Raw genomic sequence first — 288358 nt, 5'->3', positions numbered from 1 at the left:
TTTCCCCAGCTTTCTTTCTGATGCTCAGAGAATGAGGGAAAGACTGAGAGATGAGAAGTCCTAAATATTTATCTTGCATCTTGGCTTACATGGGTTTGCAGTTCAGCTGGGTTTCTCAGATCCAACAGCCTCTCTGCACTAGGGCAGTTCTCTGATTATTTAAAAGAAAAGGAAAAGACTGCTCAGTGTCTGAGACAGCATAGAGAACCCCCACAAAAAGTGATGCAAATGCAATCCCATGCTCCAGTTCTCTACTGCAAACTTAGGCTCTCTTACCCATACTTGCTACTGGACTTCACCTCTCTGCTTCCCTATTGCCCCTGTTTCTCTTGAAACCTGGAGTACTGCAAGTATGCATGCCATTGAACAGGAAAACAGGGCCATGGCTGTGGTTGAGATACTAACTAGCCCAAGTGGTTCCTAGCAATAATGCCTTTAGGTCCGCATCTGCAACACCTGAGGAGCGTAACTCGGCAAAAGACATATTCCTCCAGGCAAAATTGAGTCCCCTTTCCATCACTGAACAAGGGACCTACTTTCCCTCACACAAAAGAACAAGGATTTGCTGCTCTGCTTCCTTTTTTGGTTCCTATAAGCCCACTGCAGGAAAGTTCTGTTGTATTTGAGTACACCATTGTTTATTTATAATTTTGTTCTAGATGTGTGACAGATTCAGCATGTGTCACCCAGCAGGGAAACAGTAGTAGGCTGGAGAGTTAACAAATGCACTGCAGTGAAGCCAGATGGCCTGTTTTCATAAGGAGCCTCTGAAAGATGCTCTGTTGCATAGATTTTTTATTCTTTCTTTGGTGCCCAAGGTTCTCAAGAGTATTGTTACTGCATGTTAACTCATCTGCCAAAGCATCGTGGGGCTGTGCTCCACTCTGTATTTCATTTCACACCCTTTGTGATCAGAAAAACATACAAAATGATGCACTGAATCAACCCATCATCCTTTGTCCAGCAGTGGAGTCAACAAACAAAGGGCTCCCAAGTACCCTCTCAGTTTCAGTGTGCCTGGGGTACTGAGGTGAAGGTTCAGGGTGCTTGTGTTCACCATGGAAACCAACAGCCTGTTTGGGGGTCCCTTGCACAACCAGGTCCCTGCCTCTGTAGTCAGCAGTAGTGGAGTGCAGCCCTGGTTGTCTGGAGGGTCCTGCTTGATTCCCTGGGAGCACCTGTTAAAACATCCCCACACATCAAGGGGCCTTTACACAATGCTTAGCTCCTGGGAAGCAGTTGACTTGAAAGCAGTCTCAGAGAGTGTACTAATAAAGAAGATTTTTGTGAAAGAATATGTAGCTGTGCTTACATTTTCCCCAAAGGACCATATCCTGAAGAAGCAGAATTGTTCCTTCCCCCCCCCCCAGCATATCATTAAAGAATGTTCATCTTCTTCCTTATTATCCCATTTTTTTCCTCCCTCCAGTTCCCTGTTGCGATGTTTCCCAGTTTCAGATTGCTGCATGAAGTTTGCTTTGGAAGCTGCTGGTGCCAATTTCAAGTCCTAGCCTTGACCTGAAAAAGATGGGGAAGAGTCTGTCTTTCACAGACAGTTTTCAGGCTTGTGAAAAATGGGTCAGGATCTGAGTTGATCGGTTGCTTGCAGTATCAGTATACTGGAAAGCTAGGGTGTCAAAAAAGAGATGGTCAAACAGATTGCTATTATACATTATATAGCAGCATTTGTTATGATCAGCAACAAAAATTTAGATGTTATTCAACAGGAATGGTATTAGAGATGGGTTTTTTTCTCTGCCCAGTTTTGAATTGCCTGTCTGAACACAAAGGATTAAATAAAAGGAGATTATAAGTGGCTTTTTACAGAATAAAACAGCTAAGGACAAGTGATTTATTACATTGATATTAATCACATAGGTTTGAGGGAGATTTTGTCATCTTTTTCCCATCTCTGCTTCAGGGGAGAAGCTATCCACCCACCTCAGTCACCCTAGAAAGCATTATTCCTTGCAAGGCTAGGCATAGCCAGCTAAAACTGAAATTACCATGAAAAGGGAGAGTTTTGAGGCAACCAAAAGGGGTTACCCACTGCAGGTGTTGAAGAGCCTGAGACACAGGACAGCAGGGGGCTGCAGGGATGGCTTCAGTGAGATGGGAAGATACCAGAGTTAACTTTAAAGGGCTTACTGACACTTTAAACAGGCAGCCTAGAAATGGAAATACCTATCGGCATCAAAGATTACTAGTGTGGTGTCAGCTCAGGGCCTTGTAGGGCATCTCAATCTGTGGAGCACAGACACTACAGACACTATAAGCCACTTCCACTTGTCAGAGGTGAGGTTAGAGAGGCCCAGAACAGCACATGTGTAAACAGTGTGTGATATGGATTTAAACTTCATTTTAAATGTTTTGAGGAAAAAATAAGTAAGGTGCTGTTTTGAAGATGTGGGCTCTACGTTTACTCAAACAGACTGTCACAGGTTCTTGATGAAAGGTCTTTGAAGGAAAGGACTGTGTAAATTGGTAATTATTTCTTCTTTTTTAATTTTTGGAGTTTTACAACTAAACAAAAAAGCGTGTGTAAATATATATATGTATGCATATAAATATATGGAGATATATATGAAATATGGAGATACGCATGAAACTTGAGTCTGAAATACTGGGCCAAACCAGTTTGAGGAGATACATTTGAAAACTGGAACCACTTATTAGAAACAGGCTTTTGCTCATTTTCAACTTAAAAAAAGAAAAGGACTAAATTCAAAAGGAATTTAGCTGTCATGAACAGAACAAGTAAGGAGGATGCAGTGGCTCTTGACAATGATAAAGAGAAAAAGGCCAGAACTGATCCTTATCACTAAAGTTTAGTGCCACCAATTGTCTTCAGTCCACACTGTTTAGGGTTAGCCCTTTAGGTAGATTTACCTTAGACCATTGGAGACAAAATAAACCCAGGGAGAAAGATAACTACTTAGCATTGTGGATGATCATAGCTTTCCTTGGTCTTACTGTATTTGGCAGTATAGATGTAGCTGCCATTTTTACCTTGCTTCCACTTGAAGCCTTACAATAAATATATTTAAATTATTTAAGTTAATTTAAATAATTAAATGATATTTAAATATTTAAATACTTTTAAATGTATTAATTTAATCTTGTATCAAATAGTATATATCTGAGTATATTCTAGGTATTCAGAAAATGCCCCAGAACCCTACTGTGGGGTGAACCATTCTTTCTTTCCTGTTGAGGCTGCTCCGGTTTGTATTGCAGACTTAGATATTTGATCTCAAAATAAATCCCCAACAAAACAAGCAAATAAAAAAAAAAATCAACAGAACCCAAACAAATCAAAAAGAACGATACATTGTGACCAAAAGGGGAAAGCAAAATGTTGAGTAACACTAGTTTTTGGTAGCAAGACCTCCTTAGACTCAGGCACATAAAACAATTGCACTTCAGGTAAAGATCTTGAACATGGGACTATCAAAACCAGACATGGGAATGGCTGAAACAGGTCTTCAAACACTTTCAAAATGTTAAGGGGGAGAAGGTGGTTTTTTTTTTGCTTATTTGGGGTTTTTTTAGTTTTCTTTTTGTGATAATTCAATCTGGATTCCTTTGTGATTTCATCTCAGTTTAAAAGGCATTTAAAAACCAAAATGGCATTATTTGAACAGTTCAGTTACTCACTCTGTTCCTTCTTTTACTACATATTGCCCAGACTTGTTGCAGGCTCCCTGGTAGCCTGCAGTTTTCCACTCTAAAATATAGGGACAGGACTTTAGCCAAGATTTTGCTCCAGGCAGAGGAGAATGTGTGATTGCACTGTAAGCAATGGAAGATCCTAAGGGAAATAAAAGATCCTTACGTACACATGTGTGGGAGCATCTATGGTATATCCAGATCTGCAGATACATATCTGTCAATATGGATACAAAATCATCAGGGTGGAAGTTATCTGATCCTTTTTTCCCCTGAGGGTGACGTAATCCATATGCTTCCTGATAGTTTATCTATATGGTATTTAAGTACTCTTTACTTCCATTAGCAATACTGATTCTGCAAGCTATTCCTGTTCCTCTGTCTTCTCTTGTCTGGATTTAATTTGATTCAGCCCAGCAGTCTGTGCTTGTAGGTCTACTTTTCCTTCACCCTTGGTCATTCCCGGTGTTTTTCCCTCAACAGTCTTCTCTTGGATCCCCACTTTTACAGTATGTGGCACCCAACACTGGGTATTGTACACCTTGCCAGGGGTAATGAGAGTGGAAGAAATTCTGGAAGTATCCTGATTCTCCATCCCTGTGTGCTATTTTCCTTTTCTGCATGACACTGTGGCCTGTGTTCAAAGCCTTCTATAAACTTAAAGATACTACCCATATAGCCCAACTTCAAGCTTTGAAAAAATAAATGTTTAGGTGAGCTTTGAAACAGATGTTTCCCTTAAAGTGCACATGCTTATGTTGATCTGGTCCATGTAATTGTCAAAGTGGTTTGGAAATGTCTTGAGGTCATTTGCATATACAGGTGGAAATAATAGGAGATGATAGTCCCTAAATTTTTCAGCAAGCTCACCTCTGTTTCTATCTCTGGCTGGGAGGCAGAGGTGCAAGAAAATGTGTATTAAGGAGAAAAGTAAAACCAAACCTTTAGGTGTTTATCATAGGTATGTGAGCTTGTGTACGTATTCAGAGACATACAAATTTCCCACGCTGTCAGAGCCAGATGATTAATTTCTAGTTTGTCTTAAACATAGGCAGCTGCTAAATTACAATGAGAGAAAACCTAAAGTGATTATTTCTTTTTTTGTTCCTTTACATATAGATATATGCTTACATATATATAAATGCACACATACATGTTAATGGAAAGGACTTGGGCTATTCTGTAATGTGCATTAGTTCATTCAATACCAATAACAGGTATTTGGTTTAGCACACAGATGTGCAGAAAACTTTCTGCATCTTCGCGGTAGGCAATCAGACAAAAAGTAAATGTATCACAGGTGTACTGATATAGTAGATCATAAGAATATTGTAAAAGCTGCTGTTGTGTTTCAGGATAGTCTTTCAGGCATGAAATAATTTAATTTAGATGTATGCTTCCAAGTGTAGCTGAGTAGATGAGCTCTGAAAAACTGCGCTTCTAAGAATCAAGGATCTTCCTGGGAAACATGAAAAAAATACTGTTTAGACTGTTGATCAGGTTTACATTTACATGACTCCTGTGAGTCATTCTGCAACACCACGGTCATAAAATTATCCAGAGAAAGGTAAGAAGACAGAAGTCTTTGGACAGTATGTATTGATACATACCCCCAAGAAAAAAACCCAAGTGTTTATGATCACTTTCATTCTGTACTAACTATGCTATTGTATAGGCTCCTTGTAACATTAGTGCACAGGACTGAAACAGTGGCAGGCAGTCTTACCTGCTTCCTAGATTCCCCTAGTTTCTTATGGTTTTTGTAAGAACAGAGGCTCACCGTTTTACTCAACATGATGCAGAACACACGGTAGAGCAACTTTCAAGGACCCACTGTATTGCATAGCCAGCTGCATGTCTCTGAAAGGCATGTAGGGTGCATCCAAAGGCTGAGACAGGCCACTTGAAAGCACAGAGGTGATCCTATATGTACCAGTATTCCTACAAATGAATTGTGAAAGTAGTCAAGACGTCTTCCTTTTCTCTCATGGTTAATTGCTCAAAGGAGAGATTCTGCACAGAGTTTGGCTGTGTCTAGTACATTTGCAGTGCAAGTAAAGCCATAGAGAGAAACACAAGTTTCACTGATAAGTTAAGAAACACTTTTGTTATCTAAGTTGCCATGTAAGCATCTATAGTAGGTGCTTAAACATAGCTTCAGCTGATACTAAAATGCACAACAGAGAAGATATACCTTTTCCTCTTCTTGAAAAATCTCCTGTGAAATTAAAGGCTGAGACATGCAAGGACAACCCATCTTCTTGGTGTGACTGAAGCCACCAGTTTCTTCGCCTCCAAAGGGAGCCTGATGTCTGTAACCAAGCCTGGTTCCCCTCTTTTTTTCATGAGTTTATTAGGCTGTGATCTTTTTTCTGCCCTTTTTTTTTTTTTCTTGCTTTTAAGATTGCTTTCTTAAAATTATTAGGAAAGAGCCAATTGGAAGGCAGTGAACTGCTTCCCTCTTTCAGCTTGTATAGTCAAGTGCAAAGAAAATGTCTAATTGCTCTGGGACCTTACTGGGCTCTGGATAAGTTTGTCATGACTATAGACAGCAAAACTCCCCCTTACGCCCCTGCAGGACACCAGAAGGTATGTACATACTGTAACAACAAATAGTCTGGTTTATAACTGGTCAAAGGTGGACACCAAATTGCCGCTCACTGCAGGGAGGACAATCACCAGCGTGGGAATTTCCAGCCTGGAAATTCTTTAGTTTTGATGTACCTATCTTTGCTTCATTACTCCCCCCTATCCCCTGAGTCTGGAAAGTATATGTAGTAAAACTAGGATTCCAAGCCAAAATGGCATTGATACCATAAGGATATTTTGTGCTAGCATATAACAGTTTGTTTATTTCATTTACTCCCTGTAGGTAGCACAAAATTGCCATGTAGAGCCAGTCTGCATTTCAAACAGGACTCAGGATGGTGTACGATGTCTGTATATGATGTTTCAGCAGATGGTGCAAGAAATCTTCATAGTAGGTAACTGGAGAATAATGGTATGGTCTCCAAGTTCTTTAGTCAGCTTGTATACTTACTCAGAGATTCCAACTAAAAGCAAATTCTGGAGGTGAAGGTGTGTAGTTCAATCCGAAGGTGGTGGTGTCATTTAAAGAGGGAACTCAGTCATTAAGGAACAGCTTCCTGCTGTCTTATCTTTTCCCTGTTCTTATATTAAATCAATACATTTCCACCTAATATAAAATCCAGAATAAATATTATATCAAGCTAGTACATATACTCTGCCTATTAGAATTTGATGGCAATCCTTGTTTTCACAAACTCACCTTTTTATGTTAAATTTCTTTTTTGGATGATATTTTTTCTAAACACAGAACTGTGAGTGCATTGTTTGAAAGAGTAGGGATAGGCAGAAATTATTCAGTTAAATAGTTTGTCTTTAGAAACAGCCATTCATCTCTGATGTTCATTTCATTCTCTCCAACTAGAGCAGTTCCACTTTCTGTAAATAAATCAGTAATATTTACTTGGTAAGAAAGCAGCTTTCTCTAGAACCTGGAGGTTAAGGCACACATATGGTTTGAGGGAAATGTCCCTATGTCAGTGAATATTTAATTGGTTATGCAAAGAGAAATAAGTTTGAAACAGATTAAAGTTGCTCTGCAGGATGGGAAAAAAAAAAAAAAAAACAAAGCAGGAAAATATAAATGAGGTACAAAATCTGCCTTCTACATTCCTTGCAATACAGCTGTTTCCTAATGGCTTTTGAAGCTCACAGGTGCTTATAATAATAGCCACTTTCTGAACCTGAAACCTGAAAAGGTCTTATTTTAGATATAACGGTTGCTTTAGAAGTGCTAAGTTATGCACAGGCACAGGCAAAAAGGATGTACTTCACAGCGTGTTTTCTATTTCCATCCCCTGACACTGTGAGCAGAAATAAAAGGTAAACATGACAACTTGAACAGTTTAAAACACTGCAGCTTGCTTCAGGCCTCTCCGGTCTACCACAGTCTTAATATTTATTGTTACCTCCATTTGAATGCAATTATTAGTCTGTAGTCTAAAGCCATCTTCTGTTCACCTAAGATGTGTGAATTGCAACATGTAGTGTTGAGGGAACAATGAGCAAGCAATCTGAGATTGCAAGTCTGGAGCTCCTACCAGAACATCGCAGGACTTCACTGCCCAACACTGTCTTGAGAGAGGGAGGACAAAGTTATTGGTGAATGTTTCTTTATCTTGCAAAAAATGTAAGTCTTACCTTAATGGTATTCAGTGATGGAGGTTTCACTCTCAACATAAAGAAATGACACACTATGCTTCCCAGGAAAACTGCTGCCACTCAGACTATTGTACCTGCAAAATGGCCTTCTGCTCAAAATGACATGTTTAGGGGGTTTTATTGAGTACTAGGGCAGTCTGGAGCCATAATAACTCTGTCTGCCAGGTTCAGTTTAGGCACATGGTGCAACTACAAGATTTTTCAAACTGTTAGCCCTTTAACGCAGCATGAAGGCTACTGTCAGGCTGGATTCCTTCCTCTTGTACCTAGTTATCCATAGCAGAGGCTCTATAGTGAGCTCCATTGCATGTGTGAGAAACCAGTCCTGTCTTGTAGGAGACTAAAGCCAAAGAACAAAACTCTGGGCATCATTTGTGTCTTCAGTTGCACCCAAACATGTTTTCATCCATATAGTCTGGCAAATGGTGCATTGTCCTGTTTGCCATATAACCAAGACACTTAAGACACAAGAGATATAATGTTAAGTGACTAGATAAGTAAATTCCTTTATTATCAAGAGGAAAAGAAGGGTTTCTCCAGAGGGCAATTCAGAAGAGCCTGGTATTCCACACTCCCATCCAGAGAATTGCAGTCTAGCCTTCTAGGCTTTATCATTAGGTACATACAGATAGGCAGTATGGAAATATTTTCCTCACTGGGAATTTGGCACCACCTGCTATAAGTAATTGAGGTTCTTCCATAACATACAAATGTATAAACAATGCATAGGCAGGCTTATCCCATGCTTCAAAGTGTCTTCAAGTTAGGGGGATGTCCAGCCCTCTGAAAATACCTATTTCTCTAAATCACATAGAGAAAACACCCAAGTTACTACCAGAGATCAGATGTAGAACTTTTCCATGGCTAAACTGAAATGAGATGAATCTCCCTAAAAGACAACTTTGTTATGCAATTCAAACTAGGTCGTCAGCCAGCTAAATATTCAGGCTAAGATGATTCAGATTGCGGAAGGCCTATTTTCCGTATGGAATTCCTACCTCCTCACAAGTCACTACTGAAGTTTGAGTATTGTATGTTTATCAAGGAGATCTGTTATGCATTGAACTTAAAGTGATGTAAACATTAGTGGGAGAGGAGTGCTTTGTCTTCCAAAGAGAATCTAAACAATTCTAGGGCAGGTGCTCTCTAATGTTTTTATAAGTGGTCTGGGAATCGAATGTATATAAAGTGAGTTTTCTGACGATACTAAACTAGGAGGTCTACTCCTGCAAGGGTAGACAGTTCTTAAGACAACTGAATAGATTAGAGAGCTGGGCAATCACCAACGATATGAAGTTTAACAAGAGCAAGTGTTGGATTCTTCACCTGGGGTGGGATATTCCTGGTTATACATACAAATTGGGGGATAAGAGACTGGAGAGCAGCCCCATGGAAACAGATCTAGGGATCTGAGTTGATGGCAAGTTGAATGTGAGTCAACAGTGTGCCCTGACAGCCAAAAGGATTTGCTGAGTCCTGGGGTGCATCAACAGGAATAGGTAGCTGGTCGAGGAAAGTAGTGTTCCACTCTGCACTACACCGGTGCCTCAAGAATTATATGCAGTTTTGGGCCCCTCAGAATAAGAAGGATACCAAACTATTAGAGTGTGTCTGGAGGAGGGCAACTGAGATGGTGAAAGCTCTCAAGGGCAATAATCGTGAGGAGGAGCTGAGGTCACTGGATTTGTTCACCTTGGAGAATAGAAGGCTGAGGCGTGACCACATTGCAGTCTACAATTTCCTCAAGGGCAGCAGCTGATCTCCTGTCTCTGGTGACAAGCAATAGGACATGAGGAAATGGAATGAAGCTGCATCAGGGAAAGTTCAAATTAGGCATTAGGAAAAGGATCTTCACTGAGAGGGTGGCCGGCCACTGGAGCCGGCTCACCAGTCATGGTCATGGTACCAAGCCTGTCAGAGTCCAAGGATGATGCTCTTAGTCATGTGACAGTCCTGTGAGCAGCAGGAGGTTGGACCTGATGATCCTTATGGGTTCTTTCCAACTGAAGATATTCTATGATTTATATAGTACTATGAATAGGTGTTCTTTTATACTTAGGAAGCTGACAACAAGCTGTGCCTATGTGACATGCTGGGGTCCAGTATGGAGGGAATAAAAGGGTGTTCAGTTCCTTGGGGAGGAATGGGAAACAAGGAAGGGGATTGGGCAAAGGCGTGGGTGGCTTGGGTTTTCTTGCAAAGGTGGCGTTCATCGTACTTCCACAAACAAGAGGTACAAGTCATGTCTCTGAAGAACTGTCTCCTGGACAGCAGAGACTCCAAAGAAGTGGTGTCACAAAGGGCAAACAACATTAGTCTCCAAAACTAAGGGAAAACAAAATGAATGCAATATTTCAATGAATAACTTCAGGAGAGGAAGACAATTTTATCTCTGTATAAGAGCTTTTAAGCTATGGCTTCATATTTATCTCTATGTTCCTTCTAATGCCAAAGATTTCCACATCACTGTGTTTAAACAGGACTTACACTCAACATTCAGGAACTGTGATATAAGGCATGTGAGTTCCCCTCATCCATGTTATGAAGAAATGCTTGGCAGCTAATCTCTAAGTATCACTAAATTCCTGATAAGCTGCCATACTTAGCCCAAGGATGAGAAACTGTACAGACATATGCATATCAATTTTCTTACTGATGGCTTTTACAATAGGAGCTAGAGTAGGGCAGCCGCAGCATACATTTGTAAAGCTTACAGCTGTGCTTGGTGATAAGAGATTCTTTTGTAGAGACCACAGCAAAAGCTTTGTCTGACAGAAATGACACTTTTATCCCATGATGAAAGATGCCCCTTCCAGTGGAAGTCTAGATAGCATGACATTATCATTTGAACTGGGGTTTTTCTTCACGGAAATGAGAAGGGAGGATCTTGCTGATTTATGAAGTAGTCTGGCCTTTTTTATAATTATTTGTAACATTAAAAGAAAATTAACTGCAGCAAAAAGATTTTACATCCATCTATAAACTTAGTTATGAGCATCCCACAATTATCCAATAAATAAATAAAACAAATAACTCCAAAACTGGAAATGGAATACTTAGCATCATGGTGCTACAGTGGAGATTCTTTGGTTATGGCTGAGCAGAAAATTGCATTTTAAAGCTATTTTTTAGTATTATTTTGATGTTTGTAATTTTCTGAATCAGAGTTTTTCCAGGCTTTATCTAAATCCACCGGCACCTTTGGGTGTTAATTTGTTAAAAGTATGTAATCTATTCCTCAGTTGCTTAATACCAAAGTGAAGGACTGAGAAGTCACCCTATAAATGCAAAGTCATCTATTAAGGAATGGTTAATGATTTTGTGGTTTTGATAAACTATACAAATTTGTTCTCACCTAGCTTTAATCAGGCACCTAGTTAAAGCCCATCATGTAACTCTACCACCAGTGAAATCCTAAGAATCTTTTCACCCATGCTGTACCTATTTTCCATTCACTTTTGAAATCTCAGTGTCAAATTTAGATGAGCTAGTGACTTAATACATAGTTTGAGTTAAATGAGATGAATTCCAAGCAGAATGTAAAGAATGGCTTTAGTCTTAACTTGTAGGCAGAGGGTGCAGGATTTCTGTCTATGTAGTCTATTGAAGACAAGGCAAACAGTGATAAAACCAAAGTTTATATGGGCTCTTAGGGGATGTAACCTTTGGTATGTTTGCTTCAGCCTGTCAAACTAACATCTGATGGCTGGAGGGTGAAGCTGAGGTACAGTTTTTAATTGTAAGTAAGGAATGGAATGACTTATCAAGGGTGGTGATCAGTTCTTTACTACTGACATTTTACTTTGAGTTCTAATTGGGGTGGGATTTTGTCTGTTTTGTGTTGTAGGTTTTTTCTTTCTTTTAACTGAAACAAGAATTAAATCCAGGAAGCCCTTTGGTCTTTTTTTATACTCTATTCCAGGTTATATCAACCTATAGCATACACATTAACAGTCAAGTTTATCTCACTCAGCTTTAGCAGCTTAAGGGTTGGACAATCTGTGTTAGCTATAGGCAACAGAGCGAAATAGGTACTTCCACATAGGCATTCTGAATATAATTCTTGATATAGGCAACTGCTAATGCAGGTGACTGGGCTTATCTTCATGGATATCTGTGGAAATAATAATTCATATGGGTAAACTTTATAATGGCAGGGATCCTAAATAAAATGTTAAAGCTTATGGTCATGCAAAGTGCTGAGAGTCATCCCCAGAGCACTTTCACCTACTGGCAGACCAGCTGGACCTCTCCTCTGTGCTGCTTTCCAAGACTGCATTCCCTTCATGTTATTATGAAATTCGACATATGATCAAAGAAACAAAACTTACCTGTGACACCACAAAGCAAATCATGACAAACTCGATCAAATCCTACCAGTTCAATTCAGACAAAATTTCTGTTGAAATCCACATGAGAAATGACTAAGGAAATGTTATGTGCAAAAAGCAGTATTCTGATACACAAGTCAAAGATTTTGATTTTTTTTTAATCCATGTTAATTCGTATTCCTTGCAGTAAACACAACACCTGCAGCTGTTAGTCAAGTGTAAAAACAGAGGTGATAAGAACTGTGCAAATCTTCTTTTCTTTTAAATGAGTTAAAGATATTATTCACTTCCAGATTATTAAAAGTACTTTGCCTAAGTAAAAATTTAATATTGCAGGGTATGCAGCTAGCAATTGTGTAATACAAATGACAAGTAGCAGCGTGCCTCATGATTATGTTCTTACATTTGGTAACAAGATAATTTACCAGCTGTGCTCTTCTGCTGTGGTCCTCAGACTGTAATTGACCTATGCATCAGAGATCAGACCAGACCTCCTGCCCTCTAATTTTGAAATCTTGGAGTTCTGTTCAGGTAACTAATATCTCATTGGGCCAGGTACTGACATTTCAGCTGTAGGTTTATAGGAAGAAAAAAATCCATCTTTGCAACTTAACCAACAGCATAGCTCTGTGTGGCACAGATTTGACCTCCTTTACACTGAAAGTAGGGAGAATCATTCTTCTCAAAACAATGAGATTAATATTGTTGAGCCCTACAACTCACACTGCAGCTAAACACTGTTTTTCAGAAAGTCATCTATGGGCAATTTCAAGATTTCTTCCATTCCCCCCATGAGTGCTCTGCCTTATGTATGAAACAACTGCAGTCCAACATAGCATATCATTGGGATTTTATGTTATGCTCACATGGTCAACATCCTACAGCATTTTCTTCACCAAAACTCCCAAAATACTGTGCAGATTTTGTTAGGATAAGGACAGTGAGGTTGGCAAGCAATGGCACCGTACAACAGACACTGAACTGGAGCTTGAACAAAATTCAGAATTCCTTTTCCACCAGTTCTGACACATTTTTCCCTTTTAAATCATGTAAAAAAGATGAAAGAGAATAATCAGCTCTGAAAATTATAAAATTTTGGATTTGGTTGGGGGTTTTTTGTTTGTTTGTTTTATGCTTATAAGGGAAAGGTTCTGCTGTGCCAAATTACAAGTTTTTATTTAAAATTAAGGTGACATTGAAGTACACCTAACCAAGGAACCATGACACACATTGCAATTGCATTTGCGATGCTTGAGATCCTCATTCTTCCCTTGTATGAAGCTACTTGGCAGATTATGAGAGCCCTATCTACTAAGATCAGACACAGAGCTCAATTAAAAAGAAGATTTACATTGTAATTTTACCTCAAACTGCTCACACCAAAACATTTAGGTGTTTGACAGTGTGTTATTTTTCAGTATAATCAATTTTTACTAAACCCGGTATATCCGGGATGTATTTTTTGGGTAAGAAAATTAGGAAGGCAGAAGGGTGTAGCAAGGAAAGCGAGACTCCTGCAGGAAATTTATTATTTTGCTAAAACAGCATTATCACTAGAAAAACCATTTCAGTGGAAAGTTCACGATATTCAGAATGACACAGATTTTTTTTTGATGCTCCCTTTCCACAAAGAAATGAGATACTAATTCATTCTCAAGAGAACTGGAGAGATTGGTTGTTCGCTTTGTTTTTAAAGGTGCATGTATATTCAGTCCCATTGGAATTGAAAGAACATCTCAGACCTGAATAAAAATGCATTCCAAAAGATGTCAAGAGGAAAGCTTTTGCAGAGCCAGCCTGTTCAAGAGCTTGTTACAGCCAGTGCTTTCAACCAATAGCTGTAATAAGAGCTGAATTTATACACAAACATTTATAAAGCAAATACATAAATAATGGGGGGGGGTAGGGGGGAAGAAGAGAACTTCACAGCATTTGGTGTAATATTATGAGCACAGCATTAGAGAGAACCATGCTTCTGTTTTATAGTCAGTTTATATTCTTCTCTTGTGTGTGCATTTTATGCACATAAAAATTAACAACCTTTGACTATCCATTTGTATTTATAACATCTGCAGTACTAATGGGTGCACTTCTAGTTTCTCTGTCCCAGGCTTGCTAAGCATCCTAATTTGGAAAGAAAATGCCAGATAGCTCTTCAGGGAAACGTTCACAATGTCAATGTCTCTTAATTCTTAGACATCCTAATGTCACCAATGGGAAGTCTATAATAAAGGAAATCCCACTGGCAACGAAGCAGGGTATAGATAGAATTGCTGGTCTTTGCTTTTTCTGTTTGAATCCATCAAGGTGTAACTAACTACAGTCTCAGACTGGAGTGGTCTTTCTGCCTTGGGGTAAAGAACATATTTCCACTATGTAAATGGAAAAGATCATTGAAAAAGATGAGCACAGAAAACTATATTCATACTATGACTGATCCCTCAGTAGTCCTAATCAGAGTTGTCTGGATTACCCTAGGGGCCTGTTCATGAGTACATGGCCAGTAAGTGCTTTCTACCCAAGTTTCTTCTCTGAGGCCTCTGGAGTTCACCACTGCCTTACAGAAAAAAAACACAAAACCCCAACAAAATAAATACGCAAGCAAAACCAAACAACACAGCAAAACCACAAGGCATCCAGAGGGCCAATGGTACAAATCTCTGAATTCAGCTCAGAGACTATTTTTGTGATACTTTTAAGAGAACGAAATAAAAGATCATTTTCTCCTCTGCTACGGACTGCTGCAGTGAAAATGCTCCAGGTGATGTGCAGCTGGTTCAGTTCAACTATTTCCATTTGCAGATAGATTCTCTAGCTGAGAGGAAGCTGCTAGCTTTTTCTGCTGATAAATTCAAGATTTCTTTTGAGTCAGCTGTGCTGTGGGGGAGCAGGGGAGTATCTCCAGAGGGAAAAAGAAAAAAGTTTCTGGTGAGCTGCATCCAGTAACACAGTGAAACTGCATCTGCCTGGGATTGCCTGTGTATACTTTTGATGTTAGCCCTTCCTCACCAAGAACAGGCAGAAGTGAGATAGTGGATTATGATGGAAAGCTTTTTTCAGAGAATTACTGGTGAGGAAAAGGCCATGTCACAACCTTCAGGTAAACACTGAGTCAGTTGAGCTGGGGGATCCTCTTCCCAGTCTGTGGGGAAGTCCTGTTTACCCAAAAACTGCATTGCACATAACAGAACATTTGAGAAGGATGTCTTTGAGACTGCTGTCAAGACTGGCTGTGCCCAAGCCCTGTGCCTGTACCCAGGCATCAGAGAGCACATTGGGGCTCTTCACGGAGCACAGAACACTGTGAACATGGAACACTCCAGAGGAAAAGCCAATCTGGAGGCAGGTCTTCATGAGCAATGAGGGTATAGCCAATGCATCCAAGTGGCAGAGAAATACGAATTTCTGCAGAATTTCCTTCACTTTAGTCCTTGTCAGCCATGAAAACCCTGTAGGTCTAGTTAGTTGTTATAGAAACTCTCCTCCACAACACCGATGGCTCCTTTGCAGATTTTATGTTACAGAAAGAAGAACTGTATTTCAGCTTGAAAATGTGTTTTGCCAAGTGAGGGGTTCTGATTGTTTGTTTGTTCCAGCAAGATGAATAGCACCCGACTTAAAAAAAACATAAGCTTCATATATTTGTTTTGTTCATGTTTGCTGTGCTGTGGGGTGAGTTTGCCTTGGCTAGCACATGCTCACAGGAAATGAAATAAAAACTGCATGGAGAGGAATATCTCTAAAATGAACAAAGCTATAGAGATTGTTCTTAACGATCAATACTTGTGTGCAAGAGTGAAAAGGACATAGGGTTTGGTGCTAATGTGTTGTTTTTTGTCTTGGTCTGACCTAACAATAAGTTACAGGAAAAAAATACTAAAGGAAAATAGCAAAGGAAAGACATTTTTCTCAGGAAAAATGGAAATAGCTTTTTCTGTAGAAGTTAAATCTCCCCAAATATGACATCCAAGCATGACCAGCAGGTCAAAGGAGGTGATCCTGCCCCTCTCCTCTGCTCTCATGGGACCTCACTTGGAGTATTGTGTGCAGTTCTGGTGTCCTCAACATAAAAAGGACATGGAACTGTTGGAACAAGTTCAGAGGAGGGCCACGAGGATGATCAGGTGACTGGAGCACCTCTCATATGAAGACAGGCTGAGAAAGTTGGGGCTGTTCAGCCTGGAGAAGAGAAGGCTGCATGGAGACCTCATAGCAGCCTTCCAGTATCTGAAGGGGGCCTATAAGGATGCTGGGGATGGACTCTTCATTAGGGACTGTAGTGATAGGACAAGGTGTAACGGGTTAAAATTTAAACAGGGGAAGTTTAGATTGGATATAAGGAGGAAATTCTTTCCTGTAAGGGTGGTGAGACACTGGAATGGGCTGTCCAGGGAGGTTGTGAATGCTCCATCCCTGGCAGTGTTCAAGGCCAGGTTGGACGAGGCCGTGGGTGAGATGGTTTAGTGCAAGGTGTCCCTGCCCATGGCAGGGGGGTTGGAACTTGATGATCTTAAGGTCCTTTCCAACACTAACTATTCTATGATTCTATGATTCTATAAATATTAAGAAGCAAAGAGAAATGGCTGCCAAAGAGAGAGAGCTGACAGGCAATATAAATTGTCAGGAGCTGAAGTTAGAGCCCACAAATGCTTTCCAAGGGCTCTGTTAGTAAAAGCTGCACTCTCATCTCAACTGCCAAGCCCCTTGTTCTCCTCCCCACACTTCCTCATAGCAAATTAATCCATTTTTTTTCCTTTCCTTTTTGCCGCGTTAATTTTAATTTGGAGCAGTAGCTCCTGCTGCTGCAGGGGTGGAGGAGCTGCAGGGCTGGGAAAGAGCAGCAAGGGGCTAGTGAAACCCAAAGGCTGCTTTTTGAGCTGGACCCACGTATGCTCAAAGTGTTAGTCAAAACCAGGTTTACTTCCAAATTCTCTCAGGCTTGCAGTGACTCTTAATTAGCCTGAGCTCCTTTCAGACTTCTGCAGCAGCACAGGTCTCCTTTACAGAGTTAGAAAGTTATAAAGAGCAGTTTATCCTATCACAGAGACAGAAATGTATTTTTTTTCCCATCAATATTGGATAATTCATGTTTTTCATTATCATAGTGTTCTCCAGATAACTGCATAGGAACAGTAGTTTCTGACTAGACCTTGGAGAATACTAAATATGTTACTTTACAATAATCTTCAGGAAGCAGGAAACTGTTGACAATACTTCATATTTTACAGTGATTTTAGCAGTTAGCAAAATGGATATATTAACAAAATTATGAATAAGTTATCAAAATCAGTAATTATCAGAAAGAATCTTCTTTGCGTTACTCAATACATCTTTGGAGGGTGCCATTCAAATAACCTGAGAGAAATTCCATGCTGATTTTTCTATTGAAGTAAATGAACTCAGACTGTACATGGTCTGCTTTGTGTTGCAGAATTCTGGGAGTCCCATTGAGAAAACTTTTGCAACCCTGCAGAAGTATTACACACAGTTACATGGCATAACTGCTCTGCTTTTGCACTTACTGCATTTCTGCAACTGGCTGTTAAAGAAGTGCAAAGTAGCATTAAGTAACAAGAAAGTCTGGTCATATGCATGCAGCTATTTCACTGTAATTATAATTTCTTGTCTTCAAGATGTTTACTTTGAACTGTAAGATGCTGTATTCTGGTCACCAATCCATCCAGACACCCAAAGTCTGCTTTTGATCCCAGATTTGAAACTACTGAATTCTTTTTTCTATCCCTTTTATATCAACTTTAGCTTCCTGACAACAGATTTGAAAAGACTAAAAAAAGTTGCAAAACACAAACGTACCTGCAGGGCCATCTGGTGCCACTAAAATTTGTCTCCACTTCAGAGTATTTTGCCTCTCATATACAATAGCATATACAATAGCCTGCATCAGTAGCCTGAGATTAACACTTAAAGGCAAAAGCTCCTGAAAGCAGAATCCAGTATGTTATAGAAAAGAATTACCACTAAACAAGCTTCAGAAATTTATTTTTTGAAAACAAGAATTTCTCCTAGGCTTTCCTATATATATACACTCATGCTTCTGAAAATTCATGCTGTCAGATTTTCTCACTCCAATGCAAACTTGATTAACTTTGCCAGACTAGAGTTGGCAACTTCAGCAATTTTCTCCATCCAGTGAAACCAGAAAGTGTGAAAGCACGGGAATTGTTTCCCTTTAAAGTCTGTTTTTGACAATTCACATATGTGGTGTCAAGATATGGGCAGAAGTCTGCTTTGCTTAGTTGAATATCAGTGCTGGGCCTCCTGCCACCATCACATCCCCATAAACAGGTTTGGCTCAAGTTGCAGCACTGTTGAAATGGAGGAAAACAAACCTACTTTTAGGTCTTGTGAATTAACACTTGACCCTCTGTCTTGCTTATACTACCCAAGGCTGCAACCTGTTTATATAATGAAGAAAATTCATTAAGTAAATTATAATTCCTCAATAGTAATTCTAATGTGGCATATTCTTCTTCATTTGGCTGCAGGCAGAAAGTCCAGTGACTGTCTTGAAAAGCAAGGTTTTGCCAGTTCTATCACATGCTTCTCACATTTTTGATGACTGTACGTACATGTGTCAGAAATAAGCACAAGGAATGTGAGTACCTCAGGCAATAAAAGACAAGTTTTCAGGGGGATCTACAGTAGCTTTTGGAACAGAACTATAATTAGTTGTGTGCCAGCTAGCAAAAGTTAGTTTACCCTTCTCCCAAACAAGGGTTTTAATTACACCACTCTGTAGCAGATTCAGCTGAAGTTTTTGAGAAGACAAAACTCTCATGCTTTAAATAAGAGAGGCTCAGCTTGGAGGCTGAGGTTTTGCTGGAACTTATGCCTGGTGTAGACCGAGATCCTAATTCCATACAATTTGGAAGAAACTTTTGACATGATGTTTCAAAGGTCTCCTCTGTCCTGGCGCATGTCAGAGAAAAGAGTCTGTTAAAACGACCATGCAGTTCTTTGCATGTTCTGCAATGAGGTGTTTACTGTAGAGTTGGTTCTAGGTATAAAAAAAAAAAATCTGGTTTAAAACAGCAATTAAGATTGAATCTAATTCCTTTCAGTACTGAATTCCAGGAAAGGTCCTTCCAGGGAAGTCATGTTTTGCTAGAGGAATGAAAAATAAATAAACAGAATTTTTTAAGTATTAAAAAAACAATTAAAACCAGGGGCTAGCATTACAAGGTGGCATGTGGCACAGATGGGTATTTCGGCCCCAAAGGATGCTCTTACATTTGCCAGCAGATCCATGGCTCTCCCATGCTTCACCCACAGAAGGCCCAAGTAAACTCATCCTTCCTTAGCATGATACTTAATGGCTGTGTCATCAGCCCTACCGCCTGAGAAATGTAGGTAGTTTCTCTACCCTAAAAACAATAATAATTTTGAATTAAATTCAAGCGTGGACACAAACTAGGTTGCAGTTGTACTTCCTTTCCATCTACCTTCCAGGCCCCTCTCCACTTCGGAGCACCTGGGATTGTAGTTGGTTTTTTTTGTAGTAGTCATCCTGCTGTTGATTCAGCTTCAGCTTCATTTGTTTAGAACCCTCAGAACATTCTGCAAGAAAAATTGCCTTCTGTTCCTATTCCAGGATTTGCCCCTTTTATTGCTTGAGTGACACTTGTCCTTACTGCAATCCATCCGTTCCATTTATTTGATCTCTTCAAGCACAATTGTCAGGATTTTTTGAATGTTAATATCTTCCAAAAATTTTGCATCCCTTCTCAGCTCATCTACAAAATGTCACAGTCCTATTTTATAGTCCATTATACAGGTCACCAATGAAACCTTTGAGCAACTCCTGAGATGGTTCACTGCAGAGCCCTGATCATCCTTCCTGACAGTGAACCATTAAAAATACTGTCCATGGATCATTGTATGGTTCTGCTCCCAGCCTGTAGAAGGGCCTTCTAGGTCATATTCATTAGGTTTTATTTTATGGTTGAGAACAGGAAGCTCTGATACCCCAGACCTTTTCTTATATTTGCTGATCTTGAGGCCATGATAAAGCTTTTACTTCTATCTGTCTCACCCAATGTCAGAGAAATGTGGGTAATGCTATTTTATCTGGTGCCTCACAGATGTGCTGTAGGGCTTCATGTGCAGCAGTGCAGAATATGAGGTGCTCTGAAAAGAACTTCAGCTCTAAGTGCCCCAAATTGATATGAATCCTAGTGGAGAGCATCCATCAATACAGAAGGAAAGAACATAATTCTACTTTCATTTCCTATGAAAGCTGAACTATTTACTTTCATTACTTCAGGGAATACCATCAAGAAAACAAACATGAAAGAAATTCCTAAATCAAGACAATATTCATCCGCTCTCTACCAGCCACAACTCAGGTCAGTTGCTGAGTTTGCAGGAACTCTAAATGCTTTCCTTTGCCTCAAAACATCACTTCAGTTTTATCTCTCACAATTTTAAGATACTCCCCCTCAGTGCATTTGCAAACACCTTGCAATGGACTCCCCTGCCACCCTCTGTCTCTGATTTAGAGCATAATTTCATGAATCACAAGAGATGACCTCTTGCTTCCTTTGTGGGCTGCTCTCAGCTGGCTTGCTCAACACAGTTCTGGTCTTTATTGCATAGTGCTTCATCTTTATAGCTGTTATTAGACATTTATATCACTTTTTTCTTATGCCAGGTATTATTGGCAGAAGGTCCATTCTACAATGCATCAAACATACACTGGAAAATGCTTTTGGCAGTGATTATGGGTTTTCTTGTGCTGTTTTGTTCAGCAAACAGGCTGCATCACACATGATTTGAACTTGTTGCTTTGCATGGCCTTGGGACTTGAAATGCAGAAAGGCAACTATGCTTTTCGAAACACAAGTCTCCAGTCTTAGACTGGTATGACTCAGAATGGGATAAGATGTGCCATAGAAATATCTGATAACCCCCCCAATATCTGCTATATATAGTTTTCATGCACACAGGGAAACATTCTTTAAATATATATAAGTCCTCACCATCTTGTAAATCAAAAATAAAACCACTGAAATTGTACCTGCCCCTTCAGCACAGCCATCACCCTCACAAAAATATTTGCTGTCCTGTTCTTTCCTGCTCCCTTTGTGCCACTGAAGATGAAGAGAACACATTGTACATAACATAACCCTGAATATCATGGGCACTTGAAAACACTTTCAGTATAGATTGGGCTGCTTCCTCTCAAACCCAACTGTTGTTTTCCCTGTGGCAGAAAACCTTGCCAGAGCCTTAGACTGTGAGGTTGGAGGGAGCTAAGCTTTCTGATTAAGGTATGATTGTCCCCTACTTCCCCTCCCATGTGAAGTCTACCACACAGTGTAACTGAGGCTTGCTTTAGACCAAAATAGCCTTTTATGAAGTCTAAGGCAGACATTCCCATGTTAGTTTGTCCTAGCAGTTAATAATTTTACTGCTGAAAATACATGTTTTACTTCCTAACTTGAATTTGATTGGCATTAACTGACTCACATTGGTTTTTATCATGTTTTTCTCTGACAGGTTAAGAAAAATAATAATAACTTCAACATTTTCTTGTCATATTAGTATGTAGGTTGCCTCTTGGTGTTGCATGCAATGAGCAAAGGGATACCCTTTCTTCTTTCATTATAAGGCATTTCTCTATTCCTCTATTCTCAAAGTTATCACTATTCTCTGCATTGTTTCCAAGTTTTCACAGCTTCTTTAATGTATAAGCTGCCTATATGGATGGTTTTGAGAAGCATTGTTTGCAAGTCAAGCAACGTTTTACATTCACTGTCATCACGTCCATCCTCATTGTGTTGACTGAAGGCTACTAACTATTAAGGAGATGGTCACAAATTAAAGTAGTTTGGAGACTTTGTGCATCTAGGTTTTATGAACTGCACAGAAGCATTAGGAGGAACAAGGATGTCCTTCCACAGGTCTTTATCATCTTCCTGTTCCTGTTCCAACAAGTCAGGCACATCATCCTTGGTGCCATCTTAAGGCATATCAAGGATAAGAGGGTTATGAGGGGCAATCAACATGGCTTCACCAAGGGGAAGTCATGCTTGACCAATCTCGTAGCCTTTTATGAGGAAATAACACGGTGGATGGATGATGGCAGAGGGGTGGATGTGGTCTACCTTGACTTCAGCAAAGCGTTTGACACGGTCTCCCACAGCATCCTCGCAGCTAAATTGAGGAAGTGTGGTCTGGATGATCAGGTACTGAGGTGGACTGTGAACTGGCTGAAGGAGAGAAGCCAGAGAGTTGTCGTCTATGGGGCGGAGTCTAGTTGGAGGCCTGTATCTAGTGGAGTGCCTCAAGGGTCGGTACTGGGACCAGTATTATTTAATATATTCATCAATGATTTAGATGAGGGAATTGAGTGTACTATCAGCAAGTTTGCTGATGACACTAAGCTGGAAGGGGTGGCCGACACGCCAGAAGGCTGTGCTGCCATCCAGAGAGACCTGGACAGGCTGGAGAGTTGGGCAGGGAATAACTTGATGAAATATAACAAGGGAAAGTGTAGAGTCCTGCATCTGGGCAGGAACAACCCCAGGTTCCAGTATAGGTTGGGGAACGACCTGTTAGAGAGCAGTGTAGGGGAGAGGGACCTGGGGGTCCTGGTGGACGACAGGGTGACCATGAGCCGACACTGTGCCCTTGTGGCCAACAGGGCCAATGGCATCCTGGGGTGTATTAGAAGGGGGGTGGTTAGTAGGTCGAGAGAGGTCCTCCTTCCCCTCTACTCTGCCCTGGTGAGACCTCATCTGGAATATTGTGTCCAGTTCTGGGCCCCTCAGTTCAAGGAGGACAGGGACCTGCTGGAGAGAGTCCAGTGCAGGGCAACTAAGATGATTAAGGGAGTGGAGCATCTCCCTTATGAGGAAAGACTGAGGGAGCTGGGTCTCTATAGTTTGGAGAAGAGGAGACTGAGGGGTGACCTTATTAGTGTATATAAATATATAAAGGGGGAGTGTCACGAGGATGGAGCCAGGCTCTTCTCAGTGGCAAACAATGATAGGACAAGGGGAAATGGGTACAAACTGGAACACAAGAGGTTCCACTTAAACTTGAGAAGAAACTTCTTCTCAGTGAGGGTGACAGAACACTGGAACAGGCTGCCCAGGGAGGTTGTGGACTCTTTCTCTGGAGACATTCAAAACCCGCCTGGACACGTTCCTGTGTAACCTTATCTAGGTGTTCCTGCTCCGGCAGGGGGATTGGACTAGATGATCTTTTGAGGTCCCTTCCAATCTCTAACATACTGTGATACTGTGATCATAGGAAGAAATGAGACACTGATACATTTTCCCTTACCTGCTGCCTTTTCCCCATGAGGGAAAGAGCCTTGGATCCCTGCCTCACCTGGGGACGAGATTAGCTGCTATAATTAAAGGGTAGGCAGTCACAAACCATCATCAGGAAAGACCAGTACCTACCTAGATCAAGAAATCTCAGATAATAATACTTGTTTTGCAGCTACTACACTCCACAAAAGGCGCATTATATCAGCACAATTTGGTTTCACACATTACATCACAAAAAGTGAATAAAGGCAATACATTTAAAATATTCTACTAAGTGGTGTCTCAAGCTGCTCCCTATTGCTGTTTCTCTGTTTCCCCTGCTACTTTCGTTACTTTGCCTACTCTAAATTTTGGTTGCAAAGTCTTTTGGAGAGGTGTTTTTTATGTCTTTGTAGAGTAGCTAATCTTTGTAGAGATGTCTCTGATCTAAACAAGGGCTTTGAGTGATACTGCAAGGCTCATGAATAGTGATTATTGCTTTCAATCACTAGAGAACTCGGCAGCTTTTTGAGAGAAGTTGACCTACTTAAATTCTATTTCCAGGTAGTGCTTGCAGCATTTTATTAAATTGCTCTAACAGTCAGAGAAAGAAATGTGGAGGATACCCAGCTATCCCACAGGTCAAGATGCGTACCAAGAAAGGAGACCCTGCAATTACAGCACAGGTTTTGTACTGAGACACATTAGTGAGAGCTTGAGACAATCCTTATGGGAGTTGAGGCATCAAATGTGGAGTACTAACGCTCGATTTTTTGCTCAAGACAGTGACTGGTTTGATGGACTAAAATAGCGGGGAAACTTACTATTCAGAGCATGTATAACTTATCAAGCATTGTTAATGTGGCCCAGATTTAGCACAGACCTACATGGTTTGAAAAGTATTTGGCTTCAGCTCAGTATTTCTCTGACCCTCTGTCATTCATTTCGAGGATTTCAGATTTTTAGTTCATCTTCAAGTTCCTGGAAAAAGATTCTGAGATTTTTGGAAAAATTATACAGTGGTCCAGATCTAGGGTTTAAGATGCTGATAGACAGAAAATCTATTTACTTTCAATCTGCTTTTCTGATCCTGAATTTTTTTGGAAGACATGGAAAAAAAAACTTATAAATAGTAACCAGTAAAAAGCAAGATGCTAAAGACCTCCAGTCTATGAATGAGTAAATTTTCAGACAGGGAGAGGTAAAAAACAAGTAAGAAAATGAATAGTCAAACACCTGCTTTCCCTCAAAACAGTGAATATAGATTAACCATTCTTGTGCATATGTTATATAAACTCAATGGAAGAAAGAAAAGATTCAGATGACATACTGAAAAATAAACCACTACGGTGCTTATCAAAAGTGACAATAATCCTACAGAAAAATGTTGCTGCTTTTCCGCAACAGACATTAGACAATGTTCCATAAGCAAAAATAATTGTCTTGATATTTAACATCATCAATTTACCACCTCCTACAGAGATGTCAGCAAATTTATACCTAATCCAAAATATTTTACATACAAAAACAAAAACCCAAGTTCAGAAAAGAAGTATTTAACCAGATGAAATGTAATGAATAAAACACTGTACTAGAAAATAACTGTTAATGAACCAAACAACTACAGTTATATTTACAGGATGGGACACCTGGGCTACATCTATGCTAGCAAATAAAACAAAACAGGAAGATACGGCCATGGGATGAAAAGGATGACACCCTTGATATTCATATCATTACAATCTCTTCCTCTTCCAAAACAGAAAGTTCTATCCACTCCACCTGTTGGGAACAATCCCTGGTATGTACTGTTTCCTGAGATGTGACTCAACACTACTTGGGAGGGTGAGTTGTTAGGGCTGAAGGTGGGTGAAGGAGTGTGGTATCCATTAACAGCACAGATGTTCTTGTGCAGACATTCCTGACCTTTAAAACCTAATGTTGAATCCATAATCAAGGCCAGAGCTGGACACTGATGTCTGCATTGTTATTCAGTAAAGTGTCTGTTCAAAAGACCTACAAGGGTCAAAGTGAAGAGGTCATATGAGAACTATCTCACTAGACTGCAGAGGTATAATGTAGATGTCCATGTTTGTGCTAGTCCTTCAGCGTTCCCTTCATAGTCAATGGAGTATCTGCAGATGGCTGCAATGCAAGGTCAAGTCAGGGTCTGGTGGTAACTGGAGCTACTGGTAAAAATTAAATAGTATACTACATGCTCAGCTACAGATCTGAGTGTATCACAGAATTGTAGAAAGGTCTGGGTTAGAAGGTACCTTAGAGATCATCTAGTTCCACACCACTGCCACAGATAGGAACTCCTTCCACTAGACCAGTTTGCTCCAAGCCAGGTCCAACCTGGCCTTGAACACTGCCAGGGATGGACCAGCCACAGCTTCTCTGGGCAAACCTGTGGCAGTGCCTCCCCACCTTCATAGTGAAGTTCTTCCTAATGTCTGATCTCAGTCTGTCAGTTTAAAGCCATATCTCTTTGTCTTGTCACTACATGTGTAAAAAGTCCCTCTCCCCTTTTAGGTACAGGAAGGTGGCAATAAGGTCTCCCTGGAATCTTCTCTTCTCCAGGCTGAACAAGCCCAACTCTCAGGCCAGTATCTATAATAACAATTTTGTCACTCTCTCTTCTTTAGTGTCCAATGTTTGCTTTTACAGGAGTGGGAATTTTAAAGAGTTTTTGCTCATTATAAAAAACCTGAGAGATAAAACATGAAAAAATTGTTGCTTGTTTCTGCAAATCTTACTTCAAAACTGTAAGTGAAATGCCTCTTTTGGGTATAACAGGGCTCCTCTGTTTCCATAATGTGATAAAATGTCAGCCCTATCTTTCTATTTACAATAATTTAACTCTATTAAATATGTGGTGATATGTCTGAGCATTTTTGTTACAGAAAAAAATGTAAAACCATAATCAGGAGCAAGACATGGGAAAAAGTTAGAAATACATGATCAGCAGAAGGGGAAATTTCTACCTTCTAAATATGCAGCTAACATATTAATCACAAGGCTACGTAGCCTCTGGCCAGGATCCAAGGATGGAAGATGCATTGCCTTAGCCAACAGGGGACTCTCAATCTCACCTGGCCATGAATGCTACAAAAAGATGCCAAGGATGGTTCAAAAAATATTAAAAGCAACATGGCTGTAATAGATTTAATGTATAAACATGAACATCCATAGCACACATCACATCTTAACAGTAAATATTATGGTTTACTTTCAAAAAGTGATTGAAGTGTTTAACTATGTGCAGATCATTCTTACTAAACAAAGATTATTAACTGTTGGGAGTGCAGTGATCTATTTTGCACATAAACAATAAAAGATATGGAAAAGTTCCAGTAACATTGTAATTTTCAGTGGAGTTTGAATTTGCTTTAACGGCACAGAGTTTAAACGCTGGTGCTGGAAGGTCAGGTGCTGCTCTTCTTAGAAATTTATCAGAATAAATGGAATTGCTCTGGATTTGCCCCAGTTAAAGCAGGATCTGGTCGATGAAGTTCATTATGGTCAGTTATAAAAGTTAAAAGGAAGCTCCAGGAAAATCTCTGCATTTTCTTCTATTTTATCATAAAATTATATAACATTGAAAAAAGATACAGCTAGATTTACATTAAGGACTACAGATTCCAAGAGAAAGGCTGTTCATTTGTACATTTTAGAATCCCACATTCAACTCCAACCAATTTTAATTTAATTGTAATCTTCTAGATTTCATCAACCAACAAAGCAAAACCAACACTGGTCTAAAATCTCTCCAGGCTTATTCTTCCACTCAGGTCAATACCCATTTTCCTCCAAAGACAAGGACAGTGGGAGAAAGCCAAACCAGTGTCTAGAATTTTCCAGCCTTTAGATTCTGATTAAAATCCCCTTGGTCCACTTTTAACCCTTGTTTGAAGAAGACGAAGGATGCAAAGCTGCTTACTGATAGCCAGCAACTTCCTTAAGTTCTTTCTGCTTCTGCCCAAGGAGATGCTCAGCCAGGCCCTAGCTTGTTTAGAAGACTTTCTCCTGTTCAGAAAACCAGACACTTACAGGATATACTCTTGAATAGTGCAATGTGATGAAATGAAAAGGGGAAGACCTTCCTTCTGAGATGCGAATGCTAGTCTCTCCAATTCTGTTTATTTGTGATGACTGTCACTCAAATATAGAGGGAGGGATCCTAGTGAACCCTTGGCCAGTTCCTTCAGCTGAGAATAATTGTTATTTATATCCTGTTAACTGTGGCATCTATCCTAGGAACTACCTACTGGAGCATGACAGAAAATTTATTCAAACATTTTAAATATATTGATCAGATTTGGCTCTAAAACTGTCTTGAAATGGATCTGGATGTCAGTGTGATGTGACACCATCTGGACTTTTCTGCTGTTTGGACATAGAGTGGGTGGATGTTTTGGCACTGACAAAGGAAGAATGTTATTGGAGCAGTCCATATTGATGCTTCCCCAGGGAAGCTGATGCCAAATTTCTTTGGGTGAAATCTCGGCCCTTTTGACATCAAGAGGAGCTTTGACATCAACTTCAAAAGGCACACATTTTCAGGCTATCTTGAGTTAGCATAAACTCAAGCCTCATATCTGGAATAATCTCAGAGGACAGAATCAATAAGGAATGGATCATGATACAGCTTTTTATGTGGTCTTCTGGCACAGATAAGACAGCAAGAAGCACTATTCTCTGAAAACATACAAGTGTAAAACACTTATTTGAAATAGGCTTATTGTACAGACTTTCCGCCAAGCAGTTCATTGTGTGCACTAGCTTGAAAACAATTGGAAATTGTTATAACTGGCTGAAATGTAAACATTTGGGTTAAAGTCCTTTAGAACATGGGAACTAGATGATCTTAAGGTCCTTTCCAACCATAACTATTCTATGATTCTATGACTAGGAAGACAACAAAAGAAAAAAATGCTCTTACTTGTCATGACTGATGACAGAGTAATCTCCAAAAGAGATGAAACTGACAAATACTACAGTGTGTTCTACTTCTCCAGTTACATTTTCTATTTACTTTGGCTATCATCACCTAGCACCAAGGAACTTGTGACAGACAAACAGTAATGATTAATGGATGCTACAGCAGGTGGTATCCATTTGAACTTTCCAGGCATCAGATCTTTAACAGAGCTGTAGAAAATATGATAAATATAAAAAAAAAAATCTGGAAGGTCCAAACATCTTTTATTAGAAGAAAAATAACAATTAGGTGAAGTAAGAAGTCCATGTAGAATTCATAAGTCTAGTAGCTAGAAAGGAGCAACTAAACAAAAGGAGATTGATGAAAGTGAGAATGGTTATCTGCCTCAGTTTTAATCACCAGAACAGCAAGCAGTTCCCCCCATCTGCTCCCTGATAGCCACAGTGAGGTACTCCTGAATAAGGAGACAACAGAACAGGGAATGGAATAAACTCAATACTTGCATGCCCTCTAAAAGGAGAAGCCATTTTTACAGAGGACAGGAAAGTAGTAGACATTGCATACATGTTAAGGCTGGGTTTAGAAGTGACTCAAGGAACTACAGTTAATGACTTAGATGGGAGAATTTGGTCAAGCTGATCACAAAGCACCTGGCAGCATCTGCACTCCACATCACTCAGGTTATGGGAAGTTCAAGAAAGGATGGTAGAAGACCATTTTTTCTTGGACAAGGATGTGCATGGTCTGAAATACCCCCTCACAGGGATGTAGTGTTCAGCATATCAAACCAAATCAGATGGAGAGCTGCTACAATTTTAGATGTGTTTTCAAGAAATCCAAGTACATAAAAAGCCTCTTCTAGGCCCATAAATGAAACCAGCCAGAAGTATATACAGGATCTTAGTCCAAGTGGCCTGGTATGCCCACGTCCATGCAGATAAACCCTCATTGCTTCACTACGCTTCTCTTATCACCTTTTGAATCCTCCAAGTGACATCCCCATGACCATGTCAGTCCCAGAACCATGCCTGGGCAAAGTCTACTGCAAAGTCAGCCTGCTGACAAAGGGTACGGGCAACCACATATCAGTGACTGGAGACATGGCCTGGCCTACGTTTCTTCATGTGTGCAGGTGGAGGGGCTGTGACAAGGTACAGTTAATCTGATAAACACAGACAAACACACGTCTTTTCAGAAGCATGCACTCCCAAGGAACTTCAAGAATCAGGCTTCAAGAATCAGGCATAATTTAATCTCATCCTAGAGTAAGGACCTAAATTAAGATCGAGCCCTTGAAAAGCCTATTTCTCTTCACCCACATCTAAGAAAATTGGCTAAGGAGTAAACATCTGTAACTCAGACACTTACTGTTAAGTAACATGAATCTTACAATGAGGCATCTGAATCTGACTGCATGAATCAAAAGCATGAATTTCCAGAACTGGCTCCCATGCTGAGGAGTATGCATTGCCTCCTCAGTTTACTTACCCATAGTTGTAGTTAGGAGCTATTACATCCTTTTCAACACTGAACCATAACAAAGATTAGCTAGTGCATATGGCTAATAATAGTTTTGGAGAGAAAAGAGGTTATTAATCAAGTCTGATACTTAAACCACATCTTTCTATTGTGTTTTAGCTATAGGAAAGTACTTAAAGCAACAAAAGGTAGAGAAGCTGCAGACATGCCATCAGCAACTACCAGTACACGTTTGCTCTGTGTGCCATGGCAACCTTGTTATTGTGAGGATTTCTACCTCTCATATGTGCCTGTTGTTTCAAGGCTTACATTGTCACCAGTATTGGATTGCCAAGCTTCAGGCTCCTGCCTCTAAGTGAAGGCATCCACTCTTTTTAACCTGACCTCTCCCATCCAAGTACTTGTTGGTTCTTCCTAATGAACCCATCCATCTCTGCTTGGTGACAATTCAAACATGTCTGTTCTTTGAATGGGAGGAAGGATCTTTAAAACACTAGGATTGATTACAAAGCACTATGGTATTTTATATGAGCTAATAATTATCCAACTAATTTTACAAAAGAATCAGAAGAAAAGGAAATGTATACACACAGTCAGTGATGTCTCTAATTTTTTTTTTCATCTGTGGGTAAAAATGGTATTTTATAATCTTATTTTAGTTCCAACCAAGAAGTATTCTGAAATATTTTTGGAAAGTGGAAAAAGTGATTAATCTTTGAGAGAAATTTATGGAATATATCTGTTTGGTAGGAAATGGAAAACCATCCTTGTGTGCCTCTTGCCACACGTGGCCATAAACATGAGAAAGGTGGTAACAGTTGGGAGGAGTGTCAGAGGCATTGCATTTTTCAAGTCCTCTGAAAGTTCCAGCTGCTTGGATGTGGGAGGGTGTTTGTTCATGACTATTTGCAGAATGCCGCTACTTGTCTCATGAGGATTTGCCTGCCTTTTTATGAAAAGAAAGACCTTCAGTTGAGGAGCAGAAGAGAAATGAGCCTGAGTCCAAGTGGCCTGGCTCATTTATGTTGATAAAATAATAAAATTTTTGGAAAAGCTTCACTGAGGAAAGGCAGGAGAACGACAGCTCTGGTTTAGAGGTGACACAGGAAGAAGGAATGTTTTCACATAAAATCATTTGTAGAAGTTTTTTTAGCAGCACCGGGTAAAGAATTTGAACAAACAAGGTTTGGTGTTTTGTTTTGAGCATGGATCAGTTAGGCACAACCCTCAAGGAGATTCAACTTTTCCAGGAAAAAGAAAGTCTTAACTATAGTCACCACAATATAGATACGTTCTTCCATAGGTTGCTTACATTACCAGTGAAACTTCTGTGCCAGGAGTTTCCTCTTAAGAGACCTCTAATAGACCTCTGATACACTGTATTATTAAAAAGAGATGTTTTCCTCTGCAAGATGCTGTGTTAATGTACAGAATCTTCAACAAAATGAAAAACACAAATCTAACTACCTCTTTTCATATAAAAGCATTCTTCTGATTACTCAGAAGAAAATGTGATTTTTCTGTGTCTTAAAATACTGCAGGAGTCTGTAAACCTCACTGATATTTCTGAAGCCATAAAGAATAAAGACGGTATTATATTAAATAATTTGCAAGCTAAAAATATCTTTTCTTTATCAAGCACTTGCAGAGAGAAGGAACCTTAGTGAATATATTCTTTGTGAATTCATTATTATTATTATTGCCGTTGTTTTTATTGTTGTTGCTGTCATATTGTTATTCCTGTGTCTATTTTAAACCACAGTCAGGTCTGAGGTTTCACTGTAATCTGTATAAGTCATCCATAAAATCTACATAATAGATTACTGTTACTGCAAAACATTAGGGCTTGCATGAAGGGGGAGGCTTTTTGCAGTGGATATTTTCTCAAAGGAAAGAAATTAAAGGATTATGGAAATGATCACAGGAATAAAGTGTGAGCAAGCCTCCTTCTCACTTGGCACAGCTGTGTGGCTGCACAGAGGCCATGTGGGACAGCTCGTGAGGCAGCACTTTCTCCCAAAGTTTTTCAGTCATTAAAAAGTCTGTGTTTGTTGTACACTTGTACGGAGGTGGAAAACCAGAAATCTTCTCTGCCTGCCTGAACACACACCAAGACATTAGAGCCTGGGATTTCAGTAGGAGCAGGGTCTTCTAAAGGGCTCAACTCAAAGAAGAGTACTGACTGAATTCCCTTTTCATCAAGATGTGTCTTCCAACTTGGACTGCTGCCATGTGCACCCCAGTCCTGCTGTCTCAGTCTAGGCTGGCATGTGGTCAGTGTGTGCTGTCACTCCATTTGAAGGTGGGGTGTGAATTCATTTGGTGAGGTAGTTATAATACATAGAAAAGGGAGGAATTCACCTGTCCTTTCTGGGCCCAGTATGAGTTCAAGACATAGTTTGAACAGCTACGTGGAAGGGAAGGAGCTCCCAGACGTGCAGGCTGAGTGTAGGCAGCTATTTCAACGCTAATTATTCACTCAAAGCATTAAGATAGAGAACTTTTCCCAGAAATCCATTTCTTTCTATGAGAGGCAGACCAGACCAAAACTAAAGCTAACCAAACCAAACCACCTGGCTCTGACCTTGCTGCCAAACTTTTGATGCCATTGCACAGAGCATGTTGCATTCTCCAGTGGGAAGCTCTAGATCAACCAAATTGCTTTACTCAGGGATAGGCCAGGGCCCTGGCAGTGTTACAGCCCTTCAGCCTTCATTGCAAGAAAAACATGAAGAGAAAAAACAATCTGGTGTTAATATAGCTCTGATGCCAATATTTCAAATGGGAGCATACAGTAAGGCCAGTTTTATTTCATGTATTGCTCAGCCTTAGGTCATATAAAACCCCTCACACCTAGGTCATATAAAAGCCCTAGATTCTCATGAACACTTTTCTGAGACAGGTAAATAGCATTCCTAGTTCCTAGGTGGAAAAAGCTATTGTATGGAGATTAATCCCTAACCATGCAGACAGAGTGAGGAAGGATTAAAATTGCAGGGACTTTGCCAGCCTACCCATTTCTTTGAAGTCCAGAATCTCTGGGCAACTTACTGCTATGAATCCAAATGTCTTCAGTGTTGATTTAGCTCCTAAGGGGGGCAAAAGAATCTCTACTCCCTCTATGATGCTTCTGAATGAGAATCTCTGTGTTTTATATGCAAGCTAGTACAGAGGCCTTCATGGCGCTTTCTACAGTTACCCACTTCACCCAGATCTTGCTCCCCTCTGTGTGCATCAAAAGGGCAGAAAACCCTGAGACAAATTGAAAGACCCTCGCTAACTTGACAAGGCTAGAGATGGAGATGAATTCTACCTGCAGCTGCAGAGCTGCGCAGAGGCAGGATGTGCCCTGCCATGGTGTCACATAAACTTATAAATTGAGACAAATACTATGCTCAAATGGGATTTATTTTATAAAGCAGTTAAAGCTCTGTCAACAGTGATTGATTACAAATTCAAGATGTCAAGTGGAATTGTTTATAAACAGCTGGCCTAGAAACTCCTAAGTTTTCAAAGGGTAACCAAGAACGTGTAATCATTCACCCAGTAAGGCGAAGGCTCTCTGCCTCCCGACCCAATGGGAGAGTCCCCTACTGCAGACCAGCTGCTCCAAGGAGGGACAATTCATCTGGCCCTCAGGTGGGGCTCTATTTATACCCTAGTTTAATCTCATCTGTGGTCACAGTCACAGCAGTCCTCATAGGCTGAGGGTCTTATCTTCCACATGGCAACAGTGGAAAAATGGCCTGCACAGGATGAGTACATCTGCAGTCAGCATTTGTTATGGTTCAGTGGTTGGAGGATTTCAATCATTGCCACGTGACCACACAAATCTGTTTTACCTTATTTCAAAGCACAATGGAAAGTGTGTGGTGCTCTCTGAGTACAAACCCATGCATGATCACAAAAAGAACTGTTGCTGCTTTCTCGGGTGACCAGTGACAGAAAGGAAATAAAAAATGAAGAAATAGCAAGAATCGTCCATAAGGGTTTTCTTAACAATATGCACCTCACAGAGCTTCAGCAAATTCATGCTGAAGCTGGGGACAGAGATACGTTTCCAAAAAAAGGCAGAGAAAATATTTAGAGCACAGACCAGTGTCCAGCTGGTATATCAGAAATGTTTGACAAACATCACTGTCACATCCTTCCGGTTTCATTATGAGGTCTTGGCAATGTTGTTATTGTCTAAAATACTGCCTGTGTCCTAAAGGAAAAGCCCTTCAGGGGCTTTTAGGAATTCCTTTTAGGAATTACAGTCCCCACTTCAGCCATTTTTAAAGATGTTTCTTTTTTCAGTCCCCTGGACACTATTCCCAGATCAGACACCGAAAGCTTTTTTCCTTCATAGCTACATCCCCATGCTGTTTTCAGATCCTCATCTCATTTCTACATTCCTTTTTCTTCACCAGGCATCTTCCAGTAGCTTTTCCTCCTGGAAGTTCAAACAGTTTCTGACAGAGAAAAATACTGTGAGTCCCAATCTGACCATGAAACTCTGTTGACTTGGGAGCACTCACCTCAACCAATGACACAGAAAATATTCAGGAAATAACCTATGGATCCATTTTTGGTAATCTGGATCACATTTACAGGCTTAGCATTTCCTCTTCACAAAGATGGTATGTTGGCTCTGATCCTTACCAGACCCAGAGGCAAAGAAACATGATCAGCAATGTTCAAACAGATTAATTAAACGTATCAGCTGAGGGTTGATCGGAAAGACTTGTCTTCACTTGGGAGCCAGCCACCAGAAGCAAGAACTCCATGGACCTGTCTCTTACTCTGCCTTTTTCTCCCATTTTAAGGTAAACAAGTCTGTAACATCCAGAGATGAAGTTTTGGTCTGTTTGAAACCTGGCTAGAGCAGACATGGGAAATAGTTGCCAGTGACACCTAAATTGCAGTGAATTCTGAGCAAAAGCATGATCTGAGAAAGAGCTGCCAGTGGATGGATGGAAGGGCAAAGAGTCCAATCCTTGTATTTGCTGGCAGCTGAAAAGGCAGCAGACGTCTTCATAAAACCGCTTTCCCCCTCTTGCGTTGACACAGTGCTGTCAGCTCCAAAGGGCACAAACACCAACTGCACTGCCTGACATGCTTCAGCAGGGAGAAATGTTGCAGCCTGCATTTGGCAGGGTGATTTGCTGTCAGAGAATTTGATAGCCTTGGGGTGCAATTACCAAAAGCTCTGGCGCCTGCTGCGTTCAATCTGTGTTTAGGTTCAGTCGATAGATGAGTACCAAAGGGGTATTCAGAGAGAGGCAGGAGGACAGGAAGGCAAGAAAAGCATGTGCCCACCATCCTGCCCCACACAGAGGGAGCAAAGTCAACAGTGGGGTGTGGACCTGATGCAGTGGTCATGGAGAAGGCAGGGGAATTGGTAGGGTCAGGTTTGGCCCAGGTGGCTGCTAAGCCTCACTAGCTGCATGCAGGCCTGAGAGAGAGGGGCTGAACAAAGACCACATGCAAAAAGGCTAGCCTGAAGCTGAAAGAGAAATAGGAGAGCAGAACGGGGGCTGGCAACCTTCCAAGGGAAGGGGTTTTAATCTGGGGCTTTTTCTTTATTCAAAGGACTTTGATCCTCTGGTGGGAAACAGATAAGGGGACTGCAAGGTTTCCCATGGGTGCTATGCATGTGCAGCAAATTGTCATCCATACCAGCTGCTGGGCTTGACAGGTTTGGCACCCACTGCTCACCAAGACAGCAAAGAGGCTTTGAAGCAAGAGCTGGAGCTGTGCTTGCCCTAAACTGGGATATCACTGGGTTGTAACCACAACATGAGGCTTGTCAAAGCATCTCTATTCTAGGCTAGTCTGATGCAGCTGATCCACTAAGCTTCTATCAATTATCTTGGCCTTTTACAGTTGTAGAGAACTGCCAGGAAGACATGAAGATAATGCTGGTTTACTTCACTGTAAAGCTACAGTGAGACTTGGCTTTCTTTTGCGTCTTGTAAAGGGGCCTCAGGATAGAGCTAATTCCACTCTGTCCTCTGTTCAAGTTCTCAGTTCTAGTATGCAAAATCCAGAGCTCATTTAAAAGCACACAGCAAATAGCTTACCAGAGTATGTGTCAGATATTTTTTAATCTGAGAGTTTGGGAAAGGCATGCAAAATCAAAATTAAAAAAAAATAAATCACATAATTCAGTTTACTTGCTTATGAAATCTCAGTAGAATATTTTTCTCTGAAGTTTGGGCAGAGAAAACACACAGGAACAGGTGATGAGCTTTTTTTTACACTTCCTTTACTGAAAAAAATCCTGCACTGATGAGTGATGTTACTAAATATAAAAGCAGATCTCTACAGTGGCCACATTAACAGATTGCTAAGTATTATGAGGCAAAAGTGTCTGTGCAGAGCTGCAAAGAGCAGAAGATCCTGAAACTCTGGAATCAAATAGAGGTGACCAGAGGGACCGTGAGTCAGTAGTCACAGTACATGGATTCAGAGCCAGCACAATCTGGAAGAAACAAAACAAACACTGCAGTATTTTGGAAGGGGAAGGCTGGCAAGCGTAGCTTTACCTGGGCAAGATGAAACGCACCAGATGGGAAGATCCTGAGAGTGACAGAACTCCAGGGTGGGAAATTAAGCCTCATGGTCTTTGGCAGTCAATCAGGAAGTTGAGAAAACTCAGTTAAAACTGTACGACAGCAGCAGTCACTTTCCCCCACACATGCACACTCTGAAGTTGTGCCCCAAGCTGATGTAGCAGTGTGAAGAGACGCAAGGGACCACATTGAATGGACCAGAAGCTGCGTGTTGCTCACAGAACTTGCTGGGAGATATGGCGGGCAGCCATCCCTCTCCTCCTTGGCACTGGAAAGATTCTTCCTAAAAGGAGCTTTGCTCACTGTGATACAGTGAGGAAGTCAGACTCCAAAAGAGAGAGTCATGGGAGAGATTTTTGTTTTTCTTTCAAAGACTTAGGCCATCCACCCAAGTTGCCAGCAGTTAGGCAGAATGATCCTTGAGCAGCTGACTCTGGTTGCTGTCAGGGCAAAGCTGTTGGTTTAGAGGGGCCAGATCTGTCTTGCAACTTCTGAAAGAGATAGAAGTGGGTGAATGGCTGCTCCTACTGTTGGCCATTATCTCAGCTGACTTTCTCAGTAAAGACAGGATGGTATCTATCCTGAAAGCTAACCTGTCTTGAGAATGAAAAGGGGAGAGTTGCAGAACTGGGATGGCCATGAAAGTTCACAAGTGAGCAAAAAAATAATGAGCAAGGAAGGTACCTGGGTCATATATCCAAAACAAGGGATCTGGAAAAGGAAGATGAGTGGAGCAGTGTCCATTGCACCCTGGTGGACAACCAAGGAGATAGTCAGCTTTGCTCAGCATGGCTTTGCCCAATCGTAGTGAAAGCAAAGTCACCAGAGTCACTGAGATGGACTCGCTACTCCCCTGAATCCACCTTGCATCGGTTTCCTCCCTTTTCTGAGTTGAGGGCAAGGAACTCAGTCAGAATTACTATGGAGAGCAAATCAAGAAAGTGGCAGAACAAACTGACTTAGAGAAGTTATTAACATGCAGATCAATGCAGATAAGTCAGGGGGCAAGGGGAATTTGCGTTTAATTCATTTAACAGAGTGGAGATGCTAGGACTAGATCTGACAAGAATTTTAACAGAGATAATGCCTATGTGAGTGTTATGTGTGTTTGTGTGCTTCAAAATGGCAACAGGGGACAGTGAAAGACTATATATCCCTGTGGGCAATAACATTTGCTAAAATAAGTTTTCTCAACACCTTTAAGTGCCCACTCCTGCACACACATGCACTTTTCCAGCCCATCCAGCACCCCAGTTCACATCATTGGAAAATTACCCAGCAGATTTTTTAGGAGGAAGGTTTATTTTGACTACTTTCAGTTAAGAGCACTTAAGCTGCATTTATTTGCCAAGTAATGTTAACTTCCTGGTTTTTATGTGAAAGAGCTTTTATTTCAAAAGCAAGCTACAAAAGTAGATTTCCCAGTCTCCCTTCTCAGCAGCCCAAGCAATACAGCACTTCAAATCTGTCATAGACTGAGGTGGGGTTATTTTTATTGAAAACCTGTTGTTAAAATATTGGCAGCACAAGGCTGCTTTAACATCACTGATTCCAAACAAAAGGAGACACAGAAATGAGAAGATTAAAGGACTAAAACCAGAAACATGATTTCCCAGAGCATACAGGATATGCAAGAGTTGTGTTTGTGGAGGATTGGCAGAATGAGGATTTGCAGAACTAGGAGCAGCTGTCATAGCAACCACATCCTGGCAGAGAACCAATGTCAAGTCAGACATCACCTGGAAGGAAATTTCCCTGCTCAGAGGAACATTGCTATAGAAGGAAAACTTTGGAAACTGTTGGTTACATCACTTTCATAAATCCTGGATGATGCAGTAGAAGAAGTCCCTACCAGAAGGCAATGGTGCTTCATGGGATGTGAATAGTTTGAGACAGAGACCTGGGTCACAGGCCTGGTTCTGTCTTTGGCTTGCACAGACAGCTCTCAGCAAGACTACATAGCTCCCAAAGGAGGAGACCCATTAACCACTTTTGCAAAGTCCACTGAGAACTTCCAACGGGAAGATGCCATATATGCTGGCATAACCACCTGGAAAGATGCTCAAGCTTCTGTAACTTCCGGTTTTCTAGAAGATGCGTACACAGACGTATATTCAGCAGGCTCCTTTGCGTCCCTTGATGGGTGGCTTTTGCACAGTCCCACAGTGTAGCAATGCTAACAGCTGCTCAGCAATGACTGCAAAGTGGGTTGCCTTGCTACACATCCTCTTTTATCTGTTTAAAGGCATAGGGCATCTCTAGAGCTCCAGCAGACCTGCTTTCAGTATGAACTGCCTGGGCTAAGTGAGACAGAAGGAAAACAATAAGCTGGATGCCACTCCCCTGCACTCATCTGCATCAAACCCACTACAGTCCCATGCCCTGGAAGAGAATAGGGCAGGAGCTGGGTGGCTCTGGTGACACATGCTGTTGTGAAGCTTTCCTCATGGCAAGAGATGCTGGCATTGTGCTCACCAGGTGGGAGACAGCACCTGCTGGATACACCTGGCTACCCTGGGAACAAAACCATCCTCAAATCAGCCTGTATCTGTAGCTCCAGCCATCCATGGTCTCATATTTGTGCACACTGCCCTGGCTGTGCCTGGCTAGTGGTGTGTAGATACTGCTGTGGGTTGTATCAGCCTGGCTCACTTTGAATTTGCATGCTCTGGCCCTCTTGCAATGCCAAACAAGAAATAAGTAAGGTGCTTTCTCCATGCTACTTTATCTCACTTCCCAGAGTGCACATGCCCAAGGCCATGATTCACTATTCAGGGATGTCTTAGTACTGTTCATTTAGTGCCTTTAATTTAGTATAACTGAGTGTGTAAGATATATTCCTATGAGAAATCTGGTTGCTTCCCTTTAAGTTCAGCCCTTTCACACTGAAAACAAAAACGTTGTCATTGTACTGAATAAGTGGGCACTTTGTCACCAGCAGTAACACTGCAGAAGGCAGTTCAATTTTCTTCTTGTCTCCCTCAGGTTCCTCCTCCATTGCTAAAGATCCCCAGTGTGTCCCTTCATCATGTTCAGCTATTTTAAGATGGATGCCCCTTCTCCACAGGCAGTTGATCAACAAAACAAACAAAGCTACAGAGTCTCCCAGTGTTACAGAGATTTTTGGATGCTTAGTCCTGAACTGATTTCAGATGACATTTGAGAATTCCTTGACTTTTTTCCATTAGGCATGACTCACAAGACAAAGCCTGTGCTGTACATGTAATCCAAAGCCTCCTTAAACCTCAAGTTCTGTCAGGTCCCAGGAAAGAAATATCTGCAGACCTAAGGGATAATAATTCAGTGGGACCCATCATCCTGAAGCCAGCTCTCATATACTGTGCACAAAGTGCAGGTTTCTACTAGATTCTGGTTTTAATATTGGTTAAGTTAACCACGACATCCTTGAAATGCAGTAGCATGTTTAACATGTTTGCAGCAATTTTCTCTTTCCCTTGTATTAATATTCAAAACAGCAGGTACTAAGAAGCCAAGAGATACAATGGAACGCTGACAGTGTGGGAAAGTCATATGATATCCTTCAGCTGCTTGAGGTGACATTGTTTTCATACAAAACAAATTGCTTATCACAGACCCCATTACTCAGGAGACAGTAAACAGTTTCTACAATGTATTCCTCTTGGGCACAAAAAGAATCTTTAGGACATCTGTCAGCCTCATTTGATTTTCTGGGGAAACCTTTTTTATGCAAATAAGATTAACTTCATGGAATATAATGAGCAATACAAACGGGTTTCTTCTTCCTTTTTTAACTTATGAAGAAAACATAGGTGGCTGTAGATGCTGGTGTGGATTCAGATGATTGAATTACTAACAAGGTTGGTGAGGGGTAAACAGATGCAAAGCTAGAGGTAAGCAGACTGGAAAAAAATAGTGCTGATATGGGAAACATTACTTCCGTATTTGGAGGAAGATCTCCTTTTGCATTATCCTGAAGATCGGGTGGTACTCAGGGAAGTTAGAATGGCATTCAGGGTCCAAGCCCATTGCCTTAATGGCTTAGCTATTGGCATTGTCAGAAATGCTGTCCAAGTTGTGCAGAAAAGTTCTCAATCACCTCTTTCTAAATGCTCATCTCATGTGTGTCATGGTTCAACACTCTTCAGTCATCAGGTGCCAGGTACTTGGCCTCTCTTCAAGCCCATGATGTAAAGGAGAAAAAAAATCTCTATTTACCACTGTTCCGGACATCTGTCCCCATCTGCAGTGTTACAGCTAGTTAAAGCATCATCACAAGGTGATCACAAGGAAGCAATACCTGTGCTACATAAACCACTGGACACCTTAAAACCACCTGGCCCAAGCTAGGTTGTGAATTGTCATATATCCTGACCAATGCATTTAAGGACTGTCAGTGCCTTCACTCTGCATTGCTATGAAAGGAAATAAATGTTCAGATTGACTGAAATGGCTCCAAGCAGCTCAGAACATTTAAGAATTGTGCTCAGGCAGTTCTGAATAGTTCTCCTGTCTTAGAGGCAATGAAAAAGGAACAGCATGCTTTGCTGCTAAGTACATTCACTTCTTGGCTGTTGAAATCATCTGTCTGAACAAGGCTCAGGCAGCAATGTTTCCTAATTATGAAGGCCAGTGAAGTACCCTGCACTGAATGCAGCATTCACAGAAGTTTTACTGTGGCTCCCAAAGGGAACTGCATAAAAACTAGACTGCTGAGTCTTTTGTGAAAAGAATTTGCCTATTTCAAAAATACAGTCCTGAAATGTCTCTATATAGAGTGAGAGCATTTACAACAGTGAATGTGATGGCTTCCACCAAGAAGATCAATATCTTATAAAAGTAGAGGATGGAGGGAAAAAGAGAGAATTGTGAGGCTCAGTGAGACTTAATTAGACCTCAAATTTGCTAACATTGGATAAGCTGGAGACAACACCAGCTCCACTGCCTGGAACAGAAGTTGCTGAAAAAACAAGAAGCAGCAATCTTTTACTTATGTACATGAGCCTTCTGATGCAGTGTGGGGAATTTCAATACTAATTATTTTCATTCAAATATGTTATCAATATTACTTAAAAACAAGTTTTCAGCTTACGTTATTTGCAGATCCCTATAATTTTTCAGCAGTTTCTATGTACTCGTCTGTTAGGTCTCTCTTTTGATACCTGCAAGTTAAGCATAGCTACATTGCAGATTGAAAGTCACACAAAATCAGGTGTGCTTCAGTGATCTGACACAACTAGCTAAAATTTCTTTCAGATTCCACTTGAGAGACAGACTGGCCCTAAAAGCTGCCCTAGAATTCACATTCCTTGATGTTGACAGTATCTGCAGGTGGAACAACCTAAAGACTGAGAGGCCTTGAAACAGCTCACCAGTTTATGATGAATCCAGAGTCACTCTTCAGAGATGAATTCCACTTCTACACACACTGACAACAAATGCAGGTTTCTTAATATTTCATTGCAGTTCTAAACATGTAATGTGCTTCCTCTTTGAAATGTCACTGTATATCTGGGCATGGCTGTCTTTATTTTCTACATGCTATGTGTAAAAAGTCAACTTCTCCCCTTTTACCACAGACAGGTCTGTCGCCTGTGGTGTAACTGCTGATACAGTTGCCTCCAGGACATGGAAAAGAAAATTAGTGATGGCTACTACCACATTAACATTGTTGAATGGTCTGCAAGTGAGTAGGATGTAACAACAAATTTGGAAATGAAACAATTTGCTGTGGTGTACTGTGGTATCTTTTCGTAACAGATTCTCCTGAAATGTGTACTCTAATCAGTGAGTGAGAAACAGCTTGAAACCTTCCAGAAGTGACAGCTGTACTCTGCAGCAGCAAGTTGTAGCAAAGAGCTGGAAAGTGTGATACGGAGAACAGCAGCAGATATCTCTCGCACAACAGGCTTTTGAGAAGAGACAAGGTCAGGGACTTCCTGCGGTGGCTGTAAGGTGCACGAAGTTGCTGAAGTCCACATGGAAGAGCACAGTGAAACAGATTCTGTGAAAAGAAGTTCTGATTTTAGCCAGAGAGATATGTGTAGTAATGCACTCAATCTTTTTAATTCCTCTGTGCACCATAATTAGGTATTAATCCCAGAAATGAAGAAAACAAATTACATGTTGACAGCTACTGAAAACAAATATCTCACACTTCAATTCTTAATATGGCTTCTGCTCCAGGCAAGAAGTACTTCATCATTTAAAATATATTGTCCTAATTGTAGCTTGCGTTTTAACTGAGATTTCCTTTCTCTATTTCCCTACCAAATGATACTACAATTCAATAAAAGAAAATCCGTTACTAACCCTTTTTCTTCCTATATAAAGTGGAGTTATTTCACTTTAGGAGAGGACTCAGGGGCCCTGATGATATACTGGGAAATATGTCCCCTATGTGCTGCACAAACAGAAAGCTTACTGATATTTTTAGAGAAATAAGATGGAGGAGAAAACCCATGAAGAGTTACCAAACCACACTGAATCACAGGTGTGGAGCATCTGCTACCACCCTTTAGCGGAGTCCATTGCAAACCCCCAGTATAAGGCTACATTTCTACTTTCTGTTCTTTTTCCATTCCATTTGGCAGTAGAAAGAGCCTCTTTGGACCCACCTGGCCTAGTAATATCAGCTAAGAAATGCAGCTTTACATCATAAAACAGATTTTACTTTATATCCTTTGAAACATTCATTATGTTAGTTAATCCACTTTCCATTTTCTTCCTCTGGAACAGGCAAGATAAGGACACAGAGCTGGCTTGCTTCAAAAAAATAGGTGTTTTACTATCCAGATCCAGCAGCTTGTTTGCCTGTAAAATAAATGCAAAACATTTTTTTTTTAAGTTTCTGATCTTTGAAGACAACTCCTAAATAAACACTAATTGACGGTATTAAGTGCCATATAGATTTTGTATTTGTAGTATCTTGTTTTAGTTAATTCTCAGATGACAAGGAACATTTAGATGAGTAAAAAGCCAAGAAAGATATAGGGATTTTTGTGCTTGCAAAATGTGGTGTGTGTGTGTGTGTATTTTGTACACAGGAAGAAATAAGATTCACAGTTTACCAGAACATAATACAAAGCCAGATATAAAATAGTTATGGCGTTTTGCCCATTGTTTCTGTGCCTAAGTTAAGACAGTGGACTATTTGCCATTGGCTCCTATAGTTTTTGGATCAGGGTCATGGGGTTTGGTCCAAGCCCATTGAAATGGCCGGAATCCTTAGCAGAAAACAAAGTATTCACATGAAATATTTGCTTTCTCTTTAGCAACTACCATGCTTTCAAAAGCCCAAGGTTTTGAAAAGTGGTCACATCTGGCAGAGGTTTAGGGAACAGAATAAAATCGTTGGGCTGAGGGGCAGAGGGGTTTGCACAAAACCGCCCACACGGAAGTCCTCTGTAGGAAGCTGCTGTCCATTACTTGATGAAGCATTCAGTTCTTTGGTGACAGGCTGGAGCAAAAGTGCTTTGCAAAGTGACTCCCTACGCAGCCCAACAACCTTTCTTTATTAAGTGTACTTAAATATTGATTTTGTTGGCTGGTGTGAAGAAAGTCAAAATTACCTTTAGCTCCTGAGAATGAAAAAAGGATGAAGACATTTACGTATGCAGGAGGGCTGCATGCAGTTTTCAAAAGCACATGGAGCATCTTTGTTGTTGCTATTGTCTTTACATCTGATGGCGGAGCTGAAACTTGCTTGGTGCGGGGGTCTCACAGGACCTGTGCTGCAGGAGCTGTACATGAGCATTTCCCTCTGACCCAGGTGGAACTGCATCTGAGATGGACAAGAAAGATGGGGTCACTACTTAATATGTTCTCTTGGAAACTCAGGCAGTGGCTTCCATGTGTGTCCTGTAAGAAAAATATCTGGAATGTTACCTGAGTGGTTGTAGACTCACAGACTCACTTCTTGGGCTTCTAAGTCTTGCTGCAGACAGGAACTGCTTTCCACAGTGACAGCAAATTTTCCTCCCATCTCCATGAATGCTGTGAGGCAAAAGCTTTCTGTCTGCTGGTGTAGAGCTGTATTTGCTTTTGTCTTCAGGTAAGAGGCAGCTTTTCTATCCTCTATCATTGCTTTACCATTCCCACTCTGACAAGCCAAACTGTTTCATAACCACTGGGGTGACAGTCATGCATGAGGCATGTTTAGATATGATCATACTTCTAGTGGTGCTCAGTATGGTCCATAGTGCCTGTTGAGGACCACAAGATATCCCTATGTGATGAAGGATGCTTAAAGCAGTGTAACATATAGATTGCATAGTTCATTCACTCTTAGGTAGTCAGGAAAGCAGGCAACAATAAGCTGGGCCCTGGTGATGTAGATATGCATAATGAAGCAGTGTAATATGTTCCATTCAGATTATAGTTTTCCTTGTGATGGCTTAATTTAATATACATGGCATAATATAGAATATCCCTAACATGTTGATGTTGTTAGGAAATACTGCTAGCAGACTAAAAGGTCGTAAAATTGTACATGAAAAGAGCCAGTCTGTCTTTACTCAGCTAAAATATCTATATAAATTTCAATGAACATTCTGTTTCTTGGTGAGGAACATGAAACATGGTCACCTATTTATATGTCATCTAATAACCATCTTTCTTGCCATTAAGAGAACTGAACTTAAAACTCTTTCCAAAATGTCCTCATTTTCTCTGATCCCTCATTATTTAAATAATAATAATAATTAAAACACTTAATACTCGAAAGCATATATTTAAAATCCTGTCTGCTTAAGGGATTACACTAAAATGCCACTCCTAAAAAAAAGACATATCTAATTTCACCATTGTCTCTCTGAAAGGTTAAGTATGTAGAGTAGAATTAATGCTTATGTTCATGTACAGATTGTCATGCCATTCAGTTTGATGTTTTTCATAGACTATTTGAAACTCTAGAATGACAGATAAATTGCAGTTGCAACTGATTTCTGAATTTTCTATCAAGTATAAAAGAAATAGAGGGGTTAAATCACCTCAGGAGCTATCTAAATCTCATTTCAAAACATTTTTAAAGGTTTTTTTTTTTTCTTATGCACATATTTGCATTTCGGGGAGGGAGCAAACTCTACAGCAGGCAATGAAAATTTGACTCATTTGTTAACATGTAGGCCTTGAAAAAAAGTGGTTTTTGTTTGTTTGTTTACAGAAAGAGCATAATGCCCTCTCAAACTCCAGACAGGGCCTTCACAATCCGCATATTTATGCAGAAAAGCTTCTCCCTGACTTAATGCTTCAATGATAGTATTTGCATTTTCCCTCTCAGTAAATACTGTGTTAATGCTCAGGCCAAGAGTCTTGGCACTGCACAGTGTGCTGCACAGGGAAAGAAAGTATCCAGCTCTCTGGGGTTTGGGTGAGAGAATTTCAACATGTGTTCTCTTGAAGTCATTCCCAAGACCAAATTTATGTAAATAACGTACTGCACCAAGTTCTTTGACCTTGACTTGCCTCAGTCAAATTCATATCTGAAGTAAATATCCAACTTCCAGAGCTCATTTTTTTTCCCTACCCTTTCTATTTCTAGATTTGTTGATGACTGCTTTTTTTTTTTTCTGTATTTAGCCATGCTAAGCAAACATTAGGCACACAAAGGCATCAGTATCCCAACACCTTATTTCCACTGGCAGTTGCATATAACTAGATCTCATTTCAGTGACTGCTAGCAGTTAGCACGCATTTATTAAGAACAAACTATGCCTGACTCACCCATTGGTTTTCCATGGTAAAATGACTGGATTTGTGACTGTGGGAAGAGCAGTGGTTGTCCTTGCAATTGTAGCAAGGCTTTTTGCACAGGCTCCTATAAGTCTTTTGTACTCAGATCGGGACTTTATGGCCTGGATGGCTAGGCAAAGAGATGGGTAAAAGCCTGGTAGAGGCTCAGAGGGTCATGGCTCCTGGCCAGCCTCTACCTGGGTGCCTGTAGTGAGTAGGCTATCACAGATCTATCCTGGAACCTGTCCTGTTCAATGGCTTTATCAATGACCCAGAAGGGTTGGAGGAGTGTGCTCTCATCAAGTTTGCAGATGACACCAAGCTGGGGGGGGACCAGTCAATGTACTGAGGGGCAGGAATGCCATTTAGATGGTTTGAGACAGGCTTGAAGAACGGACAGCAGGAACTTCATGACAAATGCCAAGTTCCACACCTGAATTAGCCTGTGGTCCTAAGATATCTTCTCATAATGAACAGTAGTCTGTCACCATACAATTTATTTCTATGCAACTCCTCTGTTAGCTAAGTGTGACAGATGAAACTTACTGCTTCCAGAGTATTTGCTGGAAGTGAACTGTGACCTCTGACATCTGTGAGCTCCAGAATACAAGGTGGTCTGTAACTTAGAAGTGTCTAACCACCCAAAGACTGAGATTTTGGAATAAATTTCCCATTGTAGTTGTCGGGGGAAAACTGCTTAAATAGTTTCAAAATACAGCTTGACAAATATATTAACAAGATTATGTGGTATGGTTGCCAGCAATGGGAAGGACAGAATTCAGTGACCTAGGAGCCTGTGCAAGTTCATGTCTTTTGTTTTGACAAACTCAAGGCCAAGCTCCTCATCTTCAAGAATAAATAAATGGAAAATTAAACATAGTAAATATTGTAAATATTTCATTGACACTTCATTGTGTGCAATTGAAAGCAATCTTTTACTCATTTCGAAGTTATTAGAGTTTCCAACTGTGAAGCTTGATAACCATGATAATAAATGGTATTTATATTCTAGTGCAAAATGGGTATCAGAACCAAAATGCACAAAATACGGACAAATCTAATTAAGCTGCGATTGGTTTATTCATATGAGAGCAGCTGAAGGCTATATGATAAACAGCTACAAAGCAGGTGCAGCATATATCATTGGCTCGTTTATTAAAAATTGACACTTTATTAAAGCCCAAATTAAAAAAAGATTGTTTACAAAATCAGAGAGTCAGTCATGCTGTAATTGTACCGCATTGTAAGAAAAACCTAATTTACTTCATGAAGTAATTGCATAGTTCCAGTTTATCATGATAAATCAAGCCCAAACCTGAGCACAGGAAGATTTAAAAAGGTGAAAATGTTGTTCACGGTGCATAGCCCAGGATGTAATCTAGGGAGGGTCAAATTTAGAATAGTAACACTCATACTTCTATAGCTAAGTTACTGAAATTTTGTATAGTAAAACTGCAGTTTCAGTGGAGGGAAAGGCATATTCCCACAGCAGCATACTGTACAAAGGCAGCATTTTTCTATTGAGATATCTGTCAAACTTCTTATTGGAACCATGGGGAACCATGGGGAACCACAGTCAAAGCTGTGTTTTCACCTTCTTCAGTTTTAATAAAGCAGCAATCCACAAAATTAACAGGCATATTAATATTTACTGTGAGGGTATATGCAATGTCACTGACCTCCTGCAGCAGGTTTGGGCACGGTCCTCAGTGCTCACAAGAAGGGATGAGACCTGAAACCTGAGGGCAGAAGAGCTCCATGTTCCACTGCTGCTGGTGCCACTGGAAAAGTGTGCGGGGAGGAAAGTCCCCAGGGCATCACTGGTGTGCTTCTCAGAAGTGCAGTTGGATGTGATAGGGCTATTATGGGCTAATATGGGAGGGGTAAGGTAAAATTTTGTTTTCACTGCACAGCAGCATAAAGCAAATAAATAGTGCTTAGCCTATAATGAAACTTGATAAAATTCAGTTCAGCAGTATCAGGATTGATCACTGCAAGCTGACATTGCTATTTCCCACATACCTCCAAAAAGCCGCCCAGCATAAGGTACAAAGCAACTGCACGATTTCAGAGTTGCAACAGCTACAAATGTTAATAACCAGCAGAAATGCAATGAGAACATAGGCTGTAACTTAGAGATACACAACAGAAATATATTGGGAAAACAAGAGCAGAAAAACAGGTCTGAAAGGGAATAATGTTAGCTAATGTAATGATTGAAAACCCTGTATAAGTTCCCATGCTCTAACCTGCCACTGTTTTTGTTAAAATAGAAGATTGTTTTGAAGTTTTGTATATACTTTTTGTATATGCAAGTCCCAGTATCTTGTGCAGGGAAAACTGCCTGGTAGGTATGTAATCAATGTCCATGCTATTAAGAAAGTAAGGGCTTGTTTTAGTTGCTTAAACCATGGCATGCAGTGATGTGTGAAATTCCTAGTCCACAGCAGTCAGGAGAGAATGGGAAAATCTCATTGAAGTCCTGCAAGACATCTGACAGCACCAGGCAAAAATGCGGCATGTCAGAATGCCTCCAGTGGCAATAGATGTCTGTCCTCAGGCAGTGTAACTAACCCTAAATGTATGTGGTTTACAGGGAAAAAGGATGCAGCATGGTTGTAAAAGTCATGGTTATTTCCAAGGGTTTTTCCAATGGGGATCTAGGAAGGAAGTTCTTAATCTATTGACATGACCACGTGTTGCAAGTATTGATCAAGGAAATATTTATTTACAGGGATTTTTCAAATACAAACATAAAATAGCACATATAATATATATATATTTTACAAAAATGAATATTGAAATAATAAACATGGTACAGCACAATACAACATCAATGAGATAAACATAACTGCAACAGAAATCTATGTCTGGAAGAATTTTCCTGTTAGTCCTATATAACCAACAGAGCTCTACAGTACTGTGAGTGGAATTTCCAATGGACGGAAAAACGTCCATTTACTTCACTTCATAAAAGTACTATAGGGAAACGCTACATATGCCAAGTAATTATGTTGCATTTTTGTAATAACGCTGAAAACACAGAGGCTTAATAAAAGTTATATAGGGCTGAATAAGCAGTGGCTAAATGTCTGGGGAGGAAAAATGTGTAGAGAATATACAAAATACTGATAAAGTGGCTTATTGGTCCTTTTATTAAGTTTTATGTATAGATTAAAAAGTGTTGCAACACTGAATTTTAAACCACCAGAGAGAAGTGTAAAAAAAAAAAGAAAAAAAAGAAAAGAAAGGAGAATCGCACCAAAAGATCCTCTCTGCTCATTTTGTGCCATGGTCAATGTCTGTGCGTGCATGTGTGCTTTTGGGAGTGCCGCACCAAGAGGCTGCTACCCCAGCCTCTGGGCACTGCCATCCCACCTCTCAATTAACTGGTGCACGCAGGATTTCACCATTTACCAAAGCGGAGTTTTCCTTGCGGAGCAGACCACAAGCACGGGTGAGAAAGCCCATACCTGTCCAGCCCAGCTGGGTAGCTCTGCAGTGCCAGTCACCTCCCTGCCCTCCCTGGGGCCACCCGCCACCCTGCCCATACCCACTCCAGAGAGAAAGCACTTGAAAACATCTTGTCCACCGTGGTTATCCAGAGGAGTCAGCAAGCCCCAGTGGCGCCTGGTAGCGCCTGCAGCTGGGGCTGCTCAGTAGGGGTACTGCTTCTGCTTCTTACCCGAGAAGCAGGCCAGCCAGGTGCACACCAGCATGGCCGCCGCTGCGCCACCACCCGTGCAGTAGTAGGCCCAGCCGATGTGGCAGGTCCCTGCAAGGGAAACACAGTAACACATAAACAGTGTTAGCCAGGGGAGGGAAGCACCGCCACCACCCTCCTTGCTGCCCACTCAGTTGAAAACACTTGTCTAGGTTTCTGCTTGCTTGTACGTCCACCTCAGACAGGGAACGCAGGGTATAATTCAAGCAATTAGAGAAGCCAAGCTCGTTAAATGGCTCCCCTTAATTTGTTATATACTGGTTAAGCAGATAGGCCTCTGGGATCACTTGCTTGGCCAGTTACCATTTTCCATAAGGGGGGAATGACACGTGAGAGCCAAAGCTGAGGCTGCTGGCTCAGCCATGGGACAGGCAGGGCTCAGCCATGGGCAGGCATCCCTCTGCCTGCCTGCCCCAGGGAGTGCCCATGGCACTGCTCTCCACAGTGGCTGCAGTCTAAAGAGGATTTTCCCCACACTTCTCTTTCTTCCCCTCCTCCAGGCAGCATTTGAGCATATTTTGATTATTTTTGACTGAGATTTTGAGGCTTTGCAGGTAACTTGGACCAGGACCTGCTCCCTTCATGAAGAGCTAAGTCGGTCCAGCTCTACCACTGCAGTGACAGGGCTCAAAACCAGATCTGGCTGCAAGCTGCTGGAAGACAATAATCCAGGACATAGCTGTGAGGAACATGTCTCCCTCACACAGGCATCAACCCTGAACATCCACAAAGCAGTGTGGTGACAAGGGACCACCTGCATGGCGGCTGCTGTGGGAACAGAGTCCAGAAATATGAAAATACAGAAATTTCCCTAACCCCACCAAGGTCACAACTCGTTGCTGAAAACTTCACTGATCTTTTGCCTAATGTGTTTAACAGTGTCACAATATGCCTTGAATACATTTAATGGCCTCAGTATCTTTTATCGGTATGAGCCAAATTCATCACTAGTGAATGGTGCTGGGGATTCCCATGGTATACCATGAAGTGATTGTTCCCCTTCCAGGCACCACTGTGCCTTAAGAATAGGAGGAGATCAGGAAAACAGCAGCTGCAGTAGGGAGGAAGCTTCCTCCCAGAGGTCTCCAAAAGCAGGGAGATGGCTGCTGTTAATCCTCAGGGTTTCAGCCCATCCCCAAAATAATTTTCACTTGGGCTGCATGATCTTGGTCATTGTGATCTTGAGTGTTTGGGACTCCTTTACCACTGAGGTTCTTCTTGTGTTATAATCTTGGGTGATATCACCCTGCTTTGAGCAGTGAGTATTCTCAGTAATGCACAAGCAGCAATACACTTCCTTCCCTTCTCTGGAAAAAGCAGCAGAAATCATTCTTCCCTCTGGAGAACAGAAGGTAACAACAGAGTTTCCATCCTGGAAGACAGAGCTGAAACAGGTGGCATGTCCATACTTTGTTCCAGTGGAATCCTTGAGGGCAAGTCTTTGGGTTCAGCTAATCCTGCCTTAGGCACAAGACACACAAGATGTCTGTATATCTCAACATGTCCAAAGCATTCTTCAAGGCAGACAGCATGTCCCTTGACTGTCTTGAGGGTATTATCAGGCCAGCTTTGTAAGGAGACATTAGGGAGAGGCAAGACTTAGGTTCTTGGCTGCTCTGAAGATACCAGTTTGACACCACAGCAGGAAGCATAGTACTTGTTGATTTTTTTTCTTCACAACCCTTAGAGCTTTTTATTTAAAAAAATGTTCAGTAAAACAAAAATCCTGACGCGATCAGAGGACTTGAAGAGCTGTGGTGTTGGCTTGAGCTCATTAGCCCCTCTCTCCAATGTGCTGGAGCAGGAAGGGAGATTTACTTGGGTTTGTAATCTAGTTATGCTCTGTAGATCAACACCTTTCTTGGCTTCATTACAGAAGACCACACAGAGAGTCTGATTTCCTAAAGAGAAGACCATTGGAAACCATAGAGAACTGCCAAGAGCCTGTCAATGTCTCTGATGTTCAGAGACCTATGTCCAGGCCATCTATTGCTTTGCCTGTGTACACACACTGTCTATAGCTTCTGCTGGGAATTTCAAAACCAGAGATAAGCATACACAAGATATTTAAATCCACTAGATTGCTTTGAATATGATCACATTTATATCACGGTGGGGTGTGCTAAAGCAAGTCTTATGATATGATTGACTCTATTTGATTGGTCTTTTTAAGTTGCTAAGTATTTCTAAAACTATTAGAGTATTGTAGGTGCAGCTTGAAAAAGTAAACCTTTCTCTACATAATGCTTCTAGGTAGAGAAAATAAATGTCAAAATGACACCTTTAAGAAGAGTTTAAAGAGTCACCTGCTAGCACTGCCCAAGGCTGTGACCTAAGTGGGATAGAATGAAGTAAATTTGAACTTTTGCATGGCATGATTTCAACTTTTATGCCTTGGCAGTGAGAGAGGGGGAGAAGGTATGTGATATACTTCTTAAGAAGAAAGAACTGTTAAATCAGTGTCAGAGATATGCTCAACAGATATACAACATGCATGTTCAGTCTTGGCTGAAGAGAATAATGTTTATTTCTCCATACCATGCTCCATTTACCCTAAGGACCAGTGCCCTACTTAATGCTCTGAGGCATGGCAGGCAGTCTCTTGATCTAACAAATGCAATGTAGTTCAGAAGCGTGAGTTGGCTCAAGACGAACAAATGAAAAAATCAGAGAGTGAAGGAGAATGGATGAAAGAGCCAGGAGCCTGACCTTACAGCTATAATAACACAGCAATAAACCTGCCCATTATTTCCTGTCTGTGTCAGAAACAATGGGGGGCCTTGGATAGAATAGCCTGATCTGTACTCAGATGATGCTGAGCAGAACAGCATTTCAAGCTACTGTGCTGAAGAGCCTCCAGCAGAGAAGGTGTCTCATGGTAGAGGAATTAGCTATACTTTTCATTGTCAGTATAGGTAAGTTCTAGGTCCATACCCAAGTATAGCTATAAGGCCAGAGATAATCAATCTCAAGGTACCTGTTGCAATGAATGATTGCCTGAGGCGCATAGCCCCGTGTCAAAATGAAACAACACCACTCCTTTTATAATTCTGTATTGCACAAGGAGAAAAAACATTTTCAGAGTTAACATTTCTGCTCTGGTTTTCTCATTTTACTACATATATGACCTATTTTATTCCACTATACCCTAAAGAAAGATTTTTCGTTGTCAATAATTGGGTAACTTAGTTGCAGTTTAAACTGTAAAATGACTTCTGCTTCACTTTGATATTAAACACAGATTTTAAGAGGAACAGGAGCTTTATAAAAAGCAGGGTTGATGAGTAATTAAATGTAACATCAAATGAAAAGAAAAACATCTTTAGAAATGTTATAAGAGAAGACAGATTTTGCTTTCTAGCTTTAGATATTTTATAATAATGGGTCACAGAAGGACCCTTTTTCATGTTCTAATTTTATTGCAATAACATCAGTGGGAGTAGCTGTATTCAGAGCTTAGCACACAGTTAAGAACTCTGCAGAGCTGGGGCTTAAATTTAACCATCAGGTAGAGCAGGTCTTCTTCATGGAGCCCATCATACTAAAGATTAGAAATGCTCCATTGCAGTTTCTGATATTTTTAACATCAAAACTCTAAAATGAAGAGCAGAGCCAACCAATTACTTGACTAAATTAAAACAATTACTAAAAACACGTCAATTTTCATGCACACATAAAGGCACAAAAAAAAAATGTTGTTTTCTTAAGGATGCACAGGAATACATATATGCCAGGAGAAGTGTGCTAGTCCACTGAAAGTGTGGAAATGCGTTCGAGAATATGTACATGTTCTTGCTCATAAGAAGGGCTGGATCTGGTTTCATGCCAAAGTTAATTCCCCAGCAGCTGAAGTACTCTTTTAGCTGATAGAGATGACATGCATCACAGCAACTTCTTCCTCTGCACACAGTTGGTGTTGCTTTTAACAATTTAGTCTTTACTTGAAAGGTCAGTATGGTGGGAGAAGCTATGGCTTCAGCATTTTGTTATTTATGAATCTTTGGGGGGATTTTTTTGGTAAAAGCATAAATAATTTGAGCTCTTGGTTGCTCAGTGAAGCAAGACTGTCCAAGTCAGCTCAGGTGTATCTGTAGTCAGCCATCAAGAACTTTGTTTTCACATTTGTTTTACTGGGATTAGCAGCAAGAGAGTGTCAGGATGAACACTGAAATCACAGAATAACAGACCTTGCAGCTGTACGGATGGATGGCCACTTTCCAAGCAAATAAAAGAAGGAAAGCATGGAAACATTATACTCTTCTCTTTTGTAAAAGGATTGAGAGAAATTGCAGTCCCTGAAGATAAAGGACAAAAATAAGGTGATTGAGGACACAGTAGAAAGAAAATTCAGGAGAAAAGAGTCTTATAGAATATAAAACAATATTTCCTAAATTGAAAGATCAAAGATTGTATAATGGTAGTTTTGCAGTGATGAATGGGCTTGTCAAAAAAACACTTCCATGCCTTTTCCTGATTTCTAATGTGATCTTCAAGGCATGATGTATGTCTCTTAGCTTCCCTCTCCTCTTCAATATGTAAGTCATATAAAGATTAAGACAAATTTGGGAGCGAGTGAAATTTGGCAACATAAAATCTGTGGGTACTTGATCTACTGTGGAGCTGTGCCAGGATCCAGGTGCCGAAACAGAATTCTGCTAGGACTTCTACTCATGATGTCTTACAAATAGTTATCAGAGAGTTATCAAGGTCCTCAAAATAACATATGATTTTAATCGACAATAACCAATAATTGACACTTAAGAAAAAATATCCAGAATATGAAAGTATCTTGGATGCAAACTTGTTAACTGTAAGACTTAGGATCCTAAATATTTGTGCCTTCTTTGCTGTTCATGTTAAGACTATCCTGGGCTTGAAGCCTGGAGTATTTGGCAAACTGATCATTTAACCTTATGTACAGCCTATTTTAAAAGATGAAGGAAAAATGGTTTCAGAATTAGCTGGGCTGAAGAATACAAATTATATACCTTCAGAAATAAAAACTACAATTCCTACTTGCAAAAATATTGTGCAGAAAATCTAATTAACAGCTTCACATGAGAGTCCAGGGAATGTGAATTCAAATAATCAATCAGGGTGTTGGAAAAGTAATCAGAGAAAAAAGTAAGGAGTGTGTGATGTTAAGGGATATACAGGGATTTGGAAGTATGAAAGCCACAGATGAATGTTAAAGATAATCAGCCTATTAATAAGAAGGCACAATTATTTTGAAACAAAGCCAACATAAATGAAATAGCTGAAGATTTTTTTTCCTTGACAGAGTTACAATGAAAAAACATCATGTGAAATCACCTACAAAAGCACGAAAAGAAGTTAAAACTTGGAATGCATTCAGAAAGGATTAAAGTAGTTAAGTGAAACACAGAAAGAACACTGTATAAGGTAAAACTGCAGCCAAACAAACAGTTGGATATCAAATAAGGACTTTAGTGAAGCTGGTTTCTTTGTCTGCTGCATGGCTATGACTTTCTTAATAGAGTCATTGGTTTTTAAAACACATGATTTTTTTATGCATTCACAGATCAAGCTATTTTGGTTACTTATAATTGGTCAAAGAAAGTGTATGAGTGTTTTGGTTTGCAATTAAATGCATAAAATACAATAAAATTCATAAGTGTAAAAAAGCAGAAAAAGAAGTGCCAACTTGAAATTCTTCACTTCTACTGCATGCAGACACTTACTTATATGACCAAATCCTCCTTTCTTTGGAGGATCACATAATTTTGTTTAATTGAACCTCGTATTTGCTTAGGTGTTCATTTACTATGGAACAATGAAGAAGAAACCAATACCTTATGTCAATTAAAATGCTGAAATTCCTAAGAGCTTATGTCCTGCTAATAAGGAGCTTTCCCAGACTCCTGGAAGAAGTCAGCAGAAATCCCACCTATTACAGGAAGTGAAATGAATTTCACCTCTTTTTGGACATCCACAGTACAGAGACTTACACTGGACTAGTCTCTCAGGTTCCCTCTGGAGACAAGGAGAAAAAGTCAGTTACAGGAGTGTGTTGCATTTCATCTTAAAATAGACAAAGTATAACAGGTGAACCCTGCTCTAGCAGCATCTAATTCTCTCCCCCTAACTATGAAGGGATTCCACACAACCAGTTTAGCTCCCCTTTGCAGGTAATAAAAAGCATCATGTACTTGCTTCCAGGTGTTCTGAGTCCCTTTCTGGATGTTCCTGGTTATCTCTATTGACTGCAGAGGGTCCTTGCATATCCATGTTCTAACTCTGGCAACAAAGGCAAGTGCCTTGTGTTAGAGGGAATATATGTTGACCTTGATATAGTCACCAAACACAAAGATTTAATAATGGAAGTTATCCAGGTGGCACTAAAGAGGAAATGCTCCTCGATGAAACACTTTTTTTACTAGCACGTAGACTGACTCATTCATTTATCTAAGAACTCAGAAGCTGAAGCTCAGGTGTGCTCGTAAAGATTGTGCTTAGCCTCACTCAAAAAACTGAAGTGGTAAAATCTCTGAGCTGTTCGCAGAAGATCTGCAAACAAGAAAACTGGCTTTGTTAGATAGATTGCTCATGGAAAAATATAGCTTTGAAGCCTTTGCCTTTAATAGGATTCTAATAAATTGTCCTACCCTCTAAATCCTTTTCTTGATTGTTTTGGCACTGTATATCAACACTCAGCCAGATGCTGAAATGATGCCACCTAAGGCAAATCAACTAGCTGACAAAGCTTATTTTTTTTTTTTTTGTATCCACTGCTTTCTGTGGGGCTTTTATGTTGTTTTAGTAACTGCACTGTTTGCTTTTAAAGTGCTTTAAAGATAATTGACTCTAACATTTCTACAACAGAAGTAACTATCAAGTCAACAGTTCTCTTTAAGATATTTCAAGCCCTCTAAAAGTGGCAAAGGGGAACCTTAATAACAGTGATATTTGGAAACAAATACCCCTCAACAGAGAAGTTTCTGAGAGCTTTTGAGGGCAATTCAGCTGCTTGTTTAGCTCAGGATGGGAGCCAGCCTTTTAAATTGCTCCACATTGGCTAGGAGAGCCCTTCCACAGCAGTTCACAGATAGATGGACCACCACAGAGGGCAAGCAAAGGTGTGCATTTGGAGCCACCAGCTTTGACTGCTGCTGCAGCTGGGCCCCCAGACCTAGAATGTCTCTGTGTATGACAGAGGTAGCAATAGAGCATGAGAGCCAGAAAACATAAAACAACTGCAGAGGGTCTAGGAGGTTGTGCAGAAGAAACAGGGCAGGAGACTGCTCCCAGCCTTGTAAGGATGGCATGAACTCAAACAAGCATAGAATGTATTTTTGGGAAGGCTGTGGCAGCAGCTGCCAGGTAGGTAGGCAGGGCATGGTGTGCCAGTGGCCGTACCTGAGCCACATGAGTCCTCACTGCCAGACCTGTGATTTTCACTGCCTTTAATAGCAGTGAAGAGCATAATGAAACTCAAAGATGAGCTCTTAACATAGTTACAGCAAACACCAAGTCACATTTGTAGGATGCTTCTTAGCATAAATGATCATCCTGGAGAATAAAAAAGTAATCCCTAGGCAGGAAATGCATGACATAAAAAGTAAACTCTTACAAAAAGTGGCAGGATGCAAAAAGTTCTTGAGCACTGATAATCCAGACTGAGTCCTGACTGCCCAAACACTGACAACACAAACTGCCCAAAAGAATGACAACTTTATTTTCCAAGCAGTTCAATTAAAAAAAAAAATAAAACAATTTATTCTTTCAGGTCAATAAGGTACATAATATAATTTATATGTAATAAGTAATAATATCAGGTAATAAGTACATATTATCTTTTCACACATCTTGTGGTAGGAAATGGCAGCTGGAGTTTCCTAGGGCACCTACAATGGCATGAATCATCTACATTTAGGCAAATGAGTCTTACTCTAGATAAGAATTTTGTGTTTTGACTCTTAGGTATTGGTCTGGTAGCGTTTCTGGAGCTTATTCACCAGATGCCAACTGAGGCTTGATTTTAGGAGTTAAACTGAGCATGCACTCTACTCTCTGGTGCCTTTTGTGGGATTTAACTGCCCTTGCACCGACTGTAACAGAAATGAGCATACAGCAACTAAGCAGTCTTCACATGCACATCAATGCCTAAAAATGAAATTGATGACCTAAAACGAAGTCTCATTTGATATTAGACATTCATTGTTCAAGGCCAGGTTGGACAGAGCCTTGGGTAGCATGGTTTAGTGGGAGGTGTCCCTGCCAATGGCATGGGGGTTGGAACTAGATGATCTTAAGGTCCTTTTCAACCCTAACTATTCTATGATTCTATGATTCAAACCCAATACTAATGTATTCATCTGTATATACTCACATTGCCCTTAAAATAAAAGGCATGCAAGTTCAGAAGATTTCTTCATACAATTTAAGTTTTGCAAAATGTGGGGTTTTTTTCATATGTCTGATGGTTGCAACCTTTAGTGCATGTTCTCACCTTAATGCAGGGCCCCTCAGTTTAATGAATTTCCTGCTAAACCCCTTATTTTTCAGCTGTTATTCTTGCGTGGCAGATTTAGAAATGAAAACAAAATGGTATTAGTGCCTCTAGCTCAGCAAAACTGAATGTGTGGTATATGCTTATATGTGTGATATGCTATAAAGATGCTTGCTTTGGGGAAATTGCCTGTTAATTCCTTTTGCAGACCACAGGATTGTGTAGCTCTGACTCATTTTGAAACTCGCAGCAGCTCAGTTCTCCTGTGCCACATCAGTGCTGTCCTGAAGAGGCTGACAGGCAACTCCAGGGTGTAAATAATGCATCATAACGGCAACAGCTTGTGTGATGACAAGAGATTAACATGATTTTGATCCATCCTCAGACATCTGGTAAAAGCGAAAGGCAGTCCCTTTGAGCACTGCTGGTTTACAACTCCAGTCTCCACCTCAAGCATTAGCCTGTGGCCAAATTAGACTAAGCACTTTGACTGGGTCACTGGGCTTGGTCACTGAGCAAACTATGCTGGCTTAAATCATAAAAATCGCTTTTCTCTTGCCCCATTTATTTATATCGCTGTACTTCTAGGAGTTACCTCCCTAAAATGGCAGCAGACGTCTGCTCCAGTTCACAGTCTGGTGTTTCAGTAGGAACTCTGTTCCATCTATGATCTGAGATGGGATGCTGCAATGTGAATTTATACATGTGAATACATTAGTATTCACTGGGTATTCTTTTCTAGAAAATCTAAGCCAACATTGTGAAATGCCCAGCACTTTGCTGCTCTCTTTAAAATTGGGCATCTATTTGTTGTTTATTAAGTGAACTATGCCCAAAAGGTTTACCTAAATATTTATGTATTGAATTGGGCTAATTTTTTTCAACCAAATGAAAGCGGTTGAGCAACTCCATCTCTACAAAGAGGTGTCATTCTACAACTGATGATGCCCTGCTAAGGGTAATACATGATGACCTTAGAAGTCTTTTCCAACTTAGTTGATTCTATGATTCCATGAACAGAGAGCAGGACCCCAAGACCTCCATACAGGTCCTGATGACTGCCAGAGAGCTGGGAAACACAAGCAGAGGAACACGACAGAGATCTATCATGGCCTTAATCCCTCAACAACATTTGCCAAAGGTCATTTGTCAAAGCCCCAGTATATCACTCTGTTTTTTTTCATGATGACAAAACCAGATTGCTAAAGAAAAGCAGAGAGCAGCCCCCTTTACAGTTATATCAGCCTCTCTGTCTGTCTATTTACAGAGGTTACTCCCCATCCTCATTAGCAAAACAGCTCATCCATTGAATGTAATTTAATCGACAAATGGAGTCGTGCTTGGCAGGGTATCTTCAGTTGAAGACTGATGACTCTTTGTAGAGATGGAGTTGCACAACCACTTTCATTTGATTGAAAAAGAATTATCCCGATTCAATACATAAATGTTTAAGTAAAAGCCCTTTGGACATAGTTCACTTACTTAATAAAAACCAAATAAATATCCAATTTTAAAGAGAGCAGCAAGGTGCTGGGCATTTCACAATGATGGCTTAGGTTTTTGTCCTGGGTTCAGCAGTAGCAGTCATGTTTCTCCTTAGTAGCTGGTGCAGTGTTGTGGTTTTGACTTTCAGCCTGGGAACAGTGCTGATAACACCGATGTTTTTAGTTGCTGCTCAGTAATGTTTACTCTGACCAAGGACTTTCTCAGTCTCATGATCTGCCAGGGAGGAGGGGAAGCCAGGAGGAAGCAGAGACAGGACACCTGACCCAAACTGACCAAAGAGGTACTCCATACCACAGCACGTTATGCCCACTATATAAACTGGGGGCAGTTACCCAGAAGGGCTTGATCACTGCTTGGGTCGGGCTGGGTATTGGTTGGCGGCTGGTGAGTGGTTGTGTTCTCTTCCCTTGTTATTTCCCTTATCATTATTATTACTGGTGGTAGCAGCAGTGGTTTGTGTTATACCTTAGTTACTGGACTGTTCTTATCTCAACCGTGGGAATTACATTCTTTTGATTCTCCCCACCATCCCTCTGGGAGTGGGGAGTGAGCGAGAGGCTGCGTGGTTCTGGTTTGCCGGTTGGGCTTAAACCACGACAGTTTTCTAGAAAAGAATACCCAAATCCACTTACACATAAATTCAAGGCATGGCTATTTTTCCTGCAGCCTTTTTAAATATTGCTTTGGAATGTATACAGAAATGTGTGTTTGGTGGGGGTGGAAGGAGGAGGTTCCCTCTTCACAGTATGGGCTACCTCAGCACTATTTGGAGTACCTGTTAGTTTAATGCCTTTTCAGAGACCCTGAAGACACGGAGAAGCACTTCTTGTCTAGCACACCCAATAAGCATTAAGCTTTTTTTAATGGGTTCTTAGCATTGCTATTTATTTATTCTATCTAGTTAGAAGCATGTTACAGGGAGGGGTTTTTTCTTGTTTTGGTAAAGCAAAAATTTTCATTCAAATGCTAATCCTGGAATACCCCTGGTTAACATTACATTTCACAGTGCACAATTCAGCTGTTTCTCAACTGAGTTCTTGCAGCCCCTCCTCTGCATCTGCCTCTTGTCCTCCGCGTCCTCCTATAATGCATATTGCAGCAGCTGGCTTATCTTCTCAACCTTCAACTTCAACCATTTTTCCCTCCTCACCTTTTGTAAGTCCAGAGCAAATCTCAGTGTTGAACCTCCATCTTTGCTGGCTCTCTGGTCCAGTCTTTCCTAACTGCATGCACATGCTGCCTGTGATCCATGCTGCAGCAGTTACTCTGCCATCCTCATAAGGGAGGCTGTATGCTGTGTGCTGATCAGCACCCCTTTGAACCCCAAACATACTCCTTTGAGAGTAACCATATGTGCTAAGTTAGACTCTCAGTGTCATCCTCACTAGCACCCACCACAGCAGAATGTGAAGGACCAGCACTCCCACTGCCAGCATTTCTCCCATCAGCAAACCCGTGCAGGGCTCATGGCAGCTCAGCTTTTCTGAGGGCAGAATGCAGTCTGTATGTATGTACTTCTTGAGACAACTCATTTCACAGATTCACGAACAGAAAGCATATCATTGTGGCTTAATCAAATTAAATATTTAAATGAAAGCAATAAGTACTTAAATTTGTCTTGAGACTTAGCAAGATTAAGTCTTTGAAACATCATTTCTGGTCTGTAGGCTATAATAAGTAAGCCAGTCTCTAATGATTCAGAAAAGACTAGAGGGTTTGGGTTATCACCAACCAAGAGGTATTTATGAAAGATGATGAGCAGTGTGGTTATTAAATGGCCCTTAGACAGTACCTCTTCTTTACAGATAACTTTGCTAACACAGCATCAACCAGGCATTGACATTAAGTAAAAAAAAATCCTAGCCAACCATTCCCTGCCAGTGTGTCTGGAAAAGAGATGTTTAGTGACAGAGCTGCCTGGTGGAAATCACTATAGCAAATTTCAGCTCTCATTATAATCTGTTAATTAATGTGTTAACATATGATTGCAGCAGATCAGTGAGACCAGCACTCCTGTCAAGTCTAGGCCTGCATAACACAAGGCCGGCATACTCCAGGTCCAGAAAACACAGTAAGAGCACACGCCTTCACAGTTAATGTAATAAATCTCAGGGTCCTTATGTGTACCTGGAAGGAATGCTGTCAGCTGAAATTTTTCACATGGCTTTCCTCACTGATGTCAATGACAGGGTGATTGAATTTATGCAGGTATCTGACTCATGAGTCATGAGATGGTGAAGGTGGTCTCAGAGACTCTGCTTGATTGTGGACACAACTATGTTTAAGGTCATAGCTTGTAACTGCCTAAGTGCTGTCTTCAAGGAGCTCAGGCTGGCATGACACCCAGCTGAGAAATAACCTGGAAAGGTCACGCTTTTCTGCACTCTGGGGAGAGGAACAACTGAAACCTGGGAACAAGCAGGCTGTCAGGAGACAAACAGGAACCACAGGAGCAGAACTGCATGCTTGGTGTGGAAGAGCAGCATCAGTATGCACCCACAAGGCGCTAGCCACCCCTTCAAATGAGGGAGCTGCCAAATGGGACACCTAGGAACTACTTCAGGTACAAGATTGATCATGGGCAGTGATGAACCTGACTGTTCCCTGCAACAGTTACTGCTGTGTTTTGTCTAGTCTTTCTATTACATCCTTTGAGACACCCTTCCCTGGAGTTGGGAATCTTAGTTCAGGGACACTATTTTTCCGCTAGTTAACTTTCTGTTAAATTTCTGTTCTCATTGCTCTGTCTCCTTCATGTTCAATCTTTCAATTATTAGGTGAATAAAAAAGTTGCAAGAACTTTTTATACTTTGCTGAAAAGAAAATTTAATATCAATAGCACAGAAGGATATTAGAGTTCAAAATAATAAGGTAAAGCTTCTAGAGCACGTTGCACACCCCTTGGGCAGCACTGCTGATAATAAAATCACTGGTGGTGGTAGAGATGGGTGCTGATATTGGTAAAGAGAATTTCTGGTCATATGCCAGATGAAAAGCACTCCAAAATGCCACAGGAATTGGCATAAGGGAGGGTGACCTGGAGCATCTCTCCTAAAACAACATTTTTAACTTTCAACCTCAATTTATTTGCATATATTTGAAAGAAATATCTCTGAAACAGAAACATAATTTCTTATTCCTGAAGCTTGATAGACATATCAGTGCAAAAATAAAAGATAATGCAGCAAGCTTGTGGTTAACCCTGGGACACCATTTACATCCACTGTTCTTTGCACTGGGATTGACGCCAGGCTACCAGAAGCCCTGCACACAGAGCTAGGGAAAGGATTTCTAACACTAACCATAAGGCTTAGCACACAGGGGCTGGAAATGGGAAGCTCTGTGTGTCCATGCTTGGGAGTGGGAATTCTCACACCGGTGGAGAGTCAGTCTTGCCTGCTGAGCACTGAGGGTGCTTAGTCTTGCCTGCCCCTTCAGGAGATTGCCCTCTTCCTCAAATGACACATGGTCAGAAAGCACTTACAGAATAGGGTATCAACAGCTGCATCAATACTTCTAGCTAAAAAAGAACCAGGATGTGCATTCACACATCAGATCCTGATCATCCACATTGCTTAATCCTTAGGTCACTGCTGGGCCTTTGTTTTCTAGAGACCACTTTTCAGGCAGCTTGCCCCCACAGCATGGCTATGAGCCATGCTTGGTCACATCGCTGACTCTCATTCAGTGCTTAGTGCAACCACCAACAGTAAAACCAGTGGCTTCCTTGTGAGAAAGCTGACATAAGGAACTAGTGTTATTTACCAGCTTCCCAAGGATGTAAGTAACCAAAGCCATACTCTCTCGGCTTGGGTTAGAAAGCCATAAACATGCCAGACTTCAAAGACAGCTAATTGCACTCATTGTGATTTGCCTTGATCTGTGTTGTGACATGATGCCTCTGCCTACCCTGCCAAGATCTCCAGGCATGTTAGCTCCCATATTGCAAGACTATTAAATCCCATGTCTTAAATTTATACATACATTCCTTCATTTTCTTTTATAATGTTCTTTTGGAAAACATTTCCAGCAAGTCTATCTGAATTCCCTTGCCTTAGCACCATACCAGAATGATGCAGTATGAATACCCCACCACACACAAATGGGTTGTTTCTCCAAGCCTGCACTTATGTCCTTCTTTACTTTTATTGACAAAACATAGAAGAGTACAATGTGGCTGAGGTGATCTGATGATGACTCACCCAGTTCAAACTGGTTGGAAAGGTTACCACAGGTTTGTCTGACTTCTTCACTGTCCCAGCCAAGAGGATAGAGGGCACAACCAGAGCCGATCAACAAACCTACAGAGAGAAAAGAAAATAGAAGTTTATACAATTGGCTTAAACACAGGCTGCCACTTGCAAAGTGTCAAACTGACATTTGGGAATCTCAAAGAAAAAAAGTACATCTCTTTTTCTCCTAAAACCAGTAGAATGTCATTTGGACTCCTACTGCTGCATTCTGCTATACTGTTTTTACATATGGTCTGTGGCCTGGAGGCAGCTTTGTTGGTTAAGCACCAGAAGCCATTCTCAGCTTCTAGAGCTTCTACCTCAGAGCTTTTAGACTTCCCTTCTACTCTGCATAACTACTATATACACTGTTTGGAAAACTCAGCCAGGGTTAAATAGAAGATGTGTTAATCACAGCAATTACAAGCTGATTGCTTCTGATTAATTAAAACAACAGTCAACCAGGGTCTATCAGGGTTCTAGCAGGAAAAATAAACTGACAGTTGTGCTAATCTGTTGTCATCTTCCTTCAGTTTTGAAAGCCAAGGAAGAAAGGTTTCATGTCACCTGATCAATTCACACCACAGGCACACATTCCACAAAGTTTACTTAAATCATTTCAGACAAAACAACCAAGTGCTTGAGCCATTTTCCTATTATCATGTCTGACTTAACATTCACATTTTTTGCTTTCTCTGGCCCTTATGCTGCCCCAAGCAGATGTGTTTTGGCTAAGTCCTTCCCTTCACAAGATCTTGCTGCGAATCACCCGATGGGCCATGATTATTTTGCAGAAGTGGGATTTTTTATCAAACTGCATTCTCAGCTGTCACTGCAGCAGCTGCCAAAAAGCGGGGTGTTGCTGGCAAAGCTTCTTACACAGACAGCCTAGAGTGAACATTTCAATATATGCTACAGCATTTAAATGTACCTCCTTTGTGCCAGATCTTATTTATAAGATTGGAAACAAATCACTATGTAGATAATCGGCTTGGTGCACCTGAGTTATTTGCAGGGTGTAAAGGCAAACAAGTCCTCAGAAAGTTTGGAGTGTGGTTTTGCAGTGTTGTCTGTTACCTGTTAGGTAGAGCACAGGACTGGGACAAGGTTTCAAGCCCTACAGCTGTCACTGCCTGACTCTGGGCAAGTCCCTTGACTTGACACCACCTCACTTTTCCACTCTTGATAATAAGGACAATGTGCTCCCTGGCAAAGCACTTCTGCTGCCATGTTCCCAGTGCAGAAAAGCCCTGGGTGTAATGACAAGCACTGTGGACATCACACCAGTTGAAGAGGAGTACTGGGAGTCGTAAGAATGATCCTGATTCAGGGCCTGGAGCTAGCTATGCCAGCTATTTCACTACTGTGTATGTCCTCAAGATGCCTAAGCTTCTCATATTTCTGATGCTACTGTAAGATACAGAAATCACCTTATTATGTCTTGACTTGCTCAAAGACACACCTGAACAAGGCACTGAAGTCCAGAAATGTATCTCATCTTCCAAAAGATGTTTAATGATCTTAGCATCTTAGCTCTTAGCAAAGTACCACAGCAATTCCTTTGCTGGTCCTCTGAGCACATCTGCACCTGTTTTGGCCAAATATTAATTCTTTAGATTTTCACCCACTAAGTTCAAATCTCTTCTTGCTGCTCAAGTCTACCTCTTCCTTTCTTTGTTGAGCAGTAATTGCCACCTCCTCTCTCTGTACCTACAACACATAATGGAAAACAAATCCCTAAGGCGGCCCCCTCTCAGATGGGGTATTCACCCAACAGCTGTAAAGGGGGAAAAGCAATTAAGGACACATGAATGCTAGGTATTTTCAGAATTTTGTCTGACCTGGATATAGTTGCTTCTAATATCCTCGCTAACAGCTTTCATAGTATCATCTGACTTTTTTCCCCCAGGGCCATGGAGACAACGCCACCTGGTAGAATCCATGCAAATGAGAGTCCCTTCTAATTAAATTCTCAGAAAGGATGTATCTCAGACAAGAGAATTTAGGACAAAACTCGGTCTACATTTGTTAAAGACAGCTTCAGACTCTGAAAAAACCTGACTGATTCTCACTTAAATTGTTAAATCAAGAAGGGCATTGTGAAGTGCTGACAGCACAGGTGATGTGCTTGGGATTGGCAGGACCCAATGGAGCATGAAGGAACATCACCACTGATGAAGAGAATGGCTGGGAAAGGGAGGAAGATTGCCTAGATGCCAGAGAGGACTGTGGCAGCCCCAGCCAGTCCTGATGTGGATCTGACTATTTCCCACTCTGGCCATGGTGCCCATGACCTGCCTGGTGCCAGCCCAGGCAGACAAGAGCTCAGAAGCTGCTCTGACTAAAAATGAACTGGTCTGCCTGTGCTGGTTTCAATCAACTTGTGTCCTTGAACAGACGCTCTGGAAACCTTGCAAATGCTCAAAGGGCTCCACTGCAAGGGTTAGGGAGATGTAGGGGGTAGGAGGGAAGGCAGACTTACAGCTGCCTGCATTGGACCAGATGAAACAGCAGCCAGCCCTTCCTCACAAGTAGGTCCTGGGAAAGCCTCCTGCCCAGTTCTTCCAGGAGAGCACAACAGCAGCACTGCCGGCAAGTGAAAGGACTATTAGCATAACAATGCTGCCCCTCCAAACCCAGAACAAGCTCTTACTCAGCACTTGCCAATTGCTCTCCTCAGGTGACAATAGTGTCTGTTGCCCATTGCATTCACAGAGAACTGTTTGTTTTCAGTTTTCTGTAGGTTTTGTTGCAGTAACCAGGTGGTTGGTTGGGTTTTTTCCCATGAATATCGCTCACAGCACTTTCCACTGCCACCCTCCAAGCAAAGCCCATCCTCTTCCAGACATGGGTACCTGTTCACTCTGTCAGCCTCTGATGCTACACTGAATACAGTGACCGCAAGCCTCAATAACTTATTTCCTTCCTTAGCCAGACCTCTTCATCCCCCTGTCACACCTTCTTTCACATTTCTGCAAACCCATCTCTGTAAGTCCAAAGCCCAGTTTCAGTAAAAATAATTTATGGGGCTCAGTCAAAAATTCATTAGCAATGCAATATTCTGTAAAGTTAAATAGCTCCAAAGGAGCAACTGCTTCACTTAAACATAATACTTGTACTTAAAGCCATTATTCACTGTTCAGCTGACAGCACCCTCCACTGTGCCTCACCATTACCTGTGCCTCCTAGAAATAAGTAAACCAAATAAGGGAAATCTAGCATACTATGTTAGAAAACCGCCCAACCCCAGCAACGTCTGGCTCTCCAGTTAGCTATGGGCTTTAGCAGTGCTGTTTCACTTATGGAGTACCAGACATTGAGCACTGCAGCTTTTTTTCTGCTCACAGGCTGCATTGACTGTGATGATGAAATCACATGGGAAACTGCTACCTAATGCCAGTTCTGCTGCCCCATTGCCCCAAAGCACCAACGGCAGCGTGTTTATGTGTAAAGGACAAGGTATAAAACCACTGGCAAGCTCACATACTTAGTTTAGTGAACACAAAACCTGCCAGAGACAAAGATGCAGCCAGGAGAACGAGGTACGTTCCCATCTGGGAAAAAGGTTTATACCTATAAATACCAGTTTTGCCACAGGTACCAACTGGCCACAAGTCTTAAAGCTGTTGTTTTGACATCTCCTTTGATGGTCACTGTTTTTCAGCTGGTTTTGGATCACCTTCAAGTGTTTTCCCTGTAGCAGCACATAAGCGTCTGTTGTTGATTTAGGTCTATGGGCAAAACAGTTGTGTTCCCCAGTACTTCTTGAAGGCAACAAGCAGGCCAAACTCAAAGACTTACCTAGTGTAATGCTTTCATAAGGACTTAAGAGTCTGCTAGCCAGTAAGAAAAATTTAACAAGTTTTGCTTTATGCCCTGAGGTAAGTATGAGTGTGTGTGTCTACGTCCCATTGCTTTCAGCAGGATTCTTCATGATTTCAACACGGATGATTCTGCCTTGGTCTGCACGGACAGTGAAGTCAGGAACTGGCATTTCAGCTCCCTTATTTTATGCAGTAGGAGTGTTGAGTATGCCTCAAAGCCCGTGGTGCAAATGGAACCTGGACAAAAGCCTCTCAGCCCCTTCTTTCTCTTCTGATCAGTACACCCTTGTTTGTAAGCAACTGAAGGTGTGGATCAGACCCTGCAAAGCAAAAAGACTTCACACTATTACAGCTAATAATTCATACACACAGCCAATGCGTTTTATCACAGAGAATGTAGATTCTGCTGAATAGCTGCAACCTCCATTTAAAAATCTAAGCTAAATTCAAGGGCTGCAAACCCAATGTAGATCTTTAAGCTAATTTTGCAGCTTCAGTAAAGAGCAGTTACTGGTTTAGCTCTAGAATCACATCCTGGCTTGCCTTATAGTTATTGTATTTAGCCAGCTACACTACTCAGTACACCACACCCATATTTACAGCTGCTTGAAATGCTTAGGATGCCTGTAACATTTCTTAAGGAAAGTAAGAAAAAACAAAAAACCAACAAACCCAACCACCCTGCTGTAATTGCGATCATCTGTCATGTTTCATTATCTGGTATAGACATTAGAAGAAATAGAAAAGGAAAGGAAACACGCAGGTCCATAAACAGCACCCTCACAAAAGGGGCTGTGGCTTCCAGGTGCAAGGGTCCCAGGCAGTGGGACAGGGCCAGCCAGCAGTACAGGTGCTGGTGGCATTTGGCTGCTGTTTTGGGCAATGTGCCGTGCACCAGTGGAGGTGTTGGCACTTCCAGAGACCAGCTCTTCTGAAGCAGTTCCGCATTTGCGATTGAAACATTCTCCTTGCCCTGATCCATGAAAAATGGCTATTGCAAATGCTGAGGCTGACTCGATGTGCTGGTGAGGCATGTGGGAGAGAGCCACAGGGCTGACTTAATGTAGCCAGCTTCAGCAGTACAAAACTGGAATGAAGTGCTTGGCTTCAATACTCAATAGGGTCTCATTTAGCCACTACACTCTTTGTATGGTCCATGCCGAGAGCTGGATACCTTTAAAAAGTGAGTTAAAACCAGCCTGTTTGCTACGTGAGGAGCTGCCCAGACCTACAAGTTGCAAAACTATAAACTAGAGGATGGATGCCTCAATAGTAAACTACCCAGAGTAATCCTTGTCCATCCCACACTGGCCTCTCTTTCACCCTTGCTGCAGGTAACGTGCGACCATATTTCAGTAACACCTAGTGCTTGCAAGATGATCTTGTCTGTCTGGAGTGGAGCTTGTGATTGATTGAAAATAATTGCATATAACAGCTTCTGCATATGGTGGATGCAGCAGAGAAGGGACAATAATTACATTAGTGGCTTGGCACAGATCTAGATTTCCTCCTTGAAGTGATAAATGATTTGTGGCATGCAGCAATCAGCTTATTCCAAGATGTAAAATATTAACCACTATTACTATCTCCAAGAATAGCTTGGATATAAGCAAGTCTCAAACAACAAACACGGAAGGATTAATAAGCCAAGAGCAAAATTGTTGCACTCAGAAAGACCAAGACTCATTGGCAAAAGTCAATGCACAAAAAGATAAGCTTGAAAATCCCTGTGGAGGGCAGTCCTCAGGCTGCTGAGTTAGTGGCCACTGAATATGGGACATTTGACCGGTTCCTTATTGCTGTGGCTTTAATGGGAGCCTCCCCAAAGATCTGATGTGCCTTAAATAACCAACATAGACATCACACCATAAATTAATAAATTAATTGTCTGTAGCTGTCCTGACAGCTCACAGCTAGCAAGTCCTGTTTTACAGACTTAGCTTTTTCTCTTGAGGTCACAGCATGCACCTGACTGCTATATGTGGCTCACTCTTGTTTTGTTGTCAGCTCATTTGATCATTGCAGCCTCAAAAGCCTGTTAAATAAAGCCAAACCTTCCCCAGTGTCCTTCCTTTTCCTTTGAATAGGGTAAACCTAAGCAGATTATTCAGACAAATACAATGGGGAAAACCATCAGTTTGTTCAATAAAGAGAGGTAGTGATGGCAGTGAATTAGGCTCTTAGCTTTGGATTCAGTCTCAGGGTCTTGCTGCTAGAAAATGCATTTTCATTTGAACAAAACCCATGGTGGCTTTCCTTGATTATGGCCTTTTTAGGGGCCTTCTCTATGGGCACTGGAAATTGTATTCCTTTTTTGTATGTCGTCAGCTCCAGTCAGAGTTATACCTTTTGAACGCAGTGAAACTGACTGTCTGGGCACCATAAAGGGCCTCCTTAGCCAGCAGTTAGAGGCGGACTGCACTGCTGTAGCATGAGGGGGCCTGGGAAGCCTCTCAAGAAGGAAGGAGCCCAGTATCATTGGGAAAACTCAGTTTGTATTTCCATCTAGAAAAGTAATAGGAACAGGTCAGGCTTCATATATGTACTGCAGAATGAAAATAAAACCAGAAGCAAATGCAGCTTTTTGTAGTCACGTTTAGTAAGAAAAATTTTCAAATTATCTCCCTCCTCACTTTCCCCCATCTTCCACTGTTTCCCCTTTAATTTTCTGACCTGACCAAAAAGAAACCTTGCCCTTTTTATTTTTTTTTATTTTTTATTTTTTTTCTAGGCATATCTAATGAACACTGCTCATCTGACAGATACTCAGACCATCTGGAGAAGCTGACAGACAATAATTTGGAAGTCATCCCTTTCAAGACCATTTTAATGATGATTTTTCTTTCCACATTTTTTCTCTATCAGCCCGTTTGAATCTTCAAGGATGATAGAAAGTTTTCACATTCCCATCTGTCACTTGAAGGTACAATAATCTCTACATGCAAAACAAAACCAATTTTTAGATGCAGCACAGACTTTGACTTCCACTTCTTGTGATTTAAAAACTCTCCTTGATGTAATGGTCTTAAAGCATTTACCTGATATGAAAACGAGCCTACGGTATGAAAGTAAAACTGAGCTGGCACAAGAAGGTGTCTGCTGCTTTCAGACATACCTTGGCCAACAAACAATGGGGTTAAAGAATTGGTTAAAAACCATGTTGTGAAATACATCAGAAGACACAGCTTCTGATGTCTGTGTTCAAGAAACTCCAGGAGCTTCAACCAAGCAACTGCTGAGTGATAGAAATGGGTTAGAGCAGGTTCAGACAAACTTCAGAGGCTGGGCAAAGCAGCAGGACCCAATGGAGCAAAGATGGGGATGGGGCTACCAGGGCCACGCTGGCTGCAGCCAGCCTGGCTCCCATACCTGTGGAGTCCAGCCTTAGTTCAGTGAGCGAGGGACAATGTCTTTATACTAGCAGTTCCTAGATCTCCATCCAGAAGCATTCCTTCTTTAAGGTCACATACCTACTGTTTCTTTTAACACCATCACTCTGTTCTTCGGTTCCTCTGTTGTTCTTCTGTTCGAGAAACATTACCATACCTGTCCCTTCACACTGCTGTTAGTACTTGTCCCTCAGGAAACCCAGACAAGCACATGAGCTGGTATTTTATCAGGCTTAAACATGAGATCAACACTTTGGCAAAAGTTCTCTGTTGATTTAGTAGTCACTGAACAATTGCCTAGAATGTGAATGAATGCAGTAAGGCACTCCCCCTTGTCTGGGTGTCCAAGCAGAAGTCCTCAGAGGCACGCAGATAGAAACGACATTTATGTTGTACCAAATTTCCTCCCACTCCTCCTCACAAGGGTCATGGTATGGGAGACAGCTAGTCAGTTCAGGTCTTTACTCAGGTCAAGTATTTCTGTCATAGACTTTGCTATAGCAGGACATTAGAGGGAATGTAGACACAAAGCAAAACGAAACATCAGAATAAAAAAAAAAAAAACAAAACACCCAGAGAATAAAATGCTACAGCCTTCAGTTTCTCAGATCCTGCCTCCAGTAAAATTTTCAACTTGAGCGTGATGGAAATAGTACTCATGGAGTTTCAGCCAGCAGCAAAACCCCACCATGCTTTCCCTTCTGACTCTGATCTTCAGGTTTAATTCAGCACATTTGGCTTTGCTTAGCTCCCCTCCATCTGACTGTCAAGCGCCATCCCTCAAATGATACTTCTTCTGTTATTTTGGGTTACTCCACACCATGAGCACTCACTGTCTGGCAGCTGCTCTGCTCTGAACCTCATCAAACAGCCACAGCAAAGAGCTGCCACCTGCCTGCTACCACTTCCCAGAGAAAGTAGGAAGGGAGGGCCAGTGGCAGAGGAAGCCTAAAAAAGGCATTACAAATGCCTGCCAGCATCCAGCACAGCAAAATGCTATGTCACGGGAGAGTCACAGCTCTTTCTCCCTGACTGCAGGAATAGGGCAATGGAGGGTGTAGATAGGAGTCTTCTGACTGATGAAACATCACTCTGCTTTGATCTTCATTTGATCAAAGGTAGTGTGCTCATTAATAGAGAGGTGCTTCAGGCTCAGAGGGGGAAATCTCCCCACCCAGAGATGCTACACTGCTACCCCAAAAGCTAATGGCTTTGCTCTGTTTGGCCCTGGGCATTTTTAAAGCAATTCTGAAAGCTTCAGGAAATAGGGCTAAGGGCTAAAAGAAACCCAAAAGAAACACTGAAGTAGTAAGAATGGAGAAATCAAACACAGAGCTGCCACTAAATGGAAAGTGGTTTAATAAGAGCCATTTGGTAAAAGGACAAGTGACATGACCATGGCAGCTGCTGTGAGGAAAGGAAAGGTTCAGCACCAATTTCAATGCCCTGGAAAAACAGGTGCTGGTGCAAGTGACCGCAGCTCCCCAAAATTCAAACCCCTCAGAGTCACTGAAAATATTTCTTTTAACAAGATTTTATAAAGCAGCAGTAAACAGGCTTGACAGTCTTTGAAGGCTGGCACTAGATATTAAGAAATCCAAGAGTTTAATCCTATTCTATGTACACAGTAGGAGGAGTAATATGATCTTTGAGAACTAGTTGAATTACAGTGTGCAGCTGGGTATTTCACTGAAAACTCCTTTATTACCATTTATTATACAGCACCATTCACACACAGGGGTATCAAGAGAAAGAGGTACCTGCTTGTGCAATTTATATCTTATTGGTTATGGTTAAGTGAGGCTAAGGTTGGCCAGAGTCAAGGTGGTGCTTATCTGGAGGATATACCAACTAATTAAAGAATGAATATTCACTGAAGCAGAGGCTCCAGGATAATTCTCTTACCACTAGATTACTTAGTCCCTCTAACGTTTTAGTTCTTTCAGCCAGTGATGACGCAAGTATTCAGCACAAAGTACAGCACCCTTCAAACAGAAGCTCCACAGATCCCAGGGGATGAGAGACCAAGGTTGAAATTAGGCCAAAAAGAGAAAGAAAAAAAAAAAGGCTTTCACCACGGCTATTTCTCCCGACCATGAGTGCTGGGTGCAGACAGTTGGATACGAGAGATTCTAGCATCACTGGGTTTTCTCCTTTGGGCTCCTGCAATGCATACTTGTTACGTGCCCATGGACAAAGCAAGTTCGGAAGTATGGAGATCGTGAATACTCCAGTGTTCAGACACAAAGCACAGCACTAAGCAGTCTGGATAAGCCCACACTTGGCTGCTTTTTTTTGTCTAAGGGGATATCTGGAGGCATGAAGGTAATTATTGTAGTCATGATTCAGGGTTGGTCCTGCTTGAAGCACAAGGTTGGACTATATGACCTCTCAACATCCCTTCCAACATGAAAGACTTCAGGAATCTCTTTTCCATCATTCAGGAACCAAGGCAGCTACGGCTCAAGTCACATGCATGCACGTAGGACTACTTGCATTTCAGCTAGGTAGCCCACCTAAAGACCAGGTCCTGCTCCAGGAACAGCACGGGTCTTCTTTTCTAGGTGTTCAGATGGCACAGGACATATCACACCTACGGAGATGCCTCTGTAGCAGCAATTGAATTGAGACCCTTGTCAGTAAAATCAATGGAGTCCAGAAGATATTTTTCTCACCCTGAAGAATACACACAGGTCTATCACTAGGACACATCTAAGTTTACCTAATTCTAAGATATCAAAGACATTCATATGAGACTGGCAGACATGGCACATTGCCAGTAGGGAAAGACAGATTCTTCTGGGCTAGCAGCTGGATGTGGGATAGCTGAGAGCATCTCAAATAGCACTGGACACTTGTAGGTCAGTGTCTGAACTGTGCTCCACTGGCAATATTGATTTAGAGTGGGATTTAGCCCCCCAAATATGTCGCCTTCTGTCAGATTAAGTGCTGTTCATTATCCTGCTTGGCCTCTTCAGAGCAATGCAAGATTCCCATAAATCCTCTGTCATACCTGCCAGCCCATACAGAGGTCTTGATGACCTCTGACAGTGTAAAGCATCTAGATTCAGGCTAATGAGTTTTACCCTAGATATGTATTGATCTTAATGTGAGCTTAGAAACCTACCTCAAGGGGCAATTTCTGTATTGTAAACACCTTTAAAAAGTGTATGAATCTGTAGTTGAATCAGCCAAAGTTACCTACACTTTATTTTATCCCTTATCTTCTATCCTGCCCTCATTCTGCCCTTAAGATGCAAGTGTCTCAACTCCTGTAATGAATTCTACCTTCCTTTATGGGAAATGACCTGAATGTTAGGGAAGAAAAGAAGATGAAAGAAAAAATCGTCTTGCTCCTGAGTGCAACCCTGTATGCTCTACCTTAAAAAGAAATCATCTGTATGCTGCTTTTAAATGGCCTAGGTCTGCCTCAGTTGCTACCACAGACCTAGATGCCTCAGGAGTAGCTTTGCTGAGTCTCTGTGTCATTCCTCCCAGAGTTTGTTGCCCAACAAAATGATTGACAACACTTGTTCTGAAAGGGATGTGACATGGTCCAGTTAAAGGCAGACTGAATCTGCAGAGTGGAACTGAAATGCTTTGAAGAATTCCACAAAACACAGCGGAGTTTGACTGTCAGCTCATTTTTGTTTGGCAAGCCATGATCACTGCTAGTACAGTGTACGCTTTATGAGAAAAAAAAAAAACAAGCCTAAGCATTATCACATGCCATCAGACTTCTTTATGTGACAACCCATCTGTGTGCTCACCCCATCGTTTTGTGGCTCAGAATCAAATGCTTGACAGTTCAAAGAGTCTAGAGCAGCATATGGCATATGACATGGTGTATTTAAATAGAAATCGTTCTATTAGAAACACAGGGGTGCCTACTGTAATTAATAAAAGATAGTTTAATAACTAGCTTCCCAAAATACCTAATTCTCATAGTAGACATAGTAGATAAGGCATATTCCTTTCTGTTAATACGAATTTCAATAGCAACTGAAGACCGGACAAAACTAGCCAGAGTTTTTGCAGAAGCTCCATATTCAAAGCATTTCCCAGTATGTGAACTTATCTCATGAAGGCCTATGAGGGGGGAATATATCCTATGTTGGTAAAGATGCCTAAGCAGACAAATGGATAAATGACAGGCATTGCGTATCTTTTCAACACAATCTGGGCAGAGCAAGGTTGTTATAAGCATTAATGGTAACTCTGCAGAAGTTCAACTCCTGAGACTCCTGAGCACCACTCCAGTCATTTTGCCTCAAGATTGTCGCTGACTTTGGAAATATTCAGACATGGATTAAATACCAAGGAATTGCTTTTCTATGTCTATTAGTTCACTGAACTGTGAAAAACAGTAGTTTATAAATGCTGGATAAAAGAACAAAGATATCCATCCAACTCCTTCACTTTGATAGCATATCCCCAAAGTGACAGGGGAACGGGAACTGATGCAAAGCATATGTCCTGTGGGAAATACTGCACATCAGGCTTTTGCCATTTATTTATTTCTTTTAGTTTGTTTTATCTCAGTTGAGCTGTCCAAGGACTGATGCAAGACCAGCCACTGCACATCTCAGTACAACTTCAGCCATACTCAAGGTTTCAAAGTAGCATTTTCAGTGCATGGTCTGCAGACCCTCTGGCAAATCAAGGAGTACTTCCAAGCGAATTCATACATGCTATTAGTCAATCTATAACTTGAAAAAAAGATTGAAAAGGTGTGCATTTCTACTGAAGAGTCTGCAATACTCCTCAAATCAAACAAGTTTGGAAATCACTTTCTAGATAGGAAATATGGCAAGATAAACTGCTATAATGCTGTAAATGTCAGTGGCAGTCACCAAAGCTGAGAATCACTTTTCCCTTTAACCTATTCCTACTGGTGCTTCCCAGGTTCAAGCCTCCCTTTACTCTGCTGAAATATACACACCAGCTTTATTGATACACAGGCATACAGCCATCAAACACATCTCCCTCTGTACAGTTTAGAGCTCTCTGATAGGTAAGTCATAGATAGCTAAGTGTTACGAAATAAATGGGAACTAGTGAAGGAGAAGTCAGTTTAATGTATAGTTTGCTGCTGTAGCAGCTTTTAAAATGCCCTCCACCTTCACAAGGCTCTTTGCAGATCATACAGCTAAGCACATGAATTAATCTATGCATGAATAAAGTATATTCAGTGGAGTTTGCCTTTGTGCTGAATTACAGTATAAAATCAAAAGAAATGGAGAATAGACTCCATGTGGAATTGATTCTTTGTATGGCTTCCTCAAGCTGAAAAACAACTATTACCCTATTCTCAGTTACTTTACTTTCAGTAAGAACAATGGTAAGGTTCAACACAGCTCCAATGTGAACAATGTGACACACGGAATATTGTTTCCATGCTGTCAGACTGTCTGTGTTTTGTTTTGCCTGATTTTTACATGCTCTAAAGTTTGTTTCCTGTGACATACCCAAGAAAAGGATACCTTTTATTTAAAAAAAACCCAACCAATTTTAAAAAATGGAACTTTCCGTGCTTTCTATCCAAAGACATTCCAACTCACTGACCCAATTTGCAGAGGAAAAAGCACTCTATCAAGTCAATTTCCCTCAAATAGGTCCCATTTTTCAGTTTGCCACAAAATGTGATAAATCATAATTTTGGATAGGAGCTGCAGTTTGTTACAAATATATTGCACATCTGCAGCTCAGAAAATTTTGGCACTGCTGCTTATCCTCTCCAGAGAAAATCCATATGGACAACCTTACCAACACATCAAACAGACTTAACCCTTCCTGGTAACGAAGACCAGTGTGTAGAGGGTATGCTTCTCCCACGGTGAGCTCATGAGCCCACCTATGAACTCATTTTGAAATCTCCTTCTCCCCACCCACCTGTGAGTTAACCCAAGGCAATGAAGGGATGCCTCAGCAATATCCAGCTCTTTATACTGCGAGTCTTTTGCTTCCCATAATTAATTAAATTCTTTTATGCAGACAGCATACTTAAAACACAAAAAAACCATTTTGGAAACAGGTTGGAAGGGACATCAATAATGTATCTTATCCATCCTTCAGCCTCAGTGAGGATAAGCTGTACCTGTACCTTCCAAGAAAATTATTTGTTTGAGCTGATCATAAAAATCCTCTCACAATAGAGATCACACCAACTTTTAAGACAATGCATTCTGCTGACTCTGTGTCTCAAACAGGAGCATTTCATATTGTCTAACATATATCTTCCTTGTAATTTAAGTTCACTCCTTAAATCCTGGGCTTTGCTAAACCACTACCAGGGCTTCAAGAGAGCATTTTATTTTCTCCCCCCTTTGAAAATTTTTCTCTCCAATGGATCAACCACTCCCAATTTATTCAGTTTTTCCTGATAGAATTGGCCATTTCATGCAGGCTTCTCTTTCCAGAGGATTTCTGTGGCTGCTGGTTTTGACAATGTGTTGGAATTTTTCCTTTAAAATAGAAAAAAAAAAACACAACAAAACATGGCAATGAATGAATCAAACTCATTTTCAATGGAGAGAAACTGAAAGGGGGGTTAAATCAAGTTAAATGAAGACCTTGGTGGTGATGGCAATACTAACAGAGGTTTCTAGTGTGCAGGCTGACCAGAGCTACCTACAGAGGCTGCTCTTAATTCATGCAGTTTGCTCCTGCGTTTTGTAGTTTTCACACAACTCTGTACATACAAAATGCTGTTTTACTCATGCATTTCAAAGCATTTTCACTTTATGGCTTTGGGCAGGGGCTGGTGGACAGGGGCTGGTGGAAATATTCAAGGCTGAGCAGAATGTGACTCTGAGCAATGTGAAGATGTCCCTGCTCATTGCAGGGGGATTGGACCAGAAGACCTTTTAAGGTCCCTTCCAGCTTGAACTATTCTATGATTCTGTGGCGCAACTAGGGCACCATAAAGGCTATGGGATACATTTTTAGACTTGTGAAAGTATTACATTTAACATACAAAAGGATGCTTGACCTTGCAGGCCCAGTCTTGCAAGCTTACATTCAAAGAGATCTAATGGGGGAAAACTGGCCCATTAGTTTTGCCACTAATTTCAGTGAAGCCAGAGCTCTAGCCACAGCTTTCAGGTTGCTATTTTCACAAGTAGTTTCCACTGCTGTAAATTGTTCAGAACCAAGCACATTGTGCCATGAGAGAAACTGTCCTTCCCTGGCCTTCTATCTAAAACTAGAAGAATACCTAGTAACTGCTTGAAGGGAAGAGTTATTCCCTTCTTCCTGCATCTGAAAGACTTTCCCTTGTCTAACTCCAGGGGCACCTCCACTGTAGCACAAATTATATCCAGAAGCATCAGAAAAGCCCTACAACTAAGTCAGAAACATGGAGATCCCTTTTGTCCTGACTTCTCTGAAACTTAAATGTTCATTTTAAAATGATATCATCATAGCTTCCAGGCCCAGCTGTTCATCCTCTTTTTCTTTATATTTTACTCTCACCAAGTCCTTGTTCTGAATTATGGGAATAATAATTAGATTCAGGAAGGAAACGGGGATGGGGGGCGGGGGGGAAGATGGGAGCCATTCATATCCCCTGAGAAGAAGAGATAAAAGTTTCATTTCTGTAAGCTGATGTGCCAGTGGTGGATAGTGGGGAACTGGGATTCCTTCTTAACTGCATGGGAGAGTTCAGCAAAGTTTATGAATAAAACAATTTAGATAAACTCCATTTATGCATTATTTGTACAAGTATCTTGGCAACTGCTTACTTAGCATCTTGAACACATCAGGAATTTTAAAGAGGACAAGAAATCTTGCCTCAAACCGTAAAAACTTCAATAGAAGTGGGTCTGGGAAGCACCGAGGGGTTTTTCTTTTTCTGCCTTTCCTTTTTCTTCCTCTAACTAAAAAAAAATTCTGATATCCTTGGCATAACTACTATAATGAAGCATAATTTATTTGATCCTCACACAGACCCCTCAGGATTACTTCTTGTAGACAGCCAATTATAAACTCTTACATACTTTATAGCCCTCATTATGTGTGACAGCGGCACACTAATAAATAATTCAAAACCCCTTTTATACCCAGCTACCTTGTGAGAATTCAGGGGTCTCGTGTGGAGGGAAAAAGCACATTGTGATGCATTCTTATTTCCAAATGGACTGAAAAACTTTCTAGCTTCAGCTTGCTTCTTTGGGACATTCTTCTTTTTCCCAGACTGGACTCCCATGGCTTGATTCATTACTAGATAAAAATCAAGTTCAAACAGAAGTGGACCATGACACACAAACTGTCACTGCCCTGTCACTTCCTTGTGATATCCTGTCAGCTGCAGACAAGAAAGGAGGTATGGAAGCAGAACAGCCAGGTTGAATACAAATGAATTGATATTCAGTTGTAGGCTTTTCATGGTAATGAAGCAGAAAGGGCCAAGGCCCAAAAAGCACATTCCACCCTGCCTGCCCTGCCTTTCTGCTGCAACTTCAAGATACCACCAGTGCTCAGGTCAAGGCTCTGGAGGAAAGCAAAACAGCTCTGACTGTCCCTCAGCTGACAGGATTCAAAGAGTAGAGTGAGGAGCTCAGGAAAGACGTGGGGTCAAATATACACATTTATGGCCCTGGTGAACTGCTGAAGTTTTGTCTTTAACTGACATGAGGCTGCTTTTTGAAGCAAAAAAGCTGCAACTATGATGACAGAAATGTTACCAAGATCACTACAGAGATCTGGGGAGTCACAAAGGCTATATCTGTCCTCATCAGGGAATTCTGTGTAACTAGTACATTACTCATACTGTCCCTTGAAGCCTTCTTTTCCCTATATGAAGAAGACGGGATAATAGTTCCAAAAGGCTCAGGCATTTCTTGCCTCAGTGTGGTGTTTGGAGACCTTGAGGGGCAGAGTGGGGAGGAGGGAAGGTGTTCAAACAAGGTTTGCAACCTGCATCAAAAATAAAACAAACAATGGTCTGAATCATATAATTTTATTGTGGGACTTGGGCTTGACTCAAACTCATTCAAATTTCCTTTCTTCTATCCTTCTGTTTAACAGGGAAGAGGAACACTTTCAAAAATCAAACCAACAAGCAAACAAATCAGCCCAACTTTTTCAAGGCCAGAGCCCACCACAACCCTTGTTCCAGGAGGATGGGAACAGCTATTTTCACAGCCTATGATATGGTCTGCGGAAGCCTGAATGTAAAACTCTTGGCACCAAAACTAAGCACTATCCACTAAATGACACATCTCTTCAACTAGTGTCTAGATGTCCACAGCTAATTACACAGTCTGAGATTCCAGCAGACATCTGGGTCTACAGAATGTTCCAATATCCCCATGTGGCTTAACACAGATACGGAATGAGTGCATATAGAGAAGGCAGAAGAAAGAGTGGCTGTGTAACACAGATACCTTAGACACAGTTATGTTAAAGCCCTGCCGCTGAGTCCCTCAAGATTATGCAATTAAATCAGCAGCTCTTCATAGCTGGCTGTGGGGATGGCAGCAGACAAAAGAAACAGAGGCATCTGCCTTTGTGTGCAGCTACAAAGAAATTATCATACATTTTAACTACAGGGTTTGACTAATGTACACTAGAGCACTCACCTACAATTACCCATTTAACCTAGCAGATCACGCTGTGATCTGAAGAGGCTGAGATACGCTTAAGTGTTCTTCTTGCAGAAGCCATAGAACTGGCCAGAGCATGTGATAAGCAGGTACAATCCAATAGGCTGACAAATCCAGCCTTTCCAGGAATGAGCAAAAGCAACAGTATCTATCTTTTCCATTTTGTACACTCCTCCACTTATGATAACCTCAGTGGCTACATACCTCAGTTAGGAATAACACATCCCTGGGAAAACATGCAAAACTGTCTGTTAAAGATACGATACTCTACCTCACAGTTTATGAATACATTTTTTGTTTGCTTTAAATAAGTGAAATAAGCATAAATTAAATATGAGATCATTTTTGCACTTTGCAGGCAGCAACAACAAACCTGATAGTGTGAACATCTGCTGTTCTTGGTTAAAATATCACTGAAAATCAGCTTTTACCTAAAAAGTAATCAAGACAAGGTTTTGGTGTCTGCAGTCTGGGTCTGACTCTGCTCCCCGAAAAGCATGTTAGTGGTGTCAGGGTAACTTCAGCAGGGTCAGCAACACAAACCAGAATAAGGCTATCAAAAAAACCAAAAGAATTGTGCCACTGTACCCTGCAGCAGGTCACTGTGTTCCAGGCCCCTGAGTCCAACAGACTCAGCAGAGCTGCACAGATTCAAGATGGAAAAGGACAATTTGCATATATACATATAGGGGTAGTCAGACACTGTATACGTTCCCAGGTATGCCTTCTTGCCCACTTCTTGCCCCTTCCCACATGCAATTTCAGGCTAACATGACCCAGTTCAGAGAGTAGCATAGGCAAACAAACAAACAAACAAATAAATAAATAAATAAATAAATAAATAAATCACTGCTGTCTATAGGTTTATTATTCTGTTGGCATTAACATTAACATAAGTGCCATGCCAAGGGCAAAGGGCCATCTCCTCCCAAGTAGCCAGCAAATCAGGTTGGGAAAACAATCAAACCTTAGTTCAGGTCAGTTTGTTTTGAGCCCTCCATGCAATGACCCGAATACATGAGGAGTCCAGCCTAGATACATTAAAGGAATAAGCGGTGTCCAAAGAGTGGTCTGGCACCTGACCAAGTCCTGGAAAGGTGGGCAGAGCTAAAGGGACCTGCAGTGCTACCCGTGGCTGAGGGCGGCTGTGGCACAATGAGATTAAGTGGGGCTGAAGAAAAAGGCTTGGACTGAATAGAAATGAGAGAAAGAGCACTGCAAATGTGACATTGAGGGATATTCCAAGACATATGAAATAGGAGCAGGTTGAAAGCTGAAGGAGCAAAAACTGTCAAGATGAGAATAGCTTCTATATTAAAGGCAGTTAAAAGGCCAAGGAGGAAAAGATTGTGATAGGAGCCATAAACCTGGATTACTTGCAACAATAAGGGAGAATAAACTGTTGTGTAATATGAAGGGGCCCTCCAGTCAAAAGGCAGTTGGAGCTGGAAAGAGGTTTCTTAAGAGATAATCCCTTCTCAATTCCCCGATATACAGCCTTGCTACTGTACTTCTTGTGTTCATTCTTTACAATGATCTGCCTACCTGCCTAATAAGCATCATTCTGTCTGCCATCGGAAAGGAGTACATGACTGGCAATAAAAAGCTTGGATGTAATTCAGCAATCCAAAACGCCATGGCTCCAATTTATTCATTCATTTAGTTTTCAGTGGTGCAATGACACTGGCCACAATAGTATCGCATGAGGCTGGTTTAAGTATCCAGGAGAGCTCAGGGAGCGGAAAATTCAATTCTTATTGCCATGGTGAGCAATGTATAGCACTGAAGAGAACTCCCAGCGTAAGAAGGGTGGTCTCCCTGCAATACTCCTTTTTGAGCTCACAAAGAGCATTATCAAAACTCTGAAATCATTACTCCAACTGGGGGTGATGATCCCTCCGAAACTCATCTGTGTGGAAGCTCCTCCCAGCAAGTGGCAGTACTGAAAATGTGCTGCTGACAATCATCAAACAGATTTACTGCATTACACATCAAAAAAGTCCTCTGCAAAGCTGCGCAACGGCAGTATTTTCTACTTATGAACTGTCACAAGACGAGCCTTCTGAGGTCACTACCTTGCCACTCAGCTGGCACTAATTCATCTGATTTTGAATATTTCCCAAAGGCAGAACACAAACAACTTACTTTATTGACTCTTAAAAACATAAAAAGGAGTTAGGTGGACAGTTTCCAACTTGAAGTCCCTGGTGTAGGTACACCTTGTTCCTCTGCAGAGCCATGGTAAAGGCATCTTTGACACCCGCCGTCTAGTGCTGGCCATGGACACGGTCTCTCAAAGCAGGGGTGCACAAAGCACCACATAGCACTGGTACTATGCCCAGAGAATGTGGTGTGGTGAATTAGGGGGGAGATGCTTTGTACCCAGCTTTACAGAGCTCCTGACAGGCCTATGAGCAAGACTCAGGACAGTGTTATTCATATAATTGTAAAACTAATACTGGCTTGCAAATGTTTACATGTTCAATTATATATAAGCCCTCTCCAGTGAGTACATCTGTCTCTTTTGCCTTTTCTTTGTCACTCAGAATGCCTCCTGAATGCAGAAGATGAATGCTGCAAATGAATGATGAAGATGAATGTCAGTAAAAATCTGCTGCGTGTAGGATCCACAGAAGTGAGGAAAGAGAAATCGGGATTTGTATTCTCTTCTGAAGGGTTCTCCAGGCTGGAATTGGCTCAGTTTGAAGCCTGCCCTTTTTAAGAAGTCCTTTTGCTTTCATAAATGCTGTGCAATGATTTTTTTTCCTCCAGCATTTGAACTAAGGGACACTCCTTCGTCTGTTACCAAAACCAGAGCAAATCTGGCAGCCAGACCTCTTTCCTCAGACAGATGATGCTTTTACAGGCAGAGCCATAATACTGATACTTTTTGAAGGGAGTGAAAAGAGAGAAAGGTGGCACGATAATTTACTAAATACCAGTCTGAATCAGAAGGTAGGAATGAGCTGCCTGCAGGAAAAATCTGCCTCTTACCAGTGGCAGAGACAAGAAGAGAAGGTCAAGAAGGTAAGTCACAGTGTTTTGCATTTGTAGTGCAGTGCTCGCCATGGGGCTACCACAGCTCAGTTGATATTGGGCAACTAAAGCCTTGCATATCTGATGGTCAGTCTTATTCCTGCATCTCATGGGTATTTCCAGAGAGTCCACTCTGCAGCCTCTGGGGTCGTCACAGAGGGGCTGACTACATGCACAGCCCTTGCTAGACGAGCAACTTCTATGTTCCCTCTTTGTACCTACCCAGTCTTCACTCATCCTCCCCCGCTATTAAAGGGGAGACGTGAAACTGGATGATGTATGTAACAGTTTTTTTCAGATGAAATGTCAAGGTGGATGTGTCCAGAAACAGGCTGACTCAGTCCTTGCATGGGGGGGTGGTATTAGGCACTAGTGGCTGCTACTTGTCAGCAAGAAATAAAATGCTTAAGACATTTGCTTAGCAGAGAGTCACGAAAAACTCCAATTTTACCCATAGAAGAAGAAAAAGAAAATCATCACAAGGTTTCCTGCCTTAACCTGTCATTTTAAGTTTAATAAGACTAGTTTTTTCCTGAGTTTCAGTACAGGAAGATCTTAGCTGACACATTTCAGGTCAGCCAGTGTGACTGATTTAATACAGATGAAAGAGGCTAGGGAGGAAGAGTAGAAAAAAATAAGACATTAATATACAGTAAATCCTATTTCAGTTCCTCAGAAGAATATTGCTTTCTCCAGGGATGTTGTGGTTTAACCCCAGCCACCAACTAAGTGGGATGGGAAGGAGAATTGGGAAACAGTAAAACCTATGGGTTGAGATAAGAACAGGTTAAGAACTGAAATAAAGTAAAACATCATAAGAAGAAAAAGAAAGAGAGAAAAATAAAAGCCAATGAACACAGGTGATGCACAACCCAATTGCTCATCACCTGCTGACTGATACTCAGCCTGACCAGAGCAGCAACTGGTCCCTTCTGGATGACTCCCCACAGTTTATATACCGGGCATGATGTGCTGTGGTATGGAATACCCCTTTGATTACTTTGCATCAGGTGTCCTGTCTCTGCTTCCTCCCAGCTTTTTGTGCCCCTGCTCATCAGCAGAGCATGAGACCTTGATCAGAATAAGTGCTACTGAGCAACAACAAAACCATCAGTGTGTTATCAGCATTGTTCTCAGACGAAAGCCAAAACACAGCAGTGTACCAACTAGTAAGAAGAAAATTAACTCTATCCCAGCAGAAACCAGGACAAAGCAAATTAAATGATTATATAAGGGAAAAAAAGGTCCACAGAGTTTATTTGTGGGTCTCCTTCCTCACCTCACCAGCCCAGAAAGAGTTAATGCTGCTGGTTGGCATCAATTTTATAGTCAAGCAGATTATCATGATCCTCTTATGGATGTGGAACACAGTAGCACCTCTCCTAAAAGGCACCAGCCTGCAGGCAGTGCCGAGGATGGGACAGGCTTGGTGAGCAGCCCTGCTCTCTGTCTTGTGAAACTGTGGGTAGCCATTTGATGGACAGGGCTAAATTAGGTCAAATCACTGCATCAGTGCCAGTGCAGCTGAGGAGCAATTGTTATGTGACCAGTTTTAGGGGATGTTGCGGTGTGTGCGGGGGTTGGGTTAGATTTTTGCCTAAGCTCTTGAGAGAAATGCATTATTTATTGGCATTATTTTGCTAACTATTATAATGCAATATTTATTATTACATTAAACAATAAGCCTAAGATCTTTGTAACAGGAGAGGATGACATTTGCTTGCTCTCATGCTGAACACCCAAGCACAGCCAGCTCCCACTTGTCCTTCCCTGGAAGTTCGTTACTGAACGAACTGCTCCCAAGAGCTCACTCTCTCTTTCTTCCCTGCCCTCCCCCTTTCCTGTCTTGAACTTCCAGCAGAGAATTGAGTCTTTGTTATCACTCACGCATTGGTGAACTATAACCCCCTCCAGCAGCCTCATGTGCCCCCACGGATGCTCGAGTCCAGCAGTGGGTGGAAATGGCCCTCTCCATCCCACAAGCAGGATCAGGCCCATGTCTGTGTGGATATGTTTCAAGGCTCTTCAGCACAGAAACATGATGTGGATTTGCAGCCATTGAGATGGTATTATCAGAGGACTTAAAGCATTACTAGGAGGAAGAACAGGTTTAATGGATGTTCCTTTACTTCTAGGTTCTCTCCAACATATGTAGCCCAGTACACGGACAACAAAAATGTGGGAAAAAGCAGAAGAAGCCTAGGTGACACTGAAGTGTCTCATTAATAGAGTTTATTTTCTCTCTCTGATCTTCTCTAAGGACATTAAGAAATTGCATTGGATCATAATTTCCTTTTCTAGACATGAAAAATGCTGTGAGGGGTACCTGCTATGCAACCCAATTACACTACTAATGCATGTGTGAAGTCTAATTTACAGGCACATTTTCAGACACAAGTCAGAAGGATCAAAATGCAGTTTATTAAACCTGTAAGGGGAACATACTGTGCAGCCAGGTTTTACACTGTGGTAGCTTCAAGGGTTTAGTAGCAATAAGGTGGACTACAAGGACGGAGAAGCTTTTGTCAAATGTTATTGTGCTTTGGATCATGCCTGTGTTAAGAAAGAGATCACAATGGTTCTTATCAATGGTTGCGGAAACCAGATGCCACTGTTTGGTTATTGCAGCTTTATTTCCAGGAAGCATGTAAATCCTCTATTTTATCAATGCATCTCCTTTTTATAATATGAGTGACAGATGGAGTAAGTGGAAATTGCATAATAAAATGAGCAGAAGCTGATATCAGTTTGAATTTGTTCAGACACTGATTATCTCGTGCTTTGAATAACAGACATCTGCACGTCTCTCATCAAAGCAGGAGGCTTTGAGCTACCATGTCACAGCTGCGGGTTTTCCTAAGTTTTCCAAATGGAGTAACTGCTTTAACCACTGAAAGCTCAGTTGTGTGGTATCTCAATAAAATTAAACAGCCTTGACTTTTTAGGACTCAGGCTACTTTGCATTAACATCAAACTCCCACAAAGGCAAAACCCACTGTGGGATTTATAGTATGCAAACAGACAAATTAACCCAGAGCTTGGTAAAAGATTAGCAGAAAATAGCAGAAAGGTGCAAAGCACAGTTTAATTAGATCATTATATTCCACAATGACCAGCATACAGATTATGAAGATTAGGCTCTATTAAAGCCCTGGACTATGGTTACTTTGGTAGAGAGCTGATATTCCCATGTAATACCAAGTTGACTAAATAATAATTATAACTGCATGGCACAGATCCAGCGTGATCACTTTATGGGGGGATACACCCATGTTTTACTTTTCCAGCACTCAAAAGCACCAAGTAGAAAGAATTCAGATAAAGTAAGAGGTAGTGTTTTGAGACTGTAGAGAGAGAGAGAAACACACCTGAACATCATCACACTCATTCAGTCCTAAACCAGATCTGCTTACACTGGATCTTGGACTAAGTTATCATCACCCATGAAGTCTAGCTGTGATCAGTGGCTGATAAGCAATGAGCGTCATTTCAATTTCTCCATCTCTTGAGGTCTACAGGCTGATGGGGCTGGTCAGTCAGGCCAGCCCACAAGCTAGGTGGGCTTGCTGGGCAATTCTAAGAAAGCTGTTCTTCAAAACAGCCTTAACCAAATGTATCAAAAGTCACAAAGAACAGATAACAGTTGAGAATGAGTAATGGGGACAAAAGCCAAAGTGATGGCTGAAATAGGAACACTTGTAAACCAGAAAATGCAGCTTTTGTGAGCTAATAGCAATGAGATGTGAGATTACTGGCGTGCGCTAGCAAGGACAGGGAGTGATGGAGAGGAGAGCTCATATGGGAATGGCAGTGCATATGCAGGAACAAGGGATCAGCACAAAGTGTCTGTTCAGTAGATGAATGAAGAATCAAGAAAGTAAAAAGAAAATGATGTCTTTTTGCTCAGAGGGATAAGTAAAATGTTGTTGTCCCATGAATACCTGAAGTATTCACAGGCTTAATTGTGCTGTCTAATAAACCCCACGTCAGGATGCAGGGTCACTGCATGGTGGCTGTCCACATCATCCACCGTTCCAAAGCTTTAAGCCTGCCCACCTGGGCAATGTTGCTGTGCTTAGCACGAACTAAGCACAGTTTGGGGGGGAGCCATCTATCCAGAAGCCTGCACAACTCTGTTGGTTCAGAAGCAATTTTAACTGATCATAGAGGCCCTTTCTGCCTAAGTTGCTGCTCCTCAAATGGGAGGAAAATATTCCTAATGCATGTAAAATTCAGACCTGAGCTTCTTCAAAGACCCCGACAGCTTAGCTGCTATGAATCACCCTGTTATGAGTCATTATGAAACATGTAAGGCTGCTTTTGTGTATCTAAGAACAATCAAAACCTTCATCATAGGACTCCCTTTGCGCAAGTCAGTTGGTGTATTGAGCGGCTGCATATTGTCACACAAAAAGATTTTCTGAGAATGCTTTTGTCTTGTAATAGAGTATCAGCTGCATTTATACAACAGAGAAGCGCATTATTTTCTGCATGGTTTTGTTTCCAGCCACATTACCAGGCAGAAAAAAATGGTTATCATTCACAAATGTCAGTTCTGGAAAATAATTCGAAGGCATGATAAATCACACAACAAGAATGCTCCAAGAAGGCCTCTTACTGCTCCATTCATGCCCTAGAGCTGCTGATCATTACATATAAAACACATGGTTATTCTAATAAAATGCATTAAGATTTTATGGCACAGTGTCTTGAAATCACTCAGAAACAACCTAGAAATGTCATTAGTGGGTGACTGTGCCATGTGAATTATATAGCTTTTGCCCACTGTATTATTTCATACTCTGAGAAATTTGATCTACTCAGATCATAATTATTTTGTTTTGATCTGAACATTAAGCCTGCTCCATCTATGGGTGAGTGACTAACCTGGCTCCAAGTTCATTCCCCTTGGAGAGCAGAGCACACGCCAGCACATTACGAAAACAAAGAGCCAGTCTCTGTTTCAAGCTGAAAACATCTGGTAAAATAGTTCTTGTTATATTTGGTGCACCCTGAGAGGCTAGTTTGAGATAGCAGGGCAAGCACCAGTATTTCAGAAGAAAAAGGTTAACAATGTGTTATTTCCTCACTTGGCAAAGAAAATGCTAAATAAATCATGTGAATTATTCAGTGCTGAGGGACAAGTTATATTTTCTATTTCTGCTCTTTGCTCAGTCTGACATGACTTTAGTACATGCAGAGGTGAGAAGAAAAGGTCTTTCTTAATCTCTGAAGTATGGCTTCCTCGATTGTAAATTGTGTTTTTCTAGGTGAATGGTCAGAATCTGGGGCAGCTGGAGCGACTGCGAGGAATAACAACACAAGGTTAGTTCAACATCTCTGTCATGCTAAAGCTTCCTCTACAGCCACCAGGTCTTCCCCATTTTCTTCCTTTTCCTTTCTGCACCTTTCCAGTGGTGTGCTGAGACAAATGCTTGTGTTGGTAAATCATTCTGCATCTTTATGTCACCCCAGAAGTCCCAGGGGGAGGATGCTCACCAATGCTATGTATACATATACAGGCAAATCCTGCTGCAGAGAGCGTGTGCTGTGTAAGCAGTCTTCCCCTGGATAGTTATGCCTCCCTGCTTGCAGCTCAGGGCTGACAAAAGTTATGATGCTTGAAAGTACTCTATCAGAACAGCGATAGACATTCACTAATGCAACAGAGTGCCCGACTTTCATGAAACCTTTCTTCACAGGCACTTTAAACAGAGGATTACAGTCCCCTTGATATAGCATAAATCCTAGGTGACATGTTGGATTGCCATGAACCAAATCTACAGTCTAAGGGCTACAGCCAGAGAGTGGCTGGCTTCTGAAGGCAAGGGGAGAGCAGCACAAGAGGAATACCCTTCTCTGCCTTGCCATGCTCATTTTGTGTAAGAGCTATGAGGCCATCAAACTAATCAGCACTGGAAAAACCTGATTTCAATGTCTCTAATGTGTGGCAGCAATCTTTGTGATGCTGCCCTGCTGATTTGTCTCAGCTGTCTTCAGCTTTCCATACTGTGATACTAGATTGGTGCTAAGCATCTCAGGTAAATCAAACCTGCCAAGATACCTGCCTTTTGTCCTGGGACATGTGTCCCTCACCAGATGAACCAACCCAGCAACTCCATTCATTATCTATTTGCAGAGCCACACTTTGACTGTGGGACTGCAAGGACCTTCCAGCCTTCCCCACCTCTCTATGTGATTTTTGCTGTGTCCTGACTATTTGCTAGGATGAAGATGGGACTCAGCACCCCTTGGTTTAACCCAGGAACACATGCAGGGAGGGTTAGCTGTGGGACAAGGACCCTACACTGCATTGGAAATACTGCTGGTCTGCCCATCAGAGAGGATAATCCCAGGGAATTGGGAGGGCAGGAAGTGGGTATTTTTATTGTTTCACTGGACTTTATTGTTTTCTCATAGTTTTCCAACCATATTCACAAACACACACAGGCTTGCATTTGGGGAAGGGGAAGGCCTCAGTCCCTCTCTCAAAGGTAAGCATTTTGTCTTACATGCAGCATGCACTAAAATGGATGTTTTGAATTGCAAAGTTAGACCAGATGTAAACTTGGACCAGAGACTGCAACTTCAGCTGAGAAACATTCTCTTCAGGTGTTCTGAGCATACCTGATTTGGCTAGCTGGATACTGCTTCTTTGGCAGTAATTGCAAGGCAGAGTTTTTGTGAGAGATGGAAGGTAATAATTCCATATGACACAAACACAAACCAAACACATATAAATAGATCAAATATAAACACATGTAATAATTACAACAGATTGCATTTGGGGGAAGACTGCCTGTCCTTCTAAGAAGCCGGTTACAGCATCAGCCAGGTTAATATTTCTTCCTTGAAATCTGATTACCAGATACTTGAATAATGGCTTAAAATACAGCTAACTGCTATAGAATCATAGAATAGTTTGGGTTGGAAGGGACCTTCAAAAGTCATCTAGTCCCTTCCCCCTGCAAAGAGCAGGGACATCTTCAACTAGATTGGGGTGCTCAGAGCCCTGTACAAGCTGACCTTGAATGTTTCCAGGGATGGGGCATCTACCCTAAGAACAAACTGAGTAACTTTAAAAACCTCACTTTTTTTTTCAGATATTTCTTCTTGGGCTTTCTAAACAAGACATTGCTGAATGTGCCAGGTTTTTCCTTCCAGGCTGACACAGGGGCTAATGTGCTAAAATTCTTGTGGATTCCTTGCTATTTAGGTAGAAAAGGGTCATTTTTCTCTTTACTGAATTAGGTACATAAAAGGCAGAAGATCTTTTACACTTAAAAATCTACAGCCAAATGCAGTGAGATAGCTGTAGTTCTATAAAGCATCCTTCTCTAAATGAAATCCTAACAAACAAAAGTTCAGCACTTAGAAATATGCATCTGTTCAAACTGTCATGTAAAATCTTTTGCCTTTAACTTCTGTTATATCAAAGTTTTCACTTATAGCTAGTGCTACAAAGTGAGATTGAGTGACAGTGTTAGAAATGGATGAGTCCTTTAAAAGCTTCTGCTTTAAAATCATTTTATGTAGTCTTCAAAGCAATAACATCAGAGATATTAACAGCCCTGGAGGTTTTATTTTAAAGACCACATATAAAAAAGGAAATATTTTAATATTAAAAAGTCTTTTATATCCCCCTCCCCCCCTCCCCCCCCCCCATCAGGAAGAGAGGGAGAACTCTGCTAAACCTCTTCAAAATACATGAGTCAGCTTTTACTGCAGATCCTGGACTGTCTCAGGCTGAGTGTCAAATTGTATTAGCTACCTTTCCGTTGCTCCATCCACGAGACAGGAAGCTGAGGGTGCTACTGCTGATGGTATATGGACTGTGACAGCACCAGTATGGAAAGGTATATCTTGGAATGTGCAGCAGTCAATATGAAAAATATAAATTGATTACATTTCTTTGTAGCTTTAATAGCAGTTGCCTGCCAGACTGAAGCTGTTCAGACTTGGTTACACATTCCTGATAGTGCTTGGATGATGTATGAGGACTTGCTTTCAATAGACATTACGTATCTTCTGTCAAATCAGCATCCACATGAGAAGGCCTCCTCACATGCCCAGTGATTATGTGGAAACTAGCTCACTGCTGGTTTGTAGCCCCCTAATCTCATACTAGGTATCTCCAAGACATAGAAATTGAACAGGACGGCACTGGTCTGCTTTACTGCAATGCTCCAGTAATTTCTGTTCTGGTTTTCCTGACTGAAGCCACCTGTGCACAGATTTATTTTTCCTGTCCTTATTTATTGTTGGTTCACCCTGCTTGAAAAATGGATGCTTCCCTTCTTTGAAAGGTGCTTAATGTTTTCTAATATAATCTAATGGAAGTTCTTATCAACTGCTGTAATACATTTGGCATCTCCATAAAGAAGCATATTTTGCTGCAAAAGAGGAAACTACAGACTTGTAAATATGCCTGTCTTCTTGTGACTCTGCATTCGAAGGATGCATCTCAGAGGCACAGTGAAGGCAAGAAGCTTGCCTAGGTCTGGACCTACGCTGGGAGGTGGGGAAAGAAGCAGGGAAAGAAAAAACTGTGAAAGAAAAAACTGTGCTACCTCTGGGCTCTTCTTGTCAGAACTGTCGTACTTTCAATCCCCAATTTCAAGTGCATACTCACAAGACAAATGTGAGTGCTTAGTTGTGTTCCTTAAGCAAGCCATGTGTTACATGGGTTTGTTTTGAATTGGAAGAGAAAAATAGGGTGCTAAGTATCTGGGGCTTTCCCACTAATGTAGCAATGCATCACCTGGGTCCTTCCCTGATTCGTTTTGTTTTAATTCTGCTGCAAAATCTGAAAGAAAAGTTCTAGTACATTTCTGACAGATGCATCAAAAGAACTCCCAGTTCCACCACCTGACCATCAAATACTGAAAGATTAATCTTCTTCCCTTTTCCTCCCATTTCCAAGGCTTTATTTGTGCCAGAGAATGTCACAAAACACCCACAAATCAGTCATGGCAGAAACTTGTACAAATGCTCAAAGCTCTTCCCTAGCAGGTTAACAGGTTACTACTGAAGGAAAGTATCTCCTCCCTCCCACCCCACTTGGGGTTTAATGGAGGTATAGCTCATGTGCTGGGAGCAGATGCCACAGAAATAGTAGGAGCTGTAGCCAAGGTGAGTAAAATGCTTTGTCATGGATTTTCCCAAAAGAGAGGGAAAATATGGTTCCCAACTGCCTGAAAGGAACTTTCAGACCTTCACAGACTCCTGAACTTTGTTCCAGATGCAAAGAGTACTCTCAAATGTCATACTCTAAGAAGAAGGACTTGAAATATAATAAGCTTCTATGAACAGCTTTAAACTTAGGAGCTACATTTACGACACTTTAAATACAACAGATGGATCCACATAATTAGCATCTTATCTGCATATATTTGTACATAAGAAAAGAATACTCTTAATTAGCAGGTGGGGAGCCTGTATTTCCTAATATTTTGAAGTCTTTGGGCTCTCTCTTTGCATCAGATACGCAATTTCTATTGGAATCACAAGGAACAGTGCAGGTGGAGGATGCCTTTGAAAGTGAAGGTGTCATTTAGACACCCTGCCTCCCCACCCCACAGTTTCTATAATTCAAGATATGAAAGGAAGAAAAAATTCACGGAAAGAACTAACACTGTTAGACCATCTAGACTTAACTTTTTAAGACCTCCACTAATTACATGGAGACTTTTTAAGACCTCAACTAATTACATGGAGCTCCTGCTATGAAAAGCCATACTCAGGTTTCTACTGTAGCCAGTAGTTTTCAGAAAAGGTAAACCATTTTTGGTTGTGTCTGCTGGAAGCTCCAGGCACAAGAAATACCAATGACAGATCATCTTATTTATCTTACAGAGATCAAAATTAATCTTACAAAAAAGGAAGAGAAGTCAAGAGATTATACAGGCTTATAAAAAATGTATAAAGGAGAACTTATCCTTGATTTTTGAACATTCAACTTCTGTGCTTTAAACTGCTCAGAGTTTGGGCTCCAGTATTAACAGCATTCATCCACTGACTAAAATGAGCCTACAGTTAATGGACTTTCATTTATCCTTCCCTGAAGTATTTAAGCAACTGAACCAAATGTCATACATCAATAAACAGTAAGTCAGTGGACAAATAAGAACATAGTTATAATGTTGTCTTACCCTTCTCAGATAGAAAGAATCCATCTGAATGGTAGTTTAGGTCACTGTTGCTGAAATACCTCCCCATGAGCACAGTAAAAGAAGCAAGTATTGAGGAGATACCAGAGGAGTCAGGAGCTGTGGACTGGTGAGCACCTTCCACAAGTGAAAGGTGTGAAGGAAACACTTCTGATAGTTGGAAAAAGATGTGGGAAGATACAAGTGGAACCACTTAAAAAATTAGGCCTTTCACTCTTGTAAATCCCTTAAAGTTGTTTTTGTTGTTGGTTTTGTGGTTTTTTTCTGTACTGGCCCTGTATACAGCAGAAAAAAGTCTGAATTATTTTTGTATTTTAACCTGGAAACTGTGCCAATCTCTTTAACTGACGTTTTAGAAAAATACAAAAAAAAAAAAAAAATACACCCCCCCCCAAAAAAAAACCAACCAAAAAACCCCACAAAATTGTGAATTTGACTGTTTGTGACAAATTTTAGAAGTAAATTTGGATATGAAGTTCAGATTTAAATAATGCAAGTACTGAGCAGCAGTTACAGACATAATGTGTTGAAGATGATTAATGTCAGAAAGACGTGTCTGCAGCTTCAGCATGGCAATTCTTCTGCCAGCAAGAGGAACCACAATAGACTATGGCCAAAACACATACTTTCATTTCCTTCTTCCCTTCCTCCATTTTTCTCCTGCCTATCTCCCTCCTCTTCTTATTCCCTCTCCCTCTTCTGCTGCTCCTGTCTTTCTCAAAAATCCCTTTTGTTAAGAAATTGTACAAAAGAAACAACTGAACAAAAGAAACCGCCATGCCCAAATTTATCAATAACAAGATAGATGGGTGGCATGGTGTAGTGTGAGGTGTCCCTGCCCATGGCAGGGGGGGCTGGAACTAGATGATCTTAAGGTCCTTTCTAACCCTAACTATTCTATGATTCTATGATAGACAGTTTTTGTTACTGATTCAGCAAAATTTGAACCTGTTAAAAATATGATGTATTCAGATTTTATAGGATTAATAAATCAATGTCTTTTATATTGTTTCATCTCAATATTTTTCATCCCTGATACTGTTCTAAGATACAAGTGATCATGACTATCTTTTGCATACTGAATGATTTAATGACTGTACTGACATATCGTCAACATATTGACAAGGATATACCTTTCCAAAAGAACATTAAAACCTACAGCTAATCCACCACAGGAAACTACTACTGAGCTTAAGAGGTGCATTAGCTAATACATTACAGTACAGAGACTGCTGCTTCTCCTGAAATAAAATTAAAGCACCTGTTTTGAATGGGAGCTTTTTGACAAAACCACACTTATTTCAGGCCTGTGCTGTGCTCTGCCCTTGGTGCAGGACAGACTCAGCTACAGGCAGCCCCCACTTGGTACCAATTACACATCTGTGTGGTCTTGATTTTATCTAACAGTGCAGAAACAAGTTCTCATGTGGACATCCTCTCTGTTTGGCAGTAGAAGTGATTAATGAAGTTGTTTTCTTGTAACAAAACCCTTTAAGAGCTCAACTGACCAAAATGGGGTAACCACTGCAGAGATGGGGTGTGTGTGGAGTACTGCACCCAGACCAGAGCTCCACACCACACCGCACAACTCCGCATCCCCAGCTTCTCACAGCCGGCAAGATTATTCATGCTATTGCCCTTCTATTTCTAGTGCTGGATCCAACAAATGGCACCTGCCTATTATGCAGAGCCTGAGTGCCTTCCTTACCAGGGTCATAATGAACCAGTGCTCCCAGTTCAGCACAGGTGCCTATTTCTATGCCACCAAACCAAGGACATTCTCCGCAAAAAACATATCTTTAAAAAAGTGGGTTTGAATGAAGCTATAGTGGGTCAGTGGCAAAGAGCAGAAAGGACAAAACTGTTCAGTGGTCTTATACACACAGACTCTGTTAATGTTACAAACCTTATTTGAAAGTGAAAACATCACATTTACCGTTTTACCCTCTGCTCTAAATTCCTATCAATTTTTCTTATCTATCTCTTCACAAACAAAAGAAAAAAAGCCATGTGATGAAAACTAGTGTGAAGAAAATAAAGAGAAAATAGCAGAGATCAAGCTGCTGGAAAAAAAACATCTGCTGCTGGATTTCATGTTGATGTTTCTCCCCACAGGGAAAGTCAAACTCTTTCCGCCAAGACTCGGTGAGACACAAATAATGGTTAGAGGAAAACGGAGAGTCCATGTGTTATTTCATTTGGCAGTAACAGTCGTGTTACCCTCCCCAGGGACAGTAAGACACCTGGAGGAAAGTTTTCAGCACAAGAACAACCTGAGCTGAGCCAGCCTGCAGCCGCATGCATGGCTTGTTAGGGTTCCGGAAGGGGTGGATTTACTGGTAATTCCTTAGGACTGGGTTACAGCCTCCCCAGTTTCACTCACCTCGGGGGATCTCAAACCAACAAATGTCCATGGCTTAAGTGGAGAGCTGACCCTCCTGCCTGATTTCGCTTGGTAGGTTTGTCAGGGTAAGTAAATAAACATGACCAAACTTTACAAGGTGGCTCATTCTGCTGGTGGATGTTCAAATAGGAATCCAGAGCACACACCTCAAGCCCACAGCACATGTTGCTGCCCCTCAGCTGCCTTGGACTCCACCTCTAAGCCTTGGACCTCATTTTTAGCCCCGGATATTCCCATTCTCTTAGGCATGGACAGGATACCACACAGAAAGTAACATCTGATGAACTTCCCAGCTGATGGCTGTGTGCTTAAACTAGGTCTTTTTGTGACTCTGTAGCTCTCAGCTTCCCAGTCTACTACCATGCAAATGAGAGCTGATTATTTGGGGGCAGTTCCAGGAGAGTCCAGTCCAAGCAATGCCAAATGCCACTGAGGATATTCTGGTCTTCATGAGGCCTACTGACATCTTCAGACACTGCCAAGTCCATTAAAGAAGTGACATAATTAACCAGGCTCAAATTCACCTATAGCTAGAGTTATCTAAAACCTTCCCTTAACTTCACAGATAACTCTCTGCCACAACAGTGACTGAGTGACAGTACAGTAAATGTACATGCTGTACTGATGGAGCACTTCCACAAAATCTCCATCATTCATGGCAAATCTAATTGCGAAAATTTTGCCATTGAAACTGGAAAGAAGTTAGTATCACCTGGTATTTCATCTATGACACAGATGAGCTACATCTACAAAGGAGAGCTCAAATGAGACAGAGTAAGCAGTTTCCAGAGTTTCCATGTTTCATTCCGTTTTCCAGCTGGTCCTAGTCAAGTTCAAATCAAATGATTTGTCAAATGGGATCAGACATGAAGGAAATCAGTAACTCAGGTGAGGCTGAGAACCAGCTCCTGGAGAATCAGAGTATTTCTCTCTGTTGAGTAAAGAACTGGCTACTGAAATAGTGATGTAGGACTCATGAAGAAAGAGGAGCTGCTACATGAAATACACCTAATAGAGATTTTTCCAGGCTACAGAGTATTGTCCAGGATATTTAGCACGTATAAGCCCCCAAAAGCCAGAGATGCTGACAATGATGTTTGAACGAGTACAGAGAGTTTTAGCATTCCCTTGCTGACTGATGTATTTTCCTTTCAGCATTCAGTTTCAACACAGGCTGGAGAGTCATTAAATGTCAGGAGAGATCCTGTTTTGGAAATGAAGACATCTGTGTGGGTGTAAGATTAAACATTCCCCCATCTTTCAAATGACTCAATGTATGAAAGACCCAAATGCAGTATTTTGGTTGAAATGGTGCTTAATCCAAGCCTAGCCATAGCCATTCATAAAGATCTGCAAAAGGGCAAAGTATGCTATCTATCATTATGCCAAATTAGCTTTTACGTCCCTTCTGTTCACTGCCTGGTTCTCTTGGTTGTGTTGTGAAGTTTAAGCAAAATGATACAGACAGCAGGATTTTATAACATCCTTGACATGGCTGCTATCGCCTCTCATTATTATTGGAAAGGTCTTTGTCTGAAGTTACAATCTATTTAGCAAATGACAAAAACATAAAGTTGGGAGAGAGAGAATTTTCAACTAAGAGAGTGAACTGTGTTTTTAGGATGCAACTTGCATATTTAGAATCTGAAGTATTCTGTGGGATTAAATGTGGGCACAGGTCCACATGATTCTGTAGACAGTTTTAGGTTGTCTTCTATCACAGCAAAAATTGCAATAGGCACAGAATATAACGTACTGAACAGGCAAAAAAATCACTACAAATTTGATAAAAATGTTGAAAGCACTGACCTTGTTTCAAAGGACTTAAAAGTACTCTAACTTCAGGCCGGACCATGCCATCTTTACCCAACAGCCAGCACAAAACTCAGTGCGCACCTTGGCAAATTCAACAGGAATATGTCTGTCTATGGCTTAGTGCCTGTCCTGGATCCTTCTGGTACAGCCAGGTGATTTTGCAGTGCAAAGATCCATAATTAATGAACACAGAATGACGGCCTGATTTCTGTTCCAATAACTGATTGGCGACAAGCAGAGCTGTTCCCCCAGAGCTCCTCCGGAAGCACGCTCTCCAGCAGACATTGCTAATGAAAAGAGGGGAGCTTAACACGCTTCAGCTGAGTCTATCCCTGGCATTAAGGGCTCAGCCTCTGGAATTCAGCCTTCTGTAAGATCCCCACCAGCAGTGAGGCAACATAATCACTGGTTACTTTTGAAATCATTGACCATTGGTTATGTTCCCTGGATTTCAGAAGAGAACACCTGTGACTGTGATTTGTGGTGAGCTTCCTTCACCGAAACCACTGCAAACCATGAAGATTAAAACAGCATGCCTCAGAGACTTAGCAATTCAGCCTCAAGGTATTTGATGGATAGAGTCTATTCTTGTGACTACAGCCTGGTGTTGAGTCCCATCCACCAAACTCCAGCAGCTACTAACACAAAGTTGCAGAGAAGGGACTATGGAGGTGGGAAGAGACTTTTCCCATACTGGAGGAAAGCCGTGAAGATGACATCCCAAACCCCTGACATTGACAGCTCTGCAGAACATGCATGGATTTCAGGCAATGTTTCTGCACAAAGAGAGAAGCAGGAAGTTACAATCTTCATCACAGCATGTTCTGGTGGGTGTAGCAGCTCTGGGGCTGAGCTGTGCTCCCCTTTCCCCACCAGAGACACAGGGTTGTGCTCCAGACCTTTCTACCTGCTGTGGGAAGGCAGTGGAGAGAAGGAGCTCAGCCCCACAGACTGTGAAGCAAAAAAGTCATCAAGCAGATGCATTATGGAAACAATTACCATTTCCTTTCACTGGGGAACAAGGCTCTCAAATATTGTATTACCTTTTTCATAGCAAACCCCATGGTATTTATTTTCTGTTACACACTGTGTACATTATCTGCATGAATCATTAGTCCTAAACAGTGTTACAAATTGAGAAAGCAGATGATAGTGCTGTTTAAGAGCATTAAGCTATAATATCAAGGATGCCTGTCAAGTGAGCAAAACATCAGAGTTGTTCAACAGTTCAACAATGCAAATGCAGAGAGAAACAATTATTGAGTAATCCCCTATATTATTTTGAGCAGGGTTATGTCATAACTGGCCTCTGAATTGAAAATGAAAACAGCACTGGCTTGTTAAAAAAAAAAATAAATCTGAAAAAGCCAAAAATGCGTTTCATTTTTTTTAGTATTTGTCAATGAAACAAAAATCTCAAACAGATTCATTTCTGTGTCAGCACTTTGAGCAACAGCAAATGCCATGAGAAGCTCATTTTTTTGTACACTCACACCAGGGCAGTGCCAATAGCCCTGAGCTCAGGCATCCACCCAGGGAACTTCAGCAGCAGATTTTGTCTCCTCCTGGCCACCCATGCCCCACATCAGGGTCAGCCCAGCTGAGTTCCAGGGCTTGCACTTGCCCCCCTTTGCATGGAAGAAATAATTATTCGATGAGACAAGGAGTGAAAGAACCTGTTGGGAAGGGGAACTCCTATTTTTGAATCCTAGGACAACGACTATTTAAATACTTTATACTTATTAAAACAGCTTCCACAAGCAGGACTGAAACCAGCCCCTTGGCAGTATTTTAGCTTCCCTGAGGACAGGGGCTTGCACCCCCTCCTGCAGAGAGGGCAGCTGCCAGCTCAAGCTCTCAAGTCCTCTTAGAGACCTTCTGCTCCTCACCATCCCCCTTAGTGGCCCTCATCCTGAAAACATCTTCAACAATCTCAGGGCAAGCTCCCAAATACTTTCAGGATGACTAAAAGCCATGCTTCTCAACACAGCAACTACTCAGCACAGGGGAAGAGGTAAGAGGAACACTGCTTGGTGCAGAGGCTTGCATGAACCCGTGAGTGCTTTACATGCCTGGTTTTGTCATCCTCTGGTTCACCAGCTGCGGGCTTCCACTAATGAACAGGAAACACCGTCCTTGGATAATTTGGAAAAGTCAACCTGTTATGAGCTTTGACTTGCTAGAAATGATCCTGGATGAAGAGATCAGCATGGTGAGAGAGAGGTTTTTAAATAGGCTTTCAGCAGTAACCTGTGTTGTCAGGTGTCAGACAGCGGAGCAGTCCCTTTTACAAGTAAATCCTTTTCTCACACAGCCCTTGCTGTAGTATCTATCACGGTATTATTATTTTCCTGACAAATCCTCTAGCTATCCAAAAGGAGAACTGAAATGTCCTTCTGTTCCTCTGAGTTTGTCCTTTGAAGCCCATTAAATCTTACTCAGCTATGTATACCTTAGAGAAAATAAACTGCTATGCCATGATTAATCATCTCAGATCCAGATATATTTGAGAGGTGGAGATGCACTGAGAATGACCGAAGACACTGAAGGCTATTAGAGCAAATTGAAGAAGAAAGAGAAAAATGAAAGCTCCTGTGCACTAACTAGAGGGGGGAGGAGAACAATAGAAAAACAGGATTAAGGAAAAACCAGAATGACAACCCAAACAGATCCTCTTCCTACTACTTGCAAAATGATGTCACTGAATATCCCACTGCTATTAGAGAGAGGGTGAAAGCACATGACATAGATTAGTCACACGGAGGAAGACACTTGGATACTACAGTGACAAATACTGTGTTGGGAAAGGAAGATGATCTGTAAGGGAAAGCAGAGCTTCTGGGTAAGAAAGGAAAGGAGAAAATTATATAAAATTCTGGTACTTAGAATGAAGAAGGAATAATATCGATAAAGACTCAATTCTTTTACTTAAAAAAAAAAAGTAATAAAAAAATCTTAGCTTAATTGTGCCTTTCTTTTAAATACCCTGGGTGCAGACCACTGTCATCCTAATTGACTTTGAAATTGTATTTTCCAAGCAAAAACCACTCTTGTAACAGCTGCTTCTGGAAAATTCATATGCCTGGAATGGCATATACCTGCTATGCAGTTCCAGTGGCAGTGATCTAGCAGGGAAGCCACTGTGGAGTGAAACCAGATGGTAAGACAGAAATAGGAAGTTTCTGCAGGGTTTTTTTTATTTATTTTTTATAAGGAACAACTGGGGAAAAAGCAGAGAAAGTCAGTAAAAGGCAAACTACAGAGTAAAAAGGAAAAGAAAAAGAGAGTAAAGCTCGGAATAAAGGTGGAGAATGAAAGGGGATGCAATTTCAAATCAGCGTGAGACAACCGCTCCTGATCTGCACACAATTAAAACATTCCCTACAGATAACACAGACAACAAAGGCAATCTCTGCTTTTTGCAGTTTACATGTGCTGGTTAACACAGGTTTCGTCATTCAGTGACTTTTCCTCAGTTTGATTCTTAGATGATACTATCCTATGGCTTTAGTATCAGATATCTGAAATGAGAAAATATTAAATCCCATAAGGTTCCTCTCACCCTGCTTTCCTTGTTAGGCAGTTTTGACACACACATTTTACCCCACAAGGGGTGTTGCCGCCAAATGATTTAAAAGGGGTTTCTATGTGACCAAGGCCTGAATATATGATCACACACACACTGGCGGTGCTATGGTGTTGCCCCAGAAGGAGATGCAGTTCGTGTCAGGCTGAAAAGCCAAGAAGGAGTTCAGGAGTCCAACACAAACCTCCTCTGAGGTGGCACGACCTTGTCTTTTTAAATCTTGTTGGTTTGCCTCTTCTTTAGGGAGAGACGGCCACAGCCTCTTGTTTTTATAGTCACTTTTTCAACAGTGTGCAGTGGCGCCGAGGCATCCCAACTCCAATCAAAACCATGTTGCCACTGCTCTCAGAGCGGATGGCAGCAGTGAGGATCACTGGCAGATGCTGACCACACAGTGTCTGGCACAGAACCAGCTCCATTTGTCTCATTTTGTTATCTTCACAAAGGGCTTGGGTGCCTCTCAGCAAGAGTCACATCACAAAGTAAGATCAGATTAAAAGGCTCAGGACTGGTGCCAAAGTGATATTTGAACTATACTGAAAACCTGCAATCAGCTTCAATATTATAAAACGGCAAGCTGCATCCCAATCTCCATCCCCTCTCCCATGTCATTTATTTTACATAAAGCAGTAAATTCCTTAAGTTACTACTGAAATCCTTTCTCTGAGCACCATAACTAATTAATCCCTCTGGAAATGGATAGTGTTGTTCCAGAGGAACTGCAACTACGGTGCTTGTCAGTTCATTTGATAGTGCTCAATACATGTGGCAAAGGCTCAACTTTATGATCAAAGTTGCATCAACACTTACCCAAATTAAACCCCTCTTAGATCTACAGGGGAAATATGTCAAGGCTATAAGCAAGCATATGAAAATTACTCTGATTTTATTGATTCTCTGCGCTGGCACTCAGTCCCATGTCTTTCACAGATACACTGCCATTTTACATTACAAAGAGGACTCTTCTTTGGTTTCACCTTCCCCTCAACAACAGCTTTCTTGGCAGTAAACAGAGGATGTAAAACATGAATCCTATCACACAGTGAATGCACATCAGCAAAAAGGCATTGTCCCCACTGGACATCATGTCACAACTTTCAAGAAGTTCTAGGAACAACAATAGCATTTTGAGGCCAAGAATTGCTAAATGATTAAAACTCAAACAGATGCAGTGTGTAGCAGCAGCAGCCTCTATGGAAAATTCACGAAGGTTATCCTTTGAAAATGCTAATCAAAAGAAAAATGATTTGCTTTGGTACCAGCCACTCTCTAAAATAACAAAGAGTGTGCTCATTTGGATTGCAAGACTATCTGTGTAAAGACAGGAAGCACATCGGTTTAGCATAATGAGGAGGTCATGTTGTCAGAAGCCAGCCCAAGCGAATGCATCCCCAGGGGCCACCAGTTTAAGGCAACAGAGAGAATCACCATGCTGGACTGCAGGGATTGTTTTTCACTCTGCAAACAGCATGCTTCACTCTGCCTTAGCAAAAATGAAGGTACAGAGCACTTTTTCACCATTCAGCAGCACGTGGGCTTTAGCATTGCAGTGTCCACATCCTTTAAAGCCCAATGAATAACAGGTATTGATGAGCATTACAAGAAGTACACACACACAGTTTCAACCAAATGTGGTTGGTTTTGAGATCCAGGACTCTAGCAGAGAATAAGTCCCAGAACAGAGAAGAAATTTTCTTTGTTTTCTAGCAGTTCATTAAGAAATTCCCAGCTTCCTCCACGCTTGTCATTCTTAGAGCTGCTACCAGCAATTGGAAAAGAAAGAAGATGCTTCTCACACAGATCAGAGCTTGACAAATATTTGGAAGTTACTTTTAACACAGTGCTGCTGTAGAGAGCACACATTGGTAATAGCTTAGGATGTGCACAGGCATGATACAGCCAGAGCCTGACTTCACCGATTGTCCAAGGAGACAAAGCAAGTTTAAGTGCAAAACTCTCACAGTATGTTGCTGTATGAAGAAGTATTGCTGGGAGAGTGCAGTCCTCAGAATACATCTCTGCAGAGATGAAGCAGTGCCAGCTCAAGCTGCAAGCTTGCTCCATTCCTGGAGGTTTTCAAAACTGACCTGGACACAGCCTGCACAACTTGCAGGATCTGCTTTGAGCAGAAGCTTGGACTAGAAACCTCCAGAGGTCACTTCCAATTCACATGAGCCTGTGACCCTCTTAAGCCAGCTTGGAGCACAAGCAGAACTGCCTGCAATTACACGTACTTGTGCAGACACATCTGTTTAACAGGGGAAAAGAAAAAGAGGAGAAGGTGCCATTTCAAACAGGAAAACACTCACCCCTTAACCTTTCTGATTCCATGCGAGCAAGGTAGGCATTAACTGCACTTTACAAATCAGGGAACTGAGCCACAGAGGGATGCACTATAGTATCCAAACCCACACAGTAAATCAGTGCACAGTCCTGGGTCTTGGGGCATTTCAGTCACTTATCTTGCCCTTAATCCTTTATTCCATACTATATATTGGAAAAATGAGGGACTATCAGCATATGTCAGTTAAACAGAAAATGGTTCATATTTTAACCTCATTCAAAAGAGTTCTTTGAAGTGATTAATTTGTTTGTTCATTGTAATTTCATTTACACACAGTTCAAAGGTGGAGCATTGTCCTTTTTTATGGAAGCAATTAGAGCTTGTCCTTTTTTCCAATTAAGTGACCCCCTGTCTTCTTCTAAGTGGTTGTAAACCAGAATTAAGATGATTCTTGGAGGGGGGGGGGGAATCTATAATAGTAATTCATACTAGTTGGCCCCAGATGAAGTACTGAATTCAGATGATGAAGTGAATTCCTCCATCAAAGGGTCTTATTCAGCTGAGGTGTGGGAATACCCTCCTGTGATAAAAGCACATATTAGTGAAGAAATAGCTTTCAAGGATGGCTGCTGCCAACCAGCATAAATCAAGGACTGCAATTGATTAACTAATTTAAACACTAAAGACAGCTTTGGTTGCTATGGCGATAAAAGAAAGGTCGAAACCCTGATGACCTTGGAGGCTCATGATCCCCTGGAGATTTCAGAAACTAAAGTCTGGAAATATATTAAAAGATATAATGCTAGCCAGATTGCCTTCAAATGGCTTGGCTGTTTTGTCAGCTGGAAGACAGACTTCTCAGCATGTTTCACACTAGTCTCCAGTGTGCAGCTAGCTCTGACTATATGATATCTTTTCAGCATCAAAAATCAGCTGGGACATCTGAAAGCCTCAAACATTTCCTTTGAGCTTCATTGTTGGCCTGTTACTTTCAAATATCAGTTCTCTTTGTCATCGGCACTTTATTAGCAAGTTCTTATCTCTAGGTTAGCTTCCCGGGTAGCTGCTCTTAAATTCATTGTACTTTTCATCCTACATACTCCTTAGAGGTTTGATTCAGAGCCTTTAGATGCATAAAGAGCCACTTCACAAAGTGGCAGAAAAGCAGTGCCTGAATGTCCCAGGAGAAACCCACATGGCCCATGGAGCTCACTGAAGCCCCACCAGTTTGCAGCACTTGAGGATGTGGTTGGTGATACTTATGAAGTACCTGGCCAGGTGTTACACCCAATTGCTGTTTGATCTCAACTGCTTCAGTAGAGCTTCATTGGGATCCTCCTTTTACCCACCCGACCCTGAGAGAAGCAGGGAACTTGGAAACTCTGCATCAGGTCTGAATTCAGCTGTCGTGTTTTATTAACAGACATCTGTGAGAGGCGATCAAAGATAAGATGACTTTGTGACCATAACAGCCTTGCTGTGTAAAGCTTTTGCCAAAAATGCCTTGAATTTCAATAATTACAGAGGGCAGCTTATTAGCCTTTTTTTGAAAAACATGCTTTTTGTTTTCGAGACATACAAAATAGTCATGTCTTGTGTTTGAGTACAAACACTGATTTCTTTTGTCAACATGGCAGGCAGTTTTTCTGAAAACAGGATTACTTCTGTGCAGAAGGGCTTTGCTGTTTGAAAATAAAAGCTGTTTCCAAGAGAAAAGCCTCAGAACATCAAGATTATCTGTTATTCCCCACTGCATTCATGAAGATTCAGATTACATTCCAATCTTACTTTCTAGAAAATATCTAAGCACGCTTTCCTCAGTTTTTAATTAAGATGTTTATCTATAATTGGCGTTACATTAGTATTGTATTGTACATTAACCAGGGTAGCATCCACACTTGCTCTGCCTAAAACCGCAGCCACCACTGCAGTTGCAAACTGGCAAACCCCCTGAAATAAATGCATTCTTGAGCACTTAATTTGTCTCTAGATTAGCCACTTCAGATTATGTGTCTGTTTACTGGGTTTAACATATTTTAAAAGCTGACTAATATATGGGAGGTCTTTGCTTCTTACCCACCAGGGGATTTTAAAGACTTCAGGAAGAGCATAGTAAAAGTCATTTTTGCCTGGGCATCACAGAGGAAAGCAGGACAAGAAGGAATCACTCCGTTCACTGGTTTAGGGAAGATGATAAGATTCATGGTGGAAGGACAATGCTTGGGTTTTTGTGTTATTATGATATTCCAGACAGTGACTGATTTACCTTCAGTATAGCAGACATAGGGTGCTAGAGAGCAACAGTTCAGCTGCGGCAGTCTCTTACTTTGTGGAAGGGAAAGCATCCAGTTGGCTGGCTTTACTTTTCCTAACAAGAAATCACTCTGGGTCAGCTCCATAGGACATCAGGCTCATTTGAATATTAGATATTTTAATTGCCACATATCTTTATCCTCTCTTTTTTATGCCCTGAATCCATGAAAGCTTTTGTGACAGCTGCATGCTGCTTATTTATGTGAGACCAGATTATGACCCACTTGGGATTGTCAGTCTTGATGCACAGAGGTCCTGCAGCGTTGCTCCAGCAAAAGCAGTGGGACTCATCCTTCCACTATAGAACTGAAGGGTGCTTGGGAGGGGTTCACCTGTAAACTTTATGGCTATCAGCGTATCTACAGACTTTGACCTTACTTCAGGGTACTCATATGTTATAAACCTCCACCTCCATCCACAGGAGAGCTACTGTGACAAAATGAATTAAGTTTTAACTGATGTCCACCCAAATATCCACCTCTTTTTCCTCCTGGATAAGAAGGTTTCTTAGGAGGAACAGTAGACACTGCGTCTGGTCCATCTCTGCACGCACATCCACCCAAACTAAGCCTCACTTCACTGCCAAGCCGTTCTTTTACAACGTCAAAAATCTTGCCTTGTATTTCCCATTGAAAGGAATATAGAACAAAGGCAGGGGAATCAGTTTCAGGGTAGAGAACCACTGCTGACCCATGCCTACGCCTCCCCAAGTGCCTGGTGATGCCTGCCCCACATGGGGCTGTTTAAGATGCCTTTGGCCCTTTGAGATGAAGACTTCCTTAGGCTGCAGCACCAGGATGTGGTGCAGTGTATCACCCCCACGAGTGACTGTATCCACAATGGGGAAGGAATACAGTGATAGAAAACATAAACACACCAACAGTTACCTATGTTTCTCTAGCATTCCCCCTTTCCTGCTTTTTCTCTCCATCCAATTTCCTACTCTTGCCGTTGCTCTCTTTTTCTACCAGCAGCAGATGATGTCCCTGCTACCATGCACTGCTGTCCCATCATCGAAATAATCCCTGGGTTTCCCCCTCCCTTTTCCCACCTGCTCCGAGCTGTGTGGCACTAGCCCAAAGTTTACAATGGAGGAATTTTAATAGGAAAACCCAACTGAACCAGGCAGACATGCAGCAGATTTTCCACCCTGTGCGGCTGGCCGAACTGAACATGGAGCTGGTGGAGCATGGGCTGTCAATGGGGGTTCACTGATGCCTGAACAGCCTAAATGCAGTGTATTTTATCTTCTTGCCAAGGCACATCTTGTCAGGAAGCAATTGCTGCTGCCTGGCTGTTGCTCACAGGTGCTGTCCCTGTGACCCAGGACTTTCCTACCTGCCGACTATTGTGCACTCTGCATCTTGTGGCTGTGGAAGTGCTATAACAAGTTTAAAGAGTGAGGTTTTACAAAAGGAAGGGGGAGTTTCCATACTGTTTATAGCCTTAGTCATGTTCTTCAAACTTTTTCTTCAAATACATGTGGTCACTGTAACTCTGAAGCTGCAGATCACCCAGTTTCACAGAGCCTTTGGTTGTCATTTAGTTGATCTTACTGAATTTCAGATTCCAGAAGCCTTCCCTCAACCAAAGTTTGCACCCAGTTCTGTGACTGCATCACCAGAGGGCTGAAGCCCCCCTGCAATCCCAGCCAGCCCAGTGTCTCTTCTGTGGTGGCCTCAGTGAGGATAGACATTCAAAGCCACCTCTTGCCAAGTGTTTAAAGAAATGGAGAAAAAAGTCCACCCCACACCTCATGCACCCTTCTCTGACTCATTCCTATGAAGCCAGGATGGGTTGAGAGCCATCCTACTGTCACCTGACCCTTTCCCTAAACTTGGCACAGACAAGATGCTTTCCACAGGCCCCAAGAGAAACAACTGGAAGCCGCTTCTTACAGTGAACTGGGAATGAACTGGTTTTCCTAAACATTTTTTTATTTTTCTTTCATTTTTATTCCCCTCTCATTCTTTTGTATCCTGTATGTAAATGTTAAAGACACTACTTATTACCATGGACCACCTGATCACTTTCATTTGACATACATTGCTTTCTCAAGAAGTCAGTCCCAGGAGGGAGTAATACTCAGTTGTTCCCAAGTGTTGAAAAACAGTCTCTGGTTTGATGACAGAAATACCAGTGCCACAAGCCTGCTTTTGTCTAGAACATGCCTCAATCCCACCAGCAAAAGTGGCTCATGCATATTATCCTCCACTCCATAATTCCTTGACATGATTCAGTAACCCTAAGCAAGGGCAAAATGTTATAATCCATTACTTATCCCTTTTACCATCAATGCCGAACTGTTATAAATTATCACTCACCCCAGGCATTCCAAGTTTACCCCATTTGATATGCAGACTGACATTCACAGTCCTGGGATATTTGATGGGTTTTGCCTGACTTCCATTTTCAGAATATGTTTGGGCTATATATTCAGCTGAAAAATATAGAAGTAGTATTAAGACAAAAGTCATATGCAGTTTGGGCACAGTGCAGTTTATACGGCAGAATCTGATGTGTCTAAGCCTTGATTGATCCCACCACATAAATTCCCCTAGTAATTAACCTAGACTAATAACTCCCAGCCATGCTTAGGAGACCACCCTTTTGCCCTTGCCAGCTATAGACTCATCATTTAAAGTCCCATGCCTTAGTGGATGCTCCTGGTCACTTTCTGACAGAAAGAGAGAAAGCGGTGAGGAGAGAAATCACACATCAATGAGTTCCCAGCTGATATTTTATTTTTGGGAGGATGCTTTGTCTTGCTCACTTTGCTGATGTCAATTAGGGAAACAGATGTGGGATGCAGAGGGTGAGATGATGATGATATGAAGATAAGCTGAGAAAGTTAGGACTGTTCAGCCTGGAGAAGAGAAGGCTGCGTGGAGACCTCATAGCAGCCTTCCACCATCTGAAGGGGGCCTATAGGGATGCTGGGGATGGACTCTTCATTAGGGACTGTAGTGACAGGACAAGGGGTAATGGGTTAAAATTTAAACAGGGGAAATTTAGATTGGATATAAGGAGGAAATTCTTTCCTGTTAGGGTGGTGAGGCACTGGAATGGGTTGCCCAAGGAGGTTGTGAATGCTCCATCCCTGGCAGTGTTCAAGTCCAGGTTGGACGAGGCCTTGGGTGATATGGCTTAGAGCGAGGTGTCCCTGCCCATGGCAGGGGGGGTTGGAACTTGATGATCTTAAGGTCCTTTCTAACCCTAACTATTCTATGATTCTATGATGATGAGGATGGAGGAATTCCAAGTGACAGAGACAAAGCAGCTCTGAAAATGTCTGGTCCAATGTTTGATTTGCCTGCAGCAGTACAGCAGGCTTGATTCCCCATTATACTAGAAATGTCCTAGCTCCAAAGGGAGCTTAGCTCACCAGCATGAGTTGTATTTTCCGAAATCCAAGAAAATAGAAAATCACAAAGGTATTTATACACAGGAGAAACAATGCTCCTGCCACCTCCACAGGACTCCCCTCCCTTCCTCCCTCTCTGCCTTTTGCTGTGCCTCCCCAAGGAGCAGGCTGAATAAAGTCTGTCACATTTATGGTCCTCAGGATAAGGAGTGTATCAAGGGCATAACTGGAGCGTGCTGCTCTCCTGTTGTTTCCCAAAGCCTGTAGGAAGATAAGCATAAATTAGAGCAGCTATGAAGTAGCTATCTTCATATCAGGAGCTGGCAGGCCTTGCAATACACCCTGGAAAACACTGGACCCAAGAATTCCCTGCAGTAGCTTATGCTATCTTTACCTTTCCACGCCTTTCCCTAACACAGAAACAGACAGTTAAACCCAGTGCACTTAGCTCATCAGCGTACAGCTGTGTTTTTATGACTGGGGGGGAGGAGGGGGGGGGAAGAGAATAAAGCAAAAACATGCTTTAAAAAGCACTGCAAACACACTTTAAAAGAATAAGCATAGGATTTTGCTCCTTTCTGCACACCAGTCTGTCAGCTACTCTGACTTTTAGCAAATGTTGCAATTTTTATTAACCTCTTTTTTTAGGGAAGGACTGGAAAAAGAACCAATGTTAACAGTAGTGTGCACCCATATAGTTAAACCTGCAAGCAGCAATATGTGCATGTGGAAGAGTAAGAAAATCTTTCAAAAGGTTCCAAGCTGATCCTCCTTCAGATGGGTCTTTGAAAGAGATGCAGAGGGACAGGAACTCTTCCTGAACTTTAACAGCACAATTGTGGATTTACCAAGTCAGATTAAGGATTCATCTAGTTCCCTATCTGGCCATCTGAAGAACAGACTAAGCATGTACAGACACTTCTCCAGATCATTCCTCCAGGCTTGCAGACTTTGAGGCTCAAGGACTTCCCAGCCAGAGGCAATGTCCTTATGCTCAACGGGCCTTGGGGAATTTTTCTGCCATGAATTGCTCTTACAAAAGAAACAGTTCAGCATTTTCAGCAATTGCTATGGATGTTGCTTACTAACTGTGTGAAGGAACACCTCCTTTTGTTTGTTTTGTTTGAACTCACTGCCTGCTAATATCCTTCGATGCCCTTCAGTTTCATGATGAAGAGTCTGCTATTCACTTTTCTTTATAACTCAATATTTTATCAGTTTTTCCCACAACCTTTTCAGTAACCTCTCTTCCAGGCTGAGTAGTCCTAGCTACTTAGCCCTTTCACAGAAGCAATTCTGTAACTTTTAGCAAATGTTACAATTTTTATTAAACTCTCCTTTTAGGAAAAAGAACCAGCCTTAAACATAATATCCAGAACCTTTGGAAACCACAGCGTGAGGGTTTGTTGTGCCCTGGAGTCTTGTTACCAACAAATCAGGACAGGGCTGCCCAGCCCCTTCATTGTAAATATGCTCCCAGCACCTCACCAAGTAATAGCTCTTAATGAAAAGGAATACACCCAGCTCTTGCAGAGGTTTAATCCATTTCCTTCTTGGCTTCAGACAGCTTTCCTGACAGGTACCCTTTCCCCACAGGCCTTGGGCTCTTCCACCAGTTGTGGTCTCCTCAGCACAGCTCTGAATGTACCTCCAGGAAGCCTCAATACTTCTCCAGGTTTGTATCACAGCCAATGACCTAGTGGGTAAGCTCTGTGGTGCAGTGAAGCCGTCTCTCCTCCAGACACCACCCACACAGCTTGTGTCCCCTCCATACATGTCTTCCATCCAGGCACATTTGCAGTGCTTATGGGGTGAGGAAAATGAAACAGAAAGAAGGATCCATGTCTTTGGACTTCCAGGTCAATTTATCAGTAAGCCTGAAGAGGAAACCAGAGTCCGTGCTAAACACTGAACTCAAAGTAAAAAGGGAAGATCACCCTCAAAGAGTGTTTCATGTCTCTGCACCAGAATGTAATGCCAGAGCTGTCAAGAGCATGCCGCTTCTCATAAATGTCACCCCTGGAAGCTGCTGAAGCATGCCTGATGCAGAAGCAGCACAGACCCTCTGAGCAGAGGCAGACAAACACACCTGGCACTGTGAAGTGTCTGTGAGCCCATCCACAGGACCTGCCTCCTCTTGTTTTGTAGGCATTTGAAAAACAATGATTTTTCTGCCCGAAAAATCTGCTCAGCCGCAAAGAGATTCCCATTGCTGCCCACACATTGTCCCCCTCTCACCTTCAATCAGTACAGGTGGAATTGCTAAGGCAACCTTCCTCATGAATGTGTGAGCTGCTGGAGCTGTTCCACAGCAGTATGGAGAATGGGGATTAATGAAAACAAGAAAGTGTAATAAAACAGTGTAGACGGCATATCAAAAGGGAGTATTGATTGTGCAGCTGAGGTTAAAATATTTTAAAACTATGGGTATTTTCTATGCTTGGAATTGCCTGTCACCTAATTTTGAACACAGCTTTTGTTAAAGATCTTAGCTGAACATTCTTTTTGCTGTTTGTGATCAGCTATTTATGCTTGTGTTTGCCTTAGTGCTGGCTTTCAACAACAGGGATAAAAGCCAGTCAGAGCGTTATTAGTTATTGCTGTGGCTGTGTAAAGAGACTTGGGGGCTGGGGTTTGTTAGGGTTTTTACATTTAATTGTGTTCACCTTGAGAAGGAGAGTTATACAACCTCTCCACTTCCAGGCAGATGGGATTCCTTACTTGTGAGCAGGAAGTGGCGCTTTTGGGGGCTGCATTTGCATCAAGGCTAATTAATAAAAGCAAAATCATTTGATCAGAAAACTGACATTCTAATGAAAGTAAATTCAGGTGTTGTAAGCAATGTGGATTCCACCTTGATAAATCACCCACCTCCTTTCTCATTGATTTAGCACTGTAATAAAAGACAATGGGCTACTTTCTCTTTTTTTTTTTTTTTCTCCCACTGGGTTGTAATGATTTACAACTGCTTTTTTATTTCCTTTCACACAGTACCCTGGAGCTGTCTCCAACCTTTTCCCAATAAGCACTAAGAATCTCGATCCTTTGTTCCAGGAGAATAAATGTGATATTAATTGTTCGGTGGTGTGCTAACTGATGGGAGGCCATTTGGACTTGAGGCATCTGTTGCCTTTCCTGACCATGTCACCAGCAGTTTGCACTGTCCTTCATGAGACTGGGAATAAAATCATCCCTGCCTCATAGGGACTGCTTTTTCCCCTTTCACAGAGAAATCAGGAGGTGCTGGAACGTTCCCTGGGAGCTGCCCTGTTGTTGTTAACTAATAATAATTTAGCTGCCCTGTTTTTAACTAATTTGCAGGAGTGGGGAACCCATAGTGGATGGGCACAGGCATCTAGAAGCCCTCTTCTTTGGTTTGACAATGACACCAAGCTGTGTGGTTTGGCTGACATGCTGGAGGGAAGTAATGACATCCAGAGGGACCTTGACACACTTGTGAGGTGGGCTGATGCCAACCTCATGAAGTTTAACCATGCCAAGTGCAAGGTCCTACACCTGGGTCGGAGCAATCCCAGACACAGCTACAGGCTGGGCAGAGAAGAGATTCAGAGCAGCCCTGCAGAGAAGGACTTGGGGGTGTTGGCCGATGAGAAAATGAACATGAGCCAGCAGTGTGCACTTGCAGCCCAGAAAGCCAACTGTATCCTGGGCTGCATCAAAAGCAGTGTGACCAGCAGGTCCAGGGAGGTGATCCTGCCCCTCTACTCTGCTCTCTTGAGACCTCACCTGGGGTATCGTGTGCAGTTCTGGTGTCCTCAACATAAAAAGGACATGGAACTGTTGAAACAAGTCCAGAGGAGGGCCATGAGGATGATCAGGGGACTGGAGCACCTCCCATATGAAGATAGGCTAAGAAAGTTGGGACTGTTCAGCCTGGAGAAGAGAAGGCTGCATGGAGACCTCATAGCAGCCTTCCACCATCTGAAGGGGGCCTATAGGGATGCTGGGGAGGGACTCTTCATTAGGGACTGTAGTGATAGGACAAGGGGTAATGGGTTCAAACTTAAACAGGGAAATTTAGATTGGATATAAGGAAGAAGTTCTTTACTGTAAGGGTGGTGAGGCACTGGAATGGGTTGCCCAGAGAAGTTGTTAATGCTCCATCCCTGGCAGTGTTCAAGGCCAGGTCAGACAGAGCCTTGGGTGGCATGGTTTAGTGTGAGGTGTCCCTGCCGATGGCAGGGGGGTTGGAACTTGATGATCTTAAGGTCCCTTCCAGCCCTAACTATTCCATGATTCTTTGAAGCAGCTGAGGGAAAGGCAACATGTTCCCCAGGGGCCTCTTCAGAGATCTAAGCCCCCAAATGACCTCCTGCTGGTATGACATCCTGCTTCCAGGGATCCACAGTGACATAGCTGGTAAGGGAACACGGATCAAACCCATTGATGTCTTTGGAGCTATGACTTCTGGAGGAGGTCCACCTGGAAGTTAGATGGCATATTCCAACCCAAATGCCTAAAGACAACAGTGAAGCCCTTCTCCCTCTTTTTCATATGCACCTGTCCATATCTCACTTTTAGAGAGGTCTTCATGGAATCTCTTTAAGCACCAAACAAAACGAGACTTCCATCACAGCATTGTACCAGACAGGGCAGAATCAGTTATCACTTTCATTTGCATCAGTCATTTGTCCCATATTTCCATCCTGTCATTGAAGTCAACCAACCTACCACTGTTAGAAGCCAAAGGGTTAACAAGAACATCCATTTAAATCCATATTTGACACCAAATGAAGAGACTTGACTTTGCAATAGGAGCAAGAATCAAAAGGAGTTAATCAGATTCCATAGCTCTAAATATCAAGTGGCTTTGATTTAGAGTTTGAGGCAGTATCAGATTTTGGATTAAAGCTGCCTAAGTCCATAAACTCTGCAGGTGAAATATTCTCACTGGCACACAGAATAGAGCCAATGGAAGAGAGCAAAGAGCATGCGCTGCTTGCATAGTGAAAAGAGCTTGCGTTCCCCTATGTTTAAAGCTTGATACACCATTCCAGTTGTAAATAACTATAAAATCTCAAAAGCCTACTGCTCAAGACAGGGAAACCTTGCACTTCTACAGAAGGGAAAATCATATTCAGCTCTCAAATGACTGAGTATGGAATTGTTCCATAACATTGAATTTGCAAAGTTGAAAACAAGTTAATCTCACAAACAAAAGACAAGGCTATGGGAAAGCAACTCATCCCTGTGCTGTTACTAATGATAAATGTGTGTGCTCTCAGCCCTGGTAAATACAATGCACTCTCCCCAGATGAGTAATATGCTGAAACAACCAGCCTTAGAGACAGGAAATGGGACAATTTATTTCATCTTTACTTATTGGTCGGCTAACAACACATTATAATTAAAGAAAGTCCCGTCTTCCATGGCATGCCCAAGGTTTTTAATCAAAGGGGCCTTCCATGGATACACTGCAAAGCAAAAGAGAAATGTCTAGGAAAGTTCATTAGTAAATATGTCCTTTTGCAAATGAATTAAAATGTATGTTTACAGACTACGACTATTGCTTGGACCACACACTCCTCCACTCCCTATTTCCCTCTTGTGGCTTATGCAGTCACAGAATAAAAGATATCCCCTTCCTTTACAGGACTGGCAGACAGCCAGGAATGGAACAGGTGAAGCCTTCAAATATACTGGTCAGTAACATTAGATGCTTTACTGCTAGTTCAGAGCAGCAGCAAATTGCTTCCCAGGTGCACAAGCAGAGTAATTGCTCTTTCTGGGGATGCCTATAGAAGCCACAAATGCATGCTCACAACATCACAGATTATGTTCAAACTAAGTGTAGCAACGAGAAGAGAGGTGCAAAGCCATGAGTCTTCCCTCAGCACTTTTGGAGTCTATGTCTCCCTTGGAAGTTGTTCCTTTTTTATTGCATAGCCACTAAAAAAGTAACTTAATTCAAGGATAATTTAAGCTATTTTTCCTTTTTTCCAGCCACTGGAACAAAAAACAGGGGTGGGTTATCAGCTGCCCCTAGGTGCACTGGTTTTGAGTTTTGGATTCTGCTCCCCATCACTCCCTAGTAAATAGTCACTGAACCCTCCTGTGCCCAGCTCCAGACCATGTGATGAAGGCTAAGAGACAAAGTCCACATGTGTGGTCTTTGCATGTACACACTGACAAGGGATCTTCACATACTGAGTTAAATGAAATTAGGTGTAAGTGTCTAAAGTTGAACTTTTAGAGCAATTCAGGTGCCCAAACACACACATCTAGTGCCATTTTAAACATTTTCCAGACTCAGGATACCTGTACAGGCCTGGCAGGAATGACACATTGCTTACCCTCCGGAGTGTCAGTCAAAGGCCAAGAATACCCTAAAGCACATGATGGGCATTAGGCACCTATGTTTTGGCACCTGAATGGCTTCCTTCACCTCAGTTAGCTGATAAGCCTGTATGTATGGCCAACAAGAGAGAGACAGGCACCTCTCGAATGTGAATCATCCCATGTTATGAGGTTCGCACCTGAAACATCGGTTTACAGTTTTGGCAGTGACAGCACACAGTATATCCATCCCTGGGATAATGGTTGGACTTGATGATCTTAAAGGTCTTTTCCAACCTAGTTGATTCTGTGATTCTATGGTTCTATGATATTGCTATTTATCAATGAAAACATAAGCTTCTCTACAGTGATTCCTCAGAAATCCCAATTCCTTCAGCTCCAGAGGCGGATCGAGTCCGACCATGTCACCTTGGGGTCTACATACTTTGCTTCCTAACAGTATAGACTTCTCACTCCATATGACTGAAAATGTGCATAAACAGGATGTACACACCTAATGTTTTATCATAAATTAAAATTACATCAGCAGTTATCGACAGGCTTGGAACTTTTTAGAGAACACTTCATTAGTCTTTGATAAAAGGTAGATGATTTTGTTAACCTGCTGTACCACAGTGCTTATGGATTGTTTTTCTACAGAGGTAAATGATGGGAGAAGAAAATTAGATTTCTTACAATTACGTTTTTCGTAGGAAGTTTACATACAGCAAAACTATAGGCACAAGGTCCAAGGGACTCTGCCCAGGAGTATGACTGTGTGGTTTTTTGGTCACCAGCTCCTCTGCCATAGGAAAAAGTCAGGAGATAAGGACCCTCTGGGCTTTCCGCATCAACAGTAAAAATACATGGAGAGTAGCTAAACATATTTGTTTGCTATGGGAGGCTGAAAGCAGAAAGCCTTGCCTGAAAATCTCCAAGGTTTGTGAAAGCACAAAAGACCAGATAAAAAACCAGTTACTTGATATTTTTTTTTCCTGCTGATTTTCTTGGATGTTGCTAGGTATTCAGACAAACTGCAACATTCCTAGAGCTGGTGCATAACAACTGGTCCTTCAGAATCCCACAGAAACTAAAAAAAGTGCCTTGAGTTCATCATCTCTGGTTTTCTGTTTATTACAAGTTCACTTTTACTCAGATACCAATGTAGCATAACAATGAAGACTGTCTGAGCAAAACAGGTAGAGTGATATTCACAGCAGAAAAGACCCCAGTAGCAAAGTTCAAATCTCCTTTAAGGAGCGAGCATAGGACTTCAGCACTGGGCCATGCCAAATGACAGAGAAAGTAGACATCACACTAATGGTGATTTTCATTTAGTTCTTTTGAACAACACTCAACAGGATAAAAACAAATAAACTGTGTGATATCTCTAACAGATTTCTCAGTCCAGTTCAGTAGATGCCTTCATTTCTGATGTCTCCATCTCTCCAAGCCAGTCAGATATAATCTGGAGGCTGTGTAGTCCCATCAGTCTGGCACAGTGCTTGAACTATTTATGTACAGAGACATGGCAGTTTTGCAACTTCCAAATACAGATGGAGAATCTTCAGCTGGCTCAAGGCTGCACCTACTGACCTTTCTGCACGCTGGTAAGATACTTTAAAACAAGTGGAAAATGTTGCAACATATACAAATAGCAGAGAGGAGTATTAGTTTGATTGGCTCCACATTATGCAGAAACTTAAAAGCAAGTATCTTACCTGGCAAGGGGTTTGCATTTTTTAGTGAAATGCTCATAGGAACAACAGACTGGACCTATTTTCCAGGAGTCTGAAGAACAGGCCAGCAGTTTTATATTTGTCTTGGTGCTTTTAAAACAGTGAAGTTTCCTCCTCTATATTCTTCCTTTCCTCCTCTATATTCTTCCTCCAGCCACACACTGATTTTCTCATTTCCTGAAAACCAGTTGAATTCAAGTTTTTACTAAATTTGCTGGCTTGCAACACTGATTTCTATGGAAAAGAATGACTTTTCCCTCACACACAGAAAGGTAGACTACTCACACGTATGTGTGCTGTGGCTGGTGTACACTAGGAGAGGACGCATTTTACCTCCATGTGCGTGCCCTCATCTGATCTGCTCACCCAGTCTTCTCTTATACTCAGCTGAGAGAAGAAGTTTCTGTACCAAAGCAAGATGATTAAAGTTGGCCAGAGGATTTATAGCCCAGAAGTGACCTCTTCTTCCCCTTGAGTATAAAGGGTGTCTAGATAACTGTTTCAGACACAATCATTACACTATAAGCATTCAAAGCCAGGAGGATGAATCCCAACCGTAATAATTTGCCCTATATTTTTGTAACTTGCTTACACTGTTTCTAGGACCACCGATTATCAGTTTGACTCTACCCCATAAATACATGATACATTCCACCTCCTTCTGATGTTAGGTATTCTGAGTGTAAGAAAGGAAATTTGTGAGTAGGTTTATGTCAGACAGCAACAGGTTGGTCAAATTCTAATACATACTGTGACTATTTTGGAAATACCCTGAAGATCAGCAAATTGTGGAGGTGCTATGGTGCTTTAGATCCTGTTCTGTCTTAGACACTACGTCATGTTGTCTCCTAGACACTGATCTAGGGATACGGTTCATCCCTAAAGACATAATGAAAGGTAGGTTATGTAGAAGGTAGGTTAGCTACCTTCTGGCCTTCCTCATTCAAGATGTACAACATCTGGGCATCTAAGGATATAGGGGAATTTGCATGGCTTTTTGGTGCTATCTGAAAACAGCTTTTCATGCACCTTAGAGCTTTCAAAACAATTCTTTCAAAGCTGTCAAAGCTCGAAAACTTTTCCTTTTGAAAGACGTTTTGAAACAATCTTTGGAACATGTCATCCACAAACTTTAATTGCGCAATCACATGATATGTTCATTTACAACAGCATCTACCACAGTGCTTTCTTAAGTGCTATCAATAAATAATGGATAACTCAGCCATTGCCTTTATTCTTTTTAAATAAGTGAAGAGGCTCTGAGCATATCAAATTACCACATCATTTGTGATGTCCTAATGGAGTCCCCACTTAAACCGGCTAGAGAAAGGAAACCAGAAAAGTGCAGTGATCAGCTGAGGTTTCCTAGCATAACATTAACATTAAAAAACAGGCCCAGGAGTGAAATGACTTTATCATATCATAAAAGGCTTTCCCTGAACCTTTTGAGGCTACACTAGCCAGCCCTTTACAATTGCTGCATTCTGAGCTTTGAGCAGCACTGATAGGTAGCAGCTTACAGTAACACTCACGTCAAATTTTAGTCATCTGAAAGTTAGCCATTTAATCTAAGCTACTCATCAAGTCTCCCCCTACAATCAGTGAAGTGAAATAGGTGCCTGGAGTGAACAAAATTCCTCCAAACTATATAAAGGTTGCTCAGCAAGATGCTGACTGCAGCAACAAAAACGGTTTATAAAATTTTCATTCCCTACCACTCTCAATCAAGTTTTCATACTTTCATGGTTCAGTTTGCCACTCCTCAATTGTGCCATTTCAACTGTTTATGGGACCAGGATTTAAAGCCTACTGCTGATAGAAACAGCCTTTACGAAGGGAACGGTCCCTAATCATGATCACAGTACTGCTGAGGTTGTAAGGTACCACTTGAGATCATTAAGTGCAAATGCTCTATTCAATCTGAGTCAGCTACATCAAGTTGCCCAAGTCTCTGTCCTGTAAGGTTTTGAATATCTGGACACAGTTTTGAGCAACCTGCTTTAAAGCATGACATAACCTTACCTCTCACCCAGTGACTTACATACTGTCTGGTTTCTAAGCCATTTTGCATCCATGGAAATACACCCTACTACCAAGTGGTCTGGCTCAACCTCCTCCACACTCTCTTCCCTTCCCACCAGTGCTACCGTTCTGGTAGGTGCAACAACAGCAAGATCAAGGACATAATGTAGCTAAAAAAATGCTATGCTTGTTAGTGCTTACTTTCTGTTTCATGATTTCTCTAGCAAGTTCATTTTGCAAGTACAGGAGCTTGTAGCAACACAGAGAAAGACTGGAAACATGCTGCTGGGAATGTAAGGGAGGACCAGACCATCCTGTCAGAAAGAAGAAGACAACTCAAACCTTCACTTTTTAGTGTTAATTAGCCATTAAATCAGCTCAGCTGAAATCATATCCTTAATTTGCATTAAAGTCTCTTGTGAGGTTAAAAATAAGCCAAATTTACTCAGTTTCCCTGTTTTAGCATGGTCCCAGCAACAGCTGTACCACCACATCGAAAGGGAGGGAACTGCAAATTCAGAAGCGGAAGCTACTTAAGCCAGACTTGCCATTGAAGTCAGCATCTCAGGAAATGAAACCTTTAAATGCATCTTTTGGGGATTAAATGTATTGCCCTTTGGAAGTAGTTCTCTCTCTCTATAGTGACTGAAGACATAGCCTTGATAACTAACTTGGATTACACAGCTGGTATGTAGACAGCTAAAGGCAGCTTGAGATGAATCCCCCTCCTGTTGTTGTATCTTGCTGGTAAGAAAGCCTGGCCTTCAAATATTCTTGCATTTCACACATTTCACATGGAGAGCTAAAATACCCTGTCCCTTAGCAACCACCAGAGGCCATTTAAACTTGGAAAAGCTTTTGACCAAGTCCCTTGCTATATGCTCTTATGAAAAATGAGTAGTCATGGGATGAGAGGTAACATTTTGTCACTCATTGGAAAGTGGCTAAGAGACTGAGATCAAAGATAGTCGGCTTGCTTTTACTGTGGCAAAAGACTAACAGCAGGATGCCCACAAATTCCATGCTAGAGCTGTTGCTTATTGAATTTATTAATGATATAGAGGCAAGAGCAACAGTTAGCATGGACTAAATTACTCATGCTTAACCTTTCAGCAGCAAACAAGGCAAGGGGAGGAAACACATAAGGGGTTTCATATCGCATACACGTGCCCAGCTGATGCAGTTTTTAAAGTGATCTTCTCATAAGCACCAATATGGAGCATCCAGAACTGTTTTCAGATGCACTGACCATTACTGGTGAGATGATACTAGATTAAATTCACTTACAGCATCAGAACTAACAGTTCTTTGCTCCTGCATAATGTTGAAATGGGCCCCTAGACAGAAACATAAGACTTTGGCATGGGAAAGATACCAAGAAACACCCCGTAAGCTCTCATTCTACTATTCATTATTTAATGGAGTACCACTAAATTAAGTAACATTGTGAAGTCTGCTGCGAAAGCCAAACTGCTTTGCCTTCTGCTGGTTTGCTATCTAATCTAGGTGATCGTCATTTGAGTCTTCCACTACAGCCAGCATCTTTTTCTTTTAGTGTTCCCTAAGGTTTATCTGCTCTGGGGGAAATAACTAAGTGTTGCATGTAGTGGCGTTCATAGGCTGGCCTAGTCTCTAAAGCTCATAATATGCCTGGGAATCCAGGAATGCAATTTTTACAGACGAAATAGCCCACTACAAGGAAAAATTCACATGCAGTCCCTGAAGCTAAAGAGCACTCACAACATAGCAATGGCCAGTCTATTGCTGAAAAATGGCTAAGTAATAATATAGAGAATGTCTTCCCCCCTTAACATGGTTGTACACCTCTAACGTATTCCTTTCAGAGGCAAAGTTGCAGAGTTGCCTATAGAGTATAATTAATACTACACCATATTAAACCACAGGGGTAACAAAGTTATCCCAGAACAAAAAATTGCCAGGCTTTTTAAAGTACAGTCTGTAGGTGGCTACATGAAACCTTTGCACTAAAATGATAGGGCTTTGCACCCTGAAATGCATAAGCCTATACAAAATCTAACTACCTGCTGTAAATTGAAGCACTATAAAAATAAAATTGAACAATTAACTTTTGTGGGCAGTGTAGACTGAGCTATATATCAGCTTTAACATGACTCAAAGCAGTAAGGTCCCACCAATTGCAGCTGAAAGGGTCCCAGTCAATGCCCTATTTAAACTTTGGGATGGGGGTACAGGTGGGGTTCAGGAGACAATTATCAGAGGGATCATGGCAGTAGCAGGAGGCAGGGAAATCCATTCTGTCACCACATCTATTCAAAGGTTTAAAATGACTGGAGGAGTTGAAAATGAAGAAAAAAAAATAAGGAAAAAAGAAGAAAAAGACAGGGAAGCCACAAATAAGGAGACCCAATTCTCCTGCAAGAAACACGCACAAGACTCTACAGATTTCAGTGTTCTGGATGAAGGGAAATGAAGCTGTTCATGCTTTACAATAGCCCTTTTTTCTTTCACTTCTTCCTTTGATATCTCTCCTTAAGCTAAACTGGGACTGGACAAAATAATTCTTGGAACAATGGCAGGACTTTAGAGATAGTTCTCTATTGTTAGGCAGTTCTCCACTAATTCAGAAGGTGCTTCAGTTAGTTCTTTTTCCTGGTTTGTAAATTATACTGACAATCCTGCTTAGGTAGAGACAGTAGCGGCAGAAAGTGGTAGAGTTTAGATGGGATAGTTCTGGGTAATTCCCTGTGGGATCTAGCCTGGCTAGAAAGAGTATTTTGTCACTGCAGGGGCAAACACCTCCCAAGACAATGATGTTAGGTGCAATCTTGTCTAATCTTGCAACAGAGTGAGATATTTAGTGCGCATCTAACAGACAAGTAGGCATACCCCTGAGCTCCACCCACTACTTCTGTTATGAGCTGAGCAAACTACTATTGCTCTGGTCTGAAAGCCCTGACAGCCACATTACTGAAGTAATGTGCTTAAACTCAATCTTCTTGCAGGCCTTTGAGTTAATATGCAATCAAAGAAGGCATGTTAAACTCAGACTCAACCTGGCACTAGAGCAGCTTTACAGATCCTGAAGCCATGATGCGATTATGCATCTGGCCAAACCAGAGTGAAGGCACAAGACCTTGCGTCAGCCTGCTCCCACTTCCATGAAAAATGTTCTTCCTGTCCATTGAAATCCAATGAGACAATTAGCCCAAGGAAGGCTTACTCACAGGAGTAAAGCTTGGCAGAAACATCCTTTGTGAAGCTGAGATGACAGCATCCCTCTCACATGCCAATGTGGAATAATTCCCATGTTGGCCCTTGATAGTCTACTTCCAGCTGGGAAAGCCCCTGATCCCCAAAGGGCTTTGTCTAAGACAGCATCACAAAATAAACACAAGCTACCACCCATAGTCAGCTGCAGGCAACTCCAGTTTCTGCCCACGTTTACAAAAATATTTTCAAGCCAAAGTATGCAGTAGACTTTTTGCGTTGTATCTCTTGGCCAAAGATAATCAAAGAGGGGGAAATGAAATCAGTGTGTGCATGTTACCACTTATTATCACTTACATTCCTTACGGCACCTAAAATTCCTATCCCTCCCCAGCCTTTTGGCTGTTCAGGAGTAAGATGATCTGGAAACATGCTTTCTCATTCTCAAAAATTTCTGGGATTTCAAAAATGTTTCCTGTTCTTTAGAACTACCTCAATATTGTTTCCTGAAAAAAACATGAAATGCCAACACCAAACCCCTAAACACTCTTTCCTTACAGTAGACAGCAGACAGATTGGTTAGAGCTTCTGTCTTGGTTAGAAGTTTGCAACTGATGGTCCAAAATCAAAATATCATGTCTGATTCTGATGAAACAAGTGTGTGTTTCTTCAGAAAGCCCCCAGCCACTTCTGCTTTCTATGTATGTCTCTCATGTCATGACAGAGGCAGGCAAGTGTTTTTACATCTATTTCATGAACAAATCTGCCATGATGCAAGATTCAAGGTTTAACTTCTCTAGAGTCATCTTGGAAGATAATGGTAAGGAGTCTTCTCAGCTAGAAAGATGCTAAACACGACTTAGTGACCCTTTTAGAGACAACTGCTGCTGGTGAGCAATCGTATGACAGTGACCTCCAACTGACTTGTCATCAAGCAGTTTGACTAGGTCTCCATGACTGCAGAAGCTCTGTTCGAGGCCATTTTAGCAAGCCAATGAAGACTGTGACATCATTGAAGGGCTTCACACTGAGGCTGGGGCTAGTCAAATTGTAGCAATGTCATTTAAGCCAGTGTCCACCTTCTTTGACTTGTGTCTGCCCCACAGAGAGCAAATGCAGGGAGTCCAATTACCTTCATTTCTTCCCTCCTGCCGCTATTTGTTTCAGCCAGACCAGTTCCCTGGCTCAATTTGCTATGTAGTTTTACAGACATCAGCAGCAACACAAGGCTGGGACCACCAAGAGCTGCAGATGGGGACTGCTCAGTATCAGTGAAAAAGATTTATGTGAAACAGTTTGGTCTGAAGAGCATTTAGTGCAAGAAGGGGATGTTTAAGACTGATAAAGAAAAAATTCCTATGGCCTTCAAATGTTTGAGGCACTTGGATATACAAGACATAATTTGTGAGCAGCAGGGTAGGCTCTACCAGTGGACTCTGGCATCATGTTTGACTTTGGGAGTTAGCTTGGAGTTCTTTGTTAGTACAATCCGCCAGAAGCCATTAAATCTATTAAATAGTGGTAGACTCTATGACCTGCCCCTTAAAGAATAGGGTACTTAATAAAGGTTGTCTGAGGTGCTATCCTGCTTGTTATGGGTTTAGGCAGCAACCCAGAGACCTATAATAAATACATTCCAGTGACTGCACCCTATCACAGTTCCCTTTGAAGATACTTTTACAGGAATTAGTAGGTTTCAATATTATCACGACCATTTAAGATTGTGTTCAAATGCCTCAAGGTCAGGTCTGAACTTTTTCTCCCATGTAGGAATGTAAGACCTCAATCACACCCTAGTGAGGGAATGCACTTTTGTTCTTACTTAAAAATCCATAATGCCATTAAAAATGGATACGTTGTTGTTAAATAAATGTATGAAGCTCAGATTAAAACTGTTTGTATTTCCTGCCCTCTGTCAATTATTAATATTGCCCATAATAGAGAGATTAATGCCTACAGTGGCAGAAAAACATCTAGAAAACAATGTAAGCTTTCAGTTTGGAAAAAGAATTATTTGCTCAGGTTTCACACTCAACAGGAAGCAATTCTGAAGCAAGAAGCCTGCTTTTGCACCAGTCAGCACATGACTGAGCAGAACAAGTTGCTGCTCAAAGTCTGGTCGCAGAGAATTGGGAAGGGCACAGCCCATCAGTGGATAAAACCTTGTGTGTTTGCATCCACAAAATCAGTATGGGAGGAGAAATGTATTTCTGACGACAAGAACTAGAGTCAGAAGCTAAGCAATTAACATTGTTTTCATGCCCCTCTGTAATTAACATAGATCAAAGAGGACCTGAAACCATCGATTCCACCAGAAACAGGAGACAGCAGAGTAAGCACCCACAGAAGCAACCCCACAAATGTGGGAACAAAAGCACCTATTGCACCCACAGGAACAGAGCTGTAACACTAACACAAAGCACAGAGACAAAAACCTTCACATGAATGAACAGAATTCTAACACTGAGGTCTGTCAACATATGGACAGGGTATTAGAAAAGCTGTTGGTTTACAAACAAAGCTAGCAAGTAGTGTTTATGCTAATTCAACTTGTATTCATTATCAAGGATGTGATGAGGGAGAAAACAATGCGAGATGCTAATTCTATAGGCAAAGATTATAAATACAAAATGCATATATTCATGGGCAGGACGAGGGAAAGAAAGGAAAATGCATCACAGTTCTTTTGACTGCATGTTTGCAAACTAATTTTCTTTATTTGCATGCCTCTGCTGCATTGGTAGCTCTTTCTGCAAAGAGCGTTACATTTACATTCAGGAGTGATGAGTTTTGTGCTTGGCACCAGTAGACGAATACGTTTTGACTTCCCATTTGTTTGCCTATGAGAAATCAACAAGTACAGTTGTTTCGCAATTAAGAAGCGTAAAACCCAAGAGATTACCTTGAAAACAAAACAGAAGACATTGCATAGAACACAACTAATAAGTGAGAAGTACTAACTCAAATCAAAGCAACATGCAGTGGCCATACCTGTACAGATCATCAAAGCAATACAGTATATGCAAAGCATAGAACAGGTAAAATTCCCATCAGGAGATAAAGGACACCAAAACAGAAACTGCTTTTGCCTATATCATGTGTTCTTCTGTTGATACCACTTCCTGGTGTCACTTTATCTTTCTGCCCTTCTTGATCTGCAAGGTGAAATTCTCATCTGCTTCATGATATTCTTCCACTGACTCCACAGAATCATAAAACATTGGTTTGGAAGGGATCAAAGATACAACCCAGCTCTTGTTCCAAAGCAGGGTCATATGTATTTTGTAATTTGTGCCCATTCCAGGAAACTTGGGGTTGGCAGGTAACTTGTGGGCAGAACTTTAATTCCGCCCTTTTACGTATGGCAGGTCCAACATGTACTTTTTTGTTTAAACACAAATAATCATAACGGATATCAATCCTCATCGGGATCATTCCATTTCAAGAATTATTTTTAGAGTCTACTATTATGAACCTGCGTCAGCTGCTGTATACTTCACATTGGATCAAGCAGTGGGCTTTGTTGGCTTATACTGTTTTCTGAAGATCAGCCCATTGACTGTGCACACCAGGAGACTAATAATGGGGTTTATACTTAGTAAATGGTATGTTGTTTGGCACATCCATGGACTTCCGTTTACAATAAATAAATATCATAGCAGTAAATGATAAATCAGTCAGATTACTCCTGTGCTTCGCTTGAGAATCTTGCCACAGATAATACTAATAACCAAGATAAGAAATAAAAAGATTTTTAAAGCCTTTAAATTAATTCCCACTCACTGGGCCTTACAAAGAACTGTGATCAGTTACAAACTGAATCTTTTATGTTTAGATGCCAATAGTACTTTCCTTTTGATCAGTCTGCCTACAAATGAATTCAGACCCACTGAGAGGCTTTAGAGCTAAAGCTTCTGAAACTTCCACTGAATGCTGCTACTGAATGTTTGCATGTATCTGATCAAAAATTACCATGAAATATTTTTGATAAGTGTTTATTAAAAGCTGGAGCACGATAAATTGATAAGTGTACTAGTTTAAACCAGTTTAAGCAGAATATGGCTTCCTGTCAATGTTACTTTCATTCAGCTATTCCAGATGAAGAGACATGAATAATCAGAGAGCTTCAAAATCAGAGAACAACCAGTTGTGACACATAACCTCTTCTCTCCTGTCTGGGCTGCCTGGGCTGAAGACAAATGCCAGTGGCTGGCACTTTAACTATCAAGAGCTCAGCCACTATTTTCCCCATTAAACTGTGTTTCTCTTCTCCTCAGAACAATGTCACCTACTTTCATGAAAAGCTTGGAAGAGGCTTCATCAGATAAAGCACAGTGAAAGTGCAGCTGGCTCATTCTTGTCTCTTGTGAAGACTAGCAAAAGAGTCAGTTTTAAAGCTGCAGTAAAGAGTCACTTTAACTTGGTTTAAATCCAGATTGCCTGGAAGAGGTCTTCTGACATTCCCCTGCGTTAAGGTTCTAGCACTAGTGTTCATAGAGCTGCATGGTGGGTCTCATCAAATCACATAATATTATTCTTATTATTCTTTGCTTTTTTTCCTGTCCAAGTTGGCATCCAGCTGCATCACTTACCTAGTATGCCTAGCAATGAAAGTCTATGAAAGCTTACATGGCTCAAGGAAGGTGGCAAGAATGAGCCACGTGAGGCAGAGAAGGTAGGCTTACCACTCTGGGAGGCAGCAGAAATGTCTATAGCATGAAAAAGCCTGTATAACTACAGCTTAATCTGTATAACTGCAGCTTAATGCTCAAAAGGCAAAGTCCCATGATGAATGTATCGTAACATTCTCAGCAATGTACTTTCCTAATTTAAAGAGGCAATCAGCTATTTCAAAAGAAAATATCTACCTTTTATATAAGGTTTTGTATGATGCGATCATCTGTGGTAAGGGAAGACTAAACTCAGTGACCCAGGAGTTTCATTTCAGTTTTAAAATATTATTATGTATTAATAATATACCATTACTGGCTTCAGGATTGGTGGTTAATTCTAGTAATGACTGTACAGACTCTCAAGACCAAATATAATTGCAATCTGCTAAATAAGAGGGGTAGGAACTGTGTAGAAGTTCAGGGCTACTGGTTGTCCCCACTGCTAAAGTTAATCCACCTCCCAGCTCTGTTTTTCCCAGCTCCAACCAGCTTTCTCCAAAATAAACCTATTCTAGAAGCCTTAAGTATCACAGATGCAACCACCTGACATCATTTACACTGGGGGGCAGGGATTTAGCAGAGACAGATGCAGAAAATCCCTGCCTGAAGGAACTATGGTCTCGGGTCCCTGTTAACTAAGAACCATGCCAGTGGGTGCATAGAGCCTCTCTAAAGCCCTGGGAGCCCTATGGGGGTACCATGAAGTGTGGAGTTTGGATCAAAACTGGAAACTAGGACCTCAGGGCAGGCCAGGAAATGAATGACCTATGAATCTTTGAGGATACACAGGCTTGAAGGAAAAGGGAATTAAGAAGCATGGAAAAGAACAGAAGGGGAAAGTCCCAAGAAGTAAAAAAATGAAGAAGCAGGAAGAAAGGGGGTGGTGTACAGGAATGAAAAAAGAAAAGGCTTAAGGGGAATAAAAAGAAGGATTTGGGCCAAAAAGTTCGTCAAGCACTCCATAAGGAGAAGCAAAATTTGACAGTAGTTTGTAAGACCATAATGCAGCAATCTGACAGGGTGGGTCTGAGAGCAGCAATAAGATTTCAAAGAGGGTGAGCATCCGTCCGAGTCAGTCTCTGTCCAATTTCACACTCCAGAGAGAGTGGAGAAGCTCAGGCCACCACATTTCCTACCCAACCAAGTCAGGCTGACACCCCGCAGCACGAAACTCTCCATGTTGTAGGCATTTATTCCTTGAGCTTGTCACCCCATAATGAACAAGGACCACAGCTAGTCATTTGCTTATTGGAGGGAGTGCTGGGATCCTGACAGCCTGTTAAGCAAGCAGCAAAGATGGGGAGGAGTGGAAAAGGTGTGGAAAGAAATGTGAGAGATCTCACAGATAATGTGGAGCGGAGGCAGCGATGTAATTATAACCCTAGTTTTATTTTCACTTGACGGCACAAAAAAGAAAGGTGAGGAAAAGCTTTTAAATGAAACATGACATTCCCTTATTAAAGTCTGATTTAGACTTCAGCAGTATTGCTGCTTTGTATACGTCCCAGTGCTCCCACACCGTGGGTAGCCAAACAGTAGAGGTTTAATAAAATGAAATAAATTTAAATGGTAATTTCCTGAACAATGAGGACTTGTTTTCTGAGCAAACAGCCCTTTTGGTGTTGTTATCAAAAATGACAGAGCTAGCCATGTTGTAAATATAAGGAGGAAAGATATGGTCTCTATAAAGGAGACTTTAAAGTCCTGTATATGCACCTTTGTTTCCTGAGCAAACAAATCTCTTGTGATGGCTGCATGGAAAATCCTCATTACAGAGTTACAAGTGCATTGCCCTCACTGGAAACAACTGTGTTTCTACCTGTTTGTTAAAAGCACTCTTGTCCTGCGTGGTCCACTGGAGGCCCTGCTGAAGTCTCAGTATCCATCATTGCGGTCTGATCTAAACAGCTTCCATTCACGTCGAAGTGGAGCCCAGACAACAGTCCCTGCCACATCTTAGGGTGACCTTGGGTGGCAAATCTGCTGCTCTTCTGGCCTATGCACCTGGGAGTCACAGGGTTTGTTTGGGTCCAGAGACAGAAGTAAGTAATCCCTTTCAATCATTCACAGTAATCTGTTTTACACACCATGAAGGGCATCCCAAGCAGTGCATTTATATTAAACAGGACACATGGCAGGTGGCCTTACATTTTAGAAAAACTAGAAAATAACTGAATGACCCTAAGGAACTTTACTAATAACTCCTTCAGATGAGGAAGTGCAGGTTTCTCTATCTCATCAACCTGCCACTGCAGCCACAGTTTGCCATAATAGGATTCAAAGCTCCTCCCAAGATTGTATCTGCCCTCAAGGGTAAATAAAGTCAGAGCTGGAACTTTCTGACACAACTTTGTCACTGGCTTATTCATACTGGCAGGCAGTGACCAGAGAACGGGCAACACCGGCAGCATAGCAATTTTAAGGGAACAATTTCTATAATGAAAGTAGCAGCAGCAGCAGCCAACAATTGCACAAATGCTGTTGTAAGGCTTTTCCTCACTTACTTTTCTATGGACCCCACTTTTCTCAATGATGTGGAGAGGGAGACTGCTTTGTTGCTACTGAGTTCAATGCAAAATGCACAGTTGCCACATAATTTGGTATTATATGCATTTAGAGACTGTAGTGGTAGGACAAGGGGTAATGGGTTAAAACTTCAACAGGGGAAGTTTACATTGGATATAAGGAGGAAATTCTTTCCTGTTAGGGTGGTGAGGCACTGGAATAGGTTGCCCAGGGAGGTTGTGAATGCTCCATCCCTGGCAGTGTTCAAGGCCAGGTTAGATGAGGCCTTGGGTAACATGGTTTAGAGCGAGGTGTCCCTGCCCATGGCAGGGGGGGTGGAACTTGATGATCTTAAGGTCCTTTCCAACCCTAACTATTCTATGATTCTATGATTCTAGGGCCCAATCCAAAGCCAACTGACATCAATGGCACGACTCCTGTTATAACTACTAAGGACTGTGGTTTGAGGTCTCCCAGAGAGGTCATACAGAAAGCCATACAGGAGATTAACTAACTAACAATAGCACTGGAGGGATGCTGTTTGGAAGGCAATGTTAAGCTTTCAAAACTACTCACTTTAAAAACTGGGGTTTGGTTGAGATTTGCAAGTTGGCCTCTACCTGAGGAGTGCTATGGGCATTCTTTTATCCTTATAATCCCTTCCAACTCACTAACATTTCTAAGGATGCTATTCTGGTCTCTCCTCAGGGAGGTTTTTGGGCCATCTCCCAAAACTGCAAGGTAGCAAGTGCACTGCTTTGAAAAAAAACTGTCAGAGGTCATGAGTTTATGCTTAGGTATTTGAAAATGCTTTGTTATTCAGTGCTATAGTAAAAAAAGGCCTGATGGTTGCCAAACTGAGAACATACCGCAGGGTTTATAATGGTTACCTGGGGTGTGGATTAAAGAACAAGCTACTGTAGGTCCCAAGCCACGTCTTCCACTGTAGCTAGTTCTGCATATGCTCTTCTCTCCATAGTAATGCCCTGAGGTGCATCAGAATATCTGTCCTCAAGGAACAAAACAAGGTACCTCAATGTCACAGTCAAGTACAGAAGTAAATACAAGTCTGCCAGCACTGTCTGGGAAAGGAACCAGCTTTTCTTTCTGGCTGACTAGCCATGAAGATGAGAAAGCAGGACAGTACTGTTGCAAAAAGCGATTCTGCCAGTGCCCCTGGCTCTTGCTCAGAAAAGCTCTGTCTTTCAAAGCTAGTATTCCTTTGAGATATGCAGTGCTCTTTGCAACTGCGTAACAAGGTGTATGCTGCAAGATGCTAAAGCTATTTCAACTCAGCATCATTCAAAAGCTCATCATAGCTCTTTCAGTTGTAGGTCCTCTTTGCTTCTTAGTTAAGGAAGAAGCAAATCTCTTCATCCAGTGGGATTAGACCACAGTGTCTTCCAACAACTCCAATGGAATAAAGAAGCCTTCTTAAGAGCAAATGTTTTGAAAATCAAGAAAGTAAAGAGTTCAGGATGCTGAGATACGACACTTTTGTAGTAGCAATCTGATAAGAAAATGATTTAATATAGATATGCAGTTGCATCGACAACTAGCGTCACACAGAAGCCCAGCTTGGAGCCTAAATGTAATAAAGACTTTAAATGGTACTTACTTGGTGTCTATCTGGTCTTGGCCATGTGTTTCGAATAAAATTATAGGTGAATGTGGGGGACTTTGATGCTAAGTAGGTTTTGTGCTGGCTTGAATGCTGAATTTCCCCCAGTGAGGAACATTTAGCGTGATTGCTTTTGAAAGAAACAGAAGACGCCCTGGAAGATTTCTTTCCTAAAGCAAACATCATCAATTATAACAGGGTCATGAAAAGGGTTTAATTCTGTGATCTTTGTCACAAAACTCACTCCTGCAAAGCAATTCACAAAGGGCTGTGCAGGACTTTGAAGGAGATTGAACCAGTCATGTAGCACTGGTCTTCCTTGAAAACTGCAGTTCGGCCTCCATTAAGCTTCCCTACAAGCTCCAGCATTTCATTCTGCCACCAGACCCACAAGATTTGGGGCCCACAAACACAGAGGCCTTCCCCAGAAAACCCTGCAGGGCAGTCTGAAAAGATACCGATGGCAGAGCTGCAGAGACATGAGATCTTCTGCAGCCTCTCCTGCAGGTTCAGGTGCTCAACAGCCCCATAAGATGCATTCTCCTGAGTTGCTGTATCCTTTTTTGAAGAGACTGGGAGGTTTCTGCTTTCCCAGAGATACAGAGGATGGAGCTATATGCTCTGCACTGAATGACCTAATGCAATCTGGGGACAAAGCAGCTATTGATCACTTTGACTGATAAACATTAGCTTTATTAATAGAAAAACTGCAAGCAGTGTCAGTTATATGCATATCCTATACAAAGGATGGAAAACAGTTCCACCTTCTACCAGAACTGTAAGTGGTAGAATAACTTCTGAAATTTGCACTTAGGTTTTAATAGTTTTAAAATATTGTTTTGTATCACTCTCCCAAATTTATCCCTGCCAGACAACAAGGCAGGCTCAGAGCCACCTGAATGCTGTGATTAACTAGCTTGCTGACTATCTGTGTATTAACATCAGATCTGTGATAGTTTCCCACTGCCATGTTACATACAGAAGCGGAGAAAAAATGTGTTGATCATAGATAATTATGGAGCAGTTCGATAATAGATGGACTGCATATCTTTCCCCACATCTCCCTGGCACACAAATTGCAGCAGTTGGTGTGATACAGCAGTTTAAACCTTTGTCCTCCTCCAGCTGTGAGAAGCTGCCATGCTCCAGGCTGAGCCCCAGACTCTTTCACTACCTGGCAGGGTGAGTGGGCTGGAGGGGGCATCAGGGACACATCCAGGTCCTGGTGAGCAGCTCTCCTGCCCCAGCAAGCTCTCTGCACTCCACGTCCTTTCGCCTCCTGTGCCATTGCTGAGGAATTGATACTGCCAGAGAATGCTACAGGTTCCATTGGTGCCAGTCTCATCATACCATACATTCGGTGACCCAGGTCCCCTTTTGACCTCGTATAAGAGATGAATGGCATTTAGGTATGGAAGATGTTCAAGAACAAACCTGTCTTCTCTATGAATGTTGAATGCTGTCACTGACTGAGAAGCCCATCTTGCCTGGTTAAACCCTTGATTTCAGAACACATAAATAAATTTAAGAAGCTCGACAATGCAGGGTGTCCTGAAGGAACTAAATGCAAGCTGTTCTTTGTTCACCGCAGGTATTTTTCCACTAAAGTCACACCAAGTTTTCCCTGTGTTAACTTACACACCCCAGAAGCCCAGATTCTGTGGAGGCTTAATTACAGTTTCACGCTGCCAATTCCCTTTGGTGCTTCTTCTTGTAAGTTGCACGTAACATATGTTATCAGCAAATTTAAGGCCCTGCAGCAACAAGGACCCTGAACAGCTACTCTGCACATCTAGGAGCCTCCAGGAAGGAATACAGAACATTTCCAGCCAGCTTTCATACCATCCAAATGATGTAATTTATTTACAAACCACCTTGCATTCTTTTGCTCCTGCCGCAGATACCAGGCTGCAGACAAGGAGGTATCAGCCCAGCAACATGCTTCATGCAAGGACTTCACTTCACCAGCACAAGGTTGCACATCCCTTGGCTATACTTCTGCCTTGTTACAAGCCTTGCGACTCGTAAATGGTTCTCACCTTTGGACAAAACAGAGCAGAACGAAGGTTTTTTTATAAAAAAAATGGGCATGATTTCTAAATGAACCCACACAAGCTTTTTTGCACAATTTATTTCCACACAAGGCACAGAATAACACAGCTGGGTGGAAAAACACCTAGACTGAACAGAAAATACCTTTCTGAGCTGTCCACCACTTGAGAAGAGAACTGAAAGGTCAGTGTGGTGCCACAGTACTGTTCATTTTTGTTTTCAAGTTGAAGAGTTGAAGAATTTGATGGTTACAAAGATAATCAATTGGTTAATTGATTTGTAGCTGCTGAAGGTGGATCCTGATCAGCAGGAGCAATAGACTTTACCCCATATCATAGAATCATAGAATAGTTAGGGTTGGAAAGGACCTTAAGATCATCAAGTTCCAACCCCCTTGCCATGGGCAAGGACACCTCACACTAAACCATCTCACCCAAGGCTTCGTCCAACTTGGCCTTGAACACCGACAGGGATGGAGAATTCACAACCTCACTTGACAACGTATTCCAGTGCCTCACCACTCTAACAGGAAAGAATTTCCTCCTTATAGCAAATCTAAACTTTCCCTGTTTAAGTTTTATCCCATTGCCCCTTGCCCTGTCACTACAGTCCCTAATGAAGAGTCCCTCCCCAGCATCCCTATAGGCCCCCTTCAGATGCTGGAAGGCTGCTATGAGGTCTCCACGCAGCCTTCTCTTCTCCAGGCTGAACAGCCCCAACTTTCTCAGCCTATCTTCATATGGGAGGTGCTCCAGTCCCCTGATCATCCTCATGGCCCTCCTCTGGACTTGTTCCAACACTTCTATGTCCTTTTTATGTTGAGAACACCAGAACTGCACACAATACTCCAAGTGAGGTCTCACGAGAGCAGAGTAGAGGGGCAGGATCACCTCCTTTGACCTGCTGGTCACGCTCCTTGTGATGCAGCCCAGGATACGGTTGGCTTTCTCGGCTGCGAGCGCACACTGAAGCCGGCTCATGTTCCTCATCGACCAGCACCCCCAAGTTCTTCTAGGCAGGGCTGCTCTGACCATACGGACATCCTAGTGTGATTTTTGACTGACGTTGTTAACGTAAATACCTGTCTTAGGTTTTATGCAGCATCCATCAGGCAATATCAAAGCAGTATAGCTCAAAGGAAGTGAGCAGTTCTGAAGCCTCAAATGTCCTAAGAAGTTTCCTTCCTAGAAGGTTAATTTCAGAACTCCAACAGTGAGGTTAACAGGATTAGTTTTCCAGTTGCCACTGACTGCAAGAATAATACTAGACGAGAACTGGGGGAGAGAAGGAGGGGGGAAAGGGAACTGTGACTCTTCAAAATACTGGTTAATTGCAAAGAATCTGCTACTGCTTAAGATGTGACTTGCTGACGGGGAGAAAAATATATCAAAGCACAAAGGAGATACATCAAAATATCAGAATTCAGCTAAATAAATCTCAAGGAATGACAGAGGCTCCATCGCTTAGAACTCATATAGGAGGATTTCTCATCCTGCTGGCATTAAGCAGCCTTTTTTTTCTTCTTTTTTATCCCAAGAAAGTGTGAACAGGTATTTTCAAGACCTGTCAGAAATTATTGCATGCAGACCAGGAGCTGGAACTTGAAGCTAACTGTTGGTGCAGATAAAATATCCATGAAAAAAGGTTAGGGAGTTGCATATCCTGTAGGGATGGGAAGTGGCTGACTGACTGCCTTTGGAGGTGCACTACATTATCCATGGCAAATACTACTCTGAAGGCAGATGAACTTCAACAGATCAGAAGTAGGTGCTTTAAAAACATGAATGTCACACTGCTTCATTTTCTGATGTGAAGGCTGATTCTCTCCTCTGAACTCCCCACCCTAGGCTAGGGAGAGGCACCAGCCTCATGCAAACCTGCTTCAGAGACCGAGGGAAAGAGAGGGTAAGAAGTTTTCCCTAGGGAACTGCCTTTGCAAAAGATGTACACGGCTAAATGCTAGCTAGGAAATTTCCACCAGCCCAAGTGACACTTCCAATAGTCTGAATCAGCTCAATTTGTTCACGCAAAGTTACAGTTCAACCTACTCATTAGCAATCAGCAGAAATCAATACTCTACACTGGCAACTAACATCCTGCGGCTAAAGGACAAACTGTCATTGCCACAGTGGCTCAGTAAGCATCTGAGGAGACAGCAACAGACAAGCTCCAGGCATAAAGAAAAACTTGCTCATTTACAATTACTGCCAAAAAGCCTCTCCTTAAATAAAGGCAGGGGAGGGCTGGTCTCAGGTGTGCTGTAGAAGGGTGTCCTGGGTTCACCAGCAGCAGCCGTATTTTCTCCTTCTTAGTAGCTGGTGCAGTGCTGTGTTTTTGACTTTCAGCCTGGGAACAGCGCCGATAGCACCAATGTTTTTAGTTACTGCTCAAATGTTTGGTCTGCCCAAGGGCTTTCCGAGCCTCATGCTCTGCCAGGGAGAAGGGGAAGTCAGGAGGAAATAGAGACAGGACACCTGACCCAAACTAGCCAAAGAGGTATTCCATACCACAGCACGTTATGTCCAAGATGCAAACTGAGAGTTACCTGGAAGGGCTGGTTCACTGCTCGGTCTGGCTGGGTATCGGCGGGTGGTGAGCTGTTGTATTCTCTTCCCTTGTTATTTCCCTTATCATTATTATTACTGGTGGTGGCAGCGGTGGTTTGTGTTATACCTTAGTTACTGGACTGTTCTTATCTCAACCCGTGGGAGTTACATTCTTTCGATTCTCCTCCCCATCCCTCTGGGAGCAGGAGGGGAGAAAGGGAGGGAGTGAGCAAGTGGGCTCCGTGGGTCTGAGTTACCAACTGCACTTAAAACATGCAAAAGGGCATTTGCTATCTGCCCCCACCCTACTTACAACCATGTTCAGGTTGGAATTTGCAGGAAAGCCATCTTGGAAGCAATACAGAAAAAGTTGGCAGAGAAGAGTAATTTATGACACAGTAGTTTATCAGAGGGGCTGGTTACATCCCAACAGCTTCACTCAGTTCTTGGGGAGCAGCAAACCCTCTGTCCCCTAGAGTTTCTACCTGTACATGCATCCAGGAGTTCTGCATAGTCTATATCACAGAATCATAGAATAGTTAGGGTTGAAAAGGACCTCAAGATTATCCAGTTCCAACCCCCCTGCCACGGGCAGGGACACCTCACACTAAACCATATCACCCAAGGCTCTGTCCAACCTGGCCTTGAACACTGCCAGGGATGGAGCATTCACAAACTCCCTGGGCAACCTATTCCAGTGCCTCACCACCCTCATAGTAAAGAACTTCCTCCTTATATCCAGTCTAAACTTCCCCTGTTTAAGTTTTAACCCCATGTAGTCCTTCTTCTCCTTGTAAATCTATCGGAGAACACCTGGGGAAGATGCAGAACAGGGGCTCTTCATCAGGGACTGTGGTGATAGGACAAGGGGTGATGGGTTTAAACTAAAACAGGGGAGATTCAGGTTAGATATAAGGAAGAAGTTTTTTACAGTGAGGGTGGTAAGGCACTGGAACAGGGTGCCCAAGTAAGTGGCAAATGCTTCATCCCTGGCAGTGTCCAAAGGCAGGTTGGACAGAGCAACATGGTCTAGTGTGAGGAATCCCTGCCCATGTGAAGAGTGTTGGAGCTAGAGGATCTTAAGGTCTTTTCCATCCCTAAGTATTCTATGATTCTATGATAGTTTTGTCACTGATACCTTAGGCTTCCAGTAACCAGAGACCAGGTAACAATTCAGAGACACAGCAGAGCATTCAGATATGCATACACACACAAAGACTCGGAGTGAATCACCTGGTGCAATTAATAAAAAATGATGGAGCAAGCATAGGCCATTTGGTTCATAAAAGTTCACTTAGCTTTTCTATTTAACGCTCTATTTCCTCCAAGAAGGCAGCCTGTGATTTACCAGATAACACCAGTGTGTTTCTACCTCAATGACATTACCTTGGAAAGACAACTGAAAATATGTTTTACTCTGCACATGCATAGATACCTATTTTTGTGGTGAAGACACTCAGCACACACCACCTCTCCTTCCATTCTCTACCTTTGCTTGTCCATGCTGGGGGCTACCACCAATTTAGGTAATAATACATATTCTTACTTTTACCACCCTTGCTGCCTTGTGGCCCAGCACTACATCCTAACATAGAAATCCTTCAGCACTGGGCTAAAGGAGAGGAATGCACAGATGTGTTCCCTGCTTAGCCTCCTCATTATTGCTGAAACTTGGCATTCAATGTCCCACCCACTCGGAAGAAGTGTCCTGAGGTTACTCCCGAACTCAAACACCATGATCTGGAAACAAGAAGGGGGGGGAAAGTTTTCTCAGTTTCCTCTTAAAACTAATTTCCCTGTTTTTCCATTCCTACTCTCCTCTGTCACACCCCAAAGAGATTCTTGACCTGCAAATGCCTATTTCTATTAGGATGTGCGTGCAGCATCCCCAAGCACCCCACAGTGTACCAGGGAAATCTGCCTGCTTAAGATCTGCCCTGTTTCCTCCTCCCAGTTCCCTGGAGCAGCCAACAGCTTTCAACAAGGAGCTCTTTGTTTGACCAAGTGCTAGACTGGATATTACCAGAACTTCAGAAAAGGAAGTTTTAAAGTTCCCCACAGACTTTGTAACGGGGTTTCTCCCTGGGCATTCCAGGGTCCTTTCCCCTTGCCCTGAAGGATACAAGTTTCTGCAACAGTCCCCAGAAGAAGGATTAAACTCAGTTTTCCTCACACCTCCAGAAGACTGCCTAAAATAGCTGAAAATTAGGAAATCCAAGGAAATCAGAGCAGGCACCACATCCTGTTTCCCTGCTCTCTGGCCATAGCCCACGTGATGGAAACAATGCTCCCACACCAAAGAGCCCACTGCTGTGGCCAGGTATCTTAGCAGTTTCTCAGGTTTTGATTTATTTCCTGGAGACTGATTTCTCAAATGTTCAGTCCTTCTAGTAAATCAGGTAACTGCTATTCCAAAGGCTTTCTTTGTGAGCTGTTCTCATTAACTCCATTTATTTCTTGTTTTTACCTACCATTTTCTTTCTATTTTCACGTTGAATTCCATTTGCTGTGCAGTGACCCAGTTTCACAGTACATCTGACATCCCTTTTATTTTTTTCTGCTGTCAGCTCTTCACTTACAGGTAAGAGCAAACGTAAGAAGTCTGCAGCTGGTTTCTTTGTGCGGGTCATTTAGATTAGAAACACTGAAGAAAGTGCTAACTCCTCTTCTGGCTTCAATCAATACTTCTTCCAAATTTGACACAAGTCCTCTCTATTTTTAAGTGATCTTTTGCTATGTGATACACTGACTGCCTGATCCCTTTGGGATGAATAGCAACCCGGCAAAAGGCACTCCAGTAGGTTGCTGCAGAACCCAAGTAGCATGCCATGCTAAGTCCTTTATTACCCACCCTTCTTTTTTATGTATGTGTGTATGTGCTTGTTATGCCAGAGGGACTAGAAGGGAGAATAAAGCTAACAGAAGGGAGAGGACGTGTCAACCTTAACCATGCTTTCTCTTGACTGTAACAGTTGAACAGCTTCCAGCAAAAACATTCAGTTATGGTCATTGTGTGCAAGCTTCAGTGCCTTCAAGTCTCCACACGTTTCCTAAGGTTCCCTCAGTAAGTGGATGCATCTGCATATTTATTTACTTCAGCTGAAACGTTCTGGAGTCTCTAGCATTATTAATGACCCTAAGCATGCAAAAGCCACTTCTTTTATTTCCTTTTCACTGCCTGGTGAGAGGCAGGAGCCTTGGAGGCAGTGGTGGCTGCATACAACCCAGTGATCCCACTCGAATCAGCCCTGTAGAAGGGGAAGATCAGAAGCTCAGCCATCTCAGGGCAATGCTGCAGCTGCTCCACAGTGGATGACCCTGGAAACAGGAGGAGACACATGCAGGCGCCTGGATAGAGATGGGTCCGGTACCCTCCCTGGTCTGCCACCCTTGATGTGCAAGTTACAGCTTGGAGGCCTCTGTTCTTGCCTGCCACGTGGCTGCAGTTTTGTCACCCCCAGGTTTGATGTGGCCAGATGGGCTGCACACCGTGACTGACACACTGCTAGCCTGAGCCCCCTCTGTGGTCAGGTCTGCACGCTGGCACGGGCAGCACGTGTGTAGACAACCCAGGGAACGAGTTGCCTTGGGTTTCCCTCATCTTCCTCTCCCTTGCTTTCTCGCTGGCGAAGCTGCGTTCATAAGAGTGTTTTGCATTCTCCTCCCTCTCCACATGTTTCCAAACTCCCCTGCAAGTTGTCCCTCGCTTTAGGTCCTTTTTGATCTGCCGGGTTGCTGGAGCTTTGTGGATCAGCATTTGCCCAGGTGGAGATTCTACAGCCAGGATAACACCACACTGCTCTGCCTCTCCAAGCATTTCCTCTGGGGCTTTCCTCTCCCTGCTTTCAAGATCTCTCATCTCTGAAAAAAACCCGAGGCTTTTTTCGCTCATAACTCTATATTCTCCCCACTTCTACTGCAAGTGTGAGTCAAATTCTATTCTTTGTCACTCCCATGTCTAGACCTCGAATCACAGAAGAGATCAGCAAAGTTACACTGGATTTACAGTGAGATAATGAGAGAAAAAAATTGGCTCTTTCTCTATATTTTAACTTCTTCCCATCATATTTTTTATTCGTGGCAGTGTTATTGTTAGATTGATGTGCCTGTTTGAAATTCATTAATTTACAGCACGCTTTAGGAACGCTTTTTATATTTGTTCTCTACTTGGAATATAAAATTACTCTGCTTTACAAAGTGTGTTATAATATTCTAAATTTATGACATTACTATTATCTGAGGAATCTCCAGCTATTCATGCATATTCCCCCTTTGTTTCAGGCCCTTCAAAGCTAGTACAGCTAATTCTACATTTTCTTCTTTTGGCATCAATTGCACATTATTCTAAATGCTATTAAATTACAGATCCGCGCTGCTTTTCCTAGAAACTTGCTGGTTGACTGAGTAAGATTACATCTCGATATTATATGCAAGGGTTTTACAGCTTAGGTTTAAGATGCAGATAGTATATGAACCTCCAGTGCAACATTAAAAAGCATAAAAAAAATTACATTAAACTAAATTATGTAATTTCTAATCAGAATTTTTATCCCTTTCTTTCCTGATTAGTGCAGCCTATGCAGATTTACTAAACATCTCTGCTAGCTCCAGCATCTTCACTTGATGGCATCTTGAGTCAGCATTTCTGACACCAAGCACCACCATCGAGTGAAATTCATAAAGTAAATTAGCATTTAGCACTGGGACCGAGGAGGTCATTAGCAAATGCTTCCAAATGACCTGTGGCAATGCTACCCCCTTACGAAGCCTGTTGTAGGAATATCTTAATTATTCCTGGAGGGAAGGGGGAAGAGCTTCCAGTGTTCATCTAGACAGCTGGGCAGGAGCCACGGCAGCAGCCACGCTCTGCTGTGCAGGGTGGTGTCAGCGCATCCCACCGCGGGCTATGTGTGCATCTCTCCATGCCCAGCGGTCCCTGCAACAGCATACCACGCAGACCGAGAGGCAGGGAGCCACTCCCAATGGAGAGCACCTCTCACCCCTTCAGAGGAGCAGGGGCTGACACCCTCCAGACACTCCCCATCAGGAAAAATCTGGATGACCTCATTTGTGCGTGGTTGGTTTCCTAATTCAGTAATATAATATGCTTAATATGAATTATAATGGATATTGCAGTAATTCAGCTATAGGTGTAACCTAGTGCATTTGTTAATTATTGGACCTCTGAGAATTTTCTCACTAATTTTACAGGTGCATGCCTGCATATGCCCATGTCAAAACTCTTATTTGTAACCTGATAAAAGCAATAGAAACCCACCTACAAATTTGCATTCTACATATTCACAGCCTACAAATTCATTCACATGTGAAATGCATGCAGTTGCTTTCCCAGTTTTGTTGCCTTTGGAAGAAAACATAATTGCAATTTTTAAATATATAATTATATACAAATACCTTTTGAAACTTTTAATATCATCAGTGAGCTCATTAGCTATTATTTGCTTTGCCAGGGAATGCCAGGTGAAGAGCAGATTGGTTTTCCTTGACAAGTTGGGTCAGAAAGTGAAGGTTCATCTAGCCCAGTACTCCATCAGACGGGCCAAAGGAGGATGCTGTCAGACTGGTATGACTTAAGAGGAAACATACAGAGATATTTAGGCAGAAAACATCTCCTTATCCTGCACTGAGAGGTTGCAGCTCAGGGATTTCCTGCATCAGAAGGGGTGTTGACATGAAGGTTTATGATTAATTTTTGCATCATCACCTTTCACCCACCCCTCGCCCACGCAGCTCTGGCCTCCAGGCACCCCCACACTGTCAGTAGCTGTCTGAATAAGCAGGTGCCGGGTAAGATCAGACCCTGTGCAGCACAGCAGACAAGAGAGATCAATGGGATTTCTCCCAGGACAGGTTAAGACAGATCAGGGCTCCTTGTGCTATGTCTACACCCCATCAAGCTGCTGACAGCCTGGTCCTTTGCAGTGTCCAGAGTCCAGTGTCCAGTGTCCAGGGAGAGTCTCCCAGGGTGATATGAAATAAAAATACTGCCTGTGTGCTGGTGGCTGTTTCTCATGGTGCCTCCACCAGACCCCGCCAAGGAGCAGTGAGTTACCAAAGGCAGCAGTGGTGGTGGCAAGGAGAGATGGGCTGCCAGCTCATGCACCCCACTGCTGCCATCAGTTGGGAGCTGCTCTCACCAAGGTTTCTTGTTCACAAGGGTGGGGATGAATGTAGATTAATTTTAGAGGTTTCACCCATGGCCCTTGTTTGAAGCCTGTGCCAGCCGCGGGGGTGGAAGCCATGCAGGAGACAGACAGCAATTAAGGCTGGATTTTGAAGCCAAGGGATTCCTTCTCCTCTCACCCTCCCCTCCAGCCTAAGCCCCAGGACTCTGTTCCCAGAGTGGAGATAAAAGGGCAGGTTCCCTTCCCCAAGTTTATTAAACAAAGCGCAAAGGTGGTAGGACAGGATCAGTGGTGCTGCTGAGCTGCCAGGTTGCACAGGCTGGCTTCAGGATTCCTGCATGTGCTGCCCATCCGTGCTCCTCCATGAGCAGCACAGCATCTCCCATGTGTGCATTAGCATGGACCCAGAGCCTCTCACCCCATCAAGAGACATCAGAAGAACTTGGTAACCAGCTACCCACAGGCAGGAAAGAGACTGCATACCCTCTTGCATTGCTTGCTACCTTACAGCTGGGACCTGGGAGCCAAAAGACTGTTAGAGTCCTAATTAAATATGAACAGTGTAAAATGTTCCTGTGGCTTTGAAGAGTTATGACAATTTCATGCACATGGCAAGATAGGAATTAGCACTTCCTGCAGCACCCAGACAGAACAGATGCAGTACATGATGAGGGTCAGACAGCAATGCATGGAGTAATTCTCTTTGCTCTCCCAGCACACACAGAAACGCTAAGTCACTTTGTCACTGCAAATTTTGTTGCTAGAAACATGATGAGTGTCAATTGTCAAGGTAAATTAGTAATGCTGCATAAGCAGAAGCTGGATGTAGAAAGGGAGCTGTGAAAGAGGCAGCTCTAGACATAATGCTTTTTAAAGCAGTTCCTTTAAACTCTTTCTACTCTCCTATGCTTATCACTCTTATGAGATGTCCACAAAGTCAGTAACTCCCGCTGAAACAGTTGTTTGTTTTGAACTGCTTATATAGGAAATATATTAAGTTAATTAAAAATTGTTACAAGGGCAGTGATTCATGAGGCATTTGACTACAGAAGAATTACACACCTACCTGTCTCGTTGGTCCATTTCTTTGTGAATTACAGTATTTTGTCTCATTGCATAGTAAAACATCAGAGCAAAGCAATGGGAAGTTACTCCATGCTTAACTGTCCAAGAACTTTCTTTCCAGGGAGAAAAAAAGTGTAGGGATAATTTGTCAGCAGGTATAAAAATAGATCTTGAGGCATTATCTGAACTTGGGAAAAATTTTTACGTGGCTGCCTGGGGCCCTTCAGTATTTTCATTTTCCTAAAAGAATTATAATATAGTCATTATACAATAGGTGGCTACAAGTATGGAAGTGTTCCTGTGGTTCACTCATAATCTAAAGAAAAAGCCAACCAGGTGCAATGAGGAATCCCTGTTTAGGTGGTTGAGTTTCTTCTTTGTTCTGCTTTTTTTTGCAAGCAGTATTTGAAACCCAAATCTGCATGAGTGAAAATATTCCTTGGGAAAGCTAACTCGCACTTTGGGCTTCTGCTGCCATGCCAAATAATTCAAGCTGCTTAAATGGATTTGCAAGGTGGATACTCAAATGCAGATTAAAGTGTGAATCCACTTCCCAGAAAAACATCTAACTTATAAATGAGGAATCTTCAGACCCTGAGGTAGCCAAAGTGACTTGGCTTTTAAAGGAGATAGATTACTTCCAGAAGACTCTGCCTACCAATCTGCCAGACTGGCTGCAGGACTCTTAAAACCCAGAACAAAAGATCAAAGACTGCCTCAGTCAATCCAAATATATTCCATTGCTGAATAAATATCTCCTGCTCTGCTAACAGCATTACCCGTATCACGATTCAGATCTTCTGACAGGTGCAAACACAGGCTCAAAAGTGTGAGAAAAATTGTCCTGTGACCTACTGACTTGTGAGAATGAATTGGTAACCACTGCTCTAAGCACCTCTGAAAATCGGGGTACAGGCCCATAATGCTCGTGAGAGTACAGGCATAAGCTTAACGTAAGGTGGTGCTAGTTAATGGCAGCACCTTTAAGGCAGGAGCCTTCAAGATGGATCTTTCAGCTGTCCAACCACCATCCAACCCAAAACTCTGCTCCCCAGCTGTGCCCCTAGAAATTCATCTCCATATTCTCACCAAGTCCCACTCCACTGAACAGGAGGTCTGACCCTGGACGGAGGGGACAGGCAAAGAGGGACAAGGCAAGGAAATGCTTACCCAAGAGACCTCTCCCGACGGGGACAACCTCGTCCCTGAGAGAGGCAACAAGTACCCAAAGGACTTACAATGTGCTACGGCTGCCAGGGGGTCTTTGTGCTTTCTTGCATCACCTCACGAGCATACAGACGTGGTGAAGCTTTGCTGCGTAAAATTAGTGCCAGAGGGGGAATAAAATGCAAGTGAGGTTGTAATTAGCATGAGGCATGAACAACATCTGGCCACTCTTCTGCTTCCATCTCTATCAACTGCCAATATAATTATGAGGACAGGTAATAAATAGGAGTAATAGGAGAGGAAGGCAAATCTCTTGCAACCTCAATATGAAACCACAGTGCCTTCACCCTTTAGAAGCACAGGCAGTCTGGTAAAAAAGAGCCACATCCACAAGACTTTGAACCTTCCTCTTGTGACACGTGCTATCAGCTTAGCATGGAGCAACAGCACTCGACATGGAAAGCAATTATTTTCCCAGAAAACACCACCAAAGAATTGTGGAAGAGTACTGAAGAAATTAAACAAAAAAAATCACAACCAAACATTAACTGGAAAGCTAAATCATAAATCCTGCAGTGTTGACACAGTCTTCTTGTAGCCCTGAAAAGCACATTCTGCATTCCAGCTGACTCAAGGCATGTCCTGGGTAGCAGATAAGAGCACTCAGCATGCCACAGGGAAGCCTGACTTTGAAACAACAAGCTCTGATACTCACTGGAGAACTAACATGTCTCCAGGTGAATGAGTACAATGGGCCCTTTCTGCACTGCCCTACTTTTTTGCTTTCTATCTACAAGTGATCACAGCAGTGGTGGAGGAAAAATAAAAGGAAGAAGAAATTAGTGAAGTAAATGGCAGTCAGCCCTGCAGCATAAAGGTTCTGTATAATCTTCACATCCTACCACAAAACCATGAGATGTGACACAAAGAAAAGCCATTTGGCCCACTGCCCCCGCTGGCTTTTAGCTTGCTCTATATCCTTAAAAGAGAAAGGAAAGCAAGAATACTTAAAAGCAGCATGACTTAAAGTTGGGTGTACAGGAATGGGTTAAATCATAGAGTAAGATAGTGCAGTAGTTGCACATTTTCTAATGATTTTTCATGCTTTTCTGCTGTTGTTCACAGTATCTTCCCTAGAGAAATCATTTCATCACCTCTCTGATGAATGAAGACTGACCCCTGCCTAAGGAAGCCAGATTTATTCATCTTAGGTGACTGCATCCATAAAATAAAACCCATCTTTGGCCGGGATTCCTGAATGTCACACTTTTATTCCCTCTTATTACTTATGTATTTTTATTTGTCGCTATCTTCATCAATTAATTTGTATTTTACCTTTTATTTTATTGGAGGCTTTTATATAAATCTAACTCTCTAATTTTCAGGCTGCATCTACTACATCTCTGTGGATGCCAAAATTTTATCTTTATATTAAGTAAACTTTGGCCATTATAGGCCAGAAGTCTCTTTTCATTTACTTTTATGCTAATCCAAAATAATCCACCGACAAGCAAAATTTAGCCCCTGGACTGGACATGTCTGCTTTGGTGTTAAATAGTCTTCTTAGATGCAGTGAAGAAGTAACTACTTTGTCTAGAAGGTGACATTCATTTCTCCTACACCTAGCCAGCAAAACATTCTGCCTAAAAAGCTGTTTGTAGACCCCCATATGTAGCAAGGAAGGTGTGTAGCACCACAGTGCAATTATCTCCTCTCTCCTGTCATGGAGGTATCCGTTTCTCCTGGTTGGCTGTCAAGGGAGTCTATCCCAGTCAGCTTAAGCAAGATAGGTACTTTTTATACATGCAATACAACCCACCAGTAAAGAGCCCCTGTGGAGAGTTAGCTCAAAGTACTGATAGCGCTGTAAATTTGTGCCTGAGCCTTATCTTGCCTGGGCAGACAAAAGCCTTTTTATAACCTCCGTTCCACCAGTGAGTCTTGCCTATCCATATTAGTCACACAGCATAGAAGAATCAATTTTTATGATGGTGACAAACTACAGTGCAAAACTGGGCATTTATATTCAGGTTGCCTTTGGGCCATTTGATGAGTCACAAATTAGTCCTGACCCTCCTGGATCTAGCTTTAAATATTTCACTTCAAATGTTTCGACTGTTTCAAGTACCCTGTAACATAGCTGGAATTTGATCTGCCTACCACTAGGAAATTATTTAACTAGCTTCTAAGTACAGAAAAATACCTGTTTCCAAGAACAGATTCGTTTAGTTCCTGTATTCAGGAAGAAAGATTGGGTTTATTTAATTTCATGTTGTAGGGACAGATTTCTTCACTTCTATTCAGACTGAGTAGTCCTTTACTTTCCGAGTAGCTCAGTTAAAATCAGACAAAGATTGTTTGTCTTTATTCTGGTTTAGGCAGAAGCATGCTGCATAATCTGAATTATTTTGGTTTCACATACAGATGTTCCTTCTAATGGCATAATCTGATTCTTCGTATTTTACTAAATCACTTCACATAGGCCTGTGTATGTTATACTGGAGTTCAAGACACATCACCGTGTTATGCTCTTTGTTGGAAACAAGATCAGTCACCCTGACTTAGTTTTAGGATGTTCTGAGTGGATCTTTGGCAGGTACAATGCCTCTCTGAAAACAGTAGCAGCTTTTCTGAGTTTCACAGTTTGGCAAGAAATACACATATATAAGATGTTTGCCTTTCTTTTAGTGGGATGTGATCTCACTTCTTTCTCTTTCCTCCACAAAGCTGGACAAGTGCAAAGTTATTTTTCATGCAACCTTAGGGCGAAAAGATTATCAATGAATATTTTTTTTTTAATTTTTCACTTTGTTTTCAAGGATACAGGTATTTAGGATATGCTTGAAAGCTTCTTCCTGCTCGTTCTGGTTAGGTATGATAATTTTCAACCTCTGGTTCACAACTTCATTCCCTAATCAGGGCTACAGCACATGTCAAGCTCTTCACTTTGACTGAAAAGCTTCTCCAGACTGAAAACTCAATTTGTTCCTGCTAGTGACATTAAGATAAGCAGTCCCTCAAGGGGTCCCAGTCCTTATCTGATACACTATGTTCTTCACAGGCTCTGGCAGAAATTAAGTGGAGATTCATGTACACACATCTGGGACATGTGTACCCTATTGAACAGAACCTTTCATTTGCACATCAAATGAAGCTTTCCAGTAGTCCAGCCACTGAGCTTGCTGATTATCCCTGATACAAGAGCCTATAATAATGGCATGCTTATATATCACAGAGACAAAAGACCATAGGAGGTGGCTATCAGTCCACTGCCTATCATCCTGTAGAAAAGTTCGCTATAACAAGTGATTCTTCATATATCTTTTTTGACAAATGAGTTATCCCCTAGGAAAGCTTCATTAGATACCCTCCATCACAACACTAAGACCATTTATGTTAGTAGCTCCTAGGAATTTGAGGTAGGGTGCCATGCAAAGCCAAAGCATGCATTCAGGCACACTATGCACATGTTGCGTCCTACTATTTTCTTTCTCTCCACCTGTTTAACCTGATCCAGCCCTTCTTTTACCTTCACGCTACGAATAGGCATGCTGTTAAGTATGAGCAAGGCTTTGTGCAGATTTTTTTTTTTAATCAAATGTAGGCAAGTCTCTACAGGGGCAAGGTTCTTACTTGCAATTAAGAAGCATATGAAACTGATCATTGAAATTGAAGTCGTTAAACCAAATTAAACATATATGTAGGAGCTGCCCTTTAGACTGGAAATGGCCTTCTTTCCACTTAAAAAAGAATTAGCTGTGAAGGTTATCTACCACCAACACACTAAGGGAACCAGAAGTCTAGAGAACATAATGCTTAGAAAAGTTTTAAAGGACAAAACAAAGGATTTCTACTTAGAAAAAAAAAAATGCACTGGGGATCTGTATTAATGAAACCTACCCATGCTCCAACTCACCTCCTAAACATATTACCGGAAGCATCTAAAATATGTAATAGAAAATAACATTTTCCTGGGGATTTTTAAATAATCTTCCTGCAGTGAACTGAGATCGATGTCAGTCTCGTGGCATTGGTGCAAAATGGTTCAACTTACCCTTGAAAATTGTATTTTTATTCCTTAAAATTGCTTCCCAATTTTAGAATAATTTTTGTACAACCATATTCGACAACCTGTCAGAGTGTTAACTTCATCCCTATGGAAGGTTTTATATGTCTCCATAAGGAGGTAAGGTCAAATGATGTGTGGAAACTGAGCTTAGCTCTACATTAATATAGTGAGTATTCCTGACAGTGGTGGGCGTCAATGTCCTTTTTGATAAAAGAACTGACTGCTTTAGGACTAGATAATGTCCGCTCATTTGGCCATGGAAAATCTTAGGCTCACCCTCTAGGTGATTTGTCACCTAGAACTCAGGATGTTCGCTATAGATCATAACAGCTCTCTGTGGAAGAATTTGAGTAACAGAAGGAATATAATAGATTTCCTAGGTAATCTGGCAAAGATGGAAGTAGCGAAGGACTGAACCACAGTAGAAGCAACAGAGAAATTAAATTTTTATTCAAGATGGGCAAGGACTTTACTAGGTCAATGTCAGATTATTCCATATGCTAGATCAAGCTTTATGACTACTGTGATGGGTATCAATAACAATCCCATCTCAGAGAATCTGTGTTTCTCTTCTGGTTTTACTTAGTCATATGCTGTGATGCATTTCTCAGAGGAACAGAATGCAGTATTCTCTTGTCAGAGGAGGAGATCATGCATTCACAGCACCATCTTGAAGCAGGGAAAGTACTTACAAGATCTACCTTTTCCATTAAATATCCCAGTATAGTTAAAATACTGCCTCTTTAGGGTAAGACAGATGACAATTACTCCCCAAAATCAGTCACATAGTCTTTTCCATAATATGTCAAAGCTCCTAAGAAGGGATGTCAGTGTCATGAGCCCCAGCTATGGAAAAGGAAGCTGAGGTACAAAGCTGTGAAAAGATTTGATCGGGGCATCCAGCAGCTGATTAGAAAAGCAAGAAATACTGGTTTCCGGGCAGTCCGTTCTCCAACTTGCATCCCAAGTAACTGGCAATATACAGGGTTGGGACAGGGAACGGGAAAGGGAAATGGAGTTTACAGCAGGTTTTTGAAGATCTCACTTGAATCTGTGTTCTTGTCCTCTGAGCTCACTTCTAATTCCGTGAGAGATTCAGGAGATGACCAACATACTATAATCAGCTAAGTGGGTTAGCCTACGGTGACAGAAATCAGCCACTCTTCACTGTGCAAGAAGCAAAAGCTATATTCAGACCACCTATAACAAATTTCAGATTTTCCTCATTTCAGGTTTACCCTCCCAGAATTCAGGAGTCCAGTTAATCAGACGTTGAATCAGTTGCCTAAACATAAGTCTTTTCTTCCATCTGAGATTCCCTAGGCTATCTCAGAGGCCTGGCATGTGTGACATAAGATCTATGCGAAACCCACACAATTCTGGAGTGGCAGCTCAAGGCCAGGTAAGATTGCTCTGGGTATCTCAAATTATGCTAAACACTTGCGTTAAAGCAACTGAATGGAGCTCTTTAGGCTGGAGCCAGGCCTAAAGATTCAGCTCATTTTAAGTAAGAATTTCCCATTGCAGGTGACCTCATCACTGACTACAGAGGAAACCTATGGCAATCACATGCAAAATTTCAGTTTTATAGGTGCCTAAAGCTGGGAGGGACGAGGCTGAGCCATAGCCCCCCAGGTCTCTGTTCCTTGATTCCTTCTGCACTTCTCAGCTCCTCTGCCAATTGCATGGAAAATTCTGCCATCAGTATTTGGAAGAACTTTACATCCACTTTGCAGAAGTATAAATAATTACACAATAAGGCCTGTTTCCTCCCCGCCTCAGAGAGATACGAGAAAGACACTGTGAAGAATAAAATAGTTGAGTCAGATTAAATTTACCATGTCTGCAAAATTTTCTACTAAAAGGTTACCTGTGATTTACTGCTTCAGCCTCCAGACTTTTTCTTCCTAGCATTAAATTCTGTTGTAATAAACTTTTACAATATGCATCATTATAGGAAACTTAAATAGGCTTAGCTCTTGAGTGAGACTCAAAGACAGTGGAACAGAGAGAAGAAATGCAAGGTGTCTGGCTTCTTGAATATCTAAGAAAGATTCTTCTTTATTAAATAATTCATATTTGGGGATTTTGAATTCTAAATTTTCAAGGTCAGGGTGGAAGGAGGTCTGTCTGGAAAGGCACAAATCCCTGATCTCAGCTCCTGCCTCTGCCTCTGCCTTTGCCATATGGCCTTGTGCAAACCAGAGGACAACCCAGCCACTGAGCCCCTCAGTTCCAGCTACAGTTGAGCCCCTGGGCAAATAGGTTGTTAATACTCACCCCTCAAAGAAGAGCCATGTCAATTGCTCTTTTTTATTCTTTACATTATTCTAATATCTATGAGGAAAGGCTTAGAAAATATAAATAGCTTTATACCAAAAAGGTTGCAGGTATTTTAAAACTAAAATCCAGGGTCATTTATTTGCTTATAATGAGCATTGCAGTGCAGGATGGGCAACTGCAGAGACCCCAAATGGGAGAGAATCAGCCTCCTAGTTACTACAGTGGTTTATGGAGACCTTTGGCCTCAGGTATAGTCTCCTTCCTATTCTGCTGGTAATTCATTTGTTTAAAGTGTAATATAATTGTCCACAAAGATCATGCTACACTCCTTTCTAAAGCTCTAAACACGTTGGTTATTTAACAGACTTTCTGTCACACATGAGTGAAATGAGACTTTCAGTACTTTATACATTTGTTTGTGAAGAAGAGGGAATTTATATCCTGTTTTGTTCTTCATACACTCTTGGAATATCAACTATCAGCCCTAGGACAGCCAGGGAGCATACATACATCAGCTAATGTTGCATTTCATGACCTGGTGTAAACACAGAGAAAACCAGTTGATCCTCACTATGTATAATGTGGAGCTAGACAGGGGCTGAAATCTGTCCATGTTCTTAAAATAACAAATCCTTCATCCTGTCTGTACAAGGAATGGAGCAGAGACACTGCACTGCCTCCAAAGTCTTCTGAGAGGCAGAAGGAGAGGAACATTAAGGCGGAAAAAACGCCTTGATATACTCCTTTTCAAATTATTATTCTGCTTCTCCCCTGCCAGCCTACAGAGAGTTGCCTTAGAAAGTAATGCCCTACACTCATCATGCATTAGAGTCATCAGGATTTTCTCTTTTCCTGTTGCTCAACAGCAGATTTCAGCTAACCAGGAGTCTCTGAGTTTGCATCTGGCTTGGCTGCCTGGGGCCCCTGTACACCTCTGGGAGACCTGATTCCTTCTCTTGATTAAGCGAACACAGAGAGATCCCTGGATTGGGGAGAGGGAAACAAAACGGCTTGAAACATTGGCTTATGATTTGCATTGCAGTGTCATTTGAAATCAACAAGAGACTCCAGTGCCCTTCATTTAAGACGCTGGCTTTCTTCCCACTAGACTCAGTAATATACTTAATTCTTACAACACCCTTACACTTTATTTCTGGCAGTGCTTATTCCAAAGGTCAAAGGACTCACTGGCTTTCTCAATTGGCAATACTATTTTATTTAATTATGTTTAACTGCTGAAGACACACCTCTCATCTGTCCTGAGGCATATCTGCAGACACAAAGTAACTACAGTCCACAGGGAAACCTTTGCTAATGAGTGTCAATGGGATTCTACAAACTAATTCTTCAGAAAAAGCAACAGCAAATGAACAGACCTGCTGGTTGAGAAACTTAAACTCTGAGTCAGATGCAGGAGTGATTATCAGACCAAAGTGTCCCACAAGTTCCAACCAAGGAGGCAAAAATATGCCACAGAACCATATAATTACAGAATGGTTTGGGTTGGAGGGGACCTTAGAGATTATCTAATTCCAACCCCCTGCTACGGGCAGGGACACCTTTCACCATACCAGGCTGCTTCAAGCCCCATCCAATCTGGCCTTGAACACTGCCAGGGATGGGGCAGCAACAGGTTCTCCGGGCAACCTGTGCCAGGGCACCGCCGTCTCAGTAAAGAACTTCTTCCTAACACCTAATCTGTATCTATCCTCTTTCATCTTAAAGCCATTCCCTCTTGTCCTGCCACTACATGACCTTGTAAACAAGCCCTCTCCAGGTTTCTTGTAGGACCCCTTTGTGTGCTTGAAGGCTGCCTTAAGGTCTCCTCAGAGCTTTCTCTTCTCCAGGCTGAACAACCCCAACTCTCTTAGCCTGTCTTCATAGGAGAGATGCTCCAGTCCTCTGATCATCCTCGCGGCCTCCTCCGGACTTGCTTCAACACATCCATGTCCTTCTTATGCTGGGGGCCCCAGAGCTGATTGAGGTGGCCCTTGAATTTGCAGGAGGTGATCCTTGAATATTAAACAAGCTTTCTTGGACCCTTCTTCCCTCCAGGGGTTTATCAGGGCAGATCCCTGAAGAGACCAAAGTCTACTCTCCTGACATCCCGACTAGTGAGCTTGCTATGTGCACTACTCACTGCCCTAAGGATCTTGACCTCCATCATGAACTTCATGTTACTCACAAGCCCCAACTTGTTGATTAAAAGGAGGCCCATATAGCATCTCTTCTCACTGGCTTCTCTATCACTTGGAGAAGGAAGTTACCACCAATATAAATTTTTACTGTGAGTGATATTGCGTTTGGCCCTGATTAAGGGAAACAAAACAAGAAGTAGTATTCATTAACAACTTCACCCTGGTTTTGTAACTTCACTTTAAATTGAAAACACTGCCTGTCAAGAGACAGGAAAGGAAATTCACTGAAAGGTAGACTATGCTCTGTCCTTAGATATATATGAAATGATGCCACTGAAGTCAACAGAGCCTAGAATCTGTTCTTGTAAATCTTGGCAGGTCCTAAACTGACATATAATTTATTGTGAAAGGAAAACTTCATTTTCCCTTTAGCTTTAAAAAGGAATAAGGGTTGGTGGCCATTGCAGATCCTCTCGTCCCTAATGGTGAGATCCAGCAGATCTTGTGCCATGCTCATCATTGCCTATACTTACTGAAGACCTCAATTTCGACATCTTCTGACATTGATTCACCTGAGAAGGGTAATAACTTTCAAAGAGTATGTACATTATAATAAAAGATAAGCCAGTGAAAACCCTAATTTACTCACATAGGTAAATAAAAAAAGCTTTTGCTTAGTACGGTGTGTCAGTTCTTGCAGTATTCCCCATGCTGTAGCTAGCAGAACATATGAAGAGCTGGGGGGATGAAAAATTGGGGGCAAATACTGGGTCCCGTATATGGGCAGGTAAGGATCCCCCAAGTCACTCCATGTTCCCATGTTATCATTGCTTGGCAACTTTTTCCAGGACTTTTGCTTCAAAATGGAGTGCATTGGAGATTTATCTATGTGGAGGTGCTGTCCTAGGCAAAGGAAGGGGCAGTCCTTTTTTTAAACACATACAGGGAAACAGTTCCTCATCCTCTGCAAGGTTTGCAAACCAGTTCAGTGTTTACCTTTGGCAAGGGAGGAAGGGAAGAGTGTTTGCAAGGCTCTGTTTTAGTGCATTTGCCTTCCTTGCTGTTGGTAGATGCAGACTTTGTTCCGACTGTGGGCTGAGCAGTTCAGTACAGGTTTGAAGAACGCCTTTCTTCTTGGCCAAATTCATTGTTTGGAAGCTGGCAGCTGCTGAATTTATTGCTGCCCAAAGCAAATGAATGAGTAGGAGGAAAAGTAGGAGGAACAGAAAGTGCCATTAATCTACTCTTTGCTGAGTTTGTGGGAAAAAAAATAAGACAAGCATAATTCCTCTAGGCTTTCAGTATGGAGATGAGTGCAGCAAAAGCAGCTGGATATTAAATACTAGCATATTAGCAGGATGAAGAAGGCAAAAGAAGGTCTCATGTCTTCACAGTACAGGAGGCCTCTTGCCAGGCTGTTCTGTACCAGGATCTCACTCAGGGCTGCACTGACTCCCTGTCACCCTGCAGATCCCATGGCAGCACCCAGACCCACACTTACTCCATCACCAAGTCAAGATGTGGACCTGCCTCCCTGCAAAGCTAGAGCTCACTTCTGCCAAGCACAGAGAGTCAGGTCTAAAATATGTGTATTAAATAAAAGCAAGAAGTATGCAGGTAGTGCCTTTTCTGTAATCATCTTTGTTCCTAGACATGTTTGTTCAGAAAGTATGAGGCATTTTATGAGCTCAAATTGTTTTCTTGGAAAACACTATCCACATTCAGTGGCAAACAATGATAGGACAAGGGGAAATGGGTACAAACTGGAACACAAGAGGTTCCACTTAAACTTGAGAAGAAACTTCTTCTCAGTGAGGGTGACGGAACACTGGAACAGGCTGCCCAGGGGGGTTGTGGAGTCTCCTTCTCTGGAGACATTCAAAGCCCGCCTGGACACATTCCTGTGTAACCTTATCTAGGTGTTCCTGCTCCGGCAGGGGGATTGGACTAGATGATCTTTTGAGGTCCCTTCCAATCTCTAACATACTGTGATACTGTGATACTGTGATTCTGTACAAGAAGGAAAATGCAAAATGCAGAAATCTATCTTTTACTGTAAAGGCCACTGAAAATATTTCTTCAAATGAACCAAAGTTCATAAAAATACAAACTCATTTTAAGATCAAAACAGTTTACAGAAGTGTTTTTTAATAAGCCATTGATAGCCTTCCTGCTGCAGTGGCCATTTCTCAACATAGTTCTACAGTAAAGACCATTGCAAGATATCGTAACGGCAAAGTATGCAGGAAGAAACGTTTGTTTTTTTATTACACCAACTGATCTAGTCGGGTATACAAGCAAGCTTTTGAGTATTCCCAGCTTTTCTTCAAGTCATGTCCAGAGAGAAGCAAAGTGGCTAACCCAGCTGTGGAAATGCCACATGATAAAAAATTGATTTATTTAAGAATGAAAACCTGATGTGGAAGGAAGCCCACAGGTCCCCTGTAAAATCGTCAACGGAGGGGAATGACAAAAGACAAGGCAAGGGAGCAGGAGGCATGACAGGAGTAATTTTTTTGCTTCAAGGGAAGCACATGATAGGTAGAACTCCCTAATCCAGCAGGTTTCAGACTCCTATCTCTGTGTAACTTGTAATTACATGATTTATTAAGGAGTTTTTTTCTTGTTTAAGTTGACAGGAGATAAGCCAGGTCATTGACACTCAACAGCCACTTCATGCTGCAGGAGCATATCAGGAGTTGTGGCACAGGAGTCCAACCAGAGAGGAAGTAGACCTATTTGTTTCTGTTCTTGCTGATTGAATCTGCTCCTGGGATCACTGTTTAAAATGTGACGGGTATTTAAAGTGGAACTGACTCAACCAAAACATTCAGCAAATCCCCAGAGATACAGATGTAGAACAGTGGCAAACTTCCAGCCTGCCATAGCAAGCATTCAAAATCCTCTGGAAATAAATAACTTCAAGGCTTTAAAAGGATAAGAAAGGACAGCCAAGCCAGGCAGATCTCCGGGCCTCTTCCTGAATACCCCAGACATGCATAACTTCAGCTGATTTCCAGCCATGTCATCTTTCCAGGACAAGCATTAAGAGACTGCTGCCTTTGTGCAGGGACAAGTATTGCTGCTTCCATCCCAGCATTGTGGTTTACATGCAGATGGTGTGTAAGTGGATGTTCTGGCTCAAATAAAGAGTCTATCTGGACCAGTTCTAGCTGCCAACAGTGGCCATAAGCCCGTGTCCAGCGAAAAATAAGAAATGGATATACATTTACAATATTTCCCCACATACAACCTCTTACTATTTTCAGCTGAGCAGATTTTCTAAGCCTCATGTGCTTTGCCTTTTTAATAATCTTTTGTCAATCTTCTCCTTCAAATACTTGCCCAGGCTCTCCTTTAACTTGTGCATTCTTAACATCCTTTGTCAGGGAGTCCCACAGGATCATGCCTTCTTCTGCCTCCTGTTACTTTTGAACCTGTCTCCCAAGTAGCTCCATCTTACAGACATTCATCCTTGCCTGGGATGAAATAGCCCTTATCCACCCCCTCTACATCCAAGATTTTGTAGTTCTTTAGTGTACCCCACCTTTTCCAGGCTGAAGAGTTATAGTCTAACAGCTTCTCTCCTATTCCTTGGCCCCACAGGCACCAGAGACAGTTATTTTGCCCTGGTACCTGCCAGATGGGTACAGCTGGTACAGGTGAGTTCCAAGACGGAAAGAGGCTGCTGCAAGGGAGAAGTGATCAAACTCAGTCCCACACTCAGAGAAGCCCGTGCTAGGTAGAAGGGATACCACCCATGAGCCAGCTCTTGATGATTCCTGGTCACGGGACACAGAGCCACACATCTCATGCCCTTTTATGGAGGAGGCAAAGGCTGTATTGCTGCAGTATGACCCAGTGTGGCCTTTCTCCATGTGGCTGAAGACCTTTCAGCAACTTAGCACAAGTCAGCAGCAACCTCTAATAGCTGGGAGCACTCTGAGATGCTGTTAAGATGCCACATGGTGGGATGGTCCCAAACACTGCACTGTCTAAAGTGATGAACAATGATGGGTTGTAGCTTACAACCAAGTGAACAACATTGCCTATATTTCACGTTACATGATTTATATGACATGAGATATTCATGACACGAATCATATAGATATGTATCTCATATTTTGCATGGATACATTTTGCATTCCAGACCTATTCTAAATACCTTTGCCTTAGCATAATAATCTGTTTTGGTTACATCCTATATTTTCTTTTCATAAGTCCCAAGAACATGAAATAGCAAGACTATTCTTATTGAACAAATCAGCTTTTCACATTTAAAAAGGCAAGTATTTTCTATAATACAAGTTTTCAGAATCATTCTGTCTGTCATTTGTTAAATGACTGTACTTTCATTAGACAAGACAAATTATCTAGAGCCCCAGGAAAAATTAATTTCATGGGGATGCAAAAGATTGAAGACCTATTGGTAGAGTACAATATATGCTTGGCAGATGTCCCCTGCCTAAGGCATAAAACGGCCTGACTATTATCTTATCTATGGTTCAAAAGTAATTGTACACATTGCACACAGAGCAACACACACTCACAGAGCAAACACCTAGTGATGATGGATATCACTACTGATAAAATTCCCACCTAGAAACTGTAACGGCTAGAAATATATTGTAAATCTTAAAAGGTAATATGAATTAATTAACTGCAAAGAACACACACAGTTGCATTCAAGGGAGTAGAGCTGTGACAGTAATTGCTGAATTGAGTATTTTTAAAAAGCCCTTTTGTTCTTACTGGCATCAAAGCTATTGTTGAACTGTGCTATACTGTCAGCATTGTGAATATCAGGGGTTTAGATCCATGCATGCAAATGATCAAAAGCAGTGATGAAGGATTCTGTAATTATTAGTAATCGCTTCCCAAGTGACCATTTTTTAAAAAAAAGATTCTTCATAACAAACTGTTCACTAAAGACCATGGGTTGAACTCACATTTTCACAGCAAGAACATGAGCCCACGGAAATTATTTCACACATTATCATCATAGCTGGAAACTACCACTAATAAGAAATACAAATGCTACATGAAATCTGGATATCATTATTACAATTATTACTTGTAACTTTAATGCAGATTGTAACGTTACTTTTCAGTTAGAAGAATTTAAAGACTAAAAATAAAAAAGAAGTCAGTTAAACTAGTTTCAGGTTGAGCAAAGTCTTCATTTCTCTAATACTGTGTTCAGAACTGCTTCATTCAAGGAAAATATAATTGGTACATCAGCAATAAGCAACCCTTGACTTGTAAAAGGTACTTTCTAGGCTGAAGTCTCCATCCATTTAAAAGGTAAATCTTTTTGGCTACAAGCACAGAAACCAAGGGAACTATAACAAAGCCTAAAAATGATGCAAAAGCTGCATCATGTTCTCTTCTCGCATACCCATCCCGTTGCCAAATGAGATCAAATGTGTATCTTTAGAGTTATATTTCATATTTGATCCCAAGGTTTGTCTTGGAGCTGCTCTTGCTCATTCCAGGACTGAATTTGTCCTGAATAAGTTAAAATCAAAGCCATGGCACTATTAAAAATAGCTCATACATGACAATAATAGTCCACTATGTCTTACTAGAAAACATTAAAAACATTTATGAAATTATGGTGTTTTGCTGTCCAGATGTAGCATGAGTTGCCTTTCTCTTATCCTTTGCTGAGGACTGAGATCACCTGTGATTACATGACCTACACAACATCTGCATTTCAGTCAAGACAAGCACCAGAAGGGAACAGCTCCCCCATGAGCTTCTAACCCCTGCCTATCATCTTCTGGGGCATTTTGGAGTGCACAGCTGCAGCTGTTCAGCTCCAGGACCTTCTTCCTACATGTCAAAGCCCAGTGCAAAGGTTCAACAGACCACAGAGTATACGAGAGACTGACAGGGAAAGAAGGAGTTTGGGCTTTGTTGGGGAGTGGTCCCTACCTCTCCTCTAGATCAGATACTGGAAGCAATATGTATTTAATATATTAAGTGCTTGAAATGTTCTGTTAAAATCACTGCTAGTATTAATTACAATCTTATGCTCCTTAGTGAAAAAACCTTACTGTGTCTGTCTGCGAAGTGCCTGTTTGGATGCTGTACAAATTAATAAAGAATAATAACAGTGGTGCCTGCATGAAAAGCCAGCCCTTACAGATTGATCTCATTCCACTGAAACCAATGGGACAACTCAAAACCTTCCATTATGTGCAGAAAGCAACATTCAGTATGTGGTTTGTTTATGACCTCTGAAGAAAAACACATAGAAAACCCCTTCAAGATGTCTTTTAATGCAGCCAGGGTTTTTTTGCTTCAGTTATGTAGCTTTGTTCAATATGCTAAAGCACCCTACTGAAGTCATCATGTGGTACTCCTATTTCCTACATTAAAATTAAAATCTGTTATCCCTTACATTATAGCCTCCTTTACCACACCAAATGGCTTAATTCCCTTGTGGTTTCCTTTCTGTCATGGTTCAGTCTCCCATCTCACTCATAAGACACATTGATACTATAATATCTATGTCTGCTCCAGGATAAATGCTAATTTATCATACAGGGGAAGTATGAGTTCTGCCCTGACATACACAAGGATGTAACAGGAGACTTTAAACAGTCAGTCCAGTAGCTCCATTACTTTCCAACAACTCCCTCAATATCATCTCCAAAAATAAAGCCAATTTTTCTTCACTTTCATCAGTGCGATTCAGGAGTAACACAGTGAACTTGATGCTTCCCCTCCAGTAAGGAAGAATTAGGGCTGGTATCTCCTATTCATGAGGTAAGTGGGGAAACAAATCATGTCACTATTTTATTTATGTTTTATCTAATTATTCAAGGCACAGCTCACATTCATCCTCCTTAGTGCCTGTCTGTATTCTGCACTTCCCCACCATAGCTTACCCATTCTTCTGTATAGGTTTTGATATCTATTTAATGTACCTTGACGTGCACCACATTTTCCTTGCACTTTCCATATACTGTGTCATGGGGTGAGGGGAGGGGGAAAATCCAAAGGAGAAGCATTAAGAAAGCCCACCAGGATGACATTTTAAATGGCAAGAAACATGCAGGCCCATTCTCTTTTCAACACAAGGGAGATTACTCACACAGTTCCCATTACCATTAATGGTAGTTGTATATATAATTTCTCCCATACACTGAGGGGAAAATAAACTTGAGAGAGGAGAAATAGAGGGCATTCAAGGGGAAAATATTTAATATGTAAAGCTTGTGGCTGCCTGTTGGTAATGAATGTGGTAGGCACAATAATGGTAATAATAGGAAAAGACACTTAAATATCTGAGTTAGGGTTATTGTAATATGGCATACGTACAGAGAAGAAACCATCAAGGAAACCACTAAACATCATTTTGAGGAGACATTAAGAAAATATACATAAGACTAAAGAGAAAATAAAAAGGAGAACAGAAGCAGGACTTCGAACAAGCCAGCAAAAGCAGCAGGAAATCACGGGTGTTTTCACCTAAGGAAACAGCAGCTATCAGCAAGAGCACCAGAAGGACTGGGGAAAGGGCGGAAACAGAAGGGATGACAGCAGCATGATGCAGAAGGCACAAAGATATTACCATCCATCAGAAGACAAAAGCAAACACGTTCGGAAGAGACAAGAATAAATTAGTTTACAGGATGATAAGTGACTCAGACTGTTCAATATAAGAGTCTTTAGGTAATGAGATTATAGACCAGAAATAATCACAGAGGCTAAAGCTTACAAATCACTATTAAAAGTGGATCCTGGCGATTCAGATACTCCAATGGCTCAAACAGTATGAAACACAGCCAGAGGTGCTGGGACAGCACTGATGCTACAGACAGACAGACAGACATCATATGTGAAATCATGTATCACAGTATATCACCTTGACTTCTTCCTGGTGCCAAACTCACTGGCATTTACTGCTCATAGTCCTTTTACATAGGAGCAGCAATACAGATAAGCAATACAGATCTAGCAATATAGGTAAGATGCAACTCCAGCTGTAGTAGGATCTACCAAAACACAAATATCACTGACTTACACAAATAATGCATTTTTAAATGGTTCCAACACTTGAGAAGTAATTGTCAGCAGGGAATTACCACCAAAGTAGGGTGGCTTTCAGGCTACCCTGACCATGCAGGAGCACCATGCAGCTAGAGCACCAAATACTGAGCACAGACAAATTATCAAGCCTCTGTCACCTAGGACAACCATTTTACGGTAGAATTAATAACTTCTAATTGATGAAATGCTCTCTCCTTTGACTTTAGAGAGGGTCCAGGTAAGAAGCTTAAGGCAGCTATCTTGTCACCCTGAGTGATTTGGTCAGGATAAGAAGAGGAATTTCTGTTCTGAGTCGTGGTCTCAGGCATGTCCACAGCTGCCTTGTTCTGCCTCTGAACTGTTTCAAGCCTCTTTCACATGAATGGAAGTACATGAATTTTAAGTAGAAACTTAGCCCATTGTATGCAAAACAGAACATAAATCAGGAATAATTATTCTGGTACAAAATGGAGACCCCATTTAAAATACTGGTGAATCTTGGTTCTGTAGAAGAAATATTACTGAGTTTAAAGCCTCTAGCTGAGGAAAAGCAAAGTAAACCCAGGTTTTCGAAAGTATAAATTATGAGGAAACACTGATCAGATGCTGCTTCTATAAATAATAACAGCTCATTAATTCTCCCTTTGCTAATCCACACATTTAAAGAACTCACCAACCCCTTTAACCCCAAGGGGACTCATCCCACTTCTCAGCAGAGCTTTAATTTATGTTAGTAGCAAGATCTCATATTTCCAGGAATTCACTACTTTTAAAAAATCCCATTACAGTATGTTTATTGGCACGTTTGAAGATATTATCATAAATAATTGAAACTCAAGTACAGTTGTTCAAGGCATTAACAAACTACATTGGCACGGCATCATACCTGAATCTTTTTTTTCAGGCACATCCTCTCATTCATGGCTCAATTTCATGAATATGGAGTGAATCCCAAAAAAGGTCTACTTAATCCAGAATACAGAGTTTACAAGCTGCACAGTGTCCTGAGTGGTCTGCTGTATCAACACGAGTTTCACATTTAATTGCCAAGCTTAATTAGTGAACAAAGGATGCTGTCACCACCCATGTGAGAAAATGCAGTCTCCCACCATCTAAATATACAGACAAGGGGTCACCTGGTGAAGATCCTGAAATCAAAGTAAGAAAATTAGTAATGTGAGCGCTGATGTAAGTAAGGCACAACCTGCAATGCCAATATTAGCATTCATCAGGCAGAGCTTTCTCATGCAGGAGTGATCTGAAGTATGAAATGCAGCCGGGTAATCAATCAGGGAAACAGGCCTTCCACATGGATGGCAGACAACCACTTCTTTCCAGAGCTGTCCTATGGGATGTACTCTGTGCAGTGGAGCATAACAGATGATAAAGGATTATGCTGTGGTGTCATTAAACTGATTCTAAAAAAGATTGTGAGGTGTTTTCATGCCCTACAAAGCCAGTGTGAAGGAGGAGGACCACATCGGTATGTGGCATAGATCATCCCTAGTCTTAAACTAATACCAAATAAGGTTGTTCAGAGCAGGCAGGAGTCATCTCACCGAACTTTAGCCACCTAACAGTGAAGCATCATGTATCAGCTTATTTGTCCAGACTCTCTTCATACTGACCAGAAGCCACTCTAGCAGACTATTTATTCTCAATATATGTGGGATCTAACACAGGTGAGACCAGGTCCTACTGGAGGTGCCTATCTCCCTTCTCTGAACACAGGGAGCCTCAACAGCAGGCTGAAACTATACCCCTGAAGAACTGAGGGCTGCCAAAATTAAAAACAGAAGAAACAAATTTGTGCAAGACTGTGACAAGGACTATCAGGGTGAGACAGATGACTGCAAATTCTTACAAGAGGAGGTAAAACAATTCAAGATTAAAAAAAATATACAGTGAAAATTAAGTCTGAGTGGAGATTGCTGTCTATATAAATCAGAGCAACTGATGCAGAGAGGGAAAAACAGCTATATCAGCTAAGGGCCAACACTGGCTGAAGAGAACTTAAGTATGTACTAAATATGTAAATTCATCCTGGAGGTAGGTCAGAAGACTTCCAACCATCAAAGGACTGAGGATCTAGAACAGCCTTTCAGAGCAGTGTGATCTCCTGTTTCTGGAATATCGCTGCTTGTAGAGAAGCTGCTCTGCTACATTTATGTCACACTTTAAAGACATTATGATGAAGCATTTAAAAATGCTTGTGTAACCCTTGCTGAAGTACAGGATACATAAATATCAGACAACTATTCTGAACCAAGAAATGACCCACTCCAATGTGAGATGTACACGTCAAAAACAGCTCCTCATTCAACTCTGTTAGGATAATTTAGCATGCAGGTTTAAAACTGGGCTCTTTCTGTTTGGCTGCCGAGTTTCAACCCCAGCTTCCCTGCATGTCAGGATCCAACTCTTCATTGTTATCACTGTCATGAGTTTCCCCTCGTGCCCCACTGATTCCATAGAAAAAGCAAGTGACTGTGGGCACTGGTTTCACAAGGGCAGCCATGTGGTAGAAGCTGACTTCAGCATCGCATCACAAATTAGAGATGGGAGGAGAAGGCTAAAATAGAGCATCCTGAATTTAGCTATAATTATGGTATTGTGGTTTTGATATTTATGCTCTTCTTAAAATTATAGAGTGACCTGGCACTGCCAGACATCAGACTGGACTTTGAGAAAGCAAATATACAGCAGACCAAAGGGAGAAATGTTTAAAGAAATAGTATTGCAATGCACTTTACATGAGAGATCTGAAATCCACTGGGTATCTGCAAGGGGGTCTCACATGTGCAGGCACTCAGACAGCAGTGGTCCTCATCGCTTAGTAACATACATTGTGTAGACTCAGTTCATACTGGGACACCAATGCAATTATTTCTAGGTTGGCAAGATTTCTGGAGCCTCTGACACTTTCTGCTCCATTACCTGGAAACAGAAATCTTCCAGAGAATCCAAGTCCCTAGGAATACAGACACCTCTGCCATTCTTCCTTTGTAAATAAAATATCTCCAATAATGAAAACCCCAGGAAACTTGTTCCTTGTGGGTTTTACAGCCACAAATTAAAGAGAATTATATTTGGGGGACCATGTCTTAAGTTTAAAACGTAAGACAATGAATGCAAGGCAGATTAAGTAGCAAAGCTACTAACATGACATGATGGATCAGTTTGGTGTAGCATGTAAGGTGGATGCTAACAGCATCATAAAGCAGCCAAGCATAATAACAGACACGTTTCAGCTGACACAGCTCTGAAAAAGCGCCTTTTTTATGAGTGTTCACTTTGCAGAGAAAAAGCCTCAAATTTTCACAACCTGGCTGCAGGCATTAAGTAACAATCAGTTCTCAGAGAAAAGTGCTGTGATGTATTACAGCATTAGGTCTTGCTGAGGAGGACAGACTGCATCATGATTGCATGCAAAATTAAACCTGAAAAACTGCATTAGAAATATCCACGAGTTTAAATTTCAGATCTATTTTCTTCCCTCCAGAAAGTACTGTTTAAATGTTAGGTATAGGAATCCCACTGACAAGCACTCCTGAGTACAAACTTCATACCATTCTGGAAAGAAACAATACAATTGCTTCACTTGTGCTCATTAAATATACAGTGCATAAACTCTGGCTTTGGAAATCTCCTTGACAGAAGGCTTCTTTCTTCTTTTTTTTCCCCACCCCTTGAGGATTACTGAAATCTCTGCATTATCCACTGAATAATGACAATGTTCTGCAGCCCCCAGCTGTGACTAAGGTTTTGGTCATGCATGATGCAAGGTAGGGAAACTAGAGGCTGCCACTGCAAAATGCATTGTAATAGAAATTATTTCCTTTATAAATAATTAAGCACCCAACCTTGTTTATCGCATGTACTTCTCACTTTGCACTATGTACTCAGAAAGATCTGGCTACAAGAGACAACCTGCTGGTTTTGTGATGATACTGTTATGCTCATTGGAAAAAAGCCATCAGAAGTTCATCAAGGCTCTGCTAAAACTTCTTGCTCTGTAATTTCAGCCACTGCTTCTCAGACTGTTCTGGCCACCTCATTTCCATGAAAATGTTCACTTTCCATATTCATCATCACCTGCACTTACATATACTGTTACTCTTAAACACTAGTCATTTTAGGACTCTCCTGATATTCCCACTGAGTTCAGGCTACAAGTGCATGGACACTTTTTTGGTGATGCATACAGTTCCTTGCATCCTCCTCCTCATATCTGTGACTGCTCATTCCCACTCCCACAGTATCTTTTCAATTGTGCCAGCACAAACATTTGTGCAGCCGTGCTGGGAACCAGATAGAGGAATTGATCCAGATAAAAATAACTTCTATTTTTCCCCAAGTCAATTTTCAGGCAAAGTAGTTCCTGATGTGTCAGGGTGGTGAAAAGCTGGTGGCTGCCAGAGCGGGAGGTAGGACAAGGAGAGCAGGACGCCTTCCTGACACCCCAGCATCCAGTTATGCTGGCTTAAGGTGGTTGGAACATAAGGCGCAAGTTTGCAAGGCTGACACTGTTGTAAGAATAATAGCATGGTTTCCAAGCCTGATATCCAAGGGCTCTTTCGTGCCCTGCTCCAGCCAAATGCAGTTATTAACGACACTCACAGAACACAGACAAATATCAAAACTGGCAGAAGTCCCCAGGCCTGATGCAGGCATCTCAAATACCTTCATAGGACAAAGCTACATCCAGCACCCAGTCTTACCAAGGGAGCAAAGGGCATTAGCATCAAGTTGCCATGTGAGATGAGACCTTCTGTAGACTTCCTGGAGCATGGGCCTTGCTATGTAGTGCAAAGCCCCATCATGATGAAATGATACCTATGGTTTTTCTCCCTTACGAGGAAAACAGGCATTGTCACACAGCCTGTTAGACTAAATTCTTATGCTTACTATTTATTGCACTTGTCCTTCAAGCAATAAATAGCTTGAATTAAAAAATGCAACATGAGCAGAACTACTAGATGCCCATAATAATTTTCTGAAGCATTACAAAGTGTATGAGGAAACCTAGGCATGGCCTGAAGTGCTTATCTCTTGAAGAAGACAGAAAATAATGAAGCATATGCTATAATCTGGAGCACACAGGTACAAAAAAAGCAGGTGATATTGCTGATCAGTGCAAGGAAAGGCATAGAAATGACGTCAAAGAGAAGCTACCTTTAACCACTTTAGAACAGACTGAGGAGAAACAGCAGAAGTACAGCAGCCAGTGGGTGAGGTACAGAGGAAGTAGAACCATGGTGAAAAATGAGCAAGGCAACAGTGGCAGCATTGTAGGCATTGGAAAATGTTCCAGTGATGGTGGAAGGTGAGAGTTTGGTGAACAGATCTGGTGCCAGAGCTTCCAGACTAAATGTCTCCACAGGGTTGGTGGAACAGGGCTCAAGTATCAACTGGTGTCTTGCCCTGTCCTATGGTCTCAACTGCAAACACTGCAGAAATAGAAGCCTGGAGAGACATGTGAGTGTTAAAGACCTCGGAAAGAGTCTTAGACAATAAAGAAAAAAGCTGAGCTCCCCAGATACCAGCAGGTCTGCACCATACCAGGGATAATACCGACATTTTGCTAACAGAGCACGCTTTTCCGTTACGAGTCTTGGGGTTCATTCTTACTGCCAGTTGCTAAGCAAGATTCAAAGATAGCCAAAAATCTATCAACATGTTCTGATTTTTTTGTCTTTAGGAGGAGGATGTTATAGTGCTGTCAGGTGGTCCCCTGGCTTAAGAAGAGGAGAAGTAGGTGTCTGGGTAAAATAGTTGTGTGCAGTGTGTGGAAATGTGAAACAAGCTTGATAGAGCAGAAGTACTCCAAACAAACAGAGCAAGACAAAAATATCGGCATAAGAGCTTCAGCAGGACAGGAACCATACACAGAACAATGCTTTGCCTTGCACAGAAAGAGTATCACAATGACATCTTGGATACTGGTTTATTACTTGTACACTTTCTTGGTTTCATCTAATTGCTCAGACTATTCCTCCTGGAATAATTACTCCTCATGACTAAAATTAAGCTTTTCACTTGGGAAGATGGGTAATTAAGCCCCTCATCAAGCCTGGAACATGTGAAAACATGTTCTTTATTTTTCTCTCAAAAATGGACTGCAGTGATGGGCATCAGACACCTGGTTGTCTCTTCCCTGCAAACCCAGAGCCGGCTGGCCAACACGACTCTTTGGGGATCAGTCATCAGGGTATCCAGGCTTCAATATGAACAGCTTTTAGCCACTGTTAGAGTAATTAAAATGTTTGCTTCTTTAAATGACAAAATAAATACACTTTTGGAAATGGTTAATGGCTCAAAGTCATAACACTGATTTAAAACTGTTCAGAAAAATAAAAAGGTATAGCAATAAAAAGATAAAGCAAACTGTTGCCTTTGTGGATACACCCTACAGATATTTTATGTGATGAAATTGTCAATAAGCCTGTAATTTAATATTTTATTTCCACTGAGCTTAGTAACTCTGTATGTACAAGTCATCTTCATGAAGAGTCAGGATACACAGAAGTCTGAGGGAAAAAACCCTACATGGGTCAAATTCCTTTCCTTGTAAATGGAATTGGGGTTGTGCCTATGCACCCCAGAAAACAGGGAGGTGCCTATCTGGATTTCAGCTACATGCGGAGCAAACCTGGAGAAATCCCACAGGAATCAGTGGCATTGCCCCTGCAGTAAACAAGTGTATAATTTTATCTGACAGACATACACAGGCTCCTGTCACTCCACTAGTGTTTACAGCATCAAAAAGGATGTATTAAATATGGTAGAATGATAAGGAATACCTTTTTTCTCTAGAAAACCCTGCCTTAGAGAGAAGTTGAAAGCACTCTTGAATTTTCAACAGCAGTAACTTCAGTAGGAGGTTCTCTCTGGCAATAGTTGAAAAGGCTGAAGAAGACGTTCACACAAAAATGCATCAAATCCCAGAAACTTGACAAGACTGGGTTATGAAGCTGAACAGGATTGTTTAAAGCATCTGGCATCTCTGTAATTTATTTCATTGGCCCTTTTCATACTGCCAGAGAGAGTCTGCCACACATGTGAGAACCAAGCCACGTCACTGGATGCCTGATATCGCGCCAAGCCTCATGAATAGTGACAAAAAGTCTATTCCATTTAATTGCCAGGTGTCAACCAAACTCATTACAGTGCATGGAAGGCACTCTGTGCAACTGATCACGTGAAGAGACTTATCTCTGTGGCTGCTGCCTATACAGTCAGAATTAAAAGCAAATGGAGGAGGCCCTGAATAATTATGACTGCAAGATAAATAAATGCTGGGTAAGTAACTTCAGAAGTATAATTTAAGCATCTTACTAAATAAAAAGTATCAGTATATTCTGTGATATGTTTTCACAATTAAGTAGTTCACAAAATTAAAATAATCAAGAAAACAATAAAGGGGTAAACTAAAAATATCAAATATATGTGACAACAGGTACAAAGTCATTCTGACTCACTCTTCCCACATGCAAATGCAGATTCTGTGCCCTCTGCTAACTCTGTGTGCCAATTAATCTTGCAATCACATTATCACAAAACTCTGTTGTCTGGCACTTTTTCTTATTTCACAGCACATAAGGGACCTGCCCCAGTTCTTCATGGGCACAACTGCATAGAGTCTCCATCACTGGGATATGCCAGAGAGTCACTTTAACTGTGCTAGACCTTGCTTGACAGGCTCAGATATATAGGATTTCCTGCAATTTTTACAGTGAGGCGTATCAATGCCTTGGTTCTTCTGCAGGTATCAGAGACCCCATGTCACAGTGCTGCACAGTGTCTCAAGGTCCCAGTTCCACAAATGGTAAAATTCCCATCGACATCCAAGCGCTGCTGTTCCCACCCAGTGCAGACACCAAACCGTGGTAATCCATCATGCTGCTGTGCTCCTCACACAAGAAACTCTTGGGTCATGCAGAGGCTGTCAGCCTGGCTGTGGGAAATTTCCTGCTACTTCCCAAAATGCTATGAGGGAGCAAATTTGTTTCTCTTTGCCCTGGCAGGGAGATATGGGGGCATACTTCCATGAGAGATTGTTCACCCTTGGATGAGGTATCCAGATGAGCAGCCCTTCTGAAATCAGAAGATATGAAAGAAAGAAAAACTTCTCCAATTCCTGCAGCTTGAAGGTTAAAATGCATGAAGACAGTGTGTGGGGGGAGAGCTTTTGCTCTTCCCACTTTTTGTTTCACACCTATGTTCCCCTAACACAGGTATATCTCAAGAGCAGTTAAGAATATGTAGAGCAGTACCAACCTAAAAAGTATGTTCAGTCCACCATTGGTCTGAAATGTTTCCTTCCTTGTGAATATGATGTCATATAGCCTGCTGCAAAGTACTATTTGTTCAGTGCCATGTAATCTGCAGAGCTAGTAATTGCTCATTTGAAAGATCCTGTAAGAAAGTGTGGTGAAACACCCTAGTAACTCTTTGGAAAAAATTTTAATCCACATTTCATTAATCTTCTAAATACATATTTGCACAACAGATTAAAAGTGCAGGAATTATGTATTTTACATATACAAAAGATGACCACATAATGGCTTCATGAGATCTTAGATCTAAAACCCCTTTTCTGATCTGCATAGGAGATCTACTCCTTGTTTGTTTGTTTGATTGCTTTTCTGGCCAAAAGCATACAGAATTACTGTTCTTTCTATGCAGAGAGAACAGAATGTCCTTAGCAAAACTCATCAAACGCAAGCACAACAAAGCGGCTCTAACCTATAAATCTATCCATGGAAAATTTCACATTTTTTACAGTGGTCTTTCAGTTAGTTTCAGCCTGTGACCTAAGCCCATAGGAAGTGTCATAGACCTTTGAGGGGTCCACAAAAGGTAACTAAGCACAGCAAGCTTAGCCATGCCTTTCAGCAGTCTACGGAGTCAACCAGTCAGGAAAAGTTGAAAACCAGTCATCTAAACAAGCATATATAATTTTTCTACATAAAAGAAGCTATGACCTCTTTTGAACCATGGAGTACCATTTATTATTACAAGAAGAGCTTCACTGAAAAGAAAATTAGCTGTGTCTTTCAGTTAGGACATGCCTTCTGCACAACTAGACTAAAAAAAAGCCATTTAATTATAGCAGCACGGAGCTCAACAGCGTAAATTGCCTTGAGAAACAGTGTGTGTTAGCTTGTCACCGACGCTGTTTGCACAGTCACCCACCAGCTCAGGCTGCACACAGTATAAATTTCTGTCTGCCTCAAAATGCCAGGCAGATAATCCTTTAGTCATAACTTTGTGTAAGGATGAGGCACATTATTATACCTTTATGTTTTAGTTGTGTCTCCATATGACAGCTGGTTCAGTGGGTGCTGAACCTGAGACTTGGAAGGCCTCTACTCAACACTTCTTTAGACATAAGTTTCATACGCAATCTTCAGTAAGTTTCTAGCCTCCTATCTGCAAAATGGGAATAATATTCCTCGCATCTGTGCTTAAATACTCTGTGGAGACAAATATTTTATGGAAAGGTACTCTCATAACTTAGAATATTGAATTCTGTCAATCAGCTTTGCCAGAGATGACATCAAATTGAGTACTCCAATAGTGAAGGGGAAAAAAACCCAACAATTATGCACTTTTAAACTCCCTCAAATCTTCCTTTTTTTGCCATACTGTTTTGCCCTCATCATCCATCTTGAAGACTGATTATCTCTGTTTAAGATGCACCTGGCTTCTCAGTTTTACTTGTGAGTATTTGGAGACAGGCTGCAATGAAAAATCTGACTGCAACTTGTGAATTCACATTTAAACCTGTTGAGACCATAGGCATGTGTCAACGTTTGCTTTCCGTTCTCGCTTATGTACTGTTCCAGATCACTGAAAACCACACCACCCTTCCCTTTGGTTTAGAGCAGTCCCACTCCATATTCAAAGCGAACTTGTATCCCTGATCTGCAAGCAGTGCCTCTCACCATCTGTTAGCAAGGCAGAAGCTTCTCCATTGTCCCTGTATCTTCAGAAGTTATGAAAAATCTCTGATATTTTAAAGACAATCTGGGCAATCTGGATTTAAATAGGAACAACCACTACCATGATGACTAAGGAATGCTTGCTGAATACAGCATAAGTATTTCAAAGAGTGTCCTGGGAGAAAGGGGAAATGTGAAAAGGAATGGCTTCCAGATGTGAGATTCAATCCAAGTTCACTGTGTCAAGGGATGAGGACATAGGTCACCATGTACCAAATTCAGAGGTAAACAGGAGTAGTGGGGACTGTTATACTCTTGCCAAAGACTAAATTAAGACAACTTTCACAATGAGTAAGCAGAAAAACATAAAAAGTTGGAGGAAAGAAACTAATCCAGCCCAAACCACCTTCCACACCAAACTTCTTCCCCTCCTAGGTCTTTTCTAGCTACCTTGGCTTTACTGGTTGTAGTGGCAGCTGATTCTATGCAGTCTTTTGAAACGTGTAGACTATTGCTGCCCTATTTAAAACAAATATAAGATACACAAACAAACAAACAAACAGATAAACCCTCTCTATGAAAAATTCATTCTGCTTTCTTATTTTTACTACGAAGTCATACAGCCTACACAGTATAAATTTTGACTATCCTCAAGAGGGCCACTGAAATGAAGCATTTGCTTGCTGAGCCTCATTGACTGAAAAACATCTTGACTGGGAATGTTTAAAACTGCTGCTTATCTGAACTGGTTTAAGAGATTAGTTTGCATATTTAATATGTTAATGTTTCACAAGTAAGATTTTCAAGTGACTTATTATAGGACATATAACTCGGTAGAGCCCTGAGTCATTTAAGCTGGTACCTTAGACAGTAAATGCCAGTTACACCGCTGCGCACCACCTCAGAGTCTGCCCATGGCAGTAAGCCAGTTTTGCAGATCCTCTTCCAAAATCAGATTAGATTCTGTCTTTCATTAGGCTATTTCCTAGTGGTTTATAATTTCACTGTCACTAGCATGTCAGTAAGACAGCGTATCTTTTGCCCTGACACTATTGAAATGTCAAGTATAAATTTTAACTCAGGTTCAGAAATGTTAATCAGTTTTGAACTATCCATAGATTGCATATATATCAAGGCCCGTAAATACTCAGAAATGCCTGTCAGGATCCACATGACATTAGCAGTCTTGCTTCTTTCTACCTGGTGTTCTTTTCAAGCTAGGTGTTCATCAGGACTGATAATGAAATATATCATCTTGAAACAAAAGGACATATTCTTGTATTAATGTCTTATAAGATATCAAATACAAAGATATAACTCCTCTAGGATTTACATTTACTTGCATTCTTAAATGATCTTTTGATTATTTACTCTCTCAGAGCTGCCACTGGCCACACTGGTAAAACGTTTCTGTAAATGTTGACATCTAAAATAATCCTGTGTATTGCATATCTGCATAATTATAATCATAATATGCTTTTTGTGGTTTAAACCTCAACCATTATGCTAGGTATAAAATTTATAGGAATCTCCAGACTTTAGGATATAAACTAATTGTTAATTGTGTGAAGAGGAAGAAACTTCCCCCAGAGCTATTTGACTACTGAACAGTCTGCTATATCAGGTCTGCTACTTACATTGGAGCACTTTGGGCTGGAAACACCGAGTAAAGATCCTGAACTTCATGCCCTCATTCTAAGACAAAGAACAATCTGTATTCTTCCATTCCGCTTAGTAGGAAAAAGCTACAGAAACCCTTACTTATGCCTTCATCCATGAAACCAATGCACTCAGCCAACCTGGAAAACACAAGCACGATTTCAGTCCATACCCAGAGGTCCATGCACTGAAACTGTACTCTGGAAAGATGTTTTCCATCCCCAGAAGAAAGGGTGAGGCCACCTTTTTCAGGCAGATCCAAGCAAGGGATGACTTCAGCGGCACCATGCCAATTTGCACTGGCTGCATACCCGGCTCGCTCTTCAAAAGTGACACTTGAAGCACAAAGCACTCCAGCAGCCATTGCTGTCTGGAGACACGGGGGAAACCGGAGAGCCTGTGCTTTCCTGGCAAGACACCCTTGCTTTCTTGGCACAGCTAAGCTGCCTCCTTCCCAGTAAACTCAAGCCACTGCCTGAGATGTAAACTACAGTCAGTCTATCCACCAAAAAGATGCTACATACGTGAATGCATACGGCTGACTAGTCCCGCCCCATGGGAAAATTCCAAGGAAAGGAGTCACTCTGGGGAAGATCCTCAGTGGGTCTTCTCCCACCAGGAGCCACAGAGCACAAAGGTCCCTCCTGCAAAGGAGGTAGGAAGCTGCCCACAACCTCCAGCTTTCCTGAGGGGTTTAAGGAAAACCTAAGGTGTTTAAGGAGGCTCAAGACTGTATTTGAAAACACCGTCTGTGAAGGGACTATGGATACCTTAGGGTAGATGAAAGCAAGATGCTCAATTAGTTAAACTGAAAGGACTTGAACCAATACCTTCCAAAGAGTATAAGGAAGAGTTTCATCAACCAGAATTCTCATTCTGAAAATGATTTATGGTCTTCCAAGCCTGGCTGACCTTGGCTTGCAGTAAGGCACAAGTCTGTCAGTCTCTTGAGTTGCCTCTGAATGTGGAGCTCACTACTTTCAAGAACTTTAAAGCTTCACTTTGAATTAATTTTTAAGTAGGTACTTTTTAAAATATTACTGAAAAACCATAGCACACTATTTTTGCATATTCGGTTTGGCTGACTGAAAAAGGGGATGGCATTTGAAAAGTCTGCAGTCTGCAAATAAAGGCCCTTTAGAGTGCACCTCAAAACCACTTATACTTACACAAAACCATTTATACTTGCACAAATCTGCATCCAGCATCTGCCTTAGACACAAAATTGAGAAAATGCTGCTCTGCACTAAGGAGGAGGCAGCAGCGATGTGGACAACAGATGCTGCGGTGCTTGCGTTTCTTCACCTACCAAGGACTGAGTATAGGATAGTAAAAGGAAAACAACCATGTTTGCTCTCTGCACTCATACACACACACACACACACACACACACACACACACACACACACACACTTTCCTAACAAAGCAGATTCCTCATCTGTATTTGAAAAGAAAACTCACAGAGACTTACTAAGCAGCCAGGGTTGCAGAAGGTTTGCCTCACAACCTTGGGTTGTCAATCCAACCAGCTCACTAGCTCTCCTTTTAAAATACAGCTGTGATTGGCCTGAAGGAAATGAAATTTGCCTCTTACAGCAAGCATTTTAACTGCACTTTTGACAGTCCTCAATGAGAGCACCAGGGAAGAAAGGGAAGCAGCTCCTTTTTTATCATCATGTGAAAAACACTTGCAAGCTGACCTGGCTTCCCATATCTTAGTTCTCTACACGGATTTGCAACAGTGTCTGCATCATCATCCCCCACCTGCTCTGACAAATTATTATGATACAAGCACTTCGCAAAAAAAGCACAATTGCTTGAAATTACACTAGAGTCAAATGTTGATAAAAAGGTGTCACAGAGGGAATGAAAACTAACTGCTGTGAAATTTAATGAAACCCACTGTGTGCCAAGGGCACAGGCAGCCAAACTGAATTTAAAAAGGTGCCAAGCAGGGAAGCTTATAATCAGACTAGCCACTATGTTAGATGAGATAAGCAGAATGACTTTTCTCTATCACAAGATCAAAACAGACTGCAATTCTTATGCATGAGATGAAAAGTTACATTATTTATCCTCCCAGCTTCCTGTGTTCTTAGTACCAGATCTCCGGCTTAGTGGCCTGATGGAATTTGCCATCTCCAGCGTAAGACTTGTCCCAGCCCTCACAGGGCTCTTTCCTGATGCAGTTTCTATTGCAAATTGTTATGGAAAAGAGGAACAAGCTAAACAAAGTTGTGAATAACTTTCCATAAACTGTCTTCAGCCATAGTGTCCCCTTCCACAGCCTGGGGAATAAATAGGAAATAGAAGATTACACTAAAGTAGAAGAAAGAAGCAACAGACTGTTCATCAGATAGCTCAGTGCTCACAAGGAGAATGGTTTGCCAAGCATCACTGCAGTGTAGCCTGTTAAATCATTTTACTCCTTAATTATTATAACAGCATATTTTGAGACAGTATTACAGAAAAGCCTCATCTTGCAAACAGAACTGTGTTTGAATTCATTCATGCCTTAAACTCTGGTTGAGAATCAGGAACAAAAGAGATATGAATTCCATCTCTGTTGGAAATAGTTTCAGCTATATTCTTTATTTCAAGTGGCTTGGGGAGCTATCAGTAGTTTGGGGAACACATGGGAAGAGCATACCAGTATTTGCCTTGGCCCTGGGCCACACAGAGAGGCTCAGGGGGTCTGCACCTTTGCCTCACTGATGGGTTTCATCACCACAACTTGCTGGACTACTTTCCAGAGAAAAAGTTTCCAGTTAGAGATTTCCAGTACTGAACAAAGCTCTCCAGAGCCAGCCATTGGGTTTCTTGTAAAAGAACCTCTTGTAAAAATGTCCTGATTTTTATAACAACCTCTTGACTTTGCAAAATGTGCCTGTAATGCTTTGGGGAGTTGTGTTGGCTGTAAAGATCTTTATCCCAGTATTTAGTGCCATTTACCATGGTTTTACTGCTGTGCCAGAAAAAGGACTTGAAAACTAACATAATTCTTGGAATGTAAGACACACTACAGCACAGAAGTCTTAAGTTTTGTGTTTTCCTGCATGTAACCCATACAACATCTGAAAGACTCTTTGTGAGTCTGCAGGTACAGCAAATGGTGCTTTACAAGGGTATGAAGCCCCTTGCAGCCTCCTTCTGTACCCCTCTGCGTGCTTTCTTCCCCCTGCAGCATCCTGTTTCCCTCGGCCAGCTTTGCCTACTGTAATCCTGGCCTCTGACTGTTCCCACCTTCACCCATACCCTTCTGAGCCTGCAGTTAGTAAAAGAGCTTTTAAAGGGATGCAGGTTATCTGAAGAGGAAACCCTACCCATGAAAGTAATACATTTGTCATTTGTTACTAAGCCAACATTTAGAGGTCTCCTTTTACTTACTCCTTTACAAAGCACACAATAAATCTGTAGCATCGGTTCTTACCATAGCAAAAATGCACTAAACCTCAATCTCCCAGTCTGACTTTGTTTCAGTCAGGACTTCTCTGGAGCAGCAACTGTCTCTGCCTCTTCCCCCAGCACAATGGATTTCTAGAATTTCCTATATTAGAACAACAACCACAACTGTACAACTGAGGAAGTTGATACAAATTTCCTAGGCAGATGTACTAATCTCCAAAGGACATTTAAAGCTCATAGACATGCACAGGGTCTAGCCTGAGTCACAGCAAGGTTTGAAACAAAGAAGCTTCCTCTCACACATACACTCACAAAGGTCCCTCAAAATCATGCTAGCCCAGTTTCTACAGATTCTCAAAACTAAGAACTTTGTAGTACATCCTGATAACCCTCCACAGTACCCGGCATTCAGCTGTATTGTGCCTGACCTGAATTGCTTGTGATGCTCTGAATATCAAGTTCATTCTCATTTAAAAAAAAAAATTTGAAAAAAATGTATTCATATATAGGCTTTCAGTTGCTGCAGACTCTGACAAAAGCCTGAACTTGTAAAGTCAGGTAGCACACTCCTCAGAAGCCATAAGGCTATTTCTTACACTCTAGTATGTTAGCAGGTTTCACATCCTTCCACAAAGTGCTGTATTTCAGAAGCAGCTTTTGTTATTCCAGAAAGATCATTCATGGCTTTATCTCAAATCCTTTCTCCTCAATGCAAGGGACAAATTCCATATCCTTTCACATTTATTAGAAAACCATTCTTCTCAAATCAACACTACCACTTTATATTACAAAGGCATCTTTATTGGGAGACAATGCAAGACAAGTGAACTGTCAGATTGAAAAGGAAAGGGTCAAATCCTTACATTACTACAGAAATTATATAATGTTTATCAGAACTTTGCATTTTCTACTTCATTCTCTCTGGAGCTGTTTGGATCACACTACACGATAAAAATTATTTCCAATAGGTAATTGTTTAAGCTTTCTTTCATTAACATTTTCTTTCTATTCCTCCATCCTACTGCCAAGCTGACTAAAAGACTCAAAGTCTGTTAGCCCCGTCAAGAATTGTACCTGCAAATCAATGCAAAATGGTCAGTCTTCATGAAAGACTGGACTTTGTCAGACTTACGCAAGAACACGTGGACTCAGGTCATGGTACACCAACCCTCTCAAGAGTTTTGCTCTAAAGCTTTAGTCCTGCTACAATTAATATTCCATACCTGGTGAATTAGGTAGGATCTGGCATCCAATGATCATCTTTGCACTGCTACACAGCAGCAATCTCCTCCAAATCCCACTAGCAACAGTGAGTAGCAACGACACTCAGCTCCAGATCCTGCCCTCCCCTAGGTCCCATGGAGGAATATTGAGGTTGATGTCAGCAGGTCAGGCCCTAAGAAAAAGCCAGCCTGGAGGGAAAAGAAGTCTGCCTATGTTCCCAGATGTACCTGTGACATCAGGGGATTGACAGTGGAACAAACAATGTAAATGAGATCTAATCAAGCCTAGTGAATCAGCCTTATCACCAGCATTGTCAGGGTGCATTGACCATGCCCAATTTTTCATGCCTGAGAAGATACAGGACAGCTACTAGAAGGGATCTGTCAAAAGCAATATTGCCCCTGTGACCTGTGATGTCTTGTGGTGGCAGAGTCATCCCAAAACAAGTAGAGGATGCTCTTCTTAAGTCCTCTGTAGCTTGAGGCCATTGTCACATGGTCTGAATGCCACTTCAGGCCTTGCATTTGGGAAATATAAAAAGCTTAACATTGCTTAAGTCAGCAAAGGCATTCCACAGTGCCAAAGGAAATCCTTGACCAGGGAGGAGACAACATGATGGCCACCACAAGGCATGCAGCTATCAGTGGAGTTTTGGTTTAAAACTACAGTCCATTTCTTAATCACACCATGCTGCTTCCTAACTCCTCACTGCATTAAAAGAATACATTGTTTGCCCTCAAGTTCTATGAATGAGTTCATTGAAATTATGAAGGAGATTGAAAACTGTCTTACAGTACTTTATAAGTTAAAGAGCTTAGAAGGTAAAAATTCATATAGGAAAAGTAAACCGATGTGAGTGAGGAGAATGCAGGTTGAATATTGTGACAAACTTCCAAGTCAGATGCCTAGTAAACTGAGTTTCCTGAGGTAAATGAATAAAACCCAAAACACATTACATAGATATTTAACACCAGACTGGACAAAATCCTAGAAAATACACCACTGGGAACAATCCTGTCCTGCCTGTAGGGCAGATGACCTCATCCACACTGGAAAATACTGAAACATTTTGATGCCTAAATGAAGTTCCCAGAGATACTCAAATACTTCCTGGAGATCAGCAAGCAAAACAAACCACATCTTTCAATGCAGAAACAAAATTCCTAACTCCAGCCCAGATTCTGGTCTAATCAGCACAAATGCAGAGGATCTCAAGTAAAGTACCTCTGAATTTACTTTGACTCTACACCAGCAAAATAGATTGTTTGCTCCCCTGCTTCACGTTTTCTGAAGTTTCATTAGGTCAGGCAAACAAAGCCTTTTGAAATGAAAAGCATCACAGAAGTGCTGAGCATCATTGTTCCTTTCTAATAAAAGAGGGGAGAGAAAAAGCAAGAAGTCTGAACTTCATTTTACAGATAAATAAATCAGCTCTCCAGGACCTCTTTAGATCAAAAATTCTGCTCCTTACTGCAAAATTCTGCTTAAACACAACACAGCTGCAGCAATACTCAAAATACCACTTTTACATTCAACATCAATATGAAAACAAAGACAAGCAAAGAGATCCTTTCCAATATTTTAGCAGCATCTTTTTTTTTTTTTAATAATACATAAGCACTTGCATTTTAAACGTGCTTCCAAAGCACCTAAATTCTAACTTGTAGTATTTGCTCCAGGCTGAAACTCTGCATAGGTTTGGGTTTGGTTGGGGTTTTTTTCTGTATTTAGCCAAAATTTATATTGGAGTAAAAATTACAGGCAGAGGGAAGAATCTGTGTTTCCAAGCACAATTCAGTATAAACAAGTTCATTTACAATTTACCAAAGTAAGTCTTCAGAAGGAAACTCAGCCTCAGAACCACACCCAATTTAGGCTACTGTCACAGTCAAATAATCTTATCTCTAGGGTAGAAATATTGATGTCATTTGTACTAGTGTCTCTGACTTCAAAGGACACAGAAAAACATGCAGCCTGTAAGGGCTCTGCTGCTGTTCTAGTAAGATTTTGAAATACTGAAACAGTCAAGGTATCTGAAGTGGTTGGTGACAGAAAGAAAAAACCAAAGACAGCAGGGTATGATATGATGGTCACTCTTACTTGTCTTCTTCAAGTTGCATCTCTACTATTCCAACAGCATTGCAACTCCCTGCTTACTCAGTGCTGCTCGTGACCTTGCTGGCAGGGATGGACTCCTCAGAGCTACTGATTCTGCACTTCATGACAGCAATGTTTATTACTGATTCTTCCCTGCTCATCTGCTCTGTTAAAATGGTTGGTGTTACTTAAACAGCAAATCTCTGCTAACTCAGGTCTCCTTCAGTGGGACTCCTAAGGGAACTACACAAAGAGCTGTGCTGTTAGATCTGTCGGAGCAGCAATCTTTAGCAAGGCTGCAGTCGGAACTTCTGTGAGCACGGTGAAAGCAACCATGGGAAATGGGATCCTTTTGAGAATATACAGGATCTAAGTAAGTGCCTTTTCGTTACCTATTTCAGGTAAGTACCTGCTGACTTTTATTCCTCTCCAATCCGACTTGATGGCCCATGCACAGAGGAAAGATTCAAGCAATACAGGCTACATCTGATTAAGACTGTAGGAATCTAAATAATGTAATTTATAAACTGAGAGTGACAGAGGACATATATTCCATTGGTTCAGCTTCCGTCCAGAATTTGTCTTATATTTTACATCCTGTATGAATACAGAAGAGAGAAAGCTGGCTAATCTTCAGTAAAACATATGCTACAAAATCTGTTAGTATAACATCACTGTCTAAATTCCCTTGTTCTGATCATCTTCCCAAATGCCCCCCTGCCTTAACTCATCTGGACTCCAAACCTAAATCCAAGAATTTGACTCTGTGCTGTATCATAGTATGGGAAGGTATTTCATAGTGCAGGAAAGCGGATATTGAACATAGGCACTAGTAGCTGCAGGATGCAGTTTAGCAAGTCAAAGTCAAGCCAAAAAGGGATGGAGCTGCAAAACTGTTCACTGCACTCATCTTCTGGTGGATGCCTATAGAAAACCGAAGAGATAACTAGTGTGAAACATAACAGCTATGAATCAGCTTCTATACAGGTTGGTAAAGAAACCACAACATAGCACAGCTTAAATGAATTAAAATCAACATTACTTTGGATCTTAAAAAAAAAAGAATATTCATAATGATCCTCAAGAAAATGTGATTTTGCAATTATATATTCTTGGTACTGCATTTTTAATATTTGCAGTAATGATCTGGAAGGAAAATAGACTAATTTTATGAAGATCCTGCTTTTCTGAAGTTTATTAAGCTCAGACTACAAGTTTTTTTCCCACAGATATACTCTTGTTCAAACCAAAATTACATGAATGCTGTCCTATGACCCATGATACAGCAGACTTCAGCTTAAATACAGTGTTCTCTGCTGACCTTATTATTGCTGAATCTGAGCCTATGACATGCCATGCAGTCACGCACTAGCAACGTTTAACAGTGCTCTGTTCCTTGTGTGCTCTTCTTCTGCTACCTCCTAGTGAGGCATCTGTCACTTTCATATGTCCCTCTTGCAGCGTCTTCATATGTGCATGTATACACTGGATTACTAACTAGCCTGCAGTTTGTCTAGGATGAGGACTGCCCTTTCACATGCCTACATGAGCACAGCAAGGTCACTGAATCTTTGCATCTAACAAAAGGAAAGAGAGAGGAAGATGTAGTAGAACAGGCCTGAGCAGCTAACTTGAAGGTGAAGAAGGCTTGGTGTTGGACAGAAGAAGGTGCCCCTCCCCAGCCTCTCCCCAAAGTTAGCCTTTTGAAAAATGTTTTTAAGCTAGAGAATGAAAGAACTAAAAGGCCACTTTTGCATGCTTTTGCCCGAGTTTTTTTCCAGGTACAGATTCTGGGAGAAGTTGGGAAGAATGTGTATAGATGGCCGAAATGGATGAGATAGGCTTGGGGGAATTGCAAAAGAGTCTGGGGTAACTGTTTCCTTCCTGGAAGTCTCTTGACCATCTCAGATCTTCCCTGTCCCCAGCAAGGCTCTTCTCAGTTACATTTTCTCCCTGTAAACAGAAACTGATCCTGACCTTAGTTTTCCAAGCAGAAAGCAGAGAGTCCCACTTCAGCTGTCAGACAAAATAACCATTACTGGTCATTGCCTGCAGCTCAACAAAAACCTTTACCAGGAGTTTCTCATCCCTGTAGTCAACTAGAAATAACCTCACCAAAGCCCCTATAAGGTTGCCTCTGACATAGTTCTTGAAATGTGACTTAGGTCCAGCAACTCCTTCTCTCCCAAGAGCCTCCTCTTCTTTAACTGTTTCTCAAGCATTTCCTTTGAGGAACAGCTTTCTCTACATGCTGCCACAGTCCTATGACTTGGTGCTCTTCCCTTCTCTGCCCTCTACATTCTAGACCTCAGCCTAGAGTCAGATTCAGCCATTAGTGTGTTATTAACCTGCAGATCTCCCTTGTACCTGTCTTTTTTAAATCTCCAGTCCAAAATCTCAAAGGCTTTCTTTAAGATTTCATCACTGACCACACAAAGCCAACACCCCATGCTAGACATTCTACTTATCTTAATGGAGCACTTCTTATTCTTCTGCCCTCTTCACCCAGCACACACTTGTCCTGAGCACCCTATGGGAGATGGAAACAATTACGGCCACTATGGGCGTAGGACATTTGGAGAAGGATTCTGCAGTGATTTCATGCGGTGCTAAGAGCTTTTTTCTGAGGCAAAATCAGAAGTAGTTGGGATCTGTGTCCCCTTTTCCTCAAATACCCAAATGCTCTTTTCATCACCCCCTACTGCAAGAGCTCCACAGATTTCCTACCCAGCAATTCAACCATAGTTTCAGGAGTTTCAGTACTCCCATGAGACATGAGGGAAACAAGATAATGAGAGGAAGAGAAGGCACTGCTGAGTATTTTGCTCATTTACCAAAGGGAGTAGCAAAACTTGTGCTTTACTTGAGTACAACCAATGAGGGATCAGTACTGAAGTTGACAGTATACAAACCCCATGGCTACCCAGTAATCATGGAGAGGGCTCACTTCTCACATGCCACTCAGAATCAGGGCCAAAGTGTGAGGTTCAGAGACGTGCCTAAGTCAGCAGATCATCACATGCTGTGTTCCTTTGGATTCATACCCCTCCGAGCTTGGTTTAGCTGTTCTATGCAGCCAAAGGGAGTTCTGAGCTAGCAGCTAGCATCTATAATTCCTGTGCTGACCATATTAATGAAAAGCTTCACCTTGCCAGCATAACACTCTTTAAATTGACCATCCTTGCAATACTTGTGTCTTTTGATCTACTGCCTCTCATAAAACTGGCTAAGCTTTAAGTTCATTATGTTCTTAAAATTATTGCTATGTTCTTAAAATCATTGCTCTGCATTCAGAGAACAAAACTATTCACCAAATTAGTATGTCGTATCTGAGCTATCTACCTGCAAATTTCTAGTTTCCCCATTTGAGTGGAATTGACTTGACACAGCACAATGAAAATAATGAATCAGTAATTACAGGGTCCAATTTGCAATAGATTTGTTAAACTTCACTTCCTGCTGTCATGGCCTTAATAGTTATGGACAAAGATACATCCTTGTAATCTGTTCTAGACACATTATATATGCCTCAGTCTTCCAAACATTCAAAGGAAACCAGCTGGAAACACTGCACTTACTGCTATCAGTGAAGACTGTATCCATCTACATAACTGTGCCCTCAAGAGGTTATAGACAGCATGACTTTCACCTCAGTTGTCAGTTCTTTGAAGCAATCCAGAGATGTCCACGAAGCATGCTCTGAGAAGCAGCAGTTTGCCAGCTATGGACTGCAGACCACTGACAGCCACTGCAGAAATGGATGGCTTTGGGGTATTGCCTACTTCTTGTTGCCCACCACCAAACTGCTTTAGAAAAAAGCTAAAATTAGCATTGTTTTTCATCTAAGCAATTGCTGTAATAACTACAGAGCTGCCACGTGACCATGCATGGGAAAGGAAGCGGTTCCCATAATTGCAAATGGGAAGAAAAGTCTATGATGCGATCTTTCTGGTAGGAACAGAAACTCAGCATGTATCATCCCCAAGTCATCTTAAAATACATGCATGCTCTGTAGCCAGGATTATCTAAAATAGCAAATACAGACTAAGTGTGTAAGATCAAACAATATCTAAAGAGCTCTTCTGACTTCGCGTGGAGCTGCAGTTCTTGCAGGTTCTGCCATTCAATTTTTATGAGAAGAGCAGATTTATGGTATAAGCATGCATGAATAATTCACTCCCATGAGCTTCCATATACAACTCGGGGAAATCCCAGCTGTAAAAACCTTGGCACCGTTTCTCTAGTGCGGGCTACACTGCCTTTATACAGGTGTTATTCCACTGACCTACTTGGAGTTACTACTCCTTCCTACTGCTAGAAGGAAAGGATCGGGCTGTTTGCTTACCACCTCTGGTGAGAAAACCTCTCTGCCACCCCTTCCCAGCAGTAAAAATGCTTCCAGTGTTGAAGTAAGTTAGTTTTAGCAGCCTTAGTGCTTTGGTTCACCACAGCTTCAGAGGCTTGCAAATCTCACCCACTCATGGGCTTCCCACAACACTCCACTGTCAACTGGCTTAGGTCTTCACCAAGTCCATGTTTTTAAATCATGCTGAGAAAATTACTTGGATCCTGGACTCATGAAACACTACTAAAGCCATAAACTAGCTACCCTGAGCATATCTTTATGCTGGTTTATAACTTCAAGAGAAATACAGCTCACCCTCCACCACAAGAACAGGAGCAGGGTCTTGGTACAGGTGACTTATACAAAAAGAAAGTGAAACTGCCTAGCCATCTCCTTGACCTAACACAAAATAGCATCACTCAGTGGGCTGCTTATTACCCCAGGGTTTTTTCTTCATATAAAGATAGGATAGGGTTCTTCCCCCCCCCATCAAATTATATATATATATATATATATATGATGGTTTTATTTGGTTAGATCTCCAAGTGGAGGCCAATCAGAATTACAGTCACTGTACTGCCACTGAGACATACTCAAAGCACACGTTGTGGTATATAAGTAAACCTACAGCTGTAGTACAGGGAACAAAGAGCTGGCATTCCTGGTTAGTAAATAAAGTGAACAGCTTGTGGCTATCTTGACATAAAACAACCTAATAATTATAGTGTCTGTGTTAGACATCTGAATAAATGTAGTCACGTCATTTAAACAGTGATACTATACCTATTTATAGCAGCTAATGATTTGATCAAGGATGTAAGGATCTGATCTTTACCCTAATATGACCCTTCAGTTCATCCAAATTACTGGCTTTCACCACCTGGCCTCTCCCTCATGTCCCCACTGTTGGTTTTTAAGCAGGTTAAGAATTGACAAGTTCTCACTTTGTTCATTTCATACACGCTTCCAGCAGTGCTGAGTGAAATGAGAGAAAACCATAAAAGGCAGTAGAGGAGAAAATCAGACATGCTGTGTAACTAATTTCTGAACTGTAAGCAAAGTTGTTGGCAATTTTCATATCACAAGTTCACATTTGATTTGTCACCTACAGAGGACAAGCATTGCCTGCTCATGCCCCTCCAGGCGGGATGGAATGCTGCCTGGTCAGCTGGGAACAAGCTCTGGGAATGGACATGGTAGGGTCTGAAGGGACCTCTAACCTCCCTGCACAGCAGCCACCATCCCGCCTCAGAGAATGGTGCATGCATCCAGCCCACACAATGTCATGGGGAGAGGGATTCCTCCCACATTCCCCAGCCAGCCGCTCACCGATGGAGCTGCCGTGTTTGCTGGGACAGCTGTCAGCAGACACAGGCACGGCCAGTCCCGCACCACGGGCAGGCAGGAGAGCACCGCCACCAGAGGGAAAAGAGCTGAACTCTAAACCAGATGAGCCAAGCAAGCAGCTGGAAAGAGGGGGTGGTTATAGCACAAGCCTGTGATGGCTCTGAGTGAAACAGCCAGACCAAGTGGGCTTACAGAGTGTCACCAAACAGAAATTCCCCTCCATCCCCTGGATGCCCACCTGGATCCTACAATGGAGCAGGCTTCAAGAAGCTGTAGCTCGCAGCAGAGTTAACTCTCCAGCAGCTGCTGCACCTTCTAATTGTCAAGACAGATTAAACAGAGGAATGCCTGTGGATTGCAAAGCTGAGGGAAGGGTGAAATGACAGGGTTGGCTTGCTCCGAAGTGCAGAAACTACTCAAGAAGTTGGAGGCAGAGCTGCCCGTGGCCAGAAGTGAACTGTGCTGGCATTGTCTGGCTAGAGGCTTGGCACAGGGCACTTGCCTTGCCTCAACTGTCTGCCCTGAGCTGGACAGTAGCAGAGTTTTTGTCCTGTGCTTCCTTGGGGCTGTAGACTTGGGATGTATCCACACTGCCCTTGTGGGCAAGTTTCTGTTTGGTCCCTCTGTAGCCTGCTACTACAGGGCATGAGCCAGGGTCCCTGGCTGGGACCGAACACTACAGGGCACCCAGAACACTGGCACCTGCACTCAAAGCTCAAGGGAACACATCCCTTTATGGGAGCAAGCACAGAGGGGTGGTGGAGCACTTGCACCAGGCAAAAGTGAGTGCCAGTGAGCCTCATGTCACCAATGACAAGGGAGTGATGATTTACTGGGAAAACTGCCCTATAAAAAACACACTCGAGGATCCTGTTTATTGTCTCGTACTCTTCAAACACTTCACAGTTACAAATACTCTGTACAGTTACAAGCTAAAAAAAGGAGAGGAGGTAATTCTCCCACGCTCATGGACTCGGCAAACCTGCGGCACCATCAGCGGGCAGCGTGGGTCAGGCAGCCTGGCAGGGCTCCTTCTGGGAGGTGGTGGGAAACCCCTACCGGGGATAAGCAATCCCCTACCTCAAATCTTGGCCACAGACTTGTGTCAGATCCGTGCAGATGCAGCCAGCAGAGGTGGAAGGAGCTCTACCAGGGAAGGCAGAGCTCTTCTTTGGGAGGAGAAAGATGTTCCCACATAACACTGCCTCTCCACTTCAAAACCATAATGCTCCATGGAGCTCTGCAGTCCCATTGCTTCTCCAGGTACTGCCATCCTGGCAGAGCTCTGCTATAAACTACAGCCCACAAAACCACTGCGAAGATGATGGCCCGCAGAAGTCAACTTGCCATGCAACTCTTAAATGACCACAATGACCAGTCAGGGACTTGAGCACAGGAGAGTGACCAAAGGTGGCTGTGTCTTTGGGCCACATCCAAAGGAGTCAAGTGGTCTCACTCGCCAGCAGAAAGTTTGGCTCATCCCCTCCTTGTCCCCAAACACCAGTGGAGTCTCCACACAGACACCCTCATCCCCTCCCCACATGAGCACTTACCCCCCAGGAACTGGATGCCTCCTGCCACCCTGCCCACAGTCCTGGAGATGAGCTCGGATACACAGCAGCCCATGAGCGCCGTGAGGGCCACCAAGAGGAGCAGCCCACAGCCCAGGCCCGTCACCACCGTGCAGATCCTCCACTCGGCACTCGGGATGGCCTGGAAGGAGGCATAGCGGCCGCACTGCTCCACCATCACGGTTGTCTGGCGGCTCTCATCCCGCACTGGGTAGGAACACCTCCGGAAAGTGCCGAATGAAACCGACTTCTCCAGCTGAGACCCCAGGAGCCAGTAGGGCATGAAGAAACCCACACAGGAGGCAGCGGCACAGAGGAAGGAGAGGAAGGCCCAGACAACACCGGCACAGGTGAGGCTGGAGGCCATCTCTGTATCTCCTCCAAGACCCCTCACAATGGGGAGATGGAAAAGCAGCTGTGTGTTTTAGAGTTGTTTATGGCTAATCCGAAGTCTCTCAGCCTTGACAAATCCTCGCGCTGGGAGAAGCTTGGATCCTTACAGCCAGGGGGATGTTTCCTCCCATCATGAAGTCAAAGGTCCCTATAATTAAATAACATTAAAAAAAAAGGAGAAAAATGCAAGTTCAGTAATACTGACATTAGAGAAAAAAATTGTTTATATGCCAGAGTGCTTTTCCTTCCCACACGACTTTTCATTAAGAGATTTCATTTACTGCCCCATCCTTGTGGGCAGTGGCTAGTATCGCTGTCAGTGATACTGGCTGGTGGGTCGGTGGGACAGTGGTGGGAAGCAGCCTGGCTTGCACAGGCTGCTGTGTGCATTCAGGAACGCTCTGCAGCCACCTTCAGGGGCTCCCTGTGTACTTGCCTACTCACTGTTCACTGTGCATCTTGATCCTTTTCATACGGATAAAGAAAAAAGGCGAGGTCTCATTTATCCTTAGCTATCAGGCCTTCCTCTTGGGATGCCTGGGGAATGTGCTTCCCATTATACCTGTCCCCACAGCTTCAGTGAAAAACTGCTTGCAGTGCCTCAGGCTTTTCAAGATCAGACCTTTGTGGCTGAGGTAAACCTCATCAACACATCCCCAAGCGAAGTCTTATGAGGTGACATTTTTTCCAGCATTCCCTTACGTTGCTGGCATCTTAAGTGCAAAAAGGAGCCTTTTATCACTTGATGTCCAGAAGTGCCAGGAGCCCAAACTTCAGGTGGGCTCCTGGTAGGTGAAGACATCACATCTTTTTGATTTGCCCCCACATACCCTCAAGCATCACATGATTAGAACACAAGGGTCTCTCAAAATAGTCCTGTTCGCACTCAGCCCAGCTCCTTCGCTTCTTTGCCTCTTCCTGCTCAAACCCAGGAGCCTTAACCTCTCTGCCTCCTCCTCAGACAACTCCCAGCCTCTAAGCTCAGTACCAGTGTGACCAAGTGTGTTTGACTGCCACAGAAACCCACATGCTACTTCCCAGAGGTTGGGGTGCTTTTCTTGTTAAATCCCTGCTGGATCATTACTCCAACTGTATTTGTAAATTTATGATCATTTCTCACAGTTGCTGCCAAATTAATTCCGATAGCTATTTATACAGCGGCTTTTTTATTCTAAGCGTGATTAGACACCAATCAGTGAATTCAATTCATGTACAGGCAATAAAATTAATACTACTTCAGCACAAGGAGGGAATGTAGAGGAGTCTGTAAGTGGAATTAAGCATGTGCACCACACAAAAGTTTTGCTTACTTTTAAAAACTAAGAAAAACAATTCTCTTCTGTAATGTTACAAAAGACCTATGCTGCTACTCAAGAAGTATACACCTATCTACAGAAATGCCTTTCAACCTGCAAAACACCAGAACCCTGGGGACAAAAACTTGAGAGAGGGGCATAGGATGCTTCCATCCCTCCAGAGACACCTTCTTGAGAAGAATCTGCCTGTGTCTTGGCGTGGCACCACCACATGTCTAAGGCAAAGTGGGTCAGGGCACTTGGGGAAGATCATTCCCTAAATCAGGGGAGGAGGTACCTACGGCTGGAAATAAGGCACAACATGAAGGCTCCAGGGGTAGGACTGCGCAACCCGCCGAGTGCGGCGGGGCAGCACCTCTGCCTCCCGGGAGGCTGCCAGCCCGCAGCCGGGCGCTCTGCGGGAAGGCGAGCTCTACCCTCAGGTCCCGAAACCCCGCTCCCGGCCCTCCAGGGGTAGGAGGGGGCGGCGGAGAGATCCGGCTCCCCCTGAGGGAAGGCGGAGGCCGGGAACCAAAACTCGGCGGGGTGATGCGAGGGGAAGGCTGCGGGGCAGGGAGGGTGCGAGGGGGAGCGGGAGAGGAAGTGTAGGAGATGAGGGGGGCAGGGGATGCGGGGGGACGGTCAGGGAAAAGGCTGGGGGAACAGGGGGGTCGGGAGGAGCAGGCTGGGAGGGGAAGGGGGTCCGGGAGAGAAAGGGAGATGCGGGCGGGGAAGGGCTGGGAAGGCAGAGGTGCCGGGAGGGCAGTGGGCCCGGGGGGCCAGGAGAACGTAGAGCCGGGAAGACAGAGGGGCCGGGAAGGGAAAGCGGTCCGGGTGGCAGAGAGATCCGGGAAGAACGGGGGCCCGGGAGGGGTAGGATGCGGGAAGGCAAGGGAGCAAGAGGACTGGGGATACGGGAGGAAAAGGAGTCTGGAGGGTCCGTTGGAACGGACAAGGGATGCGGGCTGGAGCGGGGAAAAAGGATCCGGGAGGAGCAGAGGGTCAAGAACTGCAGAAGATGTGGCCGCGCAGGGTGGTCACTGGTAGGGAAGGAAAGGAGGTTCTGCGGGCTCAGGGAAGTGGAGTCATGCAGGAGATGCAGCGCGCAGGGAGTGCGGTAGGTCAGGACTCCGTGACGGGAAGAGGGTTCAGGGGTCCGAGAGAGCAGGGTTCCGGGAGGAGCAGGAGAGGTTCGGTGACGGGGTTGCCGGCATGGGTCCAGGAAGGTGCCGGAGAGGCGAAGGGCTACTTACTGACACGCCGTGCGCGAGGTTTGCCCGTCGCGGCTGCCAGGAGCACATGGGCGCGGAGCCGGGGCGTGGAGCCGGCGGGTTGCGGCCGCCCCAAGCGACTCTCCCCGTGGTCCCCGCGCGAAGGCGACGCGGACGCTCCGAGGCGGGCGGGACAGGGACCCTCCCCCGCCCGGCCCGTCCTTCCCTCCCCTCCTCCGCACGTTCCTCTCTCCCTCCTTTTGATTCTCCGGGAGGCAATGCACTCCGCCGCCTCTCCTCCCCCTCTCCCCACCGCCGCCTCCCCGGGCGGGACCTGCCGCGGACGGCGCTGTTACGGGGCCGCGGACGGGGCCGGGGGCGAGCGGCAGGGCGGCGGAAGCGGCGGGCAGGCCACAGCAAAGAATGGGGTTCCCCCGAGCCCTCCCGGGGCGGGGCGAGGGTCACGGCTCCGCGGGGTCGGAGTGGGGTGGGGGTCCCTGCTTCCCGAGCCCGGCCGAGGCTGGGGCGGTGGGTCTCGGTTCTCGGGGGCCGGAGCGGTGAGTCACGGCCCTCCGAGCCCGGCCGGAGCTGGGGCGGTGGGTCTCGGTTCTCGGGGGCCGGTGCGGTGGGTCACGGCCCTCCGAGCCCGGCCGGGGCTGGGGCGGTGGGTCTCGGTTCTCGGGGGCCGGAGCGGTGGGTCACGGCCCTCCGAGCCCGGCCGGGGGGAGCGGCGGGGAGCGCTGCGGAGGCGCCGGGCTCATCTCCGGCCGCCGCAGCTCGGCGGCTGCCTGCGGGGTGTGGGGAACGGTGGAGCCGCTGCCGGAGCAGGGGGAGAGGGCATAAGAGGAAAAAGCCGGCGGGGAAGGAGTGTTAGAAGGAAAGAGGAAGGCTGCAGCCCTTACATGGGAAAATATGAGCTAATCTCCTGATGGGGGTGGGCGTGTGTGTGTGTCTGTCTGTCTGCATGCGAGCTGCTGATCCAGCATTTTGATAGCAACAGTTCGGGAGCCTGGTCTACAGCGGGAGTAAATGTGACCACAGCACCCAGCAGCTCATCCCGGCTGGGTTAATGCGAGCGGAGAGACAGAGCTCCAGTCCTTTCCCAGACTGTCTTCAGTGGGAAAGTTTTGGGGAGGGGTTGCCTTCTGGGAGTGAGGAGGGATGGTGCACGCAGAGCCTCTGGGAGAAAGGGAGATTTCCTATTCGGCTTTTTCCTCTCCGCCCTGCAGCTTGAATAAATTCCTTCACAGAGAAGATATTTTTATGCTAGGTTTAAATTGTGTCAGCACCAGACATGCAAAATCTCTTTTGTAATGTTTCTTCTTCAGTGCTGGAACATGGTACGTGATTTAAGTACTGATCATTAATATTATTAATGCTAAATGGAAATGAGGTTTATTGCACTCAGCCTGTGTTTACACCATTTAATAGCAGCAACAGTCATGTTCAGAATTAAATTACTTAACCACTTTATTGGTTTGGGTTTTTTTTTTTGTAGGACTTCCAATTTTCCCCCATAATGCAAAGTCTTAAAATCACAACACTACTGAAAATGTGTATTTTCTCAAGGGATAAAAAAATGGATTGGAATGTATCTAGCAAGACTGAGTTTTCCATACTGACATTTCAAGCATATTCTTTAAGGAAGAGTGCTTCAAATCAAAGAATTAGGTTAAATATAGGCTGAGTGCTAGAATATGTGCAATAATGTGTTTCACAAGGAAGACAATGAAGGCATACTCCCAAAACATCCATGCCACCCTGGCTACCTCTAGGCTTTATCCTCATGGTATACACCTATATTAGTGAGTAATGTGGACTGGTCTGATCCAATCAGTTGGTGCTGAGGACCCGAATATGTTCACACTTTTCCACAGGGTTTTATTTTTGAGATCTACTCCAACCTGGGTCTATGGACTGAGGGCCCCATGAGCACTGAGAACTCATCAGATGCAGTCCTGGAGCTTGAATTCTGCCTCAGCGCCCCCTGCACTCACTTTGTGTACTCACCACTGCTGAGTGAACCGCAGCCTGGTGAGGCTGATCTGGAGATTTACTTCAAAAGCGTGCCCTTGATTCACACGAAAACATGAATGTGGATGTGCCCACGGCATGGCAGGCAGAAAGAGAGCTGGTGTGACTTTCCCAAGGCTGAGGGCTGGAGCCTGCTCCGCAGCATACCATTCTAGCACCCTCCCCTCAACTCAGCTTTCTGCCTGGTGCCAAGCCTCCACCTCTGAGAGCGCACTGGCTCTCACATCTCCACTTCGGCAGGGAGCTGTGCACTGCTCCATGAGTATAGACACTCTTCATTTACTGCTTGCACGCCTTCACCTAGCTCAGTCAGGTGTTTTACCTCCTGCTGTTCATTGTATCAACGCCTGAAATGTCAGGGATACTAAGCTCCCTGTGTCACTTGAATTCTTGAATTGTGCTATTGGTGTAAAGAAGGAGAAGAATCAAGTACTGTTATTAACCCCACAATTGTTTAAAGACCCAATCTGACATTCTTTCCTTGGCCAGGGGCCTTGCTTATAATAAAATTGTGATGAATGTGTCTAAATAAGGCGTGTGTTGGGATTAGACATGAGTAGAAATTGCTTGGCATTAAAACTGTGGAAGAACTTTGTTTCACACATGTGAACAGTGTCTTGGTTAAAACTGGGTTTGTAAACCTAGGGAGAAGCAAACAAGTATGCATTTATTAATGCAATTTATATCTTCCATGGTATACGCCAAGGTCCCCAAGTCAGTGTTTGCTTTGCTAATGGCATCTCTACAGCAGTTCATTTACTTCCCTTATATGGCCTTTACATTCAGTCCCTGAGCTGCTGCCATCCTGCATTCCCTCACAGAAACTGTACACTGAATTCTGCATCTCTCCTGAAGCATCTTATCTTGCCAGCTGTCTCTGAATGCCCCCACAAGCTGGCTGCATGACTTCAGCACTTGTAGGGCAATAAGCATTATTTCACAATCCATTTTCCATGAGAGAAGGACTTTTGATTAGAAACAAACACATTGTGTGTATAAATTAACATCCAAATTCTCATTCCATTTTTTTCCTAATGTTTACAACACAGCATGCTGTATCTGCATTTGCTCCCCTTTCAGAGAACATTGTGCTTAGAAGTATTTCTGCTGGGAAAGTTAGCGGAAATATTTCAATCCACATCTAGCCTGTCTGAAAGAAAATGGGAGTTATCACACGGTGCTTCAGGATCCACAGTCTCTCTTGTAACCACAGAAGCAGACAGACCTCCTCGGAGCAGAGCGATAAAAGTCACGGTCCCCAGGGTCTTGTCTATACTGAAATAGCAGCTGGTTTAAAAACTGGTTCTAGTGTTTTGAAATTTAAGAGAATATGCTTCAGAGTTGGTCAAGGGAACCTGAGTCCCAGATTCCCCACTGCTGGAACCACTGGAAGTCAGACTGGATCAAACACCCATGAATACACTGTCAAAAAACTACCCTAACAGGGATACGGGGAAATATGCCTATAGATTTTACCATTTCTCTCCAACCCACTGACTAAGCTGCTGTTACAGCTGGGGCCCTACAGACTTGATGGAGCTAATCAGAGCATCAGAATAAAGAGAAAATCATATCACTGGACCTAACTCAATCCTCACATCACAGGGAGCAATACATATCACAGGCTCGGCCACAGACTCTTCCATTACAGCATATCCTGTAAGACAATCCACTGTCTGTAAAATGCCATAGGGAAATATGTATGTTCCCAAACTGTGAGGAAAATTAAGCAGCTACCAAACCTCCATCTTATTCTTCAGTCTTTGACAATAAAAAGAAACAACATGTTTTTATCTTGCAGGCCACCATCTGGTTTTCTCTTGTGTGGTCTGCAGGAGAGTGATCATGCAGGCATGGTTCCGAGCATCTTACAAAACTGGATCTTCAGGTCATGTCTGTACTTGATTTCAAATGAAAAAGAAAGGTGTAGGCACAATAATAGACTTGAGGCTACATACTGGGAGCAACAGAAAGTCAACCCAATTACTCAAATACAGTCACTAAAAACCAAACAGACAAGTACTGCTAGGAAAATCATCTGATAATTAATATATTTGCCTGAAATATGTCCAATCCCAGCAGCTGGGAAAAAACAAGATCAACTAAATAGGCAGAAAAAGAGAACCACAAGTCTAACACCTGCAAATTTCTCTGAGGAAGGTAAGAAAAATTCAAGTCAGCACATCTGTGTGGTGTCTTTTCCACGTCAAACACATTGCATGTTTTCTACTGTGGGAGGAACTAGACTCCCAAGAACTGGGGCTGACATCTAAACCTGAATCCTGACCTAAAAACTTAGCTCTTAACAAATAAATCCTCTCTCCACTTCTATTCCAAAAATGCATTATGATTAGTGCTTATTTTTGTGGTGGCAATTTTTATAAATCGTGTTACTGACAGTATATGAACAGAACTTAACACATTTCTGGAGGACAGTTGTCTTACTGGATATAACACTGTTAACATCAGTCTGTTAAGCAATACACATGCACATACAAACAACGTCAGTGTAACATAAGAAAAAGGAAACATCCTTTATTATTTGCCATAAACCCTCCTTATGTTGTTTCAGCTTTATAAAATTATTATCTATTATATAAAAGCCACCAGGTGATCTGCATTTTACAAGGCTCTAAAATAGTAGCTACAGCAAATCAAGCTACTGATTATCTCTTTTGTGTCCTCCTGCTGACAAGCCTGTTGGCTGTGGGAGAGGCCAGAGAGGTTTATTCTGCACCAGCCTCGCGTCTGAAGGGAGGAATGCCTGCTCTGCCCTAGCAGACACTGCCAAGGTGACAGCTCTGGGATGACAGGTCCCAGACTCATCCTCCTTCACCAGGGAATTGGCTTAGTCCTGCACAAACTCAGGAAAAACGCAGATGATTTCAATCCTAAATTTCCACTGTTCCCAAGTGGACTTTGAAAAATAAGGAATGTCTGGATGATGAATGAGTGATTTCCTGGTAAGAAACTGGCAGCATGTTTTCTGTGCATATAGAACCAATACAAATAATTTAATTGTGGCATCTTATTTACCAGGGGAACATCTGTCTGTTTTCCCTTGACACTATTAAATAAAGATGTGGGGAATGTGCCACAAGCAGGTATTGCCACAGTGTTTTCTTGCATTTCATGGCATGTGTGTTCAGAGAAAAAAGACTTTTTAAGGACACATGCAACCAGAAGATTTTTCTTTTTTATTTAAAGCCTCAGTTAGGGATCGGCTTTAAGCTGAGAGTCAAATTTTAAAACCAGGGCCAGAAGCAGGCTGCTCCTCAGGTTAGCCCCATAGGGTGCCCAGTGCAGTAGAGGTTGTAGTGGCGCTTGGTGCTGCTAAAGTGGCCCTCTCTGGGTGTCCAGGACAGGGAGGGCATGGAGAAGTGGTGGAAAAGGGGACAGGCCAGCCTGCAAGCACAGGGAAGCTTCACACCTCCTGGGCTCTGTGGAAATAGCAGGGGATTTGGTCTGTCTTCCTGCTGAAGCATTTGGTGCGGGCTACAGACAAAGGTGTGTGCACGAAAAGTGGAGGCAGAGAGCAGAGTTTTTCTGTTTTACACAAAGTTTGCATGATTTCTAATAGCCCTGTGACATTATCTTGAGTTTCCTGAGGTGCATTTGCACAACCTGCAATGGTGACTAGTGTCACAGTTTGCATAAACCACGTGTATCTAAGATGGGGATGGAAGGCAGTGCCATGTTCCTCCCCTCAGCCTTTTGCCACAGAACTGGAGCTGAGCTGCTTCTCCCCCTGAGCTCTAGCAATCATTTGCATCTAGGTCACTATATTAGCTCACATTCCCAAGGATGACACTAATGATTTCTGGGGTTTTTAGAAAGGAAAGATGAAAATCCTTTTGCTGGGGACAAAGGCCAATTTGTTCTACAAGTGGAAGATCATTTCCTCCCCATCATACCCCTGAGGCTTGTACAGCTCTCAGGTGGTTCCATGCAGGGTGAACCCCTGTCATCTCCCACAAATTCATTCACAGGAAAATTGGAATGCCATCTCTTGTCAGCTTAAATGCAAACAGCACCCACTTTGCCATTTATCAATGTCCAAAACATGTTCTCAGTGGGGGAAGAACTAAGTTCATTTTTTAAAGCTTTCTAAAAGACTTGTCAATAGAAAATCCAGTATATATACATGGCTATGCATTTTTGTATTATACATATATACCTCCAGATATTACAGATACAGCACAGGGAGTACCTGAGACCCAGACTGGGTTGTGGAGCGCAGGCTACCTGTGCCTGGGGACCAACAGCTTCCCATTCAGTCACAGTGGGTCAAATCATGTTCTGGCAATGCCTTGTGCTCACAGGGAGGCTGCAGTGAGGTGAAGAGAGGTGTGTCTTGGCCTGTCTGTCTGTGTTAAATCTTTTGCTTTGACTCGTGTTATCCTTCGAATTAGAAGTTGTTCTTCCTATGTTATTCAAATGCATAGTTTCTTGTTTCCACCAAAAGCTGCATGCTCTGGGAAGAGCTCTTCGCTGCATGTAGAAGGGTTCTCTCTGTATTATGTAGTAGCAAAATAACCTAGTCACAGATTGTGCTTCTGCAATATAACTACATATTTCAATATTCCTTTTCCTGCTGAAATGGCTAATTAGCAAGGTCGTTACAGTTGCCACTTATAAAGGGGAAGATAGTAATTCCATTAATGTGCTCACAGGAACTTCATTTATATTACCTCTTAACCTTTATAAGGATATTATCATTTCAATAATTAATTGCTTTTTACCATTTAATTTGCAGTTTACCATTTTCAAGGGAAATTACCCATTAAACCAAAGACTATTTTTTTTTAACAAAAATTCCTTCACTCAAATATACACTATAAGCTGTCCTTAGAGTAGGTAGGTTCTGAATTTGCCCAGGGAGGTTGTGAACATCCCTGGCAGTGTTCAAGGCCAGGTTGGACAGATCCTTGGGTGCCATGGTTTAGTGTGAGGTGTCCCTGCCCATGGCAGGGGGGCTGGAACTAGATGATCTTAAGGTCCTTTCCAACTCTAACTATTCTATGATTCTATATTTGCTAAGCCATTTTCACATTTAAGAAGAGAGGACTTTGTGGTAGCTCTGCATATTGAAGAACTGCCTATTGCTGAGCTCTTTAACCATCTAAAGGAAAAGGAGGCAGAATGTGGCAGAGGCAGCGATGAGGAGGACAAATTCAGGAAGGCATTGCATCCTTCCTATATGATACAGTGAGAGTTGTCTTTCCTCTTTCTTTGCAACCATCTTATTTCTTCTAATTTACACTGCAATACCCATCCATGAATCCTTCTGCTAACTTCAGTGACTGAAAAAAGAAAGGAACTTTGGTTCAATCATGTAAAACACAGAAACTCTGGCCACGAATCACTAAGTGTTTAAGCACATCTTCAGGCCTGTGCCCAATACTTTGGAGAATGGAGCTCAATACACATATTCCTGCTCCCACACAAGTCTCTCATAAAACACCTATTCATTTCCATGAATCAGACACAAGCTGATATCCCTGTGGTGGTATGGTGGCATAATATCTCCACTACTGATAATAGAAATTGTGTCCAAATCCCATCATGCTAAAAGAAAATTGGATTAATATTGGTATCTGAGAAGGTAAGTAATGCATCCCAAGCAGTCATATCTCTGGCACAGTGAAACATATATCTCTGAGAGACGGATTTGCATAAGAAGATGGAGAGATGACAAAATGAATAAAGAAAGAAGGCACAGAAGAAGAGGAAAAAGAAGTAGCAGGTATGAACTGGACAACACCATTGATTTATGAATGAAAATCTAAAAGTTTTTCTGTTTCAAGTGCAAAAACCAAGTAGCCCTTGGGCAGTTCTATCTTTGCAGCTGGGAAGTCCATGATATGTCACCCAAAAAAATATACATCTTGATGATATGTCACATGCCTACAGGCGCCAAGTGGATCATTTTACTGTGAAAGACATTTCATTTATTTAATTGTAAAATAACCCGCCCTTCCCCATATGCATAAGGAGAGTCTGGGCTTAAAACAGGATTCAAGCACAGTGTTTCATTTCTGCAGCACAGAAGCCGAGACATACGCTTAATATTATTTGCAGAGAAATCAAAAGCCACAGTCAGACCAATAAGGATGAAAAAACTTAAGTGTCTAGTTAACGACCCATCACACAGGTTTTCTATGAAGCCAGTTTAGAGACTAGATAGGAATCTCAGGATGAGACCTTCTGAAAGTGCCTTTCTTTTACTTCTCTGATAGGATGGTTAACTATGGGCTTCACCCTTGACCTTTACCTGGTAGAAGACTGGTGAGATGTATCCTACCATAAGTACTTAATTTTGTCTTCAAGTCTTCAGGTATCCAAATTGAAGACAGGGAGAAGAGATTCCGGTCACTTAGTATTCAGAACTTCCTATATCAGATGTGGGTCAGCAATCACATCAGTAGAGCAGCAAAATAGTCTTTTTGACCAGTGAAAGGAAAGTCTAGCTCCATGCCACTGTGGGCATTTCTTGCCATAAGCTTTCCACAATGAGGCACAAATATTGCTTGGAGACAATCTGCTAATTTTTGCCAGTTAGTACTGCAATCTGCGATCTGCAAGCTGGTTAAGGCATCTGATGCATCTCTTTAAGGTGTTACTGTGTCAGTATTATTAGGATTCTAGAGGTTATCACACAAAAGACTAGTATGGAACAGAAGGAAGCCACTGATCATCAAAATTAACATTATAATATCCTTTCAATACCTCCAGATTAGCAGTTCACTCAACATGACATTTGCTTTTTGAAAGGCATGTGCTCTGCATGCACAACGTTTTAATATCTCATTGTTTAAGGGAAGTTGACAATGATGGGTGATGTATAAACAGGCTGAAGATATTCTGAAGAGAGCTCTACCTGCATGGACAAGAAAGTCCTTGCAAGTTGCAGGCAAAGGAAGCTCGGGGCCTCTACTGGAGAACTTAAAGTCTTTTGTAATTAATGCTGTAATTGGAGGTTGCTGGACATGCTCCTTGAGTTCCTGCCAGGGAATGTGACGGCTTCAGAAAGCTGTTGACTCCATGCTGTACACCAGCTGAAACAACCTCCTCGAGTGCAATAGATGACATAGAGCTCCTGGGTTGGCAAAACTCTCATCTGAGCAGCAAAATGCATGAAGCTTTTCCCTTCCAGTGTTATCACAGTGACATCAGTACCATTCAGCCATCTGACAGCTGCATCACCCAGGGTGGCAAGGTTGAGCTGTCCTCCCTCTGCATTTTAGTGCAGGCAGCCCATCACCATGCTCCTGCCAGCTGTCCCTAGAGCCACCCAGCAGGGTCTGGAACAGGCTAGGTCACCACCATCATGCTTGCTCTTGGCAGAGGTGACCAGGCTCATTCCAGCCCCACTATTTCAGATTGAAAATGGATAAATATACGCCAGAGAAGTCAAAGCTTAGAAACAAGGCTGCTTCCTGTGATCTTTGCCTTCACTTGGGAACATAATTATTGGCTTCCGGTGCACCAGCACTAGTCATGGGGATGCCAGTCATGTAATAATATCATAAAGGCAGAAATGACCACCAGAAAGGGGTGGCAGGTAATTTTAGCTAGAAACCGCAGGCTTAAACACATTTCTTCTGGAGGTAAGCAGATCTTTGCACAGAAATTATTTGCAACTCATCTGCAGTGACTGCGACCAGTGTCAGCTGTTAAGTAATAAGTTATTTTTATCCACTGCAGCTCTACAGCATCTCTGAGGGTGATGGCATCTTGCCAAGGCTTTGGAAGTGCTGCATGAGCTGACACACAAAGATGAATGGTGGAGGCAAGCCCGGAGGACATTTCTGACTCAACTTTACAGAGGAAATCAAATCCAAATATACCAGGTATCACCACATTGTTGCTGCTGAGAAGTTGTTTTGCTTCTGTCCTGATAGATGTCAGTGTGTGTGACTTCTGGCATTTTGGAAACTTTAACTTTTCCTGCTGTAGCAATAAAGTTCCATTAAATTGACCCAAACAGAATTGGTATGAACACTAGGAAAACCTGCTTATGACACCCTTGCGTGTAAAATCAGGTTGATATTGTAAGGATGCTATGAAAATTGCCATGATTGTCAGTATTTTTATATGACTTGCACTAGCAACATCCCTAAGTTGCAGTTTCACAAGATGATGGCTTTTGTGGTGAAGCTGCCCCACTTTTGCCTCTCTGCCATACCACTGCTTGTCCCCTCAAGAGTTCCTTGTGCCCTCATGGTTCCAGATTCACTTTGCCTGATAAAATTGATAGCCACCATTTAAAAGGGAAGTCCTATCCCCCAGTGTTGCTGGCAATATACTCTTGTCTCTCCTGTGCCAATATGAACATTTGTGCAGGATTTGCTGGGTTAGCAAGAGGAATCATCATCTTACGCAACTACATCTCAAGGAACAGCTACCAGATCCAGTACAGCAGTTATTAATGCTAATGACTGTACTTTGGATAGTGACTATAGTAAGGAAATAGGCTGGAGCTGAGAGAAGCCAGTCATACTACCCTGCTTGTGTGGCAGAAGTGTGTGTGTGGGTAGGAACATAAAGGGCAAGATGGCAGCAACAGGAATTTAAAAGGAGCTTTGGAAAAGACAAATTGAAGTTTCAGAGACCAGCCAGTCAATGAAACAGAGAGAATGAAATGGAAAAGGCTACAAAAGTGCATTTCATCATAGATTTTATTACTATATGTCTTGTTTTGCAAAGCAGAGTAATATTATGTTGAAATTCTGTATTAATCCTGAATGGCAGCAATATACATTACATTTATCATGTGTCTTCAGTGACTTGAACTATAAACACAAAGCAACCATGGTGATTGGGTTCCTGGGATAACAAGAATGCCTAAGATATACAGGCACTTCAGTGAGAAATAGTCATGGTTCACCACTTGCTGTAGTGGCTTAAGGCAGTGGTCGGGATTCCCATTAAGGGATTGCAATGTCACAGATCTATTCCAAGCTTGCAGCCATCATGGTCTGTGTTAAAACTTGTGCTGCTGATGTATTTACTCAAAAGGCATTTTTTCTAATGCCATCATTCCTATGATTTATTAGCTATACCTTTGGCTTCTCATGATCCATGTCATGGCCATGTCATAATCCCATAAATGGCCTTGCGCTGATTAGCTGATATGGAGGCACTGCCCATTAATTTAGGTATTCACCAGATTTTCTCCACTAGAGACTGACCTCACAAGAGATCAAGATATAGTGAAGTGTACTGTTTCTCTGCCTGATGGTAAGTAGTTGTAATATCTGTTCAGTTGTTTGGGTTACTTTTATTTCATTTGTAAAACACAACATATTCCAGAGATGTTTTGCCAGCAGGATATAGGCAATCACTGCTTGAAGAGAAAGGATAGCAGGCCTGGAAGACACCATTAGCATATATCATGTGTTAATATATTTATAGATAAATATATTTATGTTATATATATAAATATGTGTTAATATACCATGTGTATGCTTGTGTCTGGCTTTTACTTTTTTGAATTATTATTTTTCCCCAAAATATTCTTCATCATTGCTATATTGTTATTATAATCATAACAATAATCTCCTGTATTGCATACCTGCATAGTAATTAGCACATGCAGACTAAGATAAGCTTTATACCTCAGCCACAGAGACACAGTGTCACTAAGGTGATGTTGTTAGTCAGCCACAAGCAAGTATTAGTTCTTCACCATCTAAGCTATTTGTTTCCTTTTTTCTAGGTGATATTTGGACCCCTACTGAAGTGAGTGGCAGTGCCATGACCAATTCTATTCACCTTGCCCAGGATGTGGCCATGTAGTTGGATGACCACTTCCTTAGAGAACTCCTGTATCCTCTAGAGTTCTAGGGACAAGTATATTTAGATCAAACCCTATTAGTTTTGCTGACACAGTGCTTCCCTTGAAATCAGTGGTTGGGGGTATCTTTTAGCAGAAGATGAACAGGAAGATTTCATGGGTTTGGTATGCATTAAAGTGCATATTGTACTGTTTGTGTTATCTTTTCGGTGAATTATAACAAACAGCCCTCCAACCAGGTGGCCAATTCAGCATCACATATATTATAGCCATTACTGCTGACTGTGAGACATGACAATAAATCCTCAAGTGAAATAGCATGAGCTAACCAAAATTTTGAGAACTGTACATTCCTCTGGACCTTCAAGGGACACAAACAGGTTTCACTACATGACTACATGACTACAGGTTGCTATCAGGGTGACCTTTGGCCAGATCAGTTACAGAGTCATACCTTAATTAGCAGAATGGGATCAACACAGTCTGAACTTTAGAAAAACCGTTAGCTCAAGGAATGGGCTGATGTGGTCTGGTGGAAAGTATCCACAATATTAACCTTCTAGAAGATAAATTATCAAAAAATATAACTCTAACTGACTTGAAGACACAGAACCTTTTCCTGTACTCCTGCTTATCAGCTGGGTTTTCTAGCCCAACCACAGCACACAATGCTGGAAAAAGCTAATGAATAATTTGATGGCAGAGAACCGGTGAAGAATGCAAGGCAATGATGGATTTCATCTGGGTTATGTTGTGTGCAGTGGAGAGCCTGGCAAAGCTGAGTTCCACTCACCTGACCATCTATATGGCCTGCAGCATAGAGAGCTATTATCACTTCCAGAAGGATAGCATAGCTGAGCAGCAAGCTACTGTAACCAGCTTCCTGCAGATGAGGACTTTTTCTGTAGCTGCGTCCAATATTCCTAAAAGAAGAACAAAAGATAAGCCTTGGTGTCCTCATGCAAATACTTCTTTCAGCTGTGGGAGGTTAAAAAAGTGCTCCCCTTATTACTTCTTCTCATGCACACATAAATGCATGCTGTTTCAGAATCCTATCAGTTCCTGACAGCCCTGTGTTACGTGAGCTAGCATTCTGGTTCATGAAACACATTCTTGCAAAAATGCACACCATTCAATGAGCATCTGAAAGCACAACTGGGTGCTTAAAAAGAAAATTCATGTCCCAACTGATAGAGGAGAATCTTTCTTGCTCTTTGTATATTTATATTATAACTTGCTGGATGAGCCTCAGCAATAGTCTTGACTTTTCTGACACCTGCAGTTCAGATACACAGGTCTTGTTGACTTCAAAGTGTGCCTTCCCTCTGTCAACTCATCCAACAGGCTAGCAGCATTTGAAATGTTCAAACTGCTAACAGCATCCAATTTATAGCTCAGAGGGAATCTTTCTAATAATAGGATTTTCTTGACATGCTTACATACTAATTGCTCACACTTGTGATGACTGCATACTGTTTTATCTCTTCTGACATGGAGAAGGGAGATCCTGTCTCCCAGAAGCTGAGTCAGAAGTAAAGGACATCTAAGAGGAAATAACATCAGTGTAATGGGGTGGAAGAACAGAAACTAAGGGAAACAAGTGTCTGAAAATACTTGAAAACATGCTTGCTGACTAGCTGAGAGTAGAAACAAGTCACTGCACAGGCTGTTCAGAAAACCTGGCCTTTTAGGTAGTGGATCCATGTGAGGAAGCAAACAAAAATAAAAATTAAACAGAAAAACATCCTATCACTGTCCCCATCATGCTAAAATTTTAGGAAGGCGGCTCTGATCGTAATTTTTTCATAAGCTAAATGAATCAAACTAAAAGAAAAGAAACAAAGTGAATGAAAACATTCAGAAGATCAGTGCTCCATCTTGGGCAAAGGCTACTTGATCTGCTTGCAGTTCTTTTCAGGAAAAGCCTACAGAAGGGCAATGTGAAGTCTCCAAACTCCTCAAGAGGTAAGCTACTGCTTGAGACTTCGCTTTTTGATCACACACCATCAGACAAATGGAAACATACTTTTATCTGCATATGCAAGGTGCTGTTGTTTTCAGAGCTAATATCACAGTAGGACACTTGTCTTTTTATATAAGAGCTGTGTGCAGTAGGCCTTCTATGATGGGGCCACAGAACTGATGGATAGGGGCAAAGCAGTTGACATGAACTACCTGGACTTGTGCAAAGCATTCAGCACTGTCCCGCATGACATCCTTGTCTCTGAACTGGAGAGATATAATTTGATGGATGGAATGGGCTACTCAGTGGATATAGAACTGGCTGGATGGCCACACGCAAAGAGTTGTGGTCAATGGCTCAAATGTCCAGTTGGAAAACAGTAACGAGTGGTGCCCCCCAGGGGGCAAGCAAGTCCAGAAGAGAGCCATGAGGATGATCAGGGGACGGGAGCACCTCCCATAAGAAGGCAGGCTGGGAAAGTTGGGGCTGTTCAGCCTGGAGAAGAGAAGGCTGTGTGGAGACCTCATAGCAGCATTCCAGTATCTGAAGGGGGCCTATAAGGATGCTGGGGAGTGATTCTTCTTTAGGGACTGTAGTGATAGGACAAGGGGTAATGGATTCAAACTTAAAACAGGGGATGTTCAGGTTAGATATAAGGAAGAAGTTCTTTACTGTGAGGGTGGTGAGGCACTGGAATGGGTTGCACGAAGAAATGGTAAATGCTTCATCCCTTGCAGTGTTCAAGGCCAGGTTGGACAGAACCTTTGGCAACATCGTTTAGTGTGAGGTGTCCCTGCCCATGGCAGGGGGGGTTGGGACTAGATGATCTTAAGGTGCTTTCCAACTCTGACCAATCTATGATTCTATAATTCCATGGCATCTGACCTTCATCTGCATACCAGGTTTTTGTCCTTTGGAAACGCTCACAGATATCTCTTCATTGCACCTCAGTGCTTGAGATGGGACATGTCATGGCTGCAGCACAAAAGTGGGACATGCAGCCGGGCTCCAGGGGATGTTTTAGCCAAACCATCAGAGTGGCAAGGCTGCAGGCCTCTGTCCAGGCTGTCCTGGGGTGTGGAGGCTGATGCTGCCATGGCAGGGGATGTGGACCCCACCACAACCCCGGTTCATGGAGCCACATCTCCGCATCATGGTGAAAGGCAGCTTTGCTACTCTTAAGCCACAAGCATACCTCAGAGGTAGAACCTCTGTGGCAGTAAATGCACAGCCAGAACAAGATACCCTCCTCATTTTGACACGTTTTTCCTGTCATTGCTATTAGCTTCTGCAGTAAAGAATCCAAACGATTTGGGTTGGGGGGACCTTAAAAATCATCTAGTTCCAGCCCCCCTGCCACAAGCAGGGACACTTTCCACTAGACCAGGTTGCTCAAACCCGTTCAACCTGGCCTTGAATACTTTTAGAGTCATTTGTTTTCCCTTTTTAGTTATGATTGTAACAAAAGCATTTATTTTCATGCATTAAATCACAGAATCACAAAATCAGCCAGGTTGGAAAGACCTCTAAGATCATCAAGTCCAACCAACACCCTATGTGTGCCAAGTTCACCACTAAACCATGTCACTGGGGGCCTCATCTACACAGTTTTTGAACACTTCCAGGGACGGTGATTGCACCACTTCCCTGGGCAGCCTGTTCCAATGCCTGACCACCCTCTCTGTAAGAAATTTTTCAAATTTTCCAATCTAAACCTTCCCTGGTGCAGCTTGAGGATGTTTCCTCTTGTCCTATGATTTGTTACTGGGGAGAAGAGACCAGCCCTCACCTCATTACAACCTCCTATCAGGTAGCTGTAGAGACCGGTAAGGTTTCCCCTGAGACTTCTCTCCTCCAGACTAAACAACCCCAGCCCCTCAGCCATTCCTTATCAGACTTGTTCTCCAGACTCTTCACCACCTTCACTGCCCTTCTCAAGACCCACTCCAGCAACTCAGTATCTCTCGTTTTAAGGGGCTCAGAACTGAACACAAACCACAGCTATCCGACCTCAGGAAGCGAGCCCTCTTTCTTATCACTATTCCAAAATGTTTCATGTAGTCTTCCGAGTGCCACCTGTACCAGCGATCCAACCTCCTCACATTCAACGGCCGCGGGCCGGCGCCCTAGGCCAGGCCGGAACCAAAGCCTTGGGAGCGCGTTTCCGACGGAGCCGGTCCACCACCGCGGCGCCGAGGGTAGCCATGGCCGACACTGCTGCGCCGCAGCTGCCTGCCGTCCCCACTCCGGGGCTGCCGGCTGCCCCTGGCAGCAACCCCCTGTCCCGCAAGCTCAACAAGATCCTGGAGACCCGCCTGGAGAACGACAAGGTGGGGCGGGCACGGCTGAGGGGCGAGGCGGGGGCCGGGGCCTGCCCGGCGGGGAGCATCCTACGGGGAATCGGCCGGATGAGCCGTCAGGGGCAGCGAGCCCCGATAGGCTCCGGGGCTGGGAAGCGAGCCCGGTCGTACCCTCAGTTCCGCTGCGGAGGCGCAGCCTGACGTTTGCAGCGCTCGTTAACAGGCAGGTTCATTGCTGCTGCTCCGCTGACATGCCAGGCACCTGCCCAATCCCCTCGGATCGAAGGGAGGTTTGTATTGCTTAGCTCAGGCGCGGGTCTCAGGCTTATTTGGTTTCAGTGTTTTGTAACTGTGCTTAGCTCGTGCTTTAACCGAATGTAATCTTACTGATGAAGGTTATTATAAAATAGTAGTAAAAAGTTCTGTGTTATAGCATGCAAATATATTCTTTGGATATTACAAAAAAAAATCGGATATTACAAAAAATCTCTTCAGAGAGTGGATATTACGAAAAGTCTCTTCAGAGAGAGGTAATCAGGTATTGGAACAGGCTGCCCATGAAAGTGGTGGACTCAACATCCGTGGAAGTGTTCATGACCATGTAGATGAGGCCCTCAATGGCGTAGTTCAGTGGTGGTCTTGGCAGTCCTGGGGTAATAGTTGGACCTGATGGTCTTAAAGGTCTTTTCCAACCTGGTTGATTATATAATAAGAAAGACTCAGCAGTTATTTTACTTGTTTATGAATTGATCTGGATTGTGTTTAGGTAGTTTTTTGTCTAAACCCAGTAATAGTGTTGCTTGGTTGTTTTTTATGAGACCATGGGTTTGGGATGGTTGCACACAATGTAACCAACTTCTTTGTAACTGTATGGAAAGTTAAAGTGGTTTTGGGTTTATTTTCTAGGAAATGCTGGAAGCACTCAAGGCTCTCTCGACCTTTTTTGTTGAAAACAGTTTACGCACCCGGAGAAACTTGCGTGGAGACATTGAACGACGAAGTTTAGCCATAAATGAAGAATTTGTTCACATATTCAAGCAAGTTAAAGAGGTAGCATTTTTTACAGTGTGACTAGCTGTCTTGCAAGAGTACTGCTATGTAATTTAAAGTTTAAACAAAGAAAAAAATATTAAGAGAAATTTTGACTTTCCAGGACAAATGTGCTTTTACAGTAAAACCATTTCACAGTTTATTTCATTTGATGAACAGTCTTGCACAGAGAGAGGTGATGTTTCAAACAGATTAAAATCCCAGGTGAATGTTGATCTTTAGAGGTACATTCTCTCCATTAACAGGGAGTCTAGAGCAAATCTGTTCCTTGTAGCTTGGGCATCCTGTTTTGGAGGGATGAAGCTCGGTCTTGGCATGGCATTTCTGATTTAAATCACAGTTAACTGTTATTTGAACTTATTTAGGAGCTTGAGAGTATAAATGAAGATGTACAAGCTATGAGCAGCTGCTGTGAAGATATGTCCAGTCGTTTGAAGGTAATGTATGAATAAATGTTCTTTGTATGTGTTGCGTTTTGCCATGCAACTATTTTCTTTTAGAAGTTGGAGTACTAACAGTGACACCAAGATGTTTCCATAGTATGCGTGTTATATTATTTTGGGACATTAATTGGTTTCTTTTTACTTGTTTAGAAAATGTGTTAATTTCTTCCAAATTGCACTTCAGTATGCAACAATATACTGATTTTGAGAATAGTGGTGTGAAATCCATTTGAGGAGTGGAGAGAAAATATTTTATTAGATTGGATGTGTGTGAGACCATTTATTTATTTGTGTATTTACATTTAAAATTTGTGTGCCTTTCATACTGACAACCTCTCTTGTGTTATGTGTTCATATAAATGCCTCAAATATATTCATAAGAAAGTATCTTCTAATCCAAAGAGGGAGACAAGTCTAGTGTGCCAGTCTTTGTTCTCTTGGTTTTGTTTCATAAGTATTTCAGAATGTTGATACGCAACAAAACAAATTCTGTTCCATATTAATCCCGAATCCACAGCATTCTGGGGGGCATGGGGTGGGGGTGGGGGGAAGTTGTGTTTTAGAATGTGTTACTAAATTTGGCTTGGGTTCAGTGTACAAGGTTTATGTACTCTGAAGTGTGGATGTTTTGCTAAAGCAAATCTGTTCTGAATATAGCCCACAAGCTATAGCATGTGAATGAGAATCCTTCAGTGAAAAATCCTGTGACAACAGTTTTTTTTTCCCCCCTCCGTATGTGTGTGTGGGTACATTAGGTGTCCTCCTACTTAGATGAATAGGTTTCACAGCCATTGTCTGTAATTCCCATAAGAATGGTTGTAATTTGATGAACTTATTCCAGAAACTGTGAGTGTATAGTGTAGCCCTCTGCAGTACTCAATTTTCAGTTGTGGTGGCAATAGATAAGGCACCTCAGAGGTCTCAGATCTCTTTGAACACTGTTCATGTGGTTGTGTTCCCTAGTGCGGTTCAGGAACTATTTGGTTGAACTCTTAAATGAGGAAATGAGTCAACTGTCCATGCAGATTTTTACTCTTGTCTGTCTTTAGATCATAAATTATAACTATCATCTGTGATTATATTTTTCCAGAGTAGAGTCACCCTGCAGTGATTTCTTTTTCTGTTAAAGTCAGTAGGTAGTTTCGTTATGTGCTCTGCAGGAGATTTCCTCTGCAGCCCTGCAGAACTTGTAACTTATATGAGTTCAACTCATGTTTTCTCTGTCTGCATGAATGTAGGTTAATAAGCCCATGGACTAGCACTAGGTTGTCAAATACTCTGGTATTTTATCTGTAATAGAAAGACTTGCAGGCATGTGCTCAGGCTGAATGAGAAGACAAAAATGAATTAACTACAGCAAATAGAGGATGCAAAGACAAGAATCTATAACATGTAAGGCAGAAAGGTGTACGAAGACAGCGTTATATTAAGAGAGCAGAAAAAATACAAGATATGAAAGGAATTATGTATTGATAAGCCAAAAAGCTTTTTATCTTTTTTTGTTTTATAAGATTATAATATCATGCAATCCAAATAACCAGTCAGATCTGATTTCAGGACAATGACTTAATAAATGTGGTGAAAGGGAGAGAAGGAAGCAAGTGCTGCAATAGAATAAAGAAAGGTTGAATGATAATGCAAGTTTTAATTAGTATACTGAGGTGGGAAGGAAGAGAAAAATATTTCTATTTTGGATCTGCAAGAAACTTCAAATACCAATCTTCTGATTTTATTTTTTTTTTTATTTTTGGTTTTTGTTTTTTGTTTGGCTTATCTGACTCTTTTCTACCAGTTACCTTCTTTTGATTAGATGTAAGCTCTTGCATCACGTAGAAACAATAACAGCAGTATCTGGCCTGCATTTAAATGCATGGAAATAAAAACCGGCTTCCTGATACTTAGCTAGATCTAAAAAATCCTGCTTTTCCTTCATTACTGCTGTCCTACAGTTAGCATTGTTCTTGGCAAACAGTACTTCTGTCCAGAAAGCACTGGAAAGGAAGCAAATTTCTTCCGTCTTTCTGGTTTATTAAAATCTACACCTCTGAAGGAAGGTGGGAAGAAACCAGTCTGGAATTAGTAGGGCTTCCATACTGAATTGTTCAGGTCTACTCTTTTGTTGTCTTTTTTTGTTTTGTTAGGCTGAAGCATTGAAAATATTATTAAAAAAAGATACAAATACACTAAAAACATCAATATTACAATTTATATAAGATATTAAATGCTTAAAGGTATTTTGGAACTACTAAATGTTCAGTAAATTCTGTTGAGTTTTTATCAAATTTGCATGCAAGTCCATAATAGTTTCCTTTAGAAAATTTAGCAAATCCACCTTAGTGGTGCCCACTGTCTATATCCATGGAACAGCTCAGGCCCTCTCTGATGACCAAAGTTGTACTTGAGGGGTTGCAGTTCTACTTTCACCTTTCAAAGCATTCCTGTACCTTGACTGCTTTTCCACTCTAACAAGTGAAGTGTGACAGATAGAATGGCTGAAGTGAATCAGTGTGTGTATATTCTTGCATTAGACATCTTATGGGTTTCAAGACTGGCATCTCCATTTTGGCAAGCACCATAATTTAGTGAAATTATTCATGCAGAATATCCTTATAGCTGTTTCCACCTCTTCACTTGCAATATTATTCAATGCTGAATGCATTTTGATTTCAGTATTTTTTGTTTGCTTGAATCTTCTTATTTTTCTGTCTAAATGATCACTGGTGGTATCCAGTGGGAAGACAACTCCTGATGTCTTTTATGTTCTTGCAGAGTGATAAGTTTCAGAACTCTTTAACTTCAGTTGCAGCAATCGCTTTAGTCATGCCTTCTGCCTGTAATGAAATTGTTTCTGCATGGGTTCCCTTACATTGTCATCATTGAACATTTAGTACTGTGATGAACTAAATGTTCATCACATAGAATGTTTTAGATTGGAAAACCTGATAGAACAGTTTAGATTGGAAAAGACCTTTAAGATCATCGAGTCCAAATGTTAACCTAGCACTCCCAAGTCCACCACTAAACCATGTCCCTAAGCACCACATCTACATGTACACCAGTGATGGTGACTTCACCACTTGCCCAGGCAGCCTATTCCAGTATTTGACAGCCCTTTTGGTGAATAAATTTTTCCTAATAATCCTTCTTGGTCCTTACAGCCCTGTAACAACAGCCCTCTGAGCTGTTTGGACAGTGGAGCTAAAATTGCTTAGACCAGCAGAGCTGTATTCATGTTAAGAATGTCTGAATGAACAGTGGTACTGGGTGGTTTAGCATCTGAAGGAACTTGTTTCATTTTTCAGTTTGTAACAGCAAACAATTTATAGTCAACAGACAAACAAGATAATCAGAACAATTTCCAATGTTTATAATAATATTTTTGTGTTAATCAATGGTGCGTGAATATAAATCTATGAAGAGATGAAAATATATATGGACAAGGTTATTATGTATATTTTCATGCCTGAAAATAGATAGAGTTAATGAACATTCAAGAAGGCCTTTTGTTTCAAAGAGTACACTTTTTAAACTGCTTATGGTCAAGAAAGCTTCAAAAGTATTACCTATTTTAAGGGTTGTGTAATACATCTGATATGTTTGTGGTTTTCACATGCTTAATGATTCTAATTGTATTCTAGGCAGCAAAGGAGCAAACCCAGGACTTGATAGTAAAAACCACAAAGCTCCAGGCAGAAAAGTATGTATACTAGCTTATCTATTTCTTTAAGATATGATAATACTGATGGAATTATCTTATAGATCTTATTCTGCTACTCCTATTTTTTATTAATAACTTTGAAGGTTGGGGTTTTTTTGGTAATTTGTTTTTAACACTCTCTGAACTTGTAGCTCAATTGGAATAAAAATACTGAATTCTTAGTTTATTACAGGAAGTACAAAAAGGTAAGGATGTGTTAGTGCTTGTACCAATAAAAACTGGTCTTTTAGAGAAGAGAATCAATTATAGTGGTAAAGCATCCTGAAAACGGATGTGGTTTACCTAATTACACTTGGTAATATAAGTTATATTGTTTTGTAACAGATATGGAGCTCCTCAGTGTCTCATCAGTTTCACAGGCTTCTTCTTAATGCATCATATCCAGTGGAAATCACTCTCTTGTTCAGGGACCATATGTGGGAACAGAAAGTTGGATTATAACCTACTCTGCCGTATTTAAAGCTAACTGTAAAATACGTAAGCACTGTTCAATGAGCCTAACACAGACTACTTTCCCCCTTGGCTCTTTCAGCCTCTTGTGGAAGAAAAGATTTGTATTTTGCTCTTTTAAGTATTTTTATTCATAGGAAGGGGATAATAGCCTGTGACAGGTTCAAGTAGTCTTTACTGGTTTTATGGCTTGGGTATTTGGTTTTACAGCTTTAGGCTTTGTCAGTGTAGAAGAATGAATCTCCTTGCTTTATGAGCTTTCTTCTGAAAATTACATACAGCTCACTGGAGACTAGAAATAATTATTTCCAGTGATAAATTTCTAGTAGAAATTATGGCTTTGGAGAGCTCTGGGTGCAAAATCAGTAGGTTCATGTTGTGGACTTCAGCAGGAAGTGGATTATGTCCCATGAGAGTCTGTGAAGTTATTGTGTAATCTGTACATATTTTAGAAGTTGAATGTAGAATAGCTGTATAAAATACAGTGCTGGTTGATACAAAATGAAGAATTTGGCAAAGTCACAGTTTAGTAAGTGAGCAGAAGTCAAGGAGTAGAAAACTTGTAAATTTAAATATAAAAATGTGAAGTAGTAGGACAGAGAGGTGGTCATATTTTTTGCAGTCTCAAGAAAAAGCTGCTTTGATTGCTTGTTTTGAAGCAGAATGGAAGATAGCAAGACCAATCCCAAATGGTGTATGTCTGGTTGGCCTTAAATACTGTTAAAGGAGATTATGCAGACTGTACACCAGTACTTCTATAATATAGTCCTTACAATAGTTTACTTCCTTTTAAGAGGCAGAAATCCCCCTAGTGTGTGGACAAAAAAAGGTTTAGGAAGTAGCCTGTCCTTCTGAGGGTCTCTATAGCCTTAGAGAGCACACAGTTTTTAAATCATATCATGAAGTACTAGCAGAAGCCAAACAATACTTGTCATCTTACCATATAATGGTTATGGAAGACTCATAGTGTCATTCATTAATAAAGTTGTTTTTTTTTAGTTTTCTTGGCTGAACTTAAGATCACAAAGCTAGGCTGTTTTATTCTGTTTGGGACATTTTAGTCACCTTTTATTCATTAAATTACTTTGTTCTGATACATTACTCTGGTTTACATCAGGCACATGAAGAGGCATCTGCAGCTGAATGTTAGGGGTTTCTTGAGAAGCTGAAGTTTTGCCTACAGTCAGATAAAATACAGGTCTTAAACTGATGACTCCTTCAACTTAACCAGTGACATTTCTTAGCCAATAAAGTAGTAAAAGGTGATATTGGGAGGGCATGGCTTCTCTGTCTTTAGGACACAAGGGCTGTCCTAAAATGGCGATTGAAATGAAGAGATGAAAGTTGGACCCATTCAAAAAGAAGGCAATAGAAACAATGACCCTGAAGCAAGAGCAGTTAGTCTTGTACAAAGCAGTAGTTCCTGAGTGTAATAAATTTTTTGGAGCTCTTCCTGTAAAAAAATGTCAGTTTTGTTACCATGAACACAAAAGTTGTCTTCAGATTTCCTCAGTGCCAAATTCCTATTCTACTCTATCTGGTCCTACCAGCTATTGATTTTTTGATAGGCTTTTCACAAAAAAACATGAGTCAGGTAGAAGCTTCTTGAAATTTAGGATAATGGGAATTTTTATTTTAATAGCACCAATATAGTAGATTTTTCTGTGTAATTTTTTAATATAACAAAATATTTTTCAATTTAAAAAATCCATTTCATATACCACAGTGTTAGTGAATTCTTAAATCAGTGCTAAGTAATGGTATGGTTTTAAACATTACCCTGAAAAATCAAATTAATTATGTTCTTCCTTTTCACAACAGTTATGTTCTTTTCCACAGCGATCAATTACTGAACATTTTGAAATAGAGAGAATACATTATGCCATTTACTGAACCAGTTGTTTATAGTGTCCTTCAGGAAAGTTTTTTTTTACTTTGCCCTTCACTGCATTAAGTCCTCATCTGTTTTTATGGTTTTTAGCCATTTTTAAGAAATAACTAAGGAAATTACTCTGATTTGCAGTAAATGATTTGCTGTACTAGTTATTGGTCAAAAAAAGGGTATTCTGTTATGCTTAGCATTTACCTGTTTACTTTAGCTGGCAGTGTTTTTGTTGGAAAAAAATGTTAGGGTTCAATCAAATGTTCTAAAACTGAAGGAAGACATTACAGTTGCAAATACATTTAATGCATTTGCAGTAATTAAGCATTTAGATTTTTAAAAATACTTAGGTTTTGTATTTGAAATCTTAGGAAAAATGGGCTGCTGTCTTCACTCAGTATAACAGTTACCTTAGGCAAATACTTGAATTTGTATTTCAGTTTCTTATTTACATCCCTTCATTTTCTAAAAATACATGTTAGCTTTGGCTTTGATCAAAGGTGTCTGGCTGTCTTTCTGTAATATTCTTAAGGCTGTTTTCAGTAAATGGCAGGTGGAACCTTTGGCTTAGGTAAACCCTCTTCATGCCTGGTCAGTTCTTGTGGACAGTAAATTTTGTCAAAAGGAGTTAGAATTAGTATCAAGTTTAAAGCAAACTGCAATTAAAAGAACAGAATGTTCACTTAAAACCCAGCCAAAGAAAAGTCAGTAGCCAAAGTCTTTTTGATTGGGGTTGTAACTTTATTCCTCTAGCTGTACAAAGGATAGATTGAAATAGTAAGTGAACTGTTTTCTTAGATTGCAACATTGCGGTTGTAACTATATCTTCAGAAATTTTTCCCCTATGTGGCATTTGAACCTATGTAGTGTTTTGGGGTCTTTTTAATGAAGAACTGCATGATAGCAGTGAAGAATAGTTTCCCAAAAACGCAGAGTGGCTGTGGGAATCTGTACAAGGATTCACGTCTTAAGTTAGAATACTTGTTCATGTTTTTATCCTTTCATAGGTTGTATTTTGTTTGTTTGATTGTTTTTTTTTAATATTTGAGGTAGAAAATAAGATGTTAATCTCAGATTTAAGTGGAAACTTCTGCATTCTCAGGCTGTTGCTTTGCAGCATTGTTTTTCTTGTAACTTTGTGAGCTTTAGACGTGATTTGGCATGAATGCTAAGTAGAGTATGTTTTAGATAATAAACTAAAAAAGTAATCTATTGTAAAAAATAATGGAAAAATAATTCTTCCATAAGAAAAGAAAAATAACTCTCCCACCCGAAACCAGGACACATTAATAAAATTGTGTTTTATATTTATGTCAGAGTTGGTGCATTTCTTTGGGCAGTTAGGTTGCTAGTTCTGTTTTTATTTTCTCTGTAAAGACTGGTTAAAGTTATTGTACATTAGAAGCAAACAGTTTTCCTTCATGTTATTTAAATTATGAAATCTGCCTAACATGGGAAGTAGGTTCTCCCCCCCAACCCTTCTCTCCTTAAAATTGAGACTTACCACAGCTTAATAGATGTGAAATGTGGTGTGAAATAAAGTGCTCCAAACCATTCAACCCATCTCTCTGTAACATAAGGTTAATTTGTCGCTGTTCGGTAATATAGAGTCTTGAATAAACTGTTTGGGATTTTTAATGTATTTCATAACCAACTTTGATAATAAAGAAAAACTGAGGTAGTTAATTTAGGCTTTCAGGTTTTATTAGGCTTTTTATAAATAGTAACGAGGAGAGTAGTTTGTTTTCAAACAACATGTACTGCATTTTAAGAAATGTGGGTTTGTTTACTGTCATTGCTTATAGCCTGACAGGAAAAGGATCTTGCTCTTTGAAGTGAGATTTTAATAAGAGCTTCCTGTGACTTGTCAGTTCTCTTCCACCCAAGTTTAGTTTTTTTATTTTTTCTTTTAATTTGTATGAAGCTGAAAAACTGCTTGCAATACTCAGCTGCTTCACCTTGCACTGGGAACAAGTGCCCTGGAGTTCAGTAATTCCCAAACCAGGGAAATAAGAGTCCAGTTCCAAAATGGTGTATGCAGAATGTCAGAAGCCCGCTTCAGGGTAGTTCTGCCAGCCACTTAATGGTAAGGTGTCATGCAAGATTGCTTTTAAGGTTAGCCACAAATGACAGTTGTGGATCTAACAATTGAAGAAGGAAACCAGTAGGTGATAGCTGCAATATTAATTCTTTACAAAACTAAAAAAGAGCAATTATGTGAGTGTATATGCATGCTCAGGGAGATGACAGAAAATAAGCCTGCAGAAACAGAAAATTGGTGAGAGTTAGAAGTAGTTTTCTGGAAGTAAGACCATCCATGCTCTGAAAACTATGAAAGAATAGGAATGGAAATGCCTTGGACAGATACTTTTAGGGTCAGGCGAAAGTTGCAGAGCTTTCATTGAGAATATACACCTCAGGACCTTTACACATTATCTTGTTTTACTGGATTCTATTAATCGTGTTTTTAGATGTATTTTGGTATCAGAGTCGTTAGTTACATTGATTAGGGAAACGTTTTCTGTAGCAGTAGCATTGTTTCACTTTTAAAAAATACCTTTAAATATGATTTCCAAACATAATTTGGATGCACCAGCGTGTACTTCAATGTATTTTAGTTGAATTGCATCCAGACTTGCTCTTAATTGAAATTCAACAAATGCAGTTCTTGGAGGTCAGTGAATGATTTCACTGTCACCTCTGTGCTCAATACAAGGTCAAAAGTCTTTGGAAAAAATGTTTCTTACTGAACGTCTGCTGCTTCGGTAGTGCTGTACTACAGATCTCTCATGCTTGTCTGTTGGTGGTGCTTTTTTCCTTTTTTAAGAACCACCTTTTTGTCATAGTCAAAATAGAAATGATCCAGGAGGTTCACCAGTATTTATGGTAGGTTAGAGAGGTTTGCCTTCAATAGCTTATGCTAAGAAAAGTGGTTTGCACTGATGAGGTGTATTTCATGCCTTGACCTTTTGAAACTTGTAATTATGTTTATTCCTATGAATATGCTTCATGAGAAAAAGCAGTGATTGCCTAAACTGAATTATAATTCAATGTGGGGGAGGGTGAAGGCTTGAAAATCTGAGGCAGATTTTTTTGTCCTCATTTGTACCAAAGTAAAGCATAGGTAACTGGGCATAACACAGGGATCAAAACAGCTAGAATGGATCTAAAAAAACCCAAAACAATCCACACCTTGATTTGTCACGTTCTAGCTATTTCTCTCTAGCAGAGAAAGTGCAAAACCTTTTCTGGCTGGCAACCATGTAGTCTGTTAAGTCATGGAGTACTCCTCGGTCGATAGAAATAAGGCATGGTGTTACGGGTTGAGAAATACTAATTTGAAGTGCAGAATCAGTTACATGATACCATGCCTGACTGATGTTTGCCCATGATCTTCCTTTGGAATTGATTTTTGTTCTTTACTGTTTTCCTGCTATCTGATTTAGTTCTCCTTTTGCTGCTGGTTAAGCTCCTTTGTTCTAATCTTACTCCAGGTGGATGTAGAGAGCAGTGTGTTATTTTCATGCCTGTGTCAGTATTTTTGGATTTAATAGTAAATTTGAAGATAGACTAAGCTGGCCCCTTTCAAGTGTCTTCATATCAGATTGTATAAAAGGTATTCTGAAGTTATCAGTCTGTTTAGTAGGACAGTATCAACTAGGTCACCTCCTCAGGATGGAAAAGAATCTGTTCACTGATCTCTGTTCGCAAGTTAGAAACCACATCTTGTATTGTAAGCATTGCTAAATGCTGATTTACCTAGTAAGTATATATATTACGATTGCTGTGAAGTTTTGCGTGTGAAAATTGCTTATCCAGACTACTCTCTAGATGCATATCAATGGTGCTTGTAGGAAGCCAGATCAGTAAGTAGAAAATTACTGCATTATATGAATTTTTTCACAGTATATAAGCTTTTTCAATTATAGTGTTTAGTAATCTGTTTGACAAGATTTGGTCATGTCAGTGCAGTTAGTATCCTCTCTTGCTGAATTTTCTGTTTAGCCTTTTCGATTTTTACGTATTTTTAGAGCAGAATATATAGTAGGGCTGCAGCACTGAAGGCTAGTGTCTTTAAATGGAAATTACAGATGGGAGAAACCTTCTAAGTTCAGTCTTACACTACTGCTGCTCACTATCATTTGCATGATGACTTTCATAAACTCACTTTTCTAGACTATAACTAGTGAATTATTTTTTCATTTTATAAGTGTTGCTTTTCTTGGAACATTTACCTCAAAAGCTTGACTTTCCAGTAAAAGCCTTTCCCTAATTTCCAACCTAATTCTTGGTTGTAAGTTGTCTGTTTGTCATGTTGTCCTTTATCTTAAGAGCTTCCTCCATCTCTTCTCATAAATTAGGTTCTCCATTTGTATGATCATCCTGCTAGCTCTGGTCTAATGGGAGTCCGTGGTTCCTGAACAGATGATGGGGATTGTGGTCTGTTTTCCAGATGAGATCTCACTAAAGCCTCCACTAATATTTCTGCTATTTTCCTGTATCCTGGGAATGTCAGTTCACTATGATTTTCTGTGCCCTCCTTTTTTTTAATTAACGAGAAGATTTCATAATTATATTCTGGGGTGGAATTGGTCACTGAATACCTTCTCACAGGATTTCACTTCTCTCTTTAATAAAAGTTGTTTGACTGCAAAATGTAGAATAAAAACATTTGTTGTCAGCATTTACAAATGCATGTTTGCACCTGGTGCTTACTCTTAAGAATGGTTTCCTAACACCAGTGCATTTTATTGTATAGTCCTGTATATTTGCCTTCCAGAAAAAAACATCACAGAAAAAACATTTTGCCAGCTGCTGCTGAAAAGCATGGTTAAAGATGTTTGTTATTTCTTTATGGGTTAGAAATACTCCATTTTTCTGAGGCTTTAAAAATATGTGGAATCCTAAGTATCAGAAACTAAAAGTAACTTCAGAACATGCTGATGTGACTTGTCCTAGCTAAAGGAAGCTCACAGATTTTCATGCTGTATTTGGTAGCAAGATAAAACTAAACTTTTGAAAAGCCTGTTTCTCCTCTAATTTTTTGAGCTGTCTAGGTGATAATCCTAACAAACAGTGCACATTTGTATTTAATTCAAGGGAAAAGTGCATGAAGTGCATAGTTTTCCCAGCCTTTTGAGTTCTCTTGAAAAAGAATTCTGTCTCCCTGGCAACGATTAAAACTGGGGAAATTGCTCTTTGTTGCGTTCCCGCCCCCCACCCAAGCTCCAAAGTCTACCGGAGCTTGGCACTTCCCCCTTTGCATCAGTGCAGTGTTCCTATGATCTGTTAAGTTTTGTTACTTCATGCAGGGATAACTTTGGTAAAAGGGAAAATAAAAGAACGGATACCTTTGGGATAAGAGCAGTGTGTCCTTTCCTCTGCTCTACTGCTCTTTGCTTAGACGCAACTTAGAAATGATTATGTTTACAGAAAAGCCAGTGGGTCTTGTAATGTCGAGGTGTCTGCACAGGTGCCAACTGCTGTAGGTTGTATATAAGATGGCCTTACTCTTGCATTTGTTGTTACCTGCATTGTGTTTTTCATAGCACTTGGTGCAGTAAAATACCTATAGCAAACTTGAGTAAGGCTGATGAAATCCTAGTTAAATATCTGTTACCTTATGTCTGAGGAAATATATATTTATATGTAAAATTAAATACCTGTGTGAATGTTTTGCTTTCATTAATACTGTATCCTGCCAGGTAAAAGTCCAGGTTATGCAGCACTTAACATGTTCTGTTACTGATCCATCATCTAGGATATAGAATCTCTCATGCGGATTTATAACCAAGGCAACTTTCATAGCCAGAACAAGCAGAGGTGGCTAACCTGGGTTTTGAAACTGAGTAGCTTTTTGAACTCCCATGTGCTTTGTAAAGAGCCGGAAAGAAATGGCTTTATCAAATGCTTTTAGGTTTAGGATAGATGCTTCTCACCGCCTCCGAATCACTTGTCTTGAATAAGATAGGTAAAACATTGCTGCCACCTTGAGGGTGTTATCTTGTGTTTACACTGTGAAACTTTCAGCTTGCTAGAATGCTGGAGCTTAATATATTTCCTCGGTTTTATAGAAGTTAATTATTGGGAGTGTGTAGAGGGTGAGCAGTTACAGCAGATATTAGCCAAAGACACAGCCAGGGATTAGAATGACTTTAAAGCAAGATGTTTTATTGAACCTTGTTCTCTGTAGCAGCAAGAAAGCAAGAGGATGGACTGTGCAGAGTGAGGACTTGCAAGCAGAGAGAGATTGAGTAGCAAGATTTTCTGCCATTGTTCATTTTTATAACCTCAGGAGTGAAGGGAACTCAGTATTCCAGCATAGACAAATGAACATGCTGTTTGTACAGTCCTTGTTCTTGAAGTTATTCCATCAAAATATGCAAAGCAAACTGAAATAACTGTGTTGCCCAGTATACTGCACTTCTTAAATAGGGGGTTCTCCCTGCTCTCCGTTTTGATGAAAGTGTACATTCAGATAATCCAACGAACAGGATGTAATGATAAATGGAAATTTTCTGTAAGAGAATTTTATGCACTCTGGGAATACACATATTGAAAGAACAGAAAAGTTTCTCAACATCCCATCTGTGTTTGTGGGAGATCTTGTTTCAGTTGAAACCAAAGAAATCTTGCATTTGTTTCTCTAGACTCTTTCCTACCTTCCTTCTTTTCCCTAAAGGGAGGGATAATCCACTGTATTTCCAGCTTTATGGTTTTATATTGAATTGAGATTTCTATCACAAGAAGAGAGACTTGGAGCAGCTGTTGCCCCCTTGGTTTGGCAGCTCACTGTTCTGGCACACTCCTTGCAACAAGGAGTGGGCAGAACTTAGTACCCTGCAGTGCCTTAGTCCAGGCCTTTGGTAAACCGAATTAGAGAATACATATAACCTCCACCCCCCAAAAATAAACAAAATAAAATAATTTTTTTTTTCTTCCAGATTTGTTCCTTGATCAGATTCCAAGGGAAATGCACCTTGAAAAGGGCATTATAGCGGAGCGATGAGTAGGGATTGCCAAGGCAGCCTGAGCAGCGTGGTTTAGGCTGCCATGGCATCAGTGTAATGATGAAATATATCACTGCAGAGCAGATCTGAGCCATCTTACATCTGTTTTATGAGGATGATGAGTTATCATCAGAAACTCTCTCACAAACCTAATATTTAAATACTGTTTTGTCTATTAAATCCTCCTGTCAATTCTCTTAAGTATCTTTTGTAGACAGCTGCTGTTGGTGTTTTTCTCTGTCTCCAGCTGAAGTTACGTCATGGCTTCCTCTCTTCAGATTCTGTTGCCTATTCTTCCTGCTGAAAATTTATTGAATGTCCTCAAAATGATATTTTTTCCATGCTCCTTGCACTGTATTGAGGTCTACCACAATTTCTGTGACGGAAAAGCACATCAGTGAGGCTGGAGAACAGTGCCAGCTCTGTTTAGGTTTGAAAATAGGCTTGCATATCCTCACGCCAATATGAGAGATTTAGGTAAAGTTATTCAGAGAGAAGATGGGGCAACTTCAGTCCCTTTAGACCCATCACTTGACATGTCTCCCTTCTCTGCACCCAGAGTCTTTTGGTGCTTTCTGTTCTCTCTTAAGTCTGTCACTTTTCCATGCCCCCTCATTCCTTGTGCTTAGAAAACTGACTCCATGTCCTTGCTAAACCATCATGATGCATCTCTATCTCTTGCCTCTCTTCCAGATACCTTTCATTTCTTCCTGTATCCTAATTTTCTTATTTATGAGCTGTGCATGCACTCTTGAGCTCTTTTAGACTTCTTCCCTGTTCTTCCTCACTTGAGGTGAGCTACCACAAGATTGCTTGGAAAGTGCTATAGTTTTTCATTGATGCTTTGCTGTTTAGTATGCTAGAGCACTGGCACTTGCAAAATGTTTGATCTGATTTCTGAAAGAGTTTGTGGTACTGCAGGATGGGAAGGTCATCCATGTCTACGGAAAGGAAGCTGAATTTCCGTGCTTCTTCAGCTGAATGAAGTCCAGACACTAGTTAAATAGTAGAGAAGGAGTAAATAAAAGCAAGCTTACTTTTCAAGCTTTGATCTTGCAAGGAAATTTAATTATTGCAGTCAGTATTAGAAGTGTCCTTGCCTGTCTTACCACCCTATAATAAGTGTGTTTATCTGGCAGTAACTACATTGGAAGCTGAAATCATCTAGATGTAACTGAGCCTTATTCATCTACAAATATTCACCTACAAAAAAGACACAAATAGTGTCTTCTCAATGTCTTGAAAATGTAGGCTCTATTTCCTGGAATGCTGTGTGCTCAAACCACAGTTTGAGCTAATTTTCTGTTGCTACAAGAATTCCGGTCCCTTCCCGTGGAATAAAACCGGTCCAGTGGTTGTAACGTGTATGACGAAACGTGCAAAACGATACTGTCCACAAGATGGCGTTGGCATATTACATCCCTGCTGTGTTCATATCGCGGAGGGTAATCAGCAAGAGAATTAGCCATTACATTTTGATTGCTTGTCAGATTGGTAAATTTGTATCCTGACTGTATGTTACTAAAAAGAAAGATGATCGTTTTCTCATTTTGGGTGCTACAGCCCTTTGTGTGTCTCAGAAATTGTGACTTGAAACCTTATTCTTTCCTTGATGAATTTGAAAGAAAATAACGGCAACCATTACAACTGTACTAGCACAAAGTATCTGAATTAGATAGTATGTGATACAAATGATAAAGGAATATTTTTAAAAGAACTTACTATTTTTCATATGTGCAAACTTACCATTATATTGCCTTTACTCAGTTATCTAGGTAAGCTTAATAGAAAATCGTACCTGAAGATGTAACTTAAGTGTTTGGTGGCAAGAACATACTGTTATAATTTAATAACACTGATTTCTAATGCTAATTCCAAAAGTATGAATATATAAAGTAAATCTGAAATGAGCATAAAAAAGTAATGTCCTCTTCACTTTGTTTTATTACAGTCAGAGACTAGAAATGAAAGCACAAGTTGCAGATGCTTTTATAGCAAAATTCCAACTGACACCAGATGAAATGAACCTCCTTCGAGGCACGAAAGATGAGCCAATTACTGAGGTATCTCAATGATTATTAAAAGCTTTGCCCTGAACTAAAATGTAGAATCATCCTAGCTGAATTGTACATGAGATCTTATTATCAGTTTGTAGTTTAATCTCTTATGGAGGAGCTCTTACTTTTTAACAGAATGGTGAATTTCTGATGAGTTGGAAATGTGTCATGAAAGATTCAAGGAACAAGAAAGAAAATCAACATTAAATTCTAGTTTATATGATGAGTTAAAGAGGCAAATGAGTTATCGTATAGTTCTACATTTCAAAAAGACATTTATGAACTCTGAATTTTTAGTGGAAATGTTTTAAAACTTCATCATACTCAAATAAAGCAAATGAGAAATTTGCAGCGCTTCACCCTTGTGCATGTGTGCATTTTGCATATGGTTGATGAAGATGTTATGTGCTGGTTCATTTTTAGACACCTTCCAAAGCAAGTTTTTGAGTGTTTATGGTTTTAATAGAAAGGCATATTGTTCTGCACTAAAAGCAGAAACTGAATAATGAGAGAATTGAGTACACCTAACAGATTTTTATTGTTGTAGTTACATAAGAAACCTTCACTTAAATGTAGGCTACCTGCTGAGACATACGATCTTGTTTCCACAGGCATCCTGTCTGCAGTTCCAGTTAAAGCATTAATAAAGACATGGAACAGATAACCATAAACAGTGCTAATGAACGCATAAATGGAATGTGTTAAATGATTGTGCACTTGAGTAATTGCTGTATGCTTTTGTGCCAGCTACTACTGTGAAAGAACATTCAGGTTCCTGAAAACACATGTTGCAGGGAACAGTGACAGCAGTGCTGTGACATTTATTCAGTGCTCAGTTTGCAGCAGAATGAGGATTAGTCCTTTGATACTTTGATCTGTCTAAAAAATGTGCAGATGTAACAGAGGTACAGTCATAGTTGTGCTACTGAAATGGCAGACTTCACTAAAATCATGTGTGTGCATTTTCCCTATGATAGAATCGACCAGTGTGCTTAAAACATTTTTAGTCGGGCTTCTTTTGGCAATTTTTTTGAAGTTTGGTTTGTTTTGGTTTTTGTTTTTCCCTGAAGGAAGAAGGATTTGGGTTTTAATAAGCATAATCTTCAACACACTTGATGCAAGGCAGTAGGTTCAATCAGTGTCCTACTTCACTTAAAATGTATATATTTTCATGTGACTTGTGCCGGAATAAAAGTCTACTTTCCTGAGGCAAACTGTGTTCAAATCACAGAAGATGTAACAGTTATATCTGCATTAACTAGTCCCCTCCATGGTGTTTGAAAGATGTCTTCATTGTAAGACGTGTTTGAAAATGTCAGTGATTTTTCCATTTGGTGGTATGTCTGTGTCTTTTAGGTTATTTCTTTTTTCTTCACTGCTGCTGCTGAGTTATTCAGGGAGGGAAGATTGTCCTGAAAAAACTTGGTTTACTCTACTGCAAATGTTTTATTTTTCTTAGAAATTGTTACCCCATCATATTAAAACAGAAAACATCAACCTGTAGTCTTTGTACTTTAAAGAGCAAACTGAAACATGACAGTTGCTAACATTAATGGGGAGAAGATGATAGAATGCATAGTAATGTCCTCAGAATCTCCCTGAAGTGTTGACTAATAATACACACATGCTATGTAAAAGACAGGTTAAAAACACATCTTTGCTGCTATTGTTACTTTTTGGGGTTTTGTAGAAGAAAAGCATGGTGCAACGGGAAAGAAAAAATTCCAAAGACTTTTAAGGTGGAATGAAAAATGAGGAGTGGCAGAGGGGGGCTTGTGTTTTAAAAGCAGCACTTGATACACAGACCTGTAAGGAATGCAAGTGCGGAATTGAAATGGGGAGCATAGAGTGCTAGAGATCTGGCTGATAAGCTAATGCTTTTGAACGCTGCTTTTATTTCTATTTATTTATTTATTATTGATTTAGGATTTTTTCAAGGCTTTGGGAAGAGTAAAGCAAATTCATGATGATGTCAAGATTCTCCTCAGGACAAATCAGCAAAGGGCGGGGTGAGTGCCACATAAATGAGTGTAAGATAACCATTTACTAGTTAGAAGCAGAAGTTACAGCAAGGTCTTATTCTTTACTTCCTATGACTATAGAGAGTATTGCACAAAACACTGAAGAATAGTAATATCTTTTAAAATTTTCATTATTTTAATAATGGTGTATTCTATTTGATTTGTGCATATCTTTGCTAGTACTATCTAAAATAGTACTTGCAAATAAAATCTTTCTGTCTTGTAGCTTGGAAATTATGGAACAGATGGCGTTACTGCAAGAGACATCTTACGAGCGACTTTACAGATGGACTCAAAGTAGGACTAAATGTTTTTATGTTTATGAAAATTATTATGGTGATTCCTTTAATTCCTTCATGTGGATTGAACTCAGCAAAAACTCTTTCCAAGATTCGTTAACAAGGCTTTGGGTTTCCTTCTTAGTGAAAGATTTGTTGTGAATAAAATAGTTTATTGGAGATCTCTCCTTTTTGGGGCTAATCTCATCTCTGTTACTAAAAGTCTATTATTTGTATTTTTAGATGGTTTTCCATAGAGAACAACAGCTACAATTTGGTAGTCTAAGCAAATTGTTAAGTGTATGGCATTTCATTTTCTTGCAGGTTTCAGGGACGTTTTCATTTTTAACAATCTGGTAGTAAGATCTAGTTTAGTAGGAGGAGTAGGTTATTATCTTTTAAAAAGAAAAAAAAACAATGCAACCATATTTTATAAGGATGCTCTTTTGCATGATAGTAGGTGACTATTTTTTTTGCATGGATCCAAGCATCAGTGTTCGATATTACATCTTGATAGTGTAAAATGTAGATGCTTTTTTATTAGTTCTCTGTACCTGTACCTTGACAAGAAGATTTGTTGGGAAAAAAAACTACGCTGCAGTGTGATACTGTATTCCTTAGCTGTTGTTCAGTGCATGCTGAAACCTCAGATAATGGTTGTGGTTTCACCTTACTTGACCTGAAAAGTCAGTAAATTTTATGCTGATGTTTGATTTAGTTTGTGCGATTTCTACACTGTTGCAGTGAATGTACAGGATTATATAGTTAATTTGATTAAAGTAAAAAATACCAAAACCAAACAAAAAAGAAACAAACAAAAAATCCCAACAACAAAAAAACTGCAAACAGACACCAATAAAAAGCCCCCAACAAAACAAACCCACAGCTTGCTTAAATAATCGCTCCCTTTTTTCTTAATAGTTTATCTGGAATGTAATAAACAGTTATAAAGGAGCCTGACAGAATTCTGATGGCTGAATGGTTTAACATTTGCACATGGAGGTGCAAATAGATCTTAAGCTTCTTTTAATATTTATTCTTGTTGAAATTTATGATGGACATCCATTTTGCAGTGAAGTACTGCTTTCTGCTTTATTGCTAATTTAGTTACGTTAACACAAAGTAGGCCAGGTAGCATATTCTGAAGGCTTCAATTCAAAATCAAAAAAGTCTGAGTTTTTAACTTATTTTTGTGTTTGACAACTTGTTATAAAAGGCCTTACAGTGTAAAGAATGCGCTTTTATCTGTGTTGGTATTTTATAGATGAATGCAGGACTTTGACACAAGAATCATGTGACATTTCTCCAGTCCTCACTCAAGCCATGGAAGCTTTAAAAGATAGACCTGTCCTGTATAAGTAAGTAAATGTTCACTATTATCTCTAACAGAAAGGAGTATTTCCAGCCCATAAAATTCAAAGATGGGCATGAATTGCAGTGCCAAGGATGGTGACAATATAGTCCTGTGGCAGATATTTTTTAAAAATAAAAATGTAAAAAAATGATGGTTCAACTTTAAATTTCAGGAGTCTGACATAATTATGGTACAGTAAATGTCATTGGGCTTTTTCCAACTTAGTGGTTTCTAATTAAAGTAAAATGTCAGACTGTTTTTATTTAAGTGAATTTTGAATTTCTGTTACTGTCATTGTAGGGTTTTTCTGAAGAAAAAAATAAAAAAAAAGCAGTCCAAAGCATGTGATTGTCTCATTTACAAACCCAAAGATTAAAATCGATAAAGGCTAAATTAGCTTTTACTGAAATTCTTATGGTAGTAAGAATGTTTTCCATTATGAGTTGCACAGTAACCTATTAAAAAAATCTATTACATATGGGCAGATAAAGTATAGGGGTACATACATATATATGTGTGTGTATATATATATATATATGTGTATGTAAAAACTTCACAATTTTCTGAGGGGACTTAGTAGAGACAACTTAACCACGAGGTGGCACTGTAAGAACTACTTTTATTTGGGGTGAATGTAGCCGAAGAGGTACTTCCACTTCTTCGCTTTTTAGAGTTTTGCTTTGAAAACTGCATTCATCACATTTTGCATCTATTGCAAATTACTTTCAGCCACAGGCATCCAGGACAGCAGAATCCTTAGGCGCTTTGTCGAAGGCTAACCTTGTCTTTAAGAGTGTGAAACGTGCAAAGGTGTGACAGTGTAAACCTCCATGGAGCTCTTCATGGGGAAAATGCATAGTGCAAGTGGACTTTAAAAATACTGTCAGTATGAGAGAGAATGCACATCTTGACATGCTCAGTCAGTTCTGCTGGTTGATGTGCGGGAGGTGGTGTCACTTGACCTCCCCAGCTACTATATGTGGTGATTGCAGTACATTGTGCAAACCACAGAGTCCTTTCTTGCTCTGTGCCCTCCAGGCCCTCATTCACATCTGCAAGAGATCAGTCACAACTGTGTTCACAACATTTTATAGGAGCATTTATGGAAACAGTTTCATTTTTCTGTAAATATTTATTTTGTTAAATTATGTTACTTTCAAACTTCATAAAGCCATTGTTTTGATTTCTTAACATTTACGGGAAAAAAGACCCCAAACATATTCTGTATAAATCCACAACTGTCCAGGTTAAAATGAATCTGCAAAAGAGACTTTATTTTTCTTCTGATGCCTCTCTCACCACCAGCAGTACTAGTGTTAACCAAAGGTAGAACTTGGTAGGTAGAACTTCTTTCCTGCCTAAAGTGCAAAATTAAACATTACTGTAGAAGATGTAGAAATATGTCTCTCATCATAGATTATCGTGCTTAACTACTTTGCTACAGAAGTATTGTGAAAATTGCAGTAGTGATGCTTTACATTTTAAATCTCAAGATTTAATTTATTGCATTCCAAAGATTTTTGTATACCTTCAGTACATAATAGAGTTTAAAATGTAAAAACTATGTCATACAAGAAAGTAATTTTAAATTCTTGTATGAGCATTGCTGTGTGATTTGTCCAAATCATTGCCCTCGCATCTGATAAAGATTGTGATTTGATTGGGTGAAAGTGAGTGAGATGAAGGAGGCAGGAGTTTAGAAACAAAGCTACAAATTCTTGTTTTCTTATATGGAGTTATGTCTTGTTAACTTAGGATGGCAGAAAGGTTGCGCCATGGATGGACTTTTGGGAACTGCAGTCACTAGGGATCTGAAATAAGCATTTCAGTTTGTTTTCCACTTCCTGGTTGTAACAGAAAACTGTTTCATAGGAAATACATCATAGCTGAAAGCAGTGTTCTCTTCCATCCTCCACTCTGGTTTTCAGAACTGTTTCTCCATCTTCTTCCTCTCCCCCCATCGGTCATTGCTTTACTGGGGTTTTAAAAAATTGAAGCTGGTTTGAAAAGAATCCAAATGTTAACAAGTGTAAATTCATTTATTACTGAATTTTTTAAGATGCAGGATTTTGTAATATTTATACCCTATTCTACTGAGAGCAAAACAAAGACTAGTCGTTTTCTTTTTAAAACAAAATTATCATTATTAAATGTTGTTTTCAAATCAAATAACAAGAACCCAAGATCTGTTTTGCTTCTGTATTTTTAATGGCTTATTATATTGCTGTTTATGAAAAGGGAAAAAAAGAAAAGCTTATCTGGTTTCTACAAACACTTGAGGTTTTTCACTGCAGTGCTGCTACTCCTGGTCTGTGGGTAGTTGGCAGCTCCCAGATCTTTCCCACTTTTAATTGCATCATTTTTGTAAATAGCAATTTATTAAAGACTTTTTCATTAGACTTCTGTTTTTAACTTAGCTATTTACTGTCTGCGTTGACAAGTACAGTGTATGAAGAATTCTTCAGTGTGCTTTTTACCCCCCCTCCCAAATAGTAATATTGATTAAAAAGAGTGAAAGTGAAGGATCCCCATGACTTTTTATAGTATAATAGAAATCTGATAGAACTTAACTTGTTAGATATTTAAAACAGTATACTATTTTCTTTCGGGTTTTGGTTAGGGTTTTTTTGTTTGTTTTGTTTTTGTTTTCCACATTTGTTAATTGTGAATGCAGTACTCATTTAACTTTAGTCAGTGAGTAACATGCTTTTTGTTATTATTTTTCTATCTGTTCAGCTGCTGGGTGTCATTGGTGAGTGACACCATGCTTATTCTTTGGCATTTATATTGGAAAAAAAAACCTGTCATGAGTATTTTCTTTTTCTCCTTTGTAATTTATGTGTTCTGTTCAAAATGCTTAAATTTGTTTTTGAAGAAGTGCTGCGTGGCTTGCAGAAATCCTGTTTCTAAGCAGCAGTAGCAGGGATGTTAGCAGTACTCAGTTCCCATACTTCATTTGCTATCATGCATCAGCCCCAGTAGGAAGGTAGCCTGCTCCAAAAAATGAGCTGCGTATATGTTGTTGGTATCTTCTCTACTGCCAGAAAGCCGTTTGAGATGGTGCACTCTGGGCTGTGATTGTCCATCCATTAAATATCTAAGACTAATTTGATAAAACCAGTGAACAAGCATCAAATGAAAGTAACTTTTTTGCTACTAATCATGTACACATGTATATGTGTATATATGTAGAAAAATGTAAAAGCTGATTTTTCATTTATGCATTTGTGTGAGGTGAGAGAATGGGAGGGTCAAGAAAAAGTTAGCTTTAGTATCAGATTACATGGGAAAATCAGATAGTTTTGAATGCTTTATATCAAAAATATTGATGCAAGATTCCTAGAAGTATAAAAATGGTTGCTTGTATTAACTGTAAAATTGAGCTAATAAACTGTGATAAGGTGAAGTGTTTTGTTTTACCCATTTTCATGTTTCAATAACAGGTACACGTTGGATGAGTTTGGAACAGCTAGGAGGAGTGCTGTGGTTCGTGGCTTTATAGATGCTCTCACTAGAGGAGGTCTGGGTGGTACTCCCCGCCCTATTGAAATGCACTCCCATGATCCTCTGAGGTACAGTACTAGCAAGAATGTATGTGAAGTAATTCTTCTTTTGCCTGTTGGCACTTCGAATCCCTGACACCATAAACTTCTGATTTAAACAAATTTCTGTCTGTCTTTAGGTACATAGGAGACATGCTGGCCTGGTTGCATCAAGCTACAGCTTCTGAAAAAGAACACCTAGAAGCTATGTTAAAGCTTGTAACTATTGAAGGTAGTACTAGATTTTAAAACATAAATTGTGAAGTGATAGAAAGTTAAGTCTGTGATAAGTCAGAAAATACAATAAATTTCTTGGGCTGTGCTGCAGTTATGAGAGTGTGAGCTTAGATTTCCTGGGAATGATTTCAGAATAGGTGGTGACTGCAGTTTATCAAAAGAAAGCCCTTAATAAAGAAGACTGTTTAAAAATGCACTCTTCTCATTTTACTATGCTTATAACAGATTTACACTAAATTTGCAAAGGGACATTTTAGACTGTAGCTGAGAGTTCAAAAATTGTCTGTAAAATGTATGAATACGTATGTCTCCAAAAACATTGCCATATAGTGTTGCTTATTGATATGTTGAGTATTCCTATTATGCCTTGCTCATTTGTTCAGTAATTTTAAAAAATAGAATTCCTTCTCTCTGTAATTCTTCTGTGCTACAAGTAAAATGTAAATTTTTTTCTGTCATGTGACATAATGTAAAGTTACAGAGGTCAAAGTAGGCTGCTCTGTCAGGGTAGATTCTCCTTTGTCTTGTCATTACATGCCTTTGTAATAAGTCCCTTTCCAGCTTTCTTGTAGGCCCCCTTTAGTTACTGGAAAGCTTAATAAGGTCTTCCCAGAGCCTTCTCTTCTCCAGGCTGAACAAGCGCAATTCTCTCAGCTTGTCTTCGTAGGAGGGGTGCTTCACCCTCTGATCATCTTCATGACCTTCCTTTTACTCAAGCAGGTCCATGTCCCTCTTGTGTTGGGAGCCCCAGAGCTGGACACAGTACTGCAGGTCGGGTCTCACAAGAGCAAACAGGCAGGATCACCTCGCTTGACCTGCTGGCCACACTTCTTTTGATGCAGCCCAGCATGTAGTTGGCTTTCTGGGCTGTGAGCGCACGTTGCCAGGTCATGCTGAGTGTCTCATCAAGCAGTTAGCTTTCCCAATTAACGGTATGAGAAAGGAGACTTTAGGAAATATTGTAAATCAAACTGAAGCAATGTTGAGTTTTATCTACAGCTATACAGAGTACTATAGAAGTGAATTTAATATTGTTTACTGACTATCTCAGGGAGATGGGAAAGCAGGCCTTGTGGTGGTTTAATGGTAGAGGACAAGACATAGCAGTTCTTTGCAGGTGAATGTCTGATGCTTCTGCTGTAACTGGGGAGTCCTTCAGGACAAGTTGGCCTCATGGAGCATGTTACCGTATCTGGTTCTGCTGTTGCTTGAGCTACTGCTGCTGCCTAGGCCTTCATTCTATTCTGAAATTCTACCTTTTCTTGCAGTGATTTATTTAGCTATTAAATCCCTTGTCCTTCTGGCGGTGTTAGTCTGAGATGCTGTGAGCATGTAATTAGATGTATGGAGAGCATTTCAGTCATAGATCAGAATAAATTACTTCAGAATCCAGAGAATATAAACTGACTATGAACAAGAGATTCAGTATTCCTGTCTGAAGGAAAAATATGTTTTCCTAAGCTGTCCAGGAATGGGTTTGCCATCACTGTTGTACAGTTCTGAAGAAACATAAAAAAGGATTCTTAGCTTCATACTGGAATAAGCAAAGCCTGGGAGGTGCTGTCTGTTAACTATACCTCTGCATCTTTGGGAGATCTGTTTTGATTACAAGGATGATTATGCAATAAGATCTGCAAGACAAAGCAGACTTAATGGGATACCCCTAGATTTAATAAGAACTATTTATAGGAACTGCAGCTGTATGAAATACCTTGAGATTATATGCTTTACATAAATACAGATTCTGAGTTTGTAGTGGCTAATCACTGAGTACAGTGTTTCAAGTACTGAGAGGTTCAAGCTGAATTCCCTGCAGTCTTGAGGGGTCTTGTTGTGCAGGTTCCAAGCAGAGACTGACTTAATTTTACACAGCCAGTTTTAAAAGTGGACATCTTTTTTAATTGCAGTTACAGTTAACAACAGAGATTTGCATTTCCAGAGGGCAGATCTTACCAAGTTAGATCTAATATAGGCATTTCTGGAAGCTTTCACCTCAGCTGTTTGGGGTTTTTTTCTTCCGTTCCGTATAGAGGGAGCCTGAGCAATTGCTATAGGTAGACACCTAACCGGTGTTCTAAAGTTAGGTTAGTCAAATGTTTTAACTTTAATTTCAACCTGAGTAGCTTTTTGCAGATGGTACTGGTTTTATTATTTTAATTTAGGGGTGAAATAAAGGTGGATTTGGTTTTAGTGGAAGAAAAACTGTGTGAATGCCACATTGTTGGAGAAGTGTTCCTATCCAAGTTTTTACTTTAAAAGAGAGCAAACTATGTAGCCCATAATAGAGTATTCACAAGTACCTTTTAAAAAGTTTTAAAATATTCAGCTTGCAAATGTGAACTGTTTAAAATTAATCTGACCAAAAATGCTATTAAAATTTTAAGCACTGAAAACAAATTCAGAGAAGTTTTAACTATTTAGCATTATACTGGACAAGCATAAAGCATCTGGTTCTCTTCTTTGGAGCTTGGGTGTTCTGCTAACAGGAGCCTTCTAGTCTTACAGAGATCTTGCACTTGGAAGGAAGAATTTCAGTCATTCTGTTTAAGGGATGCAGTAGAAACCCAATTTTTTCATGGAGTTACAGGAACCCAGCTGGAGAGCAGAAGCCAAGCCACCTCCAAGAAAGATATCTCTTTTACAGAAGGGTACACAAACATGTAGGATACACAAATGGTGTAGCAGGCAGGCAGAAGCAGAACTTCAGTAATCAACTGTTTTCTAAAAGTGATTTTGGGTCTCTATGAGTTGTTTATTCCATAATTCTTTTATGTGAGTGTGGCATACTGAAACTTGCAACAGTTGCATAACCCATTGTGATGGAAGATTTCTTCTTACTGTTTGCTGAATCTAAAATATTCATGAAAATATGTGTGAAGGCACAAGAATGCGATATATAGAATCATAGAATAGTTAGGGTTGGAAAGGACCTTAAGATCATCAAGTTCCAACCCCCCTGCCATCGGCAGGGACACCTCGCTCTAAACCATATCACTCAAGGCCTCATCCAACCTGGCCTTGAACACTGCCAGGGATGGAGCATTCACAACCTCCTTGGGCAACCTATTCCAGTGCCTCACCACCCTAACAGGAAAGAATTTCCTCCTTTTATCCAATCTAAACTTCCCCTGTCTAAGTTTTAACCCATTACCCCTTGTCCTGTCACTACAGTCCCTAATGAAGAGTCCCTCCCCAGCATCCCTGTATGCCCCCTTCAGATACTGGAAGGCTGCTATGAGGTCTCCACACAGCCTTCTCTTCTCCAGGCTGAACAGCCCCAACTTTCTCAGCCTGTCTTCATACAGGAGGTACTCCAGTCCCCTGATCATCTTCGTGGCCCTCCTCTGGACTTGTTCCAACAGTTCCATGTCCTTTTTATGTTGAGGACACCAGAACTGCACACTATACTCCAAGTGAGGTCTCACGAGAGCAGAATAAAGGGGCAGGATCACCTCCTTCAACCTGCTGATCACACTCCTTTTGATGCAGCCCAGGATACGGTTGGCTTTCTGGGCTGCAAGCACACGCTGCTGGCTCATGTTCATTTTCCCATCGGCCAACACCCCCAAGTCCATCTTCCATCTCCGCAGGGCTGCTCTGAATCTCTTGTCTGCCCAACCTGTAGCTGTGTCTGGGATTGCTCCGACCCAGGTGTAGGACCTTGCACTTGGCATGGTTAAACTTCATGAGGTTGGCATCAGCCCACCTCACAAGCGTGTCAAGGTCCCTCTGGATGGCATTCCTTCCCTCCAGTGTATCAGCCGAACCACACAGCTTGGTGTCATCGGCAAACTTGCTGAGGGTGCACTCAATCCCACTGTCCGTGTCAGCTACAAAGATGTTGAACAAGACCGGTCCCAACACCGATCCCTGAGCGACAACACTTGTTACAGGTCTCCAGCTGGACATTGAGCCATTGACCACAACTCTTTGTGTGTGGCCATCCAGCCAGTTCTTTATCCACCGAGTGGTCCATTCATCAAATTGATGTCTCTCCAATTTAGAGACAGGGTTGTTGTGTGGGACAGTGTCAAACGCTTTACACAAATCCAGGTAGATGACATCAACTGCTTTACCACTGTCCATCAGTTCTGTAGCCCCATTATAAAAGGCCACCAAATTGGTCAGGCAGGAAAGGCTCCATGTCCTTTGGTATTTGAACTTGTATATATTTTTCAGCTAGAACTTTCATACACAACAACTTGTTGTTACATCAATCTGGTCTAGATATGCTATTGCAAGTATGTGCTAGGTGCTTGTTATATTGATGAACAGTGAAAGTGTGACTGTTCCTAGTAAAAAAAAAGTGTAAATTCCTAGGGTGTATCTGGGAGCTGGCTGTTGCATAACAGACCATACGTCTTGTGGTTTGTCATCTTGGTTTCTGTCTTGGTATCAATACTTGAATAGATAAACATATTTTTTTTGCCTTGCCAATTTAATATGCTGGAATTCTTATGGCCACCACACTGAATTCAGTTGTTACGTGGCTTTTGACGTAGCTTGGTGTAAAGGGGTACTGGCAAAGATCTCTGATAATTTTTACTCTCAGAGGTAATCTCTTTCAGTCTGTAATAAGATCTGTAAAATATAGCTTCAGGTCACCTGATTTCTATCACATTTCACAGTCACTTTGTTTACTGTTCATTGCACGGGTCCCATCTGAAGATGAACTCCTGTTGACAAGTTTTAAATTAGAATTAAAGTATTGCTTTCTCCATAAATCTATTCTGAGTTGCTACTGAAGTGAGAGCTTGAAGATCTGTTGCTTTCAGTTTGATTGATTTATGACAGTACTGGTTGCCATGCAACAATTCGTTTGTGTTCCACGGTAAGTTAGGACAATATTCGCTTTTGTATATAGTTCTGTAAAAGATGAGTTTCAGTTGCTGCTGGTGAGGAAGGATTTGCTAATGCTGCAGCACGTGGTAGTGTGGAGGTACATATGTCATTTAATTGATAACAATGCCACGAGCACGTCAGTACTGAATGCTGACAGACATGTATTTATGGTTCAGACCTTTCAAAATGGATTTGTACTGTCGCTCCTTGAGCATCTCACTGGCCTGTTTGTTTTTTTTTTTCCTGTTTAATCTCGGGAAGTGCTAATACTGAGCGTTACTCTGACAGTTTCTTGCGAGATCATTTTTTCTTTTCCTGGCTTCTTCTTCCTCAAATCACCAGGCACTATGCTGTGCTAGAAAGCAATTATATAGCCTAAGGTAATGACTCTTCAGGACTCGGTTTTGTCATGCGGCTATTTCTTAATGGTTAGATTTGAAGTTCCGTGGAGGTGTGGACTAGTCTTGTGGGGGAAAAAAACATGCAGTTCATAGTGCTTTTTATGAAGGAGTAGCTTCTACATTTGTTTATTTGTTTTATAGTCTTGAAGAAAAGAGAATTACATTTGCATAATCTTAGCATGTGTTTACATTAACTGTAGGTGTGGAAGAAAATATTCAAGAAGTAGTTGGACACATCACAGAAGGTGTCTGCAGGCCCCTGAAGGTGAAGTATTTTGTTTTCTTAGCATGCTGAACATGAAAAATGTTGTGTGTGGGTTTTCTTCTAAAACCTGTGTCTCCATTTCTGCAGTGTATTTTCAGTAATCTTGGTTAAGCATTAGATTTTCATCTAATTAGATTCTCGTCTAATAAAGAAACATAAAGGCCTTCAAAATTAAAGATACCTGGGTTAAATAGCCATATAGTGAGAGATACCAGGATACTAAGTCTGTGTCTTGATTTTGTTTTCTTTTTCCTAAGTTTGGGAGTGCTTACATATAAAAGGTTGGTTTTGGGTAAGTCTATAGAAATGGCAGTAGTGGGTCAAATGAAATGTCTACCTGGTTTACTACCCTGTTTTTCATAGCAACTATTATCATATGCTTAGGGAAAATTGTACAGGCTACACAGGTGTGGCATGATACTTGGTAGAATAGTTTCCTTGCCGTTTTGTGGACTTCCTAAGGACTCACTGAGCCATAGCTACTGTGTTTATATTTAATAGACCTCAGTAGATTTTTCCTTCATGAATACGTCAAGTTGATATAAAATATTGGTATTCATAATGTATCCTGCGGGAGGGAAGTGCACATTTTAACTCTGTGGAAAGCCAACTCACTTTGGTTTTATTTTATTTAACAACTCCAGCTCTTGTATTGAAAGAGACCATGAAAAATGCTTCCTACTTGCAATCTTCATGCTGCCTTGGCTTGCTGTATTTCTGTCACATCCCTCCACAGTTGTCCCTTTTTAAGTTACAGCCTTAGATTAGGAGGCCTATTTGATAGAAATCCTTAGTAATGATTTCCATCAAATGATTGACTGTCTTATTTATTGAATGTGCTTCATGTAAGCACAAAATAAAATACTCAAGGTGAAGCTGATACCAGTAATTGCCTGACCATGCAGCACGTAAATCAAAGTGGTTTTGAAGTAAAATCTACTCTACTAAATACTATTATAATAAATTTCTCATAGGATGCTGTAGCTATAACAACTACATCCAGCTGTCAAATACTTAGTCTCAAATGTTAATAGGTAGGTTCTGAATATTCTATGTAAGTTCTTGGTAAGAAGAAAGTGCCACTTAGAATGTCACAGGATCACAGAAGGGTTGAGGTTGGAAGGGACTTCTGGAGGTCATCTGGTGCAAACTCCCTGCTCCAGCCAGACCACCCAGAGCTGGTCGTCCAGGACTTTGTCTAGACTGGTTTTGAGCTCCACAGCCTTTCTGGGCAACTTGCACCACTGCTCTGTCACCCCCACAGTAAAAGAAGAATTTCCTGATATTCAGACAGAGCCTCCTGTGTTTCAGTTTGTGCCTGTTGCCATATAATTGTGGTTGTCCTTCACAGCTTTTAGTTTTTGACCTGTTGAAAACCATCTGTCATAGAATCATAGAATAGTTAAGGTTGGAAAGGACTTTAATATCATCTAGTTCCAATACCTCTGCCATGGGCAGGGACACCTCGCACTAAACCATGCCACCTAAGGCTCTGTCCAGCCTGGCCTTGAACACCAGTGTGTTGAGGTCCCTCTGGATGGCATTCCTTCCCTCCAGCGTATCAACCGAACCACACAGCTTGGTGTCATCGGCAGACTTGCTGAGGGCGCACTCAATCCCACTGCCCATGTCAGCGACGAAGATGTTGAACAAGACCGGTCCCAACACCAATCCCTGAGGGACACCACTCGTTACAGGTCTCCAGCGGGACATTGAGCCATTGACCACAACTCTTTGTGTTTGGCCATCCAGCCAGTTCATCATCTACCAAGTTATATCAGACAAACAAACTGTTATCACAGGTTGCTTTTTCTTTTTTTTTTTTTTTTTTTTTTTTTTTAAGATACTTCCCAGGTTTTCTGTGTTCTTTTAGTGCTGAATGCTGGTGTCTGAGTTCAGTATTTCTGTGTTCCAACAAAGTAATCAGGGATAGAAGCAAACCTTTGTTTAAATCAGGGGGAGTTTTAGTCTTGGTTTGAGTACTTGTGGTGTGTACAGTTTGGTACAAAATACCTTCCATTTTGATTGCTGATGTGCTTCTGCTGTCCATAGAAATACCCCTGAAATGTTGTTGGGAGTTAGTTACTGTGCTAGTAAAAATGAAAAAAATGAAAGAACAATTAAAAATTTCTCATTATATTCTGTATTTAAAGAGGATATAACTTGGGTTAATTCGCTGCCAGTCTAGACTTTCCAAAATAAAATATGCAGTACTTACTTTTTCTTCTGTGAAAATATTTCATAAGGAATAAAGCAGAAAAAAGAAACCCAAGCAGAGTAGCCTTCATACAGTGCAGTTAGATAATTGCAAGCCGTCGTGTTGAGAGGAACAGCAAAAATAGACTCACTTTGGACAAGTCTTTTCTGCAATACATTGTTCTGAAGATTGTCCACTGTAAGAAAAATAACTGAATTAATTTCAGGGAAAGCACTCTTTCTTGTAGTTGTGTGGAACCACAGTATATTGCTTTTCTAGTGAATTTCTACTGATGTTTGCAAACCTGTCACTTTGATTTGAATTGATGTTGAAGTATAAAATAATCTGATAAAAGCCTAGTCATAGAATTTCCATGAGAACTTTTAAATACTTAAAGAGTTATTCAGAATTTTCTTACTGGTTTATGCTTTTCCATGTGAATGTACAAGATGAAGCAGTTCTCTTAGTTTCAAAGAAGGATTATGCTTATGTTCAGTGCAAATTATCCACATTTCTTACTGATACTCGCTTTGAGTTTTAGGCATCCAAGTGAATCTTGAGTACTCAGTAGTGGTATATTTTACCACAGGACTTTCTCTTCAGAAGGAAGATGAGGTCAAACTAAGACAATGTTTTTGATGTGTTATGTAGACTTTAGGTAATCTTTTATGGTCAACTGACTACAGGATGCATAGGATTAAGAAACAGTAAGAACTTACAAATCCAGGACTCCCCTGAGCAGATTAGGTTGAGTCACTTGCAAATTTTGATTCTCCTTCGCAGTAAAGACTTCTGTATGGGAAGCAGCAATGCTTCTTTTCCTGCCTTTTTTTTTTTCCTAACTCCAAAATCTTTTGTATGTTATTCCTCTTTCTGTCTATTTTTTGTTACTTTCTTTATTGCTTTTACTTTCTTTGTTTTTGGGGGGGGGTGTCAATATTTTGATTTTCTTCTTTTTCCCCTGACTATACTTGGCACTCCTGCCCAAATGCAACATTTTTTTGCAACACTAGAGAGGGGTGTTTGTATATATACACTTTTGTATATACATATACGTTGAAGAGCAAACTTCACCTGAGTGTTGAAATTAGCTTTGTGCATTGAGCATTGTGAATGACTGTCAAAAGTTATTCTTTGTTGTTGGTCTCTGACTTAGATGCAGAGGGGGGGGATTGAGGAGTCATGATCTTAGCTAATTCTCCCTGTAGCTGGCTCTGACATGAAGGCGCTGCTGCACATCACATTCCGTTGAACAGCAGACAGATAAATTTGGAGGGTGGGTGGCAGCTGGTGATTTGTGTGTAGGCCTTTCAGACACAGGCACGTGGGAAAACAGTGCAGTGATAAGTCACTGTCTGTCACTGCCTCATAAGAGCCCAAATATTGACCTTGGGGGCAGCCTTTTATGAGTGGATTGAGAGTGTGTGTACCATGGAGACAAGACATCAACTGTTAACTAGGAAGACAGCACTGTTTTGGTCTGTGTAGTCAGCATCTCCTAGTTGAGATAATAAGTCAATGTAGCTGGTCATTAGTTATATCTTATAAAATACTGGTAGGAGGTATGTAATCTCTCCTTGAAGTGAAGGGGAAACTAATCCAAGTGAAATTGTCTTTTGGGTAAAATACGTAGTGTTTTGCATGTTCTGACTTGCTGCATGATGCTAATGGTCAACTGTTGTAGTTTAGGGATTTTGCAGCTTTGCAGCTGTTCTTGCTATTCAGTGCTGGGGAGAATTTCAGTATGTACTGCTATTCTAGTCCATCAGAGCTTCTCTTTATTTTGAGATTTTCAATAATAAGTTGCAACAACAATGTATTGGTAAACAGGATTTTTATTTTTTTTTAAGAATATATGCATCTGCTGGTTTTCTACGCAGAGGCTTGGCAACCAAGAGGCATTTAGGTTCAAGCAGAATGTTGCCATTAACTTGGCATTCTCTTCTTAAATTTATTCCTATTTTTTTTTCATAAAAGAGACATATATTGCATATAAAATAATAGACACTGGCTTTTGAAATGTATGACCTGAAGGAAGTTTGCGTTTCTTTATTCTGCAGGTTAGAATTGAGCAGGTCATTGTTGCTGAGCCAGGAGCAGTTTTACTGTACAAGATTTCTAATCTTCTCAAGTTCTATCACCATACGATCAGGTATGTATAATTACAAAGCGTGTTTAAAGATGCCTTTTTTTATTCTATGTATAAAGATTAAAGTAAAAATAGTATTTTGTGGCTTAGTTTCTGCTCTGTACTATGGAATCAAGAAGAAACGTGCATGATGTCAAGCAGATGCCATTTATCTGTTGTCATTCCTTATGTGTATCAGATCTTCTTTGGAAAATAGCACCAATTTGCCACAGGAAATTTCCTTATTGTTCTGTGCGGATACAGATAATATACAAAAAACCTATATAAAACACTAAAGAAGACAAAGTCAAGTCTTTTTTGAAAAAATGTTAGAATTGAATTGTCTCTAGAACTTCAAGTTTTCTTCCTTAAACTGTTCTGTTTTGATACATTTTTCCTAAATGCACTTGGATTTTTTTGTTGGGAAGATGCTTGCCTCATTCCGTGTCTCACTCTTGAAAGTGCGCAAATCATCTTCCAACTTTTCAGATTCTACCAGGAGCACAGAAACTGGAGAAAAGCCAGAACTACTGGTTTTATACATTGTAACTCTTGAGTAGTTCATGTTGGTTAGAGACAGCAATAGCAGAAAAATCTGCCTCCACATCCCTGGATTGAATTATTGAGAATTTCAATCACAAATATTACTACTTGAGCTTCTTTTCTGTCTGAAGAGATATCTAGATGTTGGGCAGATTGGGATAAGTGGTTCTTGGGCACCTCCCACCGTATTTAAAATCCTCCATTATGGTGGCATTGCAGATCTATGGTAGAATGTTTGTAAGACCTAATTTTATTGTTAAAAAAAAAAATAATTTTTCTGTCATTTTTCTGTCTCCAGAGTTGGTGTTTCCCAATTTCTGGATGCAGTTGAAAATGTGATGTTAAAATGAAAGGTCTGTTGCATTCAGTCTTAATATTACATTATTTAAAGACCACCAAAGTACCTTCAGTGAAATAATTTCCTCTGCATAGAGGAAGTACACCTGAAGGGAAAATGCAGTTTTCTAGAGAAATGATATATTAAATGCAACAAGATTATATTCTGGAAATCAAGCTACTGGTTTAAGTTAGTTCTATTATGATGCTGTGAATTTTCACTGCCGTTTTTGTAGCTTAAAAGGATTTTTACTTTAGACAGAAGGTGTACCTAGAAGAAGCAGTCAGGTAGTGCTGTTTAAGCTTTGTGTGGTATTTGTGTTTAGTGTAATAGCTTGACAGTGAATAGAAAGGCATGAATTCTTGTATGTTTGGATTCATCATGATGAAGAAAGAAGATGATGCTATCCCTAACGGACAGTATGACTAGTTAGCAATCCTTTTTGTTTATGTAATCTTTTTCCTATAACAAATAGATTTACAGAGTAACAAAACATAAATCCAGTAAATTTTAGAATTCTACTAAAAAGGTGGTGCAGAGTTTTAGATAGCCTGTACTTAATATCTGCTTAATGACATAGTTGATAATGCTTGTTCTCACAGTCATCTTATGACTGAATCTCTCTGCTAATATGAAGAACTGTTCACTGCAATTATTTGCAGTAAATTTTCAACTTTGAAAATAACTGGATTTGAAATGCACTTTGAAGTATCTGACCCTGTCATGTTTGCCCTGCCTTCATGTTATTTAATTAATCTTAATTTTGTTTCCAGTGGTATTGTAGGAAACAGTGCAGCCACACTGTTGACAACAATTGAAGAAATGCATTTGTTGAGCAAGAAAATATTCTTTAATAGCCTGAGTCTTCATGCAAGTAAACTAATGGACAAGGTTTGTTTCAAAATCCTACAGGTTTCATGTTTCAAAATACACTTCATTTCCCTTTCATCTAGTAAAATTATTAGACAAATAGTTGTTTTATATGCCAACTTTTCCTGAAACTGAAGTTTTGTGGTTTATATATTTTAGCTATGAAATTATATTAAAAATACAGTTTAATTGTTTTAATAGTTTGATTTAAAAAATATGGCTAAAATCCTCTTGATAGCAGTATTTGTTTACAGAGCAGTTTACATATTTTTTAAATCTATGAGAAGAAACAGGATCAGGAAGTTTCCCTAAGTGCAATAGAGCAAAGTCAGCTGATTGATCTAGATAATTTGTATTAATACCTCATCAGATCAGTAGTTAATTACTTATGTGCATAATTCCTTTCTTGAAGTTAAGAAGTATATCCCAAGAGGGTGTGCTAAGTAAAAACAAAACTTGTTTTTTTCTGTCCTTTGTACAAATAGTTTTGCCACATGAGCATTGCTGCTGTTGAAAGCAGAATGTACATTTGTTATACCAAACAATTGTACCTAATTCGAGTCATAGAATAGTTAGGGTTGGAAAGGACCTTAAGATCATCAAGTTCCAACCCCCCTGCCATCGGCAGGGACACCTCACACTAAACCATATCACCCAAGGGTTCGTCTAGCCTGGTCTTGAGCACTGCCAGGGATGGAGCATTCACAACATCCTTGGGCAACCCATTCCAGTGCCTCACCACCCTTACAGGAAAGAATTTCCTCCTTTTATCCAATCTAAACTTCCCCTGTTTAAGTTTTAACCCGTTACCCCTTGTCCTGTCACTACAGTCCCTAATGAAGAGTCCCTCCCCAGCATCTCTATATCCCCCCTTCAGATACTGAAAGGTTGCTATGAGGTCTCCATGCAGCCTTCTCTTCTCCAGGCTGACCAGCCCCAACTTTCTCAGCCTGTCTTCAGACGAGAGGTGCTCCAGCCCCCTGCTCATCCTCATGGCCCTTCTCTCGACTTGTTCCAACAGATCCATGTCCTTTTTATGATGAGGACACCAGAACTGCACACAATACTCCAGCATCACTTTCCTGGTTTTCCTTTTCTGCTGATTGCTTTCAGTTACATTTCAGTGAACTTCCTATTGTTCAGTAACAAAGACAGTTCTTTCTGATTTCTCCCTGCTGTATTTGTATAATGTTGCTGGTGGTGGAGCTATACATGAAGTCTTACCTTGATAAAATCTAAGCAAAGACAAAGAAAACTGTTCAACTGCACATCCCTGAACATCTGATCTTCATCCGTCAGCCCTGTCTTGAGATGTGATGTAGTGATGGGACAAAAGGGAATGGCTTTAAACTAAAAGAGAGTAGATTTAGGTTAGAGACTGTAAAAAAATATTTACTAAGAGAGTCGTGAGGCACTGGAGCAGATTGCCCAGAGAAGGTGTGGCTGCCCATCCCTGGAAGTGTTTACTGGCCATACAGTGATGGACTTTAGCAAAAATACATGAGTGCTCTTTACTTACAAAGACTGTGCAGTCAAAGTGGCACTTAAGGAAATAGATTTTCTTGGCTTGAAATTGTAGGACTGCTCGTTATTAATCTCTGTTGTATTTAGCTCTGTTGTATTTATTCTGCTGGGTCTTAGATCTATACTCAATCAGGATCCAGAATAATTTTTCTACTTGAATAATACAATCATCATACTTTTGTTTTGGGTGCTATGCTGTTTTCCCTTTGGAGGTGCATAGAAGAAGGGATGATTAAGGAATTGTGTTCTCCCTGTTTATAGTGTGTGTTCCTTGTATTATTACTATGCAAAGGTGGTGTAATTCTCTTTGCCCTCTTAGTTCCACATCCCTCAACCTCCGGCCTGAATGTAACTGGCTCTGGATGCTGCCATTGTTTCAAAAAGGAGTTGAATTTGGTTTTACTAACGTTAAATGAAGGCAGTAATTGCACTGCCACCTTCAGTGGTGTTTTATTGCAAATAATGAATGGAATACTGAACCTACCGTGTAATGCAAAAAGATCATAATATTGCTCTTTCTCATAAACACATTTTACAGATTAAATTTGAAGTGTAAACGTTGCATATATGCCCTATGAAGATCTTTCCTCAGGATATAATTGAGATCAAAAGCTTAAAGAGACTCGGAAGAGGGTTAGATATACAAGTAACTAGGGCATCCACAGTTATTGATTAATCTCTGTGCTTCAGGAATTAACAACAAGGTAACTCTGTGGCTAAGAGCAAGTCATACTATACTGGTGTGTAGTTCTGTTTTAGAGAGTCCTTTGAAGCACCTTATGTTATTATCCTTTATGAGTGGACTAGTGAATTGATAGTGATGTCTCATGACTGAAATTAGTTTTACTTCACAAAAATTAATAGGCTGAATTACAATCAGAGAAACATTAGTTTCCATGAGACTAAGACCCCTTTCAGTCATAAATCTAATTTTCTTGTTACTTAGTTTATTGTATGTTAATATACAGATAACCAGCTTTTATGCCTTTTCATATGTCTTCATTAACTTAGTAGTTTATGTCACAGTGCTTTTACATTTTGAGGAATCTCAAGGTTGCTTTTAATCATCCTTTTTATTAATGTGTGTTCAGACCAAAATTGCGTATATGTATTAGTAGGAGTCTCTTCACATCCAGCCTTTTTACCAGCATTTTGCTAACTGTGTACACACTACAGCTGCTTCCAAAATTACTTTTATTTTCAGAGAAGATTAAAGCACTGGAAAGCAAACTCCTAGTGCTTACATATTGCAGAGATTTCCTTGCTGCTTCTGTTAACGTACAAAGAGAATGTTCACTTGTAAAATTAATAAATTATTTTTCACTTGGACAGTCTGGAAATCATGGTTCCTTATTTCTGCTTATATTTTGCATCTTAAGGCATTGATAAGCCCGTTTCAAAGAATATCAGTTTTCCTTTACTTGGGTTGCAGTATGATTCTTAAGGAAATCTAAATAACTTTGGAAATAAATGAAAACGTAAATAAGGTGCTCTTAAAGAATACTTTTATTTCTAGAAATGTAAATGCCTCTTTTGTTTGGATCATCAGAAAGTGGTGAATATAGCCTGTGTAAGATGCACCATTTTAGTGATAGCTTTCCCTTAATATTGTCAGTTGTTGCTGGTAATGTGAAAATCATAAACAAGGAATTCTAAATGGAAATCAGTTTTCCACTTTTTATTTAATTTTAAAGAGAGTTCAAGAGTTTTCTCAATTGCTACAAAATTCTAGAAGACTTAGTCATAATTACCAGTGAATTTGTAACTTGACAGGAGTCTCTTTAGCCACGTGCAGATTCTCTTGTGCTGTAGCATGGGGGGAATGGTCTAGAAACACTGGTATGTTACTGTGTCTTGCTGTGGTATGCCTAATTGACATTTACAGTCTACCTACTGATTGATAGACCAGAACAGTGTTTAAGCAAATCTTTCTCATAAGTATAGTTAGTTGGGAGCTTTTTTTAAAACAAACCAGATTTTATTAAATATGCTAACTCCTCAAGATCCCTTCTTGTGGATGGAGATGAATGTCAGGATAGTAATCTGATGTCCTCATCACCACAGCCAGTTTCATTCCCTCACTTATTAGCATGCTGAGTTAAGCAGTGCCTTCCAACTGCCTGGGTTTTAATTTCTGAAGCACCATGGGAAACTGAGACTTCGCACTCTTCTTTCTAGGACAAGAAATAGCTTCCTTCTGTTTTTGAGAAGAGTCCTACATAAGGAGTGTCACAGGCATGAAGCTATATGGAAACTTAAAGGCAGTTTCAGATCAGGATTCTCCCAGTTGGTTGTCAGCTCATCAGTGTAAATGATACAGGGAAGTCCCTAGTTGCTTCAGAGTTTTTACTGGCTTGCTTAGAAGCATTTTCCTATGAACAGGGGTTTTTTCATTACACCAGAAAATCTTGGGCATCCTGGTTGTAATCTGAAAGAAAGGTAGTCAGCAGTCCTCACAGCTTTAGACTGTTCTGTCTGAGAAACCCTTTTTATGGCATTCTCATTCAGACTTCTCAAGTAGCTCTTCAGGATCTGAAATCTGTGGAACAGAGACTTTCAGCACACCGCCTGAAATTAGGTCCCGCATTACTAAAAAAAGGCAATACACAAGGGAGTCTCTTTTGCTGTGGTACTTCTTGAAACTTGTCATGTTAACAATCATTGCAAAGCCGCTTTGTTTCAGAGTTTAAAATGCTATTTACAGCTTTGAGGTTCTCAGGTCATTGCAGTGGTCGGCGCTGACATCATATAGAAGATGTGCCTCACCACCTTTCTGCTGTGTCACTGAAGGTTCAGTGCACCAGCTTTTACTGCAAACACTGCCTCTCCTTTGCGTTTTTGTTCCTTACCCTTCAGAGGCAGCACTGGGAAGTGTTGCCAGTGCTTCCTAGCTCTGGTATCAATTGATTTGTTCTGGTTGTTGGTTCATCCGGAATATTTTTTTGCTAATGTTAGTGCCCTTGTGCTGAAAAATCAAGTTTGTATTTGGCTCTCTTTAGCTTTCATGGACCTAGCCATGGGCCTACCAGCAGTGCTAGTAAAGCAGACCAGAATTCTAGGTTCAATCCTTATCTATCATTTTATGTTTTCTTTGACCCTGTGCTAATACATCAAATATTTAGGGATTTGGGATTCTGCTTACACAATTCACTGTTTGGACCTAACTAAGAACAGCCTGGTACAGATTACCATTTTACCGGTGATGATAATTCAGGAGAAAATAGTCAATGAAAATAATTATCAGAACAACAGAAAATGTTCCAATGAAACTGGTAGCAAAGGTCAAAGCACCTAATGCACTGGAGTGGGTGGACTGCTCTTTCTGTTCTCTCATATTAGAATTGTCGGTTAAAATCGTGAGTCCACTGGTGAGGCATTAGACTAACCTATGCCAGCATGTTTTAGTGGGTCAGCTAATACATTAGGAAAGTGGGAATTTTAAAGCACACCTGTCCTTAAGTGTTACTCCAGAACAACTGTAAACATTGAATTAAATGGGATGAGCGTTATCATAAGGGAACTAAAGAGAGATTACGCCAAACTAAATTGTCATCTGCTGAGCTGTTAGAAGACTGTTAGCATAGTACCCCAAATCAAGTTTTGGGATTGTTATTCCTTGATGCTTTTCTTTGTAGAGTAAATGCTGTGATTGCATTATCTGTTAAATTTGTCAGTGGGAGAGGTATTAAAACATTACAAGGGAATGACTGTAATCTTCTCCCTAATAATTTGGTTCCTGTTAGAATGAAGCATACTAGGTTTCTGGGAAACCAGATACGGGACAGATCAAATGAGGCTGGTTGATGTTGCGATCACATTGCTGTGATTTTGAATGCATCCATGTGAACAAAGAAAAACTAGCAAGAATCTTTCTGTTGTCTTTTCTTCTAAGACCGACTTGATAGCTGGAAAGCGTGCCATTATGTATCCTACTTTGGTGGTCTCTGAAGTGTCCTAATAATGCTTAAATAGCGGAGCTTCTCTGAAACTTCTGTGGTAGATTTGTACTCAAGTTTCTTACTCTGTTAAACTATGGTTGAATGTTGTCTCAGTTTGTAGAAGGAATGCTATGATCAGTTGTAATAGACAGGATGATACATCCAGATGCCTTTTTACAAGGTTCCAGGTTTGTAGCACTTTGTCTCCACAACCTGCCAGTGAGGTTTTTTAAGTCTGTATTTTAGGAGAATTCTTTTCGTTTTTGTATATTGGATTTTAAAAATTGGGGATTTCTTCTTGTTTTCTTTAAAAGGCTGAGTATATGGTTGGTCTCATTTCTGCATGCCTGAACTGCTGATTATAACTGATTAGCCACTTAGTACTGTTTTAGAGTAGGTTCTAATGCTGTTGAACTAGCTGCTACAGAACATTATGTTCGATAAGTTTTTAGTTAGCTCCTGTCTGGATTGCATCTGAAGCAGGTGCTTCAAAAGTAGAGTTCCACATGCATTTCAAGTTTATTTTTCTGGAAATAGAATCAATTATAATCATCTTTTAGTGCACATAAAACATTTAGAATTTTTTTTTGTATTAGTGATTTAGCTTACTTGAAGTTGGTAGGTGCCTCTACAAATTAGCTATATCTGTGTTCAAATTTTCCTCTTTATTCCTGAAAAAAATCTGTATTAATGTGCCAAAAGTTAGAATTTTCAAAATTAATATAGCACGGCTTTAATTTTCCTCCCACTTACTGGCAATTCTGCCTCTGTTGCAGTAGTCAGAATTTTCAGACTAACCCCAATAGACTCTTAAAGATCTAAACCTTTTTTCTTTGCCATGTTTTCTTCTTCCATAATGTTGTTCCTTGCTCCCATGTAGAAGACAGCGGACTTAAAAAGAACAGATTAAATGAAAAATTGAGCTAATTTAGAGGCTTCTGACCATCAGCTGCTTCAGGAGACAAAAATTCTGTGCAAAGAAGCCTGAAATTGTCATTGCCATGCCCTGTGTGTGTGTTGGAAGTAAAAACTCCATCAAACTCTAGTCTCAAATTGGTGTCAAAATATCTCTGAACACGGTCCAGTTCAGGTCTGAGAACAGTGTGTTCAGGATGCAATCAATATCCCTAAATAATAACAAGAATAACAAGAAAGTCACTCAGTGCTGTAAATGTCAGTAAACTTGACTACTGATCAGCATTGAGTAAGTACCTCTTTCTGAATTACTGTTACTTCATTGCTAGAGTACTGATTCTATGCTTTCAGTACTCCTTAGACCAAATAACCATTTTCTGAAGCTGTTTGATTTAGTTTTGCATTAGACCTCAAATTGGAAAAGTGAGAATAGACAAATACTTTGTATTCAGAAGGATGTAGAAAAGTTTTAGTTTTGTCTGTCTTGATAACAGTGTAGGGATGTAGAATCATAGAATCAAAAGAATAGTTAGGGCTGGAAAGGCCCTTATGAGCATCTAGTTCCAACCCCCTGCCATGTACAGTATCTCAAATATTCCCAACCACACAAAGCATGAAAGCTAGGCCTGGCTCCAAAGAGAGAGAGTTGTTTCTTCTTTTGCTGCTGGAGTGTTTTTCATAAGGCACAGATTCATTTCCAGAAGGCTCTGTATGCTCCCCTCTGAAAATGCCAGTTATGCTCTCCTTGGTTTCTTTTGGCTGTCAGCCACTGCCTGTTTGACTGGGATTTTGGTTTGGTTTGGATTTTTTACTCCCTTGAAGACTCCAGACATCCATGTCCTTATGCTGTTTATCAGTAGTACTCATTTGGGAAGGTGTAGAACATGTTGCCTGTGGCTTGGAGGTCCACCCAAAGCTGCCACTTTTTCTTGTTCAGCTGGAGTCTGCCCTCTGCCTTGCTCTGCTGCACTCAGATACCTTGAGTGAGACACAGGCCAGTCCTGGACAAACTCAGTTCTCCCTGCATGCTTCTGGATTGATACTATGCCTTAATCCCATGCGATCCAGCCAGATCTATGTTTGCCCTTGGATATAGGCAGGAGACAAGTGGAAGAGGATTGTTGATAAAAGAAGCAAGGCTAGCAGCCTGGATTATAGTAGGGGTCTGGAGGCAGCAAGAAGCCAGTTTGAGGTAACACTGAAGACAAGAAAGTGCAGCTGTGTTTGGAGTAGAGCCTGAGGAATGAGAAAAAGAGTTGTACTATATTTTAGATAATATAAACATGTTACAAAGTGTTTAATGAGTGTTTGCCTTACAAAGTTACAAAGAAGGGCTAAAGTAAGTGAGGCTTGGTTAAAAATACCATGGAATTTCAGTCCATTTCAGGTGCTCCAACTTTTTAGAATTCAATTCAGAAAGCCTGTTTTTAATCTGACACATGCAAACTTTTATTCTTTCTGGTTTTTAAACATCTGTGGTTCCTACTTCTTATCTCTGAGGTAGGCCTGCATTCTAGTTCTTGTAGTATCACTGTGGTTTAGGTAGGGGTAATTGAGTTACTTGTGCATAATTCATTATGTACTTGTAAATTAAGGTAAAAGCTTGCTATGGATGATGACTGTTGCATCTGTGACTGCAGCTTCCATACCCGGTATGATAGGGACTGTGCAGCCTTGTCAGGAGCTGCATTATGGCCCTAATATCCTTAATACCCCAGAGCTCTGCCTGCACTAGATTCTGGAGTGTCTACAGAGGGTCCTGCTTAAAGTCAGCTCAGTGATGCCAACCATGTTGGCTGTTCTTTGGCACCTAATCTAGCAGACGTCAGGGTTTTTTTTTACTACCAAAACTGGTAGTATTGGGGTTTCTCTAGCTCATAAAAAAGGCATAGTCTGAATGAAAGGAGAAATTCATGTTGCTTGTTTGTCACAGAATAGGATGGTTATGCTAAAAGCTGCAGGCAGTTGTTGTCTGAAACATGCTAGGTTTGTGCAAGTTGAAGTTCTTCTCTGCATGGCTGCATGTAATTTTAGTATTAGCTGGTTGCATTTGTGCTAACAGATTCTGTGGTGTGTGCTGTAAATGAAATTAAAAAAAAAATGCAACAGCCGCAAACACAAACAGATAATCTTGTTCTTCAGGTTGAACTCCCACCTCCTGATCTTGGCCCAAGCTCTGCACTGAATCAGACACTTAACTTGCTACGGGAGGTTCTGGCATCTCACGACTCATCTGTTGTTCCACTGGATGCCCGTCAAGCTGATTTTGTGCAGGTATGAGAATGTTTGAATGCTCTGAAGAGGAGTGTGGGGAGGAAGTATAGGTAAGTTAGTCTTGGTACACAAAAGATGGGTGAAACATTAATCTTTCTGTCTGGTTCCATTTTGGAGCTTTCTACCAAACCCGAGTTTGTAATGTGAATAAGTGGGCAACTAACACAGTACAGTATGGAGTACTACTCTTAATGCAGTATCTAAATTCTGTTATCCAATTACTACTCCATTAAGTGAATACACCCTCAATTACCAATTATCTAATCTGGGTTACTCTTCCTCCTGCTATGTTGGAATCTGTTCTTCTCAGGTTTTTGTGCTTTTCCCAACACTATGGTATCTGATAACCTGCTGACAAATCCAGCAGAAAACTACTTTCACAGTTGGAAACTCTCATTTCTTTTTATTCTGCTTTGGGGAATAAGTACATGATAGAGAACAGAATGAGCTTAGAAGCCTTGTGTGACATGATTTCTCCCCCCCTTTTCTGTGTATTTGCTATTTTAGGTTCTGTCTTGTGTGCTAGATCCATTGTTACAGATGTGTACTATGTCTGCTAGTAATTTGGGCACAGCTGATATGGCAACCTTCATGGTAAATTCACTTTATATGATGAGGACTACTTTGGCTCTCTTTGAATTCACTGATAAACGTCTAGAAATGTTGCAGTTTCAGGTAAGCTTTAACAGCCTCCAAAGAAAATGAACTTATTACTGATTTTTGCAGACTGTAAGTTATGATGTGAACATACTTATCTTTGATAATGCTGGCTTTGGCTCAGTTCTAAATCAGGGAAATGGGATAAAAGTGCTTCTTATTAGAGACCATAAGCAAATAGCTGGTATCAGAGCTTATGGTACAAAGCATCTTTCATTTTAAACAGGCAAAAATAATTAAAAGATTTGTTTTCATTTGGTTTAGTTGCAGATAAACCCATATAAGTGAAAATTTTTATTATCGTAATTATTCTAATATTTATCTGCAAACTGAGAAGAAAATGGAAATTGAAAGCACAAACAACCAAATGGCTGACTATATTCCATCATGTAGTTAATATTAGATCATCATCTAGTTTATCCTATTGTATAGCTAAAGTTATTACTTCAGTCTGTCATTCTGCCTTTCTTTTCTCATTTGTTTGGTTTCACATAATGTGCCAGAATAGTAGTTCATATGTGGTACCATTTTGAAATGGAAATGTATGTTTATAAACAGTTGACTTGGGAAAACTCAGGTGCTTCCCATTTATAGTTTTGCTGCATGAAATCTCTGCAGTCTGTCTCGGGAGAGCTTTTGGAGCTGGGGGGCTTGGAAAAAAGTCACAACTTCTTACTTGAAGGCATCAGTAAAGACTGGCTGTGAGCCATTTCTTGCTTTCTACACCTAATCAGGATTTCTAGCACCTTTTAGCTCTGCAGCAAACAGACAACTCCACCAAACTGTCTGGGGCATTTCTAATTTCCATTATCAGTTTCTTTTTCACAGTTAATGTTGCAGTTGGATTATCCTTCAAATAAGCAGTAGAACTGAAGGTTATACATTTACTACCATTTACTTTCTTCAAGCGTTTTACAAATAGAAGAACAGACTAAAAAACTGTCTCTAAGATTATACATAAGTAGGTTATTAAAGTGGAGATAGAATGGCATATTTAATAAGATAAACATTTTTCATAGAAAAAAAAGAATTCTGTTAGGACAGCTAAAAATCACGAAATTAAGATTTTCCTCCTGATTTAAAATGTGTGTTTTTCTAAACAATTTTAAAAAGTAAAAAGGTGAACTCTTAAAATATCAGACATGGAAGTATTATATTTTACTAGAATTTGATATATTATCAATTTTTGCTTTTCTTTAGGATTGGAAGAAAAAGAAATGAAATGTGGGCTAGTTGTAATAACAAAGTAATAGTGTGTATATTCCCAAATATCATTCTAAGACTAACAAAGCTAAAAAATGGTTGCTGGTGCTGTGACTGGATTTATTGATTAGGTTTCTCTGCAAAGTGAAGATTATACTAAGAATATAAAATATGTTTATGATGCTTTTCATACGAAGATAATGAAAGCAAAATTGATAGCTGTAATTTAATTGTCTATTGTTTTCTGTTAACCTTTTTTAAATACATATCAGAATTGAATTTAGAATTACTACTGATTATTATTTAGTTTCAGTTTGTTTTCCTTGTGAAAGACTTTCTCTTTGTTTATCATAAAACTGCGATGCCATTGTCAGTATTTTCAAAAAGAGAGACTCTTCATCAGGGGCTGTAGTGATAGGACAAGAGGTAATGGGCTCACAGGGTAAGTTCAGGTTAGATGTAAGGAGGAAGTGCTTTACTCCTTCCTTATGTGAGGATGGTGAGACATTGGAACAGGTTGTGCAAAGAAGTGGTAAATGCTCCATCCCTGGCAGTGTTCAAGGCCAAGCTGGGCAGAGCCTTGGGCAACATGGTTTAGTGTGTGGTGTGCCTGTCCGTGGCAGGGGGGGTGGAACTAGATGATCTTAAGGTCCTTCCCAACCCTAAGTATTCTATGATTCTATGATTTTCATCATATATTTTCAAAGAACTATAGGAAAATATAGCAGTTTTTGAGATTAGAGTTTAGGTATTCTCTCTTTTTTTTTTTTAATGCTGTTGTATTTACAAATACAAAAAAATTAGGTTCTCCTGTCAGATGTGAAAGAAATATCTGTATTTTTATTATTGGCTTCTTGTAATATAAAAGATGCAAATGGATAAAATAATTGTGCTTTATGTATTTGTGCTTTTTGTTGTTTGTTGATCACTCTATTTGTGCTTCTAGACCTTTTATCCCCATAGCTTGTTCGATTTGATGTTCTCACGTGCATTTTATAAATACCTTACACTTAAAATTTCAGATTGAAGCTCATTTAGATACACTCATAAATGAACAAGCTTCCTACGTGTTAACAAGAGCTGGTCTAAGCTACATATATAACTCAGTGCAGCAACACAAACCAGAACAGGTAAGCTTATTTAATGTTCATATTGAGGATATACTTCATGCTTGCCTACTAGAAGAATTTTGTCATTAATATTTTTGCAAATGAAGCTGCTTCTGAAGGCAAAAGTTCAGTAATATATGTTGATTTTTCACATGGGACCAGGGCTATTAGGCCTGACACATTGCAGCTAAACATTTCCCCTACACTGTGTCTTCAGCAAGCCTAGCAGGTTTAGTATGCAGCAGTCCTGTGCAGCTTATCTGTGTGCCATCAACAGGCTCCATACACCACAGACATCCTGTACATTCTTGGACTGACTGTATAGGTAGTTTAATATGCCTCAGAAAGTGTCAAACTGGCTTAAAAACAAATACTGAGTAGGTATACTACTTCCATTGCACCTAGAACATAGCGGACCTACATGTGTGCATGAAGCATTCAGGTTTCTCCTATTGCATGCTATAGCGCCATGCATGGAGTGGATACATACTCTGCATGCAGTAGGTAATTACTCCTTTTTTTTTTTTCTGTGAAAACTTGGCAGATGAGTTTAGTCAGAATTTGACGTAGTTTCTACTTTTGTCATTATTCACTGCTACAGCTATTCTAGCACCAAGACAGTGAAAGTCTAAAAGTGAAAACTTGAGATTTCTTTGAGTGAGCTGAAAACTGGAATTCAGATTTCATGCTCTTCTTTCTCATGAACCACAGTTGTTACGTGGTAGGAGTTAATACAGCCTTTCTTCCCTTCAGCTGTGCTTATGTCCTTTTGTGCTTCTCTGAGAAGGTGAAGAACAGTGTATTCTGGAGAAAGCAGAACTCTGTTGGATAGCCTTATGTTGTTTATTCAGCCAATAATTTTGCATAAAGTCTCCAAACTCGACAGATTTTTGTGTATAAAGATGAAAAATATATAAATAAGAATGATTAATAACTCGGTTTAGTTTCCTATTTATGAGCCTATCTCCTTTTCTAAAACAGATTTCAGATCAACCAGGGCAGATTGTTAATGGAATGTAGCAATTTTCGTTTACACCTGTACAATTGCCTGGCTGCAGAGGTGACAATTCTTATAGCATATGTTAGGGGTTAGGGCAGCATGTATGCATTGTATGTAACACCATGCCAGTACAGAAGATTTACTGGGAAGCAGCCTTTAATTCTGCACAGATGAATAGAGGGAAGTTGTCCTCTGTAATTTTGGAACACCACAGGGATGTTTCCGGTTAGCAGTTCAGTTTTTATCCTGGATCTTGTGGAAGGCTTTTTTTTGGGGGGGGTTATTATTTAATGGTGAAGAAGGAAGGAAGGAAAGGACTTGAAAGGACATATTAAAATTCTTTGAATTTTTCATATAAGAAAGCTGTAGAAATCAAATGAACTGTTGCAGCATCTCAGTATTGATTTGGTGATTCAATTTCCAAATTTAAGATCCTGTAGCATGACCAAATAACAATTTAGTACTGGACTGAATATAGAATTTATTATTTCTTTTTTCCATATGCTAATACGACCTTTTTTTTTCCTCCCCCTTTGACTACTGATTCTTAGGGTCCTCTTTCAACTTTGCCAAATATGGATTCTGTGTCCCTAAAGGTTGCAATGGTAAGCATTTTTACAATTTCATATTATGGTGGTGATGCTGTGACATGGGAAAGAATACTGTTAATTGTGTGATGTAGTAGATAGTCATCTAACCAGTCTCTTTAAGAATAGCTAAATTACATATCTGGGAATACTTTCTTCATTTGTAGTAATTTGACCACTCAAAGTAATAAATACATAAATTATTTATGAACGGGTAGTAGTAGAGGATTAGTTTCTGAGCCTCAAGAAACAGAACTTTACTTACAAGAATGCTATCCCATGAGTCATCTTAAATTGCTGAAAGCAAATACTTAGCTCTAATTAGTTTTAATCACCAAAGTTTCTTTTTTTGCCTGTATGCCTTGAAATATAGGTTCTGCTATCGTTTATAATTTTAGTCCTAACACTTTGATTTTATGTAAATAGTTCAGCTGAAGTCAGAAATTAGGTGCTGGGCATGTCACAGTAGCATTTTTTAAGTTGAAAGCTATAATACATTTTAAAACAACTTACCAGCTGATACTTTTTCTTAAGAGTGTGTGGAGGCTATTTTGCATAGAGATAGCAATATCACAGTTCAGTAGGCAATAATATATGATCTGTCATTCTTCTTGCTTAGCCAAGTTTAGCTTCATTTTGAAAGTTTAACTGTAAATAAGGCCCACTCATCCAGCAGTACATGTATAGCCCCATGAAAAAAAGGTCTTTTAAAAATTATTTTTCTTTTCAAACAAGATTTTTTAGAAAGTTGTGTGTTGAATCCATCCTAGTGGTGTCAGTGTAACCGGGTTTCCTCTGCTCAAGTTTTAAACCAGCGATTCTGAAGCTGGTTGGATGAACAGAGCTCTGGCACAGAGCACTCAGTGGTATACTCAGATTGCATGCATTCTTACTAACATAATATTTACAAATTTTGCATTTAAAGTATCTTCTGTTTATCATGGTCTGTACACCAGGGAGGAATTTAAAGACTGCAGTTTGGGAACCATCTCCGTAAATTATATATACCTAACTCTATTATCTATAGTGGTACATAGTAAATTCACTTGAACACTTAGAGAAGACCCCAACTGTTTTATTTTCTTCATTACTTTGTTCAATGTCTGCTTGTGTCCATACACTTTAACCAGAATGGCACCCGGTATGCTGAAATGAAACCCACAGAAGTCCCATCTATCACAGTAATCTGTTGGCTTCCCAGGGTGTAAACCATGTGGAGGGAGTACTTGCAAGCAGATTTACTGCTTCCCAGTTTAACCTGAAAGTTTTCCAGGTCCTATCTTTTTAAGTTGTTCACATGTGTTTGCAAATGCTGTTCTAGTAAGTCCATATCCCTCTCTCAGCTAAAGCTCTATTGCTTTCCAAACAAGGGTAGATAACCAAAAAAAGTTAATTTGTGAGAACTGCAACTTCATTAGTCATTTGTGCCCACATTTTGCCAATTTAAATGATGGGTAGACGTGGATTTTAGGGTTTACCAGCTTGAGAAGATTAATCCAGTGTTCAGGAAGGTTGCCACCATTAGATAAAGTTGCCTAGGACCTTGCCTGAGTGAGTAATTCCAAGGATAGAGCTTTTACAGCTTTTCTGGGCAACCTGCTCAGTGCTTGGTGACACTCCTGGTGAGAATTTTTCCCTTAATATCTGATCAGAATTTTCCTTAGAGTAATATGTGTCCAGTATTTCTCATGTTTTCACCCATGAGAAGCCCTGGCTCCATCTTCTGTATAGTCACCCATTTGATCATAGAATCATAGAATGTTTTGGGTTGGAAGGGACCTTAAAGACCATCTAGTTCCAATCCCCTGCCATCGACAGGGGCATCTTTCACTAGATCACCTAGCTCAAAGCCCCATCCAACCAGGCCTTGAACACTTTCAGGTGCAGACTGTCCACAACTTCACTGATAGGTAGTTGAGGACAGCAGTAATATTCTTTCTTGTTTTCCTCTCCAAACCGCTAGAATCAAAGCACCACAACTATATTATAAGGGGGAGGAGAAGTAGGCTTAGAAGCAGCTCAGTGAGCCTGAATTAGGTCCCTTGCTCTTGTTTTTCCCAACGTAAGTGCTCCTTATTAAGCAGTGATTACTTGCCAACATGTCTAACTTGGACTGACTAGATTTCTGTCTGGAGGCTACTATATTCCCTCTGTACTTAACAGGCAAGGTCAGAGCTTCAGCGATGCATGCATACCTACACTAGCTGCATAGGAAACTTAGATGGATAATTGTGGAAGCTGGATTCTCATTACTTACCCTTCCACCCTTACTCCTCAGAGTCAGAAACTTAAAATTTCAGTGACAAGAGGTGCTGAAGTTAGCTGTTTGTTTTGCACAAGTAAGTGCTACCTTAAACATTTGTAGATGATAAGGCTCTATCTTAAATGCATAAAAAGAGGAAATTTTGTCATATAAGAGAGTGCCATTTTAATGTAACCACTTTTCAGAAATCTGTGATTTTTACCTATTTTCATATAACAAGTTTGTAACATGTTGGTCTCATACTCTCTTACCCTCTGCCCTAGGCTCAGTTTGATCGCTATCTGTCTGCTCCGGATAGTCTGTTAATGGCCCAGCTGAATTTCCTTCTGAGTGCCACTGTGAAGTAAGTACCTTACCTTTGAATTTCTATTATGCCTGCATAATCAGAAAGATGAATTTGATTAGGATTTAGTGGATCATGGTGAGAATTCAAGTTGCCAGCTGTGATTGTATCTGTATTGTTCTTCAGGTCACAATTCAGTTTTGTTCTAACTCTCCTGCTTTTGAACAAGCAGTGAGAAATAATAATTCTGTAACTAGCTGAAGTACTTGCTCTTGATTTGACAGACACCATCAAAATGAATTACATTCATCTATTTTGAACATGTTCTGCTGTGTCGGCAATTTTTTGTCAACTTATTTGTAGGTTGTTTTAGAACTGTTTTGTAAGCATTCCAAAGACAGATGAAATATGTAATTCTTACTCAAGATTTGTTTTATCCCACTGCTCCATCAGGTCTAGGATTTCCAACTTTGTTGTCTTCTGTTGTAGAGGGTTAGCATTTTGTCTCATGGAACATTGTGCTGAAATTATCTTACTTTTCACCTAAAATGCATTGGGGTTTTTTTTAGTGATTCCTTCTTTGAAGTATGGAAGCAATAGCTCTTATTTTTCATATTATTTATTTCTTCTCTTGCTTTTTGACTATAACTGAATCCTAGGCTAAGGAAAGTGCCATGAATCTCTTTACAATTAAATATGAGCTATATGAAGACATTCTGTAGTATGTGAAGTCAGAGAATTATATGGTGCACCGATCAAAAACTTTTGTTCAAGTTATTTTTCACACTTCTGTGAAGAATGCAGGTGACAGAATGTATCAAGAATTAAGTCTAGCACATCACATATGTAATGCAACAATATTTGGAGTCTCATTACTAGCTCCTGTCCTCAGCAGGATTGTATTACAGCATCTTGCAGTTAAACAATGGCATATGTCAAGGGAGAAATATTTATTGTTGGGAATTTATTGGAATAGAACAATTGGAAGAGACCTGCCATGATCAGCTCATCTGACTGTTGCATTCTCCTGCTATATTGCTCAGGTTCTCCTCATCCAAAGACTTCCAGTTTCATGCCATATACTTGATGCATGGCTTGGCATGGGGGATGTTGGTGGTTTTCAGTAGGTTGTTGGGTGTCTCTGCTTGGGTTACCATTCCCACTGAGCGGACCCTGGCGTGTGAGAGCTGTTCTGCTCCAGTACAGATCAAACAAGATAGCTTGAGCAGTAATGTCAGTGAGGTGTTGCAACTTCTGCTTCCAGGTGTCAAGCTGTTAAACCTGTATTTTAGCTCTTGGTATTCTGTTAATGTACATCTATTTAAAAATTATAACAACAGTAAATGTATTTCAAAACCTTCAACTTCTCTCTGCCAACACAGCAGTTTTTCAGAGGTAGACTTTACTGTAACGACTCAGGCACAGTGAAATTACTTTGACTTAATTGTTTCTTCTTTAAGATGATCCAAGATAAACTGGTCCTGTATGCACCCTTAGCCTTATCCCCTTGATAAGCTTTTTAAACCTCTCTTTGTGCAGTTTAAGCTGAATTCATGTTATCTTGCAAGAGTGGGCAGCTGAGAGGGGGGCCTGTGTGAGGATGATTGCTATAGGTGCTACAGCTCAGCTAACATGCAGGAGTTTATTAACCTGTATTATTAACACTGTAACTCAGTGTTATAGGTCAGGTTCTGATCAGAATTTAAGAAAGAAATAAATAATCTGTCAGCCTTAGACCATGTAGTTTTAAACATAAACAGTCCTTTCGAAGGTAAGATTCCTGTTTATAGAGGTGCATGCTTGTAGAATCACAGTCTTAAGAGTCAGTATTTTTTGTGGTGAATAAACCTTCAAAATCCAAAAGTATCTCAAGATTTGAGCAAAACATTTAACCAGTACTATAATTTTAATCTTTGGCTATAGCAGTTGAAATTTTTGAGAAGTTTTTCAGATGTTCAATGTCAATTTTGAAGATGTCTTCTTTGAATTCACATAATTGTGATCTACTGTGCTAACAGTTGAGCTGCAACCCAAGAGCTCTTTGGTTCTCAAAATCAGACCACACTTTTGATAAGGGACTAGTGTGTGAAATACTCACTGGCAGTATCATTTATGCTTTACAACTATAAAGAACATTCGACATTTGGCAGTGCATGCTCTTGTCTTTCAAATTCCTTTGCTCATTTAAAAAGTTTCAAGTTACTAATTTATGTCACTGTTGGTCTTGAAAAGCTCTTTGCATGTGTGTTGGATCACAGAAACTGAATGCTGGAATTACTATTTTTAGAAGGTGCTGTCATTTGTGTTAGTGATAAAATGTATCATGTTGTTATGGCAACTGAAATCCTAATGTACTGATTAATGACACTGACATTATTTGATGGATTTGTGAACGGCATCATTTGTGCTGTTCACTCCTCTGGAATATTTTAACAAGCTTTTCCTTTTAATATTATTTGGTGCAGTACAGTTAGTTTTGTACGAATTCTGTATGCAATACTTTCTTAAAAGATTGTCATGTTATCGTAGCTTAGTGATCCCAGACAATGATCGGAGGATTACAGGTGTTTTACCTGAATGCCATGAGTATATTTTCCTTGTAACAGTGTTTCTAGATTTGCTATTGTAAGGCCAGTCATTTTTTCAGGTACTCTTAAAATCTTAGTAATACTGGCAGTTGATAGTATATCAAAAACCTGGATACCATGCATCAGAATACAGCGCAGGTTTTGTCTCTTAGTCTTCTTTCTCATAGCTTCTGCTGCATAATTATTTCCTGAAAAGATGAAGTTCTACGCACTTGTCTTTGAGATTTGTCGTTTCCCAGCAGCTGGTGAATTCAGCCCTGATTTTTGTGGATGCAGTTTTGGTGTCTTTGTTCCTTTGCTGTGTACTACAGCAGGGCTGAATCTGCATTCACGGTTACCTTGTTTTCCTCAGCTTCTCCTGGTGTTCCATTTGCATGGATTTGGCTAAAACAGTTGCAGCTACCCTTTCTGATAAATAAAAATGTGTCTGCAACTATAAACTCATCACCATGGTTATTAAACTGATTCAGTGCAGTGTAAAACAAAAATATGAGTTGATCCTCAGAAAATATTAAACCTTCCAGTTGAATTTAGCATGCAGTCTCCATGCATTCTTACTCATTTAGATCCAGTAAAATAACAGGACACAGACTTTGTAGGATTGTTGGTGAAGACTGTAGCAATTTTTATATCTCTGTCCATTATCACTTTCAGCTCTTCCTTTTTGACTATGGAATCAGGTGCTATTGAGATAAAACAAATAGAATATATTTGCTGGTAGATGAAAAAGAGTGAGTCTATTTACAAAGGACAGTGAGAAGCCCTAGGAGGCACAAGGCAGATCACTAAGATTATCTGTCTTTTAGGAGATGCAGGGGAGTGCAGGTGGAAAACTAATGTATGCAAATTAAATCCTTCTACTATTTTTTACATGATTACAAAAATTAAGAAGCTAATTTCTTGGTTATCAAGATCATATATGTGACTTTATCTGTGTACATTGAAAGGAGCTGAAGAAGCCTTCTTTTATTTTAAAACTTTTAAGATGTTTTCACAGTCAAAGTAGAAGGGCTTTTTAATGTAACTGACACTGGGTTTTAATCTGTATTTTTAGTGTGTATCTTTAATTCCTTGTATGTAGTACAATTCTATTCCTTACAATTTTCAAATTATGTTTTTGTTTGTTTTTTTAGAGAGCAGATAATAAAGCAGTCAACAGAACTGGTCTGCAGAGCTTACAGTGAGTTATATGCAGCTGTGATGGATCCTTCAAATGAATATAAGGATCCAGAAACCATACTACTCAGATCTCCTCATCAAGTTCAGGCACTCCTTTCATAATCTTGTTTCCCCCAGATTTTTCAGAATCCATAATTGTGTATTTGTTAAGTATTTGCATCGAGTTATTTTTCTGTTTTGAATTTTGATGTGTAAATGTATTGTTAAGATGTGTAGGAATGCAGTTTTGTTCAATCTGCTTGGCAAAAAGTTGTCTTTCCTGTGTCTTTGAATACCTTCTATAGGCCAGACATTAGAATATAGATTAAAAATTATTTTAATGTATTTCTCTTATGGAAATGGACCTTGACAATGTGCAATCTCTTTGAAAAAGAAAAAGCTTTTTCCTTGCTGTACATAATCCTTTCAACTAGAGAGTGAACCAGTATCCCTTACAACCTCACCAATACTTTTATTTGCTTTTTCCTGTTCTTTCACTCTTTGTCTCAGTTTATCAAGAGTAAATGCCAATAACTGTAATTTTGATTGAACTGATATACTTTGAATGTCTCAAGTGCGTCACTTTTGCAAATCATAAATCATTTCAGAGTATTTGATGCTGTTTTTTCAAATCCTATTGATTAAATCTTCGAGGCAAAATTTATGTGCTTTATTGGAATCCAGTATCATTGTTGCTAGTTCTGGTTGTTTCTGTAAGAAAAAGAAATATTTTATCTACATGCAAGTACAGAACCTGGAACTTAATGCTTTCAGCTATTTGTGTAAATTTGTTTTACTTGAAGGATTTTGTTTTAATGCAGTCGTTCTGTAGCATTCCTTATACTGGTTGAAGCTTATTGATCTCTTAGGGCTGGAACCTTAAGAAGGTTAGGAGAATGGTTGGCACAGCACTGTGGCCATTCCTCATGTACATGGTTTTTGGTTTGCCTTTTTTTTAAGCACAGAAAAGTCCATTTGGTCTAGTACAAGCATTTCTTCAGCTAATAATCCACCAAAAGCATCATGATTTAGATGTCTGCAGTGTTCTTTGCTCTTAAAAATTATAGTTAAGTTTACCTGTGACAGCCACAGTTTGTCCTGGGAATTACATGCAAGAGCCGGGGCGCAGAGATGTTTTAGGCTGATGTGTAGAAAGCCATGAGTAAAGGATTAATTTCTTTTCTCCTTCAGTGCAGAGCGGAACCGGCTTTGTGTAGAAATCTCAATCATATGGATAGTTACTATTTAGGGGACCCTTGCTTCCAGTAAAATGGAAAATAGGTAACATAGGACACTTGTTCTCTGTTGGGCCTTGTGATAATTCTTTGCAAATTCCTTAAATGTATTATTCCTTCAGGAAAGCCTTGTTACAGAGAAACCTTAAGGAAAGAAAAATTATTAAAAGGAACTTGGGGTGTTTTGGTTTAGGTTTTTTGGTTGGTTGGTTGGGTTTGTGTTGGTTTTGTTTTTTGTTGTGGCTTTTTTTTTTTAAGATAAGGTAATTGTCTGGGGTTTTTTTGGAAGCATTTCATGATTTTTTTTCCTTCTCTTTATGTGCCACGGAGTTACTACAGTTGCCTGAGTTTACACTCATATTGGACATGTCTTATTTATGTACTTCAGGGGAGAGATGAGCAGTCATTCATATTGAATAACTTACATATTTCATTTTTATCAGTAATAATATTCTCATATGAAATATATACTTTGTGGCAGCCAAGTCTGCAGTTTAGTGTATGCTTGCAAAAGAGCAAGAAATAGAGAAGAGCAGCAGCAATACATTTTAGTCTCTTAAAAACTCATTGCACAAGATATATCCAGTGTGCTCAGAAAGGAGCTTCCTTGGTAATACCACAATAAAGCAATAGCTCTTTTTCCACATGGGCATAATTTGTTGGTATAATGGAAAAGGATTTGAAAGTCTAAGTGTCCCTGGAGTTCTTGGATCAGGCATAAATTTTTCTGTAAACGTCAGTGTTGGATTTGCTCTGTTTAAAACCTCCAGACCTGTAAGACAGAAAACATTCTAGAAGCTTAGAAAAGCTGTAATGGAAAATTATGCTCTTATATTAGGTAAGGCACTCAGATTTTGCATTGTTGTAGTATAGATTCGGGTGTCTGTTCATTGTTGTTTAATAATGTTAATATTGCTTAATATGCCTATAATTATTACCTAATATATGAAAATTACATCAGTTGTGAAAGGTTTATAAATTAGCTTGTTACTAGATTAACATGCTCATAAGAGGGAACTTTTTCCTGAAATTACACTCAACCTCAGTCTCCAATAATCAGTCAGTAGTTTGCATGAGGATTAGTAAGAAGTTGCTTCCTGTCTTTGAGTCCATGTAGAGACTTATCCATGATTTTATCTTCTCTTAATAAAGCTATGCAAATGTAAAAGCTGTAAAAATTGTAACTTACAAAAATAAAAGTCAATCACTAATGTTGGTGTGCAGTTAAAGTAAATGACAAAGGGTCACAAATGAGAATGGACATTAATAAAAGTATTTGGTTTACTGATTTCTGCCTTCCATGTTGTTATTTCCTCTTGCTTGCCTAAGAGGAGGAAGGAAAAGATTAATAGATTCTGACCTGCTGCTTCTAGCTGGGCATTCCTGACTTTTTTTACTTTGCAAATTCCTGGGATTCACACACCAGGAACTGTGGCACCGCAGTCCTCTAATTGTTCAGTGAGAGGGATGACCCATAAACACTGCAGTAAACGGAATCACTACGGGTGTCAGTACCAGGCACGTATTCAGTTACTGCGGCTCTGACAGGCGTGACAGTGCATGAAGTGGTGCTCAGCTGCATGGCCGAGTAAGTCAGCACTCCTCCTGTTGGTCCTTTAGCACTTCATTTTGAGGGGCATACTTTCAAAGAGTGAGTCCCTTACCCTGTTGTGAGCAGCAATATGTTTGGGAAGACTGGGTAAAGAGAGGTGTTTGAGTACTGGCTATAGTAGGCAGCAGTCTTGGCATTCGACACTGACAACCCAATTCAAGAACAGATGCAGACAAAGCTTCTTTTTGCATCGTTGTGTGATGCAAAGAGCACTTTTGTGGGAAGTGGGCGAGCTGGGTTCTGGGCCAAAGGAGTTTGGAATAGATAGCTCCCACCTTCCTGGAGAGCACCCAAGCCCATGGCAGTTGCGTAATACGACATGGGGTAGCTCTGTTTTTTCTCTTGAATTTAGCAGCTGTACATAAACCAGTACAAAATGTGGGAGGCATGAGACAGAATAAGCAAGGAGTTTGGCCCTGTGGCATGTATGTGTGTGAGGGCTTTTCTGAGGACTCCCAAGTCTAGATCTACCTCCAGTTGTTACGTAGGGACCTCATCATTGACCTCCAATACATGAGTCTCCGAAACAGAATCAGGATCCTGGGACTTCACTGTGAGGGTGCTAGAGCACTGGCACAGGTTGCCCAGAGAAGCTGTGGCTGCCCCATCCCTGGCAGTGTTCAAGGCCTGGTCCAGTGGAAGGTGTCCCTGCCCATGGCAGGGGGTTGGAACTATATGAGCTTTAAGGTCCCTTTCAACCCAAACCATTATATGATTCTGTGACAATATCACCCACAGAATATCCATCAAACAGCAAGATGCAGAGCTGACTTTGGGTTAGACCCAAAGTAGTTCATCCACACTGGTAACAGTGCCTCTGTATTCAACCCTGTATATAGAATTTTCTCCTCCCGTCTTTATAAAGGCATACACCACCATGGGAATTAAATACAAAACTGGTTTTAATTGCAACAAGGACACAGCAGCCCAGCCACAGTGATTTTTTGTTTTCCATCATAGGAAGGCAGAAGCTTGAGGAGGCTTGGAAAGGTGGCAGTACATTTGTTTTGCAGCATTTCAAAGTGCTCTCCCCTCTTCTCGGAGATTTATGTCTCTAGCCCTGCTTTTTGTCTGTTAATACACTCAGCTGTAATTATTTTTATTAAAGTTTTTGAAATATGTGTTGGAGGAAAATACTTCCAGAACCACTAAACTTTTCCGTTCACTTGAAAACCTCAATCTGTCCTTTGATCCCTTTGCTTGTTGCTGAGTCACTTCACAGGCAACCCTGGGGGTGGGAAGCTTATAAAACACTGAAAATCAAACAAAGGGGTTAGACGTATTTCCATGAGTAAAACACCCTCCAGAAGCAACACAGACATGGGTGTGGGTTTGTTTGAAATATTCTGCCACCTGCTTCTAAAGGGAAAAAGCAGACAGAGACACTTGCTTATGATGAGGGTGCTCATCCAAAACAGCCATAGTGGGGTTAGATGCTGTAAATTGATGTCATATTTGAATAGTTTGGAGAATCTTCAAAATGTGGATTAGAAGCAACTGGCAGTGGAAGTGAAAGGTATGTCATGTAACTGAACTCCGTCGCATACTTACTCATTAAAGGTTTCCAGAACCTGTGCATTTTTTCCCCCCTGCTCTTAAGCAAACTTAACTTCAGCTTTTGCTTTTTTGCTCTTTGCAAACTAATCTTCCAAGACAATTCTGCAACTGCTTCACCAGTTCTAACCCTCAGGTGATTCAGGGTAAAATGAGATGCTTGGCATCACCCAGGGACATACAAAGCAGTAGCTGAACCTGGAGCCAACTTCATTCTTGAAATAATTAAAAGAAAATGATAAATTAATATAACTTGAACTTGGATGTTCGTCCAGAAGGGCTGGAGAGGCAATGCCCTTCGTATGGCAGGGCAGGTCTCTCTGGCCATCTGCTGCACAGCAGGAAGCCAACTTGAGTTTTTCAGAATCAAACTACGTCTGTATTTTAAAGGTGAGCACGTGCTCCTGTGCTTTTCTAAACTGGGTGTCCACTGCCCAGCTAGGCTGCTGGGCTGGTGCTCTGGTGGGAATGCCCGGTATATGTGGTTACTGAATTCTCAAAACCTGAGTGAGCCTATGTCACACAAAAGTCACCTTCTGATAGCCCAGCTATCTACATCCTTGAGTGAAGAGCCACTTCACATAGGATTCAGGTAGGGCTGAAATAAACTCAGACATCGCTTCCATCTTCCACATCTTTCACAGGCTGTTGATCCCCTCTAAGATGATGCAAGTAAATCTTCAGTCATCTGCAGAATCCTGCAGTGCAAAGCTATGGAAAGACAAAGAGCACTTTACACCTGAAAATGCACGTTTATCTTATCCACGTCAATGTACATCTCTTACATACATCAAGGCCTAAATGACCGCACACCCCCCTCACACTACTTTGCATACAGTGGAAAGATGGACCACAAAAGCTGTTCTCTTACGAAGAAAGTTTGTTTCTACTCTCTTGCCTTAGCAGTAAGGAAACCTTGATTGAGCAAGCTATGGCTGAAAGGTGTGCGATAGATCACTGCAGAGCAGCTGACAAAAAAGAAAGGCAGCTGTTGCATGTTTCATACTCAGACAATGAAGCTTTCATTTGCTGCCTAGTTCACAGATGTGATATTGTCAAATTGCAGGAAAATGCCTGGCAGACTGTATCACTGACTATATTTAGGGAGAAAAAAAATTCAGAACACACTATTTATAGAAGCCACACAAATAAGCACAGAGTTCTTATCAGCCAAAGATAACATTAGTCGTGATTTATCAAAGTAATCTTTATTTTATGGAAAATGGATAATAGGGTGTAATTTAATCCTTTGTGAATGTAATGTATATTTCAAAGGGTTCTTTTTTGTCAATAAAATCATTTGTTGTACTTGTTAAACTAATTAGTCTTGTTGCTGTTGCTTAGGACAGGATAAAATGTGCCCTTTAATAAAAAAAAGGAGGAGTAGATGGGTTTGAAAGTTTGTTTTGTACTCCTTGCAAGCCAGCTTTCTGACCAAAACAGGTTTTGCCTCTTCTGCTGCAAGCCTGCATTAACCAAATTTGTGCAGATGATGCATTTTCCTCCTTTAATTCCAAACTGGATTACTCCAAAATTATCTCACCTCTGGGTGTTTCACCTGACACAGCCATCAGGGGCTCCTGTGGCTTCCCTTGGTACTGATGCTGGCGTGAGCCACTGTGCCAACAGGGAGGGTGACAGGAGGGTGACGTTCCTGGCCGCTTCTCCCTGCTCTTGCATTTTTTCCACCATGCGCAAACACATTCCAGGAGCCATGGAGAAAGCAAAAAAGGGAAGAAAACAGATTTGCCTGGGTGCGTCCTGCGCTGTCCCTGGCCAGCCATGCTTCTGTCGCTGGGCAAGGACAGGTTTCAGAGGGGCAGAGCTGTGTAGAGTCTTGGCTCTGCAGGAGCAGTGCCACGCTGCACAGGCAGGACATGAGCTCATTCTCTGGATCTGCAGTTGACTTTGAAAGATCAGAGTCCTGAGTTCATAAGAGTCAGCAGAGAACACACAGTTTATTATGGCTTTTTTCCTTTAGTGTTTTTGATGTCCCCATTTGTAGCTTAGCAGCCTCATGAACTTTTAACAGGAATTTATGAATGATTCTCAGAATATGACACGTAAAAGACTGTCTAAGCTGTTACAGCTCCTTTTCCCTTAGAAATGGCTCAGAAAAAGCCCCTCAAAAGGACCAAGTTATGGGGAAATCCATATGAGACCCCACCTGGAATAGTATGTCCAGCTCTGGGGGCACCAGCGTAAGAAGAATGTGGACCTGCTTGACCAAGTCCAGAGGAGGACCATGAAGATGCTCTGAGGGCTGGAGCACCTCTCCTGCAAATACAGGCTGAGAGAGTTGGGCCTATTTGGCCTGGAGAAGAAAAGGCTCTAGGGAGACCTTAGAGAGTTTCCAGTGCCTAAAGGGGGCCTAAGAGAAATCTGGAGAGGGACATTTTCCAAGGGCATGTAGTGACAGGACAAGGGGAAATGGCTTTAAGCTGAAAGAGGGGAGATTTAGATTAGACATTATGAAGAAGTTCTTCACTGTGAGGGTGGTGAGGCACTGGAGCAGGGTGCCCAGAGAAGTTGTGGCTGCCCCATCCCTGGAAGTGTTCAAGGCCAGGATGAACACAACTTTGAGCAACCTGATTTAGTGGAAGGTGTCCCTGCCTATGGCAGAGGGGTTTAAATTAAATGATCTTTAGCACCCCTACCAACCCAAACCATTCTGTGATTCTATGAACTGTTTCACAAAGAGTGTATGAGTTAGATTGCTGCATGAGGAGTGCTATACGTTAGTACTTGTTCTTCTAATGGGAATTGGTGTCAGGCCGTTTTCAAATCACCTGCTTGGGTATGCAGCCCAGATATGGTAGTGCCTGAATATAAACGTTTAGGAGTAACGCAGGGCACTTACAGAGTGGATCCTGGCATCTTATTGGGTCAACAGAGAGAGTGGGGTGGCTCCTGAAGGCTCTGAATGGTGACACTGTGGGTCCTTTGCTGTTCAGTTACCAGTACCATCAGAGCCACTGTGGCTGCACAATGAGAAACACTGTACAGGGTACAAGCTCCACTCCAAATTTTGTTCAAGTCAAACCAGGTTTTCAGCCATTTATTATATGCCTTTCCCTCACCTATAGGCAAAGCTCCTTGGAAAAGGACCTATGCTGTGTATTTTCTATACCTTTATAATGCATCATATTCCCAAGGTCTTCTGATGTAGCCTGGAAAATTCTTCTGAGGGATAAACTGAGACCGAAGAGCAGCAATAATCAATCTGAGCTGTCTGGAGGTGAGACCATGATGGGTACAGTGAGAGCAGTGACTGTGCAAGGCAAGGGGTGGTCACTACCCGAGCCCCCCCCCCCCACTGCTGCAGTGTGGTCAGGGAAGTTAAGCAGGATACAGGCTTGGGACACAGGCTTGTTGCTGCCATGGTGTTTGCCTTTCCCTCTGAATCCTCTCTTCCTTGCAAAGATCAAACGCTGCTGAAGCAAGTAGCTGTAAACAAGACGATGGTCGTCACTTCCACCTGCGTGTCCAGCCGCCTCCCCCATTGCTAAGGCAGAATTGTCAGCGCAGAGCCTGCTCCAATAATCCCTCCTGGGCAGAGGAAAACAGCAGCTTTACTTTTTAGCTTTCATTTTTATTTGAACACGGGATGTTGTGGGGTTTAGTTCAGGGAATCAATAGGGACTGAGGAAATTGCAGGGAGGTGAGATGCAGTGTTTTATGCCAGTATTTTTTGTGTCCTGCAGAACCCGTGTTGTCTTTCGTAAACAGGTGAGGAGGTGTCCGTGGCTCTGAACATGTTCTTCCATTTTCTTCTTGGAAATCCACTCTCAGTTAGTCCGGAACATTGGATAAACTGGTGCTAATGAAATAAAAGGGTTTATTAGGTTACACAACGGTATGCAGTGGCTTAGGGGACAAAGTCAAATATTTACTCAGGCTAACTTTAGAAGAGAAAACAGGCAGGGAGATCAGAAGTTAAACAGCTGAAAAATCAAAATTTCATCAATCAATCAGGCAGATTCCAAAGATAAATAAGGGGATACATAATAAAATGGTATTACATGGGGAATACAAGAGTGTTCTTTGGAGACCAACTCATTTTCTTCTGACTCTCCATTGCAGGTCTTTGCAGTTATCACTTGGTCTCCAACCACCCACTAAATGATTGAATTCTGGCATCAGCCCTGCAAAGCTCTTCAGCATATGATTAAAACCAACTTCACAGGAATGTAAACATGTCCTTAACTTTAAGTCTAACAGGTACCTGAGACTGAAAGACAGCTCTTGCTGAGACCATAGCTCCCAGCAATGTCAGCACACAGGACTGGGTGCTCAGAGTGATGCATTTCTGAACAGGTAGAGAAAACTGCTTCAGAAGACATTAACTGTGCTCTAAAAGTGCTCATCTGTTCCCCTAGATGGTACAGTGGGGACCAGTTCACAAACAGCCATCTGCACTGGGTCTGTCTGAGCCCCGGGTCCTGCTTTGTTCTTGCAGTTCAGTAAGGAAAAGGCAGAATCAGAGAAAAGCAAATAGAGCAAACTTGGCTCCACACAGAACCACCTGGATACTGAGTGCTTGGGTTGTCATAGCTTTAAGTAATATAAGATCCCAGCATGGCCTAAATTACCCTTAAATGCCACAATCACATGAGAAATAAAATAATTTGATGGGCACTTTTAAACAGCTAGATACACACACACACACTCCTGTCTGCATTTGCCTGGACAGAAAGTGTAGGCCGTGATGTTTCTGAGATCTTTTTGAACCCCATCTTTCTTGGCACGCCTGGGATGTCATGGGACCAGAGCTCTGCAAGCCCCAGCCATGGAGCAGCCTCATCAGCAGCCTGCTGCTCCACACTCCTTATTCAACAGGTACTTTGTCAGAAGCTCAGGTGATTGCAATGACTGCAGTTGCACCAACAACAAAAATGAGACTGGGACCTTCCTATTACTGTCACCCCCACCTGAAAAGCTTTACAGCCAATGCAAATCCCAAAGTCCTGAGCAGAGATTGCTTAACATGGATTCACTGAGTATTGTTTCTCCCACCTCTAGAGTCATATTTTCTCACGAGGTAAGTGCGTGTTGCTGGGAAATAAGAATGGACCAGCACCGGCATTTCTGAGATTGATTTTACTGATTCTCTGGATACAGAACTGCAGGGGGTTTAAAATGCGTCATTTGTGTCCTAAGATACAGGTATTTTTTAGCTTCTTGAGTATACTTACCCTGGATGCGTTTTCTGGAGTCTAGAAAAGTTGCTGAAACTGTTGTCTAAGGGGAAACCAGAGTGAGCTCAGAGCTCTGCCGCAGGTGACTGACTTGGGTGGGTTGGCAGAGAGTGACGGTGGTAATGCCTGACTTTTTAATGGTTTATTTCTTCCATAAGTTCCTGATGCTGTAGAAACCTTTGCACACATTTGAGCACACAAGTAGTCTTGCTGCATCCATGTATTTCAGATGAAGCAGGTCATTTCAAAGGAAGGGGCATGTACAGCCACTACGCAGGGATATGTAAGGCAGCCACTCATTTGCCGTTCAGTCTCTCAGCAGAGGCAGAGTCTTGGAATAACCTTTAAGAGTATCCCACCACATCTGAGTTATTTTTATATATGGACAAGCAGCGTTCTTCCTGTCAAGGACTGAATTTGACAAATGTGCTGAGCAGAAACCTCCCAGTCCAGCTCTCCCAATGGAGAAGACCACCGAAAGATCAATTTTTTAACAAACCAACAGCAAAAATCATTCTTTCTGCATTTAGGTATGCTATAAATATGAGCAAAATTTTATACATGTATATTAACTAGTTTTTACACTTTTAAAGCATCTCTCATTAACCTCAGTTAAAAGTAATCTATTCATTGCATTATTTCTCTTTATCCCCTCCTAAAAGGAAAAATAGGCAAATTTCATAGTAAATGGTTAACTTGGATATTGATGCTGCTTGCTATTAAACAAAGGAGCACAGAACATGGAAATCCTCAGTTATGGTTCTTTTCCATATATCTCCTTTCCAAAACTTACTTTTTAATGGTCTATATATTAAAAACATAATCTTCACTAAATGTCCTGATTTCCTAGGGAAATGCATAGAGTGCTGTGAATTTTCCATATGATGCCCATTCTTTTTAGTTTCAAGACATAATATATAGAACATTTGCAATTTCTTTTAGATTTTCCTATACCAGCATTCTTCTTTAATGGTCAAGCTGTTAAATGCACTGCCTTTAACTGATTTCTTGTGAAAAACCTTGACTGCAGCAATGATTAAAAACACATTTTGGTCCAAAACCATGAAGGGGCCTGGGGAATAGCAGGAGAAACCAACACTTGCAATGTATATTTTGAGTGTAACAGAGCAAGAGTTATCTTGAATACTTTAATAAGAAGGTTAAAAGCAAATTGGTTTGGCAGTTTACATTATATTGCCTGGAGATCCCAGGTCCTGAGAACAGGAAACCTTAAAATCACAAGTGAGTAAAGAAGAGATTCGGTAGCATCAAACGAGGTGTGAGGGATGGGGGCAAAGGAAGATATATGGTCTGCAGCAAGACATGGCATGGAAAATGCTCACCCGACACACAGATTACTTGAAGCAAAGTTAAGATACAAGTGGCACAGAAAATATTACAGGAAGCTGCTCTAGCCCTCGATGGCAGCGTGGAAAGACAGAGGAAGGGCTGCTCAGCGCAGATAAAGGAGGCAGTTGCTGCCGAGTGATGGGGACGGGGACCGTGCTGAGGCTGCTGGGGTGCAGGGTGGAGGGAAGGGTGTTTCTGTAGATAGTGGGAGACTGTTTCTTCCATGGTTTGGGGGGTGAGTGGCAAGATCAGAGGCTGCTCACTGAGCAGTGAAACAGGAGAGCTAGGGGTCATTCCTGAGCAAAGGATCTTACTATGCAATAAAAATAAACCCTGGTGTGCAAGAAAACAGGCTTTTCAGGTTTCAGGTAATGACATTTCAGACAGGCCCATCTATATCAGAAGTCAGAAACATCAATACACTGTATTACAGGTGTTACATGCTGGGCACAAACAAAAAACACTGGAGTTACATTCACTCGTGCATAAGCCTCAAAACCTTGCAGCTTGCATGATCCTTAGCCCTGCTGCAGTGCAACGGGCAGTATGATGCAGGCTGCAGGTGATAGTGATACATGGGGTGTGTGCCTTTACCATACCTTTGTGCAGAAGGTGGAGAGGCTGCTGAGAGCCTTGAGGGGATGCTTGGGAGAGGCAGTGGGGATGCACAGTACCAGCAGGACCCTTTCTGCTTTGTGCACTGGCATTTGAAGTCAGAGAACTCTGTGGGAATAGAGAGGTGTGAGGAGCAAACGGACTAAAAGCCGTATCTGAGCCTCAGCATCCCTAGTGCCATGGTGTGGAGAAATGGAGCAAGGGGAGAAGCTAAGGGGGTTTGCAGTACCCTGTGATGGAAATGTTTGTGGTTAAAGCCCAAAAGGGCAAAGCAGGAAATCTGGGTTTGTTTCCTGGTTGTCACCACTGGTGAGGAAGTCACTTAATCTCTGTCCTCCAGTTCCCCTGTTCTGGGTGTTGTGAATAACTCAACCAGAATTGAGAATAGCCACCCACCCTCATGGGGTGAGAGGAGGATAAACACATGCATGTGTGAGGAAAGGGGCTCTTTTCCCACCCAAACCCACAGCACTGAATAAGCAGATATTTTACTACCCTGATGCTGTCCGTCTAATCTGAATCTTTCCGCTCTGATTGTGCCCTTATCTGGCCACAGCTTGCAGAAGGACAGCAAGGAGGAGGCTCTGCTTAGCCTTCCTCGTGCATCCCCTAGCATCCGCTTGCAGCAGCAGATTAAATCTGCTTATCTGTTCTTCCTACTTTACTTCTCCAGCAGTGGAGTAGATGGATGCCAGATTGCTGCCTCCATCTGAAATGTCATTTAGCAAAGACTATGAGGTATTAAAGCAGTAAAGATTGCTATATATTTAAATGCCAGATCAGGTCCTAAAGCCAGAAAAAACAGCCTTGCATCAAATTATACAGATGATAACGCAGGTCTTAAACCTGAGTATGTGCCTTTTGTGGACAACAACTCCAGTAGTAAAAACACCCATAGAGGCATATCTTTGGCCCCACCTAAACATCCACCTGAGGCAACTGAAGCTTTAAGGCTTTGCCTTTTTGCTGCTGCTCATGTTTATTGAAAGAGACTATTTCTTCATTTTCCACCTAGCCAGATGAAAGCTTTCACTAAGAGCTGTGTCTAACATCTGAAGAATTGTTTCTTGTACATTAAAGGAGAGTTGGCTTTCTGCAGCTTCACACACTACAGGTCAACTGTACAAAGACACTGTTAAGCTGGTCATAGGGAGTACAGATGGGGCACAATACACAGATATTTACCCTCACTTTTGTTGTTCTTGTAAATCCTTAAGGTCTATTACCTAATATCTGAAGATTGGTTCTACTTTTGTTCTAAACCCTTTTCCTCTTTTCTTATCTCTTCTGGCCTTATCTTTTCTGTATCAGAATTGTCTGCCTCCCTTTATCTTGCCACTTTTCCTCCCTTTTGTTGTTGATGCAGTTTCCCTCTTAAAGCTTGCTTCCCTTGTAAAGCTTCCCTGCCTTTGTGTTCTCTTCCAGGAGCCTTGCCTTCTGTCTCAAACTGGAGATCATATCTTTTAAACTTCTCCCACAGTGTTTTATTTTAATCCTTATTCCTAGTCACTTGTGACTAACTAGATTGCTTTCATAAAATTATAGGCATTTGCACTGGGATTTTACCCTGTAGTAATCTGAATTGAAGCAGCTCTGCTATTTGTTCTACTTTCAATCAGTTAGTTACTTTTCACTGTGAAAAATGAAGTTCAGGGTGGATTTTCCTCCAAGTTCTTTACTCTGCAGACTATTAAGTTTTATTTAGTACAGAAAGGGCTCTATTTTTTTTTTTGTAGCCCTCTCTTTGTTGTTTTTTTGCTTGTTTGTTTGTTTTAACAGCCATAAATCTTGAGACAGAAGGTTCCCTCTCTTTCTGCATCCAGGAGATGCCCAAGCTATTTCTCCTGCTTAACTCTTTGTCCACAGGAGCTGCCTGAGATTTCTTTATCACGCTGCACTGCACCAAGTGGTACAGCTTTTCCTTCTCTAAGGCCTCAACATCAGTTCTCTAATTACTTTAAAGGGTCTGATCTACTGGGAGCTATCCCTGCCCATGGCAGGGGGTTGGAACTAGATGATCTTAAGGTCCTTTCCAACCCTAACTATTCTATGACAGAGGCTTACAAATATGAATGCAATAGTAAGGGTAACGCAAAGCTGTTGTTCACCTGATCCCTCATTAGCGAAAGTGTGGGCACTCACTGAAATATGAATTAATTTATAGCAGCAGCAAGAAAAATTTTACATGGCAACCAGCAAAAATTGGGAACTTGTTGCCATTGGAGGTTGTGGAGACAGACAGAAACATCAGGTGCAAAATGATTTGAGAAAAACTTCATGAACAACAGGCCCATAAACAGATCCTGAAGAAAATAAGCCTGGATGTACTCTCTAACATCCCTAATTCTACAACTGCTGTGTGAGGAACTACAAGGACAATAGACCTTGGGTAACACCAAGATTTGTGTGTTCTCCTCAGAAAAACAGGACAGACACACTGATTTGACCCAGGAAGGCATTTCCTGTGCTCTCCTGTCTTTCCTGTTTATTGCTGAGGATCATTGAACACCAGGACTCATGCTGTTCAGAGAGGAGAAAGAACAGGATCATGATCCTTTGGGGCAGATGGATGCTCAGAGGGCAGCAGAATTAATGACAGCTGGCAAAATGTCAGGGGTCTCAGGTGAAACTGAGGTGCTGGGATTCTCAGCAGCAGAAGGCAGAGGGAAGATGTGACAGAGGCTGGGACCTCACCCCAGTGGGTACTGAGAGCGAATGTGACCGAATAAATATAGACAAAAATTTCAAGAGAGGAAAAATTGATTTATAGGCCTGTCCTGTTACAACTCACTGTGGCTTTCAGTGATAATGAAAGTAATGCAGAATGGAAACAGATACGGTGTGCCTAAAGACTGATAACAAATAGAGTTGCTGTGTGCAAAGGGGAAAATTTGTTGCACACAAAAGGATAGTTTCTGACTGAAGCCGGTTCCTGGTCTTACCCAGCTTTTCTCTATGGTCTGAGGAGGGCTGCTTGCTTCTCTTGATGTCAAATCTCTACCCATTATGTGCAGACAACACAAAAGTGAGTGGCTGATACACCAAAGGGTTGTGCTGCTGTACACAGGTCTGGAGAAATGGGCTGGCAGGAACCACATAAAGCTCAAAAAGATAAATGCAAAGTCCTGCACTTGGGGGAAGAAATGCAAAGTCTTGCACCAGGAACCAGCTTGGGGGTGGCCATTTGGAAAGCAGCTTGGCAGAAAAGGACCTAGAAGTCCTGGTGGGCACCAAATTGAACATTAGCCAGAAATGTGCCCTTGCTGCAAAGAAAGTCAGTTGTATCCTGGGCTGCATTTAGGAAGAGCATTGCCAAGAGGGTAAGAGAAATGATGCTTCCCTCTGCTCAGCACTGGTGAAGCCTCACTTGGAGTGCTGGGTCCAATTCTGGGCTCCCCAGTACTAGAGAGACATGGACATACTGGAGTGAGTCCTGGGAAGGGTCAAAGAGATGATAAAGATACTGGAACAGTTGACATGCATCATGCATGGGGAAGCTGAATCTGTGATTCTGTTAAGTAGCATCTGTTTCCCCTGGTCTTTAGCCTTCTGTTGTCTATAATTAAGCTGCGGAAATCAGAAACATAGAGGTGGCCTGACCCAGTATCTCTGCAAATTTTAAAGTGCCATGGGGCTTGTATAAGGTGAACAAGAATATTAGAACTTTGTCTTGGTGAATAAAAGTTGTGCAAAAGTTGTTTAGACAGTCTCCATCCCATAATGGGGTTACTTTGTGTGAAGGTGAACTACTACCACTCCCCTTCATGAAATCCTGACACATTCTGCTTGGCCCTTCTCCCAGACCACTGCAAGGAGGAAGGGAATCAGCTCAGCTCTAGGACTGGTCCAGGATGGCAGATTTGCAGCTTCTGCTTATTCTTAACACAGAGGGCATTCAAACATGCAAGCATTTAACCAGTAACTAAAGAACAGTCTTTTTAAAAACAAAGATTTTTTGTGAAAATCTCTTTCTATTCAGAATTGCTGCATGATTCATGTTTACCTTTTGCTAGGGAATAACATCACTATCAGTTTCAGCTAGTTCGCTTTCCAGAAAAATGGAAAAGACTGAAACTTAAAAATAAAAGTAACTTCTAAAAAGAGCTCCAAACTATGTACAAAATATGAAGAAAGGAGGGAAAGGTTTGCCTTGAACCCTGATAAAAAGGTGAAGTGTAATACTGCCCTGTTCCCTGTTTACCCAGTTCAGCAGGCATCTGCATTTGGTCCTGCCAAGTCAAAACAGCAGCAAAATGTTCCTGTTTATATTGGTGCTTCTTTAAATCTGCTTTGATGGCTGCTTGCTTAGCTGTAGTTTATCAAGAAAAGGGCATCAGGAAAGAGTGGTTCCAGTTGAAAAGCTAGAGGCAGGGATCTTTGCTGGCAACAACAGTGCTGAATGAAGTTGTCCAAAAAGCTGGCCAAGGCTCAGCCAGACTGGAGCACTGCTGAACACTGCATGCTGATTTGGGGAAGGATGGGGAGGTTAAAGAATGGACACAAGCCAGAGGTTGTAAAAACATGACACGTGACTCCTGCTTTACCACAGACACTTGTGTTAACACCTTTGTATTCGACAGAAACCCTCCACTTGCCTGTGTTACTTAAGACCCAGAGCCAGATTGGTTGCAGCAACAAGTCCCTTCACCACTGACCCCTTCTGTAGCTTTTCTATGATCTGAAGCTAGTGTATTTTTAAACACAGTTTCAGCCCTTGTGCAAGCAGGAAAAAAAACCCAAAACACAACCAAACACAAAATCCTAAACAAAAACCAGCTCAAATCCTTGTTGCTTACTACTTGAAATGTCAGAACATCAGCACTGGAGAAATGCCTTTCACTTCAGCAATGGGGGGAGTGGAAAGGGGGTGCCACTTTTATCACCTCCTCACATCATGGCTGAGGTTTAAAAAAATATATAAAAGGCAAAGAAATGCTTCAAGTTGAACGAATCCTCTGGAGGTGCTGCAATTTGTCAGATTAGATCAAGGTTTCCTGAAACTTTTGAAGTATCTTTATATTAAAGGCTTTCAGAAATCCATGTCACTCTGTGCTGCTGGTCCACACAAGACTGTAAAATAAAGCCTGAAATTCATTGTGGTTGGACAGCACAGGGAGAAATCTCCACTGCAGGATGCCACTGCTCTTTAACCTGCAGTCTGTAGGACCCAGGACTGCACATATTTGTTAGACTGTCTGTTTTGTTCCTGGGGTGTTGATTCTTGCTAGGCATAGTCAGTTATAGTTGTGCGTAGTACTGTGATTGCTACCTGCATAGCCTCCGTGATTTCAGATTATCTAAAGAGCACCATGCTATTGAGATACTGCTCAAAAATGCAAATACGTGCTGTGAGAAAGCCCAGAAAAAACAGTTTCCCACCTGACTTTTATTTTTGCAAAGGAAGATAAAGATTAAACAGTGGAAAGAACACAAACATGATGGGGGTTGCGAGCAGGAGGCAGCAGGAGAAGATAGAAAAGTTCTCGAGATGAAGGTTTTTACAAAACAAATATGCTTCCCTTGAAAGTCACAGACCTTGTTTTCATGTGAAAATAGCTCTCACACAGGGTCCTTGGTCTTGATGTAATCTTACAAAGTATTTTTAGACCAGGGTGGCTATTTCTACTATCAGAGTGTCCAACCTCAAATATTCATTAGAGTGCCAATTGCTTGCTTATCTTTTAAGTCTCTTGCCCTGGCCTTCAATAGCAGCTAGGATTTCTGAGTCTGTGTCTGTGAGCAGGAGTCTTTCCCTGACAGGAAGAATGGAGGAATAATGAAGACTGTAGAGGAAAAGAAAGTCTGTGGGTTCAAAGCAAGGTTTAGGCAACACCAGTGCATATAAACCCAGAGATGAAAGACAAATTTGGAGACCATTTAGAAGACATAACTATGAAAAGGTGAAGAATTCTTTTCTTCTTCTTCTCTGTTCTTTTTGTATGATTCAGACAATGCAGACTTTCACAAGGAGATGTTTTAGCTGTACCTCATATATTTGAGTCCATCACTGTCTTCAAATGGTTGAGAGCTGTGGGCTTGAAGGGTTGTGGTACTTCACTTAAAAGCTACTTTGCAAAGTATTTTGATGCAACAAGCTATGAGGGAATGAAAAAGAAAAAGAGATCAGACCACAGCTGTGCACTTGGAAATTATTTCCAATGCAATGGTGTTCATTTACAGAGATGGCACTAGGGTCCAGAAGAGTTCTGGCAGGCAGAACAACTTGCTCAGTAAAGTCCTTGCTGAAGGCAGTGAGAGAGGAGGAGGCAGTGTGGCAACATGAGCTCTAAGCAGGCCCTTGGCAAGTCAGGCTGGAGAGCAGCCTTGAACGTAAGTCCTGAAACCATTTCAGTTACAAAAGATGTCACCAAACTGACAGATAATTGATAGCTGGCAGTGCCTTTTCTCTTACACTGCATAAGTCATCCTGGTTACAATTAGTACCCAAGAGCAATGTATAAGTTAGAGGTGCAATTGCCCTAAGATGTACCCTACAATTAAGGAAGAAAAGAAAGAAACTCCCAAATCCATCCCAGTCTCCTTCTGGAGTTGTGTCTCCCTTTCATGCACCTGCAGTTGTGAATCAGCTACCTCATTTGGAGTCTGAACTTTAGTAGTACAAATTGGCTTGAAGGCTGTTCTTTAAGAAGGCAGAAGTCATCAGTGATGCAGCAGGAGATGTAGCTACACAGAGGGATGAGTCAAAGCAAGAAAGGATACATAAGGCATAGAAGAGATGTGTCTGCAGCAAGGGCATGCCTTCTGCTGATGCCATGTTTCCCAGTAGGTCTCTTCTTTTTCAAGGTTTATGCAGTCCTCCCCAGCAATGTCACAGTCTTCCAGAGGATACTAGTGATGGGAATGCCATCTGCCACAACAGGCTTTTTCAGTTTCATCCATAACTCCAAAGACAGTTTATTTCAGCTGCCCAGCACATACATAGCAATAATCTATAAGCTGATGCCTTTACCCCTTAGTGCAGATGGACCCCAGTGTGAGGTGTCCCTGCCCATGGCAGGGGAGATGGAACTAGATGATCTTAAGATCCTTTCCAACCCGAACTATTATTCTATGATTCTATGACCCAGTGTCTAGGTCTAGTGTATGGACCAGAGAGATCACTCAGGGAGTAATGCAGTGTCCCTAGACATTGTATGGCGTGCTGGGGATGTCTAGCTTATGAAGACAGGGGGTGTGCATTGGTGAGAACACCTTCTTCCTTTTTGTTCATCTCCTGATGTCAGGAATGATGATGCATTTTCTGTACAACAGCACAGATCTTTCAGACCAGAACAGAAGACTGGTCTTCCCTCCTGTGATCTGGAGAATGGCCACCAAGAAAAAGTAGAGGAGAGACGTTTTTGATGCTGGAGTCTCTGAAGACAAGGATAGCATGCCTTTTCTTTCCGAGAAAACTGGGGCATCCCATTCCCTCTTTCATCTCAGAGCTTTGTGATATCCTTCTTGATTCCTGTAATATTTAAAAATCTTTGAGGGATGTTGAGGATAGCTTAAAATGAATGTTTTTATACTCTTCCCTGAACATCGCTATGTCAGAAACAGGATCTCAGGGCTGCATAGACCTGTCAATTCTTGTCTTCTTAACATGCTCATATTTATTTCTATGCCAGTATTTTCCACTGGATGAAAGAGCTTTTGGTTATTTCACTGTAACAGTCACAGGCAACAAACATATCTCCTTTCTGTTATTGGTTTGCAAGACTAAGGAACCTGACCTCTTTCCCTGTGCACTCAGAAAAGGTCTCCTTTTCCTTGAGCATTCCACCCTGTGAGAACTCTGCTTGGAGAAACAGAGGGATTCCTATGAGTGCATTAATGTGCCCAGAGGCATGCAATTACCAGGCATGAAACATTTCTGAAAAGTAATGTGTTTTAAGGCATCCTATAATTAGCATTTTTTTATTTTTCCTTCTTAACAAATTGAGGCTACCTAATAAAACAGATAGGTGCCCTAACAATGCTATTGCAAATGTTAAAATGAAATTTCAAGAATGTAAGATATTTGTCATGTTTTTTAAATCTAAAAGTTTTCAGTAAAAGCATTTCTATGGAATATTCAACCTTATGTCAAAAAAACCCCCAGCATTGGTAGTTTTGAGTATGCTTTAAATTAAGCTTATTTATACATGTATTGTTTAGTATCTCTAAGCAATATTTACCTCTCTTCATGCAGATATCAGGTTGCTTTTAGCAGTTTATATGCAGTAGCAAACTCCTTAGCACATTTGCAAATCTGATTCATTTACTTCTGGTTGTTTATGGCAAATTAGTATATTTCTATAGCCAGCAATGATAGTAAAGCTCTCCCAAAGCATGCCAGTTACAGATGCAAGCATTAGAAAGACTAGATAGTGTGTATCATCTTATAAATTTGTCCTTTGAGATAATGTAAAATGAGGCATAGTCAGTTAAGATATTAATCGTGTATGTTTAAAGTCCCTGACAATGAAACTATTTTATGAAATAGCTTTTAAGGCAGTTATAAGAGCGGTTCTGTCTCCATTAACACCCACACACACGTTTCATAAGCCTCCATTTCACTCCGATAATTTTAGAACTGGATAGCTTTGTGATGAAGCCGAGAAAGCAACAAACTCCGTGTTCCTCTTGTGCTGCCTGAAAAATGGGGGAAATCGTCTCCCAGAGTGGGTGTCCCTTATACTAAAGAGAGCCATGGACAGCTGGGCTTCCACCCAGGTGATGCCTCTGTGTCTCTTGAGGAGCTGTCATCATTTTACAAGGGGCAATCACTGCTGGGACCTCGTGCACATTTTGCAAACATCTAACAGCACAGAAATGATCTGTTGATGACAGAGGTGTGACTGGGTACAAAACTGTGTGCCAAAAGCTGCACCACATCTGTCCGTTCGCATTCATCTGGAGGGGTGACTATATGTATGTCGTATAGCTATATATGTACATAGTCAAGTCTGTTAAGCACATCCATAGGTATGGAACTTTAGTGAGGCTGGGAGCCAGTGATGATCTGAAAGGCTGTGGGGAAATGCAGAGCTCCCTTAGAGGGCACCCTGTGGCTACAGTAGATAATGCAAATGCCTTCCCTCCTTTCTCAGCATTGCTTACTCTTGCAAAGCTGCTCTGCTGCCAATACTGTTTCCCTCTGTTTAAGTCTAGAGCTGGAATGCTGTAGGTAGGTATGCGCCCACCTCCCCGTGGAGCTTGAGCAGGAACTGGACCATCAAACTTCTCTCCCTCCCTTTCCCCCTCTCTCTTTGCTCTTACAGCTCATTAACTCAGCCAGCATAATGTGTTTGAATACACTGATTTCAAGCTTGGTTCCTGCAAATTCTCACAGAGGCTGAAGAGCAGTTGCTGATCTGAACAGATATTACCTGTTATATGTAAGGGATTACAGCTGGTTGATTGACAGGAGGATAAACTAAGAGCCAGCAAATCCTCCCCTATCTTCTGTCAGAAACCCGTGCTTTTGGGCAGTAAGAGGCAAATAACTTGTGCCACTCAATGAGTACAAGGCACCAAGATGGGTAATGAGAATATGCACAGTTGTACAAGATAAGATAAGCTTAGGCATACCAGTGCTCAGAGAGAGCTGTGGGCATGAAGGGTAGTGGTACCTTCAGGGGGAAGCCCAGCTCATACCTCATGGGTATTCAGAAAAGGCATCCTCAACAGGCTGCGGAGCTGTCCACTGTGTGGTTTCATTCACTTGTAGCTGAAGCAAGTGCTGCTACAGCAGGAGCTGGTGGTGCTGGAGCAGCATGGCTGTGGAGATGTGACCCACAGGGGTCTGTGCCCTGCACATCACGGTCAGTCCCCCAGACACCCCTCTGCTCCCTTCCTGGCCATTGTGAGGAGAGAGAGGCACCTTGAGAAACTACCACGCACCTTTTTCATTTTGACAAAGTATTTCTTCTCTATGCCTGCATTCATCTCAGGGTTTTTAGTGGGGAAAAACAGCAGGATAACATCTTCAGGGTAATGTCACCCAGCAGTGCCAGAGCTGCTGGGCAAACACAATAGCTGAGGATTTAGTTTGTGGTTAAGGTGTGCTTGAAGGGCCATGTTGACCACAGCCTGATATTCTTCTCCACATCAGGATAAGATCCTAGTGCCATAAGATACTTCGGCATAACCACAGCACTGAGGAACAATCACAACTCTAGAGCACCAGGTAGCACAAAACCTGTCCCCAGGCAAAACAGAAGTGTTTCCGGTTACTGCCACTTCTGCTGGTTTTGGAGCCAGATTTGTTGCCAGCCAAATCTGTTGAAGATGGCACAAGAGGGATAGGTGAGGAGGGGGCAGCTTTGCCCTACCGGAGGTTGGAAAGCAAGTACAGAAGAGCAGGGTGGGAATCAGGTGTAGAAACTCAACAGAGCAAATAAACTAACATCCTGCCTCTTGTAAAGAGTGTCCCCATGTCGCTTTCAAAGCCTGGACAAAATGGGCTACTGCCCGGCCAAGAAAGGAATGGAGGATGGCCAGCTCTGAAGGAAGCACTGCAGTGCCAGTGGCTGCCTCTGAGCAGAGGAAGCCTATAGCATGTTGGCCCATGCTCTGCCCTCTTGTATGTAATTATTTAGATTATTCATCTCCTAATGTTTGCTTTAGAGCAACAGATAGATGCTCCATGTGATATTTACTTGCATTTTGCCTTGGTGCCAAGTTCTATTATCATGTATTCTCTGCGTTGAAATGTAATAGGGGACACCACCTGCTTGCTGAAGCTTTCTCTCTCGGAGCACAAGACAGACAAAAGACAGACTGTTTTCTGCAGTTTTACACATGGGAGGATGAGTGAAATATAGGGTTGCACTTCAGCAACTCTTAAGCACATCTGCTGTACAGCAGCATGTGCTTAAAGGATTTGCTAAATCAGGACCTTCAGATGGGGCCAAAACCTTTCAGGAAAAAGGTTCCAGTGCCAGCTGTTAGATGGGGGGTGGCCAAGTCCAAGTTTGGTGTCTTAATTATAGGAAAGCATTTTAATTATTAATGCATTCTTCCATATATATAACTCCTCCACAAATAATCTGGGGAATCAAGAAAACAATTGCAAGGGGACAATAACAGGAAATAGTTATTTTTTCCATTAAATGGTAAAAATGAAAAGAAGGGTGCCACTTCTCTGGAAAGTCACATTGGATCTCCTTCTCCGCTGAGGCTTTTCTAGGAAATAAGGTTGGGTTCCTTTGGTTCCCTTTGAAGAGGACAATGTCACTGAATTTCAAGCAATTCATTTGCAGAGACCAAAGACAAATATTTTCCTGAACTTTGACTACCTGATTCAGGAAAAAAAAATGTTTATAAACAGCCACTGATGTTATTGATGACATACTTGGCTGAAATCTCAAAAGCTTATCAGTATTCAGGGGCTTCTGAAGTAGGGAATGTAAATGTCTACTATGCGTGTAAGTGAGCAATTTCCTGTAAATCAATGTACCTTACTTTAGACTTCAGCTTAATAGCAAACCTACCGTCCAAAACAAATGACACAATCACTGCTTTATCTCTACATGAGCACTGCCCCATACCATTCTGCTATTTTCTCTTTTTTCTTTTAGCAGAAATTTTGTACTCATCATAAGCTTCAATTATGGTAAATGAGTGCTATAAATCTGGAATACCTGAATGTATAATCAGCAAAGGCTGGTTTCTTGGATGTTTTTATTAAGAGGATGTACCTTAATAAATAGATAACAACAGCGTAGCAAAGTGGGGACTGGCTTTTTATGGTTTGAAGAGTGCCTATTCTGATCATTTAAGAGACTAGAAAAGTAAAACAGAACAAACATACTGGTTCAAAGTGTAAGCAAAGAAAACAACCCCATTCCTTTTTGGTCTTCAGACCACAGAAGACAGATGGGTAGAGTTCCTGTATTCTGGATTTCTGGTATTAGCAATATTTTCACAGTTGGCTCCCCTGAAGCTGAAGTAAACAGACAATATCATGAAGTCACTGAAGCCCAGACAATTTATTGGACCCAAAGATGCTCTTCTCTATTTTTCAGAGCTTCCATTTGGAACATGTGCCGTTCAACCAAGCAGCAGAAGTTAAGCAACAGATTGAAGTATCTCTCACACTGCTGATGAGTCTGGTCCAAAGCTCCATCTTGGTGTTTATTTCCAAGCCAGGACCAGGGTCTAATGCACATAACCTGTCCTAGAGAGCAGACCTGTTTTGCTATTTCCCAGCCACAAAGTCAGCGAAAGGCAGTCTGTCTGTCTCTTGCAGGGCTCAGAGGGTGCCCACCTGAATTGCAGGAAGTGGGAGCCTCCAAAGCCACGGCTCAGCATGAGCTTTCTCTTTTATACTGAACCTGAGCAAAACAGACAGCTCAGCCTGACCCCCCATGGGCATTGGTGTGCCATGAGGTCACTCAGGAGGCTGACCCTTGGGCCCTACTCCCTGTCACATGTGCCTGGTGGTGCAGGTAAATACGTGCTGCTGTGCTCTTTGGACAGGTGCTGTTTGCCAACCTTTGGAGGAGATTGAAGCTCTTGTTTCACAACTGAAGGCGGGGAAAACAAAAGCATGTGGGAGTTGGCCCTATCGAAGTACACACATTTCTATTGCTGAATGAGTCGTATAAACTGCTAAGTTCTCAGGTACCCATCTCCATCAGTAATATAGGGTTACACTCACACTGAGCAAAAGACAACTCCCTGCCCCCAGAAAAACAGTTAGGCCTTAAGATCACTTTGAAATCCATGCATTTTTAAATATCTTCTCAAATTCAGAAAGGTTGCTCAGAGGGAGGGAGGGGATAGCCTGGACCATCTCATGCATCTAAGGCACTAACCAGGGACAGCAGAAGCTAAAAAAAGACTTCCCTGAGCAGTGGCATGCCCGATACCAATTCACCGGCACCACTTCCCGTGTAGATTCTCTGATGTCCAGATAACAATGAGCTTATCCCTTCATGATAATTTGCACTCAGAAGCAAAGAACTAAATTACTGGGTTCACCCTGGTCAAACACACACATGCCTGCAAACTTCCTAAGAATACCTCAGGAAACAAGATTAATTCATCTGCTAGAGCAGGAGATGGTACAGCAGCAATTCCTAGCTCTGCAAATGTATAAAATCAGAAGTGCTTACTGAAAACCTAGCAATGTGTATGCCATTAGCTACAAGGTATATCCCTGTTATGTATCTTCAGCCATACAAAAGACAGGATTCACCTTCTCATCTCTGTGATGAGAGCAGATACATAGCACAGCTACCCACTTCATGATGCCATTGAGATCAAAGCGAAATCTCCCTGCACTTCAGTGGAGTAGTCAAGTGCATACTGAGCTCCTTCCCAGCCATGCAATGTCGAAGCATGAAGGCATCAGCGTGGATGGAAAAATCCACGCACATGCTCCCCTCATCTAAACTCTTCTCCCTGTGAACTTCATCCAGGGTTGATGTAGGATAACCACCTCCTGGAAAACAGCTGTGTTTGTGCATGGTGTGGTCACCATCGCTGAGAGGCATCGGATTGCCCTGCTGTGCTGCCCTTGTACTGGGAGAGCTGGACCTGCAGCACCATGCTTCAGATTCCAGTCTTCCTACCAGATATCTTGTTTTGTGCCATTAACACAAGGAAATGTTGTCTCAGTGAAAACCAGGAGCCTTTCCCTAGCAATCCTGACTGGGATGAGGAGTCCACTGTGCCATAAGGTGCCCCTCATCTGTGAAAGCTGCTTTTATTGTCATTGCTTAGCAATCTTGGCCATGATTTTGCATGGCTCTGCTGAACTTGAACTACCTTAAGACGCCTTACAGGAAGTCTGCAGAGGTACTTTTTACAAGAGCAGGTAGTGTTAAGACAAGAAAGAATGGCATTAGACTGAAAGAGGGTAGATTTAGATTAGATATTAGGAAGAAATTCTTCACTATGAGGTTGGTGAGTCCCTGGCACAGGTTGCCCAGAGAAGCTGTGGCTACCCCATCCCTGGCAGTGTTCAAGGCCAGGTTGGACAGAGCTTGGAGCAACCTGGTCTAGTGGAAGGTGTTCCTGCCCATGGCAGGGGCTTGTAGCTGGATGAGCTTTAAATTCCCTTCCAACCCAAACCATTCTGTGATTATATGATACCATGAACTTTGACATCTTCAGGAGACAGCTGCAGCGTGCTGTGCAGGCACAAGGACGCAGGTGGACCAAAGCACTTCTGACTGCACACTGCCAACTGGGCACTATTGGTTGAGTAGCCCTGGAGCCTAGGAAAGTCTCATGCACTGGCAGGAAAGCATGCTTGAATCTAAGAAGCAATACTCATGGTCTGCAGCTCCTTTGTGAAGGCTCAATGAATGGCTGAGGTCAGTCATGAGGTATGCTGAAAGACCTAGGAATTCATTCCATTGCTGCAAACTTGGTGAGGGGTATTTTCTCTATAATATCTGAATTGTGCTTTATAATAAGGAACTAATTACCTTACATGAAGTCTCAGTGCAATTAATGAACTAGATGTAACATATAACCATCCATTGTATTGACAGTATAGCAAGTAATTGGCTACTTTGCTTCAATCTTCACCTCAGCTCACCTCAGTGTACAACCACTTTGCTGCTCTGTCTCAAAATTCCCTTCTGTGCCAAGTTAATAGGGGTGCAATCTTTTCCATTAATTTTAAGAGGTTTTGGAGCAAGCCCTGCACATGTGGGAATTATGGCCGCGGTGTGGTGGTGTTGCCTGCTGTCTCCTCTGAAGCTCTAATTTACAGAGCTCATCAGACACCAGTCCATATGCCAGAAATGCACGTACTAGCTCCTTGTAAATATACCTGAGATGTGCTTCCAGCAGGACGATGTTGTTTTGTGAAGCAGTATTCACTGAGAAAGCTGATGCTTTTAGCAGATGCAGACCACTGTGTCTGACTCAGAAAAGCTAAGTAAGGTCAGATCAAACCATTCAGCTCAACCAGTTCATGAAAGTATTTCAGCAACCCTGTGTTTGGGACCATTTGGTGAAATGAAGAAATCGGTGCACTTCTGATAGTCATAGGAAGCTGGTGTTTCCTTTTCCACTCATATTCCAGAATGCCTTTGGGTTTTCCAGGTTTACTACTTCCATCTGCCTGGAAAAACTTGATCATGCCTTAGCTGTTTCCTTGAGCAGTGTGCCAGCCACCAGCTGGGAACTACATTCTGTGGCTCATCTTGGTGCCTGTTCCTGGAGTAATTTACTTCATATATAACATTTCAGTAATCACTGAAGCAGAGCCTGGGCCCCAGCTGCCAGTTTACTGTTCCTATGGCTTTTCTGTCCTTGTCTGTCAGTTAATGTTTAAATATTGAACAATTATTCTTTATTGAGAAATATTTATGTGGGAGAAGTATCTTCTGAAATGGCTGAGATTGCAAGACAGATGGATGAGGTGAATTTAAAGGAGAGGGGAGTTCAGATTGAATCAGGCTGAGACAGTTGGGGCTGTTCAGCCTGGAGAAGAGAAGGCTGCGTGGAGACCTCAGAGCAGCCTTCCGGTATCTGAAGGGGGGCTATAGGGATGCTGGGGAGGGATTCTGCAGCCATAGGAAATGGAGGGAAAATGTTTGCATCAGGTGCAGAGGGACTGGTGTGTTGCTTACCTGGGGC

General features: G+C 41.3%; 2 protein-coding genes and 2 long non-coding RNA genes across 6 annotated transcripts; 3 read left to right on the top strand and 1 right to left on the bottom strand.

Annotated features, from left to right (window-relative positions):
* Nucleotides 1-48925: 48925 nt before the first annotated feature.
* LHFPL6 (LHFPL tetraspan subfamily member 6) lies at nt 48926-190171 on the bottom strand. Its single transcript, XM_061344942.1, has 4 exons — nt 190029-190171; nt 187070-187628; nt 64122-64220; nt 48926-49994 (listed from the first exon to the last, which is right to left on the bottom strand). The coding sequence occupies exons 2-4, from the start codon at nt 187452-187454 to the stop codon at nt 49876-49878; spliced, it is 603 nt and encodes a 200-aa protein (XP_061200926.1). The 5' UTR covers nt 187455-187628; nt 190029-190171; the 3' UTR covers nt 48926-49875.
* A 647-nt stretch (nt 190172-190818) lies between these two features.
* On the top strand, nt 190819-192622 carry LOC133207783 (uncharacterized). Its single transcript, XR_009724164.1, has 2 exons — nt 190819-191326; nt 191864-192622. It is a non-coding gene; the product is annotated as an uncharacterized LOC133207783 (long non-coding RNA).
* A 4433-nt stretch (nt 192623-197055) lies between these two features.
* LOC133207780 (uncharacterized) lies at nt 197056-202011 on the top strand. The gene is made up of 2 exons (XR_009724163.1): nt 197056-199873; nt 201742-202011. It is a non-coding gene; the product is annotated as an uncharacterized LOC133207780 (long non-coding RNA).
* Nucleotides 202012-205972: 3961 nt separating this feature from the next.
* Nucleotides 205973-262011, top strand: COG6 (component of oligomeric golgi complex 6). 3 transcript variants are annotated; one of them, XM_061345028.1, is made up of 19 exons: nt 205973-206112; nt 206989-207132; nt 207498-207569; nt 211214-211272; nt 222587-222698; nt 224619-224701; nt 224940-225010; nt 226256-226349; nt 229789-229917; nt 230028-230119; nt 235568-235632; nt 239890-239981; nt 241611-241728; nt 250227-250358; nt 250866-251033; nt 253241-253348; nt 254879-254932; nt 257441-257520; nt 261182-262011. In XM_061345028.1, exons 1-19 carry the CDS (start codon nt 205987-205989, stop codon nt 261327-261329), a joined length of 1947 nt encoding a protein of 648 aa, XP_061201012.1. In that variant the 5' UTR covers nt 205973-205986; the 3' UTR covers nt 261330-262011. The 3 variants fall into 3 exon arrangements, with proteins under 3 accessions (XP_061201012.1, XP_061201033.1, XP_061201022.1); XM_061345038.1 differs by lacking the exon at nt 205973-206112 and adding an exon at nt 206183-206372; XM_061345049.1 differs by lacking the exon at nt 253241-253348.
* Nucleotides 262012-288358: the final 26347 nt, after the last annotated feature.

The sequence above is a fragment of the Neopsephotus bourkii genome, unplaced genomic scaffold (genome assembly GCF_033783945.1).
Source record: "Neopsephotus bourkii isolate Nb327-2 ecotype Australia unplaced genomic scaffold, CSIRO-AGI_Nbou_v1 NB_36, whole genome shotgun sequence".
Lineage (NCBI taxonomy): Eukaryota > Metazoa > Chordata > Aves > Psittaciformes > Psittacidae > Neopsephotus > Neopsephotus bourkii.
This window is presented reverse-complemented; position numbering and strand designations above follow the sequence as displayed.

Bases quoted from the DNA above. Each gene is read 5' to 3' on its own strand.
- LHFPL6 (XM_061344942.1), bottom strand. From the start codon at position 187,454: ATGGCCTCCAGCCTCACCTGTGCCGGTGTTGTCTGGGCCTTCCTCTCC. The intron at 64,221-187,069 runs GTAAGTGCTCAT...TTCTCTCTGTAG, and splicing joins AGGCATCCAGTTCCTGGGGG to GTTTGTTGATCGGCTCTGGT. The intron at 49,995-64,121 runs GTGAGTCATCAT...TTTCCCTTGCAG, and splicing joins TTCCAACCAGTTTGAACTGG to GGACCTGCCACATCGGCTGG.
- COG6 (XM_061345028.1), top strand. From the start codon at position 205,987: ATGGCCGACACTGCTGCGCCGCAGCTGCCTGCCGTCCCCACTCCGGGG. The intron at 224,702-224,939 runs GTGAGTGCCACA...TCTGTCTTGTAG, and splicing joins ACAAATCAGCAAAGGGCGGG to CTTGGAAATTATGGAACAGA. The intron at 225,011-226,255 runs GTAGGACTAAAT...GGTATTTTATAG, and splicing joins ACTTTACAGATGGACTCAAA to ATGAATGCAGGACTTTGACA.